At 37.3% G+C, this 288,358-nt stretch overlaps 2 protein-coding genes and 1 pseudogene across 7 annotated transcripts; 2 read left to right on the top strand and 1 right to left on the bottom strand.

The window, feature by feature from the left end:
* Window positions 1-542: 542 nt before the first annotated feature.
* Window positions 543-132,854, bottom strand: Atp13a4 (ATPase 13A4). 3 transcript variants are annotated; one of them, XM_047564139.1, is made up of 30 exons: window positions 132,531-132,850; window positions 86,267-86,440; window positions 74,291-74,437; window positions 70,340-70,410; window positions 70,170-70,250; window positions 68,627-68,696; window positions 66,884-67,018; window positions 60,708-60,777; window positions 53,502-53,636; window positions 50,950-51,126; window positions 49,713-49,870; window positions 48,901-49,089; window positions 46,795-46,856; window positions 43,541-43,691; window positions 41,505-41,591; window positions 41,137-41,290; window positions 39,908-40,019; window positions 35,461-35,585; window positions 30,287-30,450; window positions 29,331-29,453; window positions 28,122-28,201; window positions 26,683-26,725; window positions 26,181-26,290; window positions 24,075-24,171; window positions 22,054-22,126; window positions 14,176-14,347; window positions 13,284-13,477; window positions 12,148-12,236; window positions 8,687-8,796; window positions 543-4,171 (listed from the first exon to the last, which is right to left on the bottom strand). In XM_047564139.1, exons 1-30 carry the CDS (start codon window positions 132,591-132,593, stop codon window positions 4,048-4,050), a joined length of 3,540 nt encoding a protein of 1,179 aa, XP_047420095.1. In that variant the 5' UTR covers window positions 132,594-132,850; the 3' UTR covers window positions 543-4,047. The 3 variants fall into 3 exon arrangements, with proteins under 3 accessions (XP_047420095.1, XP_047420094.1, XP_047420096.1); XM_047564138.1 differs by having other exon boundaries at window positions 8,687-8,767; window positions 132,531-132,849; XM_047564140.1 differs by lacking the exons at window positions 543-4,171; window positions 8,687-8,796; window positions 12,148-12,236; window positions 13,284-13,477 and having other exon boundaries at window positions 14,208-14,347; window positions 24,103-24,171; window positions 132,531-132,854.
* Window positions 132,855-189,463: 56,609 nt separating this feature from the next.
* Opa1 (OPA1 mitochondrial dynamin like GTPase) lies at window positions 189,464-270,996 on the top strand. Of its 4 annotated transcripts, XM_047563309.1 has the most exons (31): window positions 189,464-189,701; window positions 195,533-195,851; window positions 196,509-196,605; window positions 197,556-197,663; window positions 198,111-198,164; window positions 198,845-198,912; window positions 206,417-206,527; window positions 211,072-211,125; window positions 216,515-216,619; window positions 218,267-218,353; window positions 219,032-219,145; window positions 222,983-223,063; window positions 223,187-223,261; window positions 223,809-223,880; window positions 223,963-224,062; window positions 224,385-224,515; window positions 226,947-227,019; window positions 227,122-227,194; window positions 228,316-228,431; window positions 229,278-229,342; window positions 230,288-230,364; window positions 236,549-236,714; window positions 239,195-239,347; window positions 240,522-240,630; window positions 241,209-241,288; window positions 244,633-244,773; window positions 247,069-247,185; window positions 247,996-248,089; window positions 248,845-248,955; window positions 266,991-267,065; window positions 269,279-270,996. In XM_047563309.1, exons 1-30 carry the CDS (start codon window positions 189,670-189,672, stop codon window positions 267,053-267,055), a joined length of 3,048 nt encoding a protein of 1,015 aa, XP_047419265.1. In that variant the 5' UTR covers window positions 189,464-189,669; the 3' UTR covers window positions 267,056-267,065; window positions 269,279-270,996. The 4 variants fall into 4 exon arrangements, with proteins under 4 accessions (XP_047419265.1, XP_047419267.1, XP_047419266.1 ...); XM_047563311.1 differs by lacking the exon at window positions 206,417-206,527 and having other exon boundaries at window positions 189,465-189,701; XM_047563310.1 differs by lacking the exon at window positions 198,111-198,164 and having other exon boundaries at window positions 189,465-189,701.
* On the top strand, window positions 212,814-214,055 carry LOC124992768 (glycoprotein-N-acetylgalactosamine 3-beta-galactosyltransferase 1-like; annotated as a pseudogene).
* Window positions 270,997-288,358: the final 17,362 nt, after the last annotated feature.

Genomic DNA, 288,358 nt, shown 5'->3' on the forward strand with positions numbered 1-288,358 from the left:
AAGGAAATTATACTCATGGTGACAATTGCATTGGATAGTTGCCTTGCTGCCGGCGTGTTTTTCAGTGCTACAAACATTTCATTTAGGAGAAAACAACATTAAAGAATGACACAGCAGGGAATTTGCTGATAGAGGACCTGTGTCCACCTCCAGTTCCTCTGCAACTAGCTGCATGTCCTTGGTCATTACTGAGCCTTTTACAGGATCTGGAACCTCATTAGAAGCAGAAGGAGAGCAGACCTTGCCTGGTTTTCTTCCAAGATTGTTATGAGGTCTAAATGAAAGAAGAGTATGAAAACATTTTGTGAACTGTAAAGTCCTGTGAGTAATGCCGGAACAACAGCATGCATAGAGTTAGAAAGTGCATGCAACTTTGTGAAGATGTGATTTTGATTTACACTGTTGGAGTAGAACATTCCATTTTGTTAGCCAGAATGAAAGACCCTGCTGGAGGGAGGGACAGAAAGAGGGAGAGGGAGAGAGAGAGAGAGAGAGAGAGAGAGAGAGAGAAAGTTTTAGAACAATAGGACTGTAGATTTTACTTGTCTCTTGTACAGAATAATTTATTATAGCATAAACTAAATACAAGGTTCTGAATAAATAATCACTTTCCCATCACCACATTGGCTACTGTACATATACACTTCTGTGAGCACATGAGAACACTTAGGACAAGACATATTTCCACTCTGGGACCCTCACATGTGGAGCAAGGAGGGCACAAGTCAGGGTGCTTATCTTCAGACAAGAGTGGAGACCTTGGACTGAACACATTGTGGGGGTGCCTAAAATTATTTGAATCACTGATCATGTCCTTTTCTTTTCCAATTCCTGCTCAGGAAAATGTACTGGGGCAGGTAGCTCTATACTCACATTTGGGGTCCTCTACCAGGTCCTTTTACTCAAGGTTTTCCAATATCTCTTTTCAGGAAACTACACACATCAGAAATATTCCTGGAGCTGTTGATTTGTCTGTCAGGAGCCCTCACTCTGCCTCTTTTTTAGCTCTTATCCCCATCAGGAGCCCCCTTCCAAGGCACTGTCAAATCTGTGTGTCCACATCAGCCTCTCTGCCACGTGTATCTGTGTGATATTCTGTGTGGACAGCTGTCACAGACGGTTCACATCATGGTGTAAGACTTCAGACAGTGAGTGTACCAAGCCTGGAATGAGTTTTGCAGATAAATAAGTTCCATCTAATACTTGACTCCCTTCTCTAATTGGTCTTGGACTAGCCACTAACACCTGTGATGTCACGGAGCACACACCCTGCGCTCCCGTTTCCACTTCCCTCAGAGCTGGCTGCTAAGGTCGTGGTCTTCATGTTAGCTGTGGTCCTTTCCACCTGCTCTTTGCCTCTTGTCCCCATTCTTCCTGCCCAAGTGGCCTTCTTTCCTGAGACAACCCATCAAGTATCTGAGTGCAGCTCTCTCAGTTCCCTGGCTCTCCGTTTCACTTACTGCTTCTAAGATGCGGTTAGTCCCCAAAACACAGTCTTTAGGAAGAATCCCTTTGGCAAAGATTTTAGGATTGGTGGCTAGTGGAGGACCAGAGTCCTCTACCCCTGTTCCTTGCCAGCCATAGACAAGTTGCTGAGGATGGAATCCTTGGGGACCAAGGCTAGAGCAACTCAGTCTCAGAAAGACAAAGAGACACTCTTATTTTGGGTAGGTTTTGTTTTTAGCACGCCTCTGGCCCAAACCTGGTGGGATGCCTTCATTCATTTGAACAGAGGCCCTGTTATTAGCAAAGCGTTACCTCCTTCCACCTGGCAAATAAGAAATCCATTCTTTGCTTGACTGTGAGATCACTCTGAACCCCCTGCCATCCTGCAACTTTCTAATGAGGAACTATTAGGAAGCAATATAAAGTCTGCTCAGAAGATCTGTGTTTGAGGTCTAGATCTGCTTTTGTCACCCTGAATCTCTGTTTTCTCATCTGTGTGATGGGAAGATAAGCCCTTCCTTGTGGAGTCACTGGGGAATTGTGCAATTCCAATGAATTAGTGGAAGGAAAGCACTTGGTGACGACTATCCCTACCATATCTCTCCACTTTTAGAAAATGAAAAAACCTATCAGTTTTAGAAAAAGAGTTTTCGAGCTGCCCTATTAGCGGTGAGGCTGTCTTTGCAGGTGGAAACATTTCCTTCTGTACCAAAGGAGACAATGATTCTGTAGCCTTGGGACATGGAAACATCCTCATACCCTACTTTAAAATCATTAGCAGAAGCAACAAGGTACCCTCATGGCTGTGAGACACTATGTTCCCAGAAGCAACTATAGTCACAATCCTAGAGCTATCAACTAGCCTCAAGAGCTCAGTTGGGGAAAGGGACGCTTGCAGGAGCTGTTCATAGATAGCCAAGCCTACAGGACCAGAACATTCATTCCCTGCTTAAAGCATTCGTTTAGGATTTCATGTTCATAATGAAATTTTACTTTTGCTTTGAAATACTACATGTGAATGTTCTCCTAGACTTCAGTGTTGTCTAGGGACCTAACAGAAACCTGGGTGTTTTTTATGCTGAAGGAATCCAATATGAACAAGTTGTAATAGGGATAAAATAAGGGGAAATCTTGTTTTCCAGAAACTGGAGGATTAAACTTACAAAATGCAAAGGTTATGAGGTGATTTTCATCAATGATGATATATATAGGGCAGAATGCACAAGACTAAAAATTCTCAAAAATAGGAAGCAGAGAAGTGGAAACTCCTAGAGTTGAGCAGGTAAGAGGAGGAGTTAGTAAAACAGAGAAGTTCACAGGGCGAGAAGAAGAGTTCAGCGGACAATATTCATGCTCTTTGAGATGCTACTTTCCTTGCTTCCCCTAGAATGCCAGTCAGAGAGCTGCATCATGTGTGTGGCCCAGTGCAAAATGAAAATGAGGCAACCTTGTTCAGAAATTATAAGACAGAAGCAGCACAGTATTAAGCCAAGCATGAGGCCCTTGGAAGCAGGGAGTCCTGTGTGGTCACAGGTCACACTCCCATGAAGTCCCCCTAGGGACTGGAGATCTAACTCAGTGGTAGAGTGCTTATTTTGAATGCGTGATGCCGTGGGTTCAATCCCCAGTAACACACACACACACACACACACACACACACACACACACACACGTAGAAACATGAAGTACCCCCAGAAACAAGAGACTGCACTTTCCAGTTCTGTGGCCAAATTCCTGGCTAATGAAATGAGAGCAGAGTAGACTTTTGAGATGAGACAGTGAAGCACCCCATGTGGTCTCCAGAATCAGTCTTCCCTTGCCACCAGAAGCATGAAATCCAGGAGGAGCCATCAGTTGATCAGTCAGCACTGTGAGTACAGCTGTTCTAGAGTTGCCTGGAGTAAGAAAGAAGTTCCAGTGTGTGAAGGCACTGAGGTGTGAGGTTGTTTGTTATTGGAGCATAGGTTGAACTTATCCTTAACAATATGTTGGGGAAGCCCAGAAGCAGAGAAAGAAGCTTCAAACCTGAAAATTACTAAGCAGGAAAGGAAATCAAATAGTCAAGATTGCCATGATGATTCCCAAGCATTAGTTTTCCATTGATGAAGTAAAAATTCAAAACTGCTCTTCAGCTTGTTACAACTCTATGAATACACATAGTATGACTTCGCTTCAATTCACTTTTTAAAAAGAAAAAGGAAGATTCATCCTAAGAAGAAAAAGATTCCATATTTTCCTCCTTCCACCTGCCAATCTCTTGGCCCACTTCGATCCTTGGCCCATTCGTGGTCCAAGGGATGCCTCTGATACTTTCAAAAGCCAAGAGGAAGTACTTTCTTTGTAGAAAGGATTTCATCAAACAGACTTTAATTTGTCACCATGACTTGATATTGATTTTGGTATCTCCAAATCTCCAGTTGATATTGTAAGAGTCCTGTGGCTTTAACATCACTGAAGCAGGTCAATTTTGTCATCGTTTCTCTGTGATATCATCTTGGATATTGCATTTCCTTCACAGCTGTTCCTCATTGCTCTCAAACACGGGATTGCTGTAGGACACCCCCCTGCCACACCCAGGCATATCGGAGTAGGAGATTTGGTTTAGTGGGGGCCAGCTGGAATCATTTGCCAAGTTCCTCTGCCATATTCGATACTGGCTTTTTGATTGATAGCCAAAACATCTTTTGATTGCCAGCCACAGAGCTCGGTTTTCAATAATGGCCTCCTGCAAAATAAAAATTTCTGTTTACAATCAGAGGTCAGGGGCTCTGAGGCTAAAGCACTCCACAGACCATAATAAGGCACTGTTGCTATGGCTACTTAGATTCAGCTTGATAAAGGACTTGAGCCCTCCACAAATGTAAGGTGGTTTCATGAGATAGGTCTTGGTTTCTCAAACTTTTCTACTAAAGTAGTTTTTCTGGCAAGAAAGGACATAGTTTCTAGGACCTGGGAACCAAACCCAGAGTGGCCTGCCTCAAAGATAAAATTTCTTTTGAATCTCACATCTAAATTAAATTTCAAATCATTAAAAGTGCTGTATATAAGGTATTTCTCTGATGCACCCTGGCACATCACTGCCATGAACAGAGATGGATGAAATTGGAATATAAGCCTGTCTTAGAGATGGACAGATCTGGATTCAGGTCTAGCTCTGACAATTTCTGTGGGCAAACTAATTACCCTATCCAATTTCAGTGGTTAGAAGTATAATCCCCTCCTTATGTTTGTTTTAGGACAAGTAATTCCCCTTCCACTGCAGGGCTGGGCAGGGCATAGCTCCCGCCCTGTCCCCACCCTTCTTAACTACTCCTTTAACAAATGGTTGTGCACGGTGGCCCTGTCCACACATGCCCCCTACATTTACCTTCACTGAAATACATTTTGAGAATGATAAGTTTGTCTCTGGAAGCTTTTGGACTGATATCTCCTTTCATGAGAGATGGAACCTTGAACAGAGACCACAGTATAACTTATGATGTTGAGTGCATGACAGGTTAGTGTATTAATTTTCCATTTTTATCATATTTGGTCACAAAAGAAGAGCATCTTCGATGTTATCATGAAAGAAACAAGGAGAAAATATGAGGACCTAAGTTGTTCCATAAAATTAAAGCTGATTTTTATGTTACCACATATCTTTGCTAAGTTGAAAGAGTTAATTGTATGGGACTAGACAAGGAACTTTGCCAAAGACACTGATTTTCCTAAAATCCACTCATCTTTGCTTTTTAAGTGAAAAGAATAGAAAGGAGCTCGTCTTCATCTGCTTCTTGCAAACCTCAGGGCTCAGCCAGCCAGACCTGTTTTTCTACTTTCCACAGCAAGGGTTTTGTCCTCATTTAACAATAAAACGAGTTTTCCTTAGAGTTGGGATAAGGCAGTAGCATCAACAATTCGCAGCTTTTAAGTCTAATGTAACTCCAAGAAAACTTAGCAGGCCTTCAAATGAAACCAAGCACACACACACACACACACACACACACACACACACACACACACAAACACATGCACATGAGAAAGAGAGAGAGATGGAGACACTTTAGTGCTCTCCATCTCACCCGGATCTCTCCATCTCACTCATTTCTAAAAGTGTGATGACCTCTATCACCTTGCTGCTCTGGAAGGGGACACTGAAGCACCGAGAGGTTATCTGTCCTGTCACTCTACATTATAAATTAAACGCACAGCTAGAAACAAAAAGAAAGCCTGAATAAGACACTGTTTCTTAAAAATAAATAAATTAATTAAAAAAAAAAACAAAATAAACTTCACCACATGAGCTTTTATGACTGACTCCAATGTAATCCATGTGCTATATATTTACATACACAAACACACACACATTTAATTTAAAGAGGAGGGGTGACTAAAGCTGTCCATATTAGCTCCTGCACCTCTCAGCAGGAGGACAGGGAGATAGTAAGGCCCTATTGAAGCCTGTTTGTTTTCTGGAATGCTCTAAGATTAGGGTTAGAACTAGGGTTGGGGGAGGTCAGAGGTAGACCTCAGCAAACCAAGCAATATTGAGACTGTGTAAAAGGAGGCCAGCCATCCTTCATGCCTGCCCCTTAAAAAAACTCTCTGGATTGTCAGTGCTACAGGATGGCCAGGCAGTATGTGGTTGGTACAGCCCCTTCCAGGAATCCTTAGCATCTCTGACACACATACCCCGCGCCACCTGAGGAACAACATATTGCTGTGTCCGTAACAGACTTTACCTACTCTGCTAGGCTCAATACACAAGGCAAGAAAATTTAGTGTCCATAATTCTCAGTTGTAACTGCCTTCACCAAAATCTCAAATGGCTTTGGTTATCCCAGAGCACCTGCTGATCTCAGGGAAAGGGGACAACTCTGAGCATCTGGAGAGTAAGGGGAGGGACCTAGATTGGGATCTACTACCCTTCAATATTGCTTTTAAATTTAGCAGCTACCAGGAACTAAACTAGACATTCATGTACACATCTCTATTTCTCACTCAACGTGAGAAACAAAGAAGAAACTTTATCTTCCATGAGCATCAAATTACCCTTTCTTTTTTCTAGGGATGTGCAGGGAAGCTCTTATATTTTTTATGCATTTTTATATTAATAAACTTTAATTTAGTCTCTACTGGAATAAAGCAGGGTTTTGGGTGCAGTAGTACTAACATGAGTCCTTGCCAGCACAGTCTCAGGGCAGGTGAGAGAAGAAATGAACATGCAGATAATTATAGCACTAGTCCTCTTTCTCCCTGCAGATGGTGTGGCATAGTGCCATAGGACATGGCACACAGTCAGCAAATTCTTGTGGGAAGAACTGAAAGATGAAAGGAATGACTGAAGGATTGGTAGATAAGTAAGAAATGGTAAGTGCATAAGAGATACTGTAATAATGATGGCTTATATTTTCAAGCCCCTGCTATGTGCTCTTCACCATTCACATTTCAGGCTTCAGTATCCTATGAGGTAAGGTGTTATTATTGGCACCATTAAATAGAGATTCAAACAGATGTAAAGAAGTGGAGTATCTTGCCCAAAGTCAGATGGCAAGAAAGTATGGGAGCCAGAAATCATACCCAGGTAGAGTACCCTAAGCAGCTAGCTGTTCCCCACAGGCATGCTGACTGGAGAAGGGTTTCCTGCCAGATTAGGGGAGACACTGAAACTTGACCACCTTATAGCCCACTCCCTCCCAGCTCTTCCTGCTCACCTGGGAGAACAAACAAACAAACAAACAAAAACCGTGTAGAAAACCGTCTGAGCCAATCTAACATTTGGCATAGAGCCCTTTTCCCAGAAGCCTTTTCTAGTCAGGACAATGATGCAATTCTAACCAATGAGGCCCACAAGGAAGTCTGCTGATGGGCTGCAGAAAGTTTTTGTTGGCTCATTAAAAAGTTCAGATTTGAGTGATTAAAAACTTGCTGGTGCCTCTCCTTCCATTGTTTTTCTGCATGAAAACAGATTCATCATACAGTTCTGTGGGAGCTCTATGGGCAGCGACATCTAAGGTTGTAGGAGAGAAAGATCAAAGAATGTAGATCCCTAACCACACCATCGAGTCCTGAAGTCACCTACCTCCACTCTTCTTGAGTCAATAAATATCTTTACTATTCAAGCTACCATTATTTGGGTTTTACTTTTTCTAACAGATTCAGAGATCAGAAAAGATTCATGAAGAGATAATACTGCAGCTGTGTCACAGAGGATGGAATAGACTTTAGTATGCAAACTTGGGGAAACATGTACCCGATGGAGGAAACACTGTGATTATGGACAAGGACAAGATGTACACAAAGATTATCCTTTAAACAACAAGGACCATCCTTCTGTAACTCAGTCTGAGGAGACCCATGGGATTTGCTCTCTTGTCTTAATTTGGTTGCTTTGGAGACCACAGGGTTTAGCATAATGTTTCTTAAAGCATGGTCCAGTTACATCAGAAGCACCTGGCAGCCTATTAAAAATGCAAACGCTTACACCAACTTTAGACCTACTGAATCAGACACACTGGGGGTTTTGCCAAGCCTTCCAGGTGATACTGATGCACACTCAAGTTTGAGAAACTCTATCTTATCCTATAGAGAGAAGCTCTGGTTCCCTGATTCAATGCCCTATTCTGCCAACAGCCACTGTGCAGACTTTGCATGGTAAGGAAGGTTTATTGAGCTCCTGCCTATAAAAAACTGCAGGGAAGTCAGGCAGTGAGGTGTTCATAGTGATGAATACCTGACTTGTTGGAACAATCTAGTTTTATAATTTGGAGCATGAATGGAGACAGATGGAATCCTTCATCTCACTTATCCTTCATGGAGACCTTTTAGGAGTCATCCCCTGTCCAACAGCAAGCTTTAAAGAAGGGAGATTGTATCTAACAGCCCTGAGGGAAGAGATGCTGAACTTTGCAGAGATAAAAAAGGGATCCTCAGTTCATTTCACTGAGGGCAAGGAGCAAAAGGAAGCTGCAGAATAAAAGCTGGGAAAGCTCCTATGAATCTCATTTCCTATCCATAAAGTAAAAATGATACAAGCCGGTAAGCAAAAGAAGCCAGATACAAAAGCACCATACTGGAAGATTTCATTTATGTGAAATGTCTAAAACAGACAAACCCATAGAGACAAAAAGTAGATTAGTGGTTGCTAGGGGGCCAAAGGAGGTGGGTGGGGGAATGGCAAGCACGGATGTGTCAGCACACACACACACACACACACACACACACACACACACAGTGATTATCAGGCCCTGAGGTCACTTACCTCCACAACAAGGGACACCAAAAAATTGGAGCTGAGCATGATGAGGATGTAGACCCTCCACAAGACCGGTGTGCAGAGCAGCTGGCAGGGGGTGATGAAGCACAGTTAGTCTGAGAAAAAATACATGTTCACATGAAAAGTGTTCACATTCACCAGGTGTATTTTCCCAGGTTATGAATCACATATATAATATGTATATATCTGTATATTTGTATATATGTATGAATGAGTATTACATACACACATACAAAGAATTTCTATGCATACATGCATAGAAAAAGTATGGAAGGTTTGTATTCAACAATTCTAATGATTTAGTGATTATAATTATTGTTTTATTCTTTTTTTCTCTGTAATAGATAAATTTCCTAAAATAACTTTGCCCACTTTGTGATAAAAATAAATAATAATCAAAACTTTTTTTTTTCTGCCTGTTTTGTTTTGGTTTCAAGAGGGAATACGGGAATGAGGCTATAGTCCCAAGCAGGGGGTACTGTGTCACACCTCCACCTTAGAGAGCATTATCCTCTTCCCTCTGGTGCCATCTCTCTCCTTAGCCAAGTCCTGCTTTTAAGCACAGGGCTTCCGCTTCAGGACCTGTGCCTGCAGCTGCATGGGTTGTGTCCTTTAAGGGTACTTGTCAAAGGAGCAAATGGCACTGAAGTCAAGATTATCACTTGCTGTCTCTCTTCCCACGTTTTTAGAGTCTTCCCTAAACCCTTCCCACACAGTGTCTGGTATGTATGGATGTATGGTAAATGAATGAATTAATGGATAAATGGATGGATGAGTGTGTGAAAGAATGAAGAATGAATGAATGAATGAATGAATGAGAAAAAGTCAAATACTCTCTGGTCTACCCAGCAGTCTTGTACCCTGCCTTAGACACTGATGGGGGTAAAAGTTTTTGCAGTTCTATGGAGAAGAATACTCTCAGAATTAAAAATTCAAATCCATTTCTAGGAATTTTTCCCAGAGGTAAACTTGTCTATGACTGAAATTCAATGTTATTTTATTGCACCTTTGTTTGTAATAGTGAAAAATTGAAAATCATCTAAATGTCGATTAATAGGGGACTACATGTAAATTAAGGTATATGTCTAACACATTCCAAACAATACAATACATGTGTGTGTGTGTGTCTATTAAAAACCACTATGCTGTCAGTAAATGTAATGAGGATTTATGTACTGGTATGAAACAATTACCAAAATACACAGTGGCATGAAAGAAGCAAGGTGTAAGTCATAGCATCCAGGAAGATGTTCCATTCAGATCTCCTGCAGCTAGAAAAATGAATAATAGATGCCCCAACTAGTATGCTCAGAATGCAACACTACATCCAACTGAAAGCCATGTTTCCCATGGGCTGCTCATGGCCCATAAATGTGGATGACACAGATCCTCATGAGACTTGATCCTGTAAGATTGCAGACACTCCTGACAGGCTGCTTTGGCTTGACCCCTTAGGACTGCACTGTAGGCTCAGTCTGCTCAGGCAGCCTCCTTCCTTTCATCTCTCCTTCACAGGGTCAGACCCACAGAGCAGGGTGATGCCTCTCCCCACCTCCCCTGGCTTTCTGCTATTTCCCCTACAGGCATCTCCTCCAATAAATCTCTTATACAAATCACCCCCCCTTGATATCTATATCCCAGAATAATGAATAAATATAATAGTTTACTTCTCTTTATGTAAAAATGTAGATGATATACACATAAGAAATATATACATATATTTCTTTACATATGTATAAAATAAGTGTGAAGGTATATAAAATAAACTGGTCATGGGGAGCCACCAGAAGAGAGGTAGGATGAGAGGGAGATTTCACTCTATTTTAACTTTTGAATTTTGAACCATGTGGATGTATTCCCTATTAAAAACAATAATACATTTTTTAAAAAACAGAGCAGTATCTAGGTTGCAAAACAGCATGATTTCATTTAAAATAAAATAAATTTCATAAATTAGTCAATGCACATTTATAATACATGAATTATTTTGAAGGCAAGAAGGATATAGTGAATAATATTATAATTCTCCTTGCCTGTACATTCTAAGTCTTTCTTAATGAACCCATATTTTTATGTAATAACAAGAAACATTATTATTTTCAGAGTGCACAATAATTTTTGGAGGGATCCTTTGTGGTCAGGCTGGTGATAAAGCCACACAGGTTCCCTCCAACCAAATAGGTTCCTTGCTTTGTTACAGCAGATGTCCAGCCTTATATACTAAAGAGTGTGCTTAAACCATCATGGCTGAGCCTTAACTTCTGCAGGATTAGGAAGTTTAACTTGTGGATAAAGTCTGTTTACATCTACAAGTAGTTACTCTAATTAACGAACATGGTAAATACACTGCAAACCAAAATAATACAATCATAAAAATGAAGAAACTAAGGTAGGTATTTGTTAGTATGTCAAAGTCACTGTGGGTTCATGAAGGTGTTCTGGTTCTGCATGCACTGTGTGTTCAAGGTGCCTGTCTGAATTTAGCAACCTAACTTCTGCTGATCAGTTAGTCATTCCTTGATCATTTTGTGCTATTCACTGTGCAGGGCACTGGTAATACAATAGCGGATAAGATATGATCTTGGCCCTCTTAAAACTAATCTTCAACACAGAGAGGCAAGCAAACCTTTAGGTTAAAATATACACCACACTAGGTTTAAAAAGCTCAATTTCTTTAGCCAGCACTTCTGTATTGTATTTACTGATGGAAAGAACATTTAACAATGATTACATCTGAATTCAAAAATGGAATAGGCTGGAGGAATCAAAATATCTGCTTTTCCCTTGTTTAAGTAGATAAAAGCCTAGTACCTCATAAGGTTTCAAAGTTGTCCCAATATTGTAAAATGTAAGAGAGTGCATGAGATAGAGTAGGGCTCTTTGAGTAGGTTTTCAGACAGTAAGTGTGAACATGCAGAAACACATGTTTTTAAAGAGGAGAAAATGTAAATACGAATTTGAAAATCAACTAAAAAAGTGTTACAGGCAAAACTGTTTTAAACAACTTCAAAATTCTCTCATATTTGAGAGAAAATGTATAAATGGATTTCTTTCCCTCTTACAGGGGATCTTTTAAAAGAAAAAGTCCTAATACTTTTCAAAGGCTGTCTTTATTCTCAGAAATTCAGAGTAGATAGAATTACTTTTCCTGATCAGCTTAAATAAAAAATAGGTTTAAATTCAACATTTTAAAACTCTGCCAATCCAAAATTACATAATTGGTATTAAGAATCCATGTCAATCATGTACAACCACAGGAATGGGATCCTGAATTAGAATACACTCCATGTGTGTATAGTATGTCAAAATACACTCTACTGTCATGTATATCTAAAAAAGAACACATAAAAAAAGAACCCATGTCAATTGCAATTATGACCTGCTTTTTAAGGTCAGAGTGTAACAAAACTGTAAAACATCATCATATCCCCCGAGATGAGACTTACATCCAAACTTTTATACAATTCTGGAATATCAGCAAATAGAATGAATATACACACGCACAGCTGTATAATCAGCACAAGGACAAATATATCTGAGAAAATAAGAACACAAGCTATCATTTTGAGAAATCAGAGTATGAAGTGTCACATCTATTGACAGACATATTCTAGATTAGCATTAAATTTACTTGATTTCTACATCAAACACAGCATAATAGATGGCAAGCACTCATTTCTATGCAATGTGCCTCACATCTGTAATTTCCAAGTATGTCCTCGAGGCAAGTGGTAATTTTCACATGCATATCATAAGTTTCAATTAATAAAAATGGTAAATATAAAGAGAGATGGAACATTGACAGAATACATTTTTCAATAAATGCTGTGAAGACGTTCAAGTAACTGGTTCTCTATAATACAACTCATCTGTCTCAAATTGTTTTCTGGAAAAGAAAGGAAGGCTATAAATAGACATATTTTTAAATTGTAATTATATAGAGGTCTGCATTCACTGATTCTTCAATCTAAGAAAGAGAAACACAAAATAATTTTCCCTGAACAAATACATTTTTATAAGGATATTGATTCAGCTTGTGCTTCTCAATCTCCCCAGTTAGAGAGATAGGGGTTATATTCAAATTAAAGATCCAGAGACTAAACAGGTCACTCACATCTCCTCCTGACATACCTCCTTCATTCAAATGTAAGAAGACAAGAGGTACTTTAGCCAAGAGCCTCCACAGTCCTCTATACAGGTTTCTCCAGCCTGGACCCATTCCCAACCCACCAACACAAAATGGCAGAAGACAGGTTCCAACTGAGAACTGTGACCCTTCTCCCCATCTTCCAGAATGAATTCTGACAAGTAAGGAAATAAATTGATCTTTCCAATTTGGAGTGATCCCAAGAAAAGACACCTAAAGACAAACATGAGGTAAAAGAAAAAGATGAAGAGGGAAGCCCCAGTATTTGAGGCAGCTTTGAAGTAAAGAACAAAGAACCACAGGGATGAGGCTGCACTGTGTTTCACAGAGCTCTGGAGTGGTAAGAGTCAACTCTGCAGCTTTTTCCTGTGTCGCCTGAGCATGTCTGCTCTCTCTTATGACCCCTCACCTCTGATGTCATACTACTTTACTCACGGTTTGTGTAGGTGGGCTGCCTGAATGGTTTTCCTTTAGAGAATATAAGAGCCACAATGATACAGTTGATTGTTCCCAAGAACCATATAGTAGTGTTCTCAAAACTTGTAAAGGCACCATTACTTCCAACTTTTTCAGGAGCAGTTGGAGAAACGTTTAACTTTGAGATACTTTGATTTTGCACTGTACAGGCACTGAAAGGAAACAAAGACAGCTAATGAAGTAAGGTAACAAGCCCTATAGAACACTTGTAACCCATGAGACTCCATGCCAGACAATTTCCAGAACAGGCACTCAACTATAATTGCCTATGCTTTGGTAAAGACTACACTGAAAAGTAAGAAGAAAAAAAACACAATGATAGGTGTACATGTTGGAAGGATAGATTGATGGATAGATGGACAGAGAGAGAGAGATTTTGATTCAACTGGCTATTTATTCATCAAATTGAGCACCCATTATGTAGATTATACAGGAAAGAGATGAGCAAGTCATGATGATTCTTCCCTTGAGTAACTTAAGATCTCTGATAATTTATAAGTATGTTGACCATATAATTTATCATTGGACAGGGAAAGTTTTGTAAGTAAAAACTTTAATAATTTCACTGGGACATCAAGTAAGTGGGCTGTTTAAACTGAGGTAGACCAAGCAAACTATGATCCATGGCCATCCGAGATATTGTATTATCACACAATACAAAGAAGTGCCAATGAATGATACCATCCAACCATGCCACAGAGAAGAAACAATTGCTGGAAATTTGCCCAAAGGATTTAAGGAAGCCAGTATCATTGGCAGGTGGAAGACTCATTTGCCTCTTTTCATGTCGGTCAGATTATGTTTGATGGATTTAGAATGTGAGAAGCTGGAATGGAGGCTGTGATCATACCTGTACAACTCCGTAGAATACCAAGGCTGCTTCTGAACCAGGACGAAGCCAACGATATGCATGGCCAGGCTGAGAAGAATGTTGAGGATGACCGAGAGCAGCAGAGGTGGGGAGATCAGCCGTCCCGCAGGTCTGAAGGGCACCAGCTTGGGGTGGGCACCATTCAGATTCACTACGAAATAAATTCAAGTTTTATACTCATGAGCACAGGAAAATGTTGTGTTCTTGATGAGAAGAATGGTGTGACTTCTCTGGCCCACACATATGAGGAAGTGGACAAATTAAAGTACAAGTTCATGTTCCCTCAAAAAGCAATGAATAGATTCAAATTGAAGTCATTTGAGAAACTCTTAAAAGAACAGATATAGAACAATTGCAAGATGACATTTTTTTGCCTATTAAGTAGGCAAAGACTATTAAATTATAGGTAAGGGAGTGATGAAGTACACCTTCTCAGACATTGCTTTTTGGAATGCAAATTGGTGGCAAAGTTCTACAGAGCAATTTGACAATAAATAAGAAAAGATAGGAAAATGTTCATAACTTGTGACATAGTTATTCCACTTCTGGAAAGTCATCCTAAGTTAAAAGAAAATAATAAGAAATGTGGAAAGAGGTTTATTACAGTATCATCTACAATAAATTATGGTACATCTATACAATGGAGCAATACACAGTGACTATAAGTAATGTTTTTTAAAATATTTAATGACACATAAGAAATGACATCAGCAAAATAGTGGAGTAGGCAGCTCCAAGCGCCCATCTTTCCAGAAAAAAAAAAAAAAAAAAAAAACAACTCAAAAAACTGTCAGAACCAACTTCGCCAGAACTCTGAAAAGCAGACAGAAATTTATTTGCAATAAAGCAAACACCAAATAAAGAAAAAAGCAACTTTAAAATAGAAAATTTTGTGGACTTTTTTTTTGCATTTGCCTCATCCTCTCATCAGTTCAGTGGCCATATGAAGATAGTAACCCTGGGTCCCCAGTGAGGTTCTCTGGTCCCTAGTTATAGAGGGGGACAGCAGACTTCTTCCCAAGTTCTTGTATATGTCTGTTCTAACCTATCTGGGAGCTATCCTGAGGAATTGATTGATGCAAGACACTCACCTCGATTTCATCTAGTGAGAAACTCACTCAGGCAGAAAAGAATCATACATTGCTTGGAAACACTATCAACTAACAATCCAGAGTTGCCTGGAGCAAAAGATTATAGTTGAAATATAAAATGCCCACCTAAAGCAGGGAAAAAGAGCTAAGGAAACTTTCTTTGAGAAACTAGGGCATTTAAATATGCCCGCCAAATATATTTGAATATATCACAAAATACAGAAAGCTGTGTACATGACTTTATGTGGATGCTCAGAGAAGACCCTAGGCCTTCAGCTGTCAATGATCTTTAGACTCAGTGCAAACCTGGCTATGTGTTGAATAAGTACCCCAGTACAGAACCAATCTGCAAAAACTGAAAAATGTTTTTGTTCATTTGTTTTTTAACTCCTAGAATTCAAAGAAATATCTATCAAAATACTAGCTACACAAAAGCTAAAGGAACAGAGATTTCAGTGGCTATACTTGATACCTCATATAGTCTTCACAAAAATAGTTTAGGAAAGTCACTAATAAATGGACTATTACTACTTTCAACATATAACAAAACAAAAAATATCAAACCCTGGGGAGAGAGGGAAATCTGATTTCTAGTTATTGCATTATAATGTTCAAAGAACAAAATAAATTCAGAGATATCATCCCTCAATGTATGTGAAGAAACACATACATTAGACTTACTGGGCAAAAATTTTTTTATTATTATTAGGTACTGGGGATTAAACCCAGGGGTGTTCTAACACTAAATTACATCCCCAACCTTTTTTTTTTTTTTTTTTTTGAGACAGGTCTTGTTAAGTTGCTTAGGGCCTTGCAGAGGCTGGCCTCTAACTTGCCATCCTCTTGCCTCAGTCTCCCAAATTGGGATTACAGGCATGTGCCACCATGGCCAACTTAGACAAAGACATTAAAACAACTGTCCTAAATATGTGCAAAGAACTAAAGGAAATAATGAAGAAAAAATAAAGGAAAAAAGTATGTAAACAAAATGAGAATGTCTATTAATAAAGAAAGACACAGAAATTATTGAAACTTATATACATACATGAAAAAAATTTTTAAAAAGACCTTCTGGTAGATAATTATAGCAACTAAGCAATTATTATATTTAAAACTTTAGGTGTTGGTAATAAAACTTGGTACTCTTTGAGTAAAGGCTTATGCAAAGCACCATTTCCTCTCTGTTCATGGAGATATAGGCTACTGAGGCCCAACTTCTATTATGGTTATTAGTATGGATCACAAACTTATTTAAAATAAAAGGAAATAGCAAAAAAAAAAAAAAAAAAAAAAAAGCTAAAAGAAATCCAAGAGTTGAAAAATTCATTCAATTGTTTCAAGAGCAAATTGGGGCAGGCAGAAGAAAAGATTAGTGAACTTAAAGATAGGACAGTTGAATTAATTCAGTTTGAGGGACAGAAAAGAAAGAAAAATGCAGAAGCATGTGGATCATGATCAACTAGACTAACATAACATGCACTGTGGAGTCTCAGAAGGAGAATAGAGGTAGAAAGAATATTTGAAAAAATAATATAGAAAACTTCCAAAATTTGATAAAAGACATTAATCTGCATATTCCACAAGCTTAAAGAATTACAATAGGTTAAACCCAAGGAGTGTTACAACAAAACATTAAAATTAAATTGCAAAAAGTCAAAAATAGGGAAAGAATTTCTCATCAATCATAAATGATCTTTAGTGAGATTAATTACTAATTTCTCATCAGAAAGAATTTAGGCCAGAAGTCAACAGGATGTCATATTTAATGGTTGAAAGGAAAAAAAATCTCTGTTGACCAAGAATTCTATATCTGGAAAAATTATCTTTCAAAAATGAAGGAGAAGGACTGGGGATATAGCTCAGTTGGTAAAGTGCATGCCTCACATGTACAAGGTCCTGGGTTCAATCCCCAGTACCACAAAAAAAAAAAAAAAAAAAAAGGAGAAACTAACATATTCTCAGATGATAAACAAAAACTAAATTGGTTTCTTATTACTAGTCTTACTTAGAAAGAAATGCTAAAGGACTCAAATTGAAATGAAAGGACATTAGACAGTAACTCAAATGCATATGAAAAAATAGCCATCTCCAGCAAAGGTAATTATAACAGCAAATATAAAAACTATTATTACTGTGATTTTGACTTGTATTCCACTTTTTAGTCCTACATTATTTAAAAGACACGCATAAAAGTAATTTATGTCTATGTTATTAGTTATATAATGGATATAGATGTAATAAGTGATATCAACAACATAAAAGAGGAAGGCAGAGCTAGAAAAGAGCAGAGATTTTGTATGTTAAACTATTAATTCAAACTAGATGGTCATAAATTTAGGATATTACATATAGTCTCCATGATTGCATATCAAGAAATTAGCATAATAGTCAAGGATGATAGACTGAAGACTTCTCCCCTAAAATTACAAACAAGACAAAGATGCCCACTTTCAACATTGCCATTCAACAGAGTACTCAAAGTTCTACTCAGAAAAATGAGAGAAATTAGACAAGAAAAAGAAATGAAAGTCATCTAAGCTGGAAAAAAATTAAAATTATCTTATTTGCAAGTGACACAATCCTATATATTATATGGGGGTAGGAAGGATAGTAGAGTGAAACAGACACTATTATCTCATGTACATATATGACTGCATGACCAATGTGATCCTACAATATGTACAATCAGAAAAATGAGAAATTATACTCCACTTAGGCATGATTTACCAAAATACATTAATGCATTCTACTGTCATATAAAACTAATTAGAGCAAATTTTAAAATTAAATTTTAAAAAATCCTATATATTGAAAATTCAAAAAAAATCTACAAGAAAACCATAGAGTTAAAAGAATTTAGTAATATTTTAGGGTATGAAATCAGCACATAAAAAACAATTATGTCTCTATACATCAACAATGGAAAATGTAAAAAGGAAATAAGGAAAAAAATTCCATCTTAAATAATATCAGAGAGAAAGAAAGAGAGGGAGGGAAGGAGAGAGAGAGAAAACAGGGAAGGAGGGAGGGAAGGAGGAAAAGCAGGCAGGAAACTTAGGAATAAATTCAACCAAGAAAGAAAAAAAATTCTTGTATACAGAAACTACAATATTTTGCTGAGAGAAATTTTTAAAAACATAAATACACTAAAAGACATCTCATGTTCATGAATTGAAAAAATTCGTGTTGTTAAAATGTCAATACCATCCAAGGCAATCTATAGATTCAATGCAATCCTGATCAAAATGCAAACAAATTTTTCAGAAGTAGAAGAGCTGGTCTTCAAATTCTTACCAAATTGTAAGGAGCCCTGAATAGTCAGAATAATCTTGAAAAAGAAGAACAATGTTGGAGGACTCACACTTCCAAATTTACAATAAAATAATAATCAAAATAGTCTGAGACTAGCAGAGGGAAAGATATATGGATCAGTATATTGGAATTTAGGTCCAGAAACAAACTCAAACATCTATGGCCAATTGATCTTCAACAAAAGTATCCAGACCATTCAAGGGTGGGAAATAACAATCACTTCAACAAATGATGCTGGGACAATTGGATTAACATGCAGAAGAATGAAGTAGGGCCCTTACCTCACACCACATACAGAAATTAAAATAGGAAAAAGGCTATTATAAAATTCTTAGAAGAAAAATTAAGGGTAAACATTCATAATTTTGAAATTGGCAATGGATTCTTAAATATGACACCAAAACTGATAACTTTCTAATTATTTTACTAGTATTATCTATTGTCATGAGGTTAATAATAAAGATTAAACTTAAAAGTATCTCTTACCTATAGCCATTATATTGTGAACATTAAAAAAATTACTGAGACATAAAGAATGATAAAATTATGGCATTTGCAGGCAAATGGATGAAACTGGAGAATATCATGTTAAGTGAGATAAGCCAATCTCAAAAAACCAAAGGACAAATGATATCGCTAATAAGTGGATGATGACACATAATGGGGGGTGGGAGGGGTTAGTGTTAGGGTTAGAGTTAGGCTTAGGGAGGGGGACAAGAATGGAGGAAGGAAGGACTGTATAGAGGGAAAAGAGGGGTGGGAGGGGTGGGGGGGAAGGGAAAAAATAACAGAATGAATCAAACAACATTACCCTATGTAAATTTATGATTACACAAATGGTATGCCTTTACGCCATGTACAAACAGAGAAACAACATGTATCCCATTTGTTTACAATAAAAAAAATACACACAAAAAAAAAACTACTGAGAAAATATTCTTCCAACATTCAAGAGCTACTATCTGATTCAACAAATATGTTGCTCATATCACTAATGAAGATTAAAGTTTTGATAAAAGTCTTTGTTTTGCTTTTATCTTACTCTAAAGACAAAAATCTAAAGAACAATAGCAACTAACATTCATGTTGGAACTAATTCATTCATCAGTTGCAACCATAAGTTGATTATGGGCACAAGAGTTTGACAAAACTCAATGGAAGTATTCTGTGAGAATCAATTGCTAAGTGGCATTTGTAATGAAGAGTATTGCATATTTTATTGTTATTTGCAAGTTTCTTTCAGACTGGTTTCTATATCTTAGTAGTATGCTTTTAAAATTTATACTCAGTTATGACTTGATAGCCCATAACTTCTTATCACTGCATAGCATCCCACTGTATAAATATACATAGTTTATTCATCCATCTACTTATTGAGGGACATCTTTCATTGATTCCAATTTTGGGAGATTATGAATAAAATTGTTGAAAATATTTATATGCAAGTTTAGTATACTAAGAGAGTAGATCGTAAGTGGACATAGTTTGTCAAGTCTTGTGTATATTTTCATCCCATAAAAAATCAGCTGAAAAAATTGTTTATAATAAACTCAAGTGCATATATATATGTATATATACATGTACATATATATATATAAATATATATATATATACACACTCAAAATCTTTTTTTGAAGAACCAGTTGTTAAAACATTAACAGGTATACACTGCCTGCCACCAAACACCACCACAAACCCAGAATTCAGATTTATGCCTTTGAATGTTAGAATCTGTCTGATGGAAATGGAAAGCCAATAAAATTAGAGATGGAAATGGAGAAAGTGAATAAACACAACTGTTTGGGATATTTAAGGAAAAAGAGGGCATAAATTATTGGTAGAGTTAGGGTCAAGGAAGAAGTTTTTTTTTTTAAAGAAGTTACAAGAATATGCTAATATAAATGATGCAGGATATTAGAGGAAAGCTGATGATAATGGAGAAAGAGAGTATTATAGGAATACTATAAAACCCTTGAGAAGGTGGGAAGAAGTAAGATCGAAAGCAGTAGTGGGGCCACTACACAATTATTAAAAATATCCCAATTTCAGAACACTGTCAATACTAAAGGCCAGGGAAGATGTGGAGCAACAGAACTTCCACCCATTGCTGATGAAAAGGCAAAAGGGCACACCTACTATGAAAGACAATGCTGGATCTCCTACAAAACTGACGTGCTATTACCCTCTGATTCTGCTGTACTCCTGAGTTGCACACAATGGAGCTGAAAACTTATGTTCGCACCAAAATCTGCACAAAGATGTTCATACCAACTTCATTCACAATTGCCCAAACTCAAAGCAGTCAAGATGCCATTCAGTAGGTAAGTGGATAAGGAAACCTTGGCAAACAGATAATGGGATATTATTCAGTACCAAAAAGAATGAGCTATTAAACTCTGAAAAGACACAGAGGAAACTTAAATTCATATTACTAAGTGAAAGAAGCCAGTCTGAAAAGGCTACATACTGCATGGTTCAAACTATATGACACTGGAAAAGGTAAGACTAGGGAGACAGGAAAAAGATCACAGGGGTTGTGAGGGGCTTTGGGGAGGGAGGAAAGATAAATGAGCTGGGCACAGAGATTTTCAGGGCAGTGAAAAATCTGTATGATGTCACTTTGAAGGATACCAGAGTGATGTGCATACATTATTTTACATATTTTCAAACTCATAGAATGTACAAGACCAAGAACAAACCCCAATGTCAACAAAGGGCATGGGATGATTATGATGGTCAATGTAGGTCTCTCAGTAGCAACAAATGCACCACTCTGGGGTAGAGGGCATGTTGATCATAGTGGAGGCTGTGCATGTGTAGGGGCAGAGGGTAAATGAGAAAATCTCTCTCCCTTCCTCTTAATTTTTCTGTGACCCTAAAGTAGCTCTAGGAAAAATAAAATCATGAAAAAAAAAACTTTAAATTTTCCCTATGCAGGGAAACTGGGGAGACAATTCATATATTCATCTGAAGGTGGGAGGCAGGAGTAGCATAATGGTAAGATTACTTTGAAGCTCCATTCTAATTGCTGAAAGACTAAGATTTGGAGACCAGAAATATAAAAAGTCAGTTAGCATCTATCCATTGAGCACATTTTAATTAAAACTACACCTAAAAGCTCACTGATGTCAGTGTTTCCAATTTTCAAGGTGTTTCTTTAATTTTTAAATGTTTACTGTCCATTGATGGAAACTCCATATTTTGCGGAAAACTGAAATAACCAGCTTTTTTTTTTTTTTGCAACACTTTCTTTCAGTATAAAAATGAGGATAATACTCTCTCTCTGTGTCCCTGCCTCCCATTCTGTCCCTACATCCCCATCTTTGAGAATAAGCCACCCATCACTGCTGCTGTTGCTGCAGCTGTCCCTTGTGGCAGGCAAACCTTTCTGGGGTACAGGGAAGCTAACTGAGGGTAGCACCGCTGGGAAGGAAGTTTAAAAAATGTCTCTTACTTGTTACACCAATCAGAGTTGTAATGGCCAAATCCTGGAATAGAAACTGGTAGTTTGACAGGCTGTTTGTCTCCTGAAAATGAAAAGTAAAGCCAACTTAAAATGTTATAATCTTTTGGATGAAGTCTGGCATGAGCTGCGTTCATTTTCTCACTACAACACAGGATCTGTCAGGGAGATTACCAAGGAGATGGTGAGGCTGTGGCCTGTGTGGTTGGTGAACACTGGTATGGAAAGTTCTTGGAACTCAGTCTGTGAGACCCTCTCCAAAATGAGGCCTGTGTCCTGTGCTCTCCAGGCTGTGCATCAGTATTACCCTGTGTTAAAGGAACATCTCCTTCTACCAGACTCACCTCTGCTTTCTTTTCTGCTTCTTAGCAGAAAATCTGGGGTTTGGTCTGGCATAATAAAAACATGCATCCCAATAATAATAATGTGTGGTAATCATACCTGAATTTTACTGATGGAAATGAGGATGACTAAACCCACAATTTGCATCCTTGGGTGTTGTCAGATAAAATCTTAGAAACTCCTAATAAGCACATTAATACTTAAAAAAGGAGTGCTCAGGTCTTGCTGACTTTGGGAAACTTCCTTCCTTATTCTCCACCCCTGATGGAAAGGGGATTATAATGTACTGTTTAATTCTGCTTTTGAGCATAAGTAGTTGAAATTTCAAAATCAGGCTAAATTCCTATAAATAACCCATCCTTCTCTGGCCACTACTCAGTGAGTATTAAAAGAGAAAGGTAATTTGAAATCAACAGAACTACAATCTTTGACCTAGAAGGGGCAAGAAATATAGATGAATCTAGATATGTTCAGCACAAATGAAATTCCTTTTCTTGGTATTAGTATGAAGAATAAGCTCACAGCATGAAAAATGGTGGAATGAGACAGACACATTACCCTGTGTACATGTATGTTTACAGGAATAGTATGAATCTACATCATGCACAACCATAGAAATGAAAAGATATACCCCATTTGTGTACAATGAATCAAAATACAGTCTGTAAAATTTTTTTTAAAAATTTTAAAAAGTTTATATTCCCATGCCAAAATTTCTTTCGAAGGTTATACTATTTATTAATAATAATATAATAAGTGTATAGTGCAGTGAATGTCTGCAATACACACAAAAAAGAATAAGCGCACATGTTGAACTCACAAAAAAGTCATGTTTGTTCTCCTTTTACATCCTGTCAAATAATAAAAGTCATCACAAGATATTTGTATCTTTGTATGATAATCCAATCTTCAAAGCCCTGTATTTGTGGAACCAAAGGTATGCTGGTTTATACTAACTCTTGAGAGTCAATCGCTAAATTTTCAGGAATGTCATAAGCAAGTTGTTAAACACAATCAATAAAAAAACTTAAATTATACCAACATACCACTAAACAAATTATACTAAAACGAAGTCAATAAATATTCAAAGTTCAGCACTTCTGAACTCTTTCCTACATTTCGCTATCCCCTATGTTCGGAGGGTACTCATGACTCTTGGATTTATCTGGAACATCTCTTGCCCATTCCACATTCAGCAACACCAGAGGGATTACTCAAAACTGGCTATGGGGAGTAGGATCTGAACCACTGAAATGAGCAAACTTTAATAGTCAGGAGAAGCCAGTTAGGAAGCACTGCACCAAGACCGAGAATAACCCCCTTATTGAATGGCACACCAGAGTAGAGCCACTCAGGAATCGAGAAGATAGAAATCTGGTCTAAGCAGGTGACAGCAACAGTGAGACTGAAAGTGATACATTCAGTTCTGATCCTTAGCTGCCACTAGATAAAACGTTTCTGTCTCAAAGTCAAAGGATTGAAATCAATAACTCCTGTGCATGTGTCTATTTCTGATGTATTTTATGAAACCTCGATGGTATTTTCAGAGGGTCTCTTGATGCCCTGATGTCCTATTTGCACTCTTTCTTGAAGGGGCATTGCAAGTGGTAAGAGTGTACCACAACTCGTGTTGGTTCTCATCAATCAAGTGGCCGGGTCCCCAGTCATACCCAGTAGAGCAGCAGAACACCAACATACTGAATCATGCTGTACAGGGCCATGTACTTAAACATGCAAAAAGAGGTCACGAGAGCCGCTCTTCCTTCCCTGTGTAAGAAAAACAATTAAAGGGAAATGAGGAATGAAATGAAAGTTAGAAATATTAGGTCAGTTATTTTGTGCTGTTCGTCTGAGCTTAGGAGGGAAAAAAAATCAGACATTCGATTTTACCATTACGTGTCTGACAGACTGGTCATCCTTGACCCTGTGGGAGCTGGCTGGGGACACTGCATGACTAGCTGTTTAGGAAAGACTAATTCCAGGCTGATGTCTGGAGGCCTTGACCTGGCAATGGAGCCCAGACTTAGGGCTCCTCTTGCTCTTTCTGCAGGCAGTGTTTAAGCTTCTGAACTCAGAGTCAGGGATCTGGGAGTTAGTCCCAGACCTCATACCACCTCTGCACTAATTGATTTGGAAGGTCATTTCCCTTGTCTCAGTTTCTTCCTCTGTAAAGAGTTATAAATTATATTACAGGTTTGGGATCCATTTTCATGCAGGTGCTTCAGAAGTTTGGCAAATATTTGATTCAAATTTCATCTTGGCAGTCTCAACTTTTTCTAAAACAGTGTGCACACTCGAATTAGCCGTATGTCAAATTTAAACAGAATGGACACAATGAGCATACTTCTTTGTGTTATTGTTGACTTTGAGTAAACAGTACCTAGTTAAAGCATAAAACAGATGAGTTGTGAAATGCCACTTCTGTGAAATGCCCTTCATTTGGGAGGAGAAATAAGGTTTTAATTTGCTTATGATCAAAATCTTTTCTTGGGTGTGAAGGCTTGACCCCCAAAACCAGGTTTTTTTTTCCCTGTATTGAGGTTTTTCTACTGCTCTTTTCTCTGCCCCAAAGGTAGTTTCCTCTCATACCTCCCCTCCTTGGAACAATTTTCCCATGCCACCCTCTCTGGTGCAGCCCATTCCTCCTCCCAACCACTTTCTGACTGTTCACACCTCCCTTTTCATTTCTTGGCAGCACTTAACAAAATCAGATAAGTATTATCTTAGATCCTGGCATTAAGTCCCCACTCAATGAATATTTTCCAAATGAGTAAATAAATATTTTAAATGGAATAATTTGGTCAAATAATTAATTTAATATGGTAAAAAGTATAATATTTGTACATATAAAGAGCCCATTTAACCAAATTCAATTCTAAAACAATCTGTAACTCTAAATGGCTGTGCAACCTTGAACATAACAGTTATGCCCAGGTTCTCTGAGACTCAGTTTCTTTCTTTGTAAAAAAACAATTACTGTTCCTGTATCTCTAGGGTGTTCCGATGTATAAGATAGTATGAGTGCTAAAGCCCCTTTAAAACTACAAATGCATGCTAGTTAAAATAACCAAGAGCAACTACACTGCTATTGGTATCATTCAAACAAAATGCAGTGGAATTACATATTTTGGGGAAAGAAAAACAAATCAAATAAAGAAAATTGTAGTGGGAGCAGCAAAGATAAGTAAAGATTTTGAAAAGCAAGAATAGAAAAGGTGCCCAAGGCAGCACAATGAGGCAAAAGGGAAGGAAGGCAAGTGTGTGTTTAACCTCCCAGTATAAAGCATCTAAGAAGATGCATTTTAAAAATATGAGGGCCAGGCACAGTGGCACACTGGAGTCCAGCACTGGGGAGGCTGAGGTACTCCTACCTCACAAGTTTGAGGCCAGCCTGGGCAACTTTGGGATGCCCTGTCTCAAAATTAAAAAAAAAAAAGAAAAAGGACTGGGGTGTAGTTCAGTGGTAAACTACCTTTGGGTTCAATCCCCAGTAAGAAAGAAAGAAAGAAATCTAATTGACACATTTTCAAAGCAGTAACAAGTTCCAGATTTCAACCCTTTAAAATAATCCAATCAATGACTTTCATTGGAAATGGCACTTTTCTCCCGTTGTTTTTTGTAACTTCTGGTCAGTCTGTTAGGTAGGAGCATGTTGGCATTTTTGCACAATCCCCTTCCCAGCTAGGGACACTGGTCTTACCCAGGCAGAAAGAACAATGTTATCTGCACTCAAATTCAAGGGAGAGAAGATAACACAGGGGTAGATGCCTACTTACTTGATAAGGTGAGGGACACACTCAATGTTTGGAGTTTTGGAAGTGAAAGGCGAGGCCACAGATGCCTCCTGCTCTGACAGAGAGATGCCCACATGAGCCATTTTCAAAGCCTGAAAACAAAGAGTCAGTTTATGACCTATGAGGACACATACACTTCTCCTGATGACACAGAAGAAAGGGCCCGTCAAGCCCGTCACAAGGTAACTTGGATCCCAACCCAAATCAGGAGTTGACCAGACTTTACTCAGCCTGCCGCATAAGAGAAATGGCACTGGGACACCTTGCCAAAGATGTGGAAACTTCGGAACCAAGTTCTGCCTCATTTAGCCTATACTGACCTCTGAGTCATTGTGTGGCTTTGGTCAAAACCCTCCCAGATCCTCACCATCAGTTTATCCATCATGAGAAAGGAAAATGGTACATATTCTAGCAGGTGTCATCTCTAAAGAGCTCCAGGTGAGTATTAGTGAGAGATTATGGCCCCACACTGGCAGCTACTTACCCCGCAGTCATTGGCTCCATCACCGCACATACCTACAAAGTAACTAAAAGGGAACCATGTGAATGGTGGAGGAGATCAAAACTATCTTACCAGCTAATTTCTCTAATTAAAAAACAAAGTGTCCATGATTACTTAGGGCTTAACCTTATCATTTATCCTAAGGGAGTTTCCCTAAGAGTCTGGTTAGAAGCAAAGTGTAATTCAGCAGTTTACACAATGGGTGGTGAAATCCAACGCATCATTCACGGACTCACTGCACTTCACTGCTTGGGGAGTAACCTTCCTGGCTGAAAACTGGGGGTGTTCATGATCTCATGATGAGCTGTCAGAACGTAGTGGGCACAGGATCCAAAACCAGAAGATCTGGAGTTTGACCTGGCCATCTTTCCATTTTGCCCATCATTTCTCTCCTCTGCAAATGTCATGAGTATGAAGTGAAGTGCTGTCAGGCAAGTGCATGATGAAGTCCCAAGTGATAAGCAGGTCTTAGCTGCTGGTGCTGTTAATGCTAACCTGAAAAAAAATCCACCCTGTCCTCAGTCACTCACTAAAACATGATGTGCTAGACGTGGAAGAAAGAAAACATACCCCTAGTTCAGGATGACTTTTTGAGGTTGGACAAACACTTCTCTCTGGAAGTGTTGAAAAAAAGATCATGGAAAGTCAGTGTTTTCAAGGACAACACTGTAACAGCTTTCACAGAATAACTGTACTTTTCTCTTACACTCCTATAAGTACTATATACCTCTGGGTTTCAACTGTGCAGGGAAAATAGGGCTTTCCTAATTGAGAAGTTTTCCTAAGGACTGAATCAGGTGAATAGGAAGATGAAGTAGGAGTCCTGTGGATGTGGTCTAGCATGGCTACTCCATGAGATCCATTAACAGGAAATACAGGGTCACTCCAACTGAACTTCTTATTATGTCTAGAAATGGAGACTCTGTTTTTCTGATTCAGGATGGAAAGGATGCTTTCATAAGAATACTTTAATATTTGAGGAGGGTTATATGAATTCCTTATCATATGAATCACCCTAGATCATAATAATTGCTTACAAATATAAAACCTAAATTCCCATTGTACTGTCAGGAGTCAAGCTGAAGTCAGTGTTCCAGTCTTATTTCTCTCCATACCTTTTCATGCCCCTTATATTCTAGTATAGTGGTTCTCAACTTTGGGTACAAAACTGACTTCCATGATTTTTGAAAAAATATGGACGTCCAAATTCTATGTGAGCAATTAAATTCAAATCTCCAGACAGCGTGGTCCTGGTGTTGGCTATTTTTTCAAAGCTCCCTCAGTCAGTGATTGTCATATGCAGTCAGGGAAAGAAAGCACTGTCCTAGCCAAACTGAGCAGCTTTCTGTCTCTCTCACAATTCCCCCCTTACTCTCAAGCCTCCATGTAGTTCATGCCACCTGAATAGGCAAAGAACCTACTCCAATTTCTGAAATTCTTCCACCAGACTGGATTTCTGCCCAGGAGACATTCTTGCAAAGATGGTCCCATTGATCAGTATCTGTAAGTAATTTAAAAGGGAAATATTTTGTTATGTTAGCTGGTCATACATGAAATGACTGATACCACTCAGAACAGAGTGATGAGAAAAAGTTTGTTTCCAAGGAAAACTTTTTTTGAATTTCAATGCAGACATTGAGATTTTTGTCATCAGGTAAATGACAATGGAGACAAAATATCAGTAAAGATTGTAGCGTAAGAAGATATTTTATGAAAATAATGACAGGAATTTAACCCAACTGCCATGAAAAATGAAGTCCTGAAACATCTTGAGCTTGATGGAAACTTGAACCAGTGCAGTCTGAGCAATTGCCACTTAACAAGAGGTCAGGATTCCAGGAGAAGGAAAAGAAGTAACTGCTCCTCAGAAAATTGGTCAGAACGGGCAGAAAAGAAACTAATGATGAAATGGTGATGATTTGTGGCCTCAGATTTAATCATACCACCTGGACTTTGCCAATTATGAAACTCAGCTGCTATTCCAAGCATAATTTGTGCTATGGAACACAGATGGTTGAGGGCATAAACACCTGTACCAGTTCTGTCCACCTAAGTTTCTTGCCGTGAAGTCTAAATTCTTCTGTATTAGATCTATGTGTTCCTTTTTTTTCTCTGTAGTAAACTCAACCTGATTTCACTCAAAATCTTTATTTTTGGCAAGTAAGTTACCTGCCCTTATTATAAGCTTGTTCTTCTTAAGAAGAGCTTGAAGTTCAACCCTCATCAGTATATAGGTCCTTTATCAAAAACCTAGTGGAGTTCTTTTATTCTTGGTCTGCCTTCCTGTACAACTGCAGGATTTCCACTATACTGTGAGATGCCCTCTCCTGACTATACACACACAAGAAGACATTGTAATGACAGCAACCTAAAATCAGTCCTTATAATTTGAAAAATCATAGACACTTCAATTCTATAGATGGAAAAAAACTGACTAATCAAGTTTATTTATTTCAAATCTAATAAGAAACAAGACCATAGTAACCTCTGCAGAAATATCTGCCTCTCTTATGATATGTAGAACTATCTAGGTATATATTAACTATTTCAAAGTTTAAAGTGGTTTAAGACCATGCTATGAGAGGTCATCAGCACCTTCAAAGATGGACTACTACACTTTGAGAACCTACCTTTGGCAGTAGGCTGCTGAAATGTTGAGTTATAACATGGAAAGATTTTCCACTTAGAGCAAAGTGATAACTTCCTTCTCTGCCGTTATCAGAGACTTCTTCCCTGATGTTAATGTAATTGTCCTGCAAAGTGAGATACAGTTATTTCATATTCTTCTACCTGCTAGAGTTGTTGGGACCACAAGCACATTTGAGAGAAGGGAACGAAGACAGATGAGGATCTCTCTTTAAAAGTCACACTCCAGCCCTGACTCCTCAGAGAAGTACATTCTCTTTGCTGGATCCATCTTCACACATCACAGCCACTAGTGAATAGGAGAATAACACTTACTCATGTCCTGTTCTCATCCTGATTTGATCTCAGAGAGTCCCAGGGAAGAGCACATTTCACACATTTCAAGTGCAAAATACAAAAGCCCTGCAGTTTAACAAATCTCTCCCTGAAGTGAGCACTTACTATTTTTTTTTTCCTTACAGAATTATTATTGTTCCACAAGGACACAATGGAAATAGAATACTGACAAGTCTGAAGATAAATGAATAAAACTTTTTATTGTCTACCCGGAAGACATAGTCTGATTTTCCAATGCACATGGTAGTGTCTCTCAGGGACTAAATCCCCTTTGAACCCAATGGGGTGGTAGACAAGCAAAGGGAAAAATAAGACATTAGATCCACAACTCTGCTGACTGTATGCTTTTCCCATGCAAAGTCAACAAGTTTTTTAAGTATGAAAGATGGATTGTTTCCAGCACTCAAGAAAGCCCATACCCTAGAGCGCAGTAGAAACAGTGGGGAAAATTGATATAATTGGGTTCACTGAACTGCCTATTTGTTAGATATCTAGGGAAGTCTGTTGACTCTAGGTCACTTTGACACCTCTGCCTGTCAGAGTTGTCTGTCACCAACACTGTGAGACAAGTCAGGAAATGTGGCAGGTCTGCTTTTAGGTATACCTGATTCCCATACACAGCATGTTTCTTCTCTTCTACTAATTTCCAAGATATGGATGCTGATGAGGACCCAGTGGTCTCATTTGCCTCAATAAGAATGACTTTCTGGCTTTCAGAAACCATCCCAGACTTTCGGGCCACCGTTACTGCAGTCTGAAGATTGTCACCTAGAAGAAAGAATGAACATCCTACAATGAGAGTGAAGAGATAAAACCAACTTGTCAGAGCAGAGAAAGCCAGACTAAGGAGTTTAGTTCTGCTTATAGTGTAGAGAGGAATGTTTCTAAATCTTTTCCAGGCCTGACCTAGACCCCTTTTCTGGTTCTGGCTCCTTTCCATCAGGTTATTCCATTACCTACAAGTGTATTTTTGCCAAAGAGCGAGAAGGGAAAATAATAAACAAAATTAAAATCTATTTCTGTCATTTGCCAAGAGTTATGCAGACATTTAGGAAAACTCCACTGGTTTAATATTGCATATGGTGGTTCCACCTATAGTCAGGATGGAGTAAACCCATTACAGTCTCTCTCTCCCACTGATTACAACTGAAAGCCCTGAACAAAACCCCAAAACTACCCAGCAGCCACAGAGGTTGAGGCAGGAAGATTGTGAGTTCAAAGCCAGCCTCAGCCACTTAGCAAGGGCCTAAGCAACTTAGTGAGAACTGGTCTTAAATAAAATATTTAAAAGGGCTGGGGATGTGACTCAGTGGTTAAGCACCCCTGGATTTAATTCCCAGTACCAAAGGGGGATAAAAAAGAAAGAAAGAAAGAAAAGAAAAAATTAACTGCTCAAGGACTCTATAAAGGAAAGCAAGCAGACTGTGGGGGTCAAACTTGGAGAAGCACTCTATGAGGGGTGAGTTTCTCATCTTTCTTTGTCTTTCCTTTTATATGTTTGACTTGAACCTAGGCTCTAGCTCCAGAGATACTCAGGCAGCCAAAACTTCAAGAGAACCCCGGTGTTCCTCCTGGTTGGAGGAACCAGAAAAAGGGTCACCTGGAGAGCATGGGGAGAATTCTGAAAAGAAAAGAGCTGGAAAGGGGGGCTAATTCAGTATATGAATTAAGAATTCTTGGGCTCAACCCAGAGTGGGCCTGGGTGAAGCAGACCCAAATAAGTTTCAGGAATTGAACTATAATATAAGTCACCCTCCCATTTGCCATAGTAATCCTTGAATGGGGCAGACCCAAACATCATAGCAAAAGATTTACTATCTAAGCAAATATTAGAACTGCCACCTGCAACGTGAAAGACAGACTTGTGACTGACAACTGGCTAAAAAAAAAAAAAAGCCTCTCAACATTCTCCAGAGGATTTAAACAGGATCCAGGATCCAAAGTCTCACAACATATTATTTAAGATATTCAGGATACTCAACATACTAAAAACCTGGAAAATTTGGCCAATTCTCAATTAGAAACAAAAACAAAAACAGTTGCCAATTGCTTGATGACTCAGATGACCAGTTTTAAGGAGTTATTATAAGCTCCCTTCACATGGCAAATGTTAATGCTCATGAAACAAATGAAAAGGCAGAAATTCTCAACAAATAAATGGAAGAAAAAGACCAAATGGAGGGCTGGGGAAATAGCCCAGTTGGTAGAGTGCTCGCCTCGCAAGCACAAGGTCCTGAGTTCAATCCCCAGTACCACAAAAAAAAAAAAAAAAAAAAAAAAAAAGACCAAATGGATATGGTAGAACTGAAAAATAAAGTGCCTATGCTTTTTTTAAAAAATTCACCCTGGTACAAAATAATTTTTTTTTTCATTGAATGTGCTTGAAAGCAGAATGGAGACAAGAAGAAAAAGGGTCCATAGTACTTATACAGTCTGCAGAAGAGAGAAAGGTTTAAAAAAATGAAGACAGTAAAGTCTGAGAAGGAGAGGAGAAAGAGATTGGCACAGAAGAAAATAATGGAAGAAATAATAGCAGAAAACTTCCAAAATATGGTAAAAGACTTAAATTTACAGATTCAAAAAGTTCAGTGAAAATCAAACAGAATGAACTCAGTGAGAAAACATCCAGACACAAAGGACCCAAACTGCTAAAAATTAAAGATAAAGAAAAAAAGCAGTTAGAGAAAAATAACACATTACAGATAAGAGAGCAATCACTCAAACTACCACATATTTCTCATCAAAAACCATGAAGGTGGGAAGACAGTGGAATTACATCTTTAAAGTGCTTTAAGAAAAGGAAATGTCAACTTTGACTCCTACAGTTAATGAAAATATCTCTTAGGAATAAAGGGAAAAGAAAAACATTCTAAGATGAAAGGAAACTCAGATAATTCAGTACCAGCAGACATACTAAAAGAGAAAGTCTAAAGAAATTCTTCAGACTGAAAGGAAGTGGTACCAGAGGTTAATTTGTATTAAGGAATAAAAAGATAGCAACAGAAATAATAGTCTGGAGTAAACATGAAAGTCTACTTTTCTTCATTTATGTTTTTAACTCTATCATTGAAGATAAAGACTAGAACATTGTCCGGTGGGTGTTTTCAATGTACGTCATGCTTATGACAATGATAATAATATAAACAGGGGTAAGGAACATTCCTGGTTGTAAGCCTTCTTGAAATAATAGGTATGCCTATTGTGATTTCTAGAGCAACTGCTAAGAAATAATATAATATCTGACTGGTTAATAATAATAATTACAATAATAACTAATAGAACAATCGTGACTTCTCCCAGGTTTCTAGCACAATATTTATGAGGATTCTCAAAAGAGCTGAGTTGGTGTGAAGGAGCTGTAGTAACTGAGCTGGGAAGAGGCTGTGGAGTCCTGAGGGCTGAGACATTTTTCCCCACCCACATGCCTCAGCAGGGTGCCCACAGCCTTCCACCGGACAACACAGGTCCACTTTGCCTCCACTGCCTGTGAGAGGTCCACTGTGTTGGTGGACAGCCTAGACCTGACTGTCAGTCATCAGACAAAGAAATCTAACAACTTCTAACAATCTAAGAGGTCCCAGGAGTTGAATAGGAAAAGTTCAGGCAGAACAACCAGACCATATGACAGGGGAGGAGCAGCAGATGCTGGAGATCATGAAAATAATGAGAGCACAAAGGGCTGTCAATGCAGCACCAAAAAACAAAACAAAACAAACAAGGTTTTCTAAAGCCACACCCACCCCAAAATATCTCTCTTAACTCAATAGGTGACTTAAAGGAGATAAGGATCATTATTGAGACCTATATTATGGATTGAAAACACTGGATGCCCCCTCCAAAAAAATCTTACAGCACAAAGCAAAATCATAAAAATATGACAACCACAAGAATAAAGGTAAGAAACAAAGAGAATAGATCCAGGAGACCTGTTATGTGAATGACAGAAATTCCGAGACAGAACAACGGCCGTAATTAAATGAACAGTAAAGGATACCTTCCTAAGAGGAAAAAAGACAGATTTTTAAAGTGCTCCCTATGTTCCAAATTAAACAATTAAAATATATATGTATGTTTATATACACACACACAGCACACTATGTATATATACATACACACATATATATGGCCATACATTTCTAAATTCCTAAGTTAAAGAAAAAAGATCATATGAAGAAAAGAAAAAGTCCCCATACAATCGTCTGGTGTTGTACTTTTACAATACCAAAGTCCGAAGGCAAAATATAAAATAAAAAAGTTCAAGTAGTACTTACATACAGAAGGTTAAGAAAGAAGAACTTTGACTCATGCCTCCATCAGGGCCAAAAATCTTTGCCAGGATACGTAAGAAATCAGAGAGCATTTCATCCCTTGATCCCATTCAAAGAGAAAAAGATTGTAAACATGGAAGGAAAGAAACAGAGCAGAAATTTCAATGTGAGGTAAAAAGGAATTGAAGAGAAAGGGTGGAGAGGGGTGAACTCTGATTTCTACATCTAAATGGCTACGGTTAGATTATGAAAACGTGTAACATGAGTGCTAAATAAATATTTTTGAAACAGAAGGATTAGGAGAAAGGTTAATAGGTAGTGAACTAACTCAGCAGCACCTAAAATTGGATTGAGGCCTGAAGAGGAGAAAGCTGAAGTAGCCAGCCGGCAGTGCCTGGGACTGCAGGAGCTAGAACTGGTCTGACAGAAGGGGAAGCAAAAGCAGGGTCCCTGGCTGTTGACTTGGGCTCAGGGGAAGCAGGGCCGGGGGTTGGGACTAAATGCTTTGGTAGGAAATATTGTGTCTCAGTGACACAGGTCAAAGAATTAAAAGCATCTGACTGTGATAGCAGAGAAAGGGAAGACCACACATTCTCAAAAATATGAATTCTTTAGGAAATCCATTGTTCCCCTCCAGCCTCTTTCACAATTAAAAACAGCACCCACTGAAAAGCGTTCCCTAAGAAAGTTCACACATTTCTCTTGAGTGATCTTTTCTTTTACCATTAGTTTTATTCTGTATCAATTTATCTTTCCATTAAGCATTGATTTTTTTTTTTATTTTTACAGACTGCATTTTGATTCATTGTACACAAATGGGGTACAACTTTTCGTTTCTATGGTTGTGCATGGTGTAGATTCGCACCATTCCTGTACTCATACATGTACATAGGATAAGTATGTCTGTCTCATTCCACCATCTTTCATACCCCTGCCCCCTCCTCCCTCTCATTTCCCTCTAAGTAATCTAAAAAGTTCCTCCATTCTTCTCTCATCCCCACCACCTCACCTCTCTTGATTGTGGGATCTGGGCTTCGGATTAGGAGTAGAAAGGACAGCACTTTCTTTTTATTTCCTGCATATTACTGTTGTTATTGATAGACCTGTACTGGAGTTTAGAGACCACATTGGCTAAACATTCTCCTTCTCCTAACCTTGGACAATAAAACCCATCTTTGCATGGCTCATATCTTCTTGCCATTAAAATCTCATTTCAAATGCTACCACTCAGAGAAGCCTCTCACAACTACCTCATCTAATTTGTAAACCTCATCTATTTTGTAAACCTCAAAATCTTAATTACAGCATTTGATAGTGACTGCTTTTCTTTTATCCTGCTAGGATGGAAACTTCGTGAGGGCAGCAGCTTCGTCTTTGTGTTGCCTTCGGTGGCTCCCAGAATCAAGCCTTGGCCAGGTGGAGGTCATCAACAACATTTGCTAAGTGAGTCAATCCCTGTCTATTTTGCATATTGAGTCCTCCTGCTTTTACTGCACATTTTATTCTGTACCTGTGATCATTACAGTCCTTATCCGGGCTGAGATGAGCTCTTCCAACACAGGTTTTGTCTCTTCCTTTAATCTATTCTCCAAGATCAGTAATCCCAGAAATATCAGGTCTGATTCTACCTTCTCCCTGCAGGGGGAGAAAAAAACAAATATATATACAATATATATGCACACACACACACGCGCGCACACACACACACACATATTGTATATATGTGTCTGCAAGTAATTGAGATCTCCAAGGCTCCTATCACCCACACAAAGACAATTTTAGGAGCATTCTACAGGACCAAGTATAGGCGAGTGTATTTAGGATTAGAGATTCAAAGACTCTTCCATGATTCATTTAGACAAGACACCAGCCCTGCCTAATTCTGGCTGAAATACAGATGCAAGCAGCATCCACTAAAGCACTTTTGCTGAGTTTGTACTGTGCATCTTGGTACTGGGTCTCACACCAGCCAGGGCCATGATCTAGAGTTAGTGATGCTCACAGAAAATGGCTAATACCTCCACTGAGTAGCAAGAAGTAGACACAGTTTCAGTCTCCTCAGAACAGATTTCAAAGGGTGGTCTTCCTTATTCTGAACCTAGCATTTACTCAAAGTGTCCATATGATCTGGTTCCAAACTATCTTTCCAGTTTTATCTATCACTGTATTCTTCTTTTCCCTTCCCTACCCCAGCCAAATTAGACCACTCACCATGGATGGGCTCTGTGCTTAACCATCGCTAGACCTTTGCAAACTATTAGAGTTTTTCTTTATTTCATGAATAAAGTAATAGGTGTCCATGATCTGCCATTGAAAACCCTTCCTATATTCTTAAACCACATGCTACTCCCTCATTAAGATTTCTCCAGAGAGCTGGACTTGGTGGCACACACCTGTAATCCCAGGGAGGCTGAGGCAGGAGGATCACAAGTTCAAAGCCAGCCTCAGCAACTTAGCAATGCCCTAGGTAACTTAGTGAGACCCTGTCTCAAAATAAAAAATAAAAAAAGAACTGGGGATGTGACTCAGTGGTTAAGTGCCCCTGGGTTCAATGTCTGGGACCAAAAAAACGTTCTCCAGAAAGAAATAATTGCTTCCTCAGCATTTTGCCTCTACCTCAGTTTATCTCACTTGTATTTGTCCATTTATTATCGTTCTTGACCTTTTGATCTGTCTGTACTCCCTGAAGGCAAGACCACATGATTCAGAGCTATGTTCAACAGTTCCCATGTGATGCCCCCACACAGGAAGTGCTCAGCAAATGTATGCTGGTTGAGACACTCTGATGCCTCTTGTGATCTTGTTTGGTCATGCAACATAGAAAAATTCATTTCCTTTTTCAGGATTCCTACTGAGAACTCAGGCCGCGTGTTAGGCCCATTGGCATTTATTAGGTACCTAATAAGTGAAAGGAACAGGAGGATCAAGGAGAACAGGGAGAAAATAGGCAGAGACTAGATAGTAGTCCCTGATTCACACTCAACCAGGGGGGAGAATTAGACCTGACCACCTTTTTTATAGGAAAAACTGGGGAAAGTACTTAATAGATGTACAAATCAGAGTCCTGTGGAGCCAGAGATGAGGGTGTGATAATCTATAGTTGGAGTGATTAAAAGTCTTCTGGAAGAGGTGACATTTGAGCTTACTCTCCAAGGATAATGTGATTGATTCCTGATTCTTGTGACCCTCATCCTTAGGCCTTAGGCTTTATATTTTTTCAGAGATGACATGACATGAGTCAACCACAAGGTGCCATATTAGGCCAAGAAAATGGCTGCAGGGTGAAACATCTGACATAGCCTACGGCCCTCTTTAATACTAGTATTTCCAGTTTCTCTGGCCTATAAACTCTTCATAGGGTTCAACTGCGTAACAATCAGGAGACTGGAGTCCTCATCACTGCCTTCCTGTGTGACCATGAGTAAATCACTCTGCCTAGTTAATCTCAGGATCTCCAAGGTCTCTGCTAACCCTAACATTCCATTATTCTTCCTTTCACCATATTCAGTCTGAGCCAAGAAATAAAAAGGAGTAATCCCTTAAGGGGTCTCAAACGCTGCACCTTGGAATAGCAGGCTATCTTTTCCTGCTTTCTACACAGACATTTTACCTTCTGCTGAAGCATCTAAAACTAACAAAGTATGATGGTTATCATAGAAAGGGAGACTTGTCATTCTCATGATTACATATTATGTTCTTAAAATACATGTGACTTTTAAAGAAGAAATATGAATAAAGGGGCCAATTCACTTCAAAGAGATCCTGATAGTTCTGAAAGTACCCTGAGTAACCACAAATGTACTCATAGCAAAAATAAAATAAATAAATAACAGAAAGCATGTTCTATCTTAATCAGGGATCAGCAAAAAATAGGCCAATTAATATAACTCTGAGTATATACAGTAGTGATATGATGCTGATTAAAGAGACAAGTTAACAACTTAAGATCAAGTCTTATTCATAAATTCACATTTAGATCTTAATGGACTTTGAAAGTTAGAATTTAGAATGTCAATACCTTTGTCAATGACATCACCAATACCTACTGCTCACATGTCCCCCAGTGAGAATTTGGTGCATGTATAAGTCTCCAAACCATGAGTCTAAACTTATGAACATGCAAATACCTATTATAACAATCAGAAGTAGCAGAAACATGGTAGCCAGGATCTTGCTATATCCCTGGCAATGGCTCTCAGGAAACTAAGTACCATTCCCAATTCTGCACATTCTATTCCTGGACCCAGGTTTGTTCTGCTTCAAAATGTGACATCCAATTTCAAAGTTCACTTTTAGATCTCTGACTTGAATGACCTCAAACTGAGTTGACTAGATTACAAAAATATTCAGTTTCACATTAAGCTGGCTCCAGGGGGAGTGGCCTGATAGGCTCATGAATCCAACATTCAATAACTTTAAATGAATCACTTCTCCCTCTGGGCTTCTTTGCCCATTCACAAAATGAGAGGTTCAGTCACATCAGTCATTCTCTGCAGAGACACAACTGCCTCTAGAGGATATTTTGGAAAAATTTTTGGTAAGTGTGAAAGATTTTTGTAATGGCCAATGCATAAAGAATTAACCCATGCCCCATGTAGCTTTGAATACTTAACTAATATTCATGGACATCAAAAAAATTATATTTTTTCTAAGTCAGTTTAGGCTTATGTTGCTTATTATACTATTGTATCACTGTATGACATACTGTACTATTATTGATAGATAATACTCCTCTGTTAAACAATAGTAATTTTTATTATACTTCTCCTAGCTGTTTTACATATAAACAAAAAAATTTTTGCACCCTTTTGAATTTTGTGGAAGTGTAACATAAATGGGGAGGTTATACTGTCTTTTAGAAGTTTTATCAAGTTATTCAACAATTCACAGACTCACCTCACTGACAGTAAGACTGAGGTATTCAGAACACACTATGTAACACACCTGTGTCTGTCTGCATTTACAGCTCTCAAAGTCGGGAGGATTCAATACACAGGTGCAAGCAACTTATTCGTGTTGCTTTAGTGGGGTCAGTTTAGCATTTATTGAACCATTCCTTTTTGTGGTACATTGTTTTTGCTTTTATTTTTAAGTATATAGGAGGGTATTGTGTTTATATAAAGAATATGTATGAATAATATTACATATAAATTTTGTTTTAGCATATTAAAGGAAGAGTTTTGAGTTAAACTAAAAAGACTTCAATATGATAAGACTGAAAATGAATATGTTAGACCTTCCAAATTTAAAATCCTAAATAACACAATGAGCTTTGATCATCTCTATACTGGTGAGGCTAGTAGTGGCCTACATACACTATTGGAACTGGTACTAAAGATAAAAACAATAGCCTAAAAACAGTGGAAAATAAAAGTACAAAAAAATAAAAGTTGAAATCATAAATACTGCAGTCCGTTTTAGCTATTGAACATCCCTATTTTAATGCATACATAAGCATAACTTCCTCTAGTATGACCCCTTTGGAAACATTTTGTTTTTCTGCAAACATTTCCTGGATTATGTAAGTCTATGCTATATTTATTTGTTTCATTAAGCTCTGTGTTTCTTATTAAGATTTTTTTTTCAGGCAAATGTTATGTTTATTACTTCCAACCAATCCACTGATATAATTTAGACAACGGGGGAATGACCACAATTTCAAACCTGAAAGGCTGGTTATATTCATATGTGGTTTCACAAAGCCATAAAATCATATTATCGTTTACATTTTATACAACTGTTTCTCACAAATTATCCCAGTTGGCATTCACATCCCCTTTAGACTTTGGCAAAACAGGGTGACTATATGCCTGTTTGCCAATGTTCAGAGATATTTTAAGTACCAAAACAGAGAAGCTATATTGCTGCGTCCACCACCTAGAACCCCTGAGTCCCATCTCAGTCTGGTGCATCTTCCCACCAAACCATTCTGCCTTATCAAAATCCTTCCCTTTTACCTTGTCAAGGCAGTTGTGTGATGGTCAGTTTCCAGCTTCTTGTAGGCCAGTGCTATGACCCGGAACCCCTGTGTCGTGTAAATCTGAAGTTCACTAACAAAACTAGTTGGTACTGTTCAGAAAACAACACAGGATTAGTATGCAATATTTACTTAGCTGGTACTGGTAGGGAAATTCTTTACAGCTCTTACCCAAGAAAACACAATTCTAAAATGTTATATAAACAAGTCTGTGAGAATTGCAAATATAACTATAGTGCCAAGATTGACTTCATAGGATCCAGAAAAGCTGAAATGAAACGGAAGCATTAAAAAAAAAAAAAAAAAAAAACGGATAGAGAATGGATAGAGAATGGATAGAATTTTTTTCTCTAGCTTAATCGATAAATTTTTTTTTTTTTTGAGAATCTGCTATGTGCCAGGCATTGGCTATGTAGAGATTAAGATGCAAGCTCTGCTCTAAGAACTTCTATTTAATTGTTTAAAAAGCTAATATACTAGCAGTATAACTATAGGAATCCTTACTGTGATCCAAGTGAGTGCAGCATGTTATATGTACACTTAGTAGTGCATACAGCAGTCTGGGAGGAAGTGGGTGGTGAAGGAGAGAAAGTGCTTTTTCACTGAGGGAACACCATGTACCCACGCCAGGAGGCATGAGATTACAAGCCTGGTGTAGTTGGTTCAGCTCAGGGGAAGCACAGGATGTGAGGAGAGGAATGGCAAGGTGTATCTGGAAAGTTCAACAGGGGTCAGATCATGAAGGTCTTATATATGATCCTAAAGGAATTTAAGAATATAGTGAAATCTGGAGAAGCAGCCAAATGAATAAAAATGACAAAAAAAAGTGACCATACAATGATGATTGGTGAGTCAGAGTAAGGGAGACAGAGGGATGAAAATGCACCTGCTATTGAACTGATGAGGAATGAGGTGGGTCTGAACCATAACATCATGGTGCCATGGATTAGCAACTGACAAGACGGAGGCCCTGACGGAGAGGGAGGAAGCAGAAATGACTCCTAAGTAGGGTTGATTACCCAAAATGGGAACTGGGAAATATAAGAAGTAAGAAAGACAAACTTGATTTTATGGTTGACTTTGGAGTGCCAATGAGTCAGCCCATGAGGTACTGACCACTGACAGGCAATTGGATTCCAGATCAAGTGTTTGGGACATACTAACTGGAAATACAGACTCGCCTGCTATAATCCAAGTCTATTTACTAACCTGTCTCAGGATGGCAAAAGCCTGCCACCCTCTCTGGTGCACCTTTCATGAATGCCAGTCGGTCACCTCCCATCTCTTGAACAATGACTGTCATCCTCTGCAGTGCCGATGAGAATGGGAACTGATGTAAAATTGCAATTCCTTCCACTGGGACCTGGTGGAGGAATGGGGAATAGAGAGCCATAGCTTCTAACTATGGGGAATTAACCAATTCTCCCTCAATCCTCATTTTAGCAAAGAGGAAATATCTCATTTTTCACATCTGAAATTCAAAGAAGACACATGTGTGAGCTTTCAAAAACTGTGGGCCAGAAGGGAGTTTCCCTAGGAATTTGGGTGTTGTAGGGTGAACTGCCCGCAAAGCTTACCTGGCTGGCTGTTTTACAGGGCTTAACTACCATGGCATGTGCCGGCACTCCCTTGATGTGGAAATCGTCCCCAGAAATAGCCATTTCCTATTTCACAAACAGAATATTTCATTGTAGAGATTTATTTGTGCATTGTTCATCCACTGATACTATGTTCAAACCCTTCCCTGAGCAAACCTTCAGACCACCTCAGTGTTTACTGGGTCTCCTCCCTATGCTAGATGGAGGTAAAATGGACCTACTCCACCACAGGAAAAAAATAATAATCATCATGCTTTGGAAATGCTACCAAATTTGAAGGGCAGATATTCTGAATTATTCATGCAATTTATCGTGCTTTCTCTGCTGGAGTGTGCCGTATAAAGGCTCATTCTCTATTTCTGAAGAGCCTAACTTAACTTGAAAATGGTGAGCACGAATGGCCCAGCTTATGTTGTGTGACACCGGCTCATTGCTGCCTTGCTTTTCTCGGAGTGCATGGTAGACTCTGCTGTTCCCTCTCTGTCTAATTTGGACTGATGGTCCTCCAGGCAGGGCAGAACTGTGATGTACATGGTTAATGTTCAGTAATTGCTGTATTAATGACTCTAAATTACAGTCAAAGGAACCTTTTACCTAAAAATATCAAAGTCCTTTGTAATCATCTCACTGAGTGGCTGAAAAAGTCTCTGAGAGGAAATTGTAATCCCTACTTAAAGATATGGAAATAGTAATCCAGAAAGGGTGAAGGATTGGAAAAGTGACATCAGACTGCTACAGAATCATGCTCTGCTGGAGTTGGAAAGACGCTAACGGTTGCCTCTTTCAGTTGTGCTCGCCAGGCCTGGAGCAGCAAGGAGAGGGGATTGCCTGCAGCCAAGTAGCTAGGGATGTGTGTTCCCTAATTTCCACCTTTACCTCCACCTTTTATCTCAACCAGAAAAACTCCAAGTATTAGGTTTTAAAAGAGGACCTCTTAGTAAGGGATCCTTATAAGAAAAGATTCCAGCTTTTTTGGGGTGGGTAGGGGTATCAGGGATTGAACTCAGGGGCACTCAACCACTGAGCCACATTCCCAGTCCTTATTTTGTATTTTATTTAGAGACAGGATCTCACTGAGTTGCTTAGTACCTCATTGTTGCTGAGGCTGGCTTTGAACTCTCGATCCTCCTGCCTCAGCCTCCCCAGCTGCTGGGATTACAAGCATGTGCCACTGCACCCAGCTAGATTCCAGCTTTTTTTGTCTCATACTATTTGACACCATTGGTCTAATTCAATCCCCTCAATTTATGGGCATGGGAGTCAAGGCCTGGACATGGGAGAGAACTTCACAGGACTGAGCAGTTAGTTACAGCAGAGCAAAAGTCAGCCAGGAAAGTCAGATTCCTAAACTTCAGCATGTATTCTTAAAGCCAATTCAACATCTCAACAGAAATTCTACGGTAGTTTACCTTTCTGTCATTTCCTGTCTTAGAAACAGAACTGATACTAAATTAATGAGAATAAAACTCTTGGTGATCATGCATTATCCCAAGCACTGTGGATAGCAGTGCTTCCTAATGCCTATGTTCTGAAAAAAGTTGTTTCTCCTTTATTTATTTTAATTGATAAATGATAATTGTGTATACTTATGGGGTTCAATGTGATGACTTATGCACATTGTAGAAAGAGTCAATCAAGCTAACTAACATGTCTATCACTTCACCAAATCAATTCTAGAAAACATCAAAACCAGTCATTGTACATAGAAGAATACAATGAGTTGAGAATTATATAAGAATTATAATTATATTAATACCATTGAACTTCTATTATGTGCCAGAAAACTGTGCCAAGGATTTTTTAATACACCATCTTATTTAATCCTCACAATAATTTCACAATGTAGATGCTATTATTAGTTGTACCGTACAGATGAGAAAGCTAGGTTTGATGAGTTTGCCCTTCGCTCCATATTGGAAACCTCACAATTTGTAAATATTATTAGATAGTTGTGACAGAGACTGTGTTGCCCTGGCACTGAAGAATCTTAGATTTGTGGAAGGGCAGAGGCTTACCCAGGTGGTGGCCTCAAACATTTTGAGGTCCAGAGGGTCTCCCTGGATGGTCCCATTGAGAAGGATCAGAGAGTGGCAGCTGGCCATGGCTGCACACAGAGGGCCCCATGGCAAAGCCTTGCCTGAGGCAAAGCTGTGGACTTCCTGGAAGCTAAAGGAGAAAAGAAAGGGCTTCAGTTCTGTCCATATGCCAAAGACAGACCTCTTTGGAGATTAATATCTTTCAGGAAAAAAATCATTTCATAAGCTTTGTTGCATTATCCACCCACTTTCTAGTCTCTCCAACTTAACCATCATCCTTAGGTGTGTTCACTGAACAGGAGAAAGTTCTCCAAGGTCTTGCAGTCCCTTTTTTTCTTTCTCTTTCTCATTCCTTCTTGGACTGATTTAATTGAAGAGGTGTGGCAAGAATTAAAAGCGCTGCTCCTAGCCCTGAGTCCTCATTCCCACCCTAACCACCAGACCACTTCTTTTCCAACCTTGAGGACAAAACAGGCTCATTCCTACTCTAGTTGTGCATAGGTACATCTCCCTCAATCAATGCTTCAGGGAAAGATTGTGTCTTCCATCTCTCTCTTTCAACATACAGAAAGTTTGACCCCCAGTGGACAGTCAGTAAATGAATGAGTTGGTTCCTGAAACTCTCCTGAAACTCTGTAAGGTTATAATGGTGAAGAAATGAACCCTAAAACCATTTTTCAAAAAGACACCTGCGTCTCCCTCTTCAACATTGGAATCTAGTGTCCCTTATTGCCACCATTATCCCTGGGATCTCCTATGGAGAGTGGCATCATCTGAAATTTATGGAAATACACCTCAAATGCCATATGCAGGATCCTTTCACTAACTCAGAGTGTGAGCTGCGGGGTTCAGTCTCAGGCCCTCCAGAGGAATGTCCTCTGCAACCTTGTGCATCACGGTAATTGGTTTGCAAAGCAGTCTTTCACATCCACAGGGCATCTGAAGGGCAGGAATTTTCTCCTACCTGGAGGGAAAATCTGCTTCTTGAAGAAGTCAGAATCTATTTGCTCTCCCTCCTCCCCATGTCAACTTCTTTCAGACTTGTGGATCAGCTCTGCTATCCCTTCCCCAATCCTCCCTTCTGGGGATATGCAGCAACCTTTAGCTCTTTCCAATGCCAATTTTATCAGCCCTCTCACCTTTCTAGACACTCCTTCTTAGGAAAGGTTTCATTTGTCATAGTTCATCTTAAAATGCGGGTTCTAGCATAAGTCTATTATCTCGAATTATAGAGACGCTGAATTTCCTGCTTCCTTTTGTCACACTAAAGTTCAAAATCTTCTTGGCTTATTATTGACATTTTGGGTGCAACCCATTATTACGTATCGAAAGAACAAGTCATCTTAGTGGTTTCCAATATGCCCTGTGGTATTTTAGTAAATATCAAAAAGGAAGACACCACCAGCAATATTGTTAACACAGAACAGAAGCTTAGACTCACACTGAAAAGCAAGTACAGATCTGGAAAAGAAAACCTTAGTTTTATGGTGGCATGTAACCTTGTTATCAGTCTGCAATTCTGAGTGCCAGCAATAAAGTCAGGCTGTAGTTAGCACACCAATTACATAGAACTCTCTATCATTTCTGTTCTGGTATTTTTATTTGAGTATTGATAATTTATCAAGCCCACTTACCCTTCAATGACTTGAAGTATCTGGCACCTTCATCCCACCCTTTTTTGGAAATGATGAGATTGATCAGAGATGAACTGAACTTTAACAAGAAGATGTCTGATAACCTGAGTCAGAGGCTGACTTCTTACCTGGAATTAAATCTGTTTCCTCTCATTTCATTAACTAAATTTGTCATTTTAAAAAAAAATTATTTTGCTGTTTTTGTTATTTGCAGCCAACTTTGACCTTTTTGGAGGGATGAAAGAAGGAAGAGAGGGAAGAAGGAAGACAGATTTAATTGATCAATTGGTAACCTAAACTTCATATCAATTATTTTTATTTAAATGTAATAGGTCACTTTTAGAAATTGAAATTTTCTTAAGTTTTGGAAATAATATGATGTCAATTCAAAAGCAGGACATTCAAAAGACAAAACATGTTCATTCCCTTTGAACTAACACTTACTATGCACCTACTATGTGTGCCTGATTCACTGCTGTGACATTGGGGACATATATAAAAATGAGAAATAGACTACTCTCAAGATGCACACATATTTGAATAAATGTACATTTTTGTAGAAACGGAGAGAAAAAAACAATTTGAACAAGGAAACCCAGTATATATTCAAATGCATCCTCTAGATAAAATGAAAAAAATTTAAAAAGTTTAACACCAGTAAAGCCTTCTTCTATAGACTAAAGTGGTGAGAAGCACCAGAATTATTTTCTAAGTGAGAAAACAGACTTGTTTACAAATGATATTTTAATATGACAATGTAATACCCACATGTAATTTAAAATATTTCATGGATATTTGCCTCATGCAAAAGAACCACAACATACTATTTATGTATAAAATACTTTATGATTTAGATTGTGTTAGAGGGAAAATACTTTCATTTTCATAAATGTCAAATGCATCCAATCTCTCCTGTTCTGGACACACTGGAGCGTCCTGGGGCAAAATGGCAGACAGAAAGGAAAACTCATACATGCTCACAAGGAGGGACAAGGAGGAGGTTGTGCAAATCTTTTCTACGCCATGTCCAAAACTGCCAAAAAGAGTCTTTTCTTGAAAAAACAAAAGGGGGGAAGGAGCTTAGGAATTTCTGAAACCCAGATTCTAGAGTTCCCAGAATCAGAATACCAAGAAAATTAAGTACACTAGGTAGGGACCTACAGCTGTTCCTCTTCCTGAAATTCAGGGTACATAAGTCAGTGTATGTGCTCCTACCACCAAGCACATTAAAAGGCTGCAGTTTGTACAAGGAATGCTACCTCCTTACAGGACAGTGTCCTGGTGTTGTCCAGATTACTTATACTGGGACAACCAAGGTCAGACTTCTGACGAATATGAAAACAATTCTATTTCAGTAAGGATTTGCATACTTTCCTTTCACCTCTAGAGTTTTGGAGGGCCTGGTGCTGGGGAGGGGAGTAGGGGGAAATCTGTGTGTTTTAGGGAAATCTGAAAGAACCCAAGAGGAGAAATTAAATGAATAGATGGCAACCACTGTTCACCAAAGCCACAACCCAAATGTCTCCATTAGTAGTTTCAAGAGTAAACGTGGAATTCTGGAAAAAGAGAAATTACAATGCATTAGTTGAAGGTACTTACCCATTCCTATCACAGGGCACCACTCCCCAGAGATCCAAGCCGTCCCTTGTTAAGGTGCCTGTCTAAACAGAAACAAATACTCTCAAGATCTTCCCGGACCCCAGAGAGGGCAGGTAAGGTTTTCTTTAATGGAGAAATACATGACACAAGTATAATATCGAAGAGTGCCATGATAAGGTGAATATCTGGAGTCTAGGGCAAAAGGTTCAGTGGACTCAAATGAGTTGTGACAAGTTGACACTTAATCCCTGTGAACTTTTGTGTCCTCTGTGGTAAAAAGAAGAAAACAGTATGTCCCTTAAGTTCCTCAGAGGGCTATTTCAAGGACCTGATGGTAGACTGAATAGAGGGAAAGTCCTTGGGAAGCCTGTTAGAGATCTAAGATGAGTGAGTCTCAGTTTTTATGAAGTTAAAAGTATGTCACCAGAAATAAAGGATGAAGGAGAAATTTTACCTACACGGCAATGTTTGTAAAAAGACTCTAAAGAAATGGTTTACTCTTTGACACCTAGTAGGTAGAAAGGTTTGTGTTGCTATTTTTTTTCAGTACAGTATATAGTCTAAGGAGTTCAGATTAAGCTCAAATTCCATCTGCATGACAGGGATTACTTAATCTCTCTAACTATCATAGATCTTATCTGTAACATGGCTATCAGCACAGAGCCTTGTGAAGATTAAATGAGATTATATGAAGTGCTTAATTTAATACATAGCATTGTATATAGAGCTAATAATGATGACAGTGGCTTAGAATTATTGCCCTTTGTATTCAAATCCATGTCACCTTACCTCTCCCACTCTTGTTTTTTTTCCAAGTCCATCGATATGAGCTCTTAAAAGAATGTCTTGCCTTACAATGTTAGTTTAATCCACAAAATAATATTGAATGGTGGCAGAAGCCATGTCAACCTTCTGCTCAGATATATCTTGGTAATTCACCCCTAACTGTGAAACACAGCTCCAGTCCCATTAATTCTAGGCTACTAAAACCTTCAATGGACTATTTAATGGGTGCAGAGCTTGAGGTCGAGAAGATGAAGAAATTTCTCCAAAATGGATGATGATGATGGTTTCAGAGCAGTATACTTGATGACAGTGGATGACACACTTAAAATGGTTAAAGTAATAACATTTATATTATATTTATTTTGCCACAATAAAAGAAATAAACTAAAAGTTAAGAAGTCCATGACAGTAAAGGCCTTGAATGGCGCCATGTTGATAAAGACTATGTAAAAATGTCTTAGCTACAAGGTTTGCAGACAGTCTTTTCCAGTAACTACATTGTCATACCCTCTTGCTACCCTACCACCATGCCTTGGTTCATGGGTCTATGATGCCCTTCATTTCCATCTTGTCTTCAATCCATCTCTCCCCCCACCCAAGCCTATGTGTATACAAACTGTACAAATAAACTAAGCCCTCAAGAAGAGGTGGAATAAGGGACTGATTGGCAATAACTGACAAATAACCAAGGAAAATTTTAAGCCATAAATTACAGATAAGAGCATATGATTAGGGTTTGCTATAGGGCTTTATTGTAATCAAGTCTTATAGTAAGACATATTTAAATAAACTTTTCCTTGTCTATTCATTCATTAATTGAATAAATGTTCACTGAGCATTGACTATACTGCCAGGCAATATTCTTAGCATCAAAGATACAGCAGTAGTCACAGCAAAGGGCTTAAGTTCTGGATTTTTACATAAAGATTTTGACCTCAAGGGAACAAATCCTATTCTAATTCATGTTTTTCAAAGAATAGTGAAGCTGAAAGGACCCAATGGTACATCTCTTTAGTACCTACTCCCCTTTCCCTAAATACCAGAATCCAAAAGCTCAAAAGACATGTCTTTTCTAAGTCACACATCCACTCAGAGATAAAATGAAGTCAGGTACCATAGCATGTGTTTCCTGCTTCAGAAAAGAGTAGAAGCGGGGCTGGGGATATAGCTCAGTTGGTAGAGTGCTTGCCTTGCAAGCACAAGGCCCTGGGTTCATTCCCCAGCACCGCCAAAAAAAAAAAAAAAAAAAAGAGTAGAAGCATCTCTCCTTGATATCCATGAAGATAAAAATAGTCATGAGGGTGGGGAAGGGACACATACCTTGTCAAAGCAGACAAGGTTCAACTGTCCACACACGTTGATCCTCTGAGGACTAATGCAGAAGATGCCTCTCTTCTTCAGTCTCCTCTGGGCATAGATAATACCCGTGGTCAGGGCAGCAGGCAGGGCAGGAGGGACTGCGATGGTGACCACATCAAGGGCTTTCTTTACCACCTCCTCAGGAGACTCCTGGAAGATAGCCATTCTTTAGCTACTACAGAAAAAAATCAGCAATGAACTACTTGGTGCAAATGACTTTTTTCCTTCTTTTTGTTTACTTCTTTAGGTGGAATTCTGAGAAATGGTATCAGTGGGTCAAAGAGCATAACCATGTTTATGGCTTTCAGTGTCTTTTTCCAAAGTTCAATGAAAAAGCTCATAACAATTCATAGTGTTACCAGCAATATGCCGGTTTACAATGACCTCACCAATGCTGGGAAGCTGATTTCATTGAAAATTCCACATTTAATCGCTACAAACTACTACTCTGTTGAAATGAATATATTTCAAATTGAAAATGAAAAAAAAATCGTGTAAAGAAAAGCAGGAGGAAAAGTGTGCAAGAGTAGAAGCATGTGGATGTTTCAATAAGCAAACTGTTTTATCCCACAATCCCACAGGTCCAACTATGATCATGGAACTTAGTGATCAATTGCTTCTACTGGGGAACAGGAAGCCTGTAAGCAGGTTTCAGAGTTCAGCTTTGCTTCCCAGGCTTGTAAACTACAACCTTGAATAAGGTCAACACGTAGAACATAAAACACACAGAGAAGAGTGAGTGTGTGCTCTTAACAAAAGAGCAAAGAGCTTACCCCACTGAGCACATAGACACACAGAGTATAGATCATGCCAATGGTGGCCGTCCCTACAAGGCACAGGAGGAATCTGATGGCATCCCTGTAGAGCTTAAAATTCATTGGTTTGGGGTAAAGAATGGATCTCACGAGGTCACCCTTTGCAGTGTTGAATCCTGAAATGGCAAACACACATCTCACGTTTTCAGAATGACAAATCCAGCTGCTGATGTTCTTCCAAACCTTAACATGGTCTTTATTTTCTCTCCAGAGACATTTAGATAGTGTTTAACCCAAGGATAGTGGAATGGTAATTGGGGAAATACATAATGCTAGAATGGAAATGTGTTACCTATCTCAGAGCCCAGTTCTCTATCTAGCCTTCCTTCCCTCTATTTCCAATTTCAATGCATCCCAGACCCAAGAAGCCACCACAGGAGCGGGGCTGAGCACAGATTTTCCAAATACAATCTTATTTTAATGAAATGCCGCATGACTGTGTGGGTATATATATACATATATATATACGCACATGCAAATACACACACCCTCACTTGAATTAAAAGCAAGTAGTCCAATAAATGCTGATGAACTTACTTTTCTAATAATTTTCAGTGTTATGCTTTCAGTTTTTAACCCTACATAGAAAGAACTTGAGATTTGGGTTAGAAGGCCTGAATTTTAAGACCAGCTCTGTCAGTTACTGGCTGTTATTTTTTTAAAAGTTCACTTGAATCATGTGGCCTCAAACTGTTCATGCACAAAGGGTAGCAACGACAGGGGAATGGGGAGCAGTAAGCAACTGCTCTGCTGCTTTGAGGTGTGAAAATAGTTTATAAACTGCAAAGCACATAAACTTTAGTGATTATTTGTTCATCAGTATTATTATTATTACTACTAAAATGCATAGGTGATACTTAAATTAGCAAGTAGGATTTAAAATCTATAGATTTATATATACTGGGTTTGTTATCTAAAAATTGATTCTCACCTAGTAAATTTAAGGCACTAGACAAACTGAACAGAAATATTGCATTAAAGGTAACAACCCAAGCCAGGCTCAATGCTGTGCACTCGTAACACCAGCAACCTGGGAGGCTGACACAGGAGGATTGCAGGTTCAAGGCTGCCTCAATCAGTTAGTGAGAACTTGTCTCAAAATCAAAAAGCCTGGGACATATGGCTCAGTGGTAATATCACCATTGGATTCAATGCCCAGTATTGGGGAGAAAAACATGGAGTGGGGGATGCTCACCAGTCTGTAGCACCACTGCTCTCACAGTCCCTGGACCCGAGCTCGCTGCTTTGGCCTGGATGACCTCTGTTCCACAGAAGAGGATGTGCCGTTTGTAATCCACTTCACTCTGCAATTTCCAGGGCACCGAGCTATCTGTCTTGAGCAATGGAGTTTTGGTGACCGGGATACTTTCTCCTTCAGAAAACAAGCATCTCATTGTGAAGTGGAATACCTTCACCCACGTAAACCACTTCTGCACCCGCTCATCACCCCACACACACTTGCCGTGAGCCCGCCTGTGGAAGACTCAACCCCAGGTATTGGGGACATGAAACAAACATGGTAGTTGTTAAGAGATCTCTAGTTTAGAGTGTGAGACAGACATGTAAGCAAATAAGCATGGCATCCTATCATAAATATTACAGTATTGTCAATCAAACATGGATGGTCTGAAATATCTGATGAGGGAAAAGCATGCTGTGCAATCTAGAGTGCAGTGTGGCGATAAAGGGTCCCATACCAGCTATGTAGGAGCGAAAACATGGAAATCCCAAAGGTAACAGTTAAGTGCCCAAACATTTTTCTGGTGACGGAAAGAGGATGGAGAGATGGTGAAATGCTTTAATCAGGAGAGTAATACACTTAAGAGAGAGCACTCTGTCCACAGTACAGGGGAGGAGTTGAAGTCTGGTATGGTTGGCACTATGCATCCAGCTAGGAAACGATCACAAGAGTGCTGGCTGGAGGGAAGAGGTCTGAACCATGGCAGCCGGCAGTGGAAGAGAAAGGTAGTACTGGGTTCAAGAATTCAGGAAGTAAGAAGCTACAATCATTGAGGGGATTTTTACATAGGGAGGCCATAGTGACAGAGGAATTTAAAAGAGTCTCCTGATTCCTGACTTTGGTGGTGAGCAGAGGGCAGCATTATTCATCAAAGTAGGGATTACAGAAGAAGAGGAAGAATTGCCTTTGGTTTGTCATGAGTTGAAGCTACCTGTAGAAAATAACCCTATTGAGGGTTATTTTGTATAATCCTTGTATACAGTTAGTTGTTTATTTGGATCTGGAGTTCACGTGGGAGGTCTTGACTACAGGTATTTAGTCAGAGTTCATGGACGTATAAATGATTAAAAGCCACAGAAAGAAACAAGATTACTTAAGAGTCAAGTGTAGGGTGAGAAGAGGAAGGACCAGCACTTGTCCTGAGCACCACCAATACTTGAGTCAGAGGAAGAGAAGCAGCTAAGCAGGTGTAGTTGGTGATAGAAGAATCTGGAGAGAGAGTGGGGCCTTATAAATTTGGAGAAAAGAAAGTTTTTAGAAGCAGAGATGGTCAGAAGCATCAGCTGCAAAGGAGAAGTCAGTAAGATGGGAAATTTGAAGAATCCATTGGGTTTGTCAATTGAGACATTGGCAACAGGTGCCGGTGTAGTGGGAGAAGCAATTGAATTGGGTTGAAGACAAGGAGTGAAGATGTGACAGAAACTGTCCCTGTTCTGAGGAATGAGCTCGTAAAGTTTCTATTGGTCTAAGCAGAGCTGGCAGCATGAAGTCAGAGTTACATTCTGGGATGCAAGGGCTATTCTCATTAGGAAAATAGTACGTGACATTGCAAAAGCCCCTGCAGTAAGGGACTTTTATGAATCTATAGATTCTTGAGGGAAAAAACCCTGACCTGCCATGATCTGACAGGTCCTTCATTTGTAAGTTCACAAAGGAGGGAGGTATGTGTGTTCTTATCTCCATTTCATGCCTTTCCGGTCTCCCTAGGAGAAATGGATTTGATATGACCTTTAATAGGAACTACAATATGTCATGTGCTTTCCCTGACCCCCATTTCATCTCTGAGAAAGACTTTATGGTTCTTCGTTATCTTACAGAAATGTTAGCACAACATGTCATTATTATGTTACACAGTGATAAATCAAAGCCATGCCCCCTTGAACAAGTCACTTCTCTCCAGAACCCAGTTGCTTTGTCTGTGAGGTGAGAGGACCTCTAAGGTCCCTCCCTGTTCAGCACGCTATTTAAAAATGAAATATAGTCAGTCCAAAATACCCTGTGTGTATTTTGGAAGTAGCACATTTGCCGAATGGGACTTCATGAACTTTTGAACATTTTGGTCATGAACATTTCAGTCAAGGCCAGATTTGACCCCGCAGGTTTCAAGATATCATGGATGGTTTTTAGACCCTTCAGGTTTGTCTGAAGACATATTACATAAAAATACTAAACATAAAAGTCACAGACGATTCTGAAAGATCTAATGATCCCTACACTCTTCTAAGGTAAAATGAGAGGGTTGTAAAAATTCTTTATTCCAGAAGGAAATGTATAACATTCATAAAGTTGGGACTGTATTGAATTTAGCCCATAGAAAGCTCCTTTAATTTGAACTCTCTGATCCATCCTCAGCAGGACTAAGCAAGTGTGTGAAACTAGGAAGCAGCACGGCAGCCTCACACTTAGCAGTGAGTCGTTGCTATTCAGCAACAGGAAGAGCAGGGACCATGGTAGCACAGAGCCTGGGACAGCCCACAGAGGCTGAGGCTGCGCAGATGCGACTGTACCTGTCAGCATGCCTTCATCTACCACACAGCTGCCATCAATCAGAATGGCATCACATGGCATTTGCACCTTGTTCCCTGTCAAAATTAATAAATCTCCAGGCACCAGGAAGCGTGATTCCAGCTCTTGGATTCCAGCTGAAAGTGTGAGGAGAGAGAGTTGAGTCAGATTATTCTCCCACACAAAAACACAACCCACATCACTAAATTGGAGATCAATGGAAAAGTAGTCATGGCATTTTTAAAAGGAGGCTATTCTTCAACCTGGATTTAAAATCTGAAAACAAAAGCAAAAATTTATAAACTACATAAATCAAAACCTTTGTGTGGCAAAAAATAAATAAATAAGTCAATAAAAAGTAATGAGAAATTCAGAAAACATTTGGAATTAATAGACAAAAGATTAATATTGTGCTGGGCATAGTGGTACATGTCTGTAATACCAGTGGCATGGGAGGCTGAGGCAGGAGGATCATGAGTTCAAAACCAACCTCAGCAATTTAGCTAGGCCCTAAGCAAATTAGGGAGATCCTATCTCTAAATAAAGTACAAAAAGAGCTGGAGATGTGACTCAGTGGTCAAGCGCTCCTGAGTTCAATTGCCAGTACCCAACCCTAAAAAAAAGAGGTGTAGCAATTAAATGTGTAACAAGATGCTAGATATTAACAGGTCTCTCACACAATTATAAAACAACACAAATAGTGTATTAAATTTCTGAAAAAGTGCTCAATTTAGTCATAAGAGATGTGAACAGTTCTTCCTTCCTTCCTTCCTTCTTGATCACCTGACTGAGTATCTTTAGTTCTTTCTTTCCTTATTCAGTGCCAAGGCCATTATGGAGGTAAGCAAGATAAGCATCCATGTAGCAGCCACTGTGGGGTATTGGAGCCTTGACTCTGACAGAGCAGAGCCCAAGCAGAGCCCAAGCAGAGTCCAAGCAGAGCCTTCTGCAGGATGCTGGAGTCAACAGGGTGGAAAACATGCCTACATGGGAAGCAGGTGAGAGGCAGTGTGAACATCATCAATAATGGGAGATTTGTCACAACCAGGCAGAATTGATAGAGTGAGTAGATCTACTGAGGTTAATGGGCACGTGATTCCTCACTCAAGCAGGAAGTTATAAATACAGAATGAGAGAAAACTGCAATGAACTCTGTGGCTTATAACTGAACATGTCATAATTTTCTATGTTCACATATGAATACACGACCCGTGTAACTCCACATCATGTACAACCACAAGAACGGGAAATTATACTCCATGTATGTATCATATTTCAAAATACATTCTACTGTCATATATAACTAAAAAAAGAATTGTAGATGTCAGTGTAATACAGAAACAACATAGGTGTAAATGAGCAAGGATATATAAATATACATACACGTCTATCCATCAACCTATCTTATATAATGTGTTCGCTGATCTACACATTTATTCATATATTCTCTAGTTCTTTCCCCTGAGAGGGTCTAAGAAGAGTGAAACCCCAATAATAATGAACACACCTAGTGTGCAAATTTTGTCTTCTAAATTCCCTTCACCCCTGAGAAGAATGAAAGTTTCTTAGAGAAAGGTGTGATTACAAGGGTGGGCCAAGAAAGTATAATATAATCTAGAACATCTTGCTGCGCCATTAATTAGGGAAAGGCATGAAGAATGACTGAGATGTATTAAAAAGCCAATTTAAAAGCCTGTTCTGCCCAAATCTGTGATGATTTTAACATCCAAGCAAATAATGAAAATAAAGAACTATAGCCATCAAATAAAATAGGGATTTGTAAGTCTATAACGACATAAGTGAATGGATAAATAAATGAGAAGAAAAGATAGTTTTTCCTTGCAGCAAAATGGTAATTAAATAATTAAGAAGGAAAGATAAAATTAGAAAATCACTATTTGGCAAGTATCAAAGTAATTAATTTAGTCAAGAAACATCAATGGATACTAAAACTAGTGGGTGAAAATTTGATGAAAATGGTCTATTTATGTAGTCTCAAAATATCTCTCAACAAAATAACCACTAATTACAAAGGGGAAAGGAGCATATTTACAAAGAAGAAACCTGGCAGACACCATTTAATTAAGTAATCCAAGTTAATATCATCAGCAACAGAACAAATTGAAATTATGTACCACCTGAGAGGAAGCAGTGAAAACACAACCTCATGTCTGTGAATTGCCAGTCAAAAGTGCATAACCTGAATTTAACTATGAGGGAACATCAGACAAGTCCATTCTACAAAATTACCAGAGTTGAAAGAGTCAAAGTCATTAAAGTCAAGAAAAGATTGAAATATCTCAAAGAAACATGACAAACAAAAGCATTGAGCCATCCTGGATCCCTGTCCTACCAAGAGCACTATTACCAGAACTGGTAAAACATGAATAGGATCTGACAATTAGTTGGAAGTAAGGTGTCAATATTAGCTTCTTGTTTGTACTGTTGTGTACATAGGAGAATGTCCTTGTCTTTAAGAAATATATACTAACTGGTGTTAGCATCACAGTCATCACATGTCAGCAATTTATTCTTAAATCATCTGGAATAAATTCATTTGAACTGTTCTTGGAATTACGCTGTAAGTTTTAAATTATTTCCTAAAAAATAGAGAAAATATACAAGAGAGAAGACTGCTCACCCACATGATTAGAAAAATCTAGAAACTTTGCCAGGATGTTCTGTTAGAAAGGCTATGAGGAAACAGACACCCACACATCTCTGGTGTAAATGCAATCTGGTAAACTTTCAATGGAAAGAAATCTGGCAATATAGGGCTAGCAAAATTATATATGCATTTGTCCTTTAATGTAGCAATTTTTTTACTTCTTAAAATCTATACCAAACATATTAGAAAAATATAAAAAGATATATACACAAGGATTTTTATTACAGCAATCTTTGTAATAGTAAAAGACTAAGAAAAAAGTTCAACAGAGCACTGACTGAATTAATAGCAGTTCCTCCACACAAGAGAGTATGATGCTGCTGAAATAATGAATGAAGAATATCTACATACACTGCTATTAAAAGATCCTGGCAACAGTTAAGCATGTAAAGTGTCAACAAGAAAAATGGTTCAGTGTTTTCCCTACCCTTGTTTACCTAAAATATTGGCAATATAAATATATATCCTATTTCATGTGTATTATATCAGCTATTACTTTAATGTGCAATTTGACAATTTTTAAATGTAAGAATAAGTAAAAAAAAACCAGAAATATGGTATTTATCATGATAACTATTATAAATTATTTATCAATTATTATAGAGAATGAAAACACAAGATATAAAAGGGGAAGAAGCTAGACTCCCTTGAATATCATCTTTTGTATGGATTTGACTTTCAAACTCTGAAGATATTTTTTATATTATCTATACATGATAATACAGAAATAAATTTGAAAAGTTAACACTAAAGCAAAATGGGCAAAATGATCCTATCAAGTTTTTGGCATAAATCTGCATACCAAGAACTATTTTGAGTGACTTTAAAGCATAATTTTTTTAAAAAAGTGTATTATTTGTACATTTCTAATGAGATATCACAAAAGTGGTGAGAAAGACTCTATAAGTATCTTAAGTTGTTTTTAGGAATCATATTGATGCTGAGTGTGTTGGTTTGTTATTCTGAGATTATTATATTATATAATAGGATAAAGCAAATGAGCAATTTGTTCCTGTCATTGAGAATAGACACTTTTAATATAGAGGAAAGGGAAACATGGGTACAATCAATAAAAAATAAAAAGTCTGTATTTCTAAACTAGAACTGGAAATGTCAGTTTGAACTTTTATTTTATTTAACTTGCATTTTATTTTTTAAAAAATCATTTGCTAAAAATGTCTTCTGAAAGGTTCCACCAACAGTGACTCACCCCATAAAAATGAGCACTCCTAACACTCTGATTGAGTCTCTAAGCACCATATCTACAGACTTCCTGGAAAAGTGAACCTGTCAAGGTTTGGTCACGAATTGTCCAAATGAGTTTAACAGAACTCTCAATGACTATTGGGGTCATGTCAAAAGAACTCAGGAGCCAATCTAAAGAAGCTCTCAATGGTCAAAGATGGAACAATTTGAGGAAACAGGAATAAGAACTATAATGGAAGGAAATGTACTAACCAAGTCTAACATTATGGAACTAAAAAAAATAAATGCCTTTGGAAGATGTTAGATGATCAGTCCATTATTTTGAAAGCTGGTAAACAGAGAAAGAATGAGATACTTATCATTTCTTTCTTAAACTGAATCTCAGAGTGATGAAATACTTGAGGAAGAATGATTTTTCTTACAGAAAAATTCCACCTAATATATGAAAATGGTATAATGTAAGTAAACATTTGCAGCTCCTAATGAAATAATAAATCTAAGTCATGAGCATTTATGTCTGCTAGCACTACAAAAATAAGACAATTAGATATTATGTGCTTCCAGTATACAATACCAACCATGGAATATTCTTGCCAATGATTAAAGCCTCTAGGTCTAACTAGTAACATATAATGACATATTTTCAACAAAAATTTTGCAATGCAATGGAGGAGGAAATCTGTGAATTGAAATACACTTGAGACATAATCAGTTGCAAGATGTGGAAATACTTATTTGGAAAATACATATTCAATATTTTTATTTTAAAACATATTTTCATATATTTCCAATTGTCTCATATGTACACAAAATAATATATAATATATAGTTAATGCTTCTATCATTAGTATATAGAAACACACTGATTCAGTTGAGGAAATTTGAATACTGCTTACACAAATTGATAGATTTGAACATTATGGGAGTGTTTAGATGTAATAAAGGAATTACAAAGAGGTCTTTGTATCCTAGAGTTACATGCTGAACTTTCAAATAAAATGATATGATGTCTGGAATAGTTGTAAAATAATCTAGGGTGAAAGAGTTAATAAAACAGCTTTTAAAAAAGATGTAAGAAGGTGATAATTATTTAATCTGGGTTATAGGAACAGGGGCCTCATGGTCATATTCTTTTACTGTTGTGTATGCTCAAAGTATTTTATCACTAAAAGTTAGAGCAAAAAAAAAAATGATCAGAATAGTTTTTAAATGTGAAAATTCATTTCCAAGCAGGATGGGATAAAAATGATAAGATTTATCTTTCCATTGGAAACAACCAAAAACCATACAAAACATATGAAACAATGGTTTGGGGAGCAGTGAACATCAAACAACAAAGTTGGGAAACAAATGAATGTGGTCTGCATTTGCCTAAGTTTACTGTCATAAAGAGTTTCCAATTCCCTGTGCAGGGAGGGGGAGCCTGCAGTCCAGAGGACCCCAAGTTTGGATCACAGAGGAGAATATGGAGATGAAGGAGTTTGCAGGGTCTCCTTCACTGGAGAGAGAACCGCTCCGGGAGAGCTTCGAAAACCTGCAGAGGCTCCCCCTTCAGTATGGAGCAATCTACTGATCAGCATGTGCCTATGAAGGAACTGCCAGACAATGAGCAATTAAATATTTACATTAACATTTGCAATAGCATCAAAAATATGAGCTACTTGAGAATAAATCTGAGAAATAAGATTTATACACTGAAAACTGCCAAACACCGCTGAGAGAACTCAAAGACCTAAATAAAAGGAGAACTATACCACATTTAGAAAGCCAAAGATCCAATTTCATTAATCAATAATTTTGGATATGCAAATCAAAATCTCATTTTTCTTTTAAGAAATTAACAAATTGACTCTAGAAGTCATATGAAAAGGATATGTGTCAAAAACATCAAACTAACTCTAAGGAAAAAACTAGAGGTGAACTATTACCCTATTTCAAAACTTTTTATAAAGGCACATTATGTGGCATTGGTATACAGACAAGCAAATAGATACAAAGGCTAGGATAGGTATCCAGAAACAGATCCTCCTATGTATGGACAACTGATTAGTGACAATGGTGCAAAGGTAATTTACTAGAGAAAAGATAATCTTTTCAATAAGTGGAATTAAGTATGGAACTACCATTTGCAAAATAAAAAAGAACTTTAAACAAAAACAAATTTTATAATTAATGGAAAACCTAAACCTAAAAAAACTCTAGAAGATAATATGAAAAATCTTGGTGACCTTGAATTAGGCAAGGATGTCTTAGATATGATATCAAAAGTAGGATCCACAAAAGAAAAAAATATTGATGAACTAGACTAATTAGAAATTAAAACATCTTCCCTATGAGAGATACTGTAAGGAGAATGAAAAGATGTCATAGATTTAGAGAAAATACTTGTGAATCATATGTCTGCTATTAAGACATATGATTGAACAAGATGTTTGACCAAAGAAGATGTCCAGTGTCATTAGTCATTAAAGAAATTCAAACGAAACAACAATGAGATACTTCCACACATGAAAGTGGCTAAGATTTTAAAAACTGACCATATCAAGAATGTGGAGTAACTGGAACTCTCATTCAGTGCTGGTGAGAACATCAAATGGCACAACCATTTTGGAAAGCAATTTGGCAACTTCTTAAATGTTAAATATCTATTTATCGCATATCCAGTCATTTCACTGGTAGGTATTTTATCACAAAAAAAAAAAAGAAAGAAAATGGATGCCCATACAAAGACCTATATTAAAATGTTCATAGTAGCACTATTTGTAATTGCCCAAACTACAAACAACCCAAACATCCACTAGCAGATATACGGATGGACAAACTGGTATATCTATACACTGGAATACCCTCAGGAATAAAAAGGAATGAAATATTGATATGCTTAATAAAATAGATGAATCTCAAAATAATTATAAACATTGATCCTCCCCAAAAGAAGCCCAAAATATATTATAAAAGGTAAAACTGTATGTCATACCACACCATTTATGTAAAATCCCGAATGGAAGTTAATCTATAATTACAGAAAGCAGAAACGTGCCTGGTTATCGGAAGGGGTTATTATCTTGATGGTGGTCATGGTTTCCCAGTGTATACATATGTCCACATTTGTCAAATTCCACACTATAAATATGTTCAGTATTTGATTTAATTCTATCTCAATGAGGGAGGATTTTTTCCTAAAGTGAAAAGACCTTAAGTTCCTCCTCCCTATAAGCAAATGTACAAGAAAATGCATATGAAGATGGGAGTAGCAGGAACAATCAGAAACACAAATTCAAGTCCTTTTCTGATTCTACATGGACAGCACATAGATCTAAAAAATGGAACTTACCATTTTTCCCACATACAGAGACTGTAATGCTATTATGTGATTCAACTAGATGGTGGAGTTTTACAGATTGCTGCAAAAGAAGGGAAAACAGAAAAGTGTTATTTGTTTGAGTACAGGACCCAGGTATTACTCAGTGAGGTGTTAGCCTTCTGCAAAGAGAGAGTACTGTCTTATTGCCAGATGGATATAAAGGACTAGAAAGGACTAGAAAGGACTGAGCGACTAAGGAGTCACCTGAAAAGAATCTTCAGCAACAGGAAGTATGTGTTTTTTAGCAAAAAGGAATTTCCCAAGATGCTTTTTTCACCCAGAAGAGTTTTTGAAAACCACAAACATACATACAGTTCTTTAAGTGAGTAAATAGCGCCCAGAACATTTGTCATTTGATACCTGTTTAGACCTGTTTAGCCTGGCATACTAAGCATTACTTCTGCTTTTGGGCTTTTGGGACTCCATATCAGAGTTCCTCATCTATAACTTCATAAGGAGTTGGGTGGTTCCTGCTATTTTTTTGTAGAATTTGTCATTCTAATGTATGAACTGTATGGGACGTTGATAGTGAATCAATAAAAAGAGACAAAAGAAAAATATGATGAAATTATACTGAATTAAGGAACTGTTGAATGCAAGACCTCTACCTGATTCTAAGGGTTTGAAGTTCCCACTTACTGTGTTCCTTTTTTAATCATGATTTTGTCCCTAAATCTCCAAGTTTCAAATTATTTATAAATCAGATAAATATGGCTAAAGAATGGTTAACAGAATAGGACAAAGTCCAAGAATATTCTGCTACTAGTTTATTCTTTTGTTCATTTGTGCATTCACTTAACAAACGTGTATTGAGCAGCCTTTAAATGCCAGGGTCTATTGCTAAGAAATGAGACAGAATGGAAAATAAGAGAGATATGGGTCTTAGCATCAGGGAATTTATAACCTGCTGAGAGAAATACATTTTAATCAAGTAATCACATACATAAATATATAATTACAATCAGTAATAAGGAAAAATAAGGTGCTTTTGGAGAACACATGGCAAAGGGAATCAAGGAGAATCTTGAATGCAAAAAAAGTGACGCTGAAGCTAAGGCATGAGTAGGAGTTGTTTAGTCAAGGGGATGGGGGCGAATCACGCAGGTGGAAAGAAAGGACAAATCCAGATGACATGTCCAAGTGCACTATGGCTAGAAAAAAGAACGTGCTTCGGGAACAGACTCATGGGGCTGGGAGAATTGAGGCAGGAGGTAAATTAAGAGCAAATCAAACTACAAGGACAGGCAAACACACAGGGGCGTTAGTCCACAAGCACAGGAGGAGCAGTGGTCCTCAGAGAGTGGTCTGGGGCCACCTCGGGGATTTCAAGAACTCACAGGGGGCCAAAAACTTAAAACTATTTTCATAATAATACTGAGATATCAATTGCCTTTTTAAATTTCATTCTTTCATAAGTGTACAGTGGAGTTTTCCAGAGGCTGAATGATGTGTAATATCATAACAGCTTCAACATAAAAGCAGTTATAAAAAAATCCAGATGTCTTCTATGGAGCCAAACATTTAAGAGATTTGGAAAAATGTGAAAGAACTCACTCTTATCACTAAATTATTTCTACTTCAGAAAATAGGCTTATTGTTTTTAAAAATAAAATTTTATGTTAATATATGAGATAATACTCCTATTGTAAATGAATTAATAAATACTTTTGAGTTTTAATTTCTAATATGGTAAATATTTGCAGATACAACCTACAAAAACAAAAACTCCTCAATGATTCTTAAGAATTTAAAGCAGGCGTGATTTTCTCTATAGGACCCTAAAGCTCAGGAAATAAAGACAAGAGTTAATAAATAGGATAGCATCAAATTAAAAAGCTTCGCACATCAAAGGAAACAATTAGGAATGCGAGGAGAGAACCTACAGAATATGAGAAAAATCTTTGTTAGCCACTCTTCTGAGAAAAGATTAATATCTAGAAATATAAAGAACTCAAAAAACTTAACAACAAAAAACAAAATAACTCAATTAATAAATGGGCAAATGAATGAAACAGACACTTCTTAAATGAAGAAATAGAAATGACCAACTTAAAAAAAAATGTTCAGCACCATTAGCAATTAGGGAAATGCAAATCAAAACTACACTAAGATTTCATTTCACACCTGTCAGATTGGCAGCCATCAAGAATAAAAACAATGACAAATGTTAGAGAGGATGTGGAGAAAAAGAAGCACTTTTTATGCTGCTAGTGGGATGTAAATTAGTACAACCACAATGGAAATCAATATGGAGCTTCCTCAAAAGACTAGGTGTGGAACCACCATACGACCCAGCTATACCACTCCTTGGTACCATACCATAGTGTTACACGTAAACCTGTGTTTATAACAGCACAATTCACAATAGCCAAACTATGGAACCAATGTAGGTGTTTTTCAATGGATGAGTGGATAAAGAAAATGTGATACACACACACACACACACACACACACACACACACACAATGGAGTTTTATTTAGCAATGACAGAAAAATGAATAGAACTTGAGACCAACATGTTTAGTGAAATAAGCCTAACTCAGAAGGTCAAGGGTCATATTTTTCTTTCATATGTGGAAATCAGAGAGGAAAAAGGAAAGGAAAGGTAGGGCAGGGGTGGCTCATGCAAATCAAAGGGAGATGACCAGGATGAGAGGAAGTGAGGTGTGGGGAGAAGTGCTGGGGAGTGATACTGGCCAAAGTATCTTGTTATATTGTGTGCATGTGTGAATGTGTGACAACAAATCCCATCATTATGTACACATACAAAAAATGTGGAAAGAGAAATAAAATAAAATTGAAAGTGCAAAAATAAAAAAAGAATGTCAAGGTTTCTAGAGACAAAGAATTTTGAGAACTTCTGAGGCAGAGTTATAAGGTTCAGCTGTTTACCATAAGAGGAGCAATGGAAATACTTGGAAGCATTTTGGTGGTGAGAGCATGGGACTGGTCTTGTTCTCTTTGATGTCTTAAACCATGGCTGAGTTAGCTGCATGGAGAGTGGTTTGGGGAAAGGCAGGGATGGGTGAATGGATAGCAGATGAGGGAGATTGCCAGACATGTGATAATGGTAAGTGGAACCACAATAGAGGTAGGATGAGGAAAGTGAATGATACCAAGAGACATTTAGAAGGGAAAATCGCCACATGATTGAGAGGGAGAAACAATAAAACAGATTTCTGGCTTTTGCAACTGAATGGGTCAGTGAGGTACCTCACCAAATGTGCTGGATTTAGAGTAATTTTGGAATGTCAAGGCAAGGATTACAAATAGGTTGTTGGGAATATGACCCTGGAACCCAAAAGTAGTATTTGGAATTGAGATGTATATAGATTTGAAAGTCCTTAGCAGGTCTCTTTAGAAGTCACTGGTATAGGCAGCTATAAAAACAATGAAGAATCTCTCATATACTCACATGAAAAGAGCCTGAAGACATAGCAGTAATGATTTTTTCAAACTAGCAAGGTAGAAAACAAGATAATTATGCTATCTTGCATAAGAAAGAGCAAGGATCACTTGAGCCTGGACGTTTGAGGCCTGCCTCAGCCCCCATTAGCTAGGACTACAGGTGTACAACATCTGGCTCTTAGTTCCTTTTTTATGGCTGATTCTCCCATATCTGGCCTTTAAGAAAATGTGTACCTCAAAATAAATGTTATGTGAAAAAGCATATGGTGTAAAAGATCCACCATCTTTTTCCCTTCCACTTAGTCAATGACTCTTATTAGTTTCTGACATATTCTTTCAATAAAACTTTTAGGCAAAGAATGCAAATGCAAATCCAAACATATGTCTTTTTTTTTTTTTTTTCTCTTTCAAGAAAAATTCCCTGTGGGGATTATAACATCAGAAAGCAAAACACCAACAATTCAATAGAAGTTAATAAAGGACACAAATATTTCACAGTAAAAGATATACAAATAGTTTAAAAGTATGAAGAAATTCTCAACTTGTGGTGGAAAGCATGCTATTAAAGCTATGAAGTTCTATTTCACTTATATTGACAAAGATAAGGGAAACAAACACTCCTTTACCATTGGGAGGAGTATAAATTTGTGTTACTTTTTAAGAGGCATTTAAACAACATGTATTGAAATAATGCATCTAGTTTGTTATAGACTAAGTAATTCCAGTTGCAGAAGTTTTATATCTCTATATTGATATAGATATTTATTAACATATGTACCATATACATGTTTATATGTAATACAAATGACATGTATGTAATATGGATATATATAGATATGTGTATACACATATAGATGTAGAAGTGAGAAAAATACTGTGCAAGAATTCTCACTGCAGCTTTGTTTTAGTAACAAAAGACTAGAAACAACCTAAGTAGCTATCAATATTAGTCTATTCTAAAGACCATGGTTGATCTACAGAAAACATATTTGCACAGATATAAAAAGATAATCAACATATATTAGGTTAAAAATGCAAGTGCAGAACAGTACATAGTGTACTTCCATTCTGAAAAACAAATTAATGCTGTGCATTTAATATTAAGAAAAGTATACAGAACACCTGGCCTCAGTAGACAACTCTTGAAAGGAGAGTTGGACACCAGGAAGTTCCCCCAATGGGAGGGAGTCTTAATTTTCATTCACACTGTTTTGTTCTGTTTGAAAGTTACTTTTATCATGGACTCATATTGCCTCCTATTAAGGAAAACAACTAACTAATTTTTTTAAAAGATTCCTTTAAAAATTACTACTACTGCGGTGTTCCTCCCAGATACCCCTTCCAGGTCTGAGGCACTTATTCTCCCAGCTTCTGGGAATGTTGGCTCCTGACTGCTCTTGGTAAAGCCTTTCATAAATTGCTCTTGGCCTTAGGAAGTTGTCTCACCAAGGTCACAACCTCTCTCCAGGGAGAGCTGCATTAAATAACTCCTCGGTGTGGTGCATGAAGACCTGGCACTCTGACTTTGATTCAGGATGATTCTGAAGAAAGATTCTGGTTCCCGGAACTGGAATTAGCTTTGTTGTAAATACATTGCCGTTCAACTTCTCTCCCAACTTCTCTTCCTCCCTCCTTGTCTCTCTTTCTCCTGTTTTCCTCACTCATTCTTTGAAAATGTTGTTGAAAGCATTCCACAATAAAATTCCCACATGCAAAAAATACGCTTTTTTTAAATTTTAAAACTATCTATGCGCTTTAGGATCATAGTGTCAAACCTTAAGCAGTTTGTTTAAATGGAGATGTGAGGAGAAACCAGGTCAGCATGAGTGTAAAGTGAGAGGAGGGTGAATAATGGCATCGGTAGGCATGAAGAGTCTAGAAGTTTTACAGTAAAAGAAGATGAGACAAGCAACTGCTGAAGATATAAAGAATTGCTTTGTTTGAACTTTATTTTTCAGTTGGAAGAAGCTTGGGAGTGCTAAACACTGATGGGAAGACTCTTGTGGAGACAGAGAAAGGGAGTCATTCATGGGCTACATAAGCACCAGGAAGGTGGGAGAGGACTGTATCTCAGATGGGGGCAGAAGGCACTTCCTCCACTTCCCTGAAAGGACAGAGAAAGCAGGGGCTGGAGAGATGGCTCTTCTGGCAATTGGAGAGTGGGGAGGTGAGCAAATTTCTGTTTTAGGCTTTCATTGTCTTGTGATGTGGGATTATCTGCTGAATTAGAGAAAAAGTGGAATATGGAAAGCGGGCATTCCAGAAATCTGAAGAGAGACTTGATTTGAAATCTCAACTTCAGAGAATGGGAGAGCACCTTGATCAGAGAGATATAGAAAGCTTGCCCAGATAAGGCTGTCACCTATGGGTTTGTAGTGCGACCAACTAATCTGTTCTGTGAGACTTTCGTCCAACAGCCCCCAAATCCTCTATTGTAGGCATGAAGAAGCTGGGAGTTGGACTGGAGCTTTGACAAATGCTCCAAACAAAAAGGGCATGTTCAAATTAAGTTCACATAAAACAGACTTCTCCAACCTTCCACCAGGAAAAATATAACCTGAAAGATTAGGGATTGGGATGTGAAGGAAGAGAAAGGACTAATTTGTTGAGCATTGGCCATTATATAATTCCAAACTTGAACTGGGCAATGACTATTTCATGTTTCTCCTTTTCAAGAAAAGTTTAATGAAGCACTAATGCTCCCTTTCTGAGACCACAGGCTTAGTGGGGAAACTCACCTCTCTGAGATCATACACTGTCAGAGCTATGGAAATGATGGACATGATTATGATGGCAACGGCATATTCTTTATAGTCTTCACTAAACCACAGACAGACACTGAAGAGTTGAAATATATAAAATGGATTTAGAACCTGTTGGCAGACATAAAACACGAAGACAAGGGAGATATTTAGGCCTCACACATAGCTATTCATTGACTTGTTTTCATAATCGTCTCCATGACATAAATCACCCCACATCATATGTCATTCTCCTTATTATATTTAGTCATCAGTCATGTCCCAGACACTGTGCTAAGCAACTTTGTCTGAATTTGCTCCTTTCATTCCCATAATTACCTTATTAACCAGAAGTTATTACTTATCTCCATTGTAAAGATAAAGAAACTGAGCCTTAGGTCTTGAGAAACTTGCCCAAGGTCACACAGCTGTGGTTGTCAAAACTGAAACCCACACAATCTGACCCCAGAGCACTTGCTTTTAATCACTGCCACGCTTGAAAATTTACAAAGTAGTTCCTCCTGTATCATCATGGTGACCATCACATTAGAGAGTAGATATTATCATCTCCCATTTACATTCACATTAAAGAGTAGATATTATCCTCTCCCATTTACATTCACATTAAAGAGTAGATATTATCGTTTCCCATTTACATTTAGTGGTCTTCAGAAAGGTGAAGGGTTCGTTTAGGTTGACATAATGAAAACACCTTCTATTGTTCTTCTCTATGACATCAGAGTGGCCATATTTGAAGCCATTAAAAAGTTTACATTCATGGATGAGTTGACCATGTTTTTCCTTATGTAGAGAGCTGAGCTGAAAGTGGAAAGCTACAACGAAGCATCTAGAACACTGGGAGAGAACAGATGTCAACCCCAACAGCTATGATCCTACTTTGGTTAAAAGCCTTTTGTACCCTTCCTTATATTCCCTCTGGTTGTTCTGTGTCTGTTTAAAACAAGAATTATAATTCTTGCCTCGGGTTAGGGATGAAGCACATAGGAACTTTTCCTACCAGTTTGTTTTGCTTTCTTTCATGCTTAAAACATCATTGAAAATATCCAGAAAAGAACTTCAATGTAGTAAGCTATATTTTTAAGGCAAGGAGAAATGGAGGTGGAGCACAGACAAGACCCACAGCACTGCTGTATGGTTATGGTGTTAAAAATGATAAGCCCAGACAGAACTCAAGAGAAAAAAATTAAACTTGGCAAATGAAGGTCAAGTTCTTCTTTGCCTCTCCCATGTATATTGAGATCGGTAGAACTGAAAAGATAGTTTTTTTCTCCCTATAATTTTGGACATTGAGGAAATTGTATACATTGCCTAAGAAAAGGATTGGTTTTTCTAAATATATCCTACATAGACATATATGTTTATATAGAATTTGTATATATTATATGCACACAATACATATAATTTTAGTTTCACAAAGTTAAAACAGGCTAAGCAGCATCAAATTAAGAAAGGAAAAGAGGAAAAGAAAATCATATTTATCCAGTCATCAAATAATAAGTAGACACATGAGCATTGCAGCCTAATATTATACCAGGTAATGTGCAAAAGAGGAACTTGAAGAAAAGGGTAGATGAGAGATATGAGGAAATTATGCCTGACATTTAAAAAAAAATCTCCCAATTATGGTTACTTATTAACAAGTAGCATTCCTGATTGCTTGACCAGAACCAAACTCTTTATTTCCTGTCTAATGCAAAGAGAAAATCCTGGAGAAATTACCTCCTTGATGAGCAGTTTCCAAATAGGTGTGATTTCAACATCAATAGTATTAGGCCCACATATTAGCCTCCTACAGGGAGAGATCACATACAGTTCATCCAGTCACTAAAAAGGAAAAGGAAGCTCATTCCCTGCCCATTCAGAAAAGGCCTATTCCATGATCCCTTTCTCACTTCTGGCATCTACATAAGCCTCTCTTATTCTATAACTCTTCCACCACGTTCAAAATAACAGAAGGCTCCCAAGTGCAAAAATAATAAACTTAATTATCTTATTTCTGTTGAGCTAGACTTTACCAAAGGTCTAAATATTTCTGTAAGTGGCAATTAGGATATTTCCTATCACGCATTGTCTCATTCAAGTAGTTTCAGGATTAGCATCTTCTCAACTCTGTCTCTCCCTGCAGAAGTGGAACAGGGAGATCACTAATATAGAATGGTTTTACTTGTAAGGAAATGCTGTCCTTTATTTTCTTACTCTTAGTCAAAAGTTCTGGAAATTCTGTAACACGTTTTAATGTGAATAGAAAGATCCTGGACTCTCAAAAATAGCTCAACACAAAATTCTTCATCCTAATTGAAGACCCTGAGATGCACTTCTTTGATCATGTAGAGGAATGGTATTTCGCCAGTTATTTTGCTGCTAGAAACACTAACTACTCTTTGTTCCTTCCATATAGACTCTGGGATCAAATAGCTTTGCTGAATGTATGAGTAGTGTTCCTCAAAGTTTAATGTAAATAAGGATAATCTGTATGATCTCATTAAAATGCAGATTCTTGTTCAATAGGGGCAAGATGTGTTCTGAGACTCTGCATTGCTAACAAACTCCCAGGTAATGCCGATGCCGCAAAACTTTAGTTCTCCTGAAAGTACTAGAACTGGGGCAGGGAGCAGTGTAAGAGACATGGAAACTTAGGCCCATCAGGGCCTTTATGGAGTCCTTCTTCCACTGTTACCATTGGGAAACTAGGGCCAAGAGAGAAAATACTTGCTCAAAGCCAATAGACTCTTGATATTCCAGTTTCCTTCCTAAACCTTGCTTCTCTGCCTAGTAATTGATCTGGGATTGCAGAGGTACACATCTTGCATGCCATTTTTCTGATGCTCCATAATTGCTATATAATTTTACTATCATGATATTATATGTATTTCCTGATTACAATCAAAACAGGCTCAGCTCTATTATTATCATAACCTTGAGAAGCATCATGAGAATAGAGTGCTAAACCAATAGTTGAAAGTATAGACTCAGTTTTTCCTCTATCTCTCCCATTTGTGTGACCTCCTCCAGATCATTCAACCTCTCTGGGCCTCAGATTTCACATTTGTTATGTGGGAATAATGATGAGGTCTGTTCTCCCTTACAAGGTTGCTCTGAAGATGCATGAGATAAGGTAGGTGAAAGCATTTAATTTAATACTGCTAAATAGTGTTGCAAGGTTTTCTGACATTAATCAACTAGAGTAACTGCTTACTGAGCTCTTTTTTTTTTTTTACTAAGAGTGCTTTTGAGCTAATATAAACAATAATATGCATGATACCTAATTTCTTGTTCTTCTCTTGTTAGCCCTGATCCAAATTTTAGATGTATCTGGGCAGAACTGAGCCAGTCTTCCAATGAGCTAAAATAATAATGAGAAGGTTGCATTTAGCAATAACATTTTTGAGATAACATTTTTCTTTTTTGGGTGCACTTGCTAAAACAACTTACCCAATTTTTTGGAACTGTCCTTCTAAGTTATTCCAAACATATCTCATTTTCTGCACTTTTATGCATCTCACCTGCAAGAAAAAAGCACTAAGAAAATCTCTATTTTGTGGATCGGAGAATATGCAGCAACTCAGCATCTAAAGAAGCATTTATAAAGAAGCAAAGGTAGAACCTAAATACTTAACTAAGATTTTATCTTTTCCCAACTGTTACTATTCTTTCCAGCTACACAAATGGCATTCTTATTAGAAATCATCAATCAACATCTATCATATATGAATAACAAAATCTCAGTCTTTACATTCTACTGCCTTATTATACTAAGTAAACAAAATGCATTTCAAAAAAGAACATTAAGCCATATAGTCTAGTATGTGTATGTCAAAGAAATAAAAATATTATAAGTTTAAAAACATTCTTAAAATGTTGTAGAAATATAGAGAGGGCATATGACAGAGGGTCCATGGAGGAGATGACATCTGAACTGCACCAGTGAAGGGTTGGAAAGATTTTGCTCGGATGAGAAGTAAAGAGGGAATTTTGGAGACATTGTGCACTATTAGTCGAGTGGGAGGAGGCAGGAGGGTAGAGCTATTCAACTGCAGAATGAAGAATTAAACTGAAAAGATAAACTAAGGCTACATTATGAGCCGTCTTCAGTGCTAGAATGAAGCATCTGGAACCTTCTGTACCAGACAATAGATTTGTGCAGTAACCTATAGAAGAGGCGCTGAAGAAGATTAGGCTGGCAGCAGATACTAAGGGAGAGAGAGGAAGTTATTGAAAGAAAATATGCTCCAGGAAGTGAGGCTCTGAGGGTGTTAGTAATGGAAAGGAAGGAGGATTAATGCTTACGACAATTGTTCTTTCATACTTCAGAATTGTTTAAGAAACTTTATGTAGGAATCTGAATTTCTATGAACTGGTGACCTCGCTAGAGGAAACAGTGGAACTTCCATATTGATAAGAAGCAATGGCTACAACCTCAGGTTCCTCATTGGAAGTTTTGGAGGCACTTTGAAAATTGCTGCTGCCTGGGTCCCATAGCAAATTTAATTTGTCTGCAGCGCACCTGGGTCATAAATATTTTTAAATTTCTCCCAGGTAATTTTAATGTACAGCCAAAGCTGAAGAACAGTATTCAAGACTTCCTTTTGTGGCAACTCTGATACTTGTGTCCTTGAGAACTTCAACTAAAATTCCCTGCACCTCAGTTTCTCCATGAATAAATTGAATCAACTGGTCAGAGTATGCCTAAGTTTCTCTTCAGTTCCTTTCTCTAAATTCTGTATGTGTGAATGCTATTAGATAAAGTCTAAGACAGAAAAAGGCATATAGCTGGTACATAATAAGTGCTCAATACATTTTTATTAAACAAGAAAATGAATGCTCTGTTAAACCACACCTCAACTAGAACTAGAGTTTAAATTTCTAAGTTCTAAGACCTAGGTTACCTCACACGAATGGTAATCCTACTCAATAAGTACAAAAACACACATATTTAGAGTTACCAAGAGTGTTAGATGCCATATTTTTAAATTTTACAGAATGGATTTATTTCAGTGAGGTCTGTTGCAAAATAAAGTATTTCAAAACATACCCTATTGTCACCAGGGATAATACCTTCCTCATAAGCTGCAAATTAAGAGGGGGAAGAGTATTTGAAAGTCAACTTGCTTTCCTTTTCGGTATTCCCTGCAATTTTGCAAATAGTACTACTAATTGCAGCTACTATTTCTGAGCATTTTAGAGCTTGTCATTAGTCTTCCTTATTTATTTTTTAATTTTTTTGCGGTGCTGGGGATTGAACCCAGGGCCTTGTGCATGCAAAGCAAGCACTCTACCAACTGAGCTATCTCCCCAGCCCTAGTCTTCCTTATTATTCTTATTATAAGGCAGACTATATTTTCAGTTTTGCTTTGCACCTAAAGTTCATTGTGATTATGTCACTCACAAGGCTTGAATCTTAGCTCCAGCCCATGTGGCTTCAAAACTCAGGCTTGCGAAGGATAAAAGGCTTAAGTTAGTTTCAAAATAAAATCTAAAAATTCCTTAAGTTCGGAGTCCAAGTTATATAGAATGAGAGTTGACTACTTTTTAAATTCCATATACTTGAAAATCTGTATTAAAAAAAATTTAAGGGACAAACTGGTGGAATGTGAGGACTCCTGCCTCAGTTAGAGAACCTGCATCAAGAGGCTGTGAAACCACACACAGACTGAGAAATTTGTAAAACAGACACGAAACTTCTGCAGATAAAGGCAGCAACAATAAGGAACAGAGGTTCCTGGTGAGTTCTACCTCAGGTGAGAAAATGGATTCCATTTTCCACTCTCTGCCTAGAGTTTATCTGCTTCCCTCATCACCCTCAGAACTTCTGGAAGCTAGTAATGAATGTTTAATGTAACGTTTGCAAGGGGTAAATTTATTTGCCATTTCCTGGAACTTCAAACTAGGAAACAGTAACTAGGAAATTAAGTATCTTTTGTGGGGTGAATTTCACTTTTCTGCTCAGTAATCTGGAAAATTTCCTCTTCCCAGGATTCTCCCTCTTCATTTCTTGTTGGAATATGTATGAGTGTACCCCTGTCAGGTGAAGCACTGGATTTCGGTTTTACATGCAATCCTACAAAATGGTCCTTAGAATCTCCTCTTAAGCTGCATTTGAAAACCTGACATCGTTCTTTACCACGGTCTCCACACAGTCCATTAAAGTCTCCACATTCCCATAAATGGTCGCATCTTGGGATTGTTGCTTTTATTGTCACTCCCATCTGTGTCATCATGGCTGAGCCTGTGACATCTTCTCTAACTTTTAAAAGTAAAAGTTTTAAATCTTACTAGGAATGTAGTTCATTGTAATTCAGAGATCACCTTAATATCCATTTTCACATTTAGGATCACAACAACTCTGAGAAACAGGCAGAGGAAGGAATTTGACTCTCATTTTATAAATAAGCAACTCAAGCCTCAGGGATGCAGTAACCAGCCAAACGCTCCCATTCTAGGCTGATAAATGAAGACATCTTGCTGGCATATTGAAACTTCATATTTCAAGACCTCTGTCCTTCCTCGCATTGTTTGTTTATTTGAGAACAGTTTTCTTTTTACTTATTTATTAATACAGCTAAACATGCTATAATTTCAGGGTAATAAAACTCTGAGGACATGTTCCCAGCATTGATCTGGGAGGCCAAGGACTTCTCCAGGTGAATGTCCACCTAAGGTGAGGCAATCTGTCCTTTGGGGGTGCCTGATCTCTTTTGGTTTTGTTTATTTTAGCAGTCAGGACAACTGAGTGGTAACAATTAGCAATAGAGAGACTTTATTATTTAAAAAAGTTTAACCTTGAGCTCATAAAACTAAACAGCCAGGTGGATATAAATATAAAATATTCTTCTAAAATGCATTTTAAATATGAATGTTAGCTAGTCATAACTGAAGCAAAAAGGGAGTAACCCATAACCCTTTGAATGACACAATTAAAAATAAGGTCATTTTGCAGACATGAAAAAACTCCTTGGAATATTCCTGAATGATTACCTTTACTGTAAGATTAACCCTGCTATACACCTTATCAAACAGGGACTGATCCTATTAAGAACTGACATGTATTGAGCATCCACTATGTACCTGGCACTATATTGATCTTTGTGTTCCTTAACTTATTGAATTTTATAAACTAATATTAGAGACAGGCATCATTATTGTTTTATAGATGAGAAACCTGAGACTCAACAGAGTTAAGAAATGTATACAAGGTTGCATTGTGAAGAGGATGGAGCTCAGATTTGAACTGAGCTCTGTCTGGCTTCAAGGTGCATGTCCTTTACAAGGACCTATCCTGTCAATTGAGAGTTAGTACAGTGAGGGACCTGAATTTAACCTTATATATGAGAAGGGGGAAGGTTAAATTTCTCCAGCATCAACCATAGCCATAACTTTACTTACCTTTAGGTCTGGCTTTCTGATGGCTCTATTTATGATATACTCCTCATCTGTAATGAGAGGGTGGTCAGGAGTAAGACCAAATGTGCTGCTTAATGTTGACAGGTGGATCCACACTACCTTTTTCGAAGAGTAAGTTTGGTATTCATCCTGCAGAAATAGACATCAACCCCACCATGATGTTAAGAGAAGTCATCAGTCTAAAATTTAATCTGAAAAACATCCTTTTACTATAAGTCTGTAAGTTTATGGAGTTAGTGAACACTTTTGGAAAGATTCTATGCCTTTGAAAGATGGTAGACATAGACTCAGGAGGAGAGAAAGGTTTGCCATGTTTTTAAGGAATCTGGATATAAATAGGAGGCACTGACACAGGTGGAGGCCCAGGAGTCAGGAGACACATGCTCAGGAGCTACTTTCCTCCATTGCCTTCCTGTCCACAGGGCTTCAGCCACATGCAGAATTTCACAAGAAGGAAAACAAGCATTCCATGGGTTTCTGTGGATCTCCAAATGTGAGCAAATTAAAGCAATTAAATCATCCCCACATTTCTAGGTTTGTCTCAAAGTCTACCTCTTTCAGGATGGTTCCTTTATTACCTGCCAACCAGGAGGAAAACAAAAAAATGTCACTATGCCAACTCCAAATGATTTTAACCATCCCTTTCTTGTGTTCCTAATTATTTTCTGCTTGTATTCTTCTAGTCCTTTCAGATCGCCTTGAAAGTGGGACCATGCTTTATTGTTCTTTATCTCCCCTCAGTGTGGAGCTGGAGACCTGCTTCATGAGAGTACAATAAACAAATGAAAAAGAGTGACTGCCTGAATGAATGTGCCCAGAGGTAACTGTGGCAATGTTAGCATGGGCAGGACCCAAGAAGGTCCCTTCTTGCAGGACCCTAATTGAAACCATTTCCTTTTGCAATTCCCTGGTGACTTCATCACAGAATAAAGTTAGAAGGAGCAGCACCGGATTAACAGATACCACAATGGTCCTTAGAGACCAATGTGATAATGACAGTAGTTATTATCTGAATGGGTAAAGGCTAAACATAAAACCAACTTGAACGTCTGATAAACCTTAGGAACTAAGCAGGATGACAAAGGAAATTAAGCCCAGGAATCAATGCTGGGGAATGTAGATCAGAGCAGGGAACTACTTCCACTGCCCCTTTTTCCTTGAAGACTATCTGATCTGACTACAAAAAGTGGAGAAGAGAAAGCACAGGGATTGTCCTAAACCTCCTCTATTGATCCTCCTCAGGAGTGTCCACCTCTGCACCTTTGCTCCTGCTGCTTTCTTAGCTTCGAATATACTAGTCTCTCCCTTCCTGAGGCCTGACACGGCCACATCCTGGACATCCTTCAGAGTCCAGCCCAAAGACCTTCCTAATCTCTCTGGGCCTTCCCTCCTCTACAGCATCAGTGTACTTGCAATCTGCCCTTTGTCCGTCCACCTTGTCGCTCGTCTTGGGCTCTGGGTAGGGACTGTGTCTGATGCTTGTCTGTGCTATAACCAGGTGAAGCACAGATTCTGAGAGGGAAAGAGAAAGATGGCGATCAGGCAGGGAAGGAGAGAGGGAGAGAGGGAGAGATAGATTTGGGGGAGCAAAGCAAAGGAACAGGGGAGAGAAGAGGAGAGGAAGGGAAAACTAACTAATGAGAAATTTGAAAGTTAACAAATTTCAAAAAACTAATGAAATTGGTTGTGTGAGGGGAAATATCACTAAATCAAACCAAATCAAATTTGCAATAGAGAGCCTACAAATGACTGCAGAGAACTAATTTCCAATAACTGAGCCACTAAACTAGTGGACACTTAGGTGTGGTACAGTTGGTAACCAACTCTCTAGAACATACCTTGACATAGTTTGTGTTACATAGCTCTGCCTTTGACCTCATCAAAGGGGCTTTGCTATGAGAAGAACTTCAAGTTTCTAACGACAACAGTAATAAAAATATTTAGCACTCACTACCTTACAAACACACAGTGCTACCTATGTACAATTTCATTTAATGCTTAAAAGCCCGATGAGATAATTACCTCAATTATCCTCCCATGTTATAGGTGAGTGAATGAAAATATGCTTGACAAGTATTAGAGCAGGAATTTAACAGTCCACTATACCCCTGCTGGCCCCCTCCATATTACCCCCCATCCTACAGTTTGCTTAAAAAAAAAATGAATGTCACTTTATATATTTAACCTGAACTAAGACTTCCAAATAATGAAGTCTCAATTTAAAAACTTGATAAGAAAACACATAATTTGTTGGTAAATGAGAATGAGGCAGGAGGATGGCAAGTTCAAAGCCAACCTCAGCGAAAACAAAGTGCTAAGCAACTCACTGAGACCCTGTCTCTAGATACATACAAAATAGGGCTGGGGATGTGGCTCAGTGGTCCAGTGCCCCTGAGTTCAATCCCTGATACCTCCCTCACCTCCCGCAAAAAAAAGACCAGAGACCTATAGCCACCAAGTGAGGACAAGTGAGAAGACAGCTATTCTTAATCCTTTTATGTGAATTAAGATACTATCAATGAGTACATTTCACTTGATTACTTAGCAGTTTCTATAAACTTTTTCTATCTGTTATCTTATTTTAGATTCATAGTTCTTCAAAGCCAGTATCATCTCCATTTTGTAGATGAGAAAACTGACCATGAACAGGGCTAAGAATTATTTGATCCAGTCTGATATTGGTAGTTGGGTAAAACTGGGACCTGATTCCAGGTCTTCCCAGTCCAAATTTTGACTCCCTTCTCTTTATTTCAACAAGTTGTCCCATGGTATTTGTGACTTGTGTGTGGGAAATCACCTTGAATTCTGTACTATGTAAGAAACAACATCCTGTTTCTCACAATTTCTGCTCTCTTGGCAGCACAGAATCTGATTCACAAAATCAGGTTGTCACCCTCTGACCCTGTGTGATAACCAATAGCCTTCTAGACAACAATGCCCTAAAAGAAAAAAGCAAAGCAGACTATTGGGACTCCCCAAGTCCAGTGTTAATCCAATGCACACCTTAGTCTATGTGAGTATCAAACACTGAAATTCTTCTATATACCTACATTTATTATAACTTGTGATATCACTAAACCAAAGGTGATCAGATATATTTGTGTTTAAGTTCCTTTCCTATTGTCTCCTTTACTTCCTAGCCCAATAACTCTGTATAACAGGAAATAGAATTCTATAGGCAAAATAAAAGTAACAACAGTTAGGCAACCACTTTTCTTAGAGTAGGGTAGTGACACTACCTTTTCTCTCCTTTTTTTATATTTTATTTATTTTTTGCTTTTTCAGACTGCAACTAACTTCTCTCTTGTTGACTATTCTTTTGAGGACTGTCAAATTGCCCAACTTTTTAGGGAAAAAAAAGGCAAAGGTATGGAAGGAAAGTTCTGCCAATACGAAATGGTCATTTTGGGTAACATCTCCATCATCTCTCAGGTTTCAGTTTGATGTTATATGTTATGGGAAGACCGCAGACTGGAGACCTGAGTGCAGATCTCAGTTCCACACCGTTGTGCAACTCTCTCAACCTAATTTCCTTTACCCAGGAAAGTAGTATTAATAATACCACATTTCATGAACATTTGAAGGATTAAATGAAGAAATGTATAATGCAATTGGTCCAAGGTCTGACCCCCAACAGGGATGATACAAATGCTAGCTGACCAATGGTTCTGTGCCTCTTGTTCACAACTTGTTGTTCCTGAGATCTTTCTATAAATAGGAACTTATTTTTCCTCTGAGAACTTTGGAATCTGCAGTGTCTTTGTTTTTTCCTTTCTAGAGAAGCAGCATCTTTACCTGAAAATGACTTCTTCCACTTTAGTCTGTTTCCCAGTTCTCCTCCAAACATTTAGTAAACTGTAAAATCCTTAAATTCACTGGAGGAACTACTATTTTAATTAAATAATTGGCTTGTAATGCAAGTAATACAAATTGTTTGCCTAGCAAATCTGGACTCACTCAAGTCTCACTGAACAGACTTTACCTCCCCTTCATCAAAAGAATTGACCAGATAGGTTCCTCAACTCTAAAAGAACAGGTTTCAAAATAATCGAAGAGTGCATTTCCAAAGTTGAATGTACACAGAGAACCTATGTTTGACCTGGGAAGACAAATAGAGGAACGAAGTGGGCATTGTTTATTTCCTGGGGACTTGCACTATCTGAACCTTGAAATGCCAGACAAACTTTTACATTTGAATGAATTGTATTATCTTGCTTATCTTATTTCAAACTTTTTCTGAAAGTACTTCAAACTTTGGAATTTAAAAGCAGTATAATGGTCATTTTAAGTTTAGGCTGGTCCTGCAACTTCTCTTGTGTGTTTAGTACACACACATACAAACAAATGTTGTACTGAGATTGCCATAAATAGATGAAGTAGCCCATTGCAAAGTTCCAAAGAGGCACTAGAAAATGAGTACTTTCCTCTTACAGGGGAGCACCTTGCAAAGTTAAATTGATGAACTCGAGTAAGGTGAAATACTTAAGTATTATGGTGAAAGTAATGGTAACTTAAATTTTTCAGTCTCCTCTAAAACACTGCACTACCTTAACAGACCCACAACTTTTGTAAAATACTATTCTTTCTATGCAAATCATTTTTTTTTCTCTTTCTCTTTCCTCATTTTGGACAGATCCATTTGATGTTCTTGACACCCTGACCTAATATATCCCATGGTGCATAGCTGAAAAACATTGACATTGGCTAGAATATTGGATTTAATTAAAAGATATATGGAGAGATTTCTAAACATTGGAGAAATTGCACACTGCTTACTATCTGAGTACTATTGGGACATATTAACCAAAAAAAAAAAAAAAAAAAAGATAAAAGGAGTGGTGCAAATCATTGAAGTCATATGACATAAAAAAAAGTCTGTATCTATGTTTATATTCTTAATAAAAAGACAACCCGGAACAACTCCACATATTTATTTTGAAAAATTGTGTTTTTTGGTTTATTTGTTTTGTAGTTGTTTTCTGAGCAGAGAGGGGGCAGTGGATTAGTTGATTCATTGTCTGGAACATCTGGAGATGCAAAACATCTGGAGATGCAGGGTATAGTGAAAAGTCAATCAATGCCCATGGAGTGAATGCACGTATACCAGGTACAGTTTTCATCTCAGCACTTCACACATATCACCTCATATCCTCCAAAGGAGGTAGAACCTATTGGCAGCCTCACTTAATGGGGGGTAAATAGAGGTTGAGAGGGGTAGGTAACTTGCCTGTTATGGACTGAATTGTTACCCCCCAATTCATATGTTGAAATCTTAACCTCATATATATTTGGATATGAGGCCTTAAAAGAGGTAATTAAGGGTAAATGAGGTCATGGGGTGGTGCAGTAATCCAATAGGATTGATGTCCACATATAATGAAGATGAGACCCGGGAGTGTAAGTGTTCAGAGGAAAGGCCATGTGAGGACACAGAGAGAAGGTAGTCATCTGCAAACCAGGAAGACAGTCCTCACCAGAAACTAACCCTGTTGACACCTTGATCTTAGACTTCCCACTTCCAGAAACGATAAATTCAGTTTTATGAATTTATGAAACCATAAAATTCAGTTTGGGCAGCACTAGAAAACAAATACATTGCCCATGGTTGGGAATCAAATATAGGAACCTGGACTGCAGCCTCTATTCTTAAGACACTTCTTAGTATTGCCTCTGTGGCATCTGGTCACTGTGCAGGGAATCACAAAATCTTCAGTTCAACTCTCCCTCAGCTCTCAGTGATTTGGTTCCTGTTGCTTACACTGCTGGCACCAGGAGCATTTCATTTAAGTGCTTGTGCCTCCAGCTGTAATCTGGAGGGAAAATGGTCTCTATAGGGGAGGACCAAACGAGACATGCACATGAATACGTCTCAAATTATTAAAGCACAATATAAATGGCCCTGTGTTATAAAGAATAATAGCATCAAAACTACTTTTCTTAACATAGAGTCATTGGTCAGAGGTCAGCTCTCAGAATCTCAGGATTTCTGCTTCTATGTCCAATAAAAAGCCAGGGAGAAATGGGGGTAGAGGGATATGCTTCAGGAGAGAGTGTGTACCCAAAAGATACATGAAACCATGTTCTCCCAATTTCTCAACTGTGGCATTTCACTTTAGTATCTTTGAAATAAAGTAGTAATAGAAATGGTAAGACTATTATAGACTCCATTTCATTCAATTTATTTAATCAAATGAAATAAATATTGAGCACCTGCTGTGGCCTGGTGCTAGCTGCTATAGATAAAAAGTAAGCTACTCACCTCTGTCTTCAAAAAGCCTATAATCTGATATAAGTAATACCATAAAAAGGAATGTGGTGTGGCGACAAACCAACCCAGGACTCAGACAGTCAGAAGACCTCGTTCAAGTTCTTTGCCCACATGATTTCCTCTTCTGAAGGAACAGGCACACTCTTCATGTGCCTGTCCCCATCAACTTTTAAATCTCATCTGCTTGGAACTCAGGAAGACCTTTCCTAATTTTATTGACTTGGTTAAATCCCATTACATAATCCTACCCTAACTGTAAACCTTTCCTAAGTAACGCTTCGAAGTGTTTGATTTTTTATTTATTTATGTAGTGATTGGATGAACTCCACAACCCTGCCTTTGTTTATTATTATAGTCCCCTGACACACACCTGTCTAGGAGCCAGCACTGTGACCAGTATCAGCCATCAGGAAAGAGAAACAGGGAGGGAACTCCTGATCTTGACATTTACTAGTTGGTAAAATTACTTGTTCTCTCTGTGTTCTCATCTATAAAATGGACACAATCCTGACATTTTACAGGGTTATTATGAAAACTAAATGAAATGATCGATGACAGGCTATATTATAAATTGCAAAGTGAATAGCATTTTATTGCAAGGCAGACTGCCAAAGTTCAGAATGAAAACAGAGTTAAAAGAGAATGCAGGACAGATGAGGAACTCCCTCCAGAACTTGGACAGTGAATGAATCAACAAAGACATGATAGAGAAGGTCATAAAAATGTCTGCAGAATGAGAAGGTTTCAATAAGTAGAGATAGAATACCTGCATTCTGCATTTATTCTACAGAGAATGTGTGTGTGTGAGAGAGAGGGTTGACTCCTCACTAGAGTGTCACCTTGTAAGGACAAGGATTTCCTTCCGTTTGGTTCATGGTTATATTCCCAATAATTTTAATAATGTCTGTTCCCTGTTTGATGCTTGGTAAATAGTTATTAATAAATGAATAAGCTGGTGAAAGGATGAAGGACGGAAGAAAGTTTATGGGTGAAAGCATGGAAAAAACCAGTTGTCTGACTCCAATAGAAAAATGGTGCTGGTGTCGGAGGTGGGCTGTGAGCGACTACTCTGCTAAGGACAGAGGAGAGGCAGCAAGGGACCCCTGAGCACAAACACGCTGGCTGATAAGGCTGCTGGCGGACTGGCAGCCTTCAGGATGCCATTTGCATGGCCGATTCGCAGAGTTTCTATGGTTTCAACTAAAAGTCACCAGCCCTGACATCTTAAGTTGAAACTGAAAGGGAGATGCTGTCATCAGAATAAAGTGCCTTGAATCAGGTCTCATAAGGAATCATCACAAAGTTCTTTGCACATCATGAGTCTTTGACAATATGTGACATGCAAAGACAGTGAAGGGAAAAATGTGTGTGTGTGTGATTCTAAAAAAAAGACGGAAACTACGGAAGTCATCATGAGCATTTAATTCAAACCACTGATGAATGTAAATTAGGTTATTTGCATAGAAATGTAGCATCACTACAAATATTGGTTAAAATTCAGAAATGCATGAATAATGAATAAGTCCTACCTTAAAATTTATAAAGTAAAAAATGTAAATTATTCTTATCTTTAGGAGAAAGAAAAAATCTTGTACTTTATGGTGCTTAATAAAAAAAAGGGAAACCAAAAATAAACTGAATATGAAGGTTTTCAGTAAGTACATCATGCCTTTTTTTTTTAATGTTAAGAAATGACTACCTAATCAGTATCTGGGATAATGATCTGCAATCTTACCAGTGTGAGATTGATGATAAATACCAAGTACTGATTTTCTGATAACATGAAGAATAGATAAACAGCACATTTTCAGGTAGGAGTCACCCAGTTCTTCGTAGTGGAAAGTTGTTACAGTCCAGTTATTATAATATAATTCAAGTAAAAAATTTTAAAGTGTCATTTCAATGCAAATAACCTAGAAGCAGACTTTTAAACTATTGGTGCTCAAAGCTTATTTTTATCTAAGTCTCTGATAATAAGAATGTTTCAAATAATTGAGTTCTTGTCTAATTACATAAAAACTAATTTAGAACCTCATTTATTTGAAGGGTCTCTAGCATAAGAAATCCATTTAAAATTGCACACAAGCGCAGGTAATTAAAAATTAAAGTTGAAATCAGATGGAAAAGGCAAGATTGAAGTGGGTTGAGACTGTTCTGAGTAGCTCAAGAGAGGCAGTGAAGGCAAGGGGGAATCCATAGACTTGAAAAAGATGCAAAGAACAAGGTAGAAGAGTGGGTCACAGCTTCCAAAGGCTCTGGTGGTTTTGTTTTATTTGTTTTGTTTTTTGGAGTATTTCTAGTATATGTTCATTTGCAAACGGGGCCACATGCAACCAGGAGAGAACACCTGGCTGAGATAAAGAAGGGCTGGGGATTCCCAGTCACCAGACACCTTACCCACGTCTGCTGTCCTGGAAGGGCATGCCAGGCCTGCTGGCAACAAAGGAGGACACATCTGAGCAGGGCCTTTAGGCATGGACACACCTCAAGCACAGTGAACTCTTTTGCACAAAGAGCTTTTGGAGCCACTTGAGCAATAACACGCTCGCGCGCCCACCCCACCCCCCACCACACACACACATTTAAGTCATCTCTGATAATCCATTTTACAGTTTGCAAATGGATTTTATATACATAATCTCACTTCATCCTCACACTAGCCCAATAAAGAATAAGTACTAACCCCGTTTTCTAAAACTTTTTTGACAAAATTTTTATTTCCTAGCTGCACACATACAGAGTATTTCACATTTTTATGGGTGCATTACAGTTGATAGAACAATGGGATTCATTGTTACATATTCATATATGCCAGCTCCATTTTTTAAGTGGAATAACTGACATCCTGAAAATTAGAGAACAAATCTAAAGCACTAGGACCTGGAATCAAAATATTTGCCTCCAAATTCCAAGAGGCAACATCTGTCTGTGTGCTGACACTTTTCAAATGTTTTACTCTTGGTAGATTTTTTCTTGCTGCCTCTTCATTTTCCTTTTACCTATTTTCCTCTCTGTCCTTTCCTTGTCTCCCTTCCTTTTCCATTTCCCTCTTCCTTTCCTCTTACTCCTGTCCATGCCGTGACTCCTCCAGCGGCCTCAGAGAATTCTGCTCAGCTAGCTAGTCATTCTCAGAGCTGAAGAGTCTCTGCTTCAAAGGTTTTGTCTGCTGCAGCAAAAGCAGGGCCCTCTGAGAGCTAGTTGAGAGCTCATGGAAATACCTGCAGGGTAGAGGTAAATTCTGTCCATGCTACAAAATAACCTGATAGGTCCTTAGATTCACATAGAAGAGTGGCTCTATGAAAGGACTCCAAAACTTTGGTCCTTCATCAACATGATGTCTCCATTCTGTATTACCCAACCATAAAAAAGAATGAATTATGGCATTTGTTCATAAATGGATGGACTGGAGACTCATGCTAAGTGAAATAAGCCAATCCCAAAAAACCAAAGGCCAAATGTTCTCTCTGATATGCAGATACTGACTCTCAAAAGGGAGGGAGTGGAGTTTCACTGAATGGGTGGGATAGGGGGAAGGGAGGGGGGATGGAGGAAAGGAGGAGGGGATGGGGGAAAAGAGGAGGGAGGGGGAAAAGAGGGGGAGGGGGGAAGGGAGAGGAGATGGGGGAAGGGAGGGCAGATGGGAATGGGAAAGACAGTAGAATGAATCAGGCTTAACTTTCCTATGTTCATGTATGAATACACAACCAATGTAACTCCTCATCGTTTACAACCACAAGAATGGCAAGTTATACTCATGTATGTATGTCAAAATACATTCTACTGTCACATATAATTTAAAAGAACAAATTAAAAAATTTCAAAAATAAACATTATGTCCCTATTCTGAGCCCCAAAAAACAAATCTCTCTCTACCCCACCCCATAAGATATTCAGGCTGTGTAAAGGAGGGCCATTTATAATGTTTTGCTAAATCTGGATTATTTTCCTGTAGGCTTTATAGAATTCTAATGACTGAGCAATAAATCAAATGTCCAAGTCTCTACTCCTCTCCCAAGGACCAAAAGAGCTCCTAAACAGGAGCTATGACTATTTGCAGCAGTTTCTCCATGTGTGGTTTTTCAGAGCATTAGCAGTACCTGAGAACCTGCTGAACATGCAAACTCCTGGCCCCATCCAAACCTAGTGGATTAAACACTCCAGGGAGTGGGACCCAGCTATTTTTGTTAATTGGCCTTCTAGAATATCCTGATGCCAGCCATGGGAACCATTGTCCTAAGTATAATGCTGTGGGAACAGTCCTAGCCTAGGAGCTAAGACACATGGTACTTAATCCTCTTAGGCTCCTCACGTACATATGAGCTCAGGTAAATTCTGTCACGTCCCCAGGCCTCACTTTCCCACCCATCAGATGAAGAAGTCTTGTACATGAGTACCAGGCACTTTCCTTTCATGCACATTCCATGAGCCTTTGGAAAGTCTGCTTTGGCGCATTAGGGGAGTACTACTCCAGCTCAACCCATCAAGATGAGCTGTCGTCCTTACTCCGCAATAATCTCTTGCTTTCTTGAAGTCTTGAAGCTTATTCTCCAAGAACTTCTGGTTCAATTATAGTTCAACCTGCAAGTCAGTCCCTCAGCTATCACCTATATCAGGGTCTACACGTCAGCTGAGCTGAGATTTACAGGTAGCTCTGAAAGGGAGCAGGACCCCGAAGGAGGAGTGGGCTGGTCCCAGTGCAGTAAGTCAGCAGACAAACTTTATTCACATCCCAGTGTCCTGGAAGGTTAGCCCAAGCTCTGTCAGATTTCAGATTGCAACATTTTTTTTTTTTTTTTGCTAGTTACAAAGCTTGTTGCTATCCTTCCTTCTTACAGTGTTAAATAGAATGTCTATCTAAAAAGACTGCTATATATAAAAAGAAGCTATGCTCCCAACAGAAGTTGATATATCAGGAATTTGTTTGACATTCTGGGTCATTTAGGAAGGTGCCTTGTTAGAATTAGTGAGTCAGTCAGAGGGGAGTGCTGTATGAGACTGTCCTTTCCTTCCTTTGGCAAGTATATCCAGATCAGGCCATCAGCCACCCCAGGTTAGTGAGATCCCTACCACGTGCAGGAACTGGGAGAGCAGCAATTCACAAGTTAGAAATTCACTTCCCTAAAAAAAAATAAACATCATTGCCCTATGTAAACGTATGATTACACAAATGGTATGCCTTGACTCTATGTACAAATAGAGAAACAACATGTATCCCATTTGTATACAATAAAAAAAAAAAAAGAAAGGAAAAAAAAAAAAAATTCACTTCCCTGTGGAGTCCACAGAGGGATGCTCCCTACCGTCTCCCCAGCTCCTCTCTCCTTTCCTCTAAAGTCACTCCACAGAGGGAACAGGCACCGTACATCAGGCTTTAAGTAAGAGTGTAAATTTTGTAACCTGTAACTGACTTAACTACTTCACAACCCTAATATCTTTCGCTATTAACATGGTTATTCTCTAACATTCACACAAGTCACCATTTTTAAAAGAATCTGCTATGATATAGGTCTTCTTAAATCCCATCATATACAAATTATTGAATTCCCAGTAGATACAAGGCCATGACCAGACCTAATAAAACTGGAGTCTCCACCTGCCACACACCTTGTCCACATGTCCCGAGCCACCCCGCAGCATGGTATCCAGGAAAAGGGGTCACCAGCTAGGTACAAAACCAGCTAGACACTTACCGTCGTCCTCAGTAACACAATGTCCGCTTCTTGCAAGGAACATGGAACACAGTTTGCCCAGACATACCAAGCTGGTCTCCAATAAAACACCAAGGGGAGGATTCCAAATGATACGATGGACCCAGCCAGGCAGAGGGCTTGCCGGCAGCTTTGAGTCCGATAGCCAAATATTTCCTGAAACAGAATCAAAATGACTCTAAATATTGGTTGCGCACAATAAATAAATGAACAAATACTGATTTTAGCAATGAATGGGGGCAGAGATGGAGTGTTGACAAGGGTGAGGGGAAGACAGGGAGAGAGATTGAAAGAGTGGAGCAGGATTCCTGACAAAGAAATTTCAGACATGATCCCACACCTCCAAGGAAAATCAATTTTGACAATTTGGGTCCTCAGCAGCCCTGAGTCAAGCGCTGTACCACAATACCAGACATTCAGGTATATGGACTTATTAAAGTCTCCCAATTATCCTGATGATCCCTGAAATAAGATACTGTTACCCTCATTTCACAAACTACCGGCTGAGTTCAGAATGTCTGAATGGGACCAAGTGTCCAAGGTCTCACAGTCAATTCAGCTGCTAAGATTCAAACCCAATTCTGCTAGCAGTCAAGTCTTGAGTTTGATTCATAGCTATAACAGACAGGTCCACAAGCCATGAGAGCTTGGAGAGCTAGCCAGCACAGTGACCAAGTGACCCCCTTGGCTGGAACCAGCAAACTTCATGGGTAGGGGAGACTGGAATCAGGCCTTGAGTTTGGAGTCAGGATTCAGTGAAAGAATTTGATCACAAGAGGGTTAACAGTTAACTTGCATTTGGGAGTTTGGGGTAGAGTTCTATGTCCCCATGTTCCTCCCGGGTTATGTTACAAAAATAATTTTACATCACAAGGGACAATACATAGAGATTCTCTGTTTGCTTCAATTTATGTTATTGAGCACCTGTTACCTGTTATGTGCCATGAAAGGATATTGTTAGATCCTAGACAATATAAATTTGAACAAGATAAGAGTTTCATCTCTAATATGTGTCTAATCTAGACAAAATTCTTTCCAAGAAAAGTCTGGAACAGAATAGAAAAGTACCCTTTGAAGTTTATGGCCTCAGTCTCACAACTACTTTTCACAAAATCATAGATATTCTTTATACCAATTATAAAATTGAGAAGTAGTAGAATATTCTGGTTAAAAGTACATTCTCTGGACCAAGACACTTTGAGTTCAGAGACTAGCTCTGCCACTTGCTGGGTATGTGAACTTCACTAACTTATGTAATCTCTTCCTTCCTCTGTTTTTTATCAGTAAAATGTGGGTAGTGATAATACCCACCTTTCAGGTTTGCCATGAGGTTTAAAAGACTTAATCCACACAAGTGCTGCTTCAGTATTCACTGCTGCTGCTGCTTCAACTGCATCCTATTTCATTGAAACAGGTCTGAAATCCTAACCCCTGATTCTTTGACAGTTCACCCCAAGAATTCCTAGTATCGACGGTTCTACTCTCACTATGACTGCCTCATAGGGAACAAGAGAGCTGAAATAAAACTTTGCATCCTCCAACTTCTCTGTCTCACCTGATGAAGACTACATTATCTGAAAAGGTTCTGTGATCATGAGTTGAAAGTGTTCTCATGAGAATTATTAGATTTCCTCATACAGGTGCTGAATGGAGTCCTTAGGTACTATGCACATTTGGTTTAAGTCTTACAAAATGTTTGCATTAACTCAGAAATAGAAGTCTTGACTTATTTTGCAGAGTAGACTGTCTATCCTAACTAACAAGAACATTCCTCAGCCCCAAGCTCCATTCATAGCTTTCCTGGTGCCACAGTTGAAAAGGCTCTCTCCCCGCATTGTATCCCCCACAATGCTCTGTCCTGCATGGAGCAGGTCCCAATCATAGTTTCCCTCCCTGTCCTGAGTCCTTTCGCCATCATCTCCATGTGCTTTTCTATGTTTCTACACTTTGTTGTTGATAAACTTCTATTCCAACCTCATGATTTTATCATCTTTTAAATATATATATATATGTGTACACACACACACACACACACACACACATGTATATATAAAAACTTTTATACGCCAGTCAGCTCAGCCTGAGCTACCCTGTTCAGTACACAAAACTCTCTGTTAGCATGCATCTATTTATGGGCTATGCAACAAGAGTCCTCTATAGTTTCCAAAATATCTTCATGCTCATTATTAAGATAACATAAGCAGGAATTACTGTCTTTATTCTCCAGTTTAAAAAACTCAAGTTCCAAGTTACTATCTACAATAACAGTTATTATTAGTAACTAATTGTCACTGATAGCAGTGCAAGCAACTAACATTTATTGGGCACTTAAAAGTCCTTCACTAAGTACTTTACACATAGTCCCCTATTTAGTTAAGAAAGATGAAATAAGTTTCTGAAGGCATAAAGCTCCTAAGTAACTCAACACTGGGCCTCCACTGTAGACCTCTGAAGCACATGGAAGATAATGTGGGCTGGGATTTCTACTGGAATGCTCTTCTTCATTCTATCTTTAATTTCAGTTTAATTTAACTGATGTCTATTAAGTGTCTGCCAAATAGCGGGCATGTGCATGACCCAGAGATAAATGAGACAATGTCTCTAGCCTCAAGGAGCTCATTAGTTTGGAGGGAAGGGAGACACAAATAGAAATATTAAACAAAGAGGAATAAAAGGGTTTTAAAGAAAGGTGACCATATAAATTGTCCTCTGAATGAGTTGCTACTAATAACACTGGAATAACGAGAGTAGACAAAAGTGTTCCAGGCAGGCCCAGCAAATCCCTCTGTTATCCCACAATGCCACTCTAAAAGCTTCCCTGCTCTCAGGCTGCTGGACACTATAAACACTTCATTCACTGGCTCATGAACCATAATACATTACTAAATTTTCTATAGAAAGGCTGAAAAAAAATGTGGGCCAGGAATGTTCAATTATTACTTCTTGAAGTGAGTTGAGTTGTACTGACTTGAAGTGAATTGCATTATAGGAATTACTAACAGATATTGGGTTTAAAATTACAAAAATTTGCATAGTGTTATTATTATCATCTCATAGCAATTTACTTCCTACTTTTATAGAGTGCCTTCCATGTCCCTGAACATGCTTGAGGAACTACCCCTGCCACCATGCACTCTCACCTCCCACAAAAAAAGGGATCAGTGAGCCAAAAAAAAAGAGAACATTAGGAAATTTTCAAAAAAAATTACACAAATAATTAAACTCACGGCAGGCTGTGGGCATTACAGACAAGCACAATGTTCCTTTCTTAATCCTTTTTTTTACCCACACATTCTTCTCCTTCCTCTGTCTCTGCACATTCAGGTCCTTTGCATCTTTAAGTGCTTAAATTTTGGCTTCCAGGTGTCCAGGCCTTCTCCCCACAGGAAGCCAAACTGTAGTTCCAAAGCAATGGTTTAAACTTCCTCAGTCAGTAGAAGGTCAACAGAGAATCCAAACCTATGGACTCTCTAGAAAAATACGCACACCTCTCCATAGATTTTCAGGGTTGTTCCCAGTCCCTCGATAAGGCCCTGCTCTAGAGGACTCATGAGGCTGAATCTAGTTAATCTTTCAGAATTTACCCTCAGCACTTTGATTTAGGGTTTGACATGAGGTGAGCACTTGGTGAATACAGAAGCATAGACCTAAGAACATGGAAATGCAGGGCAGGGTGACACATGGAGCAGGACCCAGGTCTGTGACTGTCTCTGAAGAAGGTTTTCTAGTGTGATGTCATCACATGGGGATCACCAAATCCTGAGAGTGGCTGTCAGCCTTCCAGTCCCAGAAACTGCTGACAGCACCATCCTCCACAGGAAAGATTAGAGATCAGCAGATCTCAGAGACCAGGGCACACGGAGAGAGGAACAGATGAAACTGTCCACCAACCAGAACAACGTAGGGGTTGGCATTAGGATCACATTCCCTCCCCAGCAGCACATCCACAGTCATGGTTGTCCTGCACAGTGCTTACAATGGGCTCTGGAATCTTCTCTGACCATCTCTCATCGTGATTGATAGGTGCCCTCTTTAAACACATTAATACATTCAATCAAATGACAGTCAACTCTTGTTGGCCTGGGAGCCATTTAGTTTGTTGAAGACATTTTGCATTTAAGACATTTAGACAGGCTTCATTTAATATTTGAAGGCTTTGAAAGATTCCATTTTTATAATTTACCTCCCTGAAGATAATCTCTTTTCCCTTATTTCCAAATGTTGGGTGTGAAAAGAATGTTTTGCTGTAATTTCCATGCATTACAACAAATTGTGTCAAATGAATGCGATTTACCTTGCTGCTTACCTTCACTCCAATACCTATTAAAATTTCTGCTTCAGTAGTTTCTTGTTTCCCATTCTTTAGTACAAAGGAGAACTTCCCAAGCTTCTAACTTAATGTGACTTTGAAATTCAGGTGAGAAATTCTCCTACTGCATGACCTAATCCAGAAATCCGGAGGCTCACAAAGAATGGCCTGTTGACCTGCTAAGTATTTCTTAAGTTTTTAAATTGGTCCCCCAGTTATTTTCACACAAAAATAACGATTTCTGTTTTTTCTTCCAAATAAATTAGAAATTGTGGCAATATCGTCTCCACATTCTTGTACTGTAAGAATCAGGCAGAGAGCACAAAAAGACATGTTCAAAATATCGCAGGAAATAGCCCAAACTCCACCCAGTAAGAGATGCTGTCACGCTCTGTATCTATACAAGGGGTTGAAGGCCACACCTCATGCACGTGGACCACAGGGGCACGCGGCAGCATGGTAGACACAATGCCAAGAACTAAAACCACATCATGACCATTTCATAGAGTTAAAAGCAACTTAAACTACTTAAAGCATACTTTTGGGATACAATTTGAAAAAAATTAAACCATACAGAAAGGGTGGTGAGGGTGTGACAAAGTCGCATAGAGGACCTGCTTGGGGCCAGGCAGGTGAATGACAGGTCACATAGTTAAATGCAGGTTATTGTCAAGGCCCCAGTTTTCATTTGGGTGGTGGGTTCATCACATTATTACAAAGAACTATTGAAATAACTAAGCTAATGCCACACAACATGGACAAACGTCCAGAGTGTGTCACAAACCCAAGGTTATGGATAATCTAACTGGGAGTATCTGAAGTTACAGACGAAAGAACCAGCCAGGGTGAGGAAGAGATGTCCTGGTAAGAAACAGAATAGAATACTGGTCTCCTGGGGTGAGTTCAGGAGTTTGTTATAAACACCTGAGCCTGATCCCTAGAGTTGTTCTCTGGCTTCCTGTGTCTAGACACCCATAAACCCTTTCTCCCATGCACACTCCTGCCATCTGCCATGGGGCCCTCACCAGAGTCTGTGCCATGCTATTTGGACTTTCAGCCTCCAAAACTGAGCTAAATAAACCTTCTTTCCTTCATAAATAGCCTGCCTTCAGCATTTCATTATAGTAACAAAAAGTGACTAATAACAACCATAAGGTCAGCAGAGGTCCAGTGCAGCCCAACAACTCATTTAGCAGATCAGGAAACTGAGGCTGTGAGAGGAAGTAAATTTCCCATATGATCTCTCCTTCCTGTCTCCCTTCCTGACCTCATCTTGGGCCATTCTCCTTTTATCTTATTCTGCCCCAACCATAAGGACAATTTATACTTCCTTGAATCCACCACGCCCTCTCCCACCTCACCATCTTCCCATGACTGCTACTTCTCACCTCTTTAAGTACCCTTTAACTGTTTGCTTCTCGGAGCTCTTAGCCAACCATCCTATGTCATTAAGCCCCTGATCTCATACACCATTTGTAATACTGTGTTGCAATGTCACAATTAGCAATTTGTATATTTATTTTTGCTTGCTTTTCTATGTTTCCTCCTTTCACCCGCCACTAGCGACTAGAAATTTTTGAGTATTTTTTTACTCTTTCCCTTTTTTTTAATTTTTAAATTTGTTCTAATTAGCTGTACATGACAGTAGAGTGTATTTATACATTTTGATAGATCATACATAAATGGAGCATAATTTCTCATTTTTCTGATTGTACATATGCTAATTCACCATAAGGTGAGGGGCCTAGGGAAGAATGGAGTTACTTTAGATTAGATAGAGAGGAGGGAAGGGGTGGATGGGGTTTAGAGAGAGAAAGGACAGACATTATTACCTCAGGTACATATATGACTGCACCTTGACTTTTAAGCTCTGTCAAATTAGATCTACTCAAGTTTGTTTCCTCCAATACTATTTATCCACACTATGGATATTATCTGCATGCAATGAGCACTCAATAAATACTTGATGAATTAATAAAAAATTAAGTGACCATACTAAAGGAAGAAGGGAAAGAAAAAGAAGAAGGGATATAGGGAGAGTCCTAAAGAGAATGGAAACAAAAATTAAACTCTTTCTTTATTCCTAGCTCAACAGATTTAAGTGTATTTTCTTCTAAAAACAAATAATAAAAAATCAGTCTACTTGAGGGGAAGGGGGAAAACATAAGGAATCCCCAGACACTCCTCTGTGACCTTGACCATCAGGAAATGTTGACTAGTCCCATCATTTTCATGACATTCAAGTTCATCTCTAAGGACAGCTCTGCTGAATGAGTGCTTGCATTTTTGCTTTTTCTTCCTCTTTATAGTCTGTCTCCATGAGATAGAAAGATGCTAAAGGTAAGATTGAGTTTCACAAACTCCCTACCTTCAACAGAGCCAAACTAAGGGCTTGATCTAGAAGGAACCAACAGTTAGACACCTGCTTCAGGCTGCTGTTCTGGTCTAAAATGTGTGTTCACAATTACCATTGTGTGAACTGGGCTGATTTACCAAAAAAAATAAAATTAAATAAATAAATAAATAAATAAATAAATAAATAAATAAATAAATAAATAAAAATACTAACAAAAGGAAGAAACTCCCAACAGCTTGACAACTGGGTCTCATTTTCCATTAACAATGCTCACGGTCATTGAGAGGCAACACCAGAAGGCTTTGAGGAGATCCTTAGGAACCAAATGACCAGACTGCTATTCTCTGGCTGGTGGCAATGTCACTTAACCTAATTCCTGTCCTCAGTTTGGAATGTCATTTCTCTCTGATTCCCAGATTAGGGATGTCACTTCTCTGGTCATGGAAAAGTGGACTCCCGGTTTCTCTTGTCATGGTCTTACCTCACGTGATTACTGTAAGAAGCAGTGGAATGGCACCTGTACCTGGTGTCAGGACCCAGCACCCAGGAAACCATCATTAAAACGCTCCAGCACTGCAACCCCCAGCACAAAACCTACAAAGTATCTTTCCTTCCATTCAATTAAAATTACCTACTATATCTCAGGCTGTGGGTAAGGTATGTCTGCTAAAGATAAATTTTTCACCCTCAAAGGACTAACAGGAGAGATGATGAATTAAAAAATAACGATAATTCAGGGCAGAAAATATTAATGCCGTATGAAAAGGACAAAGGAAAAAAAATTAGTTTTAAATGATGAAGAGATTACAGTGAGATGATAATTAGGAAAAGCCTTCCAGGAGAATTGTTACTTGAAAATGACTTGGAGAGAATTGGTAGAATTTCAATAGTAGGGAAAGGAGGATAGGAAAGGGGGCTTTCAAGTGGAGGAGCTAGTCCTCAGCTGCAGCGCTGAGTCTGGAAACAGTATATCTAAGAACAAGTCTGAGTCATTGTGGGAGCTCAGTGCACCACCGTGTTAGTTAACCCATCTCTCATGGTCTGATGATGCGACTTCAGAGGGGACTCTGGGGTTCTAAAGTGTGTAACTGCTCTAGCTTATGGTTAATCAAAAACAAGTGTATGAAACCCTGAAAAACGACACCCACATCTTTCCCCATCCACAACCACAAGTGCACCCCTCTTGATTGCCCTAAGTTAGCATTTCCAGGCATAGTCAAGGGCAGAGGTTGCTGCCAAGGGCATCCCAGCAGAGGTACATGATTATGGAAGGAGGAAGAAATAGATGTGCTCAGGGCTTTAGTTTCTTTTCACTAATCAGAGTTTCCTTCTCTTAGCTCAGGGTGCCGTCAGCATAAACTCATTCATATCACAATGGTTGGCTGACAGAAAAGCAACCCATTCCACCCACTGGCAGTAGATAAGTTGGGAACACCCTTCTCTGTAGATAATTGTTCACCCAACCTTGGATGGAAGGTCATGAAAACTCACAGTTCCTGTAAATAATAACTTATTATGTTCCCATCTCTTTAAATAAACATTTTTCTGTATGCAGCTTTAATTCTCAAGCATGTAAAGAAGATAATATGTGGGTCAGAATAAGGAAGATAAGGTTCAAGGAGGTTAAGGAATGTACCTGGAGTCACCCAACTGGTAGGTAACAAAGCCATGTCCTTCTTAATTAAAACTCTTCCCACCCAACAAGCCTGTCTCTCATGAAGATACTCCCTCCTCCTCGCTCTCTAATATTCTCATCAGCCGGTGTCTCAGGGGACAACACTTGAACACTTGCTGATTGTTCACATTTGAGCTAATGGATGTGCCGCCCAGACAAGTTTTTAGGTTCCCCTTAAACAGGTTTTCACAAGCTTTAAACTGCATAGTGAGAAGAAAGAGCAAGAGGAACTCCACCCAACAGCAAGACAGTGGTTTCTGCAGACTGCATTCTCATCTCTAGCTCTGGTGATATTGGGCAAGAGGCATTTCTAGGCTCTGCTGTGATGTCGAAATTGAAACTGCTCGTGCTGGAGATGTCTTTGGCTTGGTAAGAAATATGTTTGGTCTTTGATCCCAGTGCCTGGGATAAAGCAACGAAAACCCTTGGAATTTCCAGAACAATAGGAGTGTATTTGGAGTGTACAATAGGAGTGTACTGAGCCTATTTCAACCATACCTGAGATTAAACATATGTGTCAGGAAACCCTGAGGTTGATTACACTCGGTGGACTCCTAAACAGTTTCAGGATGAGGGCTGGTGGCCAGAGGAACCAACCATCTGCTTTGAGGGCTGAAACTCCAGCCTCATCCACCCCCCCTCTTCAACAGAAAGGAATTCAAAATCAACCTCACTTCTGAGATGGAACCTCAATAAAACCCCCAGATGAGAGGATCAGAGAGCCCCAGGGCTGATGAACATATCCAAACCAGAAGGCTTTACACCCCAACTTCATGAAGACAGAAACTCCTTTGTAAGGGACACTTCCAGACCTCATCCTATCGAGATGATCATCTGGATATTCATTGGTATCCTTCATAATAAACCAGTAATAGTAAGTAAAATGCTTTCCAAATTCTCATGCACCATTAGCAAATCATGAAATATGAAAGGGTGTGAGGTATGGGAACCACTCTACTTTGTACCCAAGTAAGACAAAGTATGGGTAACATGGGGACCTGATACTGTGCCTGGCATCTGAAGCGGGGACAGCCCTGGGGGACTGAGCTGTAAGCCTGTGGAGTCTGCACCAACTCTGTGTTGCATAGCAGGACATCCACTTGAGGTCCAGAGAATTGGCTGGTGTCATGTCAGGGAATCCCACATATTTGGTGTCAGAGTGTGAAACAAAAACAAAACAATACAAACAAACAAAAACCCAGGTCAACATCTGAAAGACAAAAGACAATAAGAGCGCAAACTGGATCTGGGGCAGCCACCCCATCCAGGCAGCCTACTCACCACACGGTGCAAAGAACCAAGAAAGGGCAGCTGCTTAACGGCAGAACACCTGGCTCAAGACCTGGTGCTGCCGCTTGTTAATTTTATCATCTGGAAGTTTCTGCCCCATCTGTGAAATAAGAATAAAACTCTTACCTCACGAAACTATCGTAAGAGTGAAATGGGATAAGAATTATGAAAGTTTTATTCAAAAATGAGTTGTTGTTATTATGAGAGGAAGTGGACTGAAGGCCACCTGATAAATGCTCAGTGACCCCTGGCAAGTCATGGCCCTCCATGTCACTCAGTTCCTCAGCTCCCCTCACTTCACACACTGGAGTACGACCCAGTCACCCTAGCACACCACCTTCTAAATCCCCACAAGTCCTTTTCTCTCCTGTATTTTAATGTGTGTGTGTGTGTGTGAGATGTAGCTAGAATGTACATTTTCAAAGAGTGGAAGAACTTCAGCCTGTCTTGTTGATGATTGAATCCCTGGCATGCAGCACATAGTAAACCCCCTAAAATTTTTTGAGTGAATGACTCGGATTACACTGTCAGGATCTCAAGCTACGGAAGTAGATGGGACTATTGGTAGATTGGTGAGTAGAGAGGCCAAATATGATAATCATACACTGTTAGCACCTGATGATGGCTGAGCAACTGTCAAGCAAACCCATCGTTTTTCAGAAAAGAAAGCTGAGATCCTAAGAAAAGTCTCAAGAAAGACAGAGAGGAAAAAAGCATAGGAAAAGTTTCCACTCTTTGACCATGGGGGATGTCTCATGACAGTGAACTTCATCCCCCAGTATCACTGTCTGTGTCCCCAGGTAGCACTAGTCACTTAACATACAATTTTAGAAAATGAAGAACTTCTCATAACTCAGAGAGAAAAGGCTCAGAGATGATCTAATGATACATCCTTTCCACAGTATCTTCAACAAATGTGGTCCTGACTTCCACGTGTGGAGTGAAGAAAACTTCTTCCCAGAGAAACCTGCTACATCTTCAGACAGTCCTACTAGCAATGGTGCTCTGTGCCAGACACTGGGCTAGAGCCCAGAAGGTGGACTCCAAGACCCCTCCCATCTCCACACACGTTTCTCCTTCAACCCAAACAACTCCGCTCCTATCTGTTCTATATATTGATTTCCCACTAAAAGTTTGTGATTAAAACGGGGTCTGTATCGATATAATCATTTTGAAAATCACTACCTTACTAAGCTCTCCTGATGAGATGGCCTGAAATCTTTTCCAAATGAAGGAAATTTGTAAATAAGTGAATGGAAAGCATGCCACAGACCACTACTTCTACCCTTTTTAGTATGAGGAGCTTTCTAACTTTGCTGAAGAGCAAAGAATTACTAAACCTATTTTGATCCAGACACGGTGGTGCATGACCGTAGTTCTCACACTTGGAGGGCTGAGGCATGAGGATCACTTGAGTACAGGAGTTCAAGACCAGCCTTGGCAACATAATGAGATCTGTCCTGAAACAAACAAATAAGTCACTTTTGAAAGCAATTTGGCATTATATAGTAAGATTGCAGTGATGCATACCATGTGACTGAGCAATGTCATCCCAGGTATATTCTCTACTGAAACACGTCCCCATTTGTACCAGGATATGCACACAAGAAAAGTTCAAAGCTGGATACAATTCAAAAGTCCACCAACAAAGAAACTGACTTTTAAAGTATAGTTTTAATGAGATAGATTCTTCCATAATTAAAATAAAAGTAAATTTTATGCAATAATAAGGATATATCACAAGAATTTAAAAAGCAGAAGAAACAAAATATGAAAGAATATAGTTTGATTTCAATTATATACACTTGAAAAATATTGTTTTGGGGTGCATACCTACATAGAAAGATATTTTAGAGCCAAGGAAATGATAATTACAGAAGTCATGTGAAAGGATATTTCCAGATTAGAGAAAAGCAACAGGCATGAATTTTTAAGTAGGGACCCAGGAGAGCCTGAAATGATAGTGGTGTTGTTCTGTGACTTAGACAATGATCATGTGGGTTTTTATTTATAATTAAATTAGTTTTGCATATTTTCACACCTTTATACACCATTTTTTAATAGGCCACTTACTCTCAAATGATTGACATCTACATTTGCTTATGGAGCCCATATCAATGCCTGATGGGCATATAAGTCCTTGGACACAGAGCAATAACTTTTAACACTTATCAGGAGTTGCAACCCATAGATCTGCAACAACTGGAATCAGAGAAAAAAATAGCCCTGGATTAGAGATGGGGAACCCTGGATTTTCACGTGAACTTTCATCCTATTAAACATCTTTTTCCCCTGGCTGGGCCCATTTCTCCTGCTGCAACAGACAGGGATGAGTTATCTGATCTCGTGATACCTGTAGTTCTTAGAGCAATAGGAAAGTGCTGAATATCGTCCCTGTGATAGACTGCAGAGCTCCCACAGGTGTACATCCAAGATCATAGACTCTTCCAAGGAGATGGCTATCTCCACTTTAAAGCTGCCCAGGTGGTCTTCAACATTCAAACTTCCACATTCTTTTATGGGAAAATAAAGGGTGGTTTCTACCGCACTATTTGTACAAATAGGTGCTAACATGTTATGGAGACCACCTGCTTGAGAACTATCAGATAGTCTCTGTCAGGAAATGTTACATGCAAAAAGCCCGGTTGGCCCCAGGAATGGGAAGAAGCTTGACTACCTGGCCATCATGCCATATTAGTCAATGGAGCATCAAAATAATCCAGTGTGCTGAGACAACCTGAGTCACTTCTCTGTGTCTGGACTTGAGTATAGCCTTGGAGAAAAGTCCTCGGAATCCTTCAGATGGCACCATCAAGCCGTGGGATGCATGGTTCTGGTTTTGACTGGTAGAAAAGAAGCCCCCTGATCTGAGGAATTTAAATTAAAGACAAAAGTGCAAACTGGTGACATTAGAATAAGTAAAGGGGAAGTGAACGACTTGTCGCTGGGGAGAATGTGGGGCATAAAGGAGACCAGAATTTCTACTTTTGTCAGATACCCAATTCACCTGATCCAGGGTAATTCGGGACATTAAATGCTGGACCAGATAATTATAATTAGCTCAGGAGTTGTTTATACTTTCATTATTATAGAAGTAATACAAGAACATTTTATAGATCAGAAAAATATTCTTTAAAAAACTTGACACTCCCACAACCTGGAGATCATCCCAATTAACAACTTTGTTCATACTGTTTTTCTTTTATCAAAATCAAATCATACTGTAAATGCTATTTTGTAATCTGCTTTTTTTATTCCAGGGTCTCCATTTTTGCAGATCAGTGAATATTTATCTTGTCTAAAACCCTTACCATATTATAATGTCACCAATGGACCCATTATTGTCCACTACAACTAGTTTTTCCTAACTAGTTTGGCATTCATCTATTTCTTATCCTATATGATAGCTAATGGATGTTTACTGTATAATTATACATTATACTACACACATTTTGTGCACTTTGCATAGGTAGATCATATAATATTCATATATACATTATATATAATATGTAGTACTGCATTTCACACAATAAAAGAAAGAAAGAAAATATCAGACATTCTCGTATGATTAGCATAGTCCTTTTGATAGTTCTTTTAATCTGATTCGTTCCTTGTTTTGTGACCCTTTCAATTGAAGGTCTGGCCGTTCTGTGGGGGTTCATTTGGTCATAGCTGCCCCAAACACACTCTGATTTCAGATGCTTTGTGAAGGCAACGGACAAGTGCAATCAATCTCTAGCTACTTTCATTGTGGTGGCTCTTGTTCGTTTGCTTCTTCACTTATTTAGGGATAATTACATTTATCCCACAGGAGAATGGCAAAAAGTAGCCAAAGTTTTTGTTTATAAGGAACTTAATTTTTGTTTTGTTATTTTGCATTCTGATAAAAAAAAATCTAGGTGTGATTTTATGTCAATTTAGGTTTGACTCTAAAGCAAACGGAAGAAAGGATTTCCTTAGTACTGTGCTTGAGGGCTTTTTCATATAACAGCACTCATAGAGAAATGATAATATTTGCATAGCGTAGATCAGGTAAACGGATACAGTTGTCTGAAGCTGGAGGAGACCCCTATTTTAACATTCCTGCAAACCTCCCAGGGCCACTGTGACACAGCAGTTCCATAGCCAGGCATTTAGAGCAGTACAATACCTTTCCCTTCTCTTATTTCCTTTTGTCTAATCAGAATCAAATCGGGCAAAGCTACACTTAAAATGAATATGTTACCATAACTACTCACCGTTTCTCTGGATGTTCTATACTTTTATTCAAGCAGGGGTGTTTTGTTTGTTTTTTTCTTTTTCTTTTCAAATGTCTATCCCAACTTTATTGCTCCCTCTCCCGGGGGGAATATCTTAGCAATCTTTAAGGGTACTATTCAGATGAAGCTTTGTCCATGATACCTCCTTCGTCAGAATTAATCACAAGTTCCAAACCAAACATTACCTACACCCTCCTCGCTCGCTCTCTCTCTCTCTCTCTCTCTCTCTCTCTCTCTCTCTCTCCCCCTCTGAATCACTACCACACTATTATGCATTCAATTGTGTGACTCAGAAACCTAGGAATTTCCTTTAACATTCTCCTCCTCATTCTCCAAACATCTAATTAGTCCAAGATCTACTGATTATCTTCCAGATATTTCTCAAGCCCTGATACTCCATGCTCCATCCCTGATACTATTGCCTTATTAGTTCAGCCTCTCACTGGAATCACTAGAAGAGCCTCTGCGCCCAGCTCCACCTCTGTCTGAGGTTGTCCACACTACTACAGCGTGAGCTTTCCAAATAAAGTTCTGACTCCACTTGCCTGCTACAGTGACCAATTGTCCCCACTTCTCTAAGACAGGGCGTTGTGAGGTTTTGGGTACTAATGCCCAGAAAGTTGGACAAACAAGTGTAGTTGACCACGTATTTAAAACTCTTCAGTCCCTTTAGGATGCATGTAAAGGTCTTTCTAATCTTCCCACCCTGGTTTTTTGCCCTAACTCTCTGTTCTCCCCGTCCCACTTCACCACACACCACATATGCCCTGCACACCAGCTCTGTCAAACTGCGTTCAGTTCTCCTAATGGAATGTGCTTTGTTCCTTTACATCTCAGTACCCCTGGACACTGTGTCTCCTTGACTTAGAACATCCTTCTCCTTATCTTGGCTTGCTGATAAACTATTGTCCATCCGATGAGATTCTTTTCAAAGGGCCCTTTTCCACTGACACCACACAGAAACTGGCTATAACTTGCTCTGGTTTCTCACAGCACAAACCCACTGCACCCCATTCTCCACCACATGTGGAGATGTGGCCTTTTGTCTGCCTAATGCCTGACACAGGGACTTGCACATAATAAGTACTCAATAAACAAAAGAGGAAGAAAGGGAGGGAATCAATCAGTCAATCAATATGCTGACAGTATTTACCTTAATCAATTTGCCTCCTGTAGAGAACTTGTGGGTTTTTTTTTTTATTGACTTGTAATAATTGTACATATTCATAGGGTGCAGTGTAACAATTCAACATAGTATACAATGTGAGATGATCAGATCAGGGCAACCAGCATACCCATCACCTCAAACATTTATCATTTCTTTGTGTTGGAAACATTCAAAATCTTTTCTCCTAGCTCTTTCAACATACACAATAAATTATTATTAACTATGGTTACCCTATTGTGCTAGAGGACACTAGAAAGTAATCCTCCTGCCTTTTTGTACATGTTAGCCAATCTTCTCTATCTTCCCTCCCTCCTACTCTTCTCAGCCTCTAGTAATGATTATCCTACTCTCTAGTTCTATGAGATCAACGTTTTTACAAAGTGACACATGGTATTTGTCTTTACATTCCTGAATTTTTTTCACTTAACATAAATATTTCCAGTTTCATCCATATTGTAGCAAATGGCAGGATTTTATTCTTTTTATAAATAATATGAATCATGTCCCACTATGTATATGCATCACGTTTTCTTTATCCATTCATCAGTTGATGGACACTTGGTTGCTTCCATTTCTTTGGCTATCATGAATCAAGCTGCAGTAAATATGGGAGTGCAGATGTCTCTTTGACATACTGATTTCATTTCCTTTTGATATATACCCAGGAGTGGGACTACTGCCTCATATGATAGTTCTGTGTTCAGTATTTTGAGGAACTTCCCTAGTACCAATTTACATTAGAACTTGTGTTTCAGTTGGTTGAATAAAATGTCTGAGTTCCCGTTAGAGGGTTAGATCCTTGGGACAGGAACAAATCTTTATCTATTTTAAACCTCCACAGCATCCAGGCTGCAGAGACTTATTGCATTTGTTCAGTTTATATAGTTTGAGTATTATCTAACGTTGAGAAAAGATGGATGATGTGAAGGTCTTTGCTGGAGGATGTATCAAGAGGAATTGCAGGGATGTGCAGATGTGGTCCAAGTGTGCTGAGTCCTACCCCACACTCACTGTGATTGCCGTGCACTTACCTTTAGAGCAGCCAAAGCTTCTCTCAGGGGCAACCTCTTTATCACTAAATAAAAAGACAGGAGTGTAGAGGACTGAAATCTCCCACCAAAACCAGGCCCTAGAAACTGCTGAAACAGCTCTTTGCACAACTAGATAATGAATTCTCTGCTCACTGTTGGAAAATGAGCCCTTGGGTAATGTCACACAGCTGCTACCTCTAAGTCATAATATCTAGACAGATAGGCCGAAAGATGGCACTACCAACCCTGTGCATCAGGGTCACATCGACACATGTTAAAATGAAAATTTCTGGGCCACTACCCCCGATCTCTAACAGAAGGGCCAGAGCATTTCCCATGGCTTCAGCTGATTCTTATCACAATGGTATCTGGGAGCTGCTGATTGATACAGCAAAGGAAAAGAGACCCTTTCATTTGGACAGATAATGCTTCTTTTGTGAAAGAGTTGATGTGCAAATCCAATAATGTTTTCTGTAAAGTGCTAACAGGATGTCTGGCAGGTAATAAGTATTTGGTATGTATTAGCCAAGACTGTCCCTATACTTCATGCTCCTTGGTGAGAAGAATATGTCATTTTTCTCTCTACGTTTGGCATAGCACTTCAGTATGCAGAATAGGAACTTACAGTTAATAAATCCTCGGAAAACTGAAATACACCAAACCTTGGATAATTGTGAAGAAGATTGGAGGGAAATCTAAGAGCAAGAGGTTGTTTTTACCTATTAAATTGTCCGTGATATTTGGCAAGGGCTGAAAACTGACCAGAGGGCAGTTACAGGGCATTCTTGTGCAAAACTGTTTGAAGCCTTCATAAGGTGGCAAAAACTTTGTGCAAAGCAGTTAGTAAATGTATCAACAGCCTTGAAAATGTTCACAATTTTTGTGCATGCGATCATATTTATAGTAGTTGATCTTAAAGAAATAATCTGAAATAAAAAGGTATAATTCTCCAAATATTTTATACACAAGTATAAGACACACACATACACTGCAGAGAACTCAGCTGACTTACACTGGGAGAAAGACTGGGTGGATTATGGCACTTCCACAAAACGGAATATCGTTCAATCATTAAATTCATGTTTACAATACGTTTAAATGGCATAAGAAAATATTTATAATGTGTCAAGGTGAACAAAGGCATTTATAATTTAAGTTCAATAATGTAGAAGAAAATGTATACAAGAAAAAAGCTTGAAGAAAATAAATCAGGTGTCAAACATGAAAGAACCAAAAGAGATGTTTACTTATTTCCTGATTGTTTTCTATGCTTTCAGAAAATTATAAATAAAAATGAAGAAGCAAAAAATTATTATAACTAAATGAGACTTCCACTTCTGAACACATACCTTTAATGTTTCCTGTTTCTCCCAGTAAGTTCAACTAAAAGCCCAGAATGTTATATAGGAAAAAAATAAGAAGACGACTCTAGTGGAGAGAAGAAAGAGTGACCTCAGAAATTAAGGAATGAATGACATAGTGGTCAGTTCCTGGGGAGGAGGAGGAGGAGGAGGAGGAGGAGAAGGAGGAGGAGGAGGAAGAATGGAAACAGAAACAAAACAAAAACCAAAACACCCCAAGAAAAACTAGGTTTCATTAGTCAAAAGAGCAGAAAAGGGGCAGCTAGCAAGACAGAAAACTTCAAGACAATAACTACAATATTTCAGCCAAATACCACAGAAAAAGTGTGACCTTCCCCCTAAAAAGCTGTGCTAAAAAGCTGGGCTTCAACCCCCCTGCAAGATGGTGTCAGAGAAGGTCCAATAGGGAGCTAGGGCTTTGATTCCCGCCCAGTGGGATGAGTACCCTTGCCCCTCCGGGATCAATGCAGACCATGTGAAGCCTGGCCCTTCACCCTCGCCAGTCTAAACAAGGCTTCTCTTCCACTCCAGGCTGGGATATTATCAGAAGAAACCTAGTGGAGAGTCAGGACTCTCCATCCCACCCCACCGCACCAGAGGAAGCCAACCGGGGGCAGCAGTGAGGCACTTCTTTTTTTTTTTTTACCTTTGAATTCTTAACAGACTGCATTTTGATTCATTGTACACAAATGGGGTACATCATTTCATTTCCATGGTTGTACACGATGTAGATTCGTACCATTCGTGTAATCATACATGTACATAGGGTAATGATGTCTGTCTCATTTCACCATTTTTATACCCCCCTCCCTCTCCTTTCCTTCTACATAATCTAAAGTTCCCCCATTCTTCTCTCTCTCCCACCCCCCACCCCCATTATATATCATTCTCCACTTATCAGGGAAAACATTCGGCCTTTGGTTTTTTGGGATTGGCTTATTTCACTTAGCATGATATTCTCCAATTCCATCCATTTATCTGCAAATGCCATAATACTATTCTTCTTTGTGACTGAATAATATTCCATTGTGTATATATACCACAGATTCTTTATCCATTCATCTGTTGAAGGGCATCTTGGTTGGTTCCACAATCTAGCTATTGTGAACTGAGCTGCTATAAACATTGAGGTGCTGTGTTACTGTGGTATGCTGATTTTGAATCCTTTGGGTATAAACAGAGGAGTGGGATAACTGGGTCAAAAGGTGAGTCCATTCCAAGTTTTCTGAGGATTCTCCACACTGCTTTCCAGAGTGGCTGCACCAATTTGCAACTTCACCAGCAATGTAAAAGTGTGCCTTTTCCCCCACATCCACACCAACATCTATTATTGTTTGTGTTCTTGATAATAACCATTCTAATTGGAGTAAGATGAAATCTTAGAGTTGTTTTAATTTGCATTTCTTTCATTACTGGAGATGTTGAACACTTTTTCATATATTTATTAATTGCTTGTATGTCCTCTTCTGTAAAGTGTCTGTACAGTTCCTTGGCCCATTTACTGACTGGGTTCTTTGTATTTTTGGTGTTAAGATTTGTAAGTTATTTATAAATTTTGGAGATAAGTGTTCTATCTGAAGTGCACGTGGAAAAGATTTTCTCCCACTCTGTAGGCTCTCTCTTCGCACTGCTGATAGTTTCCTTTGCTGAGAGAAAGCTTTTTAGTTTGAATCTATTCCAGTTATTGATTCTTGCTTTTATTTCTTGTGCTATGGGAGTCATGTTAAGGAAGTCTGATCCTAAGCCAACATGTTGAAGATTTGGACCTATTTTTTCTTCTGTAAGATGCAGGATCTCTGGTCTAATTCCTATGTCTTTGATCCATTTTGAGTTGAGTTTTGTGCAGGGTGAGAGATAGAGGTTTAATTTCATTTTACTGCATATGGATTCCAGTTTTCCTAGCACCATTTGTTGAACAGGCTATCTTTTCTCCATTGTATGTTTTTGGCTCCTTTGTCTAGTATGAGGTGACTGTATTTATGTGGTTTTGTCTCTGTGTCTTCTATTCTGTACCATTGGTCTGCCTGTCTATTTTGGTGCCAATACCATGCTGTTTTAGTTACTATTGCTCTGTAGTATAGTTTAATGTCTGGTATTGTGATACCTCCTGTTTCACTTTTTCTACTCAGGATTGTTTTGGCTATTCGAGGTCTCTTGTTCTTCCAGATGAAGTTCATGATTGCTTTCTCTATTTCTATGAGGAATGTCATTGGGATTTTAATTGGAATTGCATTGAATTTGTATAGCGCCTTTGGTAGAATGGCCATTTTGACAATGTTAATTCTGTCATCCTTACAGTTAGAGAGCTATCAGTGGAGGCCCCAGTGGAGAGCATAGCTTTTACCTCCACCCAGCCCCTTGCCCAAGTTTCAATCAGTGGAGCTGAGTGGGTGACCTGAACTTCCACCACCAGTTAGTAATGATAAGGCATTGCCATGTTCTTCCCCTACTGGAATGATGTCAACAGAAGCCTACTATGACTAAAATTTTAAATAAGATCCAGAGTCCTATAACATAATTCTCCAAAAGTTTTGGTTTTAATATGAATGAATCACTCATCATTTCAAAAACCAGAAAGGTCTCAAACTGAAAGAAAAAAGACAATTGATAGATGCCAGCACCAAGATAACAGAGATGTTAGAATTATCTGATAAATATTTTAAAGTAGTCAGAATTAAAATGTTCCAATTATATGCACACTTAAAACTAATGAATAAAACAGAACATATCAGAAAAGAAATATAAGATATACAGTATAACCAAATGGAAATTCTAGAAGTGAATAATACGACACCTGAAATTTTAAAACTTGGTGGATGGCATCAGATGAAGAATAGGACAAAGGAAAGAATCAGGGAAGTGAAAGAGAAAAATTAAAATTACCCAATCTGAACTATAAAGAAAAATTAGCGGGGCTGGGGAGATAGTTCAGTTGGTAGAGTGCTTGCCTTGTAAGCACAAGGCCCTGGGTTCAATCCCCAGCACCCAAAAGAAAAAAAAAAATTAGCATGAAAATTTTTGAACAGAGCCTCAGGTATCTGTGAAACTATTACACTATAACAAGAGATCTGGCTATTTGTCATTGGAATCCTGGAAGGAAAAGAGAAAGAGGGAATAATTGAAAACTCAAAGAAATAAGGGCTGAAAACATCCCAAATTTAGCAAAAGATATAAACTTACAAATTCAAGTTTGTAAGACCCCCAAGAGAATAAATGCAAAGAAATACACAGAAGGAAGTATAATAGTCAAACATATACAACCTAAAAACAAAGAAAAGAAATGTTTTGTTTTGTTTTGTTTTGTTTTGTTTTGTTTTGTTTTCGGGGGTGGGGGTGCCTGGGATTGAATTCAGAGACACTTGACCACTGAGCCAAGTCTCCAGCCCTATTTTGTATTTTTTTTAGAGACAGGATCTCACTGAGTTGCTTAGCCCCTCACTTTTGCTCAGGCTGGTTTCAAACTTGTGATGCTCCTGCCTCAATCTTCCAAACAACTGGAATTACAGGTGTGCACCACTGTGCCCAGCAAGAAAAGAAATCTCAAAAGCAGTCAGAGACCTACCTACGAAGGGGAAAGCAATTTGAATGACTGCAGATTTTTCATCAGAAACCATGAAGATCAGAGGGAAGTAACTCAACACATTTCAAGTGTTCAAAGAAGTAACTGTGAACATTTTTTCATATATTTGTTGACCCTTCCCATTTCTACTTCTGTGAATTGCCTGTTCAGTTCCTTTGCCCATTTACTGATTGTGTTATTTGGGTTATTTTGGTGTTAAGATTTTTGAGTTCTTTATATATCAGCATACTACATTGATATAGCCACATCAATGTTTATAGCAGCTCAATTTATAATAGCCAAGCTATGGAACCCACCTAGGGGCTCTTCAACAGATGAATGGATAAAGAAAAAATTATATATATACACAATGGAATATTACTCAGCCATAGGAAAGAATGAAATTATGGCATTTGCCAGTAAGTGAATGGAACTGGAGATATGGCTAAGTGAAATATGCTAGTCCAAAAAAAGCCAAAGACCAAAGTTCTCTCTGATATGTGGATACTAACACACAATAAGGGATGGGGTGGGAGGAAAAGTATAGAAGTTCATTTGATTAGACAAAGGGGAATGAAAGGAAGGGTTGGGGATTAGGAATAGAAAATACAGTAGAATGAATCATACATAACTTTCCTTTGCTCATATATGAATACATTAGCAGTATAACTCCACAGTATGTACACGCACAAAAATGAGATCCTACCAGGAATGGGTTGTACTCCATGTATGTATGATATGTCAAAATACACTCTACTGTCATTTTATCTAAAAACAACAGATTTTTTTAAAAAAAGAAGTAACTGTGAATGAAATCCCTACCCAGTCACAGTATCCACCAGAAATGAAAAGTAAATTAATACATTTTCAAATGAAGGAAAATTAAGATAATTTATGACCAGCACACCAATCCCAGATAAAATTCTCTAAACAAAAAGAAAAAATAAAAAAAGAAATTCTGAAATATCATAAAGGCAGAAAGAGCATGAGCAGCAAAATTAACAATAAAAACAATAGGTTTTTTTTTCTCTTGTGTTCTCTAAATTGTATTTGATGATTACAACAAAAATTAGATATTATAATTTTATGATTGATGTGTCTCTAAATGTACACTTAGAATATTTAATACAGTTATAAAGGGGGAAGGTAAAAGGATGAAAAGATTAGGCTTTCTAAATTTTATTTAATCTGATAAAGAGGTAATATCAAAAAACTTTATGTTATGTGTATATAATGTAATATTTAGAGCAACTGCTAAAAAGTCAATATAAAGAAAGATACTCAAAAAACCCTGTATATAAATCAAAACAGAACTCTCAAGATTGTTCTAGAAATCCATGGGAAGGTAGGAAAAATAAAATAGAAACAATAAAACAGAGCAAGCAAAATCCAAAAATAAAAGGGCAGACATAAATTCTAGCATATTAATAGTTACATTAAATATAAATAGGCTAAATTCTTCAATTAAAATACAGAGATTGTCAGTATAAATTATAAAATATAATAACCCAACTATCATGGTATATAACTTCAAATGTAAAAGTATAGGTGGGTTGAAATTGAGAGATATAAGATTTATCAGGTAAACATTAGTCAATAAAATAAAGAAAGAGTGGCTATAATGTAGAACAAACACACTTCAGAACAAAGGAATTTGCCAGAAAGAGCAGGGGACTTTATAAAAGTATAAAAGTTTCAAACCGCCAAGAAGATATGACAATCCTAGATGTGTATGCAACAAAGACAGCTGAAAATAATATGTCAGGCAAAAACTGATAGAACTAAAAGGAGAAATTAACAAATCCATAATTATAGTTTAGGACTTTACACCCCTTTCTCAATAATTCATAAAACAACTAGACAGAAAATGAACAAGAATATAGTAGACTCAAGAACATCACCAACCAATAGTGTTAAATTGTTACTTAAAGAGCTCTCAAATCAACAACAGCAGACATACATTCTTTTCAAGTGTTCATGGAATACATGCCAAGATAGGCCATACCTTAGGCCATAAAGCAAACCTTAACAAATTCAGAAGAGTTGAGATCATACTAACTATTCTCCAATCATAAGAGGATAAACCTGGGAATCAGTAACAGAAATTTAAAAGATTATCTCCAAACCCTCAGAACATAAACAGCACATTTCTAAATATTTCTTAGTCAAAGGGAAGTCTCAAGAAAAAATTTAAAATCCATTGAAATAGACGTAAATAAGAACACACATAACAAATTTGTAGGACACAGTTCAAGCTATAAAACATGTTATACATGAAACCAATATGTATAGCTGTAACTGCAAAGACTAGGAAAGATGGAATTCCCAACCATAATCTAAACTCCCACCTTGAGAATCTAGCAAATGAATAGTAAAATAGCCTATGGTAAGCAGAACAAAGGTAGCAATAATAAGAACAGAAATCAATAAAGCTATAAACAAAAAATAGAAAAATCAATAAAGCAAAGAGACACTTCTTTCAAAAGATCAATAGAGTTGACAAACCACTAGCAGGAGGAAGAAGAAAGAAAAGAGAAAGAAAGAAAGAAAGAAAGAAAGAAAGAAAGAAAGAAAGAAAGAAAGAAAGAAAGAAAGAAAGAAAGAAAGAAAGAAAGAAAGAGAGAAAGGGAAAGAAAGAGGGAGGGAGGGAAGGAAGGAAGGAAGGAGAGAGAGAAAGAAAGAAAGAAAGATAGAAAGAAAGAAAGAAAGAAAGAAAGAAAGAAAGAAAGAAAGGAGAGAGAGAGAAAGAAAGAAAGAAAGAAAGAAAGAAAGAAAGAAAGAAAGAAAGAAAGAAAGGAGAGAGAGAGAAAGAAAGAAAGAAAGAAAGAAAGAAAGAAAGAAAGAAAGAAAAAGAAAGAAAGAAAGAAAGAAAGAGGAAGAAAGAAAGAAAGAATGAATTACCAATATCAGGGATGAAAACATAAAAATAAAAAAGGGAATGCCATTTCATTGAGAAAAACAATTCTACTTATATAAATCTGACAACTTAGACAAAAGTGGACCAATTCCTTGAAACACAAACTACAACTTAATGCAAAATAGATAATTTGAATAACTCTCTATTACTACTAAGAAAATTGAATTTGTACTTTTTAAATTCTCAAAGGAGAAATCACTAGATAGTTTCACTGAAAAATTCTACCAAACTTTTAAAGAACTAACAACACATTAACCCCATCTCTTCCAGGACAATTAGAAGATGGAACTTTTTTCAGTTCCCCACACAAGGCTGGCACAACCCTTATTTAAAAAAAAAAAAAAAAAAAAAAAAAAGGCAGTGAAGAAAAACAAAAAGAAAACTACAGACCAACATCTCTCAGGAATATAGAAGCAAAGAGAATTCAGCAAAGTTGGCAGAATTATACATCCTGACTAAGTGGGTTTTATTCTAGGGATGTAAGGCTGCTTCAACAGCTAAAATAAATTCAGTCGATGTTGATTTAACAGACCACCATGTTAATAGATTAAGGAAGAAAAATCAGATGATCTTATCAATAAATGCAGAAAAAAATGACAAAATTTCATACTCACTCATGAAAAGAACTCTCAGAAAAAGAAGAATTAAAGGTAACTTTCTCAGTTTGACAGGAAGCATTTTTAAAAACCTACAGTTAGCAAATTTGATGGAAAGAGACTGAGTATTTTCCCCGTAAAGTCAGAAACAAGACAAGATGTCCACTCTCTCCTTTTATTCAATATTGTACTAGAATTTGTAGACAGACAAGAAAAGGAAATAAAAGCAAACAGAAATAAAACTGCCTCATCTACATATAATGTAGTTCCTATGTAGAAAATCCTAAGAAGTTTACAAAAAAACAAAACAAAACAAAAAAAAAAACCCTAGAATTAGTAAATGAGTTCTGCTCAGCAAGTCACAGGACAAACACACAAAAATTAACTGTATTTATATATCATGAGAGTGAATATGTGGGTACTGGAATTAAAAATACAAGATGCTTCACAATAACTAACAAACATACTCGTACACTGAAACTTTGAAACACTGATGAAAGAAATCAGAGAAGAACTGAATAAATTGAGAGATCTGCCATAGTCATGGTTTGGAAACATGGCTTTTAGTAAAGATTTTAATTCTTCCCAAATTTGTAAAAGAATTGAATGCAATATCCATCAAAATTCCCATAACATTTTTATAAATGTAAATAAGATGATTCTAAAATTTATATATAACATCAATGAAATGTAATAGATAAAAATTTTAAAAAATAGGAAAGATGCGGGAGCAACCAGTCTACTTGGTTTCAAAACGTATTATATAGATACCATAATCGAGACTGTATAGCACTGGCACATAAATCAATGAAATAGGGTAGAAAACCAAGATAGACCTACATAGGTATGCCCAATTTGATACATGGGCAAAAGCAATTTGGTGAAGAAAAGTGGAATAACCTTTATAATAAATCTGCTCGAACAACTGGACAAGCGTAGGTGAAAGGAAGGAAGCAGGGAGAGAGGGAGGGAGGGAAGGAAGAAAGGAAAAAAGAAACAAGTTCCATACAACTTATTCTCAAATTAATTCATAATGGATTACATAATATAAAATATAAAACTTTAAGAAAAAAATAGCAGTAGCTATAGCTAGCCAAAGAATTCTTAGACTCAAAAACATCTTAAGCACTGCCCATACAAGGAAAAATTTATATATTGGACTTCATCAAAATGAAAATGTTTTGCTCTGTGAAAGGTTCTGTGGAGAGGAGAAAAAGAAAAACTCATGCTGGGGAGAAAATGTCTACAAATCACACCTGTGAACAACCAGATGTCCATCAATGGGTGAATAGTTCAATAAACTGTGGCACTATGAAATATTACTCAGCAATCAAAATGAACCAACTTGATACACACAATAACCTGGCTCTACCTCTAGAGCAGCTGATTTTTAAAAGCCATTTCCAAAGTTATATGCTATATGATCACATTTATATAACATTCTTGAAATGACAAAATTATGGAAAAAGAGAGTATATTAACAGTTGACAGGGTTCAAAGAGTGGGTACAGGCAGGTAGGAAGGAAGTATAAAGACATAAAAAGACAAAATGAAGGATCCCTGTGTGATGGAAATGTTCTGTATCTTGACTGTATCAATGTCACTCTCCTGATGTTGTGACATTAAACTATAGTTTTATAAGATGCTACCTGTGGGAACACTGGATAAAGTGTACCCAGTATCTCCCTGCATTATTTATTTTTATTGATTTATTTATTTATTTATTTATTTTAGTTGTAGGTGGACACGATACCTTTATATTTTATTTATTTATTTTTATATGGTGCTGAGGATCTAACCAAGAACCTCACACATGTTAGGCAAGCGCTCTACCACTGAGCTACAACCCAAGCCCCCTGTATTATTTCTTACAACTGCAAGTAAATCTCTAAATATTCTTACACACAAAAAAAGAAAGAAGAAAGAAAGAAAGAAAGAAAGAAAGAAAGAAAGAAAGAAAGAAAGAAAGAAAGAAAGAAGAAAGAAAGAAAGAAAGGAAAGAAAGAAAGGAAGGAAGGAAGGAAGGAAGGAAGGAAGGAAGGAAGGAAGGAAGGAAGGAAGGAAGGAAGGAAGAAAAGAAGGGAATGAGGTGGACTCTACTCTCTCTGAGTGATTTCTCTCCCTAAAATCTCATGCTTCGGAGGATCTAAAGGGTCCATTGGCTCTTGGTTGCAGATGGCAGCACCTACTTCACCCGTAGGTGAAGATTCAGGGCAACTCCAGAATGAAGGACAGGTAAGTAAATGAATCAGACAGATCCTACAGACCTACATCTGTTTAGAGAAAGAAAAGGAAATGACATGGAAGGGAAGTTCCTGACACACAATGAATGATTAATGAAAGAATTTGTACTAAAGAGAAACAAAGCTTCTAAACAAAGCTACAGCAACTACTTGTAAATATCTATTGATTTCTCTGACAGCCTGTGCAGATCATTAAATACCACCCAGTCCAGAAGTTTTCAGCCCTGAGCTAAACCAGCACTCATGGAAAAAAACACTTGGATAATTCTTACAAGCAACTTTACAATGAAAATAAATGCAAGATTAAAATAATAGTAATAAAAATAATCATGATGAAATGAGACCAGAAAGGAAAAGAGCAGGGGTCAAAAAAACTTTTTCTCTAAAATACCAGATACAGAATATTTTCAGCCTGCTGGGGAATATGGTGTCTCTCACCACCCAGCTGTGTTGCAAAACAGGAAGAGACGATATGTAAATAAATGTGGGGGGACTGTTTTCCAACAAAACTTTATTTGCAAAAACAATTGGGGGCATTTGTATTTCACCCAGGGTTTCCAGATTCCTGCAGTTTGGGAAGAACAGAAAGTTTTAGTCTCTGCCTCTGTAATGATAGTAAACTACCAACTGGGCTATGAGAATTTAAAATAAAATAGTACACAAAAGTGTTTAGCAATGAGGTAGGACCTAGTAACCCATGAGCAAATGTGTGTTATGATTGTTATTATAAGGCAGGAATCGGGCTAACCCCTAGGTGGTATCAGGGGTCTGGACTCCTTGTCTACTGTGACCTTAGTCACATTAAGGGGCAATTGTCCCTATCAAGTTCCTGGTAGGTACCCCTTTGTCATCCCTGTGGATTTGAAAGTCAGAACACACCAAGAGAGGATGGCTTCTTAAACTGTCATAAAGCATATCTTTCTAAGCTCTTCTGATGTCAAAGTACCGTGCATGGTGAAGAGTGACTGAGACACCAAGGGTTTGGGCTGAGGAAGGGAGTATAGAGCATGGATGGGGCTTGTGAGGGCGATTTTTAAATACATGAGCTGGGAAGTGAAGAAGACAGAAGCTGGGTTTTGACAGGTGGCCCCGGAAGGCAAAAGAAGTCTGACTAATGAATTGAGATTAATGGGACCATATTTCAGTTCAACAGAAGGAAGAGGGTTTTGTTTTGTTTTGTTTTGTTTTGTTTCCTGCATAGTCAGCTCTGCCTTAGAAGGACATGGTTTGCCTTGTGGTAAATTTTTCTCTCTGAGGGTATTTAAGTAAAGTTTGTATGGGGGAAATAAGGGGAAAGAAAGTCAGATAGACTTTGAAGAGATTTCTGGTCTGAAACTCTATGATCCTATGAAACAGGTGCAGTGAAATAAATCAATCATCTGCTTTCTCTTAATTCTAATCTTCATTTATTTTTTGATTTATATACTACTTGATATGATTTTGGGATGCAGTTATACACAGTTGTATTGGCCTGTCATTCATCATTCATCCAGAGGTGCTTCACTAGTGAGCCACATCCCCAGCCCTTTCTACATTTTTATTTTGAGACAGGAGTCTCACTGTGTTGCTTAGGACCTCACTGAGTTGCTGAGGCTGGCTTTGAACTTGCTATCCTCCTGCCTCAGCCTCCTGAGTCACTGGGATTATAGACCTGTGCCACTGTACCTTGCATCTCCCTATAAATTTGAAAGCCCCACAATCAAACTTTTGTTAAAGAATAAATACTGTCACTCTGACCACAGGATATAGAGTATGATAAAAATAATGGGAATTATAACTTTTATTTATTCATTGTAGAGTAAGAACAGCAGGGAGAATCCACAAAGAAACCTTCTGAAATGAAATCTGAAAGGCCCCAGCTGGTGGCCAATCCTCTGTTACCCCGGCCACGTGTTCTCCTATGGTCAGAATGAGTCCTTTAGATGAACACGTGCCTTCTGCTTGAAAAATCTTTAAAAAGAAATGTCACGGTTCCCTGACACACAGTCCCTCTTCATCCTTCTCTGGGAGGGTGAATGGCAAAGACAGCATTTCTGAGTATCAGACTCCCATCCCTTCACAGCGGTCAAGCCACTAATGAGGAGTGAGTTCCATCTTTGTCTAGATCTCTGCTCTGAAAGGGGAATTAAAAGCCCAAGCAGACTTACGAAAATGTGCAGATCACAAAAGGTATAATATTAGGACACCAGGAAAGACTCTCTGTTAAAAATAAATAAGTAAATTTCTCCAGCTGGTACAAAATTCAGACCAGATTCATACTCAAAGCAGCTCACTGAAAGATGACTCGTAACAGGAAGTAAACAGGAAGAAATCCGTGAATGACACAAGGGCAATTAAGTACTATGACGTGGCCATTAAAATAATGTTTTTTAAGTCTTTTAATAATATGGAAAGAAAATATGTAATAATATCAAGTGGAGAGAAACAACATAAAATCATGGTCTAGGATTTCAAATTTAATTGAAAAAAGTGTGGGCACAAAAAGGACTGGAAGAAAGCTGCTTCCTGCAAATTCCCAATATCTGTCTGTGCCTTGGGTAGTGGCCTCATGATGACAGCTGTCTTGTAATATGACCAGTATTTTACACATTTTAATCATTGGACATGCTTCATTTTAATATCAGAGAAATAAGTAATGTATTTTTGAAGAGCTGTTTTCCACCTGCACACAGATATTAGAATGTAAGCTGTATTATATATTTTTTCCAACAAAGAAAATCACCCCATGGTACCTGACTATCTTAACAGTCTTTGTTAAGTTCAGTTCACCTATTGACAATTGGATTGGAAAGTCTGTTTGTGTGTTGGTTTGTCCATTTGTATTTTTTATTTAGATTGCTTGATTCCATTTTTCTTACTCCACGTAACAGTATACAACACCTCCATTTTCTCCAGGCAAACCACATCCTTTACTAATCCCAGATGATGTGCTTTGTGTAGCGCTGACTCTGACCCAGATTCAGTGCCCCTGGATCAAACTGTGTCTGAAGATGGTTCTATACTTAGATTTTTTAAGTGAGTCAACAAATTCACTTTGATTTGCCTAAAACAACTAGTATTGAATTTTTCAGTCCCTTGTAACTAAAAAGTTCTAACTAATATGATAGTTTGCTAAAAGCTAGACACTAAACCGGGCAGTAGGGTTAGAGAATGGAAAACAAGAATTATCCTAGGAAAGAGTCAGATAATAACATATTAAGAACTTATGTAGCCACTAAATACGAGTCAATTGTAGGTATAAAATTTACACACCAAATTTTAAAAAAAGCCTATACATTTTTTCATCTGTTTAACAGCTGAAGCATTCCTAGTTTCAGCAAATTTAATGTGGTGTCATATCAATTTAACAGTTTTTTTCAATTTAACATATATTTCTTAGGAAAAAATTAAAGCAGATATAGATGCAAGAGTAGGAAGCATATGAAAAAGAATACAGAAATTGCTCAAAATAAGCATCACCAAAATTGTCTGTAAGACAAATCTCATATCCTCTTTTAATAGTTATTGCTACCTAACTGGTTTTGATAATGATTAAACATGGTTTATCTGATTTTCAAAGGTCTCTCTTAAAGTCTTTTGCTTCTAAATGTAGAACGCTACAAAGAACATCCCCCTCACCCTAACAACTAGAAAAAAAGTCAAATAACCCACAACTCATAAATTTTCTTGAACCCATCAGATAACTAAGATTTCAACTCAATCAAATAAACCAAATTCCAAAGAAGGACAAGTCCCTCCAAAAAGAGATAGAGTAAAACAGTGTTTTCATCTTTTCTAGATTGTGAGAGAGAGTAATGGCCGCTATAAAGTAGATAAGAGGAAATCAGCTAAATTTTTAACAATTTCATAAAGACCAAGCGTGGTCTACAGCAAATGTTTGTAATATCGGAAGTTTTCAGACCCCAAAAGAGTTCACATCCACTCAGAATCCCTTCCTGACCGACACCAACTGGTTCCCAGGAAAGCAGTTGAAGGACAGAGGAGGATAGGGCAGAGAGGCCCCCCCGCTGCACAACTGTGAAGGGTGCCTAATGTCTCCAGCGGACAGGGAGGCCACATTCCCTCTCCTTCCCTGGGCCCTTTGCTCCCGTGATTTAACTGCCAGGATGGGACAGGGATGGGCCAAGTTCAATTACTTCTAAATAGAATAAGCTCCACCAGGACACAAGCAAAAAGCCACTGACTCTGGAGGAAGGACAGAAGCCAAACCGCTCTGCTGCTTCCCATCCTGACATCAGATGCTGCATTGAAGTTGAGTCCAAGGAACAGGCAGAGAAGGGGCCAGACACCCTCATCAACACCAAGTGTAAGACAGACTTTGTTGCTGCAGGGAGGATGAACTGGAGTCTACCAAACACCAGTCCCCGGAGCCCAGATTCGAAGGACTGTCTAGGACTAAGTCTGGAATGGATAACCCTCTCCCTGCAAGCCAGGAGGCTGCCACCAGGGTAGTGGAGGAGCATAAAAAGAGAGCACTTCTGTGGTGCAATCAGGCACACATAGCTAAAAACGAAAGGGGTACCCAGGTCATCTAACCCCAGCACCTCTGCCCCTGCTCATTTCCATGCCCAAAGGATCAGAGACCTATGACTGTCATTAAAACAGGACTGCAGCTTTTGTTTCTCACAAGCTCAAAATTAGCTGCCGAATTAGTAATGCACTGTTTATGTAGTGGTGGAAATAGGGTTAGGCCACAGCAAAGACATGAAGGTCACTGACTTTCAGGAGTTAGGAACAGGGCTTTGGTGTCAACCAACCCAGGATCAATTTTTGCTGCATCTTCAATAACAGTGTTGGGCAGATTGTATAGTTTCTCAGTGCCTTCTTTTATAAAATTGGGATCATCATCTAAATATAGAATCATGTCATCCGCAAATAGTGACAACTTAAGTTCCTCTTTTCCTATTCGTATCCCTTTAATTTCTTTAGTCTGCCTAATTGCTCTGGCTAGAGTTTCGAGGACAATGTTGAATAGAAGTGGTAAAAGAGGATATCCCTGTCTTGTTCACATTTTTAAAGGGAATGTTTTCAGTTTTTCTCCATTAAGAATGATGTTGGCCATGGGCTTAGCATAAATAGCCTTTACAATATTCAGGTATGTTCCTACTATCCCTATTTTTTCTAGTATTTTGAGCATGAAGGGGTGTTGTATTATGTCAAATGCTTTTTCTGTGTCAATTGAAATAACCATATGATTCTTATCCTTAAGTCTATTGACATGATGGATTACGTTTATTGATTTACAAATGTTGAACCATCCTTGCATTCCAGGAATGAACCCCACTTGATCGTGATGCACAATTTTCTTAATATGTTTTTGGATACGGTTTGCCAATATTTTGTTAAGGATCTTTGCATCTATATTCATCAAGGATATTGGTCTATAATTTTCTTTCCTTGATGTGTCTTTTCCTGGTTTGGGTATGAGAGTGATATTAGCTTCATAGAATGAGTTCGGTAGGGTACCCTTCTTTTCTATTTCCTGGAATACTTTGAGGAGTATTGGAATGAGTTCTTCTTTGAAGGTCTTGTAGAACTTGGCTGAGAATCCGTCTGGTCCTGGGCTTTTCTTGGATGGTAGATTTTTAATGGCTTCTTCTATTTCATTGCTTGATATTGATCTGTTTAAATCGTGTATGTCCTCCTGGTTCAGTTTGGGAGGAGCATATGTCTCTAGAAATTTGTCAATGTCTTTGGTAGTTTCTATTTTTTTGGAATACAGATTTTCAAAGTAGCTTCTCATTATGTTCTGTATCTCAATGGTGTCTGTCATGATATTTCCTTTTGCATCATGTATTTTAGTAATTTGAGTCTTCTCTCTCCTTCTCTTTGTTAGTGTGGCTAAGGGTTTGTCTATTTTGTTTACTTTCTCAAAGAACTAACATTTGTTCTGTCAATTTTTTGAATTGTTTCTTTTGTTTCAATTTCATTGATTTCAGCTCTGATTTTAATTATTTCCTGTCTTCTACTACTTTTGCTGTTATTCTGTTCTTCTTTTTCTAGGGCTTTGAGCTGTACTGTTAGGTCATTTAGTTGTTGACTTTTCATTCTTTTCTGGAATGTGCTCCATGCAATGAATTTTCCTCTTAGTACTGCTTTCATAGTGTCCCAGAGATTTTGATATGTTGTATCATCATTCTCATTGACCTCTGAGAATTTTTTAATCTCCTCCCTGATGTTTTTTGTTACCCATGTTTCATTCAATAGCATATTATTTAGTCTCCAAGTGTTGGAGTAATTTCCCTTTTTTATTTTGTCATTGATTTCTACTCTCAGTCCATTATGATCTGACAGAACACAAGGCAGTATCTCTATTTTTTTGCATTTCCTAAGGGCTGCTTTGTGGCTTAACACATGGTCTATTTTCGAGAAGGTTCCATGTGCTGCTGAGAAGAAAGTGTATCCGCTCGTTGATGGATGGAATATTCTAGATATGTCTATTAAGTCTAGGTTATTGGTTGTGTTATTGAGTTCTATGGTTTCTTTGGTTGGATTTTGTTTGGAAGATCTATCTAGTGGTGACAACGGTGCATTAAAGTCACCCAGAATTATTGTGTTGTGGTCTATGTGATTCTTGAAATTGAGAAGGATTTGTTTGATGTACAGGGATGCACCATTGTTTGGTGCATAAATATTTACTATCGTTATGTCTTCCTGATTTATGGTTCCCTTAAGCAGTATAAAATGTCCTTCATTATCCCTTCTGACTAACTTTGGCCTGAAGTCCACTTTATCTGATATAAGGATGGAAACCCCCACTTTTTTACTGAGTCCATGTCCTTTCACCTTTAGTCTGTGGATGTCCTTTTCTATGAGATGAGTCTCTTGCAGGCAGCATATTGTTGGGTCTTTCTTTTTAATCCATTCTGCCAATCTATGTCTTTTGATTGATGAGTTTAGGCCATTAACGTTCAGGGTTTTATTGAGAAATGATTTGTATTCCCAGTCATTTGGCTTATTTTTGGTTTTTAAGTTGGCTTGGTTTCTCCTTTGAGTGGTTTTTTTCTAAGGTAGTTCCTCCCTTTGCTGACCTCCATTGTTGTTTTTCATTTCCTCCTCATGGAATATTTTGTTGAGAACATTCTGTAGTGCAGGCTTTCTATTTGTAAATTCTTTTAACTTTTGTTTATCATGGAACAATTTTATTTCATCTTCAAACTGAAGGTTAGTTTTGCTGGGTATAGGATTCTTGGTTGGCAACCATGTTCTTTCAGAGCTTGAAATATGTTGGTCCAGGCCCTTCTAGCTTTTAGAGTATGGGTTGAGAAGTCGGCTGCTATCCATATTGGTCTCCCCCTATATTTAATCTGATGCTTTTCTCTTGCGGCCTTCAAAATCCTATCTTTATTTTGAATGTTAAGCATTTTCATTGTAATGTGCCTTGGTGTGGATCTGTTGTGATTCTGTGCATTTGGTGTTCTGTAAGCCTCTTGTATTTGATTTTCCATTTCATTCTTCAGGTTTGGGAAATTTTCTGATATTATTTCATTGAATAGGTTGTTCATTCCTTTGGTTTGTATCTCTGTGCCTTCCTCAATCCCAGTAATTCTTAAATTTGGTCTTTTCATGATGTCCCATAGTTCTTGGAGATTCTGTTCATGATTTCTTACCATCTTCTCTGTTTGGGCGACTTTATTTTCAAGATTAAATATTTTGTCTTCATTGTCTGAGGTTCTGTCTTCCAAGTGGTCTAGTCTGTTGGTGATGCTTTCCATTGAGTTTTTTTATTTGGTTTATTGTCTCCTTCATTTCAAGGATTTCTGTTTGGTTTTTTTTTTTTTTTTTTTTTTTTTTTTTTTTTTTTTTTTTTGAGAATCTCTATCTCTTTGTTGAAATGATCTTTTGCTTCCTGAAGGTGCTCTTTCAGCTTATTGGTATTATCATTTATTGCCTACATTTGCTCTCTTATCTCATCCTTTGCTTCGTGAATTATCTTAATCATGTATAATCTGAAGTCCTTTTCTGACATTTCTTCTAACATACTGTCATTGGATTCTATTAATATAGAATCTAGATTTGTTTGGATCATTTTCTTCCCTTGTTTTTTCGTGTTGTTCATGTATCTTCCCCTCTAGCAGTGCAGGTCTGGGGTATTGCAGATTTCCCCCTGTAGACTTATAGTGCCCCTATAGGTTTCCAAAACCCTTTCTTTAAGGGGAGATCAATATTAGCAGTGCCCAAATCAGACACTATGCAATCCTAGACCAAATAGCCCCTATGGGGACAATAACAAAATTGTCATAATAAACAAAATGAGCTCAAATATTCATCAATGAATTCAGCAAAATAGCAGGTTATAAAATCAACACACATAAATCTAAAGCATTTTTATACGCAAGCAATGAAACAGCTGAAAGGGAAATGAGGAAAACAACTCCATTTACAATAGCCTCAAAAAAAATAAAATACTTGGGCATCAATATAACCAAAGAGGTAAAAGATCTCTACAATGAAAACTACAAAACATTGAAGAAAGAAATTAAGGAAGACCTTAGAAGATGGAAAGATCTACCATGTTCTTGGATAGGCAGAATTAATATTGTCAAAATGACCATACTACCAAAAGTGCTATACAGATTCAATGCAATTCCAATTAAAATCCCAATGATGTACCTTACAGAAATAGAGCAAGCAATCATGAAATTCATCTGGAAGAATAAGAAACCCAGAATAGCCAAAGCAATCCTTAGCAGGAAGAATGAAACAGCGGGTATAGCAATACCAGAACTTCAACTATACTACAAAGCAATAGTAACAAAAACAGCATGGTATTGGCACCAACATAGACAGATAGATCAATGGTACAGAATAGAGGACACGGACAAAAACCCAAATAAATACAATTTTCTCATACTAGACAAAGGTGCCAAAAATATGCAATGGAGAAAAGATAGACTCTTCAACAAATGGTGCTGGGAAAACTGGAAATCCATATGCAACAGAATGAAACTAAACCTCTATCTCTCACCCTGCACAAAACTCAACTCAAAATGGATCAAGGACCTTGAAATCAGACCACAGACCCTGCATCTTATAGAAGAAAAAGTAGGTCCAAATCTTCACCTTGTTGGCTTAGGATCAGACTTCCTTAACAGGACTCCCATAGCACAAGAAATAAAAGCAAGAATCAATAACTGGGATAGATTCAAACTAAAAAGCTTTCTCTCAGCAAAGGAAACTATCAGCAATGCGAAGAGAGAGCCTACAGAGTGGGAGAACACCTTTGCCATCATACTTCAGATAGAGCACTAATTTCCAGAATATATAAAGAACTCAAAAAACTCTACACGAAGAATACAAATAACCCAATCAACAAATGGGCTAAGGATATGAACAGACACTTCAAAGAAGAAGATCTACAAGCAATCAACAAACATATGAAAAAATGTTCATCTTTAGTAATAAGAGAAATGCAAATCAAAACTACACTAAGATTCCATCTCACCCCAATTAGAATGGCAATTATCAAGAATACAAGCAACAATAGGTGTCGAAGAGGATGTGGGGAAAAAGGTACACTCATACATTGCTGGTGGGACTGCAAATTAGTACAGTCACTCTGGAAAGCAGTGTGGAGATTCCTTAGAAAACTTGGAATGGACCTACCATTTGACCCAGCTATCCCACTCCTTTGCCTATACCCAAAGAACTTAAAATCAGCATACTACAGAGATACAGCCACATCAATGTTCATTGCTGCTCAATTCACAATAGCCAGACTGTGGAACCAACCTAGATGTCCTTCAATTGATGAATGGATAAAGAAACTGTGGTATATATATACAATGGAATATTACTCAGCCATAAAGAATGATAAAATTATGGCATTTGCAGGCAAATGGATGAAATTGGAGAATATCATGTTAAGTGAGATAAGCCAATCTCAAAAATCCAAAAGGCGAATGATCTCACTGATAAGCGGATGATGACATGTAATGGGGGATGGGAGGGGGGCAAGAATGGAGGAAGGAGGGACTGTATAGAGGGAAAAGGAGGTGGGAGGGGTGGGGGGGAAGGAAAAAATAACGGAATGAATCAAACATCATTACTAAAAAAAAAAAATTGGGGATCATCAATTGGGTCAGAAAAGAAGAGACTATGGTAATACATGCACAAAAATCTTCAATTCAGCTTATCAGGAATTCACTAGGTAAACATGTAAGAGACAGACACAGACATGACACAGTCTCTGACAGTAACCACAGGCTGTTAGGGGAGAAGGATAAATACAAGGCTGTAATGTAAAACTTAATTTTAAAAAAGTTGGCACACAGACTTGTAAAAACTTAATGAAAATATCCATAATAGGAATTCAATCCTAAACTGAAAAGAAAGAGTTAAGTGTGACCACGGGTTCCCTTGTGGCTTAATGAAAGACATCAGATTAGAAGTGGGTTTTGATGGATGAGCAGGATGCTGACTGGGGATTAGAGAAGACATGTTCCTGGTATATAATGGGTATGGTGAGAGGCATCAAGAATCCCAGTTCTCAGGAGTCTGAGGCAAGAGGCTCTCTTAAGCCTCAAAGTTGGAGACCAGCCGGTACAGTACAGTGAAACTTCAACCCCTCCCAACACCCACCAAAAATATATAATATATTCTGGGAAGAGCAGACTAAATTTGGGTGATCAGAGAAAACAGAAAGTGAAGACCTGTCTCTTGAGATTGCTAAAGAAACTGACTTGGGTGGGTGATTGCACAGAACCCTGGCTGAGATTGCAACCATCTTAGCATTTACAGTATCCATTTTTTGGAGACCTGTAGGTGCAGGATTTTGAAAGTCTGACCTTCCCCCCTCCCATGTTTCAGAATCAGTACATAGAAGACAAAATTTGTGAGGAACCATCCATGTTTTGAGGCCAGCTCCAAAGCAAAAGTATTCAAGTATTTGGTGTTTCCTCTAAAGTGAAATATCCTTTGGACACCCAGTGTTTCCAAGTTGAAGGAATACACTGACACAATAATCAATCCTATTTTTCCTTTAAAAAGTAGGTAGACATAACCATTTATATTTTTCCATCTAGCTACCCAAACTTAATTTTTCATTACTGTTGGTTTGGAGTTGGCCTCGAAAATACAAATTGTTCCTCACTGCATCATCTTCTAAGTACTGATGCTGAAACTTGAGTATCAGAGTTTCAAAGTCCTCCAACTATGGGTCTCCCTAAAATCTAATTGATTCTGTAAATGCTACAGTGATTATAATCTCAGCCAGGGCCATATGCATGCACCCACCAAAGTCAGAGAGTGTCCTGGCCTGAAGGACATATTTCTCGGGAAAGCATGCAGGACATCTGGACCTCCTTCCTGTTCTTTTGATGAGGGGACACCCAGGGCATAGCTGTGCTCATTGTCCATAAAAGTAGCCTTAGGCAGAGGGTGAAGTTGAGGAGGCTGTGTCCTGAGTTGCCTTCCAGATTTTACCTAGACTGGTGTCAGACAGTTCATCAAGGTTCATGTGATGGGCATTGGGAAATAGTCGTGGGTCACTTAGGTGGGTAGTCCCAAACTCTGGCTAGTCTTCACAAAGCCTTGAAACTGTAACCCAGGAATAAATCTCCTCTGGACACATGACCAAATCACCAACTCCTTTGAAGGTCAAGTCAAGCTTTCTGTCTTCTGTGGGCCTGAGGACCCTATATAGTTCAGTGTTGGTTAACCACTGACCAATACTCTTTATTCCTTCATTCGTGAATCATGTACACAGCAACTGCCATAAATTTCTAGTTCAATATAACACAATGTCACCAGATATGTTTTTCTTTCCTTGACTAAAGAAACAGTATCTTGAAAAAATGAACAGTATCACTGAGATTTCTTAAACTATTATACAAAATTTTATGTACCTGTTTTAAATTTTAAAAAATTGTTTGTGAGTGCTTTGGAAAGGACCTTAAGAAATCAGTGGCAGGCATTAAGCCTGGTTCAAACCAGTAAGATATTATTATCTCTATCTTGTAAGTCAAGCAAAGTCAAAGCAAAGTGGCCATGATTTGCTTTAAAGTTGTAAGAATAAATGACAGCAGAGCTAGCAACACAACAGCGATCTCAGTCCTAATGTTTTTTTCCGTTACACCCTGCTGTTTTTTCCACCATTAACAAGTAAAATAGCACATCCAGAATTTTGCAAAACCAAGAGGCAGTAAACCACTGTTTAAGCGGGGGACTTAGACCACAGTCTGCCATTACTTAGCCAAATGAACCTGGTATGTCATTTAACAGTTCCATGCCTCCGTTTCCTTATTTATAAAAAGGAAGATGATAATTTTTCAGAGTTGTTGAGAGTATTAAATAAATAACTATGTGTATAGTTCTTAGTCCAGTCTTGGCCCAAAAAAACATTAAAATTTGAAACTATTACAATCCCCACTCCCAACCTGTTCCTATATTTCCCTCTGGGATCCAGTGGCAACATCGTTCTTCCCCATTGAATAAGCTAGGAACCTGGGAGACAGCCTTGGTAATTATTCATCCTATTCACCTGTCATTCATAGTCCATCTATAGTCCATGGATTAGTAAGTCTCTTTATATCTAACTTCTAAATATCTCAAGTCCTTTCTCTGTTCATCTTCTATGACAAAGCTGTGGATTAGTCCCAGTTCCCTTCCCTGGTCTATTTCAAACACCTCGTCGCTGAGCTATCTCCCTCCAACCAACCTTCCACACCTCATTTCTTTGGAAAGGCAAAGCCTACCATGTTACTCCCTGCTTCAGATCTTCCAGTGGCTTCCACACTGTCAGGCTGGCTGGTCTCACCACCATGGATTAAGTCTATGTCCATCATCAAAGATTAGAATTCAGTAGGTCTAGAAGAGAGCCTAAGGATCAATTTTAATATATCCCCCAACATGATTCTAGTACAATTATTTCATGGACCAATGTTTGGGAACCATTAGAAGGGATAAAATGCACATACACTCAGATGTCTTCCAAAGTCTCGAACAATCTTATCCACCCTGCTGGGGAAGTTAAATGCCATCTTTGCCCTTGAAGTTTACTCTGACTAGATTGTTCCTTCTTTCATGTTCTCTCAACTCCATATGCACAACTCCCACATAGGCACCCACCACATCACAAAATCATTACATTTGCACCCAAGGCTTCTCCACTTGCAAGGACGGCTCCATGGGCATGAAACCTGAGGAGTCTCACAGGACCCTGCACTCAGAAGGATTCTCCACTTGATTTCACGCACGACTATCATCATTCTGAAATTCTTAATAATTGTTGAACAAGGGTCACCTCATTTTCATTTTGCATAGGCCCCACAAACTATGTCTTGCCCTCTCAGCTGTGAGCTCCTTGAAAACAGAAGCTGTTTGTTATTCACTCAAAATCCTCCTTGGTTAGCCCAGAGGCCTCCTGGCACAGAGGAGAGGTTTCTTAAATATTTGTTGAGTTCATACATGAATGGATGAAGGGATAGAATAAAGTGTCTCATAGAAAAATAGTGCTGTACGGCTAATTAACTCTGAAGAATAAGCCTTGTTGATGCTTGCAGGAGAGGAAAGCCAATTGACAAATTCATAGGATTATTGACCATTCCAAATAAATAACAAAATTTTCTAGCTTTGTCTTGAAATGACTCAAGCCAGGTCTACTTTTGAACCTGGCCATCTCCCTGTTCTCCCAATGTAAAATTGCAAGTTAATGGAGTTTGCAATTATACTGTCAAATATACCCTGCTTGTCTGTGCCAGATGCTGTGCACAGTTCCAAGGGTAGCAGGAAAGGGAAGGAGAAGGCCACAAAAAGGTGACTCAAGCAGGGTCCCCCTTGTCCTCCAGAAGCAATTAAATCTCACTCCTCAAGAGTTTATATCAAAGATGAGTCGACTTCATGGGAGTTCTGTAGCAATGAATTGAGAATAAAGACATCAGACTTGGCCAGTAGCCCAGCTTCCTGAACATTTCAACTGACAAAATGTCTCAGCCTGAACACAATCCCTCCACTATGAGATCTGCGGGTTCACTAGTTAACACTGGCAAACAACTCGGAGGTGCTCACTGAGCATAATAAATAAGTGGCTATTGAGGTGGGGGAGGTGCTTCTGCTCCCGGTTGTTAGAGAAGAAAAGGCAAACTTCATCTATCAAAGTAAGCCAAAAACTGAGTGAGGACAAATGTCCCTAGCTCATGTTGACGGCACAGCAGGTCTTCCAAAGGGACTGAGACCACACACCACCTACTGTCACATCACATGCCCCTTGCAACACTAACTTGGTGCTAGGTTCTCAGAAACAACCAGAAAGTTCAAATCGCATTTCTTGCTGCTTCTCCATATTCACTAGGTTAGTTTTTAGCTGCCCCGTATTTAACATGATTGATTATGTTATATATTTCCCAGCACTCCACCAAACATATGGTTTCCTATGAGCTCTTTTGTTTTCCTCTACACTTGTCCAAATACAATAATGACATCGTATTTGGATATCATCCATTTGTTTGCAGCATGCATCATGGTAAAATAAAACAAAAATCGATCACATTCTATTCCTTTAAAACATGCAAACGTTAAATTAACTACTGACCATAATCCTACTTGGTATAAAATCAGTAACAAAATTTTAGTCGAAAAATAGAAGTGCCAGTGAATATATAAAGACATATTTAACCTCAAGTTAAGGAAATGCAAATATAGCACAACCATAAAATATCATTTTCACAAACAGATGAGCCAGAGTTAAGAAGATTGATAATGTTGGCAGGTATGAAGAGAAAGGAGGTGTTGGCAAAAAGGATTGCTGCTTAGAGCACAAACTGTTACAACCATATTTTGCAGAGCAATAGGGCATTATGTATCAATCAAAATTAAGTGTGCATCCCCTTTAATGCTATAATACCACTTCTAGGCTGTGCAGTTGTACACCATTACATAGTGTTTCCATGGTACAGACATAACCGATAAAATGTCAAGAACATAAGCCAGGCATGTGGCTCACACCTGTAATCCTAGCAGCTTGGGAGGCTGAGGCAGGAGGACCATGAATTCAAAGCCAGACTCAAATAATATGACAAGAATGTAAAAATACACATACAAAGCTGTCCATCCCAGTCACAAAAATAGAAATAACTGAAGAGTGCAACATAGGAGATTCAACAGAGCACAGTTCATCCAAATGCAACTTAAAAGTGTCATGTGGCACTTTTCACAAAAGAAAAATATATCCAGAATACATATGTGTAATAAGAAGGCCAGATTTCAAAAATAAAAAAGTACAAGGGCAGAGGATATAGTTCAGTGGTAGAGGGCTCACCTAGCACGCAAGAGGCCCGTCAATCACAAGCACCGCTAAATAAGTAAATAAATGCACAGATGAATAACTCCATTCTTCATTTAAATATACCTATTTGGGAGTATGTGTTTGCATTTCCTAAGAAAAGGTTGTGATTTATTTTATTTGATTTTGTCATGAAGCGTGGTATAACCAAATAGATGGTATCTAAATTGTATTGGGGCATATATTGGGGTGGAAGAAAGAAAGTGATGAGGAAATGATATTTTCAGTGGTGCGTTGGTAAATACTTATCAACCAGCCTTCGAGTGGGGCAGGATGGAGTTTTTTCTAGTGTAGTGCCCACAGATTGCTGGGACATAATCACTACCAATGCTATCCATTTCAAACTATGAATGTGACATCCCTGAATATAGACTTGGGAAAAGATGTGCTGTTGCACACCATTACATAGTATTTTCATGGTACAGACATGACAGATAAAATTTCAAGAACATAAGCCGGCCATAAGGGGCACACTCCTGTAATCCCAACAGCTTGGGAGGCTGAGGCAGGAGGATTGTGAGTTCAAATCTAGCTTCCACAACTTATCAAGGCCCTAAGCAACTTACCAAGACCCTGTCTCAAAATAAAAATAAAATAAAAAGGGCTGGGGTTGTGGCTCAGTGGTTAAGCACCCCTGAATTCAATCCCCGATACAAAAAAAAAAGAAAAGAATCAAAAATCATTAGATAGTAAAATAATTAGAAAGTGGTGAGTCTTATGTATGTGTTTTTATAAGTCTGGAAGAAGAGTTGCCTATAGGCAATATTGATGTCCAGGTGTTAAACTCATGAATCATAACTACTTCATTCATTCGACCCTTATTTGCCATTTCAATATTTTTACAATAACCATGTTACCTTTATATTCAGAAAAAAATTCAAGATTTTTCCCCCTTACTTGCTAAAACATAAGAAAGAGAAAATCCAGTGCATTACTTTTAAGAGAAGTCTTGCTAGCACAAAATGCTTCCCAGACTGGCTTATTTGTGTGAGCAATGTTTGCACTCATCAAACCATGATATATCTGTTCAGTCATGGCATACGGAAGTGAACCTGAATGTTCATACATCCTTTCAAAACAGAAATAAGGAAGATCAGATTTCAGAGTGATTCCAACTCCCAGGCAGTCTGCTTCTCTCACTTTGCAAATAGAGAAACTGAGTCTCAAGATGGGTGTTTTCCCCAAATGAGCACTATAAGTCAGGTATGAAGTAACCCAGAGACTCTCCATTTATAAATGGTCTCTATAGAGAATAAAAATATATATTCCTCTTGTCATTATTTAATGAGAAGAGATGACCTCATTTTGTGGGGTAGTATTCATTCAATTGGGTAATTGTGGAGTCTCTGACTCCTCCTACCTTTGTTCAGACAATAGCAGCTCACACTCCAAATATTATATCTCAAAACACTTCCACATAGATGTTGCCAATTGATCCTCCTAAGAACCCTGTGAGACAGGCAGGGTAAGGACCACTCCTACTTGACAGATAAGAAAACTGGGCCTATAGCAGGCGAGAGGCTCCCCAAGGCTAGTGAGAACCAGGTCTCTGGCTGGAAAAGAGCTCTCTGGGTGTCTCCTAGTTGAGTCCTTTCCAAAGCAGCCATCTGGATGAACCTTCTTCAAAGGTCACTTTCTCCCCTTCTCTTCCTTGCCTTTCCAACAAATTCTTTCTTCCTTTGGCACCTGTTTTATTTTTCACTCAGTAGTATTCATTCACCTGTGTTGTTCTTTAGTTATTTCTTTATTTTAGAATGGAAGGTAACTCCAGTCATCTTGAGGCCCGGAATATTCCTGTTTTCTCTCTTTTTTTTTTTTTTTTGACATGAGGGCTAAGCCCCAGAATATTATTTTTTCTTGACATTGGAAGTGATTTCTATCATCAGAGAAATTATTTTGCAAATGTCCAAACTCAAGACAAGAAACTGCAAATGCTTAGACACATTGTTAGACCATCCTGGCTTCCTAAAAAGGACTAACTTGAAAGTTGGAGAAGACAGACTCAGTGAGGAACTACAAATTACACATAAAATACATCTTGGGTGATCTTGGGTGATGTTCTCATCAGACTCATTTCATTAAGGGAGAAAATGTGTTTTGTTAAGAGTAGAGTATCTCTGGAAAAAACTGAAAATTATCAATGGACTATATACAGGTCCAGAGACACACAGCTACCAGCTTTACCCATATGGCACTCCAGGCCCTGGACTTACTGGCTGATGCACCTTGGACAGATTCCCTGGGTATGGATTTCCCCATCTTTACAATAGGAATCATGCTACCTACTTTCCAGGGTCCCGGTGAAAACTAGATTAGCTTCTCACCAAGGAAAGACTTCATAAACTCAAACTTAGTATACAAATTTGTGGAATATCTGTAAGAGATCTAGATCATTTTTGAAGTTTATTGCTGTGGGCAAAGGATGAGGAGTGAGTGAGAAAGGGACTTGGTGTCAAAGAGAACCAGGCAGGTGGCCAGGTTTCTGCAGGCAGAACAGGATGGGGAGTCACAAGTGCATACTAATGTGCACCTCTGCTGAGACTACTGGTCAAATGACTCCTCACCAGAAAACATAGTGTCCCCTCCACAGCAGAGGCGCTCTCCCAGCCGGCCGGGCTTGTAGCCACACACAAAACTAGGCTGACCCCCTGATGCTTTGGTGGTGACCTTATGAAGATGAACTGCTCACAGAACTGCTTTGTTGGGAGAAATATGTAGGGCCAGGAAAGAGGTAATAGTTATCCTAGATCTGTGAATGTCCTCTGGGGGAAAAAATAAAAAGATCCTAATGACATTTCAAAGACAAATTGTCCAAGAGCAGAAATGAGTAGACAGGAGAAGAGCAGGCATGTTTGTAAATGAGGCAGGGGGGATAACCACACCATTATAGAGTCCCGGCCTTCTGTGAGAGTGCTCAAGATGAGGATAAAACTGTCAACTTAATATGAAGAAGAATAGAATATATTTCTCTTAAGAAAACACTTTGGAGAAATAAGGATGATATCCAGCATAGGCCCAGACAGCCCATTTCTGATGACATTTGTGTAGGGCCTTGAAGGCAATTGTCACTTGGCAGCCAAATCTGAAAGAAGTGAGGATATGGTTAAGAAAGTCATCTGAATTTAGGTGACTTCTATTTCCTTATAATTTTTTTCAGCTTTGATAGAAGAAGGGATCTACTCTTGAAGTTCCAAAAAATGTTGTTGCTATAGGAACAGGTAAGCAGATTAGACTTGAAAGACCAGTTTTGGAACAAAGAATTTAATAGTCAGGGCTCAAGCAATTAACCAAGAAAACATTTTAAGTAAATATCTTCTGGGTTTGTTATTTATATATTAATTCTAGGAAGATAAAGTGCTATTATAGGATGAGAGCATCACATTTGAACATTTTAATTATATCATTACTAGCATAAAAGACTATGCTTACACAATTAGCAGAATGACCTTATTAAACAGAAGTATGCATTTCCAACTCTCTCTTGATTACATTGTAATTGAGAAATATAACTTTAAATTCAGGAAGAGCATAAGAGTCATCTTTGATTTTCCTACAGTTCCCAAGATAGAAATATATCTAAAATAAAAGAGACAATGAACTATAGAAAGTTTTCTGTTACCAATCTCTGTAACTAGGGACCTACAAGTAAAATTCTAGAAATAAACAGAAATGTGTGTAGGCTGATAATTGTTAATATTTTATGTGTCTTCCCTGTCCAACAGTCTAGGCGAACAAGATATGTGGGAAAAGAAGAAGGTCAGAGACCCAGCCGTGCTGCTACTTCGCTATTGATGTTCTGCTCCTTCCTATCAGGGAATACCCTGCTCCTCACCTCTGGGATCGCTGGCATTATTAGAAGTTTCGAACAGAACTTGCTATACTGTTGAGGCTCAAAAAAACGAATTATCAAGTGGCATTGTGTTTCTCTCCCTTTCTGTTTTATTTAAAAAGAAAACATTCTTGATAAAATGAAAACAATGTTTTCGTTCTAGCAAATTTCTACTGTCAGAGGTTACATTTACAGGACAGAAAGATTTCGTGGACATTACTTCTTCTTGTGTAATCCCAGATCAAAGTGCAGAGAAGTGTGTAAGAGTGTGTATGAGTGTGTGTGTGTGTGTGTGTGTGTGTGTGTGTGTGTGTGTGTTTCCCAGAGGCTGGGGAAAGAGAATGGGAAGAGGGGAATGTGGCTATAATCTTACCATCTCATTCTCTTCTCCTTCATTGAGCAAAGCATGCTGGCCCTTCTCAAAGTGGTCCCCCATGAACAAGTGATTCCACTCCTCCTCCCCGACCCTCCTGGGCACAGGCTTCCAGGACGAACTTGCCGAGCCACCGCCGCGCCCCAACTGACTGAAAGAGTTAATGATCCTCCAGGTTAAAACTCCTTCTGGAGCACACACCTTCTCTCAGCAAATGACAATACTTAGCAGACTGAACTCCTCCCACGAGTCACCCTCTGCAAGGAGGAATTTCTGGCTGCTCCTTGCTGACTGCATTCTCTCAGAGCAGCTGTCTCAAAGGAGTCTGCTCCCATGCCGATCTTTTTGTGCCCAACTTACAGGAAAAGAACTCATTGCCTGCCTAGTGCCTGCCAGCATCAGACTTCTGACTGCAAATCCAATGGGACAATGCCGAGCTGGCAGGATCCTTCCAAGGAGTGGGTGCAAGAACTCCCAGGTTGCTGCCTTATTCACAGGAGCTGAGCAATTGGGGGTTGGGGGAGGCTAACTGAGCTCCAGATTTAATTTGCTTAATGAAAATCCCAATCCATAGGTTTTTAATAGTACCCTCATTCATTTTGCTTATGAAAGGTACAAATTATCACTAATCCCTTTCAAAAGGTATTTGTAATCGCTTTTCCTCGTGCATGCAAAAATATTCTACTTTCTGTGGAGTTAAGTTTGCTTTTCTTGCAAACATAAAAAAGAATGGATAATCCAACTAGTCTATGTAGTCTCCTTTCACTCAAATATTGGTGGTTAAACTCTTAAAGATGTCCAGAAATAAAATATTAAAGTGATTTTATAACAAAACTCATTTTTTTATTTACTCACAAATTATTCAATAAACATCATTTGAGCACAGGGACTACATAAATAAATCAAGTTATACTTGCTACTCTCAGGCTGACGGGGATTCAAATATGCAAACAAGTAGGACATAAGAGGACTTTTTATTCTGAGAGGTAAAATGCGTAAGTCTAGGACAGCTGTCTGACGTCCCAGTGTGGTATGAATAGGCACGAACCTACCTTGGCTCTGCAGAAACACCTGGATTTCAGTTGCTTGTCTGCACTGGTCTTGCTATGTGATCATTTAACCTATAGGAACTGGATCTCCTCATCTGGCAACATCTGGCAGGAATGTGGCAGGAACAGAATGGGACTTGAGACAGCATGCCATGCAGTGCTCATCAAGGGCTGTTGGCATTATCAGACCAGATGTCCGGCAGGATGGCAGGTGGCAGAGTACAGTGGTTAAGGGCATGTACTTGAGATTTGAGGGGTCTGGGCTCAAATTTGGACTTTGCTAAGTGGTAGACATGCCACCTTATGGTGTAGCAAGCTGCACAAACTCCAAGTGCCTCTACTTGCTCACACATAATGTAAACATGATGATAATAGAATCTCCCTCCTGAAACCACTTTGAGGAATAGTGCCTGGGAAATAGTAGGTGTTCAATAAAGGAGAGTTACTTTAACTTTCACTGTGTCCACTCTGTCCATCAAACTAAGTACAGTGTTGACACTGATATCTCCAACCTGACCCAAGTAACCCTAAAAGACCAAATCTGGTATGTATCTGTGTGCATACGTGTATGAACCCTTGAGCAAATGGTAAAGTATAAGTAAGAAAAACATTAAAAAGTAAGCTTAGCAAAACCATTAGAATATTAATTTCAAACATGTAATATACATAGTTCTCTGAGTTTTCAAAAATTACAAGCACGATTTAACCAAATAACAAATAATATCAAATAAAGTTAACATTTTTATTACAAAGTCAAAATATGAGGAGTGGGAGCTATTTTTTAGAACTGATCTAGAATTAGTTATAGCTTCACATCTTTGCAAATGTACTAAAATTCACTGAATTGTACACTTTAGAAGAATGAATGTTATGAAAGTAAATTTTTTATTTAAAAAAATACCTCAAAAAAGTAAACAAACATGTTACAGCCAGAGCAGGTGGTCATTTAATATATTTAGCAAAGAAAAAAAAAAACAAGAATATTTCTAACTTCATCTCCACTTGTGTTAGTATGTGAAGGGACAAAACTATACCAGTGCTGGTGTGCAGGTGAGAGAGCAGCATCTGGTACTCCTGTCCAGGTACTGGTACTGTTTCCTTCTGGCCAGGATCCAGAATACACTTGGCAACTCACACACCATTGTGGGAATAAATGAGTGAGTAATTGATTAGGAGCTGGAGGAGAAACTGCAGTCAAATTTACACAGGAAAATGAATCAGGTTATGCCATTAACAATATTTAAGCCTAATTTGAGCAGGAAAAATAACTCCCTACGATCATTAAAAGCTTTCATTTAAAAAACAACTGTGCATGGAAAGCCACTCTCAACAGCATGGTCCAGGAATCCACGAACTCTGAGGTAGTAAAAGGAGTTCTGTGAGTCTCTCGGGGTCCCAATTCTACACTCCCGAACTTCGTCTGTGGCACTGGACTCTTGGACACTGCTTGTCCCCACTTGATGCCACTGGTCCACAAACAGGAGTGTCCCCAGAAACAGGGTAAGATTCTGTGAGAAAGCAAAGAACATAAGCCTTATTCCAAGCCTTTTACCACACACCATTGCGCACAGTCTGTACAACAGCCTCTGTGGATGGTGTAATTAGGGACATCCCCACATAACACACAAGGAAACACAGGTGCAGAAAATAAGTAATGTGTCTAAATTCAAACAGTTAATAAATGAAAGGGTGAGCTTTTGGACTCAGGCAACACAGCTCTTTCCATCCATGATCCTAGTTACCAGGCTAAAACCACTTCTGTGGGTTTTTTTTTTGTCACATCCAAAGAGCTCTGCAAGGAAGACTGCACTTTCAAGACTGGGAGAACCATCTCTGTGGAGCAAGTATTTGAGAAAGACCTTGAAAATAGACAAAAAGCCTTCAGAGGATGGAGCTGCAGGGCCAAGACATGGGCAAGAGCATTTGAAGCAGGGATGCTCCAAAGCCATGGGAGGAAGAAGCATGCAGTCCTGTTCAGAGTTAGGTCTTCATCTACCTGGCAGCCAGGTAGCTGGCAGTGACCAAGACAGGGAAATGCAGCAGGAAACATAGATCAGGGCCATTCCACGGAGGTCATGCATGCTGGGCCAGAATCTCAGCTAACACAACCAGTGATGATCACAAGACTGTTTCTCTGGATCCGTCTGTGCTGTCGTATTATAGGAGTCATTACATGTGCAGAGGTTAACATGCTTAGCCCTACAATGTAATATTACATGTATAAAGTCAATTTCCTTGAACTTTCTTTAAATCTCTCTTTGGACCATAATTTGAACATTATTCTTTTAATCAGCCCTTCCTTCTTAATTTTGTCTGCTATATTTCTCTTCTGCACCACCTGTGCCTCACAGGATGTGTATGATGGGGTGAGAACAGCAGATGGGGATTCAGTGTGGTCTGAATTCCAACATTGATATTTTTCTGACAGGTTCCATCCATTCATTCATTAAAGTGTGATTAAGCTTGGTATGCCAAGACCTGTATAGATGAAGAACAGAGATTTATGAAGAATCACCTGGAAGAGTTAAGTCTGTTGTAGAAGCAAGACCAACAACAAAATATGAATTCTAAAACATGTGCATATGTCACAAGCATGGCAATGGAAATTCAAGAAGAGAGGTAGGGTCTGAAGGCTTTGTCAAAGTAGGGAATTAGTTCTGTGCCAGCCTGGACAAATAGAGATGGAGAGGGAAAGTCTTTCTGACCAAAGTGACTGAGACCATAGACACAAGGGTGGTCCTGGAAACTATGAATTACACACATGTTGATCACTTAGAATTGAGAGGAATGTCCAAGTGTAAAAGTTACTTCCATCATCCTGATTCTCTCTCTGCACTCGCTTCTTCTCACTCTATTCCAAATAAGATGGGATATGGGGGGAAAGAGAGGGACTAAACAATTGGCTGCCTCTGTTGATCTGGTATTTCTTGCTTATCCCAGGAACATGGCTACTGCTCTGAGCAATTCTCAATCTCTGGGTGTCTATAATAGATGTTAAGTACACATAATGGCAGTACAGGTTTCTCTGCCAGGTCTGTGGGGATGCTGATTTTTCACTTACCTAGCCCATTTAGATGGTGTGAAGATAAGTAGTCGTCATGTTTCATCACGTATTAATTTCCATCTTTCATCTGAGAACTCCACAGCGTATTACAAACTTTATTCCTTGCAACATCTTTGTGAAGTAGCGAGGTGAGTAATATTATTGCCCCCATTTGAAAGCTGTAGGAACTGAGTCATAAAAGGGTCACAAAGGACTGTTCAAGGTCATGTGTCCTCAGCATGGAGTGGAACCTAAAGCAAGTATACATTTCTGCTTTGTCATCATCAGCAATAAGCTGGCTCAAGCCTCCTCTTCCGTCCTCATTACACAAATCTGATATTTGCAAAGTACTTGAGACCTTTAGTTACAGAACATTATCTAAACTTGAGGTTTTACTGTTATTATTAATTATCCTAATCTGCACTAATATGTAGTTTGTGGACCATACAGTAGCAGGCAAAGATATGATATCCCAAAGAGGAATTACCTGCCTCAAGGTGGTGGTGTGAAGTTTAATTGAATTAATTAACGTTTCCAAAACATTTAGCAACCCTTGGATTAAAGGGTCTCATACAAAGACAAGCCTCCCTATTAATTACCGAAGAAAAGAGCAGGCTAATGGCTACTTCTGCTTCTCAGAGGAGTTGCTCCCAACCATGCGCTCAGCACTGGGCCCTGACCTTCTTCAAGGTGGCGTGGGGTGGTTAGAAGAGCTCCACTTGTTATCTGTTATGTCCAAAAATAAAAAAGGAAGCACTCCTCCTTGTGGGCAAGGTAGCGCCCCTTCTGTGAAGCTTGCTGGAGTTGGCGACTGCTGTGACAATTACGGTTCACTAAGGTCAGTCTATAAAACAAAACCCTAAAGAGCCAGTCCCCAGACAGAAACTTCATGATAGTGTATTTGGTTTTGAAGACATTTAACCTGAAAATCTGAATATATATAAAACAATACATCTTGGAGTGTGATTATTCTTAGAGTTTATTGCAACTAGATTGGGCCTTAGAAATTACTATTAGCTTCATCATCTCTCAAGTTTTTTTAAAAAAAGTGGGGGGTAATGGTTTACAGGAAGACTCTATAGTGATTTGTCCATGGTTAACTTCTGCAAGAGGTGGAACTCAACCAGACTCAAGTTTTATTTATTTATTTGTTTGTTTGTTTATTTATTTTTAAGTTTTATTTAATGTACTTCACACAGCACCATATTGCTACTCATTTTCTGTAAAGGAATCAGAATGGGATTCTTTGAAACAATCTCCCTAGAATAATTTTTTAAAGGATGTCATTTGCAAAGAATTGATTTAAAGAGAAAGTTTCCAGAACTCACCAACTGTATAAAGACTTGTTGTATCATTGACCTATAAGGCACAGCCAGTTACTTAGGCAGGATGCAGAAGGCTTGGAACAAAAGCATTGACCCACCCACCGCCAGAATACTCTGTGCCTGAGGAGCTGATGAAACTACAGGTGCTAACAAAAGCAAGTTCAATCAACCAGGAGATTGAAACTTATGTGGTTTTTGCTTACTGCTCAGGAGAGCATATGCCCAAGGAGGAAGGAAAAGGAGGTCATAAGACAGAGGCGATCCCAATAAAGCCAGGCATAGTGGTGTACACCTGTAATTCCAGCTACTCAGGAGGCTGAGGCAAGAGGACTGAGTCAAAGACCAGCTTTGGCAACTTAGTGAGACCCTGTCAAAAGAAAAAAAAAAAAAAAGGAAAGAAAGAAGGAAGAAAGAAAGTGGAAAGCAGGGGAAATAAAGGAAAGGAAGAGACAAAGGAGAGACAGACAGACAGAGAAATGCTTCCAAAAAACAGAGCCCGACAATAGGGCCCTGATGATACTTGGAATCCAGAAAGGAAGTTGGCTCCAAGGATCTGTCCTTTAATGACCAAGCCCCACTCAGAAACCTTGAGCCTGGGGCAGTATACCAATTCCAGGTGGGGACCTGTCAAGAGAAAGGCGAGTCTATACTTGTAGGAAGGATCTAGAGTTCAAGGCAGGTGGCCAAGCAGGAACTTGGGAACAGTAGCACATCTCAGGGAACCTTAGGTTTGGGAATGAAGCAGGAGTTGAGTTAGCGGAAGCAGAGCACAGCCTCCAATCAGACTAGCAGGGACTATGACCAGTGAAGAAGGAGTCTGGCTGGATCCAGCACCCCTGCTGTGGGCTTGGGATGACCTGGGAACTGGGCTGGGCCCCCTGGGAGGAATCAAGAATAGACTCGGGCTGGGAATGGAGAAAAGAGCAAAGCTAGGGCTGCACTGGGCCTGGCTATTGGACTTTCCTGTTTACCATCCTTCAAAAAGTCCACTTTAAGACGACTAATGCTGGTTACTCTTTGATCAACAAGATGCTGCACATAATGGAGAAGACCCCCAAGTGAATCAATGATAATTTGAAAGGAAGACTGAAATTAACAATTAATAAAATTCAGAGTTTTTATTTATGTACCACATGTCTTTCAAAGCCCTAATCAAATTGATAATGAAAAATGTTATTTTTTATTTTATTATTATTTTGTTATTTGGTTTTTTGGAGGAGGGTGTACTGGGGAATTGAACTCAGGGGCACTTAACCACTGAGCTGCATCCCCAGTTCTTTTTATTTTTCATTTTAAGACAGAGTCTCACTAAATTGCTCAGGATCTTGCCAAGTTGCTGAGGCTGGCCTCAAACTTTCAATCCTCCTGTCTCAGCCTCTTGAGTCACAGGGTACAGGCAAGAACCATTGCACCTTACTGAAAAATGTCATATTTTAATGAAAAAAAAAGAAAGAAAGAAAGAAAGTCAAATCTGGTACTCCAGTCCCAGTTAGTGTGGCATCAAAAAGGGTTCATCTCACATCCTCCATCAAACTCTGACAAATCACCTCAAGTAAGAGGAAATCTAAGTAATATGTGTGTGCCATGCAAATACAACTTTAAAACAAGTCCCCAAACTTCCGATTGCATCCCTATTCCTCAAGAGGCATTTGGGGTTGTGGTTGCCTTGGGACGCACTTTGTTTGCATGCCCCTGTAACACAACCTTACTTCCTGTGTCTGCCATGGGGCATAACTGTGCTTCCCCACCACTAAGAGTAAAACCCAGCCCTCCCTGGCTTCCACTCAGTCTTTCTCTGGCACCAGAACACTTAGCTGTTTGTTGGTTGCGTGCTTCCTCAGTTTCTCTGTTTATTTAGACCTCATTCACCCCACAGGAGGCAGCAGAGAATAGCAATAGTTCTTTGCTGGTGAGGTGTGTCAGTCACCCCAAAGTCTTTCTAGACCTCATATACCCTGGTCCCAATCCAGCCCTACCCAAATGAGAAATCCTGGAGGTGCAAACACAGAATCTATGTTTTAATGAGTATGAGTTGTTACATTTACACTACTAAAAAGAGAAAATGAAAGGGAAGTGGAGGAAAAAGACAGGAAGGCGATGGAGGAAATGGAGAAAGGAAGGAGGGGAGGGAGGGAGAAGGAAGGGAACAAAAGGGAAAAGAACAGAGTAAGGTAGATCTATTGTCATGGCAGGATGTCCTGCAAATGGGTTATCCCATTTTTAAAAATATATCTGTATGTCTTTTTGATGTGGTATTTATTAGAATACTTAAACCAAGGAGTTCTTGGATTTGGGGTTTTAGCTACTGTTCCCTTCTGCCAAATCCTTAATGTTCTGAAACCAATTCCAGCCCTAGAATTAGACCATTTAGATTATGACTTTCCATGTCTTATCTATGGAAAATTTGGCAAGTTACTTAAAATTACCCTAAGCTTCAGTTTCACCTATGAAGTGGGATGACATTGTGACTCTGTTCTATGGGGTGGTTGTAAGGATAATATGTGCATGCCTAACCCAGTGTTAGACAAATTATTAGAATGACTTTTAAAGGAAAATTGGTAGTAGAAGATACCTGGGAATCTTTAATTCCCTAAAACATTAAAGATTGAAAAAAAGACAAAACTTTTTATTAATCTTTCTCAAATAAGTTCATCTGGCTTAATAAAGGTTGAAGAATATCAGGACAAGGGCATTCAGAGCAGGACTGGCCAGCCCATGGGCCTTGCCGCTCTGGCCTACCCACCTCCCTGGGCCTCGCTAGGGCCACTATCGGTTGCCACCTGCAGGCCTGGTCTTAGGCTGGGTGCTTTGAGGCAATAGCTACATGGCATTTGGCAGGTTGGAGAGTCATCCAAACATTGAATTACCTGGCCAGAAACCATAAGTGAGAAGAATAGCATGAAAAGAGAACTTCAGCTACTCCTGTGAAATACCTTTATAAGAACTCATGAAAGTGCTTACCTTGTGAAACAGGAGATTTCAGGAATGCAGGCTGGTCATCTTCAGGCATCTGCCTGCTTACCATTTAAGACAGGATTTACACTATTCCAGTGATCCCAAGGGAAGAACTGGGATTAGCAGGTAGAAACTGCTGCCTCATGGCTGAGTAAGGGCTTTGGTCTTGTCCACTGTGGTGATGGTTTCACAGTGAGGTATTTCACACTTTGCGTACGTGCCATTAATTATAATTCAATTATATTTCAGCAAAGTAGAAAGGCATATGAGGCTTAATATTATATAGTTTGGGGCTTCAATTATTTAAAGTTGATCAGCCTCGTCACTGTCATGTAACCAAGAACCAACATGAAGTGCGATGAGGTGGTTTATATGGGGTGAAACTTGACTGTGATTATTGGGTCCTGTGACTTCTTTGAAGTTCTTAACATTAGAAAGCATAGTTTAATAGAAGGTACTAGGTCTAGGAAGACAGTTTCAGGGTTCTGGGTTTCTGGGATCTTTGAACGGCCATCATAGAGCACTAGAGAGAGGGAGAATTACTGCCAACTTCCAGACGCCTCACTTCTATCTCTGGACAACTGCTGTTCAAATGAAAATAATGTGAGAGATGATTGTGGCATTAGAAGGAGCTTCAGAGGTAGCTTGGTTCTATTCCCCTCCAGTGGTCTCCCTCCATGCATGAGGTGTCCCAGGCTTCCTCCTCTCTCCACTCCCAGTGCCCCTGCAGAGGGCTCTGTGCTGGTATCTGGCAACCTGGAGTTTGCATAAACTAAACCTTATTCAGTGGTTGAGTATTTTGTAATTAGAAGTGGGAAGCACATGTACTTCCTGCCTCACTATGAGATCTTGAACACATCACTTCACTGCTCAGAGCCTCAGTTAAATCCTCTATGGTGGAGTCAGTATTCTTTGCCCCTGGCCTATGATATTCTAAAGTGCTTAGTCCTGCTCAGCACAGTTATATATTCCACGAATGGCAGGGCATAGACTGTCATGAGCATCCTGGGAAGTAACAGGGGTAAGATGGATAGAGAGTGGAGGGTCCAACTCCTCAACTCACAAATCTGTGCAGCTGCTGAGAAGGGAAAGTTGGAGGATTTGCTTTCTCTCCAGGTAACAAAGATGCAATTGAGACACTAGTTCTCTGGAGGTCATGTACCTGCCTTCATTCTCTCCATTGAGCTACATCCCCAGTCCTTTTTATTTTTTACTTTAAGACAAGATCTTGTTAAGTTTCCCAACTGGTCTTGAATTTGTGATAATCCTGCCTCAGCCTCCCCAGTAGCTGGAATTACAGGCCAGTGCCAATGTGCCGGGCTTTGCCCCTTAACCTACTCTTTTTGCTGCTGCCCCAAATTCCAGATTTATTTATTGAAATTTAATAATTGAAAGATTATTCTTAATTTTGGCTCACCGGGCTTGTCTTTGCTTTGAGTGTTTTGCTCCCATGATAGATCAGATGGTCTCCATCTTATACCTTCCTCTGAATGAATATCCCATTCATCTGGGCAGCAACTGGCCCTCCTCCTTTTTCAATGCACTTGAGACCCTACTAGGACTGGATTCAGCCCTCAATAGTCTGTTACTGCTCCATGTAGCCTAGAACCTTCTCTGCTGGGCCCCCCAGAGCTGGAAGCATTACAGAGCCTTGCACCCCTTTCTCTCTACCCCCACAACATCATGCACAGGTCCACATATCCAGGTGCTCATGCATGCTCTCACACAGGCACACACACATGCACACATACACACATGCACACTAGCATGAGCCTTGATCACACTTCATTAAATCCAGTGGTAGCAAGTGTCTCTCTGTTCCTGTCCACTGTATTTTTCACTCCTTTCACCCAATCTTTGGAAAGCCTGTTGCTTATTCCTTTGATCCTTTTGGCCAATGCCTCATCTCTTACCCCAGATGTCACTCCCAAGGCTGACCATTATAGTTTTCAATATTTTCCACTATTGAAATGTTTAATGATATACTTACATTAAAAATGAAAATAAGTTTTCTGGAGAACTATTTGTTGATATTTAACAAATGGAATATACTTACAATATCATATCCAACAAGAACGTTTGCTGTGTACCAAGCATTGTGGTATTTTAACCCACCTTAACTCATTTTCCCTTCTCTTTCTTTTTTGTCCCAGGGATTGAACCCAGGGGTACTTAACCACATCCCCAGTCTCCTTTTTTTTTTAATTTTTAAAATTTTGAGACAGGCTCTTACTAACTTGCTTAGGGCCTCACTAAGCTGCTGAGGCTGTCTTTGAACTCACGATCCTCCTGCCTCTGCCTCCTGAACCACTGGGATTACAGGTGAGTGCCACCACATCTGGCAACTTATCTTATTTCTTGTCATCCACTCTATGAGTCTGGTACTTTTATATCATCACTTCATTCTACTTCTAGAAACTGTTCCTAAGGGAAACATCTTAAATATATTAAAATTGCATGTATCCAAAAATTTATCACAGCATTGTTCAAATTGAATATACCTATGTGATAGAATGATGGGCAGCAATTAAATACCAAAATTTTCAGGCATATTTAATAATGTATAATCATATGTTAACTGAAAAAGAAGGCATAGAAATTACTGAAGTAATATGGGCCCAATATTATCCATGAATCCCCAGACAAAAGAGGAAAGAGAAAAGGAAAGTGACAGAAGAAATATAGTAAAATCCTAATAGTAAATATCTCAAAGAGGGAGAATTCTTTGTTTTATTCACTTATATGTGTTATCTAATTTTCACAATAAGCATGCTATAATCTTATAATCAGGCAAAGTAAATGTATAAAAAATTTGCTACAGCATAATTTCTTTAAATTATACTAAATCTCTACTATAGACCAAATCTCCTGTTTGCCCCCATGACAAAGTTCATGATTGTGAGCTTCACAATCTCTTTGACAGAGACTGTGAACTAAAAATTAATATTATTTCCCAAGATGAGAAGTCAGAAATCTAATGCAGTTTACTCTAATTACACTGAAAATGTCCAAATTTTAAAAAAAATCTGTGTGCTTCACTGTGGCAGGAAACGAATACTCATTAAGGATCCACTGAACTTCCTGTATTTCTCTGAGAAATGGAAATTTAACTAACATGCATTAGGCTTTCTCTTTTCTTCCAGAATGTTTTCTTCTTCCAGGATTTTTCATCTTAGTGATGGTCTTTGTTTCTTTCCTGTGCATCAGCCCTTGTTTCTCTCAAAACTTACTGGCCCTGGTTCAGTTTGAAGTCAGTGAAGGGGCTCCTTCAAACGGACTCCCTTGCCTCTGATCTTGTGAGCCAGGTAGAGCAGCCCCATTTAAAATCCTGAGTCTATGGTAGTGTCCTTGGTAAAACAGGGCCACCTGAAGCCCCAGCACTTTCCTTTGACTGCCAAACAGCTTCATCAAACAATTGATTCCAGGATAAAAGCTGTTTCTTCCTCTGGGGGAAAAAAAAAATGAAAGCAGACCCAGAATCTGTCATCCAGTTGCAGGCAATCAATGGACACCCCCCTTCCACGTTAGCCACTCATTTCTGCACATATTGAACACAGCATTGATTTGTAGTCACCCCAAATCCAGACTTGAGATTAGGCTTTGCAACTAACTGGGAAAATTTGTGCAAGCCTGAGAAGGTTGCTTATCTGCTAATAACTCCTGTAGAGTTATTAGCCCTGTTTGAAAGAATGAGAAGTCTACATAAATGTGTATGTAAGCATCCAGGTCTTTGTTTCTAATACTGTTCTCCAATAAAAGGAACCAAGCCTTCTTAGAAAAACGGCTGACTCTAGGACTGAGGAAGCAAATATAAAAGATGGTCCTGGAGTCTCTTGCAGTGGCAGAAAGTAAGAAAGAGATAAAATAATAATGAGGAGTGGTAGGGAGGGAAAGGAGGATATGTTAACTGGGTACAGCAGTAACTGAAAGAGTTCCCAATGGCCAAAGTTGGAACAATTTAAACCACAAATTTTTAAAAAGTGGTACTGGATTATAACCCAAAGTATAAAACAACTACTCATGGTTTTTAGACTAAATTAATAAATGAGGGAAAAGAGACAAATTTCTCACTAAGAAGTCAAATCATTTATGTAATACTGCCCCCTGTAGGAGGGTTACACAGCTCACACTCCTCAAGTTTGGACTGGGTGACTTCCTTTGAAGAAGCGCATTATGGAAAGGGGGAAAAAGAGAACTTTTGCAGTAGGGAACTCGACCGGTAGGACTCCAGCCAGGTGATGGAGGTCAGCTTTACAGTGGCAGGTCATGTTAAGAGTGCACATTCCTAATTCAAGGAGGTGAAAATGAAATCTTCCCTATGTACTCTTCCTCCAGAAACACAAAATTCCAGTCTAATTCTGAGAAAAACATTGGCAAATTCTAGTAGAGGGAACTTTCTGAAAAAGACCTGGTCAGCAATATAGTAGAAAAAGGGGAGGAGGAAGAGAGAGGAGAAGAGGGAAAGAGGAAGCACCAGAGACTGAAATGGAGCAAATACATTCTATGCATGTACAATTATGTCAAAATGAAGCCTACTATTATTTATAATTATAATGCACTAATAAACACATTTTTAAGAAAAGACTTGGTCAGTACTTCTTCAAATTGCCAAAGTCATCAAAAACAAGGAAAGTTTAAGAAATTGTCACAGTCAAAAAAAAAGCCTAAGGAGACCTGACAACTAAATACATGTGGTACCCTATATGGGGTCTTGGAACACGTAAGTACACTAGGCTAAGCTAAGGAAGTCTGAATAAATTAAGGACTTTAGTTAAAAGTAATTTATCAATATTGGCTTAATTGTGATAATCATATGATACTAATGGAAGCTGATGACAATGGGGGAACTCGGTGTGGGAAATATGGAAGCTGCCTGTGCTGTCACCACAATTTTTCTATAAACTTAAAATCGTTCTATAATAACTAATTCATTGTAAAAATCGTACATAAAAAACAACATCATTTTTTCCTTATCTCTTTCTCCCTCTGTTGTTAGGAAAATACTATATTTCTTATTTATCAACAGACCATTTTATCACATTCATCACAAATATTATACTAGCAGGATCTCAATGCATGTCTATTGCTTGTTTCTTCTTTTATCCTTGAGAAATGGAGAAGGAAAATTATTGGTGTGTCAGTAAAGAGAGTGAAGGACAAAGAACTGGACTGTAGCCTAATACTGCCACCACCTTCACCTTTCTTCCCACCCTCCTCCACTCAAACTCACCCGCTTAGCACACCCACATCCCCCACAGAGGTGGGTAGGCAAATGCTGCAGCCATGCTGGCGTTCCGCCACTTACTTACCAGTTGTATGTCCAGGGGAGATTACTTATCACTTTAAAAGTAGGGCTCTTCATTTAGGACCAAAAAGTAATAGTCTCTCCCTGGAGATGATGTACACAGAAGGCTGAATCCAGTGACTGCCATATATAAACTCTCAATAAACGGTAGCTACTATTGTCCTCTTACAATAATAATTAAAGGAGTGCAAAATGAGACTAGGTTGAGAAAGCAAAGTTTGAAATAAATAACCATGAGTCCACGGGGAGAATAGATAATTCCAGATAAGTGATGTAGAGAGTGCCCCCTCAAGGAGGGTTATGCAACTCACTGTTAACTCCTCCATAAGTGAGTGCTGCACACAGTGACTTCCTTCCAGAGTGAAGAGTACAATGGGAGGTAGGGGGTCAGCGGAGAAATCTGACAAATGCTGCTCAGTCAAGTGTCAAGGTTAACGTCAAAATGGGTATGTCATGCTGATAACATGATGTGATAAGAAGGCACTTTACTTCATACCCTCCTCCTCCCCAGATCCTATAACCCCAATCTAACCATGAGGAAAATATCAGACAAACCCACATTGAAGGAAATTATATAAAATTCCTGACCAGGACCCCTCAAAGCTGTCAAGGTCAGCAAAAGCAAAGCAAGTCTGAGAAAATGCCATGATCCACTGGAGTCAAACAAACATGACAATTAAATGTAATACAGCATATGAGATGAGGTCTGGAACATAAAACAGTTAAAATTAAGGAAATCTGAACACACTGTGGACTTTAATACTAAGGTATCAATAGATGTGATAAATGTACCATACCAATGTAAGATGTCAGCAATGGGGAAACTGGATTTGGAGTGTGTTGGGACTTTCTGTACTATAGTCACGACTTTATAAAACTATTCTGAAACAAAAAAGTTCATTAAAAAAGAAGTGTGAATACTACATTTGTAGTAATTGAGAATTACCTATTTTAATTTTACAGTTGCCCTATCTTTGCTTATCACTTGTTAAAATAATTGAAGATACCTCATGGCAATGTCAGGATTTAGGTTTAGATTGATGGTATAAGCTAGTTTTGATTTAAAAAACAAAAATACCTAGTTTAGTGAGTCAACTCTGCCCCCTAGTGGTTTAATGTTCAATTTACACTTCGCTGCTGCAAGGGACATTCCTCAGGTTCCAGGCACCATTTTTAAGAATCAAGATATATTCTAAGACTCTGATCTGCCAGTACCATACTTTGTTTGTTTAGATACACAGAATTTTACCTTCCTGGGAGATCCCTAAGGAAATAATCATATGTGTGTGAGCAACCAGCCAGCAGGACTCCATGGCCAGGCAGGAGGGCAGTTTGAACATGTGAATGGAAAGTCTTAACAAATTTGATGTTGATTTGTATATCCATGATGAAAATCTGTTTTTCAAAAATTTCCATAGCATTTGTACAGGTGTCAATACTTTTTGTGACATCTTTAGGTGGCTTTTTAAAAAATTTTAGGTGGAAATTAAGAAAAATGTCTTGAGTTCCACACCTAGGTGGACTGGGTGGAGAACAGGGAAGAGAAGTGCCAATTTCTAAACTGTGGTTCCCAAGTGGGAGCTATTTTACCCTCAAGGGAACATTTAGTAATATCTGTGGATACTTTTGATTGTCTTGGTTGGGTTGAAGCCAGAGATGCTGCTAGTCTTACGATGCACAGGACAACTACCTACAATAGTGGTCTAACCTAGGACTGGGATTTAACTTAGTGATAGAACACTTGTCTGGTATGCTCAAGATCCTAGGTTTGATCCCAAGCACAACAAAAATAAAAAGAATCATCCAGCCTTAAGTGTTAACAGTGTATAGGCTAAGAAATTTTAATTTAGAGGAAGCGAATCATCCAAATTAGAGGTGTCCATGAGAACCTATGCCTCCTACAGAATTTACAGGAATCTTCTTTGGACCTCCTACAATCTAGGTGTGAATCAATCTTATCTAAATCATCAGGTACAGGGTGATACTAGTTTACACCTGGGTTATGATTTCAAATAAGAAAAATAAATCAATTAGTGTTCTTATTTGCAAGTCACAGATGCTAACCAGGAAAATTGAGCAGGAAAGGAATGAATTAATCAATAGTTGACAGCTCATAGAATCTCTGGAAGGGCTGAAGAACCTAGCCTGAAGGACTGAAGAACCTGGCCTGAAGGCCAAGAAGCAAAGAAAAGTTCATTAAAGCACACTACAGAACTGGTCCCTAAAGACATCAAGTGCTCCCACCACTGGCATGGACACTGCTGGAACAAAGAAAGGATGTATATATTAGCATGGTGATGGAATGGGTGCTTTAAAAAGGAAAGGAAAAAGAAGCATGACATCACTTTAAAAGCATATAAATATCTTTCAGCCTTAACATTAGAAAATTGAAAATTCAGCCACTTAAGCTCAAAACCCTGGGGTCTCTTTGACACCATAATCATAATCCAAGTCAAAACACATTTAGATAATTGCAATGTCCTCCTAAATGATCTCTCTGCTTTTAGTCTCTCACCTTTCACCAAAACTATTACTACTGTTAGATCAATCTCTTTAGGGTTCCATTTGGATCATGGTGCTTCTCTACAAAGAAATTATGGGTAAGTCCCTTTTCCAATAGAAAAATACCCAAAAAATAATTTGACATTATTTAAACCACCTTGTGATCTATTCTGAACCTACTTTCCTGTCTTCTATCCCACTACTCATTCAGGCAAATGATTTGCTTATTCAGTTTTAAATATACTAAGCAAATTATTTTCCTTTCATCTTTCTCTCACAATTCTTTTTTGAGTTGCCTTCTCTTCTTTTCTTTGCTTATTTAAACCTCATACCTGTGTTTGTAAGGTCCAGTCCAAAACTCAGAGAACATCTAAAAATACCACTAATCTACCATACGAGATCTTGAGAAAATGAACACATTTCTCTCAGTTCATAAAAGTACAAAATAGAAGTGTTATAGTGTACACCACTCCCTGGTGGAACCAGTAGCCCCAAATCAGTTGTTCTGAGGTACCTAGAAGAAAAGCGCTAGAGCACAGTCGTTCTCATGACTTTCTTGTGGATGCAGTAGGTTCATTTCCAAATCCCCCTTTATCAGCCCTCCACATTGCAACCCACCATATAGAAGGCTGTCTTTCAGGGTACACTCTTGCCCCTGTGTTCGTAAAAGAGCACTTTTTAACACCCCGTGAAACAGACCTTAAAGTTGAAAACAGTTCAATCTCTTTCAACCTCTCTGTATATCTACTATGCAAATGTATTTGTATACTATGGATATTATTAAAACATGCTATATGTTTTAATGAAGTAGGTATGAATCTCCATCTGCAAACTGATAAACAGGATAAATATCATATTTCTTTAAATGAACTGAAATTTAACTTAATTTAGTGGGTTTCTAAACTCAACTGCTGCCATTTGGTGGTTCTCTCATTAAGGAAAGTAAAATAAAATTAGGTTATTTATTTATTATGGTGCATGATCAAATTGAAGTGTCAACTTGAATACATTAAGGCATACTCAAATCACTAGAAAAGCATTAGTGCTGGTATATCTGTAAAGGTATTTCCAGGAGATACTGACCTTTGAACCAGTGGATAAGTGAGGAAAATTCACCCTTCCTGCATGTGGATGGGCACCATCTAATCCCTTGAGAGCCCACATAAAACAAAAATTCATTTTCTTCTCTTTTCTGGAGCTGAGATAGCCATCTTCCCCTGCCTTGGACAACAGAACTCCCGTTCTCCAGTCTTCAAACTCTGGGATTTGCACCCATACCTCCCCTGTCCGCATCAGGTTTTCAGACCTTCTGCCTTGGACCGAGAGTGACATCATGGGCCTCCCTGGTTCTGAGGCACTGGGACCTGAACAGAGCAATGCTTTCCAGGGTCTCCAGCTTGCAGATGGCCTTTTGTGGGACATCTCTGCTTCCATAATCAAGTGAGCCAATTTCTTTAGCAAATCCCCATATACCTATATCTATGTTTATAGCTATTTTCTATTGGTTCTGTTTTTCTGGAGAACTCTGACTAGTAAGAGAATAAAGTAAAGGCAGATTTCATGGTATTTTAGAACTAGGTGGACATTAGTATCAAATATAAGTTCAGTGGAAATATAGATAACAAAACATAGTCAGAAAGAAATTTCGAATTCTTCGAGAATAAAAGCAATATTATTCTTATCTTTGGTGTAACCAATGCTTGTAATGGTGGAGACGAGCCCTTTCACCAGCTCTCCATGAAAGAGTTCTGATGTCCAAGTCAGAACATGTTTTTCTCTATGTATCACAGTTTTACTTGTGATTAAATTGGCCATATGACAAGTTCTGGCCAACAGTTTGTAGACAGAAAAAAAGTAAATCATTTCTATCCTAACCTTCAAGCATCACCCCAGACAATCTACTATCCTCTCCAAAGGAACCTCAGAAGCCACATGTTTCGGAGGGTGTAGCTGGAAGCAAACTGGTTCTGAGAGTCTGATGCCTTTGGGAGAGTCCCAGTGCACACCAGAATGCCATGTGAGAAGGAAATGACCTTGTACTGTGATCAAGTCTGTGAGTCTTTACTTACCAGAGAACTGTATCCCTTCCTATTTTAATTAATGAATAATTAATACAATTATTAGTTCATACTGTGTACTAGATGTTACGTTGGGCTCCTCACATATATTAATTCATTTTATAATGAGATATATCTTAGCAAATGTTATTATGTCATGGTCATAGAATAATATAGAGGTAAAAACATAAAAGGTCATTGAACTATAAATTTACCACACATACCCTTCCAGTATTTCTTCTCCCATTCTTTTTCCTTGTCAAAATCTTACCCTTCTTTAGGAGACCCAAGATGGCAGACTAGAGGGAGGCTGCATTCCTTGTCACTCCATGACTCTAGATTCAAGCAGAGGAAATTCTGTTTTTCTGCGAGGCAGTCATCACTGCCTACAGATTCCCTGTGGTTTACTCCCCCGCCTCACCATCTGCCCGATCGCCTGCTGTCTGACAGCATATGGCCTGCCTTTTGAGTGTGGACAGCTCACTAACCACCACCTATCATCTGCCATTTGCCCGTTTGCCTGCCTCTTCCCTGTCCATCACACCTATCCATTGCCCACTGCCCAACTGTACACCCTCCGATAGTCCGCCATTAGCCTGCTGACCACCCGTAGACTACCATTGGATTGCCTGCTGCCTTCTGTTGCCTGGAAGTCCAATGTCACAGTACCCCCAGGTTTGGTTACATGCAGGCACCGCCATCTTGGGTCACAGGCCACGGCCTGGAGATACATTGGGCACCTGTAGGTCTGGTTGCACCTGAGGTCTTTCTGCTCAATGTGGTAGTGGCTGCCCTCTGGCTGCCTCTTTGCCGGGTCACTCCTTTGTGTGAGCACATCCCTGGTGGTCTCTCTGCAACTGGAAAGACCATTGAGATTTTGGGACTGCAGTAAGACAGGGTCTGGGGAAGCAGATTGCAGCTGGGTTTGCAAGGGCCAGTCTGGGTCTGGCAAGCCTATGGAAAACTAGAAACTATGGGTAGTTCCCTGGGGGGAGCACAGGTTCGAGAAACTGGAGAAAACCAGGCTCACTCCAGCTCAGTGAGTCCTGAAGTGTGCAGGGACAGAAGGGGCCAGCTACAATGGGCGGGAAGACTGTAAAAGGATGCGAAGGCATCTTGGTATTGGCTCACCCACTCAACCAGTCTGCACTCACTGAACTGGAGCTAGCATCAAACTTCAGACAACCCCACCTATTGGCGGAAAAGGGAAGCTGAGAAAATTTTTGAAAACCAACAGAAGCAATCATTCAATTTTCCATTGAGACTTTCCTTTTTTTTCCCTTTTTTCACCATCTCTCTCACACCTCTACCATGTTGGAATCCAAATATTTTTCATGCATCATTTTACTGAGGAATGGGATGTCTGAATACTATATTACAGATTTGTTGTATATTCTTACATTTTTACTTTTTAAAAAACCTTTATATATATTTTTTTCTCTCACCTGTGTCCCTAGATTCTCTTTCTCATTTCTCTCATACTAACAGCCAACTTCTATTAATTCCTCCCTCACTCTTACTATAAATCCTTACCTCTATCTTCTCTCCTTCTCCCTCATAAACATCACATCTTACACTACTTCTTTTCCCTCATTGTACATCATTTGAAACAGTAAACCCTTTTAGCAAACTTTATGTTTATGTCGTAGACAATAATTGAACACTTCATTTCTGTTTATTGCAACAAAACTGTAAATGCCTTAATAGAAGCCACATGGTTTAAGTTGGTATATTGTTTTCATTGGGTGCTGCTTAAAGGTGAGGTACTGGAAGCCTTCAGGGACACTATAACTACAGGGTAGAATCTGTACTGTCTCAGATCCATACTGCTAGATGAGAAGACACACAAACAATATGAAAAAACAAGGGAACAAAGTGCCTCAAACAAACCAAGATGTTCCAACAATAGAACCCATAGACCACAGTAGAATAAATGTCAGAAAAGGAGTTTAGAAAATACATAGATTGATCTTCAAAATAAAGGATGATATCAGAGAGAAAATACAGGAATATAAATTTCATTTCAATAAAGATGCAGATATTATAAAAAAGAATCAAGCAGGAATCCTCCAAATGAAGGAGACAATAAACCAAATTAAAAATTCAATGGCAGTATCACCAACAGACCAGACCACATGGAAGACAGAACCTCAGACAATGAAGACAAAATATATACTCTTGAACATATTGACCATCCAGAGAAGATGGTAAGAAACCATGAACAGAACTCCCAAGAAATATGGGACAACATGAAAAGACCAAATTAAAGATTTATCAGAATAGACGAAGGCATGGAGATACAAAACAAAGGAATGCACAATCTTTTCTATGACATAATATCAGAAAACTTCCCAAATCTAAAGAATGAAATGGAAAATCAACTACAAGAGGCTTACAGGACCCCAAATGTATAAAATTACAGCAGAGCCACATCAAGGCACATTATAATGAGAAAAAAGACATCCACAGACTGAAGGTGAAAATTTGAGAAAAATGTATCACTCACATGGACTCTGTTAACAAGCAAGGATTTCCATCCTGATATCAGACAAAGTGGACTTCAAACCAAAGTTAGTCTGAGGAGATAAAGAAAGACATTTCATACTGCTTAACAAGGAATAGCAATAAAGATAGAATTTTAAAGACTGTCAGGGAAAAAAATCAAATTGCATATAGGGCAAAACCAATTTGGATTTCAACTGATTTCTCAACCCAGACCCTCAATGCCAGGAGGTCCTAGAATAACATATATCAAGCTCTGAAAGAAAATGGATACCAACTGAGAATTTTATATCCAGGAAAATTAAGTTTCAGTTTTGAATATGAAATAAAAAAAACTTCCATGATAAGCAAAAGTTAAGAGAATTCATAACTAGAAAACCTGCACTACAGAACATTCTCAGCAAAATATTCCATGAGTGTGAAATGAAAACAACAATAAAACCCAGGAAATCAGGAACTACACTAAAGGAAAGGTCAATCAAAAGAGAAACTAAGTTAAGTCAAAAACCAAAAATAAACCAAAATGACCAGGAATACAAATCATATCTCAATAATAACCCTGAATGTTAATGGCCTAAAGTCATCAATCAAAAGACATAGACTGGCAGATTGAATTAAAAAAAAAAAAAAAAAAAGACCCAACATGCTATCTTCAAGAGTTTCAACTCCTGGGAAAAGACATCCACAGACTGAAGGTGAAAATTTGAGAAAAACATATCACTCACATGGACTCTGTTAACAAGCAAGGATTTCCATCCTGATATCAGACAAAGTGGACTTCAAACCAAAGTTAGTCTGAAGGGATAAAGAAAGACATTTCATACTGCTTAACAAGGAATAGCAATCATAAATATATATGCCCCCAAACAATGGAGCATCTATGTACATCAAACACTTCTCAATTTCAAGATCAAATAAAACTATGACACAATAATACTAGGTGACTTTAACATACCTCTCTCACCACTGGATAGATCTTCCAAACACAAATTAAACAAAGAAGCTATAGAATTAAATAATGCAATCAATTATTTAGGCTTAATGAACACATATAGAGTATTTGATCCATCATCAAACGAATACACTTTCTTCTCAGCAGCACATGGATCCTTCTCTAAAATAGTCCAAGTTATGCCACAAAGGAACCATTAGCAAATACAAAAAAATAGAAAGAGTAACCTGCATTCTATCAGATCATACTGGAATGAAAGTAGAAATCAACAATAAAATAACAAATAGAAGCTACTTCAACACCTGGAGACTAAATAACATGCTACTGAGTGATGAATGGATAGCAGAAGAAATCAGGGAGGAGATAAAGAAATACTTAGAGGTAAATGAGGACACCAATACAACATATCAAAATTTCTGGGACACTATAAAGGCAGTGCTTAGAGAAAAGTTCATTGCATTAAACTCATACACTAGAAGAATAAAAAGTCAACAAATAAATGACGTAACATTATATCTCAAAATGCTAGAAAAAGAAAAACAAATCAACACCCAAAGCAGCAGAAACAGGAAATAATTAAAATCACAGCTGAAATCAATGAAAATGAAACAAAAGAAACAATTGAAAAAAATTGACAAAACAAAAAATTGGTTCTTTGAAAAAAATTAATAAAATTGATAAACCCTTAGCCACACTAACAAAAAGAGAAAACTCAAATTACAAAAATTTGTGATGAAAAAGGAAATATCACAATGAACACTATTGAAATACAAAACAAAATTAGAAGCTATTTTGAAAATCTATACTTCAACAAAATAGAACATCTCAAAGACACTGACAAATTTCTAGAGACACATGATGTACCCGGACTGAATCAGGAGGACATACACAATTTAAACATATCAATTTCAAGCAATGAAATATAAGATGCCATCAAAAGCCTACCAAGAGAGGTTTTCAAGATGGCAGACAAGAGGTCGACTGCATTTCATGTTGCTCCAGGACGCAGGATTCAAAAGAGGAGATAGTGAGAGACTTGGGACCAACTCAAAGCGGCCGGGTGAGTCTCTCCCGTTGGGGAGGCGTCCTGGAAGGGGCGGTAGCCCCGGAACGCAGGGAACATTGTGAAGTAGAGTCGCCCGGCGAGACGCCCCTACCCCCTGCTGGAGCGGTAAATGCGGACAACTGGGATCATCGTAGAGGTGGCTACTCAGCACAGCACTTGGACTCGGAGCAACCACTGGGGCTCCAGGCGGCTGCCTGAGGAGGAGCTGCGTGGCGAGCTGTTTGGACTCAGAGCAATCGCTTCTGAACACCGGGGGGCTGCCCGGAGGAAGAGGAGGAACGTGGCGGGTCGCTTGGTCTAGAAGTGACTGCATCAGAGCTACAGGCGGTTGCCAGAGGAGGAGGCGAGTGGTGAGTTGTTAGGACTCAAAGCGACCGCTCCTGAACACCGGTGGCCTGCCTGGAGGAGGAGTGTGGTGGGTTGCTTGGTCTCCGAGCAACCGCTCCTGAACACCCGGGGGGCTACCCTGAAGAGGAGGAGGAACAGGGTGGGTCACTTGGACTTGGAGTGACTGCCTAGGGCTACGGGCGGTTGGCGGGAGGAGGAGACACGAAGTGAGTTGCTTGGACTCCTAGTGACTGCGTCGGAACACCGGGCGGCTGTCCGGAGGAAGAGGTGTGTGGCGAGTCTCTGGGTCTCGGAGCTATTTTACGGGGCTCCAGGTGGCGGCTCAGAGGAGGGGCCGCATAGCCAGGCGATTAGGTGCAGAGCACGGTCCCAGGACCTAGGTGGCTTCTTGGTGGAAGAGCCGCACAGAGACACGCCTAGGGGCGGAGCGAAGTTTCCAGGACTGCGGGCAGATTCTCTGAGGAGAGGCAGCCAAAGGAGACTCGTCTGCGAAGGGTGAGGCTCCCAGGCAAAGGAGGTAGGTCCAGGCCCCTGGGAACGTTGCAGAGGAAGGCAGCCCAGTCCAGGCGGTAGTTGTAGATTGAGGGGAACCTCTAGGAGGGGAACTGACCACCGAGACCTTCCCACAGGGTGAGTCTTCCCTGCCGGGTGAGGTTTTCCCACAAGGACGGTAAAACCAGAGACACAGGCACAAACAGGCCTTGCCTCAGCCTGCAGCCTAGTTCCCCTTTGGATGATCATTGGTCAACAAGTGGAGGCACCTCTGCCCACTAGCAGGGAATATACCCCAGGGTCACCAACCCTAGAGAGGCAGCTTCCTTGTGGAGCACCGCATTATCAACTTCCTCCCAAGACTTCAGGCTACTGAAGGATAAGAGGGGATATACTCGCAATCTTCAGGGACATTATAAGTCAATAGAGGAAATCTGCAATATCTTAATGATCCACTGATTCCTGAACAATATGAGAAAACAAGGGAAGAAAATGCCCCAAACAAATCTAGATGTTACATCAATAAAATCCAACGACAGCATGGCAGAAGAAATGACAGAAAGGGAGTTCAGAATGTACATAATTAAAATGATTAGGGAAGCAAACGATGAGATGAAAGAGCAAATGCAGGCATTGAATGATGAGATGAAAGAGCAAATGCAGGCACTGAATGATAGCACCAATCCACAGTTAAAAGAGCAAATACAGGAAGCAAAAGACCATTTCAATAAAGAGTTAGAGATATTGAAAAAAAACAAACAGAAATCCTTGAAATGAAGGAAACAATAAACCAAAGTAAGAACTCCATAGAAAGCATAACCAATAGGATAGAACACCTGGAAGACAGAACCTCAGATATTGAAGACAAAATATTTCACCTTGAAAACAAAGTTGAACAAACAGAGAAGATGGTAAGAAATCATGAACAGAATCTCCAAGAACTATGGGATATCATGAAAAGACCAAATTTGAGAATTATTGGGATTGAGGAAGGCTTAGAGAAACAAACCAAAGGAATGGACAATCTATTCAATGAAATAATATCAGAAAATTTCCCAAATCTGAAGAATGAAATGGAAAATCAAGTTCAAGAGGCTTATAGGATTCCAAATACACAAAATTACAACAGACCCACACCAAGTCACATTATAATGAAAATACCTAACATACAAAATAAAGACAGAATCTTAAAGGCTGTGAGAGAAAAGAACCAGATTACATTCAGGGGGAAACCAATACAGATATCAGCAGATTTTTCAATCCAGACCCTAAAAGCTAGAAGGGCCGGGAACAACATTTTTCAAGCTCTGAAAGAAAATGGATGCCAACCAAGAATCTTATACCCAACAAAACTTACCTTCAAATTTGACGATGAAATAAAATCATTCCATGATAAACAAAAGCTAAAAGAATTTACAAAAAGAAAGCCAGCATTACAGAATATTCTAATCAAAATATTCCAGGAGGAAGAGATAAAAAACAAAGAAGCAAATCAGAAAAGGGAGGAATTATCCTAAAGGAATTGTCAAATAAAGGGAGAACCAAGTTATGTCAAAAAAATAAATAAATAAATAAAATTTTAAAAATGAACCAAATGACTGGGAATACAAATCATATCTCAATAATAACCCTGAATGTTAATGGCCTGAATTCATTAATCAAAAGACATAGACTGGCAGATTGGATTAAAAAGAAAGATCCATAGACTGGTGTTCAAGATGGCTGCCTAGAGGGTGGCTGCATTTCATGTTGCTCCAGGACTCAAGATTCAAAAGAGGAGATAGTGACTTGGGACCAACTCAAAGCCGCCGGGTGAGTTTCTCCCATAGGGGAGGCGTCCCGGATGGGGCAGTAGCCCCAGAACGCAGAGAACTTTGTGAAGTAGAGTGACTCGGCGAGACGCCCCTCCCCCGCCGGAGCGGTAAAAACGGACAGCGAAGCGGAGCGAAAAAATGGCGGATTGAAGTTTCCAGGACTGCGGGCAGCTTCTCTAACCTAAGGAGACTCGTCTGCGAAGGGTGAGGCTCCCAAGCCCAGGAGGGAGGTCCGGGCCCCTGGGAACGTTGCCTGAGAAGGCTGCCCTGCCCAGGCGGCAAGACACACCTCCCCCCGCTGGAGCAGTGAGCTCGGAAAGTGGGGAACCTTGCAGAGGAGGCCGAGCAGCACACCGCTTGGTTTTTTGGTTTTCTGGAGCAATCTGCCAGGGCTCCAGGGACTGCCAGAGAAAGAGTTGGGCGGCGAGCTATTTGGATTCAGCAACCGCCTGAACAACGGGGAGGGGGCTGTCCTGAGGAGGTGGAGGTGCGCAGTGAGTGGCTTCGTCTCCAAGCGCCCACACAGAGCACCGGGTGGCTGCCTAGAGTAAGAGACGAGTGACGGGTCACTGGGGCTTGGAGCATATGTACGAGGCTCCAAGTGACTACTCAGAGGACGGGTCGCATAGCCAGGCAATTAGGTGCAAAGCACGGTCCGAGCCGGGGATCTAAGCACCTTTTTTTGAAAGAGCTACACAGAGACCAGCTACGGGGTGGAGCGAAGGTTCCAGGACTGCAGGCAGCTTCTCTGAGGAGGGGCCACCTAAGGAGACTCATCTGCGAAGGGCAGGGCTCCCAAGCCCAGGAGGTAGGTCCAGACCCCTGGAAACGTTGCCTGGGAAGGCTGCCCTGCCCAGGCGGTACTTGTCGACTGAGGGAAACCTCTAGGAGGGGAACGGACTAGCGAGACCTCCCCACCGGGTGGGTCTTCCCCGCCGAGTGAGGTTTTCCCACAAAGACGGTAAAACCAGAGACACAGGCCCAAACAGGCATTGCCTCAGCCTGCAGTCTAGTTCCCCTTTGGATGACCATTGGTCAACAAGTAGAGGGACCTCTGCCCTCTAGCAGGGAATATACCCCAACTGAAGACCACCACCCCTAGAGAGGCAGCTACCTAGGGGAACACCGAAGTATCTTCCTCTAAGATTTCAGGCTACTGAAGGATAAGAGGGGATACACTAGCAATCTTCAGGGACATTATAAGTCAATAGAGGAAATCTGCAACATCTCTGCAGTCCACTGACACCTGAACGTCATGAGAAAACAAGGGAAGAAAATGCCTCAAACAAATCTGGATGTTATATCAATAAAATCCAATGACAGCATGGCAGAAGAAATGTCAGAAAGGGAGTTCAGAATGTACATAATCAACATGATAAGGGAAGCAAACGATAAATGAAAGAGCAGATGCAGGCATTGAATGAACGCACCAATAGACAGTTAAAAGAACAAATACAGGAAGCAAAAGACCATTTCAATAAAGAGTTAGAGATATTGAAAAAAAAACAAACAGAAATCCTTGAAATGAAGGAAACAATAAACCAAATTAAGAACTCCATAGAAAGCACAACCAATAGGATAGAACACCTGGAAGACAGAACCTCAGATATTGAAGACAAAATATTTAACCTCGAAAACAAAGTCAAACAAACAGAGAAGATGGTAAGAAATCATGAACAGAATCTCCAAGAACTATGGGATATCATGAAAAGGCCAAATTTGAGAATTATTGGGATTGAGGAAGGCTTAGAGAAGCAAACCAAAGGAATGAACAACCTATTCAATGAGATAATTTCAGAAAATTTCCCAAATGTGAAGAATGAAATGGAAAATCAAGTTCAAGAGGCTTATAGGACTCCAAATACACAAAATTACAACAGACCCACACCAAGTCACATTATTATGAAAATACCTAACATACAAAATAAAGACAGAATCTTAAAGGCTGTGAGAGAAAAGAACCAAATTACATTCAGGGGGAAACCAATACGGATATCAGCAGATTTTTCAAACCAGACCTTAAAAGCTAGAAGGGCCTGGAATAACATTTTTCAAGCCCTAAAAGAAAATGGATGCCAACCAAGAATCCTATACCCAGCAAAACTTACCTTCAGATTTGACGACGAAATAAAATCCTTCCATGATAAACAAAAGCTAAAAGAATATACAAAAAGAAAGCCAGCATTACAGAACATTCTCAGCAAAATATTCCATGAAGAAGATATGAAAAACAAAGAAGCAAATCAGCAAAGGGAGGAGCTATCCTAAAGGAACTCTCAAATAAAGAGGAACCAAGTCGTGTCAAAAACAAGCAAATAAATGAATAAAATGAGTCAAATGACCGGGAATACAAATCATATCTCAATAATAACCCTGAATATTAACGGCCTGAATTCATCAATCAAAAGACATAGACTGGCAGATTGGATAAAAAAGAAAGATCCAACAACATGTTGCCTGCAAAAGACTCATCTCCTAGAAAGAGATACCCAAAGACTAAAGGTGAAAGGATGGGAAAAAACTTACCATGCACATGGACCCAGCAAAAAAGCTGGGGTATCCATCCTCATTTCAGGTAAAGTGGACTTCAAGCCAAAGTTAATCAGAAGGGATAAAGAAGGACATTTCATAATGCTTAAGGGAACCATAAATCAGCAAGACATAACAATCATAAATATCTATGCCCCAAACAGTGGCTCACCCATGTATGTCAAACAAATCCTTCTCAATCTCAGAAACCAAATAGACCACAATACAATAATACTAGGTGATTTTAACACACCTCTCTCACCACTAGACAGATCTTCCAAACAAAAATTGAACAAAGAAACCATAGATCTCAATAACACAATCAATGATTTAGACTTAACAGACATTTATAGAATATACCATCCAACCAAGAGCGAATACACTTTCTTCTCAGCAACACATGGATCCTTCTCTAAAATAGACCATATATTATGCCACAAAGCTAATGTTAGCAAATACAAGAAGATAGAGACACTTCCTTGTATTCTATCAGACCATAATGGATTGAAGTTAGAAATAAATGAAAGAGTAAAAAACAGAAACTACTCCAACACCTGGAGATTAAATAATATGCTATTATATGAGGAAAGGATAACAGAAGATATTAGGAAGGAAATTTAAAAATTCTTAGAGGTAAACGAAAACAAAGAAACATCGTATCAAAATCTCTGGGACACTATGAAAGCGGTACTTAGAGGAAGATTTATTTCATGGAGTGCATTTAATAAAAGAAGTAAAACTCAAAAAATAAACGACCTAACACTACAGCTCAAAGCCCTAGAAAAAGAAGAACAGACCAACACCAAAAGTAGTAGAAGACAGGAAATAGTTAAACTCAGAGCTGAAATCAATGAAATTGAAACAAAAGAAACAATACAAAAAATTGACAAAATAAATAGTTGGTTCTTCGAAAAAATAAACAAAATTGATAAACCTTTAGCCACACTAACAAAGAGAAGACGAGAGAAAACCCAAATTACCAAAATTCGAAATGAACAAGGAAATATCACAACAGACAGGATTGAAATACAAAACATAATTAGAAACTATTTTGAAAATCTATATTCCAACAAAATAGAAAATTTCGAAGACATCAACAAGTTTCTAGAGACCTATGAATTGCCTAAACTGAACGAGGAGGACATACACAATTTAAATAGACCAATTTTAAGTAATGAAATAGAAGAAGTCATAAAAAGCCTACCAACAAAGAAAAGTCCAGGACCTGATGGTTTCTCAGTCGAGTTCTACAAAACCTTTAAAGAAGAGCTCATTCCAATACTTTTCAAAGTATTCCATGAAATAGAAGAGGAGGGAACCCTCCCAAACTCATTCTACGCAGCCAATAACACCCTGATACCTAAACCAGACAGAGACACATCGAGGAAAGAAAATTTCAGACCAATATCCTTAATGAACATCGACGCAAAAATTCTCAACAAAATTTTAGCAAATCACATACAAAAATGTATTAAAAAGATAGTGCATCATGATCAAGTGGGTTTCATCCCAGGGATGCAAGTTTGGTTCAACATCAGGAAATCAATAAATGTCATTCACCATATCAACAGACTTAAAGTCAAGAATCACATGATTATTTCAATAGATGCAGAAAAAGCATTTGATAAAATACAGCACCCCTTCATGCTCAAAACACTAGAAAAAATAGGGATAGTGGGAATGTTCCTTAACATTGTAAAGGCCACCTATGCAGAGCCCATGGCTAATATTATTCTTAATGGTGAAAAACTGAAAGCATTCCCCCTAAAAACTGGAACAAGGCAGGGATGCCCTCTCTCACCACTCCTATTCAATATCGTCCTTGAAACTCTAGCCAGAGCAATTAGACAGACCAAAGAAATTAAAGGGATACGAATAGGAAAAGAAGAACTCAAACTATCCCTATTTGCTGATGATATGATTATATACTTAGAGGAACCAGGAAATTCCACCAGAAAACTCTTAGAATTCACAAGTGAATTCAGTAAAGTAGCAGGATACAAGATCAATGCTCATAAATCCAATGCATTTTTATACATAAGTGATGAATCTTCAGAAAGAGAAGTTAGGAAAACTACTCCATTCACAATAGCCTCGAAAAAAATAAAATACTTGGGAATCAATCTCACAAAAGAGGTGAAAGACCTCTACAATGAGAACTACAGAACACTAAAGAAAGAAATTAAAGAACACCTTAGAAGATGGAAAGATCTCCCATGTTCCTGGACAGGCAGAATTAATATTGTCAAAATGGCCATACTACCAAAAGTGCTATACAGATTCAATGCAATTCCAATTAAAATCCCAACGATGTACCTTACAGAAGTAGAACAAGCAATCATGAAATTCATCTGGAAGAATAAGAAACCCAGAATTGCTAAAGCAATCCTTCACAGGAAAAATGAAGCAGGGGGTATTGCAATACCAGAACTTCAACTGTACTACAAAGCAATAGTAACAAAAACGGCATGGTATTGGTACCAAAATAGACAGGTAGATCAATGGTACAGAATAGAGGACACGGACACAAACCCAAATAAATATAATTTCCTCATACTAGACAAAGGGGCCAAAAATATGCAATGGAGAAAAGATAGCCTCTTCAATAAATGGTGCTGGGAAAATTGGAAATCCATATGCAACAAAATGAAAATAAACCCATATCTCTCACCATGCACAAAACTAAACTCAAAATGGATTAAGGACCTCAGAATCAGACCAGAGACCCTGCATCTTATAGAAGAAAAAGTAGGTCCAGATCTTCAACATGTCGGCTTAGGACCAGACTTCCTCAACAGGACTCCCATAGCACAAGAAATAAAAGCAAGAATCAACAACTGGGATAGATTCAAACTAAAAAACTTTCTCTCAGCAAAGGAAACTATCAGCAATGCGAAGAAAGCGCCTACAGAGTGGGAGAAAATCTTTGCCAATCACACTTCAGATAGAGCACTAATCTCCAAAATCTATAAAGAACTCAAAAAACTCAACACCAAGACTACAAATAACCCAATAGACAAATGGTCTAAGGAAATGAACAGACACTTCACAGAAGAAGACCTACAAACAATCAACAAACATATGGAAAAATGTTCAACATCTCTAGTAATAAAAGAAATGCAAATCAAAACCACCCTAAGATTCCATCTCACCCCAATCAGAATGGCGATTATCAAGAATACAAGCAACAGGTGTTGGCGAGGATGTGGGGAAAAAGGTACACTCATACATTGCTGGTGGGGTTGCAAATTAGTGCAACCACTCTGGAAGGCAGTATGGAGATTCCTTAGAAAACTTGGAATGGAACTACCATTTGACCCAGCTATCCCACTCCTTGGCCTATACCCAAAGGACTTAAAATCAGCATACTACAGAGATACAGCCACATCAATGTTCATTGCTGCTCAATTCAACATAGCCAGATTGTGGAACCAACCTAGATGCCCTTCAGTTGATGAATGGATAAAGAAACTGTGGCATATATATACAATGGAATATTACTCAGCCATAAAGAATGATAAAATTATGGCATTTGCAAGCAAATGGACGAAATTGGAGAATATCATGCTAAGTGAGATAAGCCAATCTCAAAAAACCAAAGGAAGAATGATCTCGCTGATAAGTGGATGATGATACATAACGGGGCTTGGGAGGGGTTAGTATTTAGGGTTAGAGTGAGGGTTAGGGAGGGGGGCAAGAATGGGGAAAGGAAGGACTGTATAGAGGGAAAAGAGGGATGGGAGGGGTGGGGGGAAGGGAAAAAATAACAGAATGAATCAACCAACATCACCCTATGTAAACGTATGATTACACAAATGGTGTGCCTTTACTCTATGTACAAACAGAGAAAGAACATGTATCCCATTTGTTCACAATAAAAAAAAAAAGAAAGATCCATCAATGTTTCCTGCAAGAGACTCACCTCATAGAAACAGATACCCATAGACTAAAGGTGAAAGGATGGGGAAAAACATACCATGCACATGGACCCAGCAAAAAAGTTGGAATATCCATCCTCATTTCAGATAATGTGGACTTCAAGCCAAAGTTAGTCAGAAGGGATAAAGAAGGACATTTCATAATGCTTAAGGGAACCATAAATCAGCAAGATATAACAATCATAAACATCTATGCCCCAAACAGTGGCTCACCCATGTATGTCAAACAAATCCTTCTCAATCTCAGAAACCAAATAGACCATAACACAATAATACTAGGTGATTTTAACACACCTCTCTCACCACTGGACAGATCTTCCAAACAAAAATTGAACAAAGAAACCATAGATCTCAATAACACAATCAATAATTTAGACTTAACAGACATTAATAGAATATACCATCCAACCAAGAGCGAATACACTTTCTTCTCAGCAGCACATGGATCCTTCTAAAAAATACACCATATATTATGCCACAAAGCTAATGTTAGCAAATACAAGAAGATAGAGACACTACCTTGTATTCTATCAGATCATAATGGATTGAAGTTAGAAATAAATGAAAGAGTAAAAAACAGAAACTACTCCAACACCTGGAGATTAAACAATATGCTATTATATGAGGAATGGATAACAGAAGATATTAGGAAGGAAATTAAAAAATTCTTAGAGGTAAATGAGAACAAAGAAACATCATATCAAAATCTCTGGGACACTATGAAAGCAGTAGAGGAAAATTTATTTCATGGAGTGCATTTAATAAAAGAAGTAAAACTCAAAAAATACACGACCTAACACTACAGCTCAAAGCCCTAGAAAAGAAGAACAGACCAACACCAAAAGTAGTAGAAGACAGGAAATAGTTAAACTCAGAGCTGAAATCAACGAAATTGAAACAAAAGAAACAATACAAAAAATTGACAAAATAAATAGTTGGTTCTTTGAAAAAATAAACAAAATTGATAAACCTTTAGCCACACTAACAAAGAGAAGACGAGAGAAACCCAAATCACTAAAATTTGGAATGAACAAGGAAATATCACAACAGATACGACTGAAATACAAAACATAATTAGAAGCTATTTTGAAAACCTATACTCCAACAAAATAGAAAATTTCGAAGACATCAACAGGTTTCTAGAGACATATGAATTGCCTAAACTGAACGAGGAGGACATACACAATTTAAATAGACCAATTTTAAGTAATGAAATAGAAGAAGTCATCAAAAGCCTACCAACAAAGAAAAGTCCAGGACCTGATGGTTTCTCTGCCGAGTTCTACAAAACCTTTAAAGAAGAGCTCATTCCAATACTTTTCAAAGTATTCCATGAAATAGAAGAGGAGGGAACCCTCCCAAACTCATTCTATGAAGCCAATATCACTCTGATACCTAAACCAGACAGAGACACATCGAGGAAAGAAAATTTCAGACCAATATCCTTAATGAACATCGACACAAAAATTCTGAACAAAATTTTAGGAAATCGCATACAAAAACATATTAAAAAGATAGTGCACCATGATCAAGTGGGTTTCATCCCAGGGATGCAAGTTTGGTTCAACATCAGGAAATCAATAAATGTAATTCACCATATCAATAGTCTTAAAGTCAAGAATCACATAATTATTTCAATAGATGCAGAAAAAGCATTTGATAAAATACAGCACCCCTTCATGCTCAAAACACTAGAAAAAATAGGGAAAGTGGGAACATTCCTTAACATTGTAAAGGCCATCTATGCTAAGCCCATGGCTAATATCATTCTAAATGGTGAAAAATTGAAAGCATTCCCCCTAAAAACTGGAACAAGGCAGGGATGCCCTCTCTCACCACTCCTATTCAATATCGTCCTTGAAACTCTAGCCAGAGCAATTAGACAGACCAAAGAAATTAAAGGGATACGAATAGGAAAAGAAGAACTCAAACTATCCCTATTTGCTGATGATATGATTATATACTTAGAGGAACCAGGAAATTCCACCAGAAAGCTTTTAGATCTCATAAGTGAATTCAGTAAAGTAGTGGGATATAAGATCAATGCACATAAATCCAAGGCATTTTTATACATGAGTGATGAATCTTCAGAAAGAGAAATTAGGAAAACTACCCCATTCACAATAGCATCGAAAAAAATAAAATACTTGGGAATCAATCTCACAAAAGAGGTGAAAGACCTCTACAATGAGAACTACAGAACACTAAAGAAAGAAATTAAAGAACACCTTAGAAGATGGAAAGATCTCCCATGTTCCTGGATAGGAAGAATTAATATTGTCAAAATGGCCATACTACCAAAAGTGCTATACAGATTCAATGCAATTCCAATTAAAATCCCAACGATGTACCCTACAGAAGTAGAACAAGCAATTATGAAATTCATCTGGAAGAATAAAAAACCCAGAATAGGTAAAGCAATCCTTGGCAGAAAGAGTGAAGCAGGGGGTATTGCAATACCAGAACTTCAACTGTACTACAAAGCAATAGTAACAAAAACGGCATGGTATTGGTACCAAAATAGAAAGGTGGATCAATGGTACAGAATAGAGGACAAGGACACAAACCCAAATAAATATAATTTTCTCATACTAGACAAAGGGGCCAAAAATATGCAATGGAGAAAAGATAGCCTCTTCAACAAATGGTGCTGGGAAAATTGGAAATCCATATGCAACAGAATGAAACTAAACCCATATCTCTCACCATGCACGAAACTAAACTCAAAATGGATTAAGGACCTCAGAATCAGACCAGAGACCTTGCATGTTATAGAAGAAAAAGTAGGTCCAGAGCTTCAACATGTCGGCTTAGGACCAGACTTCCTCAACAAGACTCCCATAGCACAAGAAATAAAAGCAAGAATCAACAACTGGGATAGATTCAAACTAAAAAGCTTTCTCTCAGCAAAGGAAACTATCAGCAATGCGAAGAAAGAGCCTACAGAGTGGGAGAAAATCTTTGCCAATCATACTTCAGATAGAGCACTAATCTCCAGAATCTATAAAGAACTCAAAAAACTCAACACCAAGAATGCAAATAATCCAATCGACAAATGGGCTAAGGAAATGAATAGACACTTCACAGAAGAAGATCTACAAGCAATCAACAAACATATGGAAAAATGTTCAACATCTCTAGTAATAAGAGAAATGCAAATCAAAACCACCCTAAGATTCCATCTCACCCCAATTAGAATGGCAATTATCAAGAATACAAGCAACAACAGGAGTTGGCGAGGATGTGGGGAAAAAGGTACACTCATACATTGCTGGTGGGACTGCAAATTAGTGCAGCCACTCTGGAAAGCAGTGTGGAGACTCCTTATAAAACTTGGAATGGAACTACCATTTGACCCAGCTATCCCACTCCTTGGCCTAAACCCAAAGGACTTAGAATCAGCATTTTACAGAGATACAGCCACATCAATGTTCATAGCTGCTCAGTTCACAATAACCACATTGTGGAACCAACCTAGATGTCCTTCAATTGATGAATGGATAAAGAAACTGTGGTATATATATACAATGGAATATTACTCAGCCATAAAGAATGATAAAATTATGGCATTTGCAGGCAAATGGATGAAATTGGAGAATATCATGCTAAGTGAGATAAGCCAATCTCAAAAAAACCAAAGGACGAATGATATAGCTAATAAGTAGATGATGACACATAATGGGGGGTGGGAGGGGTTAGTGTTAAGGTTAGAATTAGGGTTAGGGAGGGGGGCAAGAATGGAGGAAGGAAGGACTGTATAGAGGGAAAAGAATGGTGGGAGGGGTGAGGGGGAAGGGAAAAAATAACAGAATGAATCAAACAACATTACCCTATGTAAATTTATGATTTACATAAATGGTATGCCTTTACGCCACGAACAAACAGAGAAACTCATGTATCCCATTCGTTTACAGTAAAAAAAAAAAAAAGCCTACCAACTGAAAAGCCCAGGACCAGATGGATTCTCAGTCAAGTTCTACAAGACCTTCAAAGAAGAATTAACACCAATACTCCTCATATTATTCCATGAAATAGAAAAGGAGGGAAGCCTTCCAATCTCATTCAATTTGGTTAGTATCACCCTAATACCAAAATCAGACAAAGACACATTAAGGAAAGAAAACTTTAGAAAACCCCTGATGAACATAGACACTAAAATTCTCAAAAATATTCTGGCAAATCATACACAAAAACATATGAAAAATATAGTGCAACACCATCAAGTGGGATTCATCCCAGGGATGCAAGGTTGGTTCAACACAGGGAAATAAATAAACATAATACATCAATAGACTTAAAGACAAGAATCATACAATTACTTAAATAGACACAGAAAAAGGATTTGACAAAATATAGCACCTCTTCATGCTCAAAACCCTAGAAAAATTAGGGATAGTGGAAACATACCTCAACATTGGAAAAGCTATCTATGCTAAGCCCAAGGCCAACATCACTCTAAAAAGAGAAAAATTGAAAGCATTCCCTCTAAAAACTGGAACAAGACAGGGATGCCCACTTTCACCACTTCTACTCAACATAGTCCTTGAAACTCTAGCCACAGCAACCAGACAGATGAAAGAAATTAAAGGAATACCAAAAGGAAAAAGAAGAACTCAAATTATCCCTATCTGCTGATGACATGATTCTATATTGAGAAGATCCAAAAAACTCCACCAGAAAACTTCTAGAACTCATAAATGAATTCAGCAAAGTAGCAGGATATAAAATCAATAACCATAAATCAAATGCATTTCTTTACATAAGCAATGAATCGTCTGCTAGAGAAATTAGGAAAACTACCCCATTCACAATAGCCTCAAAAAATAAAATAAAATTCTTGGGAATCAACCTAACAAAAGAGGTGAAAGACCTCTACAATGAAAACTACAGAGCACTAAAGAAAGAAATTAAAGAAGACCTTAGAAGATGGAAAGATCTGCCATGTTCTTGGATAGGCAGAATTAATATTATCAAAATGGCCATACTACCAAAAGTGTTATACAGATTCAATGCAATTTCAATTAAAATCCCAATGACATTCTTCATGGAACTAGAAAAACCAATCATGAAATTCATTTGGAAAAATAAGAGACCCAGAATAGCCAAAGTAATTCTTAGCAAGAAGAGTAAAGCAGGCAGCATCACAATATTAGACCTTAAACTATACTACATAGCAGCAGTAACAAAAACAGCAAGGTATTAGCATCAAAATAGACATGTAGACCAATGGTACAAAAGAGAAGACATGGAGACAAACCCACATAAATAAAATTATCACATACTAGACAAAGGTACCAAAAACATACATAGGAGAAAAGAGAGCCTATTCAACAAATGGTACTGGGAAAAATGTAAATCCATATGTAACAAAATGAAATGAAACCCCTATCTCTCACCCTGCACAAAAATCGACTCAAAGTAGATCAAAGACTTAGGCTCTAGAACAGTGACCCGATGCCTAATAGGAGAAAAAGTAGACCCAAATCTTCATCATGTCATCTTAGGACCTGACTTCCTTAACAAGACTCTTAAAGCACAAGAAGTAAAATTAAGAATCAAGAAGTGATGGATTTACATTAAAAAGTTCCTTCTCAGTAAAGGAAAAAATCAACAATGTGAAGAGAGAGCCTACAGAATGGGAGAATATCTTTAACACACACTCAGATAGAGCACTAATCCCCTGGATATATAAAGAACTCAAAAAAACTTAACACCAAAAAACAATAATCCGATCAATAAATGGGTTAAGGAACTGAACAGACACTTCACAGAAGAAGAAATACAATCAATCATCAAACATATGAAAAAATGTTCATCATATCTTGCAATCAGAGAAATGCAAATAAAAACTACTCTCAGACTTCATCTCACTCCAGTCAGAATGGCAATTATCAGGAATACAGGCAATAATAAGTGTCAGTATGTGGGGAGAAAGGTACACTCATACATTGCTGGTGGGACTGCAAATTGGTGCAATCACTATAGAAAGCAGTATGGAGATTACTTAGAAAACTTGGAATGGAACCACCATTTATTTGACTCAGCTATCCCACTCCTTAGTTCATACCAAAGGACTTCAAATCAGTATATTACAGCGACATAGCCACATCAATGCTATAGCAGCTCAATTCACGATAGCTAAACTATGGAACCAACCAAGATGCTCTTCAACAGATGAATGGATAAATAAGATGTGGCACATATACACAATGGAATAGTACTCAGCCTTATAGAAGAATGAAATTATGGCAATTGTAGATAAATGAATGGAACAAGAGAACACCATGCTAAGTGATATAAGCTAATCTCAAAAAACCAAAGGCCAAATGTTTTCTCTGATAAGCAGATGCTGATCCATAGTGCAGGGTGGGTAGGGAAAAATGAAGGAACTTTGGATTGTGCAGAGGGGAGTGAAGAGAGGGTTGGGAGGTGGAGACAGAAAGGATGATAGAATGAGCAGACATTATTACCCTATATACATGTATGATTGCCCTACTAGTGTGACTCACCACCATGTACATCCAGAGGACTGAGAAAATGTGCTCCATTTGTGTACAATGTGTCAAAATGCATTCTACTGGCATGTATAAATAATTAGAATAAGTTTTTTTAAAAAATAAAATAAAGAAATATTACCCTTGCTCAAGAAAGGAACAAAATAGCAAGCTGGATACATTAAAAGAAACAAAGAAAGAAGAAGTTTTATTTGTTTTACACAAATATGTAAATTGAATCAAACTTCTTGGGAGCCATGCATCCAGTCATCCCACCTACTGGTAGAACCTGGTAAATTGAACCACTGAAAGCAGGCTCATTTTGCCTTTTTTAAATACAAGCACATTTGCTGCTTATTTGGATCTCTGCACTGGAAGACAACAGAGTTTGCTCTTCTGATCGTGACTGTGAACTGGATTAGGATTATGGTAGCTGGAACAGGCTGCTGCTTCCACTGCTCATCTTGACCCTTTCTATCACCAAGGAAACTTAAGACTATCAAAGTCTGAAGGAGCAAGGGGGGCTGTCAACAACCTGAGACAATGAGAAGCAATGATGTGGGTGCTATCCCTCTGCAAAGCACACAGATCAACCCACTCGTGCTCAGGAAGATGCTAGCAAGCTGGAAAGGAGTTTGGTACTCACACTGCTAAAGACAATCACCATGTGAAATTACTGAAGGGCCAATATATATTTATTTATTTTACAGGTCAAGTTTGGGAACAGGAAGGAAGTGGAGGATATGTTTTTAGTTTAAAAGAAAACAAAGAAGAAATACTCCAAATGTGGAGCGAAAAATATCCCTAAGCTGGAGAACAAAACTCCGGAATCTGGAGTAGAAAGAAGAGATATTTCTACAGTGTGGGCATGACATTTGCCAAGATGAAAAACAGTTTTACAAGTTGTCAGATACATAGGAAACTCTAAAACACAGAACCACTTAATAGAAAAGCTTTTTAGTGATGAAAAAGTTGAAATAGAGTAAAGAAAAGCAGTGATGTGCTACTTAAACAGAAGTGTGCTGATAAATGTTCAACAACTGGCTCTACCAAAAAAATTATATATATATATATATATATATGCAGAATTTCATTCTGAAGTTTACTACAAATAAATCATTAATTACTTTCATTATTATTTCAGCAAAAATGTTGCTTACACCATTAACCTGTGAGTTGAGATCTGACATGAATATTTTTTGGTATTTTCCTACGCATGAATCAGTAAACAATATTTTTAAAAAAGGCATACCTCAGGACCTAAATAATTCATGAAGACTTGCAGGCCTTCCTCACTGAATCAAGTAGTCATTTTCAAATACTGAAAGATCTCAGTTTTCTGTCTATTACAGATCTGGAATGTTCCCCAAAAGCTCATGTGTGGTTTAGTCTCCAGTTCAGTGATATTCACAGGTGGGGCTTTTGGGAAGTGAGAGCTGTAACCTCATTAGTAAGTTAATCTGCTGATAGATTAATCTTTGGATAGATTCATAATTTGATAACATTATTGAGAGGTAGTGGAAACTATAGGAGGTGGGGTCTAGTTAGAGGAAGTAAGTTACTGGGGACATGTCCTTTAGGACTATACCTTGGTCCTGGCCCCTTCTTTCTTCTCTATCTCTGCTTCCAGCCACTTTGAGGTGAGCAGCTTTGATCTGCCAGGCCTGCCCTTCTGCCATAATGTTCTGCCTCACTCAAGCCAAAAGCAATGGAACCATCTGACCTTGGACTGAAACCTCTGAAACCATGAGACATGAAGAAAACATTATTTTTCCCCTCAGTTTTGTCCCAGAGACAAAAAACACTCTGCTAGTCACAATGTAACATCCACAAACAGAATACACTTTTAAACTGCAGTATTACAATTTCTTCCATAACTTTCTTGACCAATCAACAAAATGATAAATCAAGTGCTGATTTTAAGTATTTTCTGATTGCTGTGGTGTAATATCTACTGCTGTCATGATTAATTTCAAGTAACCAGAGAAAGACACCACTGAACACAGAGTTGGGAAGAAATGTACAATATCACAAACTTATGCAGTATTTCCTCCACACAGTTGTAGTAGACATAAATAACCACACACTTAGAAAATAGTTTTTATAATCAGAGGTCACAGGTACCCTCAGGAGTCCCCTGAATTCCTGGTACTTGTAATCCCATTGAATCTGGTAGATCTGTGGTTTTTTATTCTTCTTAGGTGGCCAGAATCTTTTAGGAGGCTGAGGGGCCCTCAGAAGGGTTTAGGGTGGGGGTGGGGTGCAAAAGAGAGAACATCATCCTCTTTCTGGTATCTACAAATTTCTACCTTCCAACTATAACTTCTCCAAAGCTCTCTTCTGCTTGAGACCTCCTAATCAATTCCTGTCATAGGGCCAAAGCATTTCTAGAAGACCAGAGGAGCCTGTAATTCCCTATGCTTCTGCTAACATCTCTGAAGCAAAGAAATTACAAAACTGGGGGGGGGGTTCAAGATGGCGGACTAGAGGGCGGCTGCATTTCATGTTGCTCCAGGACTCAAGATTCAAAAGAGGAGATAGTGAGTGACTTGGGACCAACTCAAAGCCGCTGGGTGAGTTTCTCCCATTGGGGAGGCGTCCCGGATGGGGCGGTAGCCCCGGAACACAGGGAACTTTGTGAAATAGAGTGGCTCGGCGAGACGCCCCTCCCCCCGCTGGAGCGGTAAACACGGACAGCGGGGAACTTTGCAGAGGAGGCCGCGCAGCACACCGCTTGGTTTTGGAGCAATCTGCCGGGGCTCCGGTGGCTGCCAGAGAAAGAGTTGGGCGGCGAGCTATTTGGACTCAGCAACCGCCTGAACAACGGGGAGGGGTCTGTCCTGAGGAGGTGGAGGTGCGCAGTGAGTGGCTTGGTCTCCAAGCGCCCACACAGAACACCGGGTGGCTGCCTGGAGGAAGAGACGAGCGGTGGGTCACTGGGGCTTGGAGCATATGTATGAGGCTCCAAGTGACTGCTCAGAGGACGGGTCGCATAGCCAGGCGATTAGGTGCATAGCACGGTCCGGTCCGGGGACCTAGGCACCTTTTCTTGAAAGAGCTACAGAGAGACAAGCTGAGGGACAGAGCGAAGGTTCCAGGACTGCGGGCAGCTTCTCTGAGGAGGGGCTACCTAAGGAGACTCGTCTGCGAAGGGCAGGGCTCCCAAGCCCAGGAGGTAGGTCCAGACCCCTGGGAACGTTGCCTGGGAAGGCTGCCCTGCCCAGGCGGTAGTTGTGGACTGAGGGGAACCTCTAGGAAGGGAACTGACCACCGAGACCTCCCCACCAGGTGAGTCTTCCCCACCGGGTGAGGTTTTCCCACAAGGACGGTAAAACCAGAGACACAGGCACAAACAGGCATTGCCTCAGCCCGCAGCCTAGTTCCCCTTTAGATGACCATTGGTCAACAAGTAGAGGCACCTCTGCCCTCTAGCAGGGAATATACCCCAACTGAAGACCACCACCCCTAGAGAGGCAGCTTCCTTGGGGAGCATCGCAGTATCAACTTCCTCTAAGACTTCAGGCTACTGAAGGATAAGAGGGGATACACTAGCAATCTTCAGGGACATTATAAGTCAATAGAGGAAATCTGCAACATCTCAGCAGTACACTGATACCTGAACGACATGAGAAAACAAGGGAAGAAAATACCTCAAACAAATCTGGATGTTACATCAATAAAATCCAACGACAGCATGGCAGAAGAAATGTCAGAAAGGGAGTTCAGAATGTACATAATTAACATGATAAGGGAAGCAAACGATGAAATGAAAGAGCAGATGCAGGCATTGAATGAACGCACCAATCGACAGTTAAAAGAGCAAATACGGGAAGCAAAAGACCATTTCAATAAAGAGTTAGAGATATTGAAAAAAAAACCAAACAGAAATCCTTGAAATGAAGGAAACAATAAACCAAATTAAGAACTCCATAGAAAGCACAACCAATAGGATAGAACACCTGGAAGACAGAACCTCAGATATTGAAGACAAAATATTTAACCTTGAAAACAAAGTTGAACAAACAGAGAAGATGGTAAGAAATCATGAACAGAATCTCCAAGAACTATGGGATATCATGAAAAGGCCAAATTTGAGAATTATTGGGATTGAGGAAGGCTTAGAGAAACAAACCAAAGGAATGAACAACCTATTCAATGAGATAATTTCAGAAAATTTCCCAAATGTGAAGAATGAAATGGAAAATCAAGTTCAAGAGGCTTATAGGATTCCAAATACACAAAATTACAACAGACCCACACCAAGTCACATTATAATGAAAATACCTAACATACAAAATAAAGACAGAATCTTAAAGGCTGTGAGAGAAAAGAACCAGATTACATTCAGGGGGAAACCAATACAGATATCAGCAGATTTTTCAATCCAGACCCTAAAAGCTAGAAGGGCCAGGAACAACATTTTTCAAGCTCTGAAAGAAAATGGATGCCAACCAAGAATCTTATACCCAACAAAACTTACCTTCAAATTTGACGATGAAATAAAATCATTCCATGATAAACAAAGCTAAAAGAATTTACAAAAAGAAAGCCAGCATTACAGAATATTCTAATCAAAATATTCCAGGAGGAAGAGATAAAAAACAAAGAAGCAAATCAGAAAAGGGAGGAATTATCCTAAAGGAATTGTCAAATAAAGGGAGAACCAAGTTATGTCAAAAAAATAAATAAATAAATAAAATTTAAAAAATGAACCAAATGACTGGGAATACAAATCATATCTCAATAATAACCCTGAATGTTAATGGCCTGAATTCATTAATCAAAAGACATAGACTGGCAGATTGGATTAAAAAGAAAGATCCATAGACTGGTGTTCAAGATGGCTGCCTAGAGGGTGGCTGCATTTCATGTTGCTCCAGGACTCAAGATTCAAAAGAGGAGATAGTGACTTGGGACCAACTCAAAGCCGCCGGGTGAGTTTCTCCCATAGGGGAGGCGTCCCGGATGGGGCAGTAGCCCCAGAATGCAGAGAACTTTGTGAAGTAGAGTGACTCGGCGAGACGCCCCTCCCCCGCCGGAGCGGTAAAAACGGACAGCGAAGCGGAGCGAAAAAATGGCGGATTGAAGTTTCCAGGACTGCGGGCAGCTTCTCTAACCTAAGGAGACTCGTCTGCGAAGGGTGAGGCTCCCAAGCCCAGGAGGGAGGTCCGGGCCCCTGGGAACGTTGCCTGAGAAGGCTGCCCTGCCCAGGCGGCAAGACACACCTCCCCCCGCTGGAGCAGTGAGCTCGGAAAGTGGGGAACCTTGCAGAGGAGGCCGAGCAGCACACCGCTTGGTTTTTTGGTTTTCTGGAGCAATCTGCCAGGGCTCCAGGGACTGCCAGAGAAAGAGTTGGGCGGCGAGCTATTTGGATTCAGCAACCGCCTGAACAACGGGGAGGGGGCTGTCCTGAGGAGGTGGAGGTGCGCAGTGAGTGGCTTCGTCTCCAAGCGCCCACACAGAGCACCGGGTGGCTGCCTAGAGTAAGAGACGAGTGACGGGTCACTGGGGCTTGGAGCATATGTACGAGGCTCCAAGTGACTGCTCAGAGGACGGGTCGCATAGCCAGGCAATTAGGTGCAAAGCACGGTCCGAGCCGGGGATCTAAGCACCTTTTCTTGAAAGAGCTACACAGAGACCAGCTACGGGGTGGAGCGAAGGTTCCAGGACTGCAGGCAGCTTCTCTGAGGAGGGGCCACCTAAGGAGACTCATCTGCGAAGGGCAGGGCTCCCAAGCCCAGGAGGTAGGTCCAGACCCCTGGAAACGTTGCCTGGGAAGGCTGCCCTGCCCAGGCGGTACTTGTCGACTGAGGGAAACCTCTAGGAGGGGAACGGACTAGCGAGACCTCCCCACCGGGTGGGTCTTCCCCGCCGAGTGAGGTTTTCCCACAAAGACGGTAAAACCAGAGACACAGGCCCAAACAGGCATTGCCTCAGCCCGCAGTCTAGTTCCCCTTTGGATGACCATTGGTCAACAAGTAGAGGCACCTCTGCCCTCTAGCAGGGAATATACCCCAACTGAAGACCACCACCCCTAGAGAGGCAGCTACCTAGGGGAACACCGAAGTATCTTCCTCTAAGATTTCAGGCTACTGAAGGATAAGAGGGGATACACTAGCAATCTTCAGGGACATTATAAGTCAATAGAGGAAATCTGCAACATCTCTGCAGTCCACTGACACCTGAACGTCATGAGAAAACAAGGGAAGAAAATGCCTCAAACAAATCTGGATGTTATATCAATAAAATCCAATGACAGCATGGCAGAAGAAATGTCAGAAAGGGAGTTCAGAATGTACATAATCAACATGATAAGGGAAGCAAACGATAAATGAAAGAGCAGATGCAGGCATTGAATGAACGCACCAATAGACAGTTAAAAGAACAAATACAGGAAGCAAAAGACCATTTCAATAAAGAGTTAGAGATATTGAAAAAAAACCAAACAGAAATCCTTGAAACGAAGGAAACAATAAACCAAATTAAGAACTCCATAGAAAGCACAACCAATAGGATAGAACACCTGGAAGACAGAACCTCAGATATTGAAGACAAAATATTTAACCTCGAAAACAAAGTCAAACAAACAGAGAAGATGGTAAGAAATCATGAACAGAATCTCCAAGAACTATGGGATATCATGAAAAGGCCAAATTTGAGAATTATTGGGATTGAGGAAGGCTTAGAGAAGCAAACCAAAGGAATGAACAACCTATTCAATGAGATAATTTCAGAAAATTTCCCAAATGTGAAGAATGAAATGGAAAATCAAGTTCAAGAGGCTTATAGGACTCCAAATACACAAAATTACAACAGACCCACACCAAGTCACATTATTATGAAAATACCTAACATACAAAATAAAGACAGAATCTTAAAGGCTGTGAGAGAAAAGAACCAAATTACATTCAGGGGGAAACCAATACGGATATCAGCAGATTTTTCAAACCAGACCTTAAAAGCTAGAAGGGCCTGGAATAACATTTTTCAAGCCCTAAAAGAAAATGGATGCCAACCAAGAATCCTATACCCAGCAAAACTTACCTTCAGATTTGACGACGAAATAAAATCCTTCCATGATAAACAAAAGCTAAAAGAATATACAAAAAGAAAGCCAGCATTACAGAACATTCTCAGCAAAATATTCCATGAAGAAGATATGAAAAACAAAGAAGCAAATCAGCAAAGGGAGGAGCTATCCTAAAGGAACTCTCAAATAAAGAGGAACCAAGTCGTGTCAAAAACAAGCAAATAAATGAATAAAATGAGTCAAATGACCGGGAATACAAATCATATCTCAATAATAACCCTGAATATTAACGGCCTGAATTCATCAATCAAGACATAGACTGGCAGATTGGATAAAAAAGAAAGATCCAACAACATGTTGCCTGCAAAAGACTCATCTCCTAGAAAGAGATACCCAAAGACTAAAGGTGAAAGGATGGGGGAAAACTTACCATGCACATGGACCCAGCAAAAAAGCTGGGGTATCCATCCTCATTTCAGATAAAGTGGACTTCAAGCCAAAGTTAGTCAGAAGGGATAAAGAAGGACATTTCATAATGCTTAAGGGAACCATAAATCAGCAAGATATAACAATCATAAATATCTATGCCCCAAACAGTGGCTCACCCATGTATGTCAAACAAATCCTTCTCAATCTCAGAAACCAAATAGACCACAATACAATAATACTAGGTGATTTTAACACGCCTCTCTCACCACTTGGACAGATCTTCCAAACTAAAAATTGAACAAAGAAACCATAGATCTCAATAACACAATCAATAATTTAGACTTAACAGACATTTATAGAATATACCATCCAATGAAGAGTGAATACACTTTCTTCTCAGCAGCACAAGGATCCTTCTCTAAAATAGACCATATATTATGCCACAAAGCTAATGTTAGCAAATACAAGAAGATAGAGACACTTCCTTGTATTCTATCAGACCATAATGGATTGAAGTTAGAAATAAATGAAAGAGTAAAAAACAGAAACTACTCCAACACCTGGAGATTAAACAATATGCTATTATATGAGGAATGGATAACAGAAGATATTAGGAAGGAAATTAAAAAATTCTTAGAGGTAAATGAGAACAAAGAAACATCATATCAAAATCTCTGGGACACTATGAAAGCAGTACTTAGAGGAAAATTTATTTCATGGAGCGCATTCAATAAAAGAAGCAAAACTCAAAAAATAAACGACCTAACACTACAGCTCAAAGCCCTAGAAAAGAAGAACAGACCAACACCAAAAGTAGTAGAAGACAGGAAATAGTTAAACTCAGAGCTAAAATCAACGAAATTGAAACAAAAGAAACAATACAAAAAATTGACAAAATAAATGGTTGGTTCTTTGAAAAAATAAACAAAATTGATAAACCTTTAGCCACACTAACAAAGAGAAGACGAGAGAGAACCCAAATCACTAAAATTTGGAATGAGCAAGGAAATATCACAACAGACACGATTGAAATACAAAACATAATTAGGAGCTATTTTGAAAACCTGTACTCCAACAAAATAGAAAATTTCGAAGATATCAACAAGTTTCTAGAGACGTATGAATTGCCTAAACTGAACGAGGAGGACATACACAATTTAAATAGACCAATTTCAAGTAATGAAATAGAAGAAGTCATCAAAAGCCTACCAACAAAGAAAAGTCCAGGACCTGATGGTTTCTCAGTCGAGTTCTACAAAACCTTTAAAGAAGAGCTCATTCCAATACTTTTCAAAGTATTCCATGAAATAGAAGAGGAGGGAACCCTCCCAAACTCATTCTATGAAGCCAATATCACCCTGATACCTAAACCAGACAGAGACACATCGAGGAAAGAAAATTTCAGACCAATATCCTTAATGAACATCGACACAAAAATTCTGAACAAAATTTTAGGAAATCGCATACAAAAACATATTAAAAAGATAGTGCACCATGATCAAGTGGGTTTCATCCCAGGGATGCAAGGTTGGTTCAACATCAGGAAATCAATAAATGTAATTCACCATACCAACAGACTTAAAGTCAAGAATCACATGATTATTTCAATAGATGCAGAAAAAGCATTCGATAAAATACAGCACCTCTTCATGCTCAAAACACTAGAAAACATAGGGATAGTGGGAACATTCCTTAACATTGTAAAGGCCATCTATGCTAAACCCATGGCTAATATCATTCTAAATGGTGAAAAACTGAAAGCATTCCCCCTAAAAACTGGAACAAGGCAGGGATGCCCTCTCTCACCACTCCTATTCAATATCGTCCTTGAAACTCTAGCCAGAGCAATTAGACAGACCAAAGAAATTAAAGGGATACGAATAGGAAAAGAAGAACTCAAACTATCCCTATTTGCTGATGATATGATTATATACTTAGAGGAACCAGGAAATTCCACCAGAAAACTCTAAGAACTCATAAGTGAATTTAGTAAAGTAGCGGGATATAAGATCAATGCTCATAAATCCAATGCATTTTTATACATAAGTGATGAATCTTCAGAAAGAGAAGTTAGAAAACTACCCCATTCACAAAAGCCTCGAAAAAAATAAAATACTTGGGAATCAATCTCACAAAAGAGGTGAAAGACCTCTACAATGAGAACTACAGAACACTAAAGAAAGAAATTAAAGAAAACCTTAGAAGATGGAAAGATCTCCCATGTTCCTGGATAGGCAGAATTAATATTGTCAAAATGGCCATACTACCAAAAGTGCTATACAGATACAATGCAATTCCAATTAAAATCCCAATGATGTACCTTACAGAAGTAGAACAAGCAATCATGAAATTCATCTGGAAGAATAAGAAACCCAGAATTGCTAAAGCAATACTTCACAGGAAAAATGAAGCAGGGGGTATTGCAATACCAGAACTTCAACTGTACTACAAAGCAATAGTAACAAAAACGGCATGGTATTGGTACCAAAATAGACAGGTAGATCAATGGTACAGAATAGAGGACACGGACACAAACCCAAATAAATATAATTTTCTCATACTAGACAAAGGGGCCAAAAATATGCAATGGAGAAAAGATAGCCTCTTCAACAAATGGTGCTGGGAAAATTGGAAATCCATATGCAACAGAATGAAACTAAACCCATATCTCTCACCATGCACGAAACTAAACTCAAAATGGATTAAGGACCTCGGAATCAGACCAGAGACCTTGCATCTTATAGAAGAAAAAGTAGGTCCAGATCTTCAACATGTCGGCTTAGGACCAGACTTCCTCAACAGGAGTCCCATAGCACAAGAAATAAAAGCAAGAATCAACAACTGGGATAGATTCAAACTAAAAAGCTTTCTCTCAGGAAAGGAAACTATCAGCAATGCGAAGAAAGAGCCTACAGAGTGGGAGAAAATCTTTGCCAATCACACTTCAGATAGAGCACTAATCTCCAGAATCTATAAAGAACTCAAAAAACTCAACACCAAGACTACAAATAACCCAATCAACAAATGGTCTAAGGAAATGAACAGACACTTCACAGAAGAAGACCTACAAACAATCAACAAACATATGGAAAAATGTTCAACATCTCTAGTAATAAGAGAAATGCAAATCAAAACCACCCTAAGATTCCATCTCACCCCAATCAGAATGGTGATTATCAAGAATACAAGCAACAACAGGTGTTGACGAGGATGTGGGGAAAAAGGTACACTCATACATTGCTGGTGGGGCTGCAAATTAGTGCAGCCACTCTGGAAAGCAGTATGGAGATTCCTTAGAAAACTTGGAATGGAACTACCATTTGACCCAGCTATCCCACTCCTTGGCCTATACCCAAAGGACTTAAAATCAGCATACTACAGAGATACAGCCACATCAATGTTCATTGCTGCTCAATTCACCATAGCCAGATTGTGGAACCAACCTAGATGCCCTTCAGTTGATGAATGGATAAAGAAACTGTGGCATATATATACAATGGAATATTACTCAGCCATAAAGAATGATAAAATTATGACATTTGCAGGCAAATGGATGAAATTGGAGAATATCATGCTAAGTGAGATAAGCCAATCTCAAAAAACCAAAGGAAGAATGATCTCGCTAATAAGTGGATGATGATACATAATGGGGCGTGGGAGGGGTTAGTATTTAGGGTTAGAGTGAGGGTTAGGGAGGGGGGCAAGAATGGGGGAAGGAAGGACTCTATAGAGGGAAAAGAGGGATGGGAGGGGTGGGGGGAAGGGAAAAAATAACAGAATGAATCAACCAACATCACCCTATGTAAACGTATGATTACACAAATGGTATGCCTTTACTCTATGTACAAACAGAGAAACAACATGTATCCCATTTGTTTACAATAAAAAAAAAAGAAAGAAATTACAAAACTGGTTGCCTTTTCAATGTGAAAAGGAAAAGAGAAATCTGGAGGAAAAACAACAACAACATAAGTTTGATTTTTAAAAACTTATCGCACCCTCAAATTTTACAACTGGGGCACAGGAGGAAAATTCCATTTGAATATTCACAGTGAGGCTACATTTTCTCAGTCCATAAAGATCAACACCAACATTCGAGAGATCAGAAACAAAGAGAGAGCAAGAAATGTTCTGGGGATAAGACATACCTTCCAGGGCATGGCTCCCAGTGACCCACGACCTCCAACGAGGTCCCACCTCCTACAGTCTCCACCACCTCCCAGTATTTGATTACCTGTCTTCAGGGTCTTTTTTTTTTTCTAATTAATTATTAAAAGAAAACTTCAATACTATGAAATACTATGAAAAGTTATAACAGTGACCAAAGCCACTATTCAGACCCTGGAGGAATAAGCCCTAAATATGAAACTCAAGAAGAAAAATTAAAAATGATCATTTGGGGTTAACACATGCTTTGCTACATAAAATGAAGTAAATCTTATGATCTATCATAGAAAAATTTTTGAAGCATGTGAAAAAAACATTGTATTAGGGAACAAAAGGACAACATTCACTGGTTACAGTAATCAAAATAGCCGTTATAATAGGAAGATGCAAAGAAAGATCATATGCATGGATTTATTGAAATCAGTAAACGGAATTTATGTGGAGATGTGTAGTACACTGAATAAAGTCCCCCACAAAGAGGTCCCCAGACCCATACATAAGGCAGAAAGGAATTGAGGCTGCTGATAATCAACCTTAAAGTGGAGAGATTATCCTTGCAGGTTCAATCTAATCATAAGGTTCCTTACCTGTGGAAGATGGAAGAAAAGTTAATGTCAGAGTGATTCGATGTCAGAAATATTCGACCAGTCATTGTTGACGTGGAAGAAGGAAACAAGCCACAGATGAATGTGTGCAACCTCTAGAAACTGAAAAGGGTAAGAAAACAGAACATGTGAATTCTTCCCTGGATTCCCCCAGAGAGAAACTAGCCCTGTGGGCACTGTGGATACCTTTCTTCAAGCCCAGAGAGACGAATTTTTTACTTCCAACATCTAAAACTATAAGATAATCAGTTTTGTTTTATGCCACTAAGTTTGGGGTAAGTTGTTACAGCAGTGATGTGAAACTAATACAAGCAGAAATCCATTCTACAGGGCACATGAGGCTCTTTGTACTTTGCCTTTCATACCTTCTGCTCCTTGCCCTTATACCAATGACTTGTTGGATAAATTTTATTTTCCCTCTATATGCTTCTTAGTATTTTCCAAGAGATATATGATGTGTGTTAAATGTTTTATCATGAAAACTTTCACATGCAAAGCGAACGAAAATGGAATGAGTTTTCATGTATCTAATACCTAGCTTCTGTAATTTATCAGTATTTTGTCATTCTTGTTCATGTAACCTCTAATCACTTCCTATCCTCTTTGCTCAAGTATTTTGTATATGTTATTTATGTAAACTGTACATATACAAATCTAAAATTTGAAATGAACAAACCTTGGCTTCACATTTTAACAAATGAATATGTCCATGAAACTCAGAAATCTTTTATAATAAAGAAACTTTCCATTTCCCTGAAGAGTCCCAGTTTTCTGCCCCACTCTCCACACCCATTTTCCATGTTCTAGAACATCTATAAACATAAACATAAAGCACATTCTTTTTTGATTCTAGTATGTCAGTTACCTTTCATATTATTACTATACCCTCATAGTTCTTTCCTGCTTATTGGTGGGTAGCATTTAATTGTATAAATTTGTTTATCAATTTTCTTGTTCATGGACATTTAGTTTGGTTCCAATTTGGGGTTATGGTGAATAACAAGCCTTTTTATAAACCTGGCTTTTTGTTGTTGTTGTCGTTGTTAATGTTGTTGTTTTGGTACTAGTGATTTAACCCAGGGGTACTTTACCTCTGATCCATATGCCATATCCCCAGTCCTTTGTTTTTTATTTTTTATTTTGAGACGGGGTCTCACTAAGGTGCTGAGGGTCTTGCTAAGTAGCTGAGGCTGGCCTCAAACATGTGACATGTGCTTCTCTTGCCTTAGCTTACCGAGTTGCTGTGAACATGCTGTTATTTCTCTTTTCCCTAGGATTGGAATTGCCTTACCAAAGGGGAGATGCATGTTTAACTTTATTTTTTAAAAAACTGTCAAATATTTTTCCAAATTGGTTTTATCATTTTACATTCCTACAAATAGTGCCTGACAGTTCTAGTTGTTCCACCTAATCAAATTGGGATTGTTAGTCTTTTTATTTTTAGAAATTTTAGTAAAGATGTTGTGCTTTTAATTTTAATTTCCCTGATGACTAATAACATTGACTATAGAGTGCTTTGTGTTCTTTGGCTGTGTGTGTGTGTGTGTGTGTGTGTGTGTGTGTGTGTGTGTTCTTGTTGATCTGAACTTCTTGCCCATTTTTAATTGAGTTGTTTATCATATTACTGATTTGTAAGAATGTACTAGCCCATTTTTCATTACTATAATGAAATTTCTGAGGGAGGTTAATTTTATAAGGAAAAGAAGTTTATGTCGATTCAAATTTCTGATCCAAGGTTCAGGTGTTGCATCCAGTGATCCAGCAAGCACGTATGTCTCCAAAGATTTCTCTCTCTCTTCTTATAAAGTCACCAGTAGTCAGTCATGAACTTGTGTAATCTTATCACTTCCCAGAGGCCCCACCTCTAAGCACTATAATTACATTGAGTTTCCACCCTCATAATACCTCATGATGGGGATTAAATTTAAACACAAGGGCATTTGGAGAGCACACATGAGTCATATCTAAACCATACCAATTTCTTATATATCCCTGGGTATGAGTCCTTCATCAGATATGTATTCTAAGACTATTTTCTCCAAATCTGAGCTTTGCCTATTCATTTTCTCAATGGTGTCATTTGGTGAGCAGGATTTTTATTATCAAGTCTAATTAATGAATTTTTAAATTTTATAATGTTACTTTCAGTGGCCTAGGAAATATTTGCCTTCTCCAAGGTTGCAGAGATATCTTCTTGTATTTTCTTCAATAAGCTTTGTACTTTTACTTTTGACTATGTTCCAGCCTATACTTAATTTTTATGTATATATACTAATTTTGTGTATGATATAAGTTTATACAAGATTTTGCAGGTAGTATGTATATCGTATATTTTTCCATAAGGGTATTCAGTTGTTTCTGCACCATTCATTAAAAAGACTTATTTCTCTATTGAATTACTTTGGTGCTTTTGTCAAAAACCGGTTAAGTACACAGATTGAGGTCTATTTCTGAATCCTGTAGTCTGGTCCACCTATCTATTTGTCCTTATGTCAATGTCACAGCATCCCAATTGCAATTGTTTTAATGGTAAATGTTGTAGGCATTTATAAATGTTATGACTTTTTATTCTTATATTTTAGGCTTTTGTATTTCTATATAAATTTTAGAATATTTTATTGATTTCTACAATTAATGTCTGCCAAGAGCATGTTGACAGTGATTGAAACTAATTTGGGAAAAATTGGTATCTTTTTATTTGTTTGTTTTTGCTACTGGGGATTAAATCCAAGGGCACTTAACCACTGACTACATCCCTAGCACTTCATTGTATTTTATTCAGAGACAGGGTCTCACTGAGTTGTTTAGGGCCTCTCTAAGTTGCTGAGGCTGGTTTTGAACTCACAATCCTCCTGCCTCAGTCATCTGAGCCACTGGGATTACAGATGTGTGCCACTGCACCCAGCCAGAAAATTGGTATCTTAACAATATTGATTCAGTCCTTTAGTCCATGAACACAGGATGTCTTTCCATTTATTTGTCTTCTTTGATTTCTCTCACCTATGTTTTCTAGTCTTCTGTGTAGAGGTTTGTGCACATCTTTTAAAACATTTTTGGCTTCTTATAGGGTTTTTTTTCATGCTACTGAGAATGGAATTTATTTTCATTTAATTTTCAATTTTTGGTCCTTTCCAGGGCATGATATAACAAGACTGCAAACTGGGAGTGATTAAAACAACATAAATCTATTTTCTCATAGTTTGGGAGGTCATAAGGCTACGATCAGTATCACTTTGCTGAGACTAAGGTGTCAGTAGGGCTGTACTCCTTCTAGAAGCTCTACCTTTAGAAGCTCTAGGAGAATTTGTCATTTGCCTTTTCCATCTTCTGGTAGCTACTGGCATTCCTTGGCTTCTGACTGTAACCAACTGCTGCCTCTGCTTTGCATGGTCTTCTTTGTGAAACCTCTCTCTTACAAGGATACATGTGACCTAGGATAATCTCTACATCTCAAAATACTAAGTCTAATCACACCTGCAAAGACACGTTTTCCAAATAATGTAACATTTACATATTTCAAGGATTAAGCCTTGGTGTCTACACAGGTAATACATAGAAACACCATTTTTTACTTTGGTTTTGTATTCCAAGAACCTCCCTAACTCACTATTTCTTACTACTTTTTATTGATTTCTTAGTATTTCCTATGCAAATCATCATAGAGAAAGGTTATGCTTATATTTTTTCTTGCATTACTGCAATGTATATAATACATTTAGTGTTAAAAATATATATAATCATCAAGCCAGGAACCATGATGTATGCCTGTAGTCCTAGCTACTTGGGGGGCTGAAACAGGAGGATCACTTGGGCCCAGGAGTTGGGAGAGCAGCCTGGGTGATGTAGTAAAACCCTATCTCAAAATAAAAACACTACCCACCTACACTTTTCTCTCTCTCTCTCTTTATTTCTCTCTCTCTCTCTCTCTCTCTCTCTCTCTATATATATATATATATATATGTATATATAATACACACACATATACATGGAGACTATACATACACACACATATTTAAAAATCATTAAGTAACATTGATTTAATCATCTACAAACAATTCCATATCCATGCACAATATCGCAAAGGTTAATCTGACCCATAGCTTCAACTTTATAAAGGCAATTCAGATGTGTATCGTAAGCCTTGCCTTCTAGAATTTCAGGGCTTAATTTCTAACTGCCTCGTAGGTTTTTCCACCTACGATATGCATTAGTCATCAAACCCAAACCAGCATTAACATCCCTTCCATGTCTTCTTTGTATCTGCTTGTCTATTTCTGTGACTGTCATCAGTACTGTCACTTATATGATTCACCGTAGTTTGAAACCTCAGTCATCCTCCTCCCCCTATTTCCTACATTAAGGTTTACATTGCTTTAAACACTCACAAATATGCTTTCAAATGATCTCTCCTCTCTCCCCACTGTCATACTTTAGTTCAGACCTCTCACACTTGACTTTCTTAATAGTTCCCTATCTAGTCTTGGTGACCTTCAATCTCCTTTACAAATTCATTGTTTTCTGGTTTTCCAGAATGATCTTTCTTAAGCCCACTTGATTACAATATGATCCTATCTAACAGGTCCTGCCTTTAATCTTTCTTGATCTACAGCATGTACTACTTCATATTGTTATTATCTTTTTACTAGGTATATCTCTAACTAGACCACGGTTAGTAGAGGACAGGGACTGTATTCTATTCTTCTATATCCACAGACCATGTTCATAGCCAGCGATTTATAAATGTTGATGAGTATTGTAACATGCTTTTCTAAGCACTAGAGAGTTTGATAATGATGATGGCGCAAATATATGTTACTTCAGCTGTTTATTTTTCCAGGAAACAACAGAGGAGGAGTGCAGTGTCAGGGAACATAAATATCTTCCAGAAGAACTTGGGGGGAAAAAACTTGTAAAAATTTAAATACAGCAAGGTGATTAGCAACTTAGTGAGACCCTGTCTCTAAATAAAATACAAAATAGGGCAGGGGATGTGGCTCAGTAGTGGAATGCCCCTGAGATCAATCCCAGGTACCAAAAAAAAAAAAAAAATTTTTTTTTAAATACATATCTTATGAAAATAAATAAATGCAAACAATTCAGTTTCCATTAAAGATCTCTTTAGTTCCCTTTCTAATTTATTGGTTAATTCTGAAAACTATTGTTTTGTATGTCAAGATAAATGCTTTGAGAAGTTTAGCTGGTGGATTGCTTAATTCCAAGCTGAACCTGAGAATTAAGTGTAAAATAATAAAACCGTTTCAAGACTCCTAGGTCTGGAGGGTTTCTACTTGATAGGATTATGAGTGGATGAATCTGAATTTATGACTGACAATTAAAGGGAAAGGAATTTTCTTTATGTTTCGTGTATGTAAATGGATGAGGAGAATTTGCCCTTGAAATGAAGACAGGGCAGAAAGCCCTATAATTTGAAGCCCGGCTAATTTCACCAATTGGCTTCATAATCTTTCATAGGCCACATCTTCATAAAATATAAAATATCAAAGGACAATGGTCTTAAATTACTTAGGAAGAGAAAGTATATAAAGCAAGGGAACCAAAGATCCTGGACTCTCCAACACTGAGAAATTGGGAAGAGAATTACTCAGCAAAAGGAGACTAGGAATCAGCAGCTCTTGGAGGAAAAAAAGAAAATATTATGTCCTGAAAGCCCAAAGAGGGATGATGCTGGTTAACCGTAGAGCACTCAGCTGATGGTACTCAGAGGTCACTGACCACTAGCAGTGTGTAACTGTTGGAGACCTTGACAAGGGTCGTTTCAACAAATTAGTGGGATTAAAATTCAGATGAAAGCCAGCTAGATAATGAAAGAACAAAATCATTTTTGATGTCTTTTTAAAACCCACGCTTATTTCAAACCCAGAGCTGGCCTAATGACTTGAGTCCCCTTCAGATCCCAGAGATTCTAACTCACTTCACTTTTCCATGGTTCTTCCTCATGCTTCCCAAGATTGTTTCAAGGATATGAAAGAGATTTTAAAGAGACCGGCAACAAAAGTAGGACAAAGGGGTGATTATTAATTTTATTATTCTATTCAATTACTCTATTGTATTCATTTTGTAGTCTCTAGGCTCCTTCATTCTTCCTCAATATCCAAATATTAATTGGTCGCCACAGTGAACATTCACCAACGCAGATTTCAAGACCTTTGCTATTCCCCACGTCCTTCAGGTTTCCAACCCGGAAACTATGCGGACGGGGCGAGGCGGGGCGGGGATAGAAGGAGTACACTGGTCCCACCCAGATGCTTGTGGGCGCATGCGCCGGGCCTCCGCGGACTGTTCGTGCTGCTTCCCTAGGATGGGCGGAGTGCTGGTTTCAGTGACGGACTGAGTACGGTTGCCGGGCAGGCTCTTGCGGAAGTCCATGCGCCATTGGGAGGGCCTCAGCGGCTTTTCTGTGCCCTTGTTGCCGAAGGCCTCTTCCTGGGTCATTCCTGGATCAAGAGCCGCACTGGGGTTGACAGGGGGGCTCCCGCGTGGCCGTCTCGGCGCTTGTGTGACCTCTACGCCGGCGAGATGTGGCGAATGCGTCGGGTCGCGGTGGCCTGGTAAGTGCGGGCTCCGACCTGGCCCCGTTATTTCAGGGCCAGGATTGTCCCATCACTACGTCCAGAATGTGCAGATAACGCCCACACCAGGCCGAGGGCGGTTGGAAAATTCCCGGATACTTTTGAGGACCAGAGTTACGGAAGCTCTGACTAGGCTTATCTGTGGAGCTGACTGGCTTCGGTTTCGACCCTCGTCCCTGACCAGCTTGAAGATTCTGGACGCCTCTATCTTGGCCCTTCTCTGTTGTCCTTTTGTCCCTGTCCTTTACACCCTCGTGACCTCGCTATTATCTCTGCCTCTACTAGTTTCTTCTTCTTTTGCAAATTTTCTCCTTGTCTGGTCTGGCTTTGTCCATGTATCGCCTTCCGTGCCCTACTCTTAACTGTCTTTGCTTCCACCTCCACGCCATGTGTACATTTACACCTGCAAGTACTTAGGCTCTTCTTCAGGGTGAAGGAGCCTTTGCTTATTTGCCTAGTCCTCTGATTGGAGTCAGATCTAGAACAGTGACGCACATGGTGTCAGAGATGGTATTTAGAGATGCACTCTTCCTAGGAGCTTTTTTCAGTGTTTAAGGAAGAGGACTTGACACTTGGATTTTGAAGCAAAGAAGCTAATGTGGCACTACTTTTTTAATTATACAATCGTTCTGACTTGTTCTAATCCTACATAGAAAACCACAGAAATCTTTTCATTGCTGTGAATTACTATATGCATTTTAAGCATATTAAATTGATTTTATTTTTTTATATAATTTGTTCTAATAACCTTAGGTAACCTTCACCCTTAACTCATTGTTGCAGATATTTAATAGGAAGTAATATGCATCAAGCAAGATTGGGAAAATTTAGTTTTCCTCACTTAACCCCACTTCTGAACCCCAGCCTTGAATTTTTTCCCGAACTTTTTAAGTGGTGTAGATAATTTACAGTGTTTATTTATTTATTTTTTTTAATTTACAGTGTTTATAAGGAATAGAATCCATTCGTTTTTTGAAAGTTAACTGAAGTGCAAATACAGATAAAATAGTTATAGTGTTAGTCAATTAGAATAATTGCATATTTTTAATAGAATTTTAGTAGAATTTTAATTTTTTAATAAATTCATGGTCCTTGGCACCAATAACTTACCAAGAGTGTAAGTTCTTTACACTCTTGGTATTTCTATTCCTCATTATTTAATGAGGAAACATCTATTTAAATAAAAGAGACTTCAAAAACAGTATACTCTGGAGCAATTGAGATGTGTAGGAAAAATTTTCAAAATTGAATTTAAAGACAAACCGATTTATAACTGGTACTATTTGTTTATTCAGTTGGGTGTTGTTGGGCTAAGTTGTGTCTAAAGTTACTATGGATGCCATAGAGTCTTGGCTTAAAAATGTCTTATGATGACAGCACAGTTTAGCTACCAGAAGACGTGAAGATTTGAAAAGTCAGAAACCTTGAACTGTGAATTTGTCTTTTGCTATAGTTACTTTGCGTGTTATAAAGGAGTACAGTTAAATTCCTACTCTTTAACAGGTGGGAACGTGAACATTTTTGACATACATATATAAAACATGCTAGTGGACATGCGAGGAGACCAATGACCAGCATTTATTTGGTGCAATAAATATTTGTGTAAAATTAATGAAAGATGAACTACATATTAGGAATTATGTTTTAAAAGAGGTGGTGAATAAGCAAGAAAGTAGATAACTTCTTGGGATAGGGAGTCTATTTTGTATCACTTGATTTTTAGTTTTGTTTGCATATAGCAGTCTCTTTCTGTTTGTGGAAGTTTTTAGGATCTCAACTTTGTCCTCCATCTTAAATTTCTCAAGGCTTTCGTTCAGGTGTGGGTTTCTTTTTTCACTGCTCAACTGGCTTGACACTCAATGGACCTTTTTGTTAAAAAGATCATTATCTTTCTTTAGTTCTGGGAAATTTTCTTATTTTCTTTCTTCCATTTTTCCTGTTCTTTTCTTTCTAGGCACTTTTTAAATGAATATTAGTCCTCTTAAATTGATCCTGTATGTCCATGATTTCCAAAATATGGCCTGTACCGTCATCTGTGAAAAAATATATGTTCTGTAATATGTGGATGTACACATTAACCTGTGTGTGTGTGTGTGTGTGTGTGTGTGTGTGTATCTCTTCATTGTATATATCTTTACATTCTAAGTGGATCTTAACTTGAAGGGTAATATACAAAAAAATAATTAATAAACTGCAGCTAGAAGCTTTGATACTTTATTCTAGAACCTAGTGGATCATTTTGTGCACACCATGGGACGCTTTTACCCCATCCTCTCACCCTCTTTGGTATCTCTTTACATCACTTAATTTTTCTCTAATGTTTTCCTCATTTTTTTTTCTTTATTCAGCATTCTAGGGGATTTTCTTAATTTATTTTCCAGCATTGGTTTTGATTTTTTAAAAATATATTGGAAACAAAATAAAAATAAGAAATAAAAATATATTGGCCATTGCAACTTTAATCTCCATGGACTACCTTTTAGTATTTAAGCTCTTTTTGACTCTTAGAAACGTTTAATTCAGTAAGCTTTCTATTGTTCTTTAATTACTATTTTTAAAATAGTTTTGAATAACAACATGCTCTTATTTATGACTTAAGTATTTTCAGGGACCTTCCTGAAAATCCTAATAAGAATTTCATATCTATTCTTTTTCCAGGACTAATAATGTTATCTTTGTCCTCATCTTAAGAGTTGCTGGTTATCTAGAGTATGTTATCTAATCGTATTTAACCTGATGGACTAATAGTTGATGTAGATGCCAGTGTGGGATACCTCTGAGTGAGAGAGCTAATTGAGCAAACTGTGTTTTAGATATTTAATGTATCAACTTACAGGCTTCATTTTAGGGAGAAGAGGGGTGATCTCATCTTGTTACATATTCTCATATTGTTATAGGCTTAACTCTGGGAAGTTCCCCCACACATGCTTGCATACTCTTCAAAGTCTTAGCACTTCCCTTCTCTGACAAATTCTCAGCCTCTGCACAATCGGTACAGCTAACATTTGGCTGAATTGGAATGGACTAGAGGATGATCCATGCAGACTCTCCTCAGATAGTGCTGCAGTAAATCTCAGTTACTTCTTTTTACTCTCCTACCTGTATCTCAAGAGGACCTTGTTGTAAAAAGCAGTTCCCTCCTGTGTGAACATTTATCTTTTGAATTGGAAGTTCTTGAAGTAACTCTTGAGGATGTCTTTCTGAGTATTAGGATTTGTGTAAAGTCGATTATCTCTTCCAGAGGACTAATTAATGAACATTTCACTTGTAATTACTGACCTGAATATCCTATCCCTGTCTCTGCTTCTCACCCATAGTTACTGCTGCCATCATTGTGGAAATAGAAATTTTAGGAATTTGGGAGAAAATAATGAAAAGCAAAAACATTCTAGGTATGAATTGAGTACTGGAGTTCATCAGGTTGGATATACATTTGGATTAACTCCTTTCTAAGAAATGCAAATAACTTTTTGAGGGTTAAGGGGTATTTATTCAGTTATACATTAGTGGAATTTAGTGCAAATTATGTTGAAGTGATGTTATTGAGCACTTACTTTGCTTGCATTTGCTAGGTTCTTTGACCTGTTTTTTGCAATTTAATTCTTCCAGTAACCTGTGTTCATGCAACAGATTTATTGTCTGTCATTTGTGAGGCACTGTAGACTGTAGAAATATAGTGGTAAACAAAACAGCTTCTTGGCTTTTACTGGTAGATTTTAGTGTACTGGTAGAGACCAATATTAATCCAATAACTATATTAGTATATAACAAGTCGAAGGAAAAGTAGAGAGAACCAAGAGCTGTAGCAGGGGGACTTGAATTATAATGAACTTTCAGTGACTCCTTATTGCCTACAAAATAAGGTTCAAACTGCCTGATATTCAGTGACTTCATAGTTTGTCCTTAGACCACCTTTCCAATTTTACCTCCCACTGTAAACTTTCTTTGTCTTCTCCTTGGATCTCTTATTGTTTCACCTCTTTGCCCTTCTCCCTGTCTGAGATTCCTCTTCCCTTTTCTGACTCTCACTTTCCACTTAATTTTTGGGTTTTACTTTTTTTGGGGTTGTTTTCACTGATCACTGCTCTCAGGGATTACTTGTTTTCCTCCTAACTCTTATACCACTTAACTGTCTCTGCTGTGCCTTTGATTTGAAGGATTTGTTTTGTTTTAATTTTTATAGTGTATGATTTCTGAGAGTTCCAGAGGTAGTGGCAAGTACTCTAAAATGTCACCATAGCCTCTTATCTGGAGCCACACTGTTTATGCATTTACTGCTTCCCACATTCTTGTCCACCAGTGTATGTTGTGGAAAGAATTTGGGCCTTTTTGTTAGACTGAACCTAGTTTCAATCCCTTTTCCACCATTTACTAGTCATTTTACCTTAAGCAAGACATAATTTTAAAAAGCAAATTTGTGAAAGAAGATACCTTGCTTACTGGGTTTTTCCAAGAGTTAACCAGTAGTATAATTTGTAAAAATGGCATGATGTCTGGCACTTGGGAACACAAGAGATTCCCCTTTCCTTCCATTATCCTTTACAACATTGTTTCCATGTTGCATAATTTCTCTTGAGAAGTTTCCAGTCCCATGTAATTAAATGAATTAATATTTTAAAACTACTTAAAATTGGGTTAGACCCATAGTAAGCAACTATGAACGTGTGTTAAGATCAGGCATGTAATTCTTGTTGGTAACCTTTCATTCTCTTCAGGAAGGACAGTAGCTTATACAGTTAACATGTACTTTTAGATTTTGTTCTCTTTTGGGGATGCGGATGGCTTTTTTGCTATTTTCATTTTTCTGGGGACTAGGTTCCTAAGGTGGGATTGATTAATTTTTAAAAATATCCATCCCTGGACTATAGAATTGGGAGAAATAGATAAGGGAAAAGAGAATAACTGTTTAAACTGCCAAAATATTTGTGCTTAAAAGCAAAACTTTGCATACATTTTGTTGTTGTTTTTGTTTCATTTGTGATACTGGAGACTGAACTCAGGGGCACCCGACCCTGAGCCACATCTCCAGTCCTATTTTGTATTTTATTTAGAGACAGGGTCTCACTGAGTTCCTTAGTACCTTGCTTTTGCTGAGGCTAGCTTTGAACTTGTGATCCTCCTGCCTCAGCCTCCCAAGTTGCTGGGATTACAGCCATGTACCACTGCACCCGACTTTGTGTGCATATTTGTTTTCAACTTTTACTTACAGTGAATACGTGTTAATAAAGTAAATACCCACCTTTTCTCTTTTTTGGATTCAATTTATTGGACCAATATCTTAACCCACATATAATAAATTACAGTGCAAGGTCTAGAGTTTGCCTGCTTAGGATTGAATCTCACTTTACTTTCTTGTATCATTGTATACTTGGGTAAGTTTTATTTGTTTGTTGTTTTTTAATATTTTTAGTTGTAGATGGACACGATACCCCTATTTTATATATTTTTATATGGTGCTGAGGATCAAACCCAGTGCCCCACACATATGAGGCAAGTGCTCTACCACTCAGCCCCAGCCCCAGCCCCAGCCCCAGCCCTGGGCAAGTTGTGTTTTATGCTTTTGTGCCTCATTCTCCTCATCTGTAAAATGGGGATAATATCAGTACTTTCTTTATAGGATTATCAGCAGGATTGAATGAGATAGTTCATGCTGTAGCCATGCTTGGCACATAGGAAATGATTGATAAATATATAAACAGTTGTATGTCTCATTGTGGTTGGTCACAGGTACATGTGTTTCTTCTTTAGAGTATTGCTTTTTTCTGTTATTTCTTTTGTGCTATTATCATATCTTTATTTTTTTGTTTCAGTGAGGTCTGCCAATCCTTAGTGAAACATAACTCTGGAATAAAAGGAAACTTACCACTCCAAAAACTGCATCTGGTTTCAAGAAGTATTTATCGCTCACATCATCCTACCTTAAAGCTTCAAAGACCTCAATTAAGGACATCATTTCAACAATTCTCTTCTCTAACAAACCTTCCTTTACGTAAATTGAAACTTTCTCCAATTAAATATGGCTACCAGCCCTGCAGAAACTTTTGGCCAGCACGGTTAGCTGCAAGGCTCTTAAAACTTCGATATCTCATTCTGGGATCTGCCGTAGGGGGTGGCTATACAGCTAAAAAGGTGAGTTTAACTTTCCTATTGGTTTTCCAATTATTCCAGCATGATTATTTTGATTTTTATAGCTTTGGTCATTTTTCTTTAGTGTGCTTTAGTATAATTGATGTTTAAACATTTATTATGTGCCTTTACCATTTTCCAGGTTATTTTAATGATGCTAGTAGGAAGGTGCCTTCTGAATTGTAGTTATAATTACTGGAGATTAAAAAAAAGCCTAGAGGAAGGTCCCTGAACTGCCAGTGAGAATACGTAGGTTTGATTTTCAGTTTTGCCATTTAGCATAGATGGGAAAGTTAGGTAGCTTGCTCACAGGGCCACTTCTTGGCAACTCTGGGTCCAGAAACAAGGTGTCCTGTCTCATGATATATCATCCTGCTGCTCCATGGTGTTGTTTAATGCCAAAGTGAAATCAGCTTGAAATAGTTATATATTTTAAATTTTTTTATTTTCCATATTTGGTAGAAGAGTATTTGCATATTTTATATGCTTGCCTACTAATTTGTTTTTAGAAGAACTAAAGCCATGTAAATTTGTTTCTCCAAAGCTCAGTACATTATATAATACATTGCTCTTTGTAAATTAATGTGTTTTAATTGAAATAGCTTTTATATTTTTTATAGCATTTAGAAGAGCTGATTAACATATTTTCTTATCTTTTAGACTTTTGATCAGTGGAAAGATATGATACCAGACCTTAGCGATTATAAATGGATTGTGCCTGACATTGTGTGGGAAATTGATGAGTATATTGATTTTGGTTTGTATCATCAAAATTAAATATTTTTTATGGTTATTTCTTTAGGAAAGAGAAATAGTTTACTGAGACAGTTTCTTAAGTTCTGAGTCTAATACGTTTTCACTATAAAATAGAATATCAAAGAAAAGAGTTGTATGAAAAAAAGTATTTAGTAGTCTATCACGTTGACACAGCTGCCACCATTCTTATAGAACATTTTCTTTTAATTGTACTTATTTGTATGTGGTTAATATTTTAGTTCTTTTTAAAAATTATATAGTCATAAGGACGTGTACTTTGGTGTCCTGTTTTTGTTACTTAACACGTTTTGTCAGCATTCCATGCTGCCATACAACTTTTCTTCTTTTTGCCATGTTCCTTAAAAGTCTGTCAGTATTCAGAATGATTTCTTCTCCTAGTCAGATATTGTCCCTCCCCTTTTTAATAAGTAGATGAGGAAAAATAATATTTGGCAGCTGATTATCAGTAACTTATGGTGATTTAAAAAATATTTTTATTGAGCTCTTTTCCTCAGTCCCTTTTTTAAGACATGCCTTAATTTCTTGTCATAGATATAAGTGGAATTGGAATTCATCTCTATAAGCACTCATTCACAGCATTTTTTAAAAATAAAGCTTATATTTGACTAAGGCATTTTTAGGAAAAGCACACTTTCTAATTGGTTTTCTAATATTCATGGATACTTTTCAACATAATACATTTTCTACTCCCTCAATATGGTAGCCGAGAGCTTGTATTCTAAAGCTAACCTGCCTGAACTTGAACTCTGGCTCTCCTGCTTCCTTGTTGTGTGCCCCATTATCTCATCTTTAAATGAAGTTGACAATAGTAGCAATTTTGTAGAGATGCTTTGAGGAGTAAGCAAATTAATACTTTTATAACCCTTAGATTAATATCTGACATATTCTTGAGATAGTTGGTGACTGTTTATGTGTTTTGGTTTTCTTTAGATAAAATTAGAAAAGCCCTTCCTAATTCAGAAGACCTTGCAAAGTTAGCACCAGACATTGACAAGATTGTTGAAAGCCTCAGCTTATTGAAGGACTTTTTCACCACAGGTAACAAAGGACCTGTTTGATCTAATTTAAAGATTTAAGAACTACAGAGGAAAAATACATACTTGTATTTGTATTCCCATCTTTTAAATTAAAATATTTAGTATGTTTTCTAAAAATGATAAACTGTCTAAATTTTGTTAAACAGTGGTTTTAATCTTTGTCTAGCTTAATAAACTGTAATTTATGCTTGAAAAAAATAGCACTTGTTCTTGACAAGTAGATGAGACTTCCTATGTATTTGCTTTTCATAATTGGTTAGAACCAATATGATTTTAAAACAAAATTTAATTTGATGGACCATAATGAGTAGAATTTATAAGGCTAATCCTGGCATATTTGCCCAATTACTACCCTATTGTGATATAAATCTGAGATCTCAGACACCTTTGCTTGCTCATTCCTATTAAATTTTACATTTGTATTTCCCCTTCTGCTGATTTTTCACAGGTCACAAATTGGTTAGTGAAGTCATAGAAGCTTCTGACCTACTTCTCTTGTTAGGTGTGTAAAAAGACATTTTTGCTGACCTTAACATGCCTTTTATTATGCTTCTAATAAACTAGTTGCAAATAAAGTTGCAGACCAAAGTATAATGCTGCTTATGCTGAATTTTAAAACCCCAGAAATATATTGGGCAAACTCATTATCCTTCAGGTGCAAAGAATGAAGTAATTATTTTGCAATAAAACTAAAATTCCTAAATATGTATGTATAAAATTAAACCTAGTAAAAGAAAATTTGCTGAGCCCAAATATTTTCTTGAAATATATCTAATTGTTTTTGATAATTGAAATGAAAAGTAATTTTAGTTTGTCTCATCTGCCCTGTCATGGTTGACATTTTAAGTTTGTTTTTGTGTTATATACTTGGCTTGATGACAGTGGTATTTGAACTGTAAGTACTCTCATGTAAAATAATCCTCACTAAAGATTTTCTTATTTTTTATTATAATTCTTTATTATAATTTTCTGCTCAATAAGTTAAATATGTACTATGATTTTTAGAAGTTTTCTGCATATGTTACCAATAGTATTCCTTAAAATAAAAATAAAAATGATTTGATGCTTTGACATTGAGTTGCTCTAAAATCAGTTTACTTTTTAATTAATTAGACATTGTTTGGAATTTAACTTAGGCTATGAACATCACTAAAGAAATTTAAAGGATTGCATATTTTTAAGGTTCACCTGGAGAAACAGCATTTAGAGCAACAGATCGTGGATCTGAAAGTGACAAGCATTATAGAAAGGTAAGTATAAAACAGAATTCTTCTCATACATAGTCTTGAAAGATTTTTAAAAGTGTTTACCATTTGAAAGATTTGACAGTGGCAGAGTGGCAGCATGAGAGGAGTAAATACAAAAGTATCTAAATAGATGTACTTTTACTAGTCTTAGTGTAAAAGTGTTATGTGACAATTCTGGAAATATAATTAGAGTAGCCCATTTTCTTCAAATATATTCTCTGAAATAATAATTCAAGAGTTGGCCCCAAGAAAAAGTTTTGTTGTTAAATACATGTGGGAAAAGCCAGGGTAGACAAAGCAAAATGATTTCTTTTCCTGAGAATTCCATAGACCTTAATATATTCATGGACTTTGTGGATCTCCAAGAGAAATCAAAACGTACAGGATTTTCTGAATTTGTTTATTAACAGAACCCTCTTGCTCATGAAACATCTTCAAGGGACTAAATTTTACATAGGGGAGGATATTGAAGAGAGTAGAAAGTGAGTTACTGGAGTCCACAAAATTATGTGTGGGGTTATTTAAGGTATGTTGATTTCAATGCATCCCTCTAGCACAATTCATATTACAGCTATAGGAGAATTGCATATACATGTTTTAAAATTGCTAAGTTATATTTATAATCATGTTTACCTGACATTTTTTGTCTTTCTTTTATCCTTTTGATATGAGTAAAATAATTAATTATACAAAAAGGTTTTGAAAAATAATATCTAGAATAATAGATTTGTGGAAAAAATATTCTGAACATTTTTAAATTAAATATGGAATATGTATATTTTATGTTGAGTTTTAATAATAGGACATAATTTTATGTTTATGTGGGGTAAAGGAAGAAGAAATGATTCCTGCATCTAGGTTTCCATCTCTTTCCATGTCCTTGAACTTTGAACATTTCATATAACAGTCCTGATTTTATATATCAAGATATTTTTCTTTCACTTTTTAACTTTTATCTTTCGAAGAATGTATACTTCAAAATGTGTATTTGTCTTTTGATTTGATCTTTTCTGATACACTTCGCATTTACATAATTTTAACCAAATAGTACTCTTGACTTTTCATGCTGTTGGTGGGCTACAGCTTATTTTGCATCAAGGCCTTGGTTCTTGAGGCAGGTAAATTTAATGTGTAGAAATAAACTAACCTAACTGGGGAGAAGGAGCGTTTGTTAGGATGATAGTGTGGTTTTTTTGAGTGGCAGTATTTCTTTTTGCCTAAATCAGTTAGAGGAGGTGTGCATGTCTGCTTTCTTTCTGATATGGCCTGGGATCACTTTGGTGATAGAAGAACTTATCTTGGGACTTAGTTAATTCCCCCAAAGCTCTGCCAAGTTGATAAATGAGTGATCAATAATTAACTGGGAGCTCTGCAATTGAGATAAAGCAAAAGAATGTGTTTTGGAGGATTTAATTAATTATATGTACAGATTTTACTTTATACAATAGACATGAAAATTAATTTATTGCTTTATTTTATAATTTATTTTGTTTGTGTGAGATAAATGCCCTTGTAGACAGTTTCCTTTTAACTTTTTTTATATATAATTTACGGTAACTATTTTGCCCAATAAAATCTCACATTATTTCTTCCCAAACATTTGTTTTAAACACTAAATTTAGATTGCAATTAAGCTGCTTTTGTTACCAGTTAAATCAAATTATAGTAAATATAAACTTGAAAATTTACTGTGAAAAAAAGTACCTCCAGCCCCAGCTGATGGTTTTAAATGCTGTTGATACAAAGCACTGTTTCTAAGGATTGACTGTTGCCTATAATGCTTGAGAATAATGAACAACTAAGACATGATGCAGGTAAACTGACCCGATTTTAAGAGTCTTCCCTACAATTGATGATTGAATGCAGTCGTGCAAGGAGAGAACTTTGCATAGCAATAAACTTTTTGAAATCACAGAGACATGAAGTTTGAAAATCTGAGTGATAATCAGAAATGGTAGGGTGGCATCCAGAGGTTAGCTGATAACCTTTTCAGTTGGTTCAGTCTGATGTCTGAAAACCCAAGATTTAAAATAGCATTTTAAAATAGGGTTTGAAGCAGTTGTACTTCAGCTGAATGGTTGTCAGGAAACAGTTTCTGACTGGACTGCTATGAAAAATGTTTTACAACTAGAACTAAAATAAAGATTTATCCTTTCTAATAGGAGAACACGTTCAGAGAAGTCCTGGCAAGTAAATGAACAATTAGGACCATTCAAAGTCAAGTGGAGTGAAAGTGGTAGGAGTTGAGGGAAACCCAGTTGTCAGATAGTTTGATTTGATTCAGACAAAATGAATCACGTAGTGAACTGACCTGTGGTGCCTAGTCTGGACTCACTAGACTTAACTGTTTGGGAAAGTTGTTATAGAGGTCTTCAAACATTCTACAGAAAGAATATATTTCCCCGTAATGTTGCACAGACTAAGTAATCAAGATTCTTTGGTTTACCTGGATTTACATCCATTTAGTTTGCAGATACTAGTTATTTTGCTATGTTGATCAAAATTTCTGATATATATCTTTGATTAATAAAACATTGAAAAAATAGTAAAGCCACTTTGTTTAAACTAACTAAGCCAATTTATTGAGGTATGTTTGGCACACAGTAAAATCACTTTTTAATAAATGCTTTTTGTTAAGTTTAAAACGTGCCTTCTAGAGGAAAATCACCCTTGCTGTAAACTGAATAAAATTCTTGAGACCCAGTGAACTTAAAACCTACCTCAAGACAATTTGGGAATTGGACTGGTGAGCCTATTTTTGTGAATTAATGGAATCATTTAAATCTGCAGATTTCTGCATAATAGTCATATGTAAGTAATAAGACCATTAGTGTATATTCTTTATTAGATTCTTTAACATTATTGTGTTCTAGTGAAAATTAATTTGTTAAAAGAGATTTTTTTATCTAGACTTTTATCATGTTTCTGTTTGGTCAAAAACATCTCACAGAAGTAAATAATATGGCCATTCTGAAGGTAACAAGCACATTTGTGATTTACAGAAAATATTTGAAGGACTTTTTAAAGGCCCAAATCATGCAAAGTAGTAGGAGTATTTTCAGTGTAATTATTAAATGATAATACATTAATACTGTGGTGGTAACATGTTATTCAATTTTTTATTTTTATGAAATATCCCTTCTTTTTTTAATTAACCTGCCTAATTTCCCCACGTGCCTATTGTCACCTTCATGAAGTCTTAAATAATCATTTTAATTTCTTCAGTTATCCTTTCCTTAGATATTTGCCGTATGAAATACTGTTTACTTTGGCTTGCATTCTTACTATTTAATGGACCATTTCTGTCACTAAATCTCTGTCCTCGGAGGACCCAGGATAATGCTGAGCTCTTAGCAAAATTAGTTGATTGCTTTAACTCAGTAGAAGAGAGGCTGATTTGAAGTAAATACATTTGTTTGATGTTAACAGAGGTGAACCCAAAGATTTTTTTTGCTCTTATTACCTTTGTGTTAGCTGTAAAAGCACTTACTGTAAAGCACTTATATTCTGAATTGTAGTAAAGTAATGTTGCTTACATAAAGTTTGCATTTCTGGGATTCCTCACACTACTGAGAATGTAGAATTTGTAGCAAAATTAAATTTTCACAACTGTCACTATCAAGTAACCACAGATTTGGGGGATTCTTAAGTTTTCTGAGTAACTAACAACTTGCAAAACTATCCTTGGTTAGATTCTTAGCCAGAATCCAAAACTATTTGTGTCCTGGAGCATAGTATATAAGAAACTAAGGAATCAAAGAAAGAAAAAGCAACACTAAATGTTTTTATTTGATATGTACATATATATGTATATGATACTTTTTTTAGGTAACCATTTAGAACAAAGAGAATTTAGTAAATGTTGTAGTATCAATAATTTCTGGCAATAGCTATTTCGTTCGTCTCTTATAAGTTTATATAGATGTTGTCCAAAAAGTAAAATAGAATATGATATTTCTGGATTGGAGCAACTTCATCCCAAATGGAAAGATCTATTGCCTTGTGATAACCAGTAACAACATTTTTCAGTTGACATAAATATCTTCAGCAGAATTATGTATAACTGGGAGGGGAAAAATAAGAAAATAGTTCTTTTTAACTAATCAAATGGCAGAATTATTCAAACTTTGGAAAGTAGTATAATGCTTAGGAATTTTTTTTAACTAGAAGGGGAAAAAAGTCTTTACTTTCATGTAGTTCTTTTGCCAGACCAAAGACACTAAAATTTTTGCAGCAGGGATTAGCAAGCTTCCTTACAGGGACAGAGTAAGTATTTCATTTGGGCTTGCAGGCCATAACGTCTCTACAGCCTGTGCACTGTAGTTTGCCAACTTTTGCTCCACAGTAATTTAAATATGCCTCCCTTTGTATTGTATTATTATCATTTTTCCTCATTTAAATGTAATTGAACCTCTCGGGTCAAAAGCACTTTGGAGCCGCGCGCAATGGTGCATGCCTTTAATCTCAGTGACTGGAGAGGCTGAGGCAGGAGGATAGAGAGTTCAAAGCCAGCCTCAGCAAAAGCGAGGTGCTAAGCAACTCAGTGAGATCCTATCTCTAAATAAAATACAAAATAAGGCTGGGGATGTGGTTCAGTGGTCAAGTGCCCCCTAGTTCAGTCCCCGGTACCAAAAAAAGAGCACTTGTACTCTAGAGTTACTACTGATTTTCTTGATCTGATGTTGTGATTAAAAACAAAATAAAGCTGAGAGTATTTACGAAATATGAGACTAAGAACTGCAGTGTCAATTTGAGATCAGCCGGGAGACATTTAGAGAGTATATCATCTGTAATTATTAACAGGAATTATTTATCATTATTTATAGCAATTGCTATATTTTATATACATATTTTATATAGATATCTTATATGTATATATATATACACATTTTATATGTATATACACATACATATTTTATATATAGTATTTTAAGAATAATGATTTGTGTACTATTTCTTGAGATAAAAAATGTCAAGGCTTGTGTAAATACTTATTAGTAAACATATTTTGTATACCTGAGGAGTATATCTTGCATAGCAGGTGCACATTTTCCTTGTCCTTTCAGTTCCACATGGTTTTAGATTAGAAGGTCTAAGCCCATCACTTGGTTTTTGAGGGTGAGATTTGATGCCTAAAACTAGGACATCCTTAAAATGTATAGTACTACCTTAAGATGTATATCATAGTGTAAATAGCTTTTTATATGTCTAATTCTTGTTTTCTTCCCACTTTTTTCAGGAGGTAACAGTTAATTTCACCCATCTTCACATAACAGTGCTTCAGTAACAGACTTGGAAGGAAAGTGAGGTGTAATTAGAAAGAGAGCATTTTCTTATAATCTAATAGATATTAGAGTATTTATCATGCATTTGTATTTAGATATAAGCAATGACCTAGGGATGGAGTATTTAAGCTATAAATAAAAAAATCTTTGGCATTTTATAAATTTTAGTACTGGTGATATATAAATATAGCAGGCACATTATTATGTAAGCCAACATAGGATGCATGTAAGCCAACATGCTTCTAAGGCAGTTGTATGAGAAATCTAAACACTTGCATGATTTGAAGAAGTGACGACCAAAATAAATGAACAAATTAATAAAACTGTCAGATTATTTTTCTTACTGTTTGATGAAAAGCAATGATATAAAAAATGACAGAAATTATGAGAATGAGAATGATGAGGGTAGTTAGTTGGCAATATATTTCTTTAATAGATTTGACAGTGACCATAATAAAACTGATTTATTCAAAAGATATGTCTTTAAAGATTACTTCAGACTTTATAAATATATTTTGTATTATTGAATCTGGAAACAAATTTTGAAATTTCCCTTGTCATATGGAAAAAATATCAATTATTTCCATCCTTTGATTTGTAATAAACCAATCAGTTTTATGCATTGTCTAATGTTGTCTAATCAGAGCCTAGTGTATTAAAATTAAGGATGAAGCAGAAATTCCCAAAATTGTGTATTAACATTTATACAATTTAAAATGCTTTACTATAATACTAATTTCTGTATTTATTTTCTGGAAAACTCTTAAATGTATATAAGTCTTTGGGTTCGATAAGGTAAATTAAGCCTCTGAATGAATTCAGTTTTGAATGTAATGTTTACTATAGTATTTTGGACTATCTAATTATATAAAACAAAATACTTTTGGCAGTCATTTAAAAAATTCTGAAGCTATTTAAAACTTCAGTTTAGGTTATTTTAGTAAGTATCAGCTTTCCTAATTCTGTGTTTTTATGACTTAATAAAAACTGAGCCCATTGGTTTTCCAGACACTGTTCTTACACAAATTAGTTATTTCATTCATTAAAACTTTACCTTTTTAGGATTTCTAATTGAGAAAAATCTTAAGCTTATGACATTGCCAATTGCTAGTTGTCCTTTCTTTCACATTTCTCAAAATTGATTATTTTATAGACCAACAATTAAAAATACTGTGTAGAAAATTACATTTTTATTATCATGCCACATATGAATACAGTGTAACAAAAATTATAACCAATTTAACATTTCACAATTAAGTAGAATTAATTTTAGAAATAAAAAAGGTAATTATTTTGTGTCTGGATCCAAACTGGCTTTTGTTTAATTTTTAATTTTTATAGTAATTATATTTATGTCTTTATTATGTTCTTTTATAGTGCTTTTGCTTGATAGTTGATATATGCTTGGTTATGTTCTCAGAGGCTATTTAATGTCAAAACAGCTCATAAAAAGTGAAAATTCAGTCAAACTTGTTGTTTAATGTTGTATAAAATCAAAATAGAGCATAAAACATTTTTTAACTTACAAAAATTTTTTTAATTTTAGCTTGTGTGCAGAGGCACATAGAGTATGAGTTAATATAAAACCTTGATTACCTTGCTCCTTGAAAACCCAGATTAATGGGGTTTTGGGAGACTGTAGTCTTCAAGTGAAGAAATCATATCAAGGAAAAAATATTTACTTAATAAGTAATAAGTAAATAAACTATTATGGTTTTCCAATTAGTCTGGTGAGAATTATAGTTGAGAATTAGATTTAGACCTGTAAGATGAGCAGTGTTTTAAAAAATATCAGTTTTGCTTTTTTCTCCATGTTTCAAGTTAGGAGCATATATTAGCTCACATTGGCAATTCAGAATTAAGGGTTGTACCAGGAAATCCAGTGAACTTCAATGCTGCCTTCCTGGAGCATTCCAGTTAGTCTGGGTTTTACTAGGTGTTGATGTATATCTGGCTTACATTATTCAGCAGTTATGATTGCATTTTACTTTTTAAGCTATGCTGTTTTATTTTTCTGAGACATCTAATTTTACTGAGGGGGAAAATGGAAATGCAGTACAGAGCCTAGCTGTATGAAGGCTCTAAAGGTGCATGGGTTTCCATTTTTGTTTTTTAACCTATCCATTCTTCCCTATCTTACATCTATTCTTTGTTGTGCCCTTTGATTTAACATTGTTCTCCTCCCCAATTTTCCTCTTCTCCTCATTGTAAACTCATGGCAGGGTCTGCTTGGTGAGCTCATTCTCTTACAACAGCAAATTCAAGAGCATGAAGAAGAAGCACGCAGAACTGCTGGCCAGTATAGCACGAGCTATGCCCAACAGAAGCGCAAGGTGATGGATGATTTAAGGGGGCTACTGATGTGTTCACACTAATCAGCCATTTCTGCCAAGATCATGTCGCCTTAATCCATTCATGGACTCAAATTACAAGAAATTATTTTTAACAAAGTTAAAAAAAAAAAGACACATCATAAAAATATGTAGCTTTCCTGGAGTGGATATAGTATAGTATAGACAAAGCTCAAAATATCAAGCTCAATTGTAGCAATTTAGTTTCCAAAATGAGCTTATCTGTAAGGGTCCGTGGATTTGTATTTAGAATAAGATTATGAATTACTGTTTATGTGGTCCAGTTGTTCAGTCACCCAAATATTGATGCAATTAAGAGGTTGTTTAGACTGTTAAGTAATACCACAGTATAATTCCTAAGTTTGTATTGTTAAAAGATTTTTAGATTCTAGTAAAATAATTGATTTTGCAGTTATACTCTGAGATCCTAAAAATCAGGTAATTATGTTACATCTATTAGATAAGATAGTTTTAAAATTATACACAAATCCTATTCAGGAAAAAAGGTTAAGTTGTGCAATTAACTTCCAGGAGGTTCCGATATCTACATCAACCAATACTGTAGATAATGATTAGGTTCCATAATTCTGCTGACTAACCTTATCTCATTTGGTGGTGGTTAACTCTTGACAGTTCTCATCGTAATTCTATTTTTTCAGTGTTACTTACTGGCTCTTCTAAATTCCATGGCTGTGGAATCAAAATTTGTATTTTATTAGCAGTCAATAAAGGAATAAATAGGAAGGAAAAGAAAATAAATTATTTTTAACTTACTTTAACATTCTCTTTTCTGTATATTGTGAGTGTACCATTTAAATAGTCTAACAAATGGGATGTTTAGGCCAATCTATTCATCCCATAGATTTGTTACAGAAAAAAGGGGGAAGAGCTAGTATATTCTGGTATGATACTTAGAAATAGGAATATAGCTTTATTTACAAGTTGTTCTGAAGTGTTTTTTTCATAATGGTAAAATTGAAATGAGTCCCTGTCACTTTAAGATTCCAAGATATGGTTAAAGATTACCATTGTGCTTTTGAATCTAACAGTACAGTACAGTAATGAATACTTATTCATTTTCTATATTGCAAAAGGCTAATATCCATTGTGGGCCTACTTCACTAGGTTTTATTCTGACTTAGAAATATTATCCCTATTTCTAATGTTTATTGGATTATTCATTTTATGCCTCTTTCCTTGTTTGTAAAATAGAGATTGGTAGGTCTCTAATTTTTTTTATTAAAATAACTTAGCAGGGTACCAGACAGGCCTTGTTTGTGCCCTCTTTGTTACCTTGTATGAACTCTAAGTGGGACTTTAAAAATAATTTATGCTCTTCTGTAATGAATTCCACTTATCATCCTGAAAGAACATTTCCTCACTGAATCTTTACCTCCTTCTTCCTAGAGTTAGTACAGAGATGACTTTTCACCTCTTCACTGTCATGATCAAAATTCTTTTGAGATTTTTGTCATTTCAGTCATTTGAGTTTTACTTGAGGTACAAAACAAACCACCAGTACTTTTTGTTGCTTTTTAATCCTTGTTTCTCCTTTGCCTTCTTGAAATGATAAGAAGGTCTTAATTTTATATTATTTTGCTAGATGCAACTAATAAATTTTCCCGAGATCTTTTAAGTAAAAGAGCTCAAGCAGAGCTAATAGATTAAAACTGCCTCCATTAAAACTGGTAGTTTTGCTTCCTAAAAGTATCTATACATATGTAGAAATCATTACAGTGACCTTCTTGTATATGTATTTCAGAATGCCACAATGGCTTAGTAGGAAAAAATTCTTATTTAAAATCAGGCTTGGTTTTGTGAGGAGCTAGTAAAGGTTTTTCTCTTTCAGCTTTAGCTTGTTTCTGCGGAGGATTCCGCTCTTTGTCCATCATTTTCACAGCCCTGGAATTGTAGAAAAGCTCTGTTTTCAAGACCATTGATACCATTTCTGTCAGGGTGAGTTTCAAATTAATTTCATAAAGAAAACTAAATATGTTAAACAACAGAACATGAGCTTCTCATTGTAAGTAGCTGAATTTTACCAGTAAAGCACATAAAAATAAAATGTACCCAAGTTGCTAACTAAGACCTAGGATAAGTTTCAAGTTGAAAGTAGAAGAAAACATGTAAACATATATTCTCATCAAACTTTGACATTTGTTTTAGAAACAAAGTTTTCTTGTTTCCTAGGAAAAAAAAAGGTCTAATTTTTATTCCACCACCACTTATCCTTTAATATAACATCAAGATTAATTTTGATGGTACATTAGACTAAGCAGGTAGAAACAATGTCAGTAAACTATGCTTGAGTAATTTTTCACAATTGTGCCAGAAGAGTAAATGATAAATTTAAAATATTCCTAAAAATTCAAATTTATAAAAATCTCAACAGTTCTTATTCTAAATACTAATAGTAAAATCAAGATTGAATTTATTATGTTCTAATAAACCTATCATTCTAACTTATTTAACTTATTTTACAAAACTAATAATTTAGTTAACCTTTTATAGCTCTTGGCTTATAATAGACATTTTAACTTTTTTATATAATTATTATTAGTTCCTTAATTATTGCCCTAGATGTTGAGTGTGTTGGATTTTCTATAATAATTTAGGATATATTACATGAAATCAGTAAATATTCATATTCAAAGCTAAAATAGTTGAAACTAATGCTTATGTATGTATTTAGCTGCAGTTGGATGAATATTTAATAGAGCAAAGTAAATCTCGAAGTGCCATTTTAAATGATCTCGGTATTTAATCTGCATAACAAATTACTTATGATCATACTATTATAGAATGATGGCATACCATGTGATCATAATATGGAATTATTTATTTCTTCATTGACCTTCTAAATTTTGTTTTTTCACTTATGGGCTTCTCCTCAACTTGCTTATCTCCTTATGTTTTAGGAGACTTAATAATTCTTGTCCATTCTAAATACACATAGTCAAAATGAAAAATGAAATTTATCAGCAAGTTTCTGCTTGCTATACAGGATTGGGAAAACAAAGTTTATCTTATTGTTTTTTTTTTTCTCATTACCAAATCATTCTTAGAGATTTTCAGACATAGTCTTTCCAGAATAAGAAAATGTGTCTATTATTTCTAGTAAGCCTATCATCTGTTTAGGTAAAAGTTTGGGGGAATTTTGTAAAAGTACTTAGAAACAGGAATTAAATCTGAAAATAACCAGGCGCACTAGTGCACACTTGTAATCCCAGCAGCTTGGGAGGCTGAGGCAGGAGGATCACAAGTTCAAAGTTAGCCTCAGCATCTTAGTGAGGCCCTAAGCAAATCAGTGAGAACCTGTCTCTAAATGAAATATTTTTAAAAGGGCTAGGGATGTGACTCAATAGTATAGTACCCCTGGGTTCAATCCCCAGTACAAAAACAAAACAAAACAAAATCTGAAAATAACTTTATAGCATGGACAAGACTTACTAATGTCTACCTCAATAATCATTTAAAATTTTTTCATATGTATTTGCTGCCATTGATGTCTTGATTGCTTAAATAGCTCAGTGAATATGTACGAAGATTTAAATGATAAAGAATATGAATTTAACTTAGTTTTTTTCTCCTGTAAAATAAATTCACATTTACAAATTTTGATTTTTCAGAAATTAGAAAATAATTTTTAAAGACTAAGGATGACAACTTCTGTACCTTATCAAGAAGTCAAAGTGCAGTTTGTGAATTTGTCATAAGAGACATCATTTTTATTACAATTGATCATCGTATTTTGCATTTAGATTTGTATTGTGACTACTTTAAAACCTGTTGTAAAATTCTCTGGAGTTTTCAAAAATATTTTATGTTAACACTATTAGTAACAATTTGAAGTAGTTTACACAATACCTGTGGATTTTATTCTCTTTTTGTTTTATATTCAAATCAATGTTAGTTGTTGTACTTGGTTTCATTATTGTAAATGCATTCCCTAAATTATAAGGGTTGCCGGATCTTGCATTGGAACTGAATTTAAAAACAAGTATCATGTTCAACTTAAAGCTCTAAAATTGCAACTTGCCTTTTTGCATTTATTATGCACTTAAAGTACAGAAATGAATAATTTTTCCTTAAAAAATACACTGTGACCAATGAGCTTTTTCTAACATGTATCTGATTTCCCAAAACACATTTCTAGAGGGATATCAATGTTTTATTCTCCAAATTGTAAGTCCCTGTGCTTTAGTACAAAACAACCTCTTAAGAATAAACGTGTTAATCTCCTCTTTTTCTAACAAGCCTTTCATAAGAAATGACTGGGATGACAACAGGAAATTTATTCTGTTAAAAGGTTTTTACTTATTAATATATAAGATTTTGATGAACCTTTTTCTTGTTGGTTGCTGGCATTTTAATTTTCTTAAATAATCACTTGATTAAATTTTGTTTTAGTTATGCATATAAAGCCAGTAGTTTTTACTCTTGATACTTTTTAAAAAATTTAACTTATTGTACATTGTATATAAACCTAACTGTTCAACTAAAATTAACTTCTTTTAAATATTTAGGTGTCAGACAAAGAGAAAATTGACCAACTTCAAGAAGAACTACTGCATACTCAGGTAATTCTGATGAGTAAGAAAACCCAGGTTTTTTTTTTAAAAATCCAGTGTAAGTTTGGAAGTTTACTTTTTTAGCAGAGCAGTATTTGAAATTGTTATTGATAAAGTGCTTATTATCACTAAGAGAGAAAAGCTAATTGGGAACTAAGAAGGAACTACATAATTATTGAATTAACTTGTTTATGTGTGAAAACTCACTTTGAGTGAATCTTCCTAATTTAAAAGGTGAACTACTGTGAAAAAAGGAAGGAAAGTGGTTTGATCTTACAGAAACTCACGCGTACATTTTTATATTGATAATATTATTTCTTTAATTGGTAACAGTTAAAGGAACTTAAGTTGAGTCTACCATGTAAGTCTAGTGAACTCTCAGAAATCTTTTCCTTTGCTTCTCTGAAGCCTAAAACCAATGGCTTTTCTAACGATATTTGTGATTCTACTTTGAAAAGCTCTTCTTTTAATAGTTGGTTAAAAATCATCATTTTTAATATCTGTTCTGTGAGTAGGTAACTTTTGCAGTATTATGAGTAGATGACTTTCTAGTGCAATGTTGTCTTATCACTCCATTATCTGTTGTTCTACATAAATAACAGTAAAATACAATCGTTTAGAGTTATTTTTAAAAGTTAACAGATTTATCATCTTGGATCTTTGTATTTAGGAAAAAAAAACAACAAGGGTCAATCTGGATGAAATTAAGTGAATAGTATGTACATTTTGAGTCATAGGTTTCTTTGATTTTTTTCACTGAGTCTCATACCTGACTATGTACTAGAATCACCTATACTCTGGATGGCACCATATAGTTTTTTTTATTTTTTTACTATTTATGTATTTATTTATAGAGCATTATAGTTGTACATAGGAGTTGGGTTCATTTTGACAAAATCATACATGGCATGGAATTTTATTTCAGTCCCTGTTCCTTCCTTCCCCTCCTTCTTCCCCCATTCTCCTTCTTCTGCTGATCTTCATTTCACTTGATTATTTATCTTTTATTAATACTTTCTACATATACATAAAGGTGAAATTCCCTGTGGTACATTTATATATGCATATAACATGATTTTGTTAAATTCATTCATTATTTCCTTCCCTTTCTCATTCTTCCTGTCTCCCTCTGGACCTCCTTCTACTCTACTGGTCTTCTCTATATATTTATGATACTGACTACCCCTTTTCACTACCTTCTTTCCCTTATTTTGCTCTAGTTTCCACATAAAAGAGAAAATAATCAACCCTTGATTTTTTTCAGTTGGGCTTATTGCACTTAGCATGAAGATCTCCATTTTCTCCATTTACCAGAAAGTATCATAATTTCATTCTTCTTTATGGGTGACAAATAAATGAAAAAGGGTTCAATATCTCTATCAATCAGGGAAATGCAAATTTAAACTGCACTAAGATTTTATCTCATTCCAGTCAGAATAGCAGTTATCAAGAAGACAAATAATAATAAATGCTGGCAGGGATGTGGGGGAAAAGGTACACTCGTACATTATTGGTGGGACTGCAAATTAGTACAATCACTCTGGAAAGCAGTATGGAGATTTCTCAAAATATTAGAAATGAAATACCATATGACCCAGCTATCCTGCTTCTTGGTATTTATCTAAAAGAACTAAAAGCAACATAGCATAGAGATACAGCAGGGGTTAAAAATCATTGGTGTTATAGATGTGGACATGATGCGGGGAGGAGAGGAGCAAGTGGGCAGGAATGCGTGCTGGCCCTGCGTTGGCCATCTTCGCTGCTCAAAGTGATCTGGACAGTAGCAAGCCTGGCTGTTGCCAGGAGTAGGAGAAAAGGTCATCAGTCTGCCTTATCTCTCTCTCCACCCTCAGGAGGAGCAAGAGGGAGCAACTGCTGATGTCACAAATACGCTTTCAGAAAATAACCTCTAAATCTTGGTTGAATTTTTTTAACCTTCCTCTGTAGATTAGCAATAGGAGTTTCTTATGTTCTCTGCTATGTAGTATTTTGTTGGGAGAACAGGTGACACATTGGCTAATATTCTTTATAATGATCCTCATGCTAGCATTCAGATGATAATGACAGAATCTTCTAGAAGGATAAATGAACTCGAATGCAGTTTCTAGCCAACATAAAGACGAAAACAGACATCACTGGAAACCTCTATCAAGAAGTTAAAATTCTTTGTTGGGTTATGTATGCCCTTAGAATCTAGAGAAAAAGTCCAAACATGTCACAGCTATCATGAGTTCAGTGTTGTAATAAAGTGGTGTTAAAGACTTTCCTACTGTGAGATTAAAGACCACAGGAGAGATCACCTGTACTGGAAAGCAGCTAAAGCTTTTCAGTATGTTCATGACCATTATTTAAAAGATGCTGATTGGTGTATGAAAGCAGATGATGATACATATGTCATACTAGACAATTTGAGATGGCTGCTTTCAAAATCTTGACCCTGAGGAACCCATTTACTTTGAGAGAAGAAATACTATGTAAAGCAGGGTTGCATGAATGGAGGAACAGGATATGTACTAAGGAAAGAAACTTTGAGGAGATTTGGTGGTGATGCATTTGAAACAGTCAGATGTATACATAGTTCATCCATTGAAGACTGGGAAATGCATGAAAATTGTAAATTTAAAACTGGAGATTTCTAGAGATAACTACTAGAAAAGAAACTTTTCATCCCTTTCTGCCAGAACACTGCCTAACCAAAGGTTAAATACCCAGAACCTTTTGGTACTGTTATTATAACTATTATCCTCCCGTAGAAGTCCTGGTTGCCATTCTGATATTGCAGTTTCTTTTCACTATGTTGATTGTACATGAAGCAAGTATACCTTGTTTATTCGTCCAAATGGCTATTTATATAGATATCAACCTGCCATAGCTGAGAAATTGAATTAATTCAAGCAAACAAAACTGAAGATCCAAGAGTATAATTAGGAAACCCTTGAAAGAAAAGTGTGAATGAGCCAAGGTAAAATGCCTAGCATTGCAATGAAGAACTTCTGCATTTTTGACATAGAACCCTGAAATCCCAGTGAGGAATTAATTCTGAGTGAACATTCCATATAGAAATCTTTCAAATGACTAAGCTGAAACTGTGAAGTCTCTTAAAATGTTTTGATATGGTAATATATGTGTATGTACATACACACACACATAACACATATATATAAGGAACTTACATTTTTAAAACTGTGACAAAGTAGCAGAACTAGAAGAGATTTTGTTGTTGGCTCCTGACCATGTATATTATTGTCATTGAGAAAATAATTAATTTTGCTAAAACTGCAGTGTACTATGTAACATACACATTACTAAACAGATCTGCCCTGAAGAAAATTTACAAGGAAATATGGTTGCTCAGTATTGTTTCTACTTATTTGCAGTGTGATATAAATGAACCTCTCACCCTCCCCACATACGTAGTTATCTAATGAAAATTTTATTGTGGTTATTTATAAATGGCAATATCTACTCAAGAAGAAGGTAGACTAAGAATGGCACTTATCCTAAAGTACATTAGTAAAACTACATTTTGAAAGTTCAAAAATTCACTGGTCTCACAGTGATCCCTAAATCAGTAGCATCAGTATCCTTTAGGAGCACGTTAAAAATGGCAGATTCTTGTCTCCATCCAATTCTGGGAATGAAACCTAGCAATCTTTGTGTTGAAAAGCTCTCAAAGTAATTGCAGTGTGTCCTATAGTATATCATTGTTCTAGAGTGTTGCAAAAGGCTAATGGCACATCTCTGCAGTGTAGCTACAGTTGACATGTGTTCTAAAGAATGAAATTATAAACCCTACAGTAGATTCCATATTTACAAGGAAATGAGCCAGTGGAAATCCTACCACCCTTATGTATACATTAATATCAACCCTTTGACTTGTGCAGTTGTAGTTATTAGCCACTGGGCATTGACACAACACTTTATGCAGTATTTATAATATGATAAATCCATGGAATTTGCTATGTCCATATCAATGATCTCCAGTAGAAAGACTTTTGAAGGCCACCTGAGAAATTGAAAGTTTCACAGTAAAAAAGCATGAAAAGAAACAGATGTAGTTGTTTAACAATATGCTATTTAGCCCAATATGTACCAAATAATATAATTTCAACATGTAATCCATGTAAAAATATTAAATAAGATTACGCTTACAGCATATCTTTATAGACAGCCATATTTTAAGTAGTTTCTTGTGACTTGTGATTGTCATATTAGACAACAGTGATCTACCAGAATTTTGTTGTATGTGCTATTAGTAGATATAAATGTATATGTAAAAAATGTTTATAGTATAGTGTAACCTGTTTGTATTATATGATTCAATTATATGTTTTCTTTAACTTGGTTTAAGCTGGACATTCTCAGAGGATAGGACCATGATTAACTGTTATTTACTTTGTTCTAAAACTTGTTTTAATCAAAAGATTAAAACCTAAAAACTTATCTAAGAAATATTTTCTATTATGAAAACTGTGGTGTAGGTTATATATAAACATTCTGCTGATTAAAGGGAGGAGTGCTTCTTAGTAGTTGCCTGTATATTTTTAAATGTTTAGAAGAAATAAGAACTAGGAAGACCAGTTCACAAGGATCACATTTACTTAAGAAGAAGTGTATGTTACCAAGCAACTACTGAATACCCTCTTTGAATGTATTAGTTTTCTTTACAACCTGTTTTTATATCATAATTTTAAATATTGACATTTTTCTTTGGGCATTGACATTTAACAAAACTGAAGAGTGTATGAACCTCTGACTCAGACAAATCTGTATTCAAAAACTCTGTTCCTCTACTGACACAAGCTGGGTGGCCTTGGGCAGGCTACCAAACATCCCTAACCTTAAAATCCTACTCTGCATAACTCCTGCCACATGGGATTTCTGGGATGGCTAAGGGAGTTAATGCATGGGAAATAACTTAGTAAATGGCTGGTCACATGCTACATGCTTGGGTATTGTAGTTATTATTACTTTATATCATATCATCAATTAAAACAAAATAACTTGGGAATGGAATGAATCTGAATTTTTGTCAAGTGGCCCTATAATGAAAGCCTTAAATTTTGATACAAAAAGAAATACTGCCTTTTTAGGTGTACTTCAGAACTTAGTTTTTAAAATTCTTACATATTTAATATTTCTAAATAACTCAATTTTTTCAACGTAAGCAATTGGTAAAGAATTTTTCAAATTAAATGCCAAATTACAATAGAAAATTGTGAATTTCACTGTATAATAATTCAGGAGTTTTTCTCATTATTGCCTTATAAGCCTTTTAAATGTAATATTCATTTTAAGTAGGTGATGTAACTTCAAAATTTTGGAAGAGTTTAATTTGGACTTAATATTTATTGAGCCATCTTTTCCTTATATAGTTACATGTATTATTTTTTTGCAGTTAAAGTATCAGAGAATCTTGGAACGTTTAGAAAAGGAGAACAAAGAATTGAGAAAATTAGTATTGCAGAAGGATGATAAAGGCATCCATCATAGGAAGCTGAAGGTATTTTATTTCAATTTATTCTCAGAACTTTGACACGTACCATTGTTCATTGATACCAGATTTTAAGGAACTGTCAAATGTTTTGGTATTCTTTTATTTCCAACTCAATGTCAACATTTCACAAATTTAAGTCTCCAAGATTTACTTTATACTGGATCCATAAAGTCTAATTTCTTGTGAATTTATTTTTCTGAAATACTTAAGTTTATTTTTAGGCTTAATTTCTACATCTACAAAATTAAAATTATTAATTTGATGGACATTTAACTACAACATCGTCATTGCCTTTCTATTATTTCCAGTGAATGACTGGGCCATTTTATTTGATTTAAAAAATTAACATTCATCTTCTAAGAGAAGCTTCTTGGGCATTTATGAGAATTTTTGAAAACGTTTATGCTGGTATTGTTATCAGCACATTGGTAATTACCTCTGAATAAATTAAATCTTGTTTCCCACAAAACCAAGCCAAGCCATTTGTAGTTAATGAAATTAAAGTAATTCATTTAGCTTAAATGTTGTAAGTAAGCACAATCTCAAAATAAGTACCATTGGCACATACATTCTATAGCCAAAGTCCAAAGGTATCATTCTAGTTTAAAGAATGTGTTCGTAGCTCTGACTCTTAAGTCATGACAGCACAAAATAGATAAAGTATGGCTTTGTTTACAACTTGTCAATGGAGAAAAGCCACATCCAGACGAGATCGGGCACGTTCAGGGTGGTATGGCCGTAGACAAAGCCACATCCTTAAGTAACCATATGTTGAGAATTTACCTGAGAAATGGCGTTTTCTCTCATAAAATTCATTGGTAATGAAAATTTTTTTGCTTATTTTTAGATAGATGAATTGGCAGTTGCTTGCCATTTAATTACTTCCAGGTATAATATAAGTCCTATTGTTCCTATCTTGGCATTAAAACTTATCTTAAAAAAATTAAAAACCTTCCTTTAATTATTAAATGTTGATGATTATCTTTCTTTCCAGACCTATTTGCTTATTTGTTTGGTCATCAGATATTTTACCTGAAGCTTGTTATGTGCAAGACACCATGTTCATTCCTGGTCTACACAGGAACAATTTAGGATGTCTGTGCCAGATGCTCTAACATAGTAGCCTTCACAGGTGTCAGAGGAAACTTAACCTCTCTTACTGGCTTAACAGTCCTCTTGGTGATCATTTCTCTAGTTTTATCCTCAGATATTGCACACTTGCACATGCTCTCTACCCATTTTATTTTCTCCCTGTCAAATACATACACCCCATATTTGGCAGAGAATAGTTTCCTTGTCAGTTGATCACCTGGCCTCTTTTATGGCTTTTCTGGTGTTAATGGTCTTCCTCTGTTGACATTTAGTATTAACTCATCAGAATTAATAACTTCCTTCTTTTATCGTTTAATTAGAAAGTTAGGAAATCCTGAATTTATCTCTAAATTAAACTGAAATTCTAAACTGAAGATGAAAATGGCATTTTATTATGTAGTCTTTTAATGTTTACTGTGAAGATATAGTTATGTAACTGGAAAAAGCAATATAATAATCACAGAAATGCAATTTAAACATATTAATTTTTTTCTCTTGACACATCTGTAGTATTTTTTCCTTAATGTTTTCACGCATACTGATTTTTTAAAAATTTTACAGAAATCTTTGATTGATATGTATTCAGAAGTTCTTGATGTTCTCTCTGATTATGATGCCAGTTATAATACACAAGATCACCTACCACGGGTGAGTGAAAAATTAATACACAGTGAACTTGCTCATTAGCAAAAATCATCTTAGCTTCTTAAAAATTTTATGTATCTATATACATAATGTATGCATATACATATGTGTAACAGACATAAACATACATAATTTTTTACCTATATAATCTTATTTATGTGTTCAGGTGATACTTAAGCACTGAGTATTATTTGATTCTTTATTTTGCTCCATATAAATATAAATATATTTATGTATTACATGTTTTATGTGTTATGAAGGAAGACTTATCAGGTTTTTGGCATTATAAATTCATTAGATTTATAATAGTAAAATATCTGAACCATGAATTAAATTAGGCACACAAATGAAATTTAACATAATAGAATTTAAATGTATTTCTAAAGAATAAACTAGCTATGGGAAGATTTGTGGAGAGTTAATAATCTAGCAGTAGAAAAAGTGGTTTTAATCAACACAAGTTTTTTAAATTAAAATTTGACTATAAATAACGAATCTAATTAATGTTTTGCTGTTTATACTAATGGTTGATACTACATGTATCAACCATCATTTTGTTTTGGGTTTTCAAAAACTCATTTTTTAACTAATTATTTTAAAAGACTAAAAAAGCTCAGTGACATTCTATGTCTAAACTAATTTTTATCTGAGAAATATGAATGCTATTTGCTTTGTGTTAAGGTTGTTGTGGTTGGAGATCAGAGTGCTGGAAAAACAAGCGTGTTAGAAATGATTGCTCAAGCACGAATATTCCCTCGAGGATCTGGGGAGATGATGACACGTTCTCCGGTGAAGGTAGGAAAACAGCCATCTGAATGAAGTGCTTCAGGAGAGTCACCACTTGGTGAGAGCTGTTCATTTGGTGGAAATGAAGACTTTTAGCTAAAACGAGAACTTTTATATAGTATTTGAATCATTCCCAGTGTAGAAATCAGTAGGAGGCCCAACCAGAATGCTCATGTGGCAGGAGAAGAGAGTGTGGGAGAAGACAGTGGAGGTAACAGTGGCTGGCCAGGCTGTACTGAGCCATGGTGAGAACTTTGGATTTTATTGGGAATAAGATATATGAGAGATTGAGGAAGAGAATGAGAATATTAGAAGTGAAATTAATTAATATATATAGTTTTATTGTAAAAAAAAGAGCAAAGAGGGCAGTGACAATTGAAATGTTGCATCAAGGGAAAAATTTGAAGGTATTTATATGCTGCTTATATTGATATATGGGAGGAAAAATAATGTAAGAAAACGAACCCATTGCAAAGTCATTTGAGGTAAAGGAGGCCAGGACTCATAACAAGTTGTCCATATATAGAAACACTAACAATCCATGGATGCGCACATGGAAAAAGTAAGTGGACACAGTCTTTCTTTAAACAAGTATTTGGTGAGCTCTTTATATGTACCAGTACTGTTCTGAGCAGTATGTTGGCAAACAAAAAAAGATTCTTGTCATAATGGAGAATATGTTCTGGAAGAGGGAGACAAACAACAAACATAACAACTAAATTATAAAGTATGTTTGATAATTATTGTGTTACAAGAAAAAGAAAAAAGTGGAGCTAGGCAAGTAGAATAGAGGTAATAGGGTACTGGTAGATTGCATTGATAAGGTGGCGTTTGAACCAAGATTTGCAGAAAGTGAGGGAAGTAGTCACATGCAATCACGTTCCAAGCAAAGAGACTCGCTAGTGTCCAGCCCCTGAGGTGGTTGGAGGAGGGAGGCACTGTCATATTCAAAGAAGAGTAAAAGGGCTGGGGAGACAGCTCAGCTGGTAGAGTGCTTGCCTTGAGGCCCTGAGTTCGATCCCCAGTACTGCAAAAAAAAAAAAGAAGAAGAAGAAGAGTAAAGACACCAGTGTGACTTGAACAGAATGGAGAATTGTGACGATGTCATAGGGATAATGGAGGACTGGGTGAAGCAGATCATCAGACCTTACAGACCTTTGCAAAAACCATGATTTTTATTTTGAATAAAATGAGGTGCCAATGCAGAATTTTGAGCAGAGTAATATTGCCTTTTCAAGGGTCTGGCTGCTGTGTTAAAACTAGACAAAGGCAAGATAGATAGAATCATGGAGACCAGGTGGGAGGCTATTGAATCGTCTAGTTGACCCTTGGACTGGTGAAATAGCAGTGAAGTAATAAGAAATGGTTGGATTATCAGTCTGTTTTGAAAGTATCAATCTGTTTGAAAGTTGCCATATTTGACATGGAAAGAGAGGGTATATGCTAGTGATGAAGGAGGTTGTGGATCTAAACACAGGACTCAGATTTGTCTCCTGGGCATGCTCAGTATTAAAAAGTTGAGTGAAGAGACAATAAAGGAATGTGTGAAGGTCCAGCTGATGCAATAGGAGGGGAACCAGGACTGTAATTACTGGGAGTCAGGTGAAAATACTGTGAGGAGGAAGAAGTGATCAGTGAGGTCAAATGCTGCTGAAAGGTAAAGATGAAGGCTGAGAAGCAGTCAGCCAGGTGCGGTGGCCAGATATCTTGGCACATGGCTATAATCCCAGTTACTTAAGAAGCTGAAGCAGGAAGATGACAAGTTCAAGGGTAACTTTGGCAACTTCTGTCTCAAAATAAAATGAAAAGATCTGGGAATGTAGCTCAGTGGTAGATTGCTTGCCTAGCATGTGCAAAGCCATGGGTTCAATTCCTAGTCCCTGTTAGTAGGAAAAAAAAAAAAAAGACTTGAAAAGCAATCATTCAGTTTACCAGTGAAGGCAAATAAGTGGAATATGTGGAAGTTTTTCGATTGCTTCCTTAGTGAAACAAGAAGCCAAATTGTCAGCTGTTATATAAAGGATTGAGATAGGAGAAGGAAATGAAGATTTTGTGAGATGTTGAGGTAGCTTGATAAAGACAAGAAGTATTAGAAATCTGTATAGGGCTTTGGGGGGTTTTTGGTTTGGTTTGGTTTTTTTTTGTTTTTGTTTTTTTTCTTCTTTTTCTTTCATATTTAGCTGGTAGAGTGGGTATGGAGTAATTAAGAAGTGGAAAATTGGAAATCGCCAAGAATTACAGCTAGAGTAGTGGTAGAAAATGAGACAATGAGCTGATATTAATCAAGAAGTGAAATCTGTTTATAATTACAACAAGGAGTATCAGGCAGTCTAGTATGATTCAGACAAGAGAGTATACTTTTTTGGACCATGTTGTGTGATACTTGTTCCTTCTTCATTTTTCTGTGCTATTGAGTATGCCACACTTTATAAATCCATTTTACCATTGATGGGATTTTGGGATACCTCCAACAGCCCAAAGTGAACCTGTGCTTCATATCATACTTCATAATCAATTGTAAAAACATTGGAAACCTACTTTTTGCATTGTTACTAGTACCCTAATTGTAGAAGTGATGGATGATACTTCAGGAAAGAATTAACTTTGTTCTGATGAATAGTTAAGAGTATTGACAGGTTTTCTTGCAACTCATAATGCTGGCATATTGCGAGTTGGCCATTAGATTTCTAGTATTTTATCTAGGATCCTCCTCCTTGGTGGATCCTGCTCTCCATATTTTTGTCTCCCCAGATCAGTGAAATTGGCAAAGTCTTGACTTAGCATTTTAGCCTCTTCGCAGCTACTTTCTGCTTGGTTTTCTAATATGAACATGTCTTGAAGGGAAATAGTGCACAGGGTGTAGGGCTTAGTTTTGTGGGGAGTTCACTTCTGTGGTATATTTTTTTCTGGAATCTTGATACCTTAGAAGGTCATGGCTGCTTGATAAACCTGAACTCCAGTTTTGTCTAGTCAACCCAGTGTAACTGCTGCAGGTTTCAGGCTTTTCTCTTATACCTCTGCCCTGAGTCACAAATGCTCTGATGGAAAACAGCTGCAGGAAAATCCCCTGCAAATCCTTTGGGACTTGGTCCATGATATGCTGTAGTTGCTTTTAGCAGCTATTTTATCTAACCTGGTAGCTACTGTCAGTGGAAGGAATTGTGTTTTTAAAGTAAAATAGTAAAAAATTATAGAGAAACTTGAAAAGTTAAAATTGCTACATTAAGGAATGTGAAATTTAGAAATTCTCATAAAACCCCTGACCATTAATATATTTTTAAAAATATTCTTGTCCAAGGGCCACTCCTTGGGTAAAGCCTCTCTTTAACAGTCATTGCTATTCTCATCTGTGGCACCCTAGGTTTTGCCACACTGTTCTATCCTATGTATATTTTTCCCAGTATGTAGTGAGGCCTACAACAGGACAAGTCAACTGTGTTTTCCTAACTGCAACACTTGACAAATAATTCGTATAATTATAGATGTTGAATAAATGAATGTCCTTTACCTAAATTCACCTTTGAAGTTAAGTGCAGGACTTTCTTTGACTTTTTAAGTTTCAGCATTATCTGCATGACATTGACTAGGGAATGAAAAGGGCAGGAGCATTGGTAAAATCACAAGATATGGAGTAGCCAGCATTCTTGTTGGAAATCACAACATATGTGATACATACATGAACACTACGGAACTGCCATGGTGATAGCTCCAGGGGATGCTCCTGAAATACAGTGTGAAGAACTTTCAGATGTGTGCCCTGCAGTGGCCCTGGCTGAACCAGGTAAATGCTGTAGGAATTAATATTAACTATAAATGTGTCATTATATCTGTTTCCTATAATTTCAGGTGACTCTAAGTGAAGGTCCTCACCATGTGGCCTTGTTTAAAGATAGTTCTCGAGAGTTTGATCTTACCAAAGAGGAAGATGTAAGTAGAATTCATCTGAGGCTTATATGTGTATCTTTATAAGCTCTATGAGCTTATAAAATAATTAAATGGATTATTTGTGAACTAAAATTTTCTTAGAATTTTGTTATCTTCCTTTAATAGCTTGCAGCATTAAGACATGAAATAGAACTTCGAATGAGGAAAAATGTGAAAGAAGGTTGTACAGTTAGCCCTGAGGTAAGGGTTGCAATTTATTTCAACAATGTTTTAGCCAGGCACGGTGGCACATGCCTGTAATCCCAGCAACCTGGGAGTCTGAGACAGGAGGATCTCCAGTTCAAGCCAGCCTCAGAAAAAGTGAGGCACTAAGCAACTCAATGAGACCCTGTCTCTAAATAAAATACAAAATAAGGCTGGGGTGTGGCTCAGTGGTCAGGAGCCCCTGAGTTCAGTCCCTGGTTCCAAAAACAAAACCAAACAAAATGATGTTTTATAGAAGTGCATTATTTATAGTTCCAAATAAATTACAGTATTGGTATTGATGTTTGATTATTATATCTATTTCAAGACAATTTTTTTGAAAAATGAGATTTTTTTGAAAATGTTCTAAATAATGTATCATTTTGTGGATAATATTCTAGAATAATTACTTTTAGGATCGGAACAACTTTTTTTCCAAATGCTGTATCTGAATGGATGAGATGCTGAATTTTCAGAATATATAACTCCAGAAAAATTGTTAACAACCTCCCTCCACAAAATTATTTTTTTTCTTCCTGAATAGACTATATCCTTAAATGTAAAAGGCCCTGGACTGCAGAGGATGGTGCTTGTTGACTTACCAGGTGTGATTAATGTAAGTATATACAAAACATGATTTTATTTTATTTCTATTGTGAAAAACATTTATAATGACATTTAAAACCTTTTTCTTCCAGACTGTCACATCAGGCATGGCTCCTGACACAAAGGAAACTATTTTTAGTATCAGCAAAGCTTATATGCAGAATCCTAACGCCATCATACTGTGCATTCAAGGTAAATCAAAAGATTGTAGTTACATTGATATGCTTTCTTTAGTAATCCAAGCTTTGCTCTCAATAATGCACATTATGTAAATATATAAGACAAATGGGCATTTACTTTTCCTTTTGTTCATTTTATTTGCAACAAAATTGAAGTTGAGGATATTTTGATTATTTTCTTTCTAGGAATCATAGAAATTTTTATTATTCAGATTTTCCTTTCATAAGTAAGGTAAACGTATTAAGAAAATGTTTCTTGTTATAAAGCAGACATTAAGGTATAGTTTGTGTTTACTTTGCAATTATTATAGTGTCATTTTTCAACTTTTTTTCAGATGGATCTGTGGATGCTGAACGCAGTATTGTTACAGACTTAGTTAGTCAAATGGATCCTCATGGAAGAAGGACCATATTTGTTTTGACCAAAGTAGACCTGGCAGAGAAGAATGTAGCTAGTCCAAGCAGGGTGAGGGCAAGTTCTTTATTGTAAGAACAGATTCTTCATGCAATCTCTAGCTTTGTGATAGGGATTGGTTATTTTTAAATTTTTAATCTTTGTTAGAGAGTAATCTTGGGATTTAATTCCTATTTAAAAACAAAGTATCAGAAAATTATAGTAAATTACTCAAGTGTAATTTTGGAATATAAATAAAATTCCACGTATATTATAGTTAATTTACTTCGAAAATACTTAAAACTGCTTTTTTTGCATTCCCTTCCTTTCTTCATTCCTTCCTTCCACAAATCAGTGGTAGTATAGGTTTATTTTGGATCTTATATATGCCATTTTACTGCAGATAAACATTACCTTCTCTCATTCACTAAGACTGCATAGTAGAGCAGATTTTTATTGTCGTCAGGTTCCAGCATTCTTATCCATGCTCCACTGTCAGTTGGATCTGTGCTCGTAGGCAAACCTAATCACTTTTCTGAACCCATTCAATCTAGAATCCAGCCCACTAGTCTAGTTGACTAGATAAGATCTAAGGCTATTTTTATTTCTGAAATTCTGAGTTTTATATATAGTATTCAGTATCCCTTAGGGGAATATATTTAGAATTATTTCACTGAAATCTCTTAACAACTTCCCTATTTCCTCCTCCTGTGTCTTATTAGGGTTCAAGTCTTCACTTAAGCATGTTCTCTATTTAATTATAAAGGCAAAAGCTTCTGGGTTCAGAGTACAGAATCTTTAACCAGATTGCTTAGTTTCAAATCCTGGCTTTACCATTTGCTAACTATGTAATCTTGAGTAAATTATTCAACTTTTCAGAGCTTTAGACTTCCTCGTTCGGTGGAATGAGGATGTTAATGGTACTATCTCATAGGTTTTGAAGGTTTGGAGTTAAACAAATATGGTTAAAGTGGTTGGAATAATGCTAGGCATGAAAGTGTTTGTTATTGCATGGCAGCTATCATCTCTGAGTATTAGTATTGTTATATCATTATCCCCTGTATAACAACAACTTTAAACTTTGTGTAACCATCCCCACTGCTGCTACATAGAATGTGTCCTTCCCATCTTACACCTTTTGGGACTATTCCTCTGTGTCAGGAGTCTCCCAAACAGACCAGCCCTAGATTCAGTGATTGTATAGAACAACTCATAGGACTTGCCACACAGTCATACTTACACCTAAGATTTATTACAGTGAAAGGGTACAAAGGAGTCTGGAAGTCTGGAGGCAACAAGTTGCTTGTTAGGGACTCCATACCTGAAGTTTTTTGTCAGATGCTGGTCAGATAGGCACACTTGTGTACCAAAATTCCAGACTCCCAAAAGGAAGGCATGTGTTCAGCATTAACTACATTACTTGCCCAATGAGCCACTATTATTTAGAGTAAGTTTTATATCAATATAGGGGATTATTTACCAATTAAGTTCCCAGATGCCAGGAAAAGGAAGTAGGCCTTTTTCAGAATTCTCTCAGGCCTGTTATGTTAACTCTTTCTCCATATCCTTCATGACCTCCGCAGTGCCTTGTTTTTAAGAGTAAGGCCTGTTGTTGGTTATATTGGTCCTGATGTGGGGGAGAGAAGCGAAGTAGAAACAAATTTCTGTGACCTCCATTTCTGTCCAGTCCTTTCATTTTTTTTCTCCTTTGTAGGATAGTCAGTTTGAATTTCATTTGAAGTGCAATTGAAGTGTATTTCATTCTTTTTTAGTCAAAGACTGAGCAGTTGCCTAGATCGCAATGAGTCTTAGAGGAGGAACTCCTACCCCAGTATTAATCTGAATGGGCCTCAGGGGTGAGACTCTTATATTGTGTGCGAATGATAGATTTCTGTGCAAATATATCCGTTTCTGGGTTTAAAGACTAGTTTTTATCACACTCAAAGAATTTTTGACACTGAACAAGTAAAGAACCAGTGGGTCCAATTATTAAAAAAGGAGTAGGGAAAGGAGAAAGAAGAAAGACTAAGAGAAGACAATCCAGTTTGTTTAGAGGTTAGATATTTGAAGAACTACAGGGAAATAAAAATCAAAAACTACTGTTTTTGAATGCTTTTCTTTGCTGGGACTGTGGTCAGTATCATATTATCTCATAATCTCAACAAGCTTTTTGAAAAAATTTAGTCACTTAAGGCCACATAGCTAATCAGTGGCAGAGCAGGAATTCAAACAAAGGTTGACTCCAAAGCACTACATAGTCATTCCGAGTTTTAATTTTGGTGCCTGTATTTTATTAAGACATTTTCAGTATAGTAAAATTAAATGTATTTGTTTTTCTCAAATAGCAATTGAAATGCATTTAAATGCTTTTGTACAGATTTATTTTTGATCAACTTAACATGTATAGCATCATAAATTGTTTTGCCTTCTAAATTGTATGTTTTCCTTTTAAAAATTATGTAAGCTTCTATCTCACATTTATTTTTCCTACTTCTAAAATCAGATTCAACAGATAATTGAAGGAAAGCTCTTCCCAATGAAAGCTCTGGGCTATTTTGCTGTTGTAACAGGAAAAGGTATGCAAAGATGGATAATTGTAATTTATTTTCAGTTTTTGTTGTTTCAATTAATAAAAATTAATTTTCTTAGTGAAAATTTGGTCATCCTCTTTCCCTTAGGAAATAGCTCTGAAAGCATTGAAGCTATAAGAGAATATGAAGAAGAATTTTTTCAGAATTCAAAACTTCTAAAGTAGGTATTTTGCTAAAGTATTTTAAAATTTAATAGTGAGAAAATAGCTTAAATGAAATGTTTTCACTTAAAAATTTATTGTTTTGTAGCTATTAGTTTAACAGGGACTTTTTTCCCAAATAGTGGTTTGTATCTAATAAGCAAGCCCTTTTTTTTTTTCTTTCGCGGGGTGTGTGGGGGCATTACCAGGGATTGAACTTGGGACACTCGACCACTGAGCCACATCCCCAGTCCTATTTTGTATTTATTTAGGGACAGGGTCTCAAGTGAACTGCTTAGTACCTCGTTTTTGCTGAGGCTGGCTTTGAACTCAGAATCCTCCTGCTTCCCAAGCCGCTGATGTTAAAAGCATGTGCCACCATGCCCAGATAATAAACAAGTTCTTAAGCCACTATTTGACAGAATTGGGAACAGTTTGTCACATGGTATGCAGATGATTTCAAGATAAATTGCCCCTGGAGATGTGGACACTGCAAGACAACACTCACATCTCCTACATTGTTTCACTTAGGAAGTGATTTTTAAAAATTAACATTTTCTTTTTAAAATATGTGTTCACATTTCTCTTACAGTAAGGACACAGTTCTCTTAAGTTGGGTTGGGGGTGTCAAAAGAATATCTCTAAATAGGTATTAACAGAATTTAGTAGAAAATGAGATTGACTGAAAATGAAAAACTAAAAGGGCAACTGAATTGTACTAAAACTTTATTAGTAGAGTGTTTCTGGAAATAGAAAAGTGTATTTGCCAACAACCTGCAGAAATATCTGTTGGGGAAGAACTGACAAACATGAAACTGTGCTATCAATACAGTAGTTGCTAGTCTGTGTTATTATTAAAAATTTAAATGAGTTAATATTTGGTAAAATTAAAAATTCAGTTCCTCAACTAGCCACACACATCTTAAGGACTCAGTAACCCTTTATGGCTAGTAGTTACTCTATTGGACTGCCAAGTTGTAGAACATTTTCTTCACCACAGAAAGTTAATAGTAGACAGTGGTGGTATAAAAGATGTAAGTGGCTGTTCTTAATACCCAGGTGCATTCTCCAACTTGGTGGTAGTATTATTGTCCTTTTAACATGGGAATACATTTTAATCCTTTTTTGTTTGTTTAAATAGGACAAGTATGCTAAAGGCACATCAAGTGACTACAAGAAATTTAAGCCTTGCCGTATCAGATTGCTTTTGGAAAATGGTACGAGAATCAGTTGAACAACAGGCTGATAGTTTTAAAGGTAAGTTGAATTTTTAAAATAAGCAAACCAATTTAGACATTTTATTAGCTGGCAGTCTTTAGCATCCATCATATTTTTCATTCCCTTTTTTTAATAGTTGCTTAGCAGTTGTACTTTATTTTAGACAATAAATGGAAAATGGAAAAACACAAACCATTTGTTGTGCAAGTATGGGATTTTCCTTTTCAGAGGAAACATTTCTAGGAGCCATTGCAGAGTTTTTTAAAAGTCAAGAAATTTATAGTAATGCTTGAGAGGAAGCTTACTTAACTATACAGAACCTGGATTCTCCCTTTATAGAGATGAGAGGAAACCTGTTGGGAAGCAGAGCACCCTGTGCTTCAGCTACAGTTGTCCTGCTTTCTTAGTCCCACAATTTACTGCTCTCTGTCTTTCCTTACGTAGTTTCACCTGACGAGAATATAGTCTTCCCTTTTCCCATTTGGAAAGTTTATCTATTTATTCCACTTAGTACCTGAGCAATCTTGTAAGTATTATTTTTATTCCCATTTCACAGAAGAGAACACAGGTGCAGAGTAACGTACACAACTAGTGTCACATAACATTTAGACTCAGGATTTAAATCTTAGTGGTGTGACTCCAGATCTTCTCTTAGCAGCTGTACTAAGCTGCTGCAGCTGTTTTTGAAGTGGAGAAACTAGAAGCAAAAAGAATATTTTAGACAACTATTGCAATAATTAAGTTATGAGATGTTAAGAGCCCAGAGTACTAAGGAGGCATGCCCTCAGAAATCCGGTTGATGCAGAAGGTATGCAAGATAGACGTTCACCATTAAATCTGTAAAGAAAGAGAATCATAATCTTAAACACTTCATTTCTTCCTCAGCAACACGTTTTAACCTTGAAACTGAGTGGAAGAATAACTATCCTCGCCTGCGAGAACTTGACCGGGTAATATATGGATATCTCATATATTTTATATATATTTTAATTTACTGTATTCTAACAGAATTGATGTTGATGAGAGAAATCTGGTAAGCTAAATTGCTTTGGTTTTGACCATAACAGGAACAGTTATCTCTTTTAAACAAATTGTTCATTATATATCATTAAAACATAATTATGAATCATAAGATATCAAAACAAGTGTCGAAATGTTTTCTGAGAGTTAAATAATATTCTTTAAAGGTCATAGAATATTTATTTAATCAAGATTTTTTTAAAAATTTGCCTTTTCAGCATTTTTCCTTAGAGAATTGGACTCTTAATTTAATGGAAACGGAATATTGTTTCTCCTTGATATTAAAATGCCATTTGTTGCTGGGCAAAGGCATGCCTAGAATCCCAGTGGCTTGGGAAGCTGAGGCAGGAGGATTTCAAGTTCAAAGCCAGCCTCAGCAACAGCAAGGCACTAAGCAACTCAGTGTGAGACCCTGTCTCTAAATAAAATACAAAATAGGGCTGAGGATGTGACTCAGTGGTCAAATGCCCCTGAGTTCAATCCCCAGTACCCCTCCTCCTCCAAAAAAGCCATTTGTTGTAAAACAGCATTCATTTACTATTACTGTTACACTAAATAGATAAATATTGTTTGTTTCATATAACATCAGTTATATGGAAATCTTAGGAAAACAAATGCTATATGAAACACTGCATTTGGAATTGAGTAAAGTGGACATTTATCAGTATTTATATCACTTTCTCTGTCCTTATCTGCATAATGGTATTCCTAAAAAGTAAAGACTATATTACAAGAGCATTTTTGCTAGTCCCGCATATTTAAATGTAAACTCAGCCTCCCACCCTACCAAAATCTTTCTTCTGGTTTCTCCTGAAAATCATGACAGGACAAATTTATTATCTTACAAAAAACTTACTTGTATCTGTATTGCCTAGAATGAACTATTTGAAAAAGCTAAAAATGAGATCCTCGATGAAGTTATCAGTCTGAGCCAGGTTACACCGAAACATTGGTGAGTATTCGACTTTGCCATTAATCCCTTTTCTCAGTGACTTTACTATTTGAATCAAAAGAAATATGCAAAATTAAATTGATAAAGCAGCGTTTTTGTTGCATAAAATTATGTCTTTGCAAGATATCTGCTGCCATAATCTAACCATTGAATTTCTGGAAGACAGCTTTCTACATGGTCTTTTAAAATCTTTGGCTTTTCTTTACTTTATAATTAATAAATGTATAATCATGTTTTTTATAAAATAATTTAGATGAAGTCTTCATAAATTATACTTCACATAAATAACAATCTATTGGAACTGGTTATTAGATTACTCAGAGAAGAAAATTGTGAAGAAAATTGGTTTATAAAGAAAAAATATTATATATTCCTAAGTTCTTATTTTGGAGTAAAAATAATTACTGCTCTCTATAATATACACCTGGTATTTTGTGTACAGATCACATTTTCAAGATGCGTTTTTTATTTTTTTACCTTTTTACGTCTTCAGCATTTTTCCTAAGGTAAATTGTCATGTGAATCTCTTTTAAGGTGAAGTACCACTTTAATTTTGTTTTATGTAAATTTGGGCATTCTTAAATTTGTTGGCGTGGGCATTATGAACAAATAACTCAAGCATGCTGTATAAAAATAGCTTTGAAACTTTTGCAGTCATATCTTAATTAAAAAATTCTTTGTGCCTAAATTATCTTCCATATATGGTCTATGGTGTTTTTAAGAATTTATCATTCTTATAGCAGAACTATTCTTACCATCCTTCATGATAATTTTTTTTTTTGTATTTATTCTGTTTGCTCAGTTAAAGGTTTTCACCCAAGTCAAGACACCAGTGTCTATTCCTTAAATTTGAATTTGGTCTCACTAGTGTCCCAACTCAGTGCTCTTCCTTCCTCAGTAATGATACATCCTCTTCTCTTAGTATTTAGATATTTTTTTTTCCTTCCTATACTAGGATCAAACCCAGGAGTACTCTGGCACTCAGATATCTCCCCAACTCTTTTTAGTTTTTATTTTGAGAAAAGGTCTCTTGTTATGGTTTAAATGTGAGGTGTCCCCCAAAAGCTCATGTGTGAGACAATGCAAGAAGGTTCAGAGGAGAAATGATTGGGTTGTGAGAGTCTTAACCTAATCAGTGAGTTAGTCCCCCATGGGATTAACTGAGTGGTAGCTGGAGGAAGTGGTTAATTGGGGGAATGACTATGGGGTATATATTTTGTAGCTGGAGAGTGAAGTCTCTCTTTGCTTCCTGATCAGCATGGTGTTAGCTGCTTCCCTTCACCACCCTCTCCTGCCATGATATTCTGCCTCATCTTGAACCCTGAGGAATGGAGCCAACCTTCTATGGACTAAGACCTCTGAAACTGTGACTCCTAAATTCTTCCTCCTTTATAGTTGAGCTGGTAGGGTCATTTAGTCACAGCAAATGAAAAAACTGACCAAAACATCACTCTAAATTCCCAGACTTGCCTCTCAAACTTGCCATTCCCGTCTCACAGATAGCTAGGATTACAGGTTTTTAGCACCTGGCAGTACTTGACCATTTTTTTTAATCTCTCTTATCACCCCCCCCCCCAAAAAAAAGAGATCTGTTCTTATCTATATTTGTTGATTGATTAATCAAATATATATGACACGACTTGTTATGTTTGTTATTTGTATTTTAAGCCATTGCAGTGGCTTTGTGTAAGTCAGCTTTTGCATTTGCAAGAAGCATAGATACATACATATGTGTGTATAGATGTAAATATAATACTAGTTGCTTTGTCAGATTGTATGAGGGTGATGCTCATAAAAATGATTTATAAACTAAAAGATATAATGTTGTAGTTTATGGGAGGGAAAACTGATCCTTCTGCAAATTAATTTCTGGCATCATCAAATGGAAAGCTTAGTTTTGTTTGGACAAAGCAATACTGAAATTAAAGAATAACTACACTGAAGCAAACCTAGAAGATAAATCTAATTTATTTAATACCAGTGGACTAAAAAGGACTAGGGAAAGAACATAGAAACCTGTACTGCAACATTACCCATTGAGAAGGCAAAGGTGAGAGCTGGGACATCTGGCTACTAGAGAATCATTTTTGTGAGCTGCCAGATTAGACAATTCTCTGTCGTCCTTTCATCAACTATTTTTTTTTTTCAGACTCTGGAGCTTAAAAAGAACACAAATCACAAGAACAAGTCCTAACCTAACTTCATGCCACATTGAATTTAACTGCACTACACTAAAAACACAATTTTTGTGACATGGTTGATATTGCCTTACAAGTTTTTATTGGTATCTCTTTGCCGCATGATATCTTTTGTGATATTTTAAGACACATGCCTAATGTCTATATAATTATTTAAATCACAGGACTGATCTGTATTTGGTGATCTGGAAACAGTATTATGAGTACTTTAGCTCCTAACATGATCATTTTTTATTTGTAGACATCGTACTGTATTTTAGTTATGTTTTAAGAAAGTCGTTGGGGTTTTGATTTGACACATTGCATTGTAGACTGTTAGCATTTCTACAAGATATACTTGATTTTCAAGAACCAGTTGCCTGTGTAAGTAGGAGATATTGGCATATCATTAACCTGTGTCCATCAACAAATATATGTCTTTTCCAGTAAGAGAGTTGGTTGACTTTATAGATACAGACTTTGGGGGCGGGGAAAAAAGGTGCTCTGGTACTCATGTAATTTTTGGTGAAAATTATTGTTTATTTTAATTTAGTTTTAAAAGAATGAAAGTAAAAGTAAGATAGGAAAGCACAGTTGAAGCCCCTAATTCAAGTTTGAGGAATTGAAGATCTACAATATTATGATCAGAGATTTTAATGGGTGCATTGGTGTTAGGTATCACAGAGACCAGGCCATAAAAGCAAGAGAGGTGAGCCAGGTAACTGTCCTCTGGCTTAGCATATAGGTGGAGGCAGGAAGCAAGAGATAGAACAATAGATGTCAGCCAGATTATTAACTCTTACAAGACATGTTCAGAAGCTTAGAATTTATCCCATGAGTGGGGGCCATTGAAGAGCTTTAGATCAGATTTTTATTTTAGAAAGACCTTTGTGATATAGAAATGGTATACAGATGGAGAACACTAGAAGTAAGAAAGCAATTGGCTGCTACAGTAAGAGGTTATGTTGGCTTAAATATGGGTACTGGTAGTGCAGGTGGAGAAGAGGAGCCATTTTGGAGATAGTCAAGTGCTTACCTAAAAAATAGAATTGACAGAATTTGAGTGCTTTGATGGGTAGGTAATGAAGAAGAGTTCATTAAGCAGTGAATACATCTATATTCAGCAATTACTAGGAATTACTAGTAGGAATATATGAAAATGAAGATATATTTGACAAAAATGAACTCAGAGGAATCTTCACCTTGGTTTTGTTTATAAATGTAAAAAATAATAAACTAACTTTTTTTTTTCTATTTGGCATTACATGGTATTTGGTTTTCCTATAGATTACTTTGCTGCCAATAAAAAATATAGAATGTTGACATGGGAAACCATATACAATATACATTAAGATTTGCAAAAAGCATTTATGAACTAGTATGAATAATATGATCCACTTATGTAAGTACACACACCCACATAAATACTTATGTAGGCACTATAACTTTTTAATGATAAACTATGAAAAGTGTATGTCTCCTGGAAAAGAAATTATGGGACTTATTACTTTCTCTATATTGGTTGAAATTATTATATTGAGTAAGTTTTCTTTTTAAATTTTATTTATTTATTCACTTTTGGATATTAGGGATTGGACCCAGGAACACTGTACCACTGAGTTACATTCCAGCCCTTTTTATTTTTTCTTTTCAGACAAATTCTGCTAAGTTAGGTTTAAGGTCTCACTAAGTTTTTAAGACTAGCCTGAAACTTTGGATCCTCCTGTCTTAGCTTTCCAAGTTCCTGGGATTATAGGCATGCACCACTGCAACCAGCCTCTTCTTTCAAAGAAAAAAAAATCCACTTTGAAAAATATTTCTTAGTTTAAGTGGTTAAAGTTCTTGGAGATAAAGAAGGTAAAAGAAAACTAGTGTTATATGCATTTTGTATATTTGTAGACCGAATCCCCGGATGCTAGAAAAACCTACAATGAAGAAATCAATAATCCTATAGAACATGCTGGGGAAATTGTTAGATGATGGCAACAGGAAGGATAGCAGATGGGTACTACCAGATGGGTGACCTCACAGTACAGGGGTTTTTATCTGAGAGTAGAGGACTGATCTAGAAGAGAGATTGTGGGGTGAGGAAAACATAGCTTCTCCTTCCCAACTCTGAAGGATATTTAACTGCTGACAGCTTCCACTCAGTAAACTTGAGGACAACACTGTCCTTAAGGGAGAGCCAGAAAGGTTTAGAAATACAAGGAACAGAGAAAGAGTGAGAATGTAAAATTCCTTACTTGTTCTGGAACTGAGTGTTGGGGACCCATTAAAAATAGTGATGTAGGGGAACAGTGGGAGTCTGGGACAGAGGACAGCAGCTCAGTGATGAAAGGGTAGGAGAGGCTATATAAGCAGGTGTCTATTATGGATTGAAATGGAAAACAGCACTCTTGTCAAAATTTGATACTCTGGATTTTGCTACAGTTTATTTGAAAGTGTGTCTAGGATGTAGATTCTTGGTCTACAGAGTCCTAGACTTATATAGCTGGGTCTTTCGATAATGATATGTTTAACTTTTTAAGATATCACCAGACTATTATACAAATGCTTGCACCATTATACATTCCTACCAGCAAAGAAAGTGAATTCTGTGTCCTCTATCCTTTTACCAGTATTTGGTAGGATCAGTCTTTAGTCATTGTAAGGTTTATAGTGGGATCTCGTTGTAGTTCACATTTCTCTAATAACTAATGATTTCGAGCATCTTTTCATGTGCTTATTTGTCTAATATTAATTCCTGTAGAGTCTCAGACAAAACTTATTGACAAAATTTTTACAATTTATCAGACCACAGCATAAAGCATAGGGATATTACGGGTATTTCAACAGGTCATGATTAAGATAATAATATAAAAGATGCACGATCAAGTTGAAAATATTTGCAAGACTTTTAAGAACACAGATTACTAAATAAGAAAAAGGAATTATTTCAATTAAGGAAAAAAAATGAAAACAGGAAAATATTTACTTGGTTTCCCCTGAACCAAGTTTCACTATAATAGGATACAAAAACAAAACAAAACCCATAACCAAATCCAACCAAATCAAAACAAAAACCACACTGCTTATCCCATGGTCAGTCTTCAGCATAACTCAGTCAATCCTGTAGTATAGCCACAGAGCTTAGAGTGCCAGAAACATCTCTGCTGCTCAAAAGCAAAGCAAGGAGCTTAGCCGCTAGTTTCACCAGGTCAACTTTCAGGTCTTTGTTCAGTTATAACCAGAAAACCAGAGTTCAAGGAAAGAATACATCACTAATGCCCAAAAGACAAAGACCATTCAGTCACCAAGTAATGACAAAACGTGAGTAAATTTATGGTGAAATAAAAGGAGCTTGCAATGGCTTCCTACTGAGATACCATTATAAATACAAATAGGAAGGTGTATGAAAACTGAACAGAAGACCAGGGTCCAGTCTCTGACCACTAGGGTTTTTTCCTGCTCCTGCCCCAGAACAGGTCTGATCTGTGCAAACATTTGTATAATAGTCTGGTGAAATCTTAAAAAGTTAAACATATAATTATCGAAAGACGCAGCTATTTCACTCCTGAGATATTTTCCCAAGAGGAATGAAAGCATATATCCTTACAAAGATTTGTAAATGTATCCCCATAGCATCTTTACTTGTAATAACCAACAATTAGAAACAGCATAAGTGTCCATCAACAGGTGGATGGATGAACAAATTCGTTCAATGGAATACTTCTCTCAATAAAAAGAAGTGAACTGTTAACACATACAACTTGAAAATAATTACGCTGAGCGAAAGAAGACAAAAATAAAGTTTTAGAAAATATTAATTATAGTGACAGCGCAGAGTGGTTCCAACTTTGGGATGATAGATATGTTTGTTATCTTAATTGCTGTAATTCTCAGATGTATACACATGTCAAAACTTTATGTGCAGTTTATAGTAAGTTAATGATACATTAATCAAGCTGTTTTTAGAAACAATATTATATTTAGATTTGATATTCTTATAATTGTGTTTTGTTTTTCAGGGAGGAAATCCTTCAACAGTCTTTGTGGGAAAGAGTATCAACTCATGTGATTGAAAACATCTATCTTCCAGCTGCACAAACGATGAATTCAGGAACTTTTAATACCACAGTGGATATCAAGCTTAAACAGTGGACTGATAAACAGCTTCCTAATAAAGCAGTAGAGGTTAGGATATAATTTAATTAAATGGGTAAGAAGCATTATCAGAAGAGAGTAGGAGCTGTGAATTTTAGGTTTTATTCTCACCACAGCCACTCTTTCTTTTTGACCTTTTACTCCATTTATGCTTTGTTCCTCATCTCTCTGTTGGAACTAACTTTTTAATGTTGCTACCAGCTACTGTTGATCTAAAAATTTACTAAGTGGGATGGTGTTTGCCTGAGGGCATTGGTTCTTCTTCCAAAGATAACATTTAACAAAAGCAGCAAAATTTGCTTAAATGTAAAATATAGTGAACAATTTCTGTGGATTGAGATTCTCTAAGGAAAACATTTAATAGAGCAAACATTTCATTTATTAATTTTTACTGGGCTCAAATTATACTAATCATTTTCAGTTAGGATCTTGCCAGATTAGACTTTAAGAATTATAAAAAAGTACCTTAAGGAATCCATTTTTGTTACCTGTGTATCTTGGTTGAGCCTCTTAATAGCTGTGTGATCTTTGGGCTACTTGTTTAACCTTTCTGTTTCCTCATCTAAAAAAATAGAAATTATATTGTTTCCTACCTCAGGTTTGTTATAAGGATTAAATGAGTTCAACTATCTAAAAAATTCTTAAATAATGCCTGGCCTGTAGTAACTACTCAGGAAATGCAGTTGCTGTTATGATCATCATCACTGTCCAGGTTGATCTGTCCTACACATTGCTCTATGGCGAGTGATTGTTCTAGCTCAGAGTCACTGCTCTTTGTGAGGTTGCTCACAGAATTGAAGTCAACAGTAACAGCAATTTTGTTTTTCATACTGACATTAAAAACAAAGTGTCAGTTTCTAATTATTCAGGCATGACTTCTCCTCTTTCCTGTCCTGCTTCAGTCCTGTGCTTCTTTAACTCTGTTCTGCGTTTCCGCAAGCCTCTCTTTCTAGGAACTCTTGCAACCTTTCTGCCTAAGTTGCATGTTGCTCAACCTCAAACAGTTCTCACCATGTTTACCCTGAACAAAAATTGGGGCGCTACTACCACCACTTCACTAGCTGTCCTCACTATTGGCTCTAACAATTTTCTGGGCCCTGTCCCATGAGAGGATATTTCATACCTGAGATTCAAGAAGTGTAAGTGGTCATAAAAACATCAGTGATTCTGTCTCCTGCCAAGTACTGCTCTTAACCTTAGGCACAATGGAAAGAACATGGGTCTGGTGAGGGTCAGAAAGTACAGATGTTAATACTCCACCACTCATTGTGCCCTTTTGACAATCATTTTAAACTTCTTGTGTTTAAAATGAGGGTGTGATAAACAAAATCTAACATTTAAAAACCCATTTAATCATAAGTAGATTTAGTTCTTAATTATTTTTTAATGCTGTACTCTTCCTTTCACTAGATAATTAGAAGCTAGCTATAAACCAGGCGGGATGGTGCACACTTGTAATCCCAGTGGCTTGAGAGGCTGAGGCTGGAGGATTGAAGTTCAAAATCAGCCTCAGGAACTTAGTGAGACCCTAATCAACTCAGTGAGACCCTGTCTCTGATAAAATATAAAAAAAGGCCTGGGGATGTGGCTTAGTGGTTAAGAGCTCCTTCGTTCAATCCCTGGTACAAAAATTAATTAATTAGTTAATTAATTAAAAGGGAAGAAGCTAGCTATAATACAATAGTGACTAATGTTTGTATCATGTTATATATTCAAGCTATATTTGAAAGTAATTATGCCTTCTTTCATGTCTTTGCTAAAAGGCAAAGATGTGAAATAGTTGACTCAATAAGAAATTTTGAACTTTTTATGGTGTAGAAGAAGCAGGCAAACCCAGATGTCTTACAGGTTGAAATAAACAAGTTAACTAAGCCGGGCATGGTGATACACATCTGTATTCCCTGTGGCTGGGGAGGCTGAGTCAGGAAGATGGAAAACCAAAGTCAGCCTTGGCAACTTAGCAAGGCCCTAAGCAACTTAGCAAGACCTTGTCTCAAAAATAAAAAATAGAAAGGGCTGGGCATGTGGCTCAGTGGTTAAGCACCCCTGAGTTCAATCCCTTTTACCAAAATAATGATTATGATGATGATGATAAACAAGTTAATTAAGTCTGCTAGCAGACTTTGAATGCAAACCTCATCTAAAGGATGTAGCCCTATTCAGCTCTACCAGGTGTTGTCATGTGGAATGTGGATATTCCCAGATTGTCCATAAAATTTATATGAAGTCAATTTTTAAATGTTGGTGACTAATTTCTAAAAATTTAAAACACTGTGCCTATCTGACCAAACATGTTAGGAAGCCAATCTTGTCTTGCCCACTACCAGTGTGAGATCTCTAGACCGTAGTTTATATTTGCTGCCTTTTTATTAATGTACTTTCCTTCATATATATTTCCTAATAAACTGATTTATCACATCTGTTTGACTTGATTTCATTTGTTATTTTTCATGTCGTATATTAAAGTATGTAGTATAAACACAGTTCTTTTTTCTTTTAAATAATTGTAGGTTGCTTGGGAGACCCTACAAGAAGAATTTTCTCGCTTCATGACAGAACCCAAGGGAAAAGAACATGATGATATATTTGATAAGCTTAAAGAGGCTGTTAAAGAAGAAAGTATTAAACGCCACAAGTGGAATGACTTTGCAGAGGATAGTTTGGTATGTCATTTTATTAATTAGAAGGTCAGCATTATTTTTTATATGATTTCTCAAATTGAGATTTTTCTAGATGAGACTATTTTTATATGACTATTTAAATTATTTTCTTAATTTAAAATAGTAAAGAAATAGTTTTATTGTCTGTAATCTGCCCTTTAACATTTCTCTGCTCTTCTAAAATCACCCTCTGCAATTTCTTCTTGGCTATCATTTCAGAAAAGAGTCAAACTTTGCAATAAACAGACTTGTAAACTTCCAAATATCATCCATTAGTCATTTCATTGACCTGTGTGTAGATAGCTAAGTCTAAATCTTTAACGACCATGCATTCAGTGCTTGCCTTGTGACAAGAGCTCTGCTAAGCACTTTGCAAGCATTATTTGATGTAATTTTTGGTCAGTCCAGTTGTCATTGGCAGAACTGGGATTCAGGACCTGCTAAGACTGCAAAACCTAGTTTCTGACCAACATCTAATATTCACCACCATAATCAAACCTTTATTAAGTATCTGTTGTGCTTAGAGAGTCATGAGAGAAACTGCTGAATGAAAGAATTGATTAGTACTCTAGAAAAGTATGTATCTCACCATGATCTGGTTGTAATTATTTGTCTTCATGTTTGAAAACTTTATTCTTGTTAAAGTTCCTTAAAGACTTTCTTAGAGAATGATGCCGTTTGCATCCATTCATTCAAAAGTTATAAAACTTTGAAACCAATTTTCAGTTAAAACAAATATCTAACATTTATGATTGTCTAAACCTTTTAAGCATTTATTTACCCTATTACTATTTTTCTTGCTCTTAACAGTGAAATGAATGGTTATTAATTTTTCTTCTGTTTTTGAAAATACTAATGAATAATTCATATGGCAAAAAAGATAGGTAAAGATGGTCTAAATTACTGACCCCTGAATACATTTTATGTACTTAAGTGTGTAGCATACCTGTCTCTAACTTTACCTCCCCTTCACTCATAGTTAAGTTGTTTAATGTGAGCCAGGAAAGGATTTCTACTGTTTATTTCTTAGAAAGAGCTCCTGTATTTTTTTGGAAGGGAAATGTTTTTATGCTATTTTAAATACATCTGTTATTTTGAATATTTACTAAACTGATACAAAATTACTGAAATGAGGAGACATTAAGTCAAACCAGCTTTTTCTTTGCTTTTATTTCAGAGAGTTATTCAGCACAATGCCTTAGAAGACCGGTCCATTTCTGATAAGCAGCAGTGGGATGCAGCTATTTATTTTATGGAAGAGGCTCTTCAAGCTCGTCTCAAGGATAGTAAGTAGGAACATGGGTTACTGAGTTCCGAGCATTTGTAGTGGTGAAGTAGTAGTGAACCCTGTAAAAATAAAACATTTCAGGGTATTCGTCATTAATATAGTTGAATATTTGTTGGATTTTTTAGTCAAGGGTTTCATGACTACTAAAAAGATTAAATAAATTAGTTTCATGATGTTTATATGTATTCCTACTCTAAGAAGATATAACTCAGAATATTTAGTTTGTTGCTGTACTTTGAGGAATTCTATAAGCAATTGTACTTTTCATAGATTTTAGTCACTTTTTTTTTTTTTTTTTTTGTGGTGCTGGGGGATTCGAACCCAGGGCTTTGTGCTTGCAGGGCAAGCACTCTGCCAACTGAGCTATATCCCCAACCCATCTTTTCATAGATTTTAAACATATAATTCTTATTCATGTGTCCATATCAATCATCATTTTTCCTTTATTTCAACCGATTTCATATTGATATATGAAATAGTTAAGAAAGTAAGACCTTTTAAGTAATAATTCATGTTTTTGGTAAGTAATACAATTTTTGATGAATTAATTTGAGACATTTTTTTTTTTTTTCCTAGCTGAAAATGCAATTGAAAATATGATAGGCCCAGACTGGAGAAAAAGGTGGTTATACTGGAAGAATCGAACCCAAGAACAGGTAAAATCAACTCTGTGGTCTCATAATGGTATAATTTTGTTCATTTTAATTCGAGCATTAAAATGTAATCTTTGACCAGACTCAGCGACACACACCTGTAATCGCAGTGGATCAAGAGTTCAAAGCCAGCCTCAGTAGAAGCGAGGTGCTAAGCAACTCAGTGATACCCTGTCTCTAAATAAAATACAAAAAGGACCGAGAATGTGGCTCAGTGGTCAAGTGCCCCTGAGTTCAATCTCCAGTACCCACCCCCAGCAAGATGTAATCTTTGCCTGGCTTTAGATTAATCCTAAGTATTTTAAATAATTTATATTTGCCTTTCTAAGATATAACGAATCTCTAAAATAAAGATTAAACCACCTAAAAAACTTTTTTAAAAGTCAAGTAACTGTGTTAATAAAAGAAAAGGGAGATAAACCATGCCCCTTTTGTGGTTGACTACTTTATTTCAATTCCCTATTTGAGGTTAAAAAAAAAAAAAAAAAAAAGGTAAATTATGAACAGGAAAAAAATGAAGAAGATTTCAAAGATGTATAGACTATAATTAGGAAGAAAAACAATATAATGATTTTTGCCATATTTTGTTCTCTCTGGATTTTTCTGTTGGCAGTCTATTCAGATTATTTTATTCCTTTGTATATTTTAGTTTGTTTGCAATATAAATATAAAAATTCACAGGACATAGAGTTGTAGAATTTGTTCTTTAACATTGAAAGAGCACTTCAGAAGAACAAAATGGTAAAGTCAAATTATAAATAACTAAAAATTGGTAAATTGCAGGAAAATGTATGTCATTAAAGTTCTCATCCCTGCCTTCCCACTTATATTCCTTCTTCATTTTTAGCTTGTTTTCCTGTCTAGCATTCAGTCTTATACCATTGTTCTTTTCTCCTTAAATGAGTCTAAATAGAATATAGAATCTAAATATACAAACAAATGAAATTTAAGAAAAAAGTAACATCCAATCTGTTTTCTGTTCTTGATTTGTTTCTTATATCCACTTTGAGAAAAAAAAAAGACCAGAAAAATTAGAAGAGAAGATAATGAAAAATTGCCAAAGAACATATACTTTGTTCTTTATATTTTTATTTTCATTTTAACTAGTTAATTGACTAATATAATCAACACCCTATTTTCTTCTAATTTCACACATTTCTTGTTCCATAAACTATCCGATTTCTCAACTTGACTCAAAATACTGAATGCAGTCTCCCCCTCCTCCCCAAAGCTCTGTCTTTCTCTTCCTCTCTCTTCTCTCGTTTTCTCCTATTATAACTTTGTGGAGAATGACTCATTAAGAGCCATTAAGCTGGGAAGGTAGACAGAGTAGTGATTGAATCATGCATGTGTTTAGGTTGCCAGTTATCTCTACCATACACATGGGCTGAGAGAAGGGGATCTTATCAGAGGAGGATTTCTGGGGGATCCATTAGAGGCTTCTGACTTTGAGACAGGAAGAGGCACTGATTGATTAGAAAGTGCTGTTGTAGGACAGATAAACTCAAGAGAAAATTGAATGATTTTTCAGTTCACACTTAGGGAAATTGGGCCTAAAATATCCATAGCAATCAACAGTAGCAGAACTTGCCTCAGCATCTAGTGGTAAATATCCTTTGCAAAAACTTGGAAAAGATTCCTGGTTGTCGGATTTTTTTGTTTGTTTTTGGTTTGTTGTTGTTGTTGTTGCTGTTGTTTTACCAGATCTTAAAGAGAAGTAAAGAAATTCATTTTAAGATCATTGCAAAAGATCTGTAAGCTTAGAAGAGGAATGAAAACCTTTCAGAGAAGGGCCTTCTCTCCCCAGTTACCGGGCAGCCTGTGTACCCCAGCTGACTGTGGAACAGTGGCCATAAATTTAGGGTGTGGAAGGGAGGTGCTTCAGAACCACCTGGGGAGATGTTTTTATGTATGCATATTTAGTTTCCTTCAAAAGATAGCCTCTAGACTCACCAGTCTAGTTCTCTTCTAACCTTTTGTCCTTCCCACTCCCTGTTGAAAACTGCCATTCTAGACCTCACACTCAGAAATTACAGTAGAAAACAAATTGTAGGAGAGATTGAGAAGTCTCATATTGCAAGTTTAGGTAGCTGTGTAACAGTTCTGTCTTTTGAGTGACAGGATTTAGCAGGAAAAGGACAAAAAAAAAAAAAAAAAGATTGTCCTGTGATAAAATATTAGAAATACATGCTACATGTTCTGAAGAAAAAAAAACTATTATGTTTTTATTTTATGTTTTTCTTAGGTTTCTAGGAAAATTCACCCTTTGAAACATTTTCACCTCGTCTGATCTGAATTAATTTTCAGGATAAATAAGAGAAAGTGTCTTTTGAAGGCTAAGTGTCATGGTAATAGTGGAGTGGGTGATGGCTGGAAAGGTAGAAGTGAAAATGCAGGCCAGGGCGAGTGGAGGGAACCCCATTAACCCTAACCCAACCTGTCCTATCTCAGACTGAATAGAAATGTTTAAGCATATAGTAAAATTTCTCTTTAATAATATTTCTCCTAAAGTGCCTTATCTTCAGAGAGTAGTAATTGATACTTCCATTTACAAGCTAATTAGTTGCATTTAAGTGTTAATTCTTGTTTAAGTTCTTATATGCCATAGTTGTGGTACAGTTTGAAGCAGTCTTATTGTAGTAACTTGTTCAGGTAAGTTTCTTTTTTCATAAAGTTTTGAATGAAGAATTGAAAAATGATAAATAAATTTAATTTGGCACAGTATAAAAGTCTTGTTTTCAAACTTATAATGTGTATATGTATGTGTATTATGTTTTCTTCCTTTGTTGAGCTTTATGAACAATTACAAAGAAGAAGCTGAAAGTGAATCATTTAAGAATGTTAGGTACCTCACAGGAACAGTCTGAAGTGTAATTTTTAATGAAAAGACTTTTTTAAAAAGCCAAACTAGCATTTTGTATTCAGTCAGGAAAAAAAAAAAAAAAAACATATATCAACAGATGTGACTTCTTGTGAGCATTTATAGAGCGTCACCTTTTCTGTTTTCAGGGTTCTTTTCTCTAAACCTGAAGTATACCCTAAGGTCAAGAAAAGAAGTATATAGTAAGATACCTAATGCTGTAGCTTCAGTAGTAGAACATGGCAGCAAAAGTAAAATGTAATAAATAGGTCTAATTCTTATTTTTTTCCCCTTTCATAAGGCAAATTGCTTTGCAGTCATAGATCACTTACCCATATTCATCTTAGGATACTGTGTTTTCTCTTATTGTGATTAAGCTTGTGTCACCTATTAGGCAATAGTGATGTACTTATTAAAATTGGACTCTGTTTTTACAAGTGCCAAATTATAAACATCTAAGCATAGTCCTCTTTTCAATATTTTGAAGTCTGTTCACAATGAAACCAAGAATGAATTGGAGAAGATGTTGAAATGTAATGAGGAGCACCCAGCTTATCTGGCAAGTGATGAGATAACCACCGTCCGAAAGAACCTGGAATCCCGAGGAGTAGAAGTAGATCCAAGCTTGGTAATAAATATTACTGAAAAGAAAGACAAATCTGCTTTCTTAATCATTGCTTTGTTCTGTACAGTGTTACTGCTTCTAATGTGTAACTTAGATATCTAAGTACTTAATTTTACTTTGATTATTTCCACATTTGCTGATGCAAAAGCTTGGTTATTTCAATTTTTTGAAGTTATTGTGTGAAGAAATATTATTCTCAATATTGCTTTTTAAAGGATAATCTATAAATAGCAAATTGAAATTTGGAAAATTGGATTTTCTCGGGCAAGTTCAGCAGTTCTTACAAAAAAGGATGAAACTGACCCAGATCTGTGTACCTTAATCACACTGTTTTAGATTATAAAATAGAATTTCTGCTTAAATATGGCTCATTTCTGTATATACATTGTGTGTCTTTTGCAGTCAAGTATAACTCAATTAGATATGATATATTTAGAAAAAATGTGAATTTTTTATTGACTTGGATAAGACTTGTGTTTTCTCATTTTCTTCATTTATGGTAAATATGAGAACAAAGACAATTCATACTTCAAGCTACTTTTGCTTGCCTTCATAATAATTATTTGCCACAAATTTTTAAAAAACAAAACTTTCCAGGCCTGCATTTCCTGCTAGAAAGTAGGGGTTCATTTTAATTAGCTTAAGTGAAATTCAGTTAGAAAAGTAAATCTATTGGGGAGAGCAGTCATACAAAAGTTTCAGAACTACCCATAAGATTTTTTAAAGATTATGATTTTGCACTTGAGGAATGCTTGCTTTAAATTTCACAACAAGAAAATTGGTCAACATGAAAGCAATTAAAGCTGTTATAAAACTAACATTATTTATAAATTGAACATGAGATTTTTAGTTGAGCATAGATTTAATTTGTCCACATTGGTCCTAACTCTCATTAACACAAGGTTGTATAGACTGAGCCTCCCTAGTTCAGAAATCTGATGTCGTCTAAAATCTGAAGCTTTTTTAGCTCCAAATTGATGCCACAAAAAGAAAATTCTAATCTGACCTCAAGTAACTTATAGTCAAAATGCAGGTGCACTAAAAACATTGTGTAAAATTACCTGCAGGTTGTGTGTAGGTGTATATGAATTTCATGGTTAGACTTGTGTCCTGTCCCCAAGGTATCCTCCTTATATGGATGCAGATATTTTAAAATCCAAAAATATTCTGAAATCTAAAATGCTTCTGATCCCAAATATTTTGTGTATATTCAACTTATATTCAGTCTGATACTTTAAAATTTTATGTTGCTTTGGTTAATACAGTAGGAAGAATTTTCTCTTGGAATGGAAAATGCTGTATGATTTTTTTTAAGCTTTTGCCTGTATCTTAGACTATATGGATTAGAGATATATATCTTCCTTTCTCTTAGCAAGAGAAATCTCATTTTTTTTTCAAGTGACACTTTGTTTAGTATATCTTATAAAAATCTAAAATAAGTAGCTAACTACCATGACAAGAATATTAGATGTCAGGAGATGTAAATTATAATACAGTTTCATTACATTAACCTTAGTAATTGATATCTCTCTGAGCCCCACTTTGCCCATCTGTCAAATGGTGTTAGTGATATTTGTTCTATCTATGTAGCATTATTCTTCTTATGTTAAAAAAAAGACAATAGGTATGAAGAAGCATTGAAAGCTCTAATAATATTATGTAGTAATAAAGTGGTAGGGATCATTCTGGTGTGATAGCCGTAAAATTTAATTATCAAAAAGGAAATATTAGCTAGGCATGGTGGCACACACCTGTAATCCCAGCAGCTTGGGAAGCTTAGTCAGGAGGATCGTGAGTTCAAAGCTCGCTTCAGCAACTGGGCAAGACCCTATCTCTAAATAAAATATATAAAGGAACCGGGGATGTGGCTCAGTGATAAGCACCCCTGGGTTCAATCAGTACCAAAAAGAAGGAAATATTGTTGGGTTAATGCACATGGTCCTAGGAGAACAGATTCCTGGTCCCAACTCTGCCCTTGGGCAAGGCTCTTAACCTTTTTTTGCCTTGGTTTCCTTAGCCTTAATTAGGCAAGAATAATTCCCATTCTATCTATTCTACAGACTGATTGAATAAAACAACATGCTTATTTAAAGCATTCCATGTTTTGAAATACATAAACTAGTAAATGTAATTTTGACTTGAAAACCAACGTAAGTGAATAGAAAGGGCTGATAAAATAACAATCTTGCTGTTGCTTTTAATTAACATTTTTATATTAAATTTATGTACAACTTCTCAGTGTGGTTGAGCAACATGAAGATATAAAATAACACTCTAGTTTTTGTTTTCTTATTTTAGATTAAGGATACTTGGCATCAAGTTTATAGAAGACATTTCTTAAAAACAGCTCTAAACCATTGTAACCTTTGTCGAAGAGGCTTTTATTACTACCAAAGGCATTTTGTAGATTCTGAGGTAAGGTTTTCCAAAACAAAGGGAAATATTTTTTAGCAATAGTTGTATAAGATAGTTAAAAATAAACTTTAATTTTAATGTTAGTTTTAAGTCTTTTGTTCATCTAGAAAAATATAATTTATAAAAGGTATCCTAACTCATCTTTTCTAAGATATGTGCCACTTTGGTAGCGACTGCATCTGCCATATATATCTTTCTCAGTGCCTCTAAAGAATGTAAAACAATATGTGAAATAAATAATCACTTATACTCCTCAGGCTTGGAAGTCATTTTAGTTAGCATTTTTGTGTTCTTCGGAGTTTAACTTTCTATAAATGGGGAGTGTGTGTGTGTGTGTGTGTGTGTGTGTAGCATAATAATCCATTTGCATAATTGAAATCATACAGCAAAGCAATTTTATTTTAAATCTGTCATATATCTTAAATTCTTTCTTCATATTGCTAGAATCTTGTTTTAAATGATTCTTTCAAAGAACTAGTCATATTGAACTGTTTTATAGTTTAGAACATTCTTATAAGTAACCTCTAGATGGCAGCAGACTGATGTGTTTTGAGCATTTTCTTTATAAAGTACTTTTAAATATCCTTTTGAAAAAGCTGTTAGTGTTTGTGAGACTTCCAAAATGCTTTTCTGTTTTCAGCAGCTTAAAATAAATCTGCATTCAAATAAGTTTCTTGCATAATTTTCATGGTTGAAATGAAAACATATATGTGTTTATAACATGTTTATAACATATGTGTTTATATGTATGTACAATCATGGCTTTCATTTTTACTTTTATTTGTTAATCTTAGTTACTTAATTTTTCAGCTGGAATGCAATGATGTGGTCTTGTTTTGGCGAATACAGCGCATGCTTGCTATCACAGCAAATACTTTACGGCAGCAACTTACAAACACTGAAGGTAAGCCATGTAGAAACTGCTTTCTAATTTGACCTTTGGTTTTTTTTTTGGGACAGGGCCTCACTAAGTTGCCAAGAGTCTCACTAAATTGCTGAGGCTGGCCTTGAACTTGTGATCCTCCCGTCTCAGCCTCCTGAGCTACTGGGATTATAAGAGTGCTCCACCATGCCTGGTTAATTTGACATTTTTAATAAAACAATGCCAAAATACTTCCTTAAAAAGAGATTGATTAGAAAAACTGAAAATTATAATTTCCCCTGAAAATACTAAAAAATAAATTTTAATTCAAAAAGGTGGGAACTAAGCATACCAAGTATCATCCTTCATTTGCAAAAATTCCAATAAGAATGGACTCTGAAACAACACTTAGGTTTTTGGGAAATCTGCACTTCCATTAAAATGTTACAGCTGGGTATGGGCTGTGACTCAGTGGTAGATGTGTGAGGCACTGAGTTTGATCCTCAGCACCACATAAAGATAGATAAAGAAAGGATATTGTATCCATCTAAAACTAAAAAAATACTTTAAAAAAATGCTACAGCTTAAGATATATCATCTGAGAATATCTATCAGTTTCATGTTGATTAAAGTGCTGGATAATGGTAGAGATTTTCTCTGTAACTGGGAGAAATATGAACTTAAAAATAGATCTAACATGATAAAAAATAAGAACTTACTCTCCATCTATGGTTAATTTTATTATCCTTTGCATCATAAAAACGGTGTTCCTCAAGTTTTTTATTTACTTTGAACAGTTAGGCGATTAGAGAAAAATGTTAAAGAGGTATTGGAAGATTTTGCTGAAGACAATGAGAAGAAAGTTAAATTGCTGACTGGTAAACGAGTTCAACTGGCAGAAGACCTCAGTAAGTAGTTCCTCCTGCCCTCCGCCTTACCTCCTCCTGTTCCCCTTCACCTTTTACATTGTCTTGTTAATCTTTTTAATCTCAAATTTACAGGAAAGCTAAAGTATCTATCCACAAGGAACTTTTTTTTCTCTTGGAACTGTCAGAGTAAGATCTTGATTTAAAGCCCATCATTTCCAAGTACTTAATGTGTATTTCCTCGAAACAGGGATTTTTCTAGCAACTACTCAAAGCAGAATACTAATACTGATAGTTACTGTATATAATCCTCAGACTCCATTAAAGTTTCACTTGTTGTCTCAGTATCATCCTTCCACATAGCAAAATGTTCCAAGCTCATTCTCTAACCCAGCTTCCATTTTCTAGAGACTTATATTTAGAAATCAAGATCTGAGAACAGGATATTCTCATTATTGTTGAAATATCACAATTCCCAGGCGTTCTCAGTAAAAAGAGTTAGGAAATAGTGTTGTGTTTGTATGTGTCTGAACATGTATAGATGCTCGTCCACACATTTACATCTCTGTTCCTAGTCATCTCTCTGTATATTTAGTTTTTTTTTATACCACTCTGGCATTCTAGTTAAGTTTGTGCTAACACAGAAAACCTGCACTTAGATCTAAACTGCATTTATTTGCTGTATCTTCAACAGAGAATCACCCAAAGCCTTATCTCCTTTACTTATGACTACTATCTTAGTAATTGTTGAGAAAATCTGTTCAGCAAGTATTTGGAAGTCCCTGGTTTATAATTTCATGCTAAATTTGTACTAGATATGTCCTTGTCATGATGTTTACAATATTTTTTATTCATCAGGATGGTTATCACAGTAAAATATTTCCAATGAATTTTATCAGCATATACACTTTTGAGTGATTAAAAATGATGTCTTTTCTAATATTTTATAATAGAGCCTACATAATCCTATACCCTCCACTCCCAATTTGATTATTTAAAGAAAGAATATCACTAACTCAAATGTGTGTACTGTCAAGCCAAGTACTCCTAGTGGTTTTTAAAGGAAAGTAGTCCTATGACTTTATAGTGTACCTTTTGTACATATAAAATTGTAGTGGTGTTAATTATCAAATAATATCCTTAACCAAGCGTTTCACCAGTGGCTTAACTTCATCAGTCACACTAATGGAGATGAGCCATGACTGTCCAGTAGTTGAAAAAGAGTCTTGAAAGTTTCTTTACCTTATTATTTATTTTTGCATAGCTCTTGGGAACATAGTCACAGATGCTTTTAGTCAGAAATTTTAAGTTTAACAGTCACTACTGTACAGACCAAAGTTTCTAATACAGCATACTATTTAGAGGGTGGTGTGTTGGCTTATAGAGTTTGAAGAAAGAGAAGCTATCAAGAGTTTTTATTATAACTTCAAATAGTGAAGAGTAGCATAATGTGGGGATGGTTAACATTTTGATGCATTCATATTTTTACCAGTCTGAAGCTTACCTGGTCTTAAATCATTTAATTGCTTTAGAGATTCATCAATTTTACTTTAAAATGAGTATATAAGAAGTAGTACATTGTTTCTTCACATTCCAGAGAAGATATACCACATTCACTATTAAAATGAAGCTAAGTTAAGAAGAGGAAAAAAAAAAAAAAATGGGGAGGGGAAAAAAACTGTCTCAGGAAGCACACAGTAGAGGAGTCATACTTAGAAATGAGTATCTCTGGAGATAGGCAGAGAGAGGACAGGAAAAGTCTGGGGTATGTTAGGATTTAGAAGTAAAGAAGTGCTTGAAGGGTGATGGACACATGTCAACAGGGCATAAAGGCCCGGTTGAGGCTCTCACTTGCCATACCTGGGACAATATGGGCAACAAAATAAATAATGACAGTAACAAATCTTAACTCACCGAATGAAATAAGAATCCATGAATTGGTAGATACATAAAATAAATCAGTGGTGTTTATATAAAATCAGGATGTTTATATGAACACACAGAATATCTCCACAGAAAATACTTGTAAGGGAAAACAGTAACTTTATAGTGAAGAAACCTGGCAATCACTACCTTAACCAAGTGGTCAAAGTTAATATTATCAGTAATGTTCACATCAAAACCATGTGCCACCTTACAGAATGCCATGAGAAAACCCAGCATCACTTCCAAGATATTCTTACTAAAGATGCATAACTTAAATCCAATCATAACAACACATCAGAAAAATCCAAATTAAAGTACAGTCTACATAATCTTCAACTGTCAGGACCATGAGAGAGAGGGAAAGACTGAGAAAAACTAAAGGATGTGAAAACCTAATGCAGTATCTGATCCTGAACTTTTGCCTTTTTTCTAAAGGACATTAATGGGATCATCAGTGAAACTTAAATGAGATCTGAGCATTTCTGAGTACTAATACATCAGTATTAGTTTTCAAGTTTTGATTATTAAATTGGGATTATTTAGGAAAATATCCTTATTTGTAGCTAATACACAATAGAATATTTGGGGGTTATGTGGCATTAAGGCAGTAAATATTTCAGGAAAAATGTGTTTTTTGCAGTGTTCTTGCAACTTTTTTTAAGTCTGAGATTGTCTTCACACAAAGGGTTGTTTTTAAAAAGGCTTGTGGTTTTATAACTAATATAGAGATCATCATCGAAAATGGCATTTGAAAAAATGACCTGAATATATCAAAAGGCTGAGTTACTTCATGAACGATTTAATAAGATACATAGCTCATCTATGTACCTTGATTCCTTTTTTTCAGTACCTATCCATACTTAGAACTGTCCAGTATTGAAATATGTCCATTATGACCTTTATGAGATTCTTTTGATTTTGTAGTAAGATTCATTTCAAAGGTTTTTTTTTTTTTACAGCCTTTTAAATACAGTGTCAACTTAGATAAAATCCATTTGAACTGCTATTGTAATTTTTAGTAACATGTCTAAACTATTTGAAATGGACTGTGATTTTTAAATATCTTCTTCAGAAAGGTGAAGATTGGTATTATGGCTCAATTCAGATTTTATCATTTATAAAATCCAAATTTGTTTTATGGTTGTCATCATATAAAACAAGTAAGAGTGCTAAGATTTCAGAAATTTTGTTGTAATTTGTTCTTCCCCATCCCACCTTTGAAACTGAGTCTCTGGGTACTGGTAACAATGGCTAATATGTTTGTTGCTAAGTTTAATCAGTACAACATGGAGCTTTTTTATTTATTCTGTGATTATTGTACCAGCTATTAATTAGGTTATTGCGAGTGTTTGGACCATTATTATAAATTGTTTGGGACTTAGGTTTCTGTTTTTTGTTCTCTAAAGCCCAAGTTTTACTTGGTATTCTCTGTGTAATCATTGATACCCAAGAATTAAAGAGGCATTAACATTCATTTAGATTGCTCAACTTTCAACCTGGTCTTTTAATTACTGTGCTGAACTAATTTGGGGGAAAAAAACTCAAGTCTTTGAAAAATATAATTATACAGAATTGTCCTTTATTGGGATGCTTCCATGATTAACTGTTAATCAGTATCCTCCATAAGGTGGGTCAGAAAGCCATACATTTTAGTGATGATGACTTTCATCTTTACAGTTATCCTGTATACTTTCTATAATTTAAAAAGTTTTCAAACTATATGAAAACTTTGATAAAACATCTTGGTAAAAAAACTCCAAAGTGTATGTCAAGCTATAAACAGATTAAAGGAATTAATTTTCTTTGTATTTTCTTTATAACTATATCTCCAAATACACTCTGTCAGATCACACCATAATTAAGTAGCCTTTAAGTTGCCCAAAATTCAGGAAATGTTTCAGTGTGGTATATTCATATTTAGAGTCCTAAAGTCAACCTGTGACAGATATGGAATCTTTAATTGAACAAAGTGCCCATTATTCTAAGTGTTGGCTTTCTGTTGAGCTAGATTGGGAGTGTTGAAATGTTTTCTAACAAGTTTCAGTGTATTACTTCATATTCACCAATGAAAAGTGTCAACAGTGATAAATTTCTTTACTTGGGTTACCATTGTACAGGCGTATTGTAAAGGTATAGTTTGATATCCTTAATGTTAAAACCAGTATAACTAAAGAGGCTGGTAAATTAGAATTTTCCAATATCCTCAAACCCGCCCGCCCCCCCCCGCCCCCCGAGTTAATTTGCTCTGCTGACTCCCTACACGAGGTGGCAACAGCTGGCCTTTTTACTGGAGCTCAGAGGGATTAGAGGGAAGGAATCACAGCAGCGTGCTAGGCCTCTTGCCTCTGTTGACTGTTCTTTATTGTTTGATGCCTGAGCATCTCCCAGACAGCAAGCAATTGTTTCTGGAAACTTAAAGTTTGTTTCTCTTGGGTGAATACAATGCTGTTGGGGCTCCTCTTTGTGTTTCTTCACGTTCCCAGTCTCCTCTTATCCTTCATCCTGTGCTTTCTCTGGATAATTAGAAAGGAGCAAAGATAGAACCTTTGTATCTTAGTCTGCATGAGATTCAGTTGTGACGCTAAAACTTAGTCATACAGTCTATTGATCGAAGTCTTTTTTGTACTGAGCTACCAGATATTCAGTAACAAATCATTTTTATAATGAAAACTTTGTTCTTCATAGTTAATATTATTTGATAATTGCATTATTAAACAGATGTACTAGTGCATTTTTTAAATGATGGTAAGAAGGTAGGAAAGTGATCTAAGACTACCATTTTAAAAGCTAAGAGTAGAAGAGCAATGTACTGTAGCTACTTAAATCTAAAAAGATGCTTTTGGACTTTAAAACATTATTCTGATTTATGGAATAGCTATAGACTATGTCATGGTAAACTTGAATAAAAAGCAGATAGCTAAATGGTATCCTTAGTTAGCCAGTATGGTTTTATTCTAATGTATTTAGAAAGGAAAAAATTTAAGATACTCTTGAATTAATTTCCAGTGGTCACTTTACATTCCTAAACTTCTCCCATGTCTCCCATATCTTTGAGCGTTGTTATGGATAAAAACCCTGAAATATTGTTGGATTGAAAATCATAAGGAAGATTATTAGACTTTGGAACTTTAAATTGCACAAAAAAAGAAAGTTACATGTACACATGTAAAACTATTTTCCTAGAGGTTTGGCCCTGGCATGAATATTTCGACAAGGCTCCACAGGTAATTTTTGTCATCCAACATCACCCATCACCACCTGCTCCTGGACTGGTACTCTTGATGAGTTCTCCCTCTTCACAGCAAGACAATATATTGTTTTATTAATTGGGATGAAATTGACATGTATTTCTTTTGTAAAATCTGTTAGTGTGACTGTTGAAAATTTGGTAAGTTAATTACAATAGTATGTTCATTTTGTGTCTGAAGACTTAACCCAAGAAAATGATTTTAAAGTGGCATTTGAGTTGTAGAGTTCTAGATATCTGGATCCAGAGGGAATCTTTTTCTTTTTTTTTTTTTTTTGGGGGGGGGGGTGTTACCAAGGATTGAATTCAGGTACACTCAACCACTGAACCACATCCCCAGCCCTATTTTATTTTTTATTTAGAGACAGGGTCTCACTGAGTTGCTCAGCTCCTTGCTTTTGCTAAAGACTGGCTTTGAACTCTCAGTCAGAGGAACTCTTTGAACCACGCCCAACCAAAGGAAATCCTTTTTAAAGGGAAAAAAGAGTGGGTGCATCACAAAGAATAGAATAAGGTGCTCTGGAGGGAACTATGAACCATAAGGACCATAAGCCCTACGTCCTCATTTGTTTCTTAATACTGTTGCTGTGTTTTTTTTGGCCTCAGCACTATTTCATCTCTCCTAGCTTCTAGCATTTCTCCAAGCAGTGTTTCTCTTTGTCTTTTTTTCCTTATGTCACTCACCATACATTCTTCTTGATCATTATCATGAACCTAAACCATTATTTTTCCTCCTTCCTACCTATTTGCCTTCCTTCCATTATTAAAAACCTTTTTCAGGTACTGCCAGTGGGTTGTTCAGTTGAATAGAATGAAGCCTTCCCAATAATAGCAGTTGTAAATCAGCCAAAATAACCATTTAAAGAAAATATTTTCGAACTGGGGTTGTGGCTCAGTGGTAAAGAGCTTGCCTAATACATGTGAGACACTGAGTTTGATCCTCAGCACCACATGAAAATAAATCAATAATTAATGTTTTTTTAAAAAAAATAACATGGAGTTTTATAAAAAAACAAAAAAAGAAAGAAAATATTTTCATGTCTGTATTGATACTAACCCACTCTGTCAAAGTGATCTGGTTTAGTCTTCAATTCACCATACCTTGTGTTATATACTATACAAGTTCTGTGAATGTTTGATCATGATCTTTTAGTGCAGAATCTTCATTAACCACCTTCTCTTGACTTAAAAGGGAAGGAGGGAGGTTCTTTTCTTCCTAAGAAACCTTTCTTCTACTCTCTCTCACCAGCAAACTGCCATCTCGTTTCTCATGCAGCAGTTTACATTTGCTATGTTCACTTTTATACTCACCCACTCTTTTCCTCATATCTTGTAGTCTGGCTTTCAACTACATGGAAACCTCTTATTTATAGATCACCAGTGGTTTCCTAATTGTCAGTTCATCCAATTTATTTAAAAAAAAAAAAAAAAAACTTTACTTTTTATGTTTATTAGGAATTAAGTTTATTAGAATACATTCTCTTAAAGCACTTTTAGGAATGATTATTACTAGAAATGTGTATGTTGGAAAAAGGGAAAGATTAATGTTTCTGTTCACTCCAGAAAAATAATTTATTTCTGTTTTAGGCTATCGGTACTTTAACTCTTCCTCCTTCCCTCCAGTATTGAGTGAACATTTATTCTTTTTTTTCCTCCCACTTTTTTTATTGGTGCACATGAACTCTTTAAGACATCTTTTCTGGGTAAAACTGATTGCAGATTTAAATTCTGCCTTTGTAAAAGTATTTTTCATAGTAAGGTGAAGTTGACAGATAAAAGCAGCGAAGAAAGATAGTGAAGGATTATTCACCTTGAGTCTGCATAGATGAGCCAGGTTCTGCTTTTATGTTGTAGTCACAAAAAATAAAAATTAAAAAAAAGAAGAAGAGTTGACATAAAACATAAAGTAATCCTTGGGGAAACAACTGTGTGTTAGAAAAGTAGTTATTTACACACAGAATGCCATGTGACGAGGCTCTTGCAGTGAGCTCTCTGAGTTACTGATGAGAAGATCCAAACTCTAAATAAGCTTTTAGTATGGAGCACATTTTTCATGGCCCGAGTTTATCTTTGAAAATCATGATTGAGGGATATTGATAAATTGGTACAAAATTAAAAGGACATTTACTTCTCCATATTATTATATAGGCTACTGGTACTCAACACTTTGTTAACAAGTATATTCTTTTTGCTCTAAACTCAGCTTTTGTTAAAAGTACTAATAAAAACAAGTTTGCTTTAGTAATCTAGAGATTGAAATTGCAGTTTTATTTTAAAGTTAAGTTTAATTTATGTACTATTGTGAAAATATTATTTGATTTTCAAAATGCCAGTGCACATATTTAAACCTAGAGGTTAGGCTAGTTCTCCCCTTCTAATAATGCTTACCATTTTTTCAGCGAGAGAAATTAGGGCAAATATTTTTATTGGGATTAAATTTCATTTGGTTTGGTTTTTTAACTTTTATGTTTTTGAGTTTTCTCCCCAGTTCTAAAATGGAAAAAAATAGAACAGAAACGTAAATATAATCAGAAAACAATCCACTGGCCTATGCAATAATTATAAAAAAACAAAATTAAGCAAGAAATGAATATATTTTTGACAGAGAGAGAGCTCCTAAAGAATCGGTGAATTGATACCTGCCTATCTAGTAGCCTCTGTGAAGTACAGTTCTCTGGGTGGTTGGAAGGGTGGGTTAAGGATGAAAGGAATGTTAATTTTTTACAATTTTATATATTTGTAAACTCCCCCCTTCCCCCCCCCCTTAGCACAATTCAAAAATTACCTTAGAAATTTTATAATTTAATTATCCTATCCTTGGAAGTAGAAGCTAGTGCATGATATGTTCAGTCTTCAAAGTGTCAGATATCTTCCTGAATAACCTCTTGATGGTTGTGGTACCAAGAGACATTGCATGGGACCATGTAGTAACTGCATATCATAGTATCATCCTCAGTGGTTGTAATTCACACTGAATTCTCGTTTAGTGCAACTTCTCATCTTGGGTCCATCCTCTAAAGAAATGAACTGAAATCTTTCTTATACTCATGAAGTTTTCAAGCTTGTTCAGCATATTTTAGTAATAAATTTTCTCTTTTGTTGTTACCGCCTATGTACAGCACATTCTGTTTTTTTCTTAGAACAGTTCTTTCATCTATTCCCTAGTTTTAGTAGTTTGTGTTATAGAAAGAAGTTTGCTGTTTTTAACTTCTCCTTTCTGAGCCAAGAATTTGAGTTCTTTTTTTTTAAAATCTTTTGAATCTCTTTTCATTGTACAACTTTACAATCTGAGTATATGTACAGATAGATGTCTTTAGACAGATCCTTACCAAGTATACTATCCTAAGTTTAGTGGGTTTTTTTTTTTTAAATTGTTATCATCACAGAGCTAGTGCATATGTATTGTGGTGAATTAGAAAAATATAGGTGGTCAAATTTTAAGTGTTGCCAATTAGAAATTACCATTGTAACATTGTAGTTTAACAATATTTGGAATGTGGTCCTAGCAATATAATTTCTGGAACACAGTGTTCATTAAGAGTACTCTGGTTGTCTTCCTATTTTACCCCCACATCTTCATTTTCAGTGCCCTTATTTCTAGTTTCTCATCTGTCAAAGCAAGCTAAATTTCACTTACTTTTCCTCTTATAAACTTATTTTAAAATATTCTTTCAGAGAAACAAGCATCATTAATAAAACCTATGATACCATTTACTTTATATAGTTCCAAGTATTCCGGAAACCATATTATAGTGTAACATGTACTAAAATCACTGTCCTTTGAAATTTAATCCCCCACCTGCATTTGGGGCCCTAGCCTTCTTATGTGTATTTGTGTTTTCATTATGTCTCTCAGATCATTCTCATCTTAAAACTAATGGATTGATTTTTATATACAATCTAGCTACTTTTTAATCTTGATTTTGTTTTACTCAGGAAAACTCTTTGTTTGCCTACTGCCGTACTTAAAACGGTACACTTGCTTCTTAACTTTGTGGTCTTTTATTCTCACTTGTGCTAAAATAGTTTTTTCCAAGATTACTGAAAATAAGAGAAAGTAATAGCATTTAGAATTAGAAAATATTCCCATATAACTGTACCATTTGGTACTTTGGAATCAACTTTAATTTGTCCCTTACACTTGTATAGTACTTTACATTTACAAAACTTACATTTCTTTTAAAGTCATATGGAGCTCATAAAGCATTTTCCCCATTGTTCATAGGGAGAAATTGATGTTCTTTGGGACTAATAATTTTTAGCCAGTTAACATAAATAGTCATGACAAAGCTGAGTCTAACAATATATGTTAGAGGTAAAATCTTTTTGGAATTGTTTTTGGATTCTATTCATCTGTAGTCTTTGGGTTTGTGTTTTTAGTTGATCATAGGTCACTCAGTTCATATAATTTGATTTTCTTCTTTTGAATTTTTAATATATGTTAGTTTTAGAGCCTACTTTCCTAGAGAAACCAGTCATTAAGAATCTAGAAAAAGTGTTTCTTCAAGATGTGCATATTTTCATTCACTTTAAAAAAGTAACTCGGGTTTATAGTATTTGTCATTGCCATTTTAATTTGCAATTTTACTTTTCTACAGAGAAAAAGAAATTGCGATGTAAAACTTAAATGATTTTCTATTTTAACAAATATGCGAAAGTAATTCTGAAGTTATTTTTATTTTTCTGAGCCTTATTTCAGCTTATGGAACCAATGCAGGGTAAGCATTTCTAATCTGAAATCCAGAATGCTTCAGAATTCAATTTTAAGTGCTAATGTCACACTTTCCTAAGTTTTTGGATTTTAAATTTTCAGATTAGGAATGTTTATCCAGTAGAGTCTGAACAGATATTCCAAAATCAAAAAAATTTAAAAATAAACCCAAAATCTAAACATTTCTGGTCTCAAGTATTTCAGATATTCAACCTGTAATAGTAACTATACCTCCTTCCAGGATTGCTGTGATAAATAGCAGAACTTGTAAATCAGCCTAACAAAGCATGAATACCTGTTCTTCTTATGATTAATTTAGTAATACTGTATCCTAATGCAATATCCTATTTAAGAAATATAACTTTTATTTCTTTTTTGCATTTTATCTCAATTTGTAACTATTAAATCCTGCAATTTTTAATTTTGTATTTTTTTGTGAATTTTTTAGTTAGGTTCATGAATCAGTACATTTTCTGGTCTTATTTCATTTTACTTTTAAAATTACATTTATGATTTGACTAAGAATCATTCTCATGATTTATTCGTCTGTTACGCCTCCTTTTTAAAGTTTCAGCACTGAAGGTCTTTTGACAAACCAATATTTATAACAGTTTGACAGCAGGATGAGGAACAGCGTTTGTCTTTGTAACAGCTTGAAGAAAGACCCTTTCCAGGACCCAGTCATGCAGTTACAATCTTGACCTCTTTCTTACGCTGGGAACATACATACAGCAGCACCTCCCGTGTGTTTTCTTGTCCCATTGACTGTCCATTCACTTCCCATCTGTTTTGCAGTCTTAAAGGAACAGAAGGAGCCCTCTTCTTATAAATCTGTCTTTGCAGGTGATAAATGGTGTCCTATCTCTTTAAGGACTGCCTGGGTGGTTTTTCTTTTCTTAAAATGTTTCAGCTTTTCTCCTAACAAAATTCAGAGCAATAATATACTTTTGAGAATGGAGGAAAATAGAAAAGAAAAACATGATTGATTTTTTTTTTTCTTACAAAACTTATTTAGCTGATTGGGACAAAATATTTTACTGATTTCTTTTCAGTTTTCCCAATTAATTGCCTACATTTAAAAAAAAATATATTGATATTTAGATTTTCCTGCAGGGGCAAGCAAAAGAAATGTATTCACTTTACAAGTGTCTTCTCCTTTTCTTGGAGAAAATAAAACAACATATTAAATGCATATATAGAATAACTTTTTAAATTTTGTTCTAATTAGTTATATAATAACTTAAAAGTTTTATAGCTTATGATTTGAATTGATACTTATAATATGGAACATTTTGTGTACTGAATACAATATAAATAATTCACAGTCAACAATTATAGTCTCATGGTAGAATCTAACTTTTATATTTAAAAAAATAGTTATGAATTCCTTAAAAATTTATTATCTTTTAGTTCTACGGCTGAAAATGAATGCTATAGATATTTATAATATTGGGTTTTCCAAGTGTTGAGCGTAAATAAAAATAAATTTCTTCTCCTATGCAGGAATTATTCCTAGAAAGTTAAATGTGACAAATATGTATTTCCCGTCCCCGCCCTGCAAAATGTTCCTAAATTAATGACTTAAAAAGCATTACCAATATAAGAAGTCCACATTTACAATATTATGGCATATTGTGTTAAATCAACTGGCTAATGGCATCTTCTACAAACAAGATTTGTTAGTTTCTTCATTAGTTTCCTGGCCTGTCCATAAAAGGATTTGAGGCAGTTTATAAACATATATTTTATACAAAAGATAAAAGCACTTAAGTGAAAACATTGAATGGAAGGAAAGGGAAAATATAAGCAAATAAATAAAGTGAATCTTGGGTTAAGATTGGTAACCCCTTACATACTTTGCTAGAGGCAAAATGGCTGGTGTACATTGAAGTTGGTGATTGATGGTGACTGTCCCACCCCAGCACAGCAGGTACTTAGCAGAAGAGTAGGTATCCCAAGTATACATACCTGAGAAAAATTTCTCATCAGTCCTCTTAAAGTAGAGACAGAGTTAGATGATATGAATCAAATGGCTACATATGCATTTCATGGAATCTTCATAGTAATGTTCCTCAGTGTAAGTTCATAAAGAATCTGTGGAAAATGAAAATGACACAGTCCAAATTCATGGTTGTTTGGTTTAGTTTATCTAAAGAGAAAACATATTTGAAGAACTAGATGAGGGCTGGGACTGTGGCTCAGTGGCAGATCACTTGCCTAGCACATATGAGGCACTGGGTTCTATCCTCAGCACCACATAAAGACAGACATGTCTGTCTGCAACTAAAATTAAAAAAAAAAATTAGATGAATTATACATCCTACATATGCAATCTTCTATAAATATTATTTCTTAAAGATTCTACACCTGTTGACATTAACAAGCACCTGGAATGATAATACTGTTGTTCATTAAAGCAGATCATTAATCATTGAGCTGAAATTAGGTTTGCCATCCACTTAGGAAAGGTGATGGGTCTAACAAGTACAAAAACATGGATACATAAAAACATGCTAGTCCATGTGCATCTATACTAAAGTTTTTTGAAAAATAGCCTTCAAAATATGGAAAAAGTATTTGAAGAGGTTTTGATTATATTAGCCAAAATGAGCCTGGCTGAAACGTAAGTTGTAATTTACCTCACAGACTTTTAAGACAATTTTCTTTCAAAATTATTTTGTTAACGGGTCATAAAATAGCAAATATTTTAATCATCTTTACTGTTTGAATTAAGTTATGGTTAATTTGTTTCACTCAACTATAAATAATGAATGAATATTCATGGACATCTATTTCAGAGCAAGTGTTGTACTGGGCTCAGTGATTTTAAATGATAGATTTTTTTTTCTAAGTAGGTAATTCATATAAGCACTCCCTGCTGTTCCCCACATTGATTCTTGGAAAAAAACATAAAATTGATCTTTCCAAAATGAATCATATAGCCCTGTGAGAATGTATTGCAGTTTATGATTACATTTTTTTTGCCAGAAGATTAGTGTCAAATAAATAAAAAGACATCAAGGAGTAAACAGAAAGAAAAGTTTTTAAAAATACAGTTATAGACGTGATCAATTAGAACTAGGACTGTGATTTTTTTAAATTGAGTTATATTTAGGTCTCGAATGCTTGAATTTTTCTTATATAAAGAACTAATATACTAAAAATAAAACTCCAGAAGATTTCTCAAATGTTTGTGATTATGAAGAAATTTCTGAGATAAACCATACATGGAAAATTAGTAGATAATTATTTTGATATTTGCTAGTTGACTTGTTAGATGACTTTTCCACAGTTGTAAGGATAGTGGCAAAATGCCACATTGTAGAATAAACTATGAGGTGTACATATGTTCTCTCCATTCTAAAAATGATACAAAATATCCCCCATTGATAATTAGAGGATTAGAACAGGGATAAAAAAAAAAAGTTCATTAAACCTTTCATTATTGTATATTACCGTGAAGTCCATGTCTTAGAAGATTTTGTATACAATAATACTTATGCTTTTTAATTAGAAACATGGAGCTACCAATTGTAGTTCCCAGTCAACTTAATAAATAGTCGTGAAGAGAGTGAATGTAATTCTAGCCCAAACAAAAATTTCCATTTGAATTTTGGAAATAATGTAAATAACCCAGGCTTCACAGATCCCAGAAGTTTGGGAACCCCAGTTTTGGAAGTCCTATGCCAGTCTTAAATAGCTTTTCAGGATGTGTGAGTTGGTGCCTGCCTCCTCCTTGTGTAACAAGAAGAAATATTCTGTTTATCTTCATTAATGAGTCATTAAAAATAATCATGCCTATTTCTAAGGGAAAAAAACTACAGGGTCCAAGACCCAGAAGATAAATTCTACATTGAGCTATACCCATTTGACTCTGTCTCTTTGATTCATCCTTTCATCAGCTGTCAAGTGCTTTATTTTTGTCTTTGTCAAATTGAAGATTTTAACTATCGTTTTCATCATCTTGAATCTGGTGTCTTTTTTTTTTTTTTTTCTTTTTCCTTTCCTTGTTTCCCTGAATCTTGGATTCCTTTAAATACTGAACTTCTAAAGGTAATTGTCTAATAAAAGGCAAATCTTTTCAGGAACAACATGTATTACACAGTAACACATGTTCCTTTAATTTTCAGTCCTTCCGTGAACAGCTCTTTATAACAGAATCTCACCTACAAGGTGTCCTAAAGCATGGTACAAAGTGCTTATGCAGCATGTTATGGAACAGTTCTGTTGAGGACATTTGGATCTTTGAATGTGTGGTTTGCTTAAAGTACCCTGCAGTAGTAAGTTTGCAGCTTGTTTCATCATGCTTTCTTTAAAAACATCAAAAGTTGTAAAAGGTTTATTTCAGTGCATGTGGTAGTGTTTTGTGTGTGGTTCTTTGTTCCTGTTCTAAACTGGTATTAACCACTGAAGTGAACCTTCTCCCGGGTTTGGCCTTTGGCATTCACAGTGTATTCAAAACCTAATTACAGATTAGTCTATATTTGAGACTTTAGAGCAAGTATCAGAAGACTCAAAAAGAAAATGAGAGTAGCAGTATCATTTCATGTGGAGATAAAGAGACCCAAAACATGAATGGGTGTCAAGTCATCTAAAGAGAAGAAAAAAGAAGGAACTTCATTCACTGAGACTGGTGGTTTATGAGTCGGGGATTATGGGAATATTCATGACTCAATCAAGAAGCACAATGAATTGATGTTGAAATAGCTCATCTTTTAAGTAAACAGTGGGTAAAATGGAAAGTAGACTCCATATTCACTTCATTTAGAACTGTGTAACGAAATAGTAGTTTGTTAATCCCTTCCTGAGTTGGTTTCATTTATCAAATAAGTCACAAATTTTGTCAGAATTCTGTAGTTATAAATATTTTAATAGAAAAGGGAGTTTTCTTTATATATACTCAAGCTGATCTGTATTCATATTCCTGGTTTTAACTGAAATATGTCATTTCACATGAAAGATAGTACTTATAACAAATAGACTTAAAATAATAGTATTTGATTTATTACTATTGACATTCAACTTGTGATACTGAATTATACTACATTTGAGTCACAGGAACACAAACAGAGCTAACTCGTCAAACTTTAACATCCTCACCTTAGTCGTGATACCTGTAGGATTTAATGAGGACCAAATGGAATTTCTTTTCCTTCCCCACTCTGTCACCCTCCCCCCAACTCCCTGGGAACTGAACCAGTGGCCCTTTACTACTAAGCTACATCCTCAGTCCTTTTTAAATTTTTTTTTTTTAAACAGGGTCTCCCTAAGTTTCTGAGGGTTTCACTAAATTTTGCTGAGGCTGGCCTTGAACTTATGATCCTCCTGCCTCAGCCTCCCCGTTCACTAGGATTACAGGTGTGTGTCACCGCTTGCCACTGAAATGTCACATTTGAAATTATCCCAAAGTAGACACTTTATAGATTTTAAGTGAGAGAGTGCTCACTTAAGTGAGAGAATGCTTCCCAAAGAAGAGGTATCTTCATGTCCCTTGCTCCTGTGCCTTGTATAGGTGAGAGAGTGACAAAGAAATGTTTTTTTTTTTTTTTTTTTTAGCTATCATTAAAAGAATACATCTGTGACAACTACTCTTTTTTTCTTGTAAGCTTCCTTTCTGTTCATGACACCCATCCTATTCCTCCTCGCTTACTTAAGTTCCCTTTTTGTCATTTTTGAGGTTTCAAGGCATGGTGGTATTGTGTCCTGATAGTCTAATTGTAAATTTTCTAATAAAAGCAGAACTTTTTAAGGGAAATTTGACAGTTTTTTTTTTTTTTATTCTGTGGTTTTCATGTTAAATAGTTCTTTTACTTTTATTGGGGAAGAGAATATTTGCTTACCTCTTCATTTCAGAAGGATTTGATTTTCATTTAGGCCTTACAGAGTTTGGCACCTGCTTCAGAGTGGCTCTTGGTATCTTTTAATACAGCTCTTGCTCTGAATGGTCTCTTTTGAGTGATGCCACTGTACCTCATGACCACAGATATTTTGTCCAGCTGAGGATAGAAGTCATTGATAGGGCAAAAATGTGGCTAACTGGCCCTGCAGCTGCCTGCTTTCTCTCAAATCCTATATTAAATAGAACTGAATTTTCTCTCTTCATATGGTATGATGTACTCAAGTAGAAATATTTATCATAGAAGTGTTCAGAGGCACTGCTGAGACTCTAAATGCTTCCTTGAGATTTTTGCATGCTATTTAAGTTAGGTGATTTTTTTAAAGACTCTGTCCATTTCCAGAGTTCTTTGAGACAATTTAGAAAACTTTTTCCTCCTGCCCTATACCCTTTTTAAAAATCCTTTAACTAATGGACTACTTTTGTGAAACATTTCTACTCATTGCAAAAAATACACTTGACTGTTTATAAGCAACTAGATGGAATAATTTTTAAAATTAACAATGTAGCCTTATTTGGGGAGGGTAAGTATATTTACTAGTTTGACTGCTATTTAGAAATGAAAGCCAGGACTGGGATGTAGCTCAGTGGCAAAGCGTCTGCCTTGCATTCGCAAGGCCCTGGGTTCAATCCCCAGTTCCCCCCCCCACACACAAAAAAACAAAACAAAAAAGAACCCCACCAAAAAAATAAGATTAAAAAAAAAAGAAAGAAAGAAATGAAAGCCAGCCTGTCCAAATATATTGACCAAACTAAGAGATAGGTTGGGATTATTTTCTCTGTAGTTCCTCTAGTTTAATCTTGTGTATAAGGAAGTAATGTTGCCATTGTGATAACTCATCATATATTCTCAACAAATAGTTTGATTAAAACAATAGACCCTTCTTCCCCATAGGTTTTATTTTAATCTTAATATAGAATCAAGAATTAGAAATGCTAAGTTGCCAGAAAAAGTATATGACATTATTTTCTTTATTCACAACCTTGGAAAGCTCTGTTGATTGCATGCAGTGCTAAGAATCTATGAAAAGATCAGTTCTTCCTTTTATTGAGTACTCATCACTGATGCCCCCTTGCTGTTAAAAAGGTCACCTATATCTTTTTTTTTTTTTTTTTTTTTTTTTTTTTTGGCGGAGGGGGGTGGTGCTGGGGATCGAACCCAGGGCCTTGTACTTACAAGGGAAGCACTCTACCGACTGAGCTATCTCCCCAGCCCCCACCTATATCTTTAATTGCAGTTTATTTTCTTTTAAATATAAATGTTGAATATACACTGTATCTTCTATGATTTTTCTGTGGATGCAAGTAAAATGCTTGCCAGTTAAGATCACTAGCTTTGAACCAGTCATATCACGTTAATTGATAATTCCCATATATGTTAAGTTGTATTAAAAATGTCAAAAACATGTAATCATGCTTAACCTGTATTTTAATATAGGAGTTGCAGGATTAAGTTGTCAGTGAAGTAGTATAGTTCACATTTGTAGAGGAAATCTACACTTCAGAGAGAATTTACAGATTTTATTTGGAAGTCTGTAAACCTGAAAAACATCAAGTATACTTAACACTGTAAAACTACCTTTATTGACACTAGTGTTTTTAAACTTTTTCCATTTACAATTTGAAAAGTACTTTTTTGTGTGTATTTTTAAAGTGTTATCACCCTTCCCTGTATGTTGTGAATATTTTCCAGTTTTCTCTGCTTTTTAATCTTACGACATTTTGACAAATGAATGAAAGTATACATTTCTCGTGGCCACATTAGTTGATCTTTCCTTTGTTACTTCTGTTACTTTATACTTAGAAAGTCATTTCCTAGACTAATAGCAGTTAGAGACCCATCTGTATTTTCTTTTCATTTTTTTTTTAAATGTATTTTTTGGTTCTTTTTTGTTTTTTTTATTCTTTTTTTAATGTTTTTTCTTTTTTTTTTCTTTTCATTTTTAAAAAATGGTTTTACTATGCTTTCCTATTTCATATTTGCTGAGTCCTTGGTTGGACTCCAAAGAATTTGAGAATTTATTAAAATTCTACACAGAATTGTCCATCTATTCTGTACATGCATTTTCTGTGTAAGAGTCTATGACTTTTCATAGAGTCCCAAAGCACACACCTCTTGTCCTCTCTCTTCCAAAAATAACATGTAGACTTCAGGTGGTATGGTAGGACTCTAACTTTTTCCTTGTACTTCAGATAAACCTTTTAGAAAGTGATGATCTCCTGTGATGTGCAATGCCTTTGAAAAATAATTTTTTTTATTTAGCTTACTCATTCATTATTTCTTTTTATCTCCATAGAGAAAGTTAGAGAAATTCAGGAAAAACTTGATGCTTTCATTGAAGCTCTTCATCAGGAGAAATAAACTGTATTAAGTGAGTAAAGATTCTGCTGCTGCATTGGTACCAAGTACAAAATTTGTATTTTAAATTTTTTTAGCAGTGTATTATTATGCTTGACTATATCCTGCTTATTCCTTACGATGTAATAATTTTAAGGCATGAATCTGAGAAATAACTTCTGAATTTCATATATATACTGTTCCTTTAAATAACTTGATTGCCGGGCTGGGGAGATAGCTTAGTCCGTAGAGTGCTTGCCTTGCAAGCACAAAGCCCTGGGTTCGATCCCCAGCACTGCAAAAAAATAAATAAATAAATAAAAATAACTTGATTGCCTTCAGGCTGAACCAAAAATATTCTCTAGCACTCATTATAGACAGAGCAAAGGTGAATAAAGAGCTAAGATATTTTATAATCTGCAGATGACTCATTATCTACATGTAAAAAATTGAACTGTACGTGTTTTTGTTTTATCACATATTCATAATCATTGGATAATTATGTATATGTTAAATATTCAACTGTGAATTTCCTATTTGGCTTGTTTATAATGACTTTAATCTTAATCTTACTCTCTTTTGTTTAAAACATTTAGATATATCTTTTTTCTGTTTAATTTATATAGCCTAAGAATTTATTACTCATCTTGATATGTTGACACTTGTCTGATTCTGTTCTGGCATTCTAAGCATGTTCTTAATAAAATGCATGTTTAAGGATTTCCCTTAGTGGCATAGTCAATTGTTGATCATCCCCAAGGAATTATAATCAGTAATGGTTTGCTTTTATTGAAGAATTCGAAGAGGGAAATGCTATGATTAAGCTGTTATCATTTATTTAAATATTTCCATTCTTTATCTGTGAGCAGCGTACAAGCAGCTTGTGTGCGACAGGCCCATAAGCCCAACTACCACCTCTTCTTCTACTGTAGGGGAAATATTTTTGAGAAAGCAAACTAGAAAGAGAGGCACTGCTCAAACCATATATCATTCATAAGAGTACTCCAGCAATGAATGGGAGAGGAAGGACTTAGATTTCAAGGAAGCTTTGCTGCTTTGTTTTGCTTGTTCCTTTAAAGGGCAGATGTATAGAAGTATACAAAAATACAGAATTATCTTTAGCAGAAGCCAAAAATAACTTTGGTGCTTTTATAAGTCTTTGTTTATAAATGCTTTCTGCATCTTCCATGTGTAAAAAGTTATTTTAAAAGCATAAAATGTTCCAGTATCATACTGGTCATAATAGTTACTATGAATAGTTACTGTTAGAGATAAACATTTTCAGTGCTTCTTGAGCTAGATCTTTTCCTTTTTAGCACCAGAGTTCCCATCACATTTTCATTTATAGATATGACCTTTGGGGAAATTATTTATGAAAACCCATAGAAAACAAAAGTCATTAAAAATATAAGCTACGTTTTTTTAATTAAATGAGGAAATTCAGAGCCAGCCAGTATTTTATATAATAGTATCTACCCTCTAACCTGGTCAGTGTGATATCTAGAATTACCATTGCTACTGGACACACGCCTCTTCTCTGCCAGAGTGTCTACCCCAAGAGCAGTATAGTGCAATTCTAAGAGGCAGGTCATGATGATATTGGAGCATGGAGAGACCTTGCACATGGGAAAACCATCCTAATTTTTCTTGTTTCCTATGAGTCTGGAGTCTCTAAGGCCCTTCCCAACCCTTGTGATTTATGACTCTAAACTCTTAGAAAATATCTATTTATTGGACACGTGATCTATTTTTTACCTTATAGATCCATTCAAAAGAGTAAATCTGGCAGAGTGGTAATCTTTCTTAGTTCCAGTCATTTTTTTAAGTTACCAGGCATCGGGAGAAATAATTCCTCAATTAAAGTTTCAATGTATGTAGGGTTCCTTGGTTTTCATTTTTTCTTTTTTAAAAAAATAGTTTAAAATAATTATAATTCTGATAAGTAAATATTATTTACTTCTTTACTGGGTATAAAGAAGATGTTTATACCCAACAGAACCATGTAGTCTTCTAATATTTTAAACTTTTTCAATAAAAAGATATTAATTCTAGTATGTTTTTATTCAGACATCATACTTAATAAAATTGTTAATATTTATATTAGGTGATATTCTAAATAATTTCAATAAAACTTGCAAACTTAGTTAAGCTTCAGTTTTTTGTGATCATGCAGTAATAAAATTTGTTTAGAAATTTTAGCATTTGTCTCCCCAGACCTAAATTTATCAAATGGGTTTATTTTTACAGAATTCTACTCACAATGTAATCGCCTCTGCATACATCTGGAGAAAGAAAACTTCAAAGTTTTTTGTCCTGCCTCTTTTTCTTCTGCTATTTCATCTTTCTACCCGTACAATAAAGTCAGGGTACAAATAATTTATGTACATTACAGGCACTTTAACCATCAGCTGCCTTGAATGAAAGAACCATGGAAATGGCATTAACATCCTATTCAGTTGTTTTGAAGTGACAAATTGGGATTATATGATTGATATTACCATTAGGTATAGTCCTCGAAGATAAGAAACTTGCTCTTTGCTGTTGTCTTATTTGTGGTGGCACTAAAATTTATTACAGGTGTTACTCACTGTCAGTTTCTTTTCCAAGAATATAATGCTAGTTGTTTTGTAATAAAACATAACAATTTTTAAGAAGTTGTCAATTGTATATAAAATGATAGTAGCCTGCTAAGTCATTGTATCTTTAATGTTCTGTATCCAGTTACTATTTGACCATGATAATTCAATTTATATTCACCACATGAAAGAAAACTGGTTAACAGAAGAACCCCTCAGATAGGTTAATTTGGATTATAATAATTCAGTGTATATTCATTGAAAGAAGTAACACTTCATTGCTAGCTGAGAAGTTAACCTTGGAAGCTGTCAGTAGCAACTTACCTTCAGTTGCTATTTTTACATTCCCTATATCCATTTGAAATTAATTCATTTTGAATATTGTATACTTAAGTTAGACTTTCTGTTAACAGTGGTTTCTTTTTCCTATTGACAAAGCCATTGGATTATGACAAAAGATGAAAAAGGTGAAGGATAATCAATTGACTAATTTTTTTTAGAATATTATCAAACATTTGAACTAGGAATCAGGAAAAGACTTAACTTTCATTATCATTTTTTTCTTTTCTTCTCTCAGTGCTGGGGATCAAACCCCGTGGCCTTGCATATGCCAAGCAAATTCTCTACCCTTGGCTACACCCCCAGGGCCTCCATACACTATCTTAAAAACTTTCAACAACTAAACAATGTTAACCATTCCCTCTCTTAGCTGAAAATTTAAAGAAAAAATTTAAAGTTTAATTCGTTGCAGTTCAGTTACAATAATTCCCTAACAACATTTTCTTGTTTTATATAATTTTTATTGGTTACAGGACTTTAAAGCAAATATGCCATTTTTTTTTTTTTTTTACTTAAAATGTCCTTCTCATTTGATACCTTTTTAAGTCTTTATTATGCTAATAAAACTGCCCATTGTATTACAATTTTTATTCTACAGTTTACTTAATTTTGTTTTCTTGGAATTCCCTTGCCAATCCCCACCTTTTTTTAATCAGTAAAAATTGATAACCCCTCAAGATCTGACACATAATATACAAAGATGGAGAATGTCAAAATATTTCAGAATGGAAATTTAGTGAATTTTTTTTACACTGTTTGATTAGAAAAGTAGATCCAGTTTTTAGCAGCTAACAGCAATATACATTGTTGTTTTGTAGATGAGTACTCAAGAACTTTTTGTGTTTCTTTTGGGACAAGGGACAAGGGTCAACAATTCTGTAAAGTTCTGTACAAAGATTAGGAGATGGCCTCACGGCTTAAACCCTTTAGCCTCTACCTCTGCCATCACCTACAGCTGCAGTAGGTAGGCAACCCCTCACTGAGCAGACATCTTGCAGTGGTAATATTTATGCAGTTATAAAACACCCATTACAACTACACATGATTTCTTAAAAAAAAAAAAAAAAAAAAAAAAAAAACACAAAAAGAAAGAAATAGGATCATATTTGTTATTGTGAACTTTGGAGGGAAAAAAATGCCTGCATGTTAGGCAGTAATTTTTATCACATCCATTTGTGTAAATTTTAAAAAGGGTCAGGGGGATGAAGAAACTTTACTTATTTGAGGAGATCAATAGTGTAACTTAAATATGTTAAGTAGATCATAAAAGCATATTATTAATAATCCCATGTGAGTACTGACATTCTCTCTATTCCCTTCATTAATATAGCTTCTTTCATGATTTTTTTCCTTTTCATCTTAGCTGATCTCACACTAAACATGCTTTTTTTTCCTCCCGCTAAAAACTAGGTATTTATTAAATGCATATGTTGTGAAGAGAAAAAAATAAAATTCAGTCTCAACAGTAAATCTTGTGTGTTGTGTCTGTAGTTTAAAAATTAAAAGTTTTTGCAATTTAAGGAAAAAAATAATTTCAGTTATTTAATATGCAGAAGTGAAGTGAGGACAAGAAATCATTTGTTTGATGTCAGAACTTGCAAAAAATGGGGAGAATCAAGCTCTGTATGGAGGCTGAGGAATTTTAAATAGGTTATAGCCAAAATTAGTTGGTCAGGATGTTAATTTTAAAAATTAGTGTGAATAGGTGATTCCCAGTAGGAAACAGGTGGTGCAGCTCTTGCTCTCCACTGTCTTTTTTTGAGCTGGCTGTGGCCGTAGTCACAGGCAGAGCAGTCAGCCTTTCTCGTTGTTTAATTAAATTCTCTTCTCTTTGTATTACCCTGCTTTCCAGGCTTTATTCAAAGGGACTCCTTCACATAAATTATTTAGTGACCAAATGTGAACCAATAGTGTAAAAGTGATTAAGAAACATGGTAGAGAGTTTTGCTTCCTAGTGTTACAATTTGGGAATTTGAAGTGCAAGATTCAGGCTATGGGTTTTAAAGGTGAATTCCTTAACTAGTTAATAATTTTGTATGTATTTATTTTAGATATCTTTATCTGAGAAAACAAACATGGTGTTTTTCCAATAAATGGGATCATAGTAATGGTCTTTATCTCAATTCTCAAGGCTGGTATATGTTGTACTTTCAGATATTTTAGCAATATGGAAATATGCTTAAAATGTGTTTACCCTTTGAATGATCATGGCTATGTGTTGTTTAAATATTTAAAACTTGTTTTCACTTGTGCACTGTGAATGTACTTTGTATTATTTTTTTAAAATAATACTACATGTAGATATTGCAGCTTATATTTTGCCTGTGCTTGATCTAAGGTCATTTGTGTAGATGAGTAATTAAAAGAAAATTAAATCACATTATAATTTTATTATTGAAGAGCATCTTTTAAATTTTCTTTGTTTCTAATGAGGAACTCTATAATACAACATAATTCATGGTCTAACAAACTTTTTAAATGTAGCTGAATTCCATGTACCCAACTTGTGATAACTAAGATGATCATATGTTATGCACATATTAAACCAAATTGTTAAATATGGAGAACTTGAGGGTTAAGAGAAGTACTACAAAAATTGTTAAAAAGTAGGACAGTGTCAGGCGAGTTTGAACTGGGTGATCTTGAACCTGAAGAACTTAGTTGAAGACACCTATATCGTAAGTTATTAAGTTAAACCTGATTCCTGAAATAACAGTTGAGTTCCTAGTATGAAACTTGAGAATGTATACATAATCCCTCCCTGAAAGATTCCTTGTGAGTGATGTTCACACTCTGTAGGGCCAGTGTTAAGTTCATTTGGGATCAAGTCATTGACAAGGAGGTAACTACTAGTTTTGTTTTTATTTGTTTTGTTTTTTTGTTTTTGAGCAAGATTTCACTGAGTTCCTTAAGGCCTTGCTAAGTTGCTGAAATTGGCTTTGAACTCAGACTCCTCCTGCCTCAGCCACCTGAGCCACTGAGATTACAGGCATGCACCACCGCATCCAGCTAACTACTACTTTTACCTGGTTTTAAATCAAACTTGTTCCTTTGTCTTTTCAATACAAAATTCTCATTCATATTTTTATTCATTAACCCAGGTGTAAATTCAAGTAGTTGAGATGATTCAAAAATTTTGAAAAAACAGGATGAGAGACACTGCTGAAGACCCAGACACCTTGAGGTGATACTGCCAGCATCCTCCCCCAGAGATAGGTCTTACAACTCTGTTAGGAGTACACATTGCAATCCCTAATATTCAAAGCAAAGTAATGTCCATTCCATTGCTTACTCGTGTAGTTACTGAGTCATAGAGGAACAAAATGGAAATTAGAATTTTATACACTGTGGTTTACATGATCAAGTACTTAACCAAAGCTCATGAGACCTGCAATATTTGTGAAATAATTTGTAGGGAATAAGTTAATTTCATCTTTTTGTTTCACTAAAGTTTATCTGAGAATCAGACCAAATCAGAAAGCAGTACTATCTGGACTACTTACCTACTACCTCTTTATCTAATATTAATGCCCTTGACTTCCACAAACAAATGGTACCAGCATATGATGCACCTATTTGAAGAAAATACATATTACCTTGCAAAAGTCTAATCTATCTGTTATCACATATGTTAGGATTACTGGATAATTTTGTACCAGTAGTTTCCTCTTCAAGCAGACATGTATACTTTCCTTCTGACCATGAGAATGCAAGACCTCGCCAGTGAGTGTCCTTACTTCAGGTGCCATGAAATGCTGCATTTAGTTTACCTCTCAAGTGAAGGAATGAACCCAGCCATTTTCTGCTGCCATAGTCTGTGTTCCATTTTTTGTTGTTGTTGTTCACCTCTCCTTTCATACATCTTAACACAGAAGTGATCCTCCGTCATTAGCAAAATGCACTGAATGCCATTTCTCCTTTAAGAAATGTATTTGTCACAAAGAATCCCACCATTATGTATAAATGTAATGCACCAATTAAAAATATGGGAAAAATGAACTTGTCTAGGCAACTTATATTGGATGTGTTCACATTTGCCATGTTGCAGGTGCTATACAACCTATCCCCTTAATGCCAAATATATATAACTTTTTCTAGAATTAATTTATATATAGTAAAAACTAGTAATCACCTTACCAATGTCTCAAGGACACAGCATACACACAGTGACAGTGGTGAGCCTGCCTCTGCACTCCACAAGCAAGACTGACAGCAAGAGGTGCCTGGTGTGCGTTTGGAGGAAGATACAGAGAAATGCCGAAGTATGCAGCCATTCCAGGAATATGAGCACATCCTTACCAAGGCCCTATAAAGGTCTTAGCTGGACTCAGAAAACAAAGAAGAGTATTATAACTGGCCATTAGAATTTAGGAATCCATCTAGAAACTTCTCTGAATTCTTTTTAATTTTCAGTATCCTGTCTTGCCAAAGAATTGGTCCTATGGAACTTTTGGTTTTTCTTTGAATGTGGAAAGTCTGAATCCAGAGCAAAGAAACCAGGGTGTTTTTTGTGTTTTGCCTCCTTTATCACAAGCAGTATTATTTCCACTTTATAAATGAAAGAATAATGTAGACTCAGAACAATTTTAAGTAACTTGCACATGGTCATTCTAAAGTAACAAAGTTGAAATTTGAAAAAAGTCTGATTATAAACCTGTGTACTCTCTGAAGTGCACTCTCCCTTCCAAAAGTACTTTAGGACAAGTAATGTGTTTATGCTATCAGGAACACTTTCCATTAAGGCACATGATGCACCTAAAAAGAGCAAAATGAGCTGACTCATTTCATAATAGAAATAGCCCAGGATAGTTTTCCCTCACTATGAAGCTATCATTGCATTGCAAGAATGGAATTACCAGCAAAGATGTGTGATTCCTTGTGCAGCCCTACTGGACAAGCTGAGATTCAGGAGTTGCAATTTTATGTCAGCCAAAGGCCTTATGTGTTAGGAGTAAAAATTAGTGTTTTGCAGTTTCTCTTCAACATGTTAATTGTCTCATCTACCATGCAGAGCCTCTTAATCTTTTTGAGTTAACCTAAATGTTAAGAAACAATTATTTTTACCACAGTTTTTAAAACCTTGATTGAATATTTTCTCAGATTATTCCTTTTGACTGTCTTCTTTTGTCTAACACTTTGGAAAGGTATTAGAATCCCTTACAATTTCAACTAAATTTATTTCCAGAAATCTTAGATACATTTCTTCTTTAATTTTCTTGCCTTGAGATAGTTCTAGCTTTCTACAACTATTAGAATGGAAATAGCTACTTTCCTGCCAAAATTATTCTGAATTCATCTTTTCAGAATGCCCCTAAAATGAGTATGTATTGAACATCCCTGCCATTTGCTGTCTCTACCATTTCAGAGGCTCTCAGCCCAAGCACAAAGCCACTTTTTTTCATACCTTCACTTTCTTCTTCTAAACATTTGACACATTTACATTCTTACTAATTACAGTGGTCATAGCTGAATCAAGATTGTGGAGTGTAGTTTTGTTCTTGTCGAAAGTACTATGTTGGAGTACCCTATTGGTGGAATGAGGCATTTGGACCTGGATGTTCTTGGGCATCCCCCACTTTGATGCAATTCGCCAGCTGTGTACTCTATGATTGGCTGGACTTTTGATGTGCAGATACTACAAGTTGGTCACAAACTTGTGTACAATGGGCCTGTTCTGGTTCATGTGAAAATCAACATCCTTTTTTGTGTTCCTGGGTGACAGGATGCTACAATACTATTAGCATTTGCAAAGAGTGTGCTCTGTCCAAGGGTGTAACCACAGATCTTGGGCTGCTCAGTTTGTGTTTCTCTATTATCTGAGAGACACAAAGAAGCTGAAGGCTGGCAAAGGCCTGTCAAATCTTGTAATGTAGCGCTCGACCCCCAAACTCCACTTGGCCTCCAAGCATCTCTTGTTCCCTGTCCCACCCCTTTCTCTGAATGGGCTCTGAGGTAGGTAAATGAATTCAGCGGCTGGTAGGCGGGGATTCCTTTCTGACCTCATTCCTGTACCATTTGTTTGCAGGCTTGTAGGGGGAGAGGAGGACATTTTGGAATCCTTTGTGTCAAATCATTTTCTTGCAGGTTGGGGAGTTAATGGTAACTTTGTCTGAAGCCAGCCAAGCAGAAAGCCTCCACGGATGAGGCGTGGCATGCTCAACCTCCTTACAGCTACAAGATGAGAATATGGAAATGAGGAACTTTCTGGAGCAGATGGATATGCGGCACGTCTGCATGTTCATCGTCTCATAGTGGGAAGCTCAAATCTTCCCATGTATTTAAGCACAGAATAGTTACTTGTTTTAAAAATATTTTCCCCTTTCTCAATCATCATCGCTTTTATACTGATGCCTATAGTTTGAGTAATCTTTTGTGCAACCAATTATTTATACATTCTAAAGTAGTTTAAAAGCCTCCTAATATCTGACTAATTGTATAGGGTATGCTGTGACTGGAAGAGTTATATAAATTTTTTTTTTTTGCTCTCATTTTCTTTATCTAAGAAATGAACTACAGCTTTAAAACAGAGATAGCGCTAATTTTGCAAAAAGAGGCCCAGAGAGAAGCAATTTATCCAGCTAGTGTTAGAGCTAGAAACTTCGTCTCCTGATGCCCAGGCAAGTTCTGGTCTGTCCCATGAAGAATTAAGTCCAGGACCATGATTCAGTGCCTTCACAGCCAGGCATTTTGTAAGATAAATTGGGGTCCTGGATATTGATATGAAACCTCTCAATTTTTAAATGCTAGCAGCTAAATTATAGCTTCCTAAAATAAAATGACTTCTGGTCCTTCTTTAACATATAGTTTTATTATGAGGCTGAACTGGAGGGAAATTCTCATTTATTAAATCATCTACTGTGTTCCAGGTATTTTAAATACATTGCCTCACTTATTCTTTTAACATACTAAGTTGGCATTATTTTACCAACATGTCAACTCTTTAGACAAAGGTTGTCTGAAGTTCCATAGCTCACTAATTGACAAGGCCTCTATGGGAGCCCATGTCTGTTTGAACACAGGACCCAGAAAAAGAGCAGGTACAGATGAGATGGAGGTGTATTAGTAGTTTCCTTCCCCCATCCCACTACCCTGAGGTAACAGTTCCTTTTCATAGAATGAGTCAGTATTATGGTTTCGATAGGAGGTGAAATTACTAGATTATGGTAGCTATAACATAATCAGTGGATTAATCCACTGATATGGGCTAACTGGGTTGTAACTATAGGCAGGTAAGGTGTGGTTGGAGGAGTTAGGTCACTGGGGTCATGTCTTTGGGGTTTATATTTTTCCCTTGGTGAGTGTGGCTCTCTACTTCCTGTTGCCATGACCCAAGCTTCTTTCTACCACCATGATGTTCTGCCTCACCTTAGGCCCAAAGCTATGGAGTCAGCCAAACATGGACTGAATCTCTGGAACCACAAACCAAAATAAATTTTCTTTATGTTGTTCGTGTCGGGTGTTTTGCTCACAGTAATGAAAAAGCTGACTAAAACAGAAATCAGTACCAAGAGGTGGGGTCTTTACCTGACTGTGTGGTTCAGAAGTTTTTGGAGCTGGTTTGCTGGTTTGAAAAATTTGGGGATACAAGCTTGTAAAAGCTTCAGAATGTCATAAGCATAGTTTAGTTGTGGGAGCTCAGAAGACCAGAATGTCCATTGACTGTGAACAGTGAAGACTGGGCTCATGGGGTTTCAGAGGAAAAGGAGGACTCTTGGAACGTGGACTGGAGGCCATTTGAGTTACATTCTGGCAAAGAAGCTGTCTACATATTTTGCCCATGTCCTGAGACTTTGAGACTGAATTTAAAAGTAATGACCTCATTAATCTGACACTCAAGTGGTGGCATGGATATTGTAGGTGGCAAGTTTACTGTGATAATCAGGAGGAGGAAATTTTGAAAAACTTCAAGTTTGACCAGAAAAGTATTTGTAAAAGTGGGCCTAAGGAAGTTGTGATTGTTAAAGACATTACAGCCACTAAACACAGAGTACTTACCCAGAAACAATAGGAAAGATGGCTTGAGAGCAACTCAGAATTGGCAAGGCCACACCCATCTAAGACTCAAGGGTGTAAAGGTAAAAATTACTTTGAGAAGAGACCTGTTTTCTCAGAGGGGTCTAGAAAATTGTTTCACTGTGCTCAGCCACCCAGGCACCGAAAGGCTGCTGCAACCATGGTCCCAAGAGACTTGGCAACTGCTCAGGATGGTGGCAGACCTTGCATCAACCATGTGGTATTACTGGTTGTGCATTAATGCAAGATGCAGGAGGTATGGGATTGTGGAGGTTTCCACCAAGATTTCAAAGGAAGGCCTTGGAGGCCAAACAATATTGCAGGGTCAGAGTCCCTGTGGGCTGCCCCTTAGAGGCAATTCATGAAGTAAGAAGGAAGCTGAAGCTGCAGTGGAAACCCCCAAGGTTAAGAGATGCCAGTACCGTGGAACATCTGCCAAGGAAAACTGTAGGAATCAAGCAGAGACAAGCCAAAAGAGCCCATGTGGGCTGCAGCACCAAGGCCACAGAGGAAGAGCTACACAAGCCCTTTGAAGAGAACATCACAATGCCATGTGTCCCAGATGCCAGATGTGGAGCTACAGGACTTGTTTACCCTTCTGGATTTGGGTCTGTCTTGCTTTGGCCCCATCTCTTCTTTCTGTGCTCCTATTTTTCCTTTGGGGAATGGAAATGTTTCTTCTGTGCCATTAAATATTGGATGGACACACACACACACACACACACACACACACACACAAGATATATATATATCTTGCTTTTTATCTTTACAACAGTTTGCCTTGAGTCTCAGATAAGATTTTGGACTTGAACTTTTGAGTAATGCTGGAACTTTTAAGATTCTGTGAACTCTGAAGTGTACTAAATGTATTTTTCCGTTGTGAAATGGGCATGAGCTTTTGGGGGCCAGAGGTGGAATTTTATGGTTTAGATATGAGATGACCCACAGAAGCTCAGGTGAGAGACAATGCAAGAATTTTCAGAGGTGAAATCATTAGATCATGATAGTTGTGACCTAATCAGTGAATTAATTCACTGATATGGATTAACTGGTTCACAACTATAGGTAGATAGGGTGTGGCTGGAGGAGGTAGGTCACTGGGGTCATGCCTTTGGGGTTTATATTGTCTCTGGTGAGTGGCACTCTGCTTTCTGTTGCCATGACATGAACTTGCTTTCTTCCACCATCCCTTTCACCATGATATTCTGCCTCATCTCAGGCCCAGAGCTATGAAGTCAGCTGTCCATTGCCTGAACACTCCCAACCTGTGAGCCAAAATAAACTTTTTCTCCTCTTTGTTGTTCCAGTCAAGTTTGTTGGTGACAGTGAAAAAAATTACTAAAACAATCAACAAAAATGCATGTGTATTCATAAAGAGATGCCAGTATGCACTACTACCACCACGAACAAGTGAAAACCTTGTTTGAAAGAGATGCACATACTTATACAAAAGCTTTTTGTTCTAGACATCAAACTATTTCAAATTCTGAAGAACTTCAGCAGGGAAAATGGCATTTTGTTATGCCAGTTTTATACCTTTTAATGAATTCTGAATGTTGAAGGCACATTTTATTTTTAAGATTGAGAAATAAGTAGCCCAGAGTCATCATAATTATGTTTATATAAAATCACTCACTCACTGTTGCTTTATCATAAGGGATCATCTGTTGTCTGCTAAGTAGTGTGTGGATGTGTGTGTACCCAGCATTGCTGATACAGCTCAGCTCCGATTAATGTCTTTCTACCATCCTCTCCTTTCCATCCTCAATCTTGGCACAGTTCACTTGACCCCTGTCCTTACCTCTGTTACTGCTACTGGCCTCATTTTCAGCTCTCATGTACCATCCACGCTCTTGACAGAATGAGCTATCTAAAATGAAAACTTTATCATTTGATTAAAATCTGCTTTATTCCCCATCCATAAGAGGGTTTGATTGGTTTTATTTAAGGTCCTTGTCCTGCTGCCTTTGTGAAAGCTTTGATTGTTTTTATACGAAACTGCCTTTTATAAATAAAACTGCACCTAATTGACAATTTTCAGAGCTATTATTTACCTTTTAAAGATAGCAACAAAATGGACAAATTATTTTTTTCTTTTTTTTTTTTTTTGGTACTGAAAATTGAACCCACTGGCACTAACCACTGAACCACATTCTCAGCCCTTTTTGTATTTTATTTAGATATAGGGTCTTGCTGAGTTGCTTAGGGCCTCATCAGGTTGCTAAGGCTGACTTTGAACTAGTGATCCTCCTGCCTCAGCCTCTGGAGTTGCTAGAATTATGCACCACCATGCCCAGCAGTTAATCAAATCTTGACAGAATAGTTTGGTTCCAATGCTAAATTTCTAACATAGATAAAACTGCAGCACAAGATACATTTCTAGTTCCTTTAGCTATCAAGTTTTCCTTCCTGTTCTTTGTTTGTTTGTTTGTTTGTTTGTTTTTGGCATCAGAGTCTCTTGATGAGTAACTGCTTTCTGAGATGCCAACTCTCCTGTTCCTGTACCAGCAGGGGACAATGAGTATTCTGTGGACCCTTAGGATCCTTAAGATCCTTTTAGTGACCCACAAGGGCAGCATGATTTTTTATAATGCTAATGTTTCATTTGCCCTTATCATTGTGTTGATAGTCATGATTTATGAACTACACTACCACTTTCTTCAAGAAATATTTTGCTTAAAAGAATGGACTGACAAACTTGTTCACTCAGACTTGGTCATATAGCAGATGGATTCTCACCCAGTGAGCAGAGTGAGTCTGCCACTTCTTGTAATTGTCACCAATAATAAAGCTTGTGTATTTAAACAAAAATGAGAATTTAGAAAAACTATCTGCCAGCACGTACTTGACAGATTCTCAGTATATTTTGATGAAATGGTAGTGATAGGAATGAATGTGGGTTTTTTTGTTATTGTAGAATGAAAATATATCAACATCTGTAAGATATGCATAACCCAGGGAATCCATATTTTCCAAATGGCAGATCAGGGATGGGTAAAGATCCCTATGAAGTAGGAGGCACACCAGTGGATTTTAGGTCACAGAATTTGAGAAGTTCATTGATGTGGCTTCAGATTCCACATTACCACTAACCTTTTCAAAGGTAGGTACATTGAAAAGAAGATTTTCAATTACCTGAAAAGATTATTAAATTCTTATGTTTTCTAATTACATAACTGTGAGGCAAGTTTTCTTCCTATACTTCAACCAAAACAACAGATCTCAATAGATTTAATGCACAAGCAGATATGAGAATTCAGTTTTCTTCTGTCAAAACAGACATTAAGGAAATGCAAAAATGAAAACAATGCTGCTCTCATCATTTTCTATGTTTCTCCTAAGAATTGTTATTTATGCTAACATGATTATTATTTTTTAAATAAATTAATGAGTACATTTTTCTGTTTTAAATGTTGATATAATAAATATCAAGAGACACAACCATCATAAACCCATGGGGCACTCAAAAATGTGAACAGATTAAAAATTTGAAAATCACTGCTTTTATCATGTAGTATAGTGTCTGATCCTATAGCAAACCTCAGAACACAAAGCAGTGATTTGTTCAAAACTACCCTTTGTGTAAAATATCTGAAGGTCTGTCTCATGACAATTACCTCTTATCTCTTCACCTGAAATCTTGTGTGAATGGCAAGTTCTAGAAAGCAGTCCATCCAGTGCCGGAATCGCCATGTGTGAGTTGTGTCCAGATGACCTGTACCACTGCACCAGGACTGCTCTGCCTAATGTCCCCATGGCACCCATGTCGTGACATCCATTGGGCAGTGGCCAGGCTACCCTCACCTGACCACCACTGCATTCTGCACTCTTGGCCACTGCCTCTTTGAAGTACTCGGTGCCTCTTGGCCTCCTTTACAGCATACCCTTTGGGCTTGCCCCTCTTTCTAGGTGTGGTCTCCCTTGCCAGTCCTTCCTCTGCTATTCACAGCTCTGCCCTGGCCCTCCCGCAGTCCGTCTGCTCTCCTTGGATTTCATCCACTCTCAAACCTCCAACCATGGTTGAATCACCAGTGGTTCCAGTGCCTCATCGGCATGATCACTTGCATTTCTGAAAGGTACCTAGGAGCGGACCTCAGTGTCGTCCTCCCTAATCTGCACTCACTCCACTCTGCCCTACTTCACTAAACGATAGTATTTACCTTTCTGCCCAAGCTAGAAACTAGGAGTTATCCTTGAGTCTTCCCCTCTCCTAATATGCACATCAAATCATCCTCCAAACATTTCTCAGTCTTCCATGCCTCTCCCCATTCTGGTCTGGCTAAGAGCTCCTGCACAACCTCCTCATTTCCTCTCTTGCTTTCTTCCCGCCCACCCTCAGGATGGCAGCCAGATGATTTTTCAAAGCACACATGCAATTTTTATTCTCCTGCTTAAACCTGTGCTGCTGATTGTCCTCATGATAAGAAATAAAATCACCAGTAAGGCATTTGAAGGACCAGACAGGTGTACCTCTGCCTTCTCCAGCCTCCTCTCTGTGCACCTCGAATTTTCACGCGAATGCTGGAAAATCCCGCGAATTTTCCAGATCTGTTTAAATATACTATTCAACACACTCAATCACCCTGGGCTTGTGCACACGCCCTTCTCCACCCCCACCCCCATGGACCTCGCTAACTGCTACTTATCCTTAGGGTTTGGCTTAGATATTACCTCCTTTGGGAACTCGTCCCTGCCCTCGCCCCTACTCAGACTAATTTGATGCCTCTGGAGCACACTGGACTTTGCCTTCCTACTACGTGCCACATTTCTAGTTGCTTTCTCTGTGTCCATCTTCCCCATTTAGATTGTAGATTCTGAGAGATCAGAGACTGTGATTTTCCTACAATGCAGTGCCAAGTACAATAAAATCTTATCAAATGAATAAGTTTATCAGAATGTCAGAGCTATAAAGGATTTTAGAGACCCAATCCTGAAACAAATATGGCAAAAATGAATCCCTGGTGGACAACATGGCAAAGCTGGTTTGTTAAAATAAGATCTCTGAACCAAAGACTTCCATATCTCAATTCTAATATGATTCTAATCTGATTAGAATCATATTCTAATATAATTTTCACTTATCAGGTTAAAACCCTGATACGTTTAAAGCATTTTCAAAGTGCTTAGCCTATGATAGGTGTTCAAAACCAAGAGTTATTAGGATACTATGTTGGTGGAAATTAAGGTCCAGTCAATAGTTGTTTCCAAACCAAAGACAAAAATGGCATCAGAAATATTGATGGAATCTTGTGCTCCTCCTGCAGGGTCCACTCACCCATGCTGACACCTGGGTACGACTGATTTTCCAGAGATGTTTCCCATGCTCTCTGCTAAGCAAACGACCTCTCTGAACTTTTCAGGGCCTTGCTTCCCAGAGCCAGCCCAGGTCAGCCAGTGAAGCTGGCCAGGCCCAGCTCTGCTCTGTGGATTCCTGGTGGCTCCGTGTGTTTGTGCTGAGACTGTGGGTGTCACCCTCAGTGAGCAGTGCAGCTCATACTGTCTCTTGCATCAGTAAATGTTCAGGACAGGCCCCTGAGAGTGGAGGTATCTCTGTGGCACTGACCAGGTGGTGGTGTTTATGGATTCTGAAGAAAACTTGAGCAGCCCTACAAGTCTCTGTTTTTCTTGAGAAAATGCGAAGAATCCAATTCCAGAGAATTCTAGCATGACTTGAAGTGGTATCCTTAGTGTGGAGATGTTAGGGGACACACCAACACAGCATATGGGGTTTTGTTTGAGGTTCCACAAGTTGATAGTGGTGTCTCAGACTCAGTGTGAGGGAGAACTGCTTCTGACTAAAACCAACCACACTCTTAACTTCCACCGACCATTATTCTCTCTTTTCTTTGGCTGCTAGAAAACCAGAAACTAAATTTGCAGCCTATCCTTGTGCTTATATGGAACTTTGCATTTACACATCTTGTCTATGGTATTGAATTTTTTCTGACTTGATTTCATTTTGCTACCTTTCCTCCCATTTAACTTTGATTTCTCCATCTGAATTTTTGTGGGTATTTCCAAAAGCTACTTCAAATTCTGTCATCACATAAGTTTCATGTGTAAACATGAGTGTATGCAACTACCAGCAATACAGGAAGTTTGTTCTCGTACTGCCGCCAACTCCTTTGTAACAGCAGGTTGCACGTCTGTAACTTCTTTGTTGTTATTTCCTTCAATTCTCTTATAAAATAGGGACAGGATTAGGGATGGAAAGTAGCATAGTAATGCCTGATGGAAACCTGGTTCTCCATGCAGCCCGTGCCAGGGGCTGAAAAGCCAACAGGGTCTCTGAGGCTGTGGAGCACGAAAGCAGACAGGAGACCAGAGCCGGTGGGTAGGAGGAGGTGGCAGGGCTGAAGGCCGCCAGGACAGGATCTGCTTCGCTAATGAAAGGGCCCTTCTTTCCAGGGGATTATAAGAATATTCATGACCCTTGAGATCAGCAGGTGAGGCTCGGCCCTCCCTGCTCATCCTTTGCGCAAACAGTCCAGAAAGCAGAGGTTGCCAGGATGAGAAAGGAACAGTGGGAGTGGGGAGCTTTTCCTGCTTCCCTTGGCCCCCAGCCCCCTTTTATTTTCAGAGGAGGGCAGGGTGGGGGGCACTTGTCCTGAGGTGAATCAAGGACTGTGTCTTTCATTTCTAAAGAGCAGGCAGCGAGGCCGAGGCAGAAGTCCCGTGACATGACTTGAGACACAAAATGGTATCTTAGCATCGAAGACCCCCTTTGACAAGAAGAAGAAAAGCCCTTTTCTTCCCAGCCCGGATTAGGCGAGGAGGGAATTCTCCGGAACATGTGTGCATTGTTTCGCGGAGGGCAGCCAGGCTGGCCTAGGGCTTGCCTCCCAAAGTCAGCTCAAGGAAGCTTGTCCCATGTAATTAAAAGGGAAGGGAAACAGCAGGGAGTCTTGTTCCGCTGCTGCCCACCAAAGTGGGGTCCCCAGGGGACAGTGTGGCCCAGGAAATTGGCTAAATTAATGGTTGTGGGGGCCTCACTGAATGTGTGGGCCCTGGAGGCAGAGAAAGGGCAGGGCAGGGAGACTCCTTGGAGCACTTCTGATAAAAGGGGGCAAAGAGAAGCACTCCCAGAGCAGGAACGGGGAAGCTCCTTGCAACCTGACTGGGCAGTCGGTCTGCCGCGGGGACACGGCACCTGCAGCGAGGGGTCAGCTCCTTGCAAAAGCAGAGCCTCCAGGCAGTGTGTCCAGGCCCTCGTTTGTCCAGCTGATGCAGGCTGGCCCCTTGCTTTCTCCAGCTGACAAGGAGGCAGGGAGCCAGGAGGTCACAGGTCACAGCCGGGCTCAGGGACCCTGGGGCTTACAAAGGGGGAGCGGCTGCTTCCCTTGGCAACAGAGTCTCTGGAAAGCAGTCTCTTGTATTTGTCAATGTAAAGTGTCTCACTCAGAAATCACTGGGAGAAGCCAAACCCCGAACTGGAGGCTAACACGGGCTTGGCATTTATAGGGTCTGACCCAGTCGTAAAAAAGAAATTTGTTTTACTTATGAAAAGAAAATTTCTGTCATATCGAAAAGCTTTCCAGTTGCCATTTCCCGGAAGCTGCAGTTGGAGAATGAGGGCTTCAGGCTTCATTTTCCCAACTCCTTTCTTCTCAAATCTCCCAGGTCTCATTATAGGGGACTTAGGTGACCTTAATCAGCAGCCTGGAAACTCACGACTGCCCACCTCAGCCTAACTGCCAGGAACATGGGAAAGATAACAGTGACAATGGCTATGAAACCAAGTCATGATTTTCCATGACCCTACACTCTTTGCTTCAGGCAGTGTAGACACTCAGGTTTTTCTGGTAAGTGATGAATCTAAGTCAATATTGCAAAGCAGACGTGGCTCCCCTGGCTCTGCAAATATTGGACCAAAGACTCGAGTGAGGCATGCTATTGACAGTGAGGAGATGGTGGCATTGTTGTCTTTGTTACCATGAAGTGCAGCTCCGCACAGCCTGGCCTAACACCCTGTGTACACAAAGGGGATGGTGTGCTGGGAGGCCCGTGTGTTTGCTCTGCCAATATGCGCCAGCGGCCAGCCCTCCAACCTTCTCCCTGCCATGGTTACAGCTGGGGGTGTTTAAAACATACCTCAGGGGCTGCTGAGCAATGGCTAAGTCACATGCTCCTTTTCTTCTTCCTTTTTGATTCATTTTCTAAAACGACCTTTGAATTGAAGTGTGATGTGTACATATGATCCATACAGCTGGATGAGTCCTCGCACACTACCACTCCTGCTATCAAGCACCAGGTCAAGGACCTGAACGCTCCCAACATCCCACAGGCCCACCTGTGCTCCCTTCCAGGCATCCTCTGCAGCAAGGGCAGCCACTATCTGGACCTCCAATATAGACTCGTTTTGACTGTTCTAAGCCCCAGGATTTTGAATCTTGGCACTGGAAACAAGTACTACGTGTGATCCACCAGCAGGGCACAGTCACAACACGGCCGGGCACAGTCTGGTTTCGGCTCCACCTCTAACTCTTGTTCAAATCCCTTCCAGGTTCTGGCAGCAAGGGTTGACTCCAGGGAAGGACAGAGTTGGTCCTCCTGTCTCTCAGGCCCTGACAGTGGAAGCACACAGTCCCTGGGTCCTCTACTATCCAGTCTTCAGCAGGGGTGGGGCAGACACAGGAGCACTGTGTCTATGAGCCAGTCCCAACACACAGCCTCAGGTGTGCCTTCTGAGACCGTGACCTCTGCCTGGCCACCATGACTCACCTGCCTCTTCCCTCCACACCACCATCCCAAAGCATAAGAAGACATGTCGCCACCAGAGGCATCTGATTTTTTTTTTTTTTTTTTTTTTTTTTTTGTTCCAAATATGGCCCCTCTGTCTTAAAAATGTCCCAGGTAGATTAAGAACTGGAGCTTGGGGACTAGCCCTCTGGTCACACTGTCACCAGATCTCGCTCCCCCTTTAGCATGCCTATTACCTTTTCTACGCAGGTGGGTGGGGACGCGGAGTGTGAAGTGGGACAGCTGATAGGCATGCCAGAGCGGGCTCTCAGCTCGGGGCCCTGAGGCCTCACACGGGAGGGGAGTTGCTGAGGTGAGCAGAAGTGTCCGGGTCAGGCTTCCTCCTTCACCACACCCAGTCCAAGAAAGCTTTTTTTTTTTTTTTTTAATTTTAAGACACATTTATTCAGTTTCATGATCAACTTATTGTATTTGTTAGTCAATAGCCTGCATGTAAAAAAATAAAATAAAAAGTCTACTTTAAAAACTTGGTTGGAATGCTTTACACTTTTCACAGAAGAGAAACTAAAATAACCTGTTACACAATTAGTCTCAAACATGTTCCTCGAGGGGTTTTTGGCCCATACACATGAGTATTGTCTAAACCGTGTCTTCTTTGTAGCAGCTAGGCCCTGCCGCCGGTGCGTGGCCTGAGTTCACAACTCTGCTGTGACCGTGGCTTCCCTGCCCTTCTCTGGCACTCCTCTCCCGCTAAGCTTTGTTTCATGGCAGTATTAAAACTGTCTGCCCCTGCCATAGCTAGTGCTCCTGCTGGAACCACCACAGCCACCTTGGTTTCATGGGTTGGCCGAGTATTTGCCTCTAGAGTTTCTGCTTCCAAAGTTTCTACACTTCATGGGTTCAGAATTTAATGACTGATTGTTGTAATTACCAAAATCACTGTAACATCCACCACCACCAAAATCGCTCCCACTACCACTCCGCACCACACCCTTTATTACAGTTATCACAGCTGCCTCTCCTGCCATGGCCACTGCCCCAGGTCCCATAACCCTGTTCACCACTTCCATAGCCCCTGCTTCCTCCAGAATAACCAGGGCCCCTCCTCCATAACCTCCATCATTACCAAACCCATTAGCCATCCCCACTACCACTCTATCCACCACCATCATGGCTACCACAAAAGCCACCACACCACGGAAGTTTCCTCCACCACCACCACCATCAAAGTTCTCAGAACTGCCTCAACCTCTTGGGCTAGATGAAGCCCTGGCCATTTCTTGCTTCCACAGGTTTTTTCTCACTGCACAGTTGTAGCCATGCACAGCATGGTGTTTCTTTTTCTGTTATTTCTTTTTTCTATTTTTTAATTTTTTGATTTGTTCTAATTAGTTATACAAGACAGGAGAATGCATTTTGACACATTATACACAAATGGAGCATAACTTCTCATTCCTCTGGCTGTACATGGTGCTGAGTCACACTGGTAATCATACGTGTATATAGGGTAATAATGTCTGTCTCATTCTACCATCCTTCCCATCCCCAACACCCCACCCCTCCCCTCTGCATAATCCAAAGTTGCTTCATTCTTCCCTACCCACCCCCCAGTATGGATGAGCATCTGCTTATCAGAGAAAACATTCAGTCTTTGGTTTTTTGGGATTTGCTTATTTCACTTATGATATTATTTAGGTTC

Source organism: Sciurus carolinensis, chromosome 9 (genome assembly GCF_902686445.1).
Source record: "Sciurus carolinensis chromosome 9, mSciCar1.2, whole genome shotgun sequence".
NCBI lineage: Eukaryota > Metazoa > Chordata > Mammalia > Rodentia > Sciuridae > Sciurus > Sciurus carolinensis.

Bases quoted from the DNA above. Each gene is read 5' to 3' on its own strand.
- Atp13a4 (XM_047564138.1), bottom strand. From the start codon at position 132,593: ATGGGGGACCACTTTGAGAAGGGCCAGCATGCTTTGCTCAATGAAGGA. The intron at 35,586-39,907 runs GTAAAAGGGAAG...CTCCCCCTGCAG, and splicing joins CACACAACTGCCTTGACAAG to GGAGAAGGTAGAATCAGACC. The intron at 13,478-14,175 runs GTATGATCACAG...GTTTCCTTTCAG, and splicing joins TATTCTACGGAGTTGTACAG to TGCCTGTACAGTGCAAAATC.
- Opa1 (XM_047563309.1), top strand. From the start codon at position 189,670: ATGTGGCGAATGCGTCGGGTCGCGGTGGCCTG. The intron at 236,715-239,194 runs GTTAGGATATAA...AAATAATTGTAG, and splicing joins TTCCTAATAAAGCAGTAGAG to GTTGCTTGGGAGACCCTACA. The intron at 239,348-240,521 runs GTATGTCATTTT...CTTTTATTTCAG, and splicing joins ACTTTGCAGAGGATAGTTTG to AGAGTTATTCAGCACAATGC.